Source organism: Meriones unguiculatus, chromosome 8 (genome assembly GCF_030254825.1).
Source record: "Meriones unguiculatus strain TT.TT164.6M chromosome 8, Bangor_MerUng_6.1, whole genome shotgun sequence".
Lineage (NCBI taxonomy): Eukaryota > Metazoa > Chordata > Mammalia > Rodentia > Muridae > Meriones > Meriones unguiculatus.
This window is the reverse complement of record NC_083356.1, coordinates 33,922,031-34,158,154: the sequence shown is the minus strand read 5'-3', so window position 1 is coordinate 34,158,154 and position 236,124 is coordinate 33,922,031. Positions and strand designations below refer to the sequence as shown.

Here is a 236,124-nt window from a genome sequence, read left to right as displayed (position 1 = left end):
GACCCTGAATAATCATTTAGCCAATGTAGCTCATGCCTTAGTTGTACATAAAGGAATTAATGCTCAACTAAAAGGAAGCTTGATGGTGTTCAATCAGAGGATTGACCTCGTGCAGGAGCAAATTGATACCCTATGGCAAATCGCTCAACTTGGCTGTCAGTGATTCTACATTTAAAAGACCATAAAGACTGCCAGAACTCTTGGATCTGATTAATAGTTTTTTTAAGGAGTAGGATACAATATCAGAGTAAAAAATAAGTAGCTTGGGCTGGAGAGACAGGATAGTGCTAATGGTGATTGCTACCAACCCTGAAAACCTGGCTTTGATCCCCAGAATCGACGTAGACAGAAAGAACTTACTCAAGAGGTGTTTTTAGCCTCTGTTATGAACACTGTTGTGCAAGCACTCACATACACACACACTAACTATATACAAAATAAAAAGATCAATAGCTTTTCTGTATAGTAACAATAGAGTTGCTGAAAAATAATTCAGAAAAATTGATCACATTCTTAATAGCTTCAAAAACTACAATAGGAAAGTATGAACTTAGCCAAAGAAACTATAGATCTCAACAATTAAGATTATAAAACACCAAAGAAAGAAATTACAAAAGACATCAATTCTTCCATATACCTCGATCTGCAGAATTAGTATATGAAGATGCTTCAGAAGCAAAAGCAATATAAAAATTTTATGAAATCCTTACCAAAGTTCCAATGGAAATTTTTACACTAACAAGAAAAGCAATCCTAAAATTCATACGAAGGCACAAAAGACCCCAAATATCCAAAGTAATCCTGAGCAACAGGGCAATGCCATAGTCATTATCGCATCTGCCTTCAAACTATAGGACAGCATGGTGTTGCTAACACAAGCAGACATGCAGACTGACAGGACACTGAGATTCCATTTCACACAATTCCTGATGGCTATCACCAAGAAAACAAACAAAACGCTGATGAGGATCCAGAAAGAAGGACCACCTGCATTTGGTAGAATTGAAAACTATTGCAGCCACTGTGAAAATCAGTATGGAAGCTCTTCAAACAATTAAAAATAGAAGCTCCATATGATCAAGAGGTGCACATCTGGGTATATAACGCTCACCCCCAAATAATCTAACTTAAGTTATTATGGATATGCTCCTAGGCCATTTATTGCCACAATAGACAAGATATGAAATCAGCCCCAATGCCTATTAGCAAGGCATATGAAGAGAATATGTTGTATAGGTGGTGGAGTTTATTCAGCTGTAGTGAGGATATTATGTCATTTGAAGGAAAATGGAAGAACATCATGTTAAGTGATGTTTTGGTCCCACAAAACAGCAATAGGTGTTTTGTCTCATGTGTAGAATCTGGGAAAAGATCAAACTCTCAAAACTGAAACATGAAATGTGGAAGTCACAGGAAAAGGAAGAGGGGATGACAGGAATCTGAAAGAAAAACAAAAGGGGCTGAATCAAGTTACACTATCTGCTTGTATGGAAATGTCATAATGAAACCTCTCCTTTGTACAAACAATACATGTCAATCAGAAATTTTTAACAAAAGAGAAATCTAAGCCAGCAACATGAAGAAACAGAAACATGAGCTAGACAAACAAGATTGCAGACAAGACCAAGCAGCTTTGGTTGCCAAGGGCTCTGAGCTCTGAAAACTGCAGGTGCTGAGGGGAGGGCAACTGAGGTGGGCCTAGAGATGGGAAGAACATGAGAGTCAAAAAGGAGTTGGCCTCCTCTGACCCTGGGATTGTGCTGCTGTTTCTGCTGAATGACTTTTCTTGGCTAAAGTCAGCAGTGGAAGGGGTGCTAACGACATTCAGGCTAAGCTTCAGAAGGTAATTTCACGCCCCGCCTCAGTGCTGATGAGGCACTATTAATTTGGGGACACTTTAACACCACTTCACTGTGGCAGCTTAGCAAGCTGGTTAATTAATAGGGCAAGAAGAATGAGGAATGTACTTAAAGAGACATCATAATGAAATCATTCCTTGCAATATTTTGATAAAAGGAAGTAGTTTAGGATCTATGTATGTACATGGTGAGGCTACGATCATGTTGACACGCATCTATAGAATATTAACCAGTATGATAGAATGCATACTTAAAATAACGTACATAGTGAGAAGTACATGGGTCTGAAATGAGCTGGATCTGAGGTTTAATTCAGACTTTTTCATTAAAACAATATGAAAAAGTCATTCAATCAAAGAATAAACTTCCACCCATTAATTTGGTTTGTCCTAGGAATATGACATGGGGACATACGCAGCATTGTATTGGCCCTACTACAGTGCAGTTTATAAACGAGTCAATTATGAAGCTGTTTTCAACTGGCAAAATCATTCTTGAAGTGGATTTTATGAACTTATAATTCATTGTTCATAAAGTTCTTGTTATATTCCCATACAAGGAACTGCCTGATACAGAGTCAAAAGGTGCACATGCTAGATCTAGGTAGAGGGAAGTTCCCGAGTGCAGGGGGGCCTGCATCTGTGGGATTACAGCACAGGTTTCGTCCGGTGGTGTCCATGAAACTCCTGGACCCCACTCTCAACTGCAGCAAATCATGGCAGTAATCCAATCTTCAAAGCGAAGAAACATTTTTACTTTGTTCTACTCTGACTTTTTTCTGTCTGAAATGTTGACGTGATACTCGAAGCTGTGGCAACAGTTTTGTGTCCATGAAGATGGAAGTTGCATGCCTCTACTTACGGAGCAGAAAGACGGATTAGGATCGATGTCCATCAGGCTGTGCACCCCAGTGTTGCACGTGTGGAACTGGACACTGGATTGAGACAGGGTTTTTCAGGGAACCTGGATCACACCAATTTGGCAATATTGGCCTCTGAAGCCCCATCTTTGCCTTCCAAGCACCAAGAGCAGAGAGCGGTGTCTGTTTGTTTGTTTGCTTGCTTTTTTTAAAAAAAAAAATGTGTGTCCTGGGGCTGCCAATCCAGCCACCCATGTTTGCATGACAAGCACTTTACTCACTGAGGCTTCTCATCAGCCTCATTAGTATAACTGTGGCATTTTAGAGTATACTAGAGAGCAATAGCCTTTAATTGCTTAGCTTACACGGCTCAGTTTGAGAAATTTTGATAAGCTATGAACTGGCATGAGGGACACCAGGGCTGAGTAGAAAAGCTGAAGGTCAGAACATGCTGACAGAATAGTCTCACTGGACAGATAGCAGTGACAGCTTTCAAAGTTCACTTGGGGATAAAGCAAGTGACAAGCAATCTATCTGACTGCAAAACAGTATTTATTGGAACCTCTGTGAAATTCTGAAAACCAAAACCTCAGGGAAGCAGACCTACAGAAGACAGAGGTGAACCTGAGAACTAGGAAGAATGGGACTCAGGCTGAAGTACTTCTATGTACTCCAGTGAGTCATGTATGCCAAGGACTCAGTTTCCTGAGTCCTGGTGAGGGAAGGTTTCATTCTGGTCCACATATAGGCATCTCCTGGAGCTAGACTGCTGACTGTGATAAGGAGGCAGCCCTGCCCAGGAATATGGTACAATGGCCCTTTGTGATGGCTGTTAATTTGTTTCTGTCTCACATCTGCACGAAATAGAGAGGCCATGCTTGTTTCAGTGGGGTGTAGGAAGTGGTCCCATGGTCCTAACAGAGAAGTTAATGACTGGGTGAGCACGTAAGTGGTGATACTGTGGGAGCAAGGCAGCACAGAGCCCTCTCTGATTTTAATTCCTTATGAGCTCACCTGCCAGACTTGATGGAGACTCACAGCCTGCCTTTGTGAATGAAATTTTTATCTGGGCAGGTTGGCCTGCGGAGCATCCCTCATCTGTCTGGGAGTCCAGAATTGCCATGTATGTAAAGGTTGGTCAATGAGAAATAATTATACATTTAAGAACTTCAAGGGGGCTTCTGAGAGGCAAGTGAACCATGGGCAAGTACTTTTTCCTTGGTCTAGATGGTCCATGTGTGTAGCGGCTGGCACTGCTGTAGCCATGAGATGCTCTGAAGTAATAAACAATAATTATGTTGTTCAACAGAGGAGCAAGAAGTTCAATGTTGTTCCTTGATGAGGTTTCCACAAGTGTTTTTGTTATCTGATCCATTTCTTTAATTTCCTGTCACATGTAACCAAATGGATCAGAACTTAAATATATGTAACTCCTAGTTAACATATCTAAAGCACTAGTTGGTGCTATTGGTTTAATCTTAGCCTAGGAGATTGAGGCCCAGACTTAAATCCAAGAAGCAGTGTCTGAGTGGGATAGAGAACATGAAAGGGCTGGTCCAGATAGCTCAGTTCTTGTGGGGAAGATATTCCTGTATCCTTCAAGCTACTGAAGATGGAGCCTCTTGCTGGCTTGTGGTAAACTGCAATCAAGATAAGGGCACAGTCTGGAGATATGTGGAAGTGATTAATTCTGACTCGACATGCTGAGAAGAAAGGTGAGAATATATGAGGAGGGAGAAGACAGAGTCAGGGAGCAGTAAATGTGTGACTATCAATCTGAACCTGTTATGAGTTGTATAAAGGATTTCTCAGATTTTCTACACAGAGTATTAGAGATAAAAATCACAAATCTTTACTGGTTCTCCTTTGCTCTGACTTATGATCTAAACTTTAGTAGAGTTGTTCACATTTATTTGAGCTCATTTGGCATCATCTTCATTGCTTCATGAAGCTGTAGTATGGTTTATTTCATCTGTTATATGCGTGGATGCACATGTTTCAATTATTTTCTCTGTCACCCTGTTTCCCCCACCCATTCTATTCCCCCCAAACATCAGAGGTACTTAATTCCATTCTAATCCTCCAAAATATCAAAATATTTTCTCTCCTTCAAACTAATCATGGTTTTGTTTTTGATTTTTTTTTTTTTTTGGTACATGTGCTTTTAAGGCTTGGTGGATGGTTCATTGGTTGAGTTCATCGGTTAAGAGAACTTGCTGCTCTTCTAGAGGACCCAAGTTTGTTTCCTAGCACCCACACCAGGAAGCCTCACTACTGCCCATTACTTCAACTCCAGTGGATTCAATGCTCCCTTCTGGTCTCCATGAGCACTGTACCTACCTGTGTGTGTAGGCTCACACAGAAGCACATGTGTGCACCCACACACAAACTGTTAGAAAATTGAATTTCATGCTGAATGTGGTTTTGAAAATTTTTAAATACTTTTTATTGTGTATGCTTCAACTTTAATTCTCTTACTTTTCCTTTAAAACCTCTTAAAGATCTTAGTTTGTTTTTGTGCACAGCTCTTGCTTTTGATGTTTGACCCTACAAAGAACATCCCATGAGACACACATCATGCTAAACATCCATTTCCCTGAATCCCAGGCATAAATCGCTCTCTCTTTGCTATTGCAGACATCAGCATTCTCCCACTGTTTTTATTGGAAGCAAAAATTCCTCCAAAAATTCCTCTCTTAGGTTAAGAGATGGTGTGTGTTATCAACTATGCACATTAGGTACTCAGTGCCAAAGGTTTTACTATCTGCATTTCCCTGACAAGTACCCAAATTGCAGACTCCTAGAGAGACACCAGGTGTTTGTTATACACGTCTTGTTTGCAAAATTTGTTTGAGAACCCTGAACCATCTTTATTAGTTCTGAGAATGTTTGCAACTCTCCTGAAATCTCAGGTTTCAAGTACAAACCATGCGAACAGGTATGGACAGAAGTCTCAGGTTTCTTCTGGTCACTTTCTTTGTGCATTGGAAGTGTCTGTGGGAGAGAGGATGACATACTTGGGCTAAGGACTGGATTTTAGAATTTTTTTTTAGAAAGAGATTTCAACCTTCTAGAACAGCACTGACTCAGAGTAGACTCTGGAGACTACTCCCAACTCTGCTTCAGTGAAAGAGATATTATGGGAAGCTGGTCAAGTCCTATAAAAGATAGGGATTTATGGAATACTAACTTTTAAATTAAAATCACGCCCCTCTTCATTATTTGGTTGGGAATGCCTGTTAGAATTTGGTAGTGACTGGGCATAGAATACATCTCTTGAGGGTGTTTCTCAGCTTTGTTGAGAGGGCAGGATCTGTATGAAGATTTCTAAACATAATAAGTCCAGGACTGTTTAGAAAATAAGGCTTAACTTATCTGAAAGAATATGACTGTCATATAGAGCCCAAATAAGAATTTTAGCATCTAAATGGTGATGGCATAACATAGATGTCATAGAAAATTTCTACTTTTGTCATTTTTGTAGAGAAGTCTAGTACTTCCAAGGAAATGGGGAAACTGGGATCTCATTGGAGAAGAAAAACTTGAGAATCCAGAAAGATAGCTCAGAGGTTAAAAAGCACATTACTTTTGCAGAAGACTGGAATTCAGTACCCATAATTCAGTCAATTAGGTTACAAGTATCCATAAATACAACTCCAGGGAATTCAACACCTTCTTCTGGCCTCCCTAGGAATTGTATTAATATGCACATGCCCCCACTGTAGACACACATACTCATACTTGAGGCCTGGGAAAACTTGAATCATATCAGAAGTAGTGTAATACCAGGAAAAATGTCAGTCGGTAGGTAAACAGAGTCACATTGTTGTGTGTTACTCTTATGGAATTATAGTTAGAAGTTTATTTTATCTGAATAATCTAAGAATCATTAAATGGGATATAATTCATAATTCTAAACAACCTAAAAATACCTGTGAGGATCCTTACTTGAATTAATTTGTAAATTTTCATTTATAGACTCCTCTAAAAGAGGGAGTGAGAAGGATTAATGTGGGTTAAAAAAATTGTTCCATTGACCTCTTGCAGGAGCAAATTGATACCCTATGGCAAATCGCTCAACCTGGCTGTCAATGAAAGTATGCTGGACTTTGTGTCACTAGCATACAACATGAGAATTTTTCCTGTGCTGCAAATCTGTCTAAACAACTGTCGAGCTATATTTTAGGTAATTGGACTGGAGAATTCGATACTACGATGGAGCAGCTGAGAGTGGCCATTGTCACAGTAAATTCTACCAGAGTGGACGCAGGACTAGCCACAGGATTATCACCATGGATTGCTGCAGCCATGAATCATCTGAAGGAATGGGCGGGCATGGGAGTGTTAGCAGGCCTTCTGGTGTTGGTCTCCTTGGTTTGCCTGTGGTATATATGCAAGATTAGAGTCTCACAACAGTGTGATGCAGCCATGATCATTCAGGCCTTTACAGCCATTGAAGCAGGACATTCTCCCCAAGCATGGTTGGATACCATAAAAAGCTAAAATGATACGCTCAGGATGCGAGGCTAAGCACTGCACTCAGGGTCAGCCGCTTTGGACCCAGAGAAGAGCATGTCTGGTTGCATGCGGGTTGATGCCCCAGGTCCCGCCTCTGAGAAAAAGGTATCGGACGGGTCTGATGCTCTTTGGGTGGATGACACCTAAATGAACATCTGTACAAAGTCCCAATTTATTTCTAATATCAGAGATCAGACCTCTACTCTTGCCTGATGCGTCTAAAACAAAAAGGGGGAACTGTAGAGAGCTGCGGAATGCTATGCCTTAAAGATGGAGCTGGTTTCTGCCTTCCACCTTCCCGATGGTGAGTGCTCTCTGTCACGAACAACTCCACATTTGGCTAAGGCCGAGGATCTGGCTTGCTTCCATGTATGTGGACCTATCTGCATTGCCCCCGCGGCACGCCTGGGTTGGCTACCCAGAGGCTATTTAAGCTGTGGGCTGGCTTTCCCCGGGGTCCGAGGATTGTTCAATGTTCCTGAATAAACTGCATTGAAAAAAAAAATTGTTCCAGGATAAAACTAAGTGTCTCTCTACTGCTAATATTTTATCCACACAAGATCGAGATAGCAACCACAGCTTTTTTTTTTCATCCAAGGAAGAAATGTATTTTTGTTTTTTTTATTCACTTTACATCCCAATCATAGACTTCTCTCTCCTCTTCTCCCTGTCATGCCCTCCCTCCCTGTACCTCTTATCCCCCATCCCCTATTCCTTAAATAAAGGGAACCCTCCCACCTCCTACCAACCCACCCAGCACATCAAGTCACATCTGGACTGGCCACATTTTCTTCTCCTGTGGCCTGGTGAGGCAGCCCCACCAGGGGGAAGTGATCAAAAACCAGGCAGCAGAGTCCATGTCAGAGACAGCCTCTGCTCCCTCTCTAGGGAACCTACATGAAGACCAAGATGCCCATAGGCTAAGTATGTGTAGGGGGCTTGGGTCCAGTCCATAAATGGTCCTTGGTTGGTGTTTCAGTCTCTGTTAGCCTCCTGGGCCCAGGTTATTTGACTGTGTTGGTCTTCTTGTGGAGCTTCTGTACCTTCCTGGTCCTTCTATTTTTCCAACCACTCTTCCTCAAGTCTCCCTGAGCTCTGCTCAATGTTTGGCTATGGGTCTCAGCATCTGTTTTCACCTGCTGCTAGGTGGAGCCACTCAGAGGACAGCTATGCTAGGCTGGAAGGAATATCTTGATGTCACCTTAGCAATTATGAGATTTGAAGAGAGGAAGAACAGCAGTGAGAGACCCCATATTTTCCAAAGTTCTCCTCATAGTCTCTCTTTTTCCACATGTTCTGCTAGAGCCTTGTTCCTTGATTAATGAGAGGCAGAAATTATGTTTCCTTCCACTGGATCTGCAAATGCCTTTTAACTTGATTTGATATGGCAAGAGGAAGTTGTGGAGCTTCAAAGTCTAGATCCTACAAATGCCATATACTTCTACAGTTCTCTTTTAGACCACAACCACTGTGGCCTAAAGATGATGAGAATACCTCCTGTGAACACATGCAGGTACTCTTGCTATCAGGCTGACTGAAATACTGTCAAAATCAGCATCAACTTTGAGGTTTGAATGAAGACAGCAACCTCCAGATTTCGAATTAGCACTGGTTCTTGGTCTTCCAAGGTTGTTTGCCAAGGTTTTCCTTTCTTCTTACCCAATCTTCCCTATAAATACTCCCTAAACTATCATCTGAAGAAAACACTAGATGTCTCCATTATTCCTGTTAGTCTTTATGGCATAAAAACAATAAAATTGCTGGGTTTTATTATTAAGCACAGTATAGTTGTTTGGTAGCCACCAGCTGAGTATCCAAAGTTCTTCCTTCGATGGTGGAACTGAGCAATGAACAACATGATTCACTAGCGCTGGGTGTTTGAGATGGAGTTCATAAATGACCATGGTTTCTGCTCTGACACACCATGGATAGTGTATTGGCCCAGCATAGCGGTAGCAGTATTGTAGTCTACCATGTCAAAATTCATTTCTTTCTGAAAAGAATTTCATTTATTCTAACAGTGATGGCTTTTGTCAAGTAAATGGTACTCATTTGTTTTATCCAGACATCTCCTTTACCACTCAGCTCTCCACTACATTCATGGTCCTTGGAGTGAGTTTACATCTCAGGTTTATCTGTCTCTTGCCTCAGTTCAATCATGATATTCATGGGGGTCAGGGGACACTCAACCGCTCTCTGGGTTTTAGAAGTGGCAGAATCTTTGGAGTTGTAGGATGAGGATGAGGATGTAAAATTGGCTTCTTCGGAGTTGTCTTCAAGGTGGTGGTCAAAGAGAGTATTTATAGGGAGTATGTGTAGAAAGGGGAGCCTTGGTAATTGGACATTGGAAAATTAGGGCAGACAGGGAAAAGGGATTCAGAGAAATGCAAAGATGGTTTTCCTGTGGTAGAATTGACAGAATTGACATCTGAATATGAGGCAATGGTGAGTTTCTTAATTTGGATAGTTAAAAGATATATCCCTAAAACAAAAACCAAGTGGTAAATTGAGGCAGTGATAAACTATAGGAAGGTATGGCAGCAAGTGCTAAACCAGCAACTTCAGAAGAGGAGGGACTTTAGACTCAACCTACAGATGGGAGACTCCAGAGACTAGTTTATCTAGCTGGAAGCAGAAACCACAAAAACAGGGTCCCTGGGTTCATGGAAAAGGTGTGAAGCATAGGGAAGCCTGGGGACTGTCTTCTGGTGACTAGTTATGGCAAAGTCTTCAATAGAAAGACAAGAAAAATAAAAATGGATTCTTAGAAGAGAATCCATTCTGGAATCTAATAAGCTCGCTTAAATTTAATAGATGCTTCTTTATACTGATTGAAGAGATACTGTGGTGGAAAAACCAAAGGAGTCTTTGTTACAATGAAACACCAGACCAAGGGAAAAACAATAGTGACAGGGAAACACACAAAAGAAAAGCTAATTTTATCTCAGGCCTGCTAGAATGGCAGATACACTGGCCTGACAAGCATCAATTGCAGATGGGGGAGCACTTTCCATCAAAACATGTCAGGCAGGTTGTGAGAAACTGTGAATGGTGACAGACACACATTGTATGTCACAGCCCCAGCTGTCAAACAGAGGGAAATGGTTTTTTTTGCTCTGAGTGAGGACTAGAACCTGAATTTCAGCCTGCTGTCTGGGGCCTCACACCCTCTCCAAGGGTCACTGCTGGTGACCTCATCTTGATCTTTGCTGGCTCTGCACATATGAGGGGCTCGCTATGTATCTCATGTCACCTGACAGTACAGTGAAGGGTTGTGAGGGTTTTTGCTAGAAACAGTGAACAATGAATCATAGGCTATGAAGAGGAAGGGCCTGCTTAGGCAGCTAGGAAAGGACCCAGGAAGCCAATGCAGGAGTAAGTGTGTGGGTAGAGAGTAGGGTAGAGCACATATGGATATAGGGAGGACTGAAGCCCTTCTGTCCCTGGCAGTGCCAGTGGATGTGAGAGGCATCAGCAAGGATAATTTCAAGAAGTAAAATACAAAGATGCAAGAGAAATGGAAAGGGAAAGGGTGTGTTGGGGGAATTTGAGAACACACCAAAGTGCTAGGTTTGGAGCTCACCGGTCATTGCATGTGTCATCTCTAGGCTGAGTGGTTACCTGTAGACATGATCTAAGCATGTTACTTTTTTTTCTCAGAAGGATGGTGCATCTAGGTCTTGGAGGAAGACTCAGGCAGAGCTCATGACATTTCTCCTTAGTCTCAGTCACAAAAGGATGCTCTTTGAATCAGCCACGGTCTTCATTTGGGCACTAGATGTTCTCTCCAATAGTCAAACCTCTTGCAGTAATTTTTTTCAGCCCTTCTATTCTTCTTTCCCTTCTATCAGGCTGCTGAGGTTCGAATTCTGCCATTGCAAAAAGAGGGGCCATAGGGATCTCTCTTATCATCCTATTTACCTACTTCACTTGTCAACTCTAGGAGAAGCTAAAGAGAGCGAAGCAATTTGTGCCTAATTATGTGACCTCTAAGGATTACAGTAAAAGTCCTCTTATCACTGGCTGCTGGAGGATCTGACTAGGAGGAGGACCAGTAAGAGAACGAGTGGGAGGAGGTGAGGAGTTAAGGTGTCTGCTCCCTAAGCTGCCTCTTGTGGCAACTGTAGGGTGAGCCGACTCCTGGAAAAAGGCCCAGCTCTGTGTAGTACTTAGCTCCCTTGGCTGTCTCTCTGGATCCAGACAACTACTTCCTCTCTGATAGAGGAGCTTGACACATGGACTGGCAAGAGCCAGTAGCCACGGTACAGTTCTCCAGTACAAAATGGAGTAGAGGAACTGAGGCCAACGCTCTCCATGAGCAGTTCCTAGTCAGTGTAAGAGATGTTGGCCATGCCTGTAGTTGTCGGAGGCCTGAGCAGACAGAACATCTGAGGCAACACACTCACTTTCCTGGCAGTGGGTGGTGTGAGCTGAAGCTCTGATGGGGCTGTCAATTGAATAATATGATAACAGGACTTACACGGCGGCTGTCCGCAATAAGTGCTCCAAAAGAGATACATATAAGTGGTGTGTTGTTTTTGTTGTAGTATTTGTTTATATAAAGAAGTTGTTCTAACCTTGGTACCATTATTGGTAATATCATTTCCATCAGTTAGAACTGAGTCACTAAAGTTAACCTAGATTCACAATGAGAGAACTGACCTCTGGATGAAAGGAGGGGCAAAAAATTTGCAAGATACGTTTCCAGATTTCCACCATGACCAACATGGCAGCAGCAGAAGGCAATACTGAACACATTGTATGTTCCCTTGAAGGTGATAGGGATGTAGTGGGTTGAATAAGAGATGTGTTAAATAGGCTCACATGTTTGCACCCTGGATTTAAGTTTGTTGTGCTATTTGAGGAGCACAACAAACTTAAATTTATAGAAATTTTAAAAGGTCCAGCCATCCATGCTGGAAGAACATTACTGGAGGTGGGTTTCCACAGTTTATAGTTTGGACCCACTTCTAGTTCTCTATATATTTCTCTCTCTCTCTCTCTTTCTCTCATTCCTGCTCTGGCCACCTGTTGCCATGCCTATCCTACCATTATAGACTCTCCCTCTCTATCTGTAAGCCCAAATAAACTACCCTTTTTGTAATTTGCCTTACTCAGGGAGTCAGCCAAGCTAATTGCAATGGTGTACTTCTATCAGGAAAGAGCAAGTCCTGTGTCTCACTGAAAGATTCCCTCAAGTGGACATTCCTTCTGTTCAGAATTTCCCCTGAACAGACTTAAATGACAAATACCATTTTTGCTGCCATAATGTTTCATGGAATGTTACTTAGGTCAGAAAATTAAAGTTGCGGTAAATACAGTGTGTCGATGGAATGATGTCATGGGAGTCAGTGGATTTATTGTGTTCTTCATTATCCTGGATTAGTTGGCATAATACAAATGTGAAATGGCCTTTTGAAAATTTAATGCCAGTTTTAATAGGTGGAATAAGGCTGTCTGCGGATGATGTCATGTTCTCAGACAAAGCTTATGTTCTGCGTCCCCATGTAATATAAGATGCTGTTCCTCCCATAGTACATATGGATAGATCTGGGACCAAGAGGTGAAAATGGAGAGATTTTCCTCATTCTTATACCAAATATTCAGATAGCCTATGTTTTTTACCATGTTCCTACAACTCTGAGAGCTATGCTGGCTTAGAGGGTGTGTTTCAAAGAAAATAAAGCATCTATCTCAGAGTAAAATTCTGTCTCCCCACCAGATGCTGAACAATCTAGCCATTTGGCATCCTTGTGCCTGTGAACCAGAAAACAATGAAGAATCCAATGAACTGTGTGACTAGGCTAGGAGAATCATAGGGCAATGAATTATTCCTGCCTGAAGGATAGTGGGAGAATGAAAGATTCAAGTTCAAAAGAGGCAGGTTCCCAGACACTCTCTATGAAAACAGTACATGAATAACCAAATATATCTCAGTATATGCATACCTGATAATGGTGTAGGGATGTAGAAATGAAGGTCATATGTCTCCTCAGAGCAGAAACTAGTACCAGATGAAAGACCTGCCTAGAAAAAGACGAGTGACATAGAGTAGAAGAAGAAAAGCACAAACACCAGTTATGACCATGTAACGATATGTGAAAACAAGGAAAGCACTGGCTGCAAAGGTACCCCAGGAACTTGGTCAGAAGCCTATGACCCAGCAATTCAACATGGTCAGCACTGTTAGTGGAGGGGTTGTTTCCACTGATCTCCCCACCAGCTCCCTGCCTGCAGTTCTGCTTCAGCATCTAATGCAGATTCTGGCCATCTATCTGTACCCGTGCTTCTGTCTTTATTCTCCACCTCCCTTCCAGATTCTCTCATATTTGGGTCATACTGCATCTCCATAGGTATTCCATTATTCCCATCATACTTAGAGAGACTCTATTTTCTTGACTGAATACTGACTTACACATTTTTATCCCCTTTACATAATATATTATCGGCACATCCTCCTGTTGGAAAGCCTCTCTGTTAAGAGAGTGGCTCTACCTAAAAGGGGACAATATTGCCCTCATTCCCCTGCCTCTGACTTACTCATCTTTATAGACCCTGTGATCACTGGACATGGGACACTGAAACATGTTGCTGCTTATCATCTACATTTATATCATCTGTTATGTTACTACAAAGAAAACCATAAGCAGGCAAACTTGTAAAAAAGCAAAGCTTATTAAGCTCGTAATTTTAGAGGCTCAAAGCTCACAATGGAGTAGATTCAGTGGTTAGGGACATCACCAAGGTGATTCTACACTGTGGCAGGTACATGTATAAGGAAGGAGCTACATGTTGCAACAGGAAACCAGAAATTACTTCAAAGCCAGGCTCGACCTTTTATAGCCACCCGTTTTCATGAAACTCACTGTAGGCCACCAACATTCCCCTTCTCAGTGCTTTCAGATATCACCCAGCAATAAACCTTGTGTAAGAGGGAGAAGCTATTGAAGAAGCATGTGTGTGTGTGTGTGGGGGGGTGATTTAGTAGAATGACATATAGGCTATGGTCCAACTATTCCAGCAATGGCTGGTTATGAAGAGAGTCCAAGAATCCAGAAGTTACTCAGTCCACAAGGCTGAGTGTCTCAGCTAGTCTTCAGCATACACTAGAGCCCTGAAGAAGGCTCTAAAGCCAGTAAAGGAATGGACTTGCTAGCAAGGTAAGAGCCAGCAGGTAAAGAGCCAAAGATTCTTTCTTCCATGTCTTTATATAAGCTTCCTGCAGATGTGGCCCAGATTATAGGTGTGTCTTCCCACCTCAAGATCCAGATTAGAAGCAGATCTTCCTACTTCATATTAAGTTTTAAAAAATCCCTCAATGGTGTGCCTTTGTTGTTGTTGTTGTTAGTTAGTTCCAGATGTAAAGTTGACAACAAAGTATAGCCATCACACTGAGCAAACCAAAGTTCTGGGGCTGTGAGTTCTCATTCTTCGTTAGCATCAAAGCACATATGACAGGTGAGTGCAGTCCTGGAGGCTGAACAACCATTAGTCAAGGCTCAGAGCCCCACACTGATCCTCAGACTTTTCTCTGTAGCAGGTTTACTGCTTACCACAGAGAACAAAGCAACCAATCACCATACCCCTCATGACCTGAATTCTTTGTTGCCTGTGGAGAAAGGGGAGCACTCCTCCATTGCTGGTGGGAGTGAAAACCTGTACAGCCTCTCTGGAAATCATTTTGGCACTTTCTCAGAAAACTGGAAATAGTTCTACCTCAAGACCCAACTATACTACTCCAGGGAATATACCCAAAATATGCTCTACCATACAAGGACATTTGCTCAACTATGTTCATAGTGGCTTTATTTGTAATAGCCAAAAACTGGAAACAATCTACATGGCCCTCAACCAAAATAATGGATACAGAGAGGGAACCACAGGGGGGGATACAAAGTGAATAAATTGTAATTAATAAAAATAAAAATTAAAAAAAGAACTAAAAAAATGTATACAGAAATTGTGGGACATTTACCCAATGAAATACTACTTAAATATTAAAAACAAAGAAATCATGAAATCTGCAGGCCAATGGATGGAACTCGAAAAGGTCATCCAGAATGAGGTAACCCAGACCCAGAAAGATGCACATGGTATATACTCACTGATAAATGGATATTAGATGTATAATACAGGATAGTCATACTACAAACCACAGACCCAAAGAAGCTAAGTAACAAGGAGGGTCCAAGAGAGGGTACCGGAATGTCATTCAGAAGGAGAAACAGAATAGGTAGCAGAAGTTGATGAAGAAAGGGAATTCAGCAGGAGATGGAATGGGGGTGGGGGACAAAGGAAGGTCAGATGTGGGGAGAAGGAGTGTGGGAAGTGAGAAGGCTGGGAACAAAAAAGGGAAATGGAGGGGATCTCTCTGTGAAACTGGAGACCTGCAACAGGGTGTGCTCCTGGGAGGATATGGGTATGACTCTAGCTGAGAATCCTAACAGAGAGGAAGATTGGAGTGACCACGCCCTAGCCGGGCAGGACTAGGGAAGGGAAGGGCACAACAACCCACTTACAAAACCTGTCATCCAAAAATTACCCTGCCTACAAGAAGTGCAGGGATGAAGGGGGAATAGAGACTGAGGGAATGTCCAACCAATGATTGGCCCAACCTGGCCCAGAGTCAGCCCTTAACTCTATTAATGATGCTCTGTTGTGCTTGCAGACAGGATAACTTGACTGTCCTCTGGGAGGCTCCAGCCAGCAGTGAACTGAGACAGATGCAGGGACTTGCAGCCAAGCATGGGGCAGAGCTCCAGGGGTCCTGTTGAAGTGTTGGGGGAAGAATGGAAGGAACTGGAGGAGACAGGAACCTTACAGGAAGACCAGCAGAGACGACTAACCCAGATCAGGGGAGGGGGCCTTACAGAGACTGGATAACAACTAAGAAACGTGCATGTTCTGGACCTAGGCTCCTTGCACATATGTGGCCTATGCGTGGCTTGGTCTTCATGTGGGTCATCTGGTGGGTGGAGGTGCAGGCTGTTTCAAACATAGACTCTGTGGTCTGCTTTTGGATTGCTTCCCTCTCGGCTGCCTTGCCTGGCCTCAGGATATACTCAGTCCTGATGTGACCTGGTATTCTGGGAAGGGTTGATGTGGGGGAGGGGAGAAAGGCATTCACCTTTTCTGGGGGAAACGGAAGAGGAGAGTGGGGACTGGGGGAAGGGGAGGAAGGGAGAACCCTTGAGATGTAAATTAAATACACTGAAATTAAAAAAAAAATTGAAAAGAAAAAGAATTGAAAAGAAAAAGAAGAGCCATTGAGTTCTCAAAGCTTAATGAACTATTGTTGTGGGAGTTTACAACAGAAGATTTCTGAGAGAATGCAGACAATGGAGGCCTGGCTTTTGAGATTAGATTACAGAAGGGGAAAAGACACTACTGAGAACAGTTGTGTGATATTTTGAATTAAAAAAAATACCTGGTCAGATAATATAGAAGAATCAGCCTTGATTAATAAGAGTTCAACACCATTGAGTGAAATCTGTGCTGTACTTCAACAATAGGAAAATATTTTTCTTAGGATGCATGCACAGAAGCTGTGTCCAAGGTGCTCAAAGCTACAGGTCATGCTGGCAGCTCAACTTGAGAGTATAGAAGAGTCTCCCACATGGTAATGGTTTTAAAAGGATGGAAGTTGCAAGATGTAAGGGATTATGAAGAGAAGATGAGACTTTATATGGCAGGGGGATAAGAGTCCATGTGGAGAGACCAGGAGATGCCTGTGGTGAAGGTGTAGTCAGAGTTGCGGTGGAGATCCCCAGGATATTGGGGGTACCATAACATTGGGATGACTGCCAATGACAGAGTCAGGTGTGAAGTCATGGAGCCAGTTTAAGCCTGCAATGCAAGTTGTGTGTGCTGTGCACTACAGAGCTGGAGAAAGGACCTCCTGCCCAAACACTTTGTAGTCCAGAAGGTCATGAGTGAGTCCCAGATGTCAAATATTAAGCTACAGAATTTAGATTTTTCACTACTGGATTTTGTTTTTGCTTTGACCAGAGATATTATGCCTTAACTGTTTACTTTTAGAATTTGATAAAAATGTAAGTTTTCTTTTACAGGAGCCCACAGTTGAAAGAATTTGGATTTTGAGACAGTCAGATTGAAAAAGATGGGCTGTGATTTATATTATAACATTAACATGATATATTAAGTACAGAAAATGAAAAGTTAAAGCCTAAACTGGTGTGTTTTTGTGTCAATCTGACAAGAAATGGAGCATCTTTTTTTTTCATTGACTTAACTTGGTTAAGTTTATTCTGAAATGTTTTTTTTTTATTTTTATTAATTACACTTTATTCACTTTGTATCCCCCCATAAGTCCCTCCATCCTCCCCTCCCGATCCTCCCCTCCCACCCCCTTCTTCATGCATGCCCCTCCCCAAGTCCACTGATAGGGGAGGTCCTCCTCTCCTTCTTTTTGACCTTAGTCTATCAGATCTCATCAGGAGTGGCTGCATTATCATCTTCTGTGTCCTGGTAAGGCTACTCCCCCCACAGGGGGAGGTGACCAAAGAGCAGGCCAGTCAGATTATGTCAGAGGCAGTCCCTCTTCCCATTACTATGGAACCCACTTGGACACTAAACTGCCATGGGCTATATCTGTGCAGGGGTTCTAGGTTATCTCCATGCATGGTACTTGGTTGGAGTATGAGTCTCTGGGAAGACCCCTGTGTTCAAATTTCTGGTTCTGTTGCTCTCCTTGTGGAGTTCCTGTCCTCTCCAGATCTTACTATTTCCCACTTCTTACATAAGATGTATGTTGCCTGCATGTTGCCCAACAGTTGGCCATAAGTCTCAGTGTCTGCTTTGATAGGCTGCAGGGCAGAGCCTTTCAGAGGTGGATTTCTAGCTTTTTTTTTTTTTTTCTTCTTCTTCTGATGTCCTTCCTCTTTGCCTTTTGGGATGGGGATTGAGCATTTTAGTCAGGGTCTTCTCTCTTGATTAGTTTCTTTAGATGTACAGATTTTAGTAGGTTTATCCTATATTACATGTCTATATGAGTGAGTATATAATGTGTGTATCTTTCTGCTTCTTGGATAGCTCACTCAGGATGATCCTTTCCAGTTCCCACCATTTACCTGCAAATTTCATGATTTCCATATTTTCATTGCTGAGTAATATTCCATTGTGTAGATGTACCACAATTTCTGCATCATTCTTCAGTTGAGGGGCATCTGGGCTGTTTCCAGCCTTTGTCAACTTGACACAAGCCTACAATCACTGAGAAGAAGGTTTTGACCTGAGAACACTGATGTGGGGGATTTTCTTGATTATTAATTTAGGAGCATTCATCCAACTGTGTGTGACACCATCTCTCGTCAGGTGATCCTAGGCTATAGAAGATAACTAGCTAAGCATAAACCTGTGGATGAGAGACAGCAAAAATCATTCCTACATTTTTCTTGCCTCCTAGTTCCTGCCTCAAGTTCTATCTTTATCCCTGAACATCGTGTAGGCAGGTTGAATTTTGGGTCAAAGTTTTTGTGTGTTGGTTGATGCTCCCCTTCCTCTAGGAGAAGTCCTGTCTGGTTTGAGGGTGATCTCTTCAGTCTCCATGACCACCCACTACTAGGAGTCTCAGGTAGAGTCACCCCCATATCCTTCCAGGAGCCTATCCTATTGTTGGTCTCCAGTCTCAGAAATGCCCCTGCCCAAGGTTTCTCTTCTCTCTGCAAGCCCCTGTATCCTCCAGGGCCCCACTCTTCCCACATCTGATCCCCACCCTCATTTCCCTCAGCACTTCCTCTCCTATGCTGTTCCTTCTCTTCAACCACTTCCACTGTCTATTCTATTTATAATCCTCCCTGAAAAATAACTATCTGGATACAAATATTTGTATCCAAATACAAATACAAATTGTCCAAACCTTCTGGGGGTATCTCATTTAAACTACCATAGTCTCCTAGAGATTCCATGCATGATTCCTAGTACTTATGTCTTTGTAACTCACAGCAACCTGTAACTTCAGCTCTGGGAGATCTGATGCCTTCTTTTCGCCTCATTGGGTTCCCCACATATACATCCATGAATGAAAATAAATCTTTAAAAAATACCTAGATTTCACCTTATACACATCAGGATGGCTAAGATCAAAAACTCAAGAGGCAACACATGCTGGAGAGGTTGTGTTAGCCTAGTGCAGATGAAACCATTTCGTTCTGAGGAGATCAAGGACCAGCTGAAAGTCTTTATGCAGTGACTCCACAGGAATCCAAATAGAGGAATCTAATGTCAAATTCTTGCCATTACACCACCGGAGAAAGCAAAAACTGAGAAGAAGAGTGGAAACACTGGATAAAATCATGTCAAAGCATTTCAGTTAGACCTGAGATTACAGTTTTAACTTCCGAGCTTGAGCAATCTGCTCAAATCCATATGACACATCTATTGCATAAACAAGCAGTCAAATGATTCATTCTTAATATTGAACGTCATCGTTCTATTATATCACTGCATTTTTAATAGGTAAGCTTAATTGTAGATGAGTGATAAGTTACAGCACATTTAAGGAAGGCAATTTAATTTTAAACTCACTTAAGAATATTACTATGCAGAGTAGGAGTTACAACACCCATAAAATGATAATGAACAATGTTTAGCCCATGAATGACACACATCCACTGTCAACACCAAGCAACATGTGTTTGTGGGTCACAGTCAATGACAACACAGTCTCATGTTTCAAATTAGTGGAGGTACTTCTGGGTTATCATCAAAGTCTAGGTCTTCCTCACTGGGTACAATTGGGGGTTGAGATTCCATTCTTTTGGGTTTGTGTTTTTTCTCTTGTACTATGGTAGACACATCAGGGCAGGAATGCTTGCTGGGATCAACTTCTAATCTTTCTATCTGCTTTCTTCTACAACAGAAAAAGAGAAGAAATAATTAATGTCACATTATTTAAAATTAATCCTCAAAGAAATTAAACTCATTTATTCACTTAGTGAATGTTTAGCAAGTGCTGTCTATATGGCATAAAGAGTGTAAGAAAACACTGTCCTTGGCTTCAATAATTATAGAGAATTCTAGAAATACGATTATGACCCATGGAGAAATAAGGTTCCAAACAGAACTGTCCTGATATATAGGCAGTAGGAGATGAGGAACTGCAGAAGCTCTCTTACCTCACAAATTAAGATGCTCCAAAAAGCAGATCCAGGATCAATAGGATGCTATCCAAGTTTAATCTTTGGGCTTTGTTTTGGTGGAGACGTTTACAGAACAAGTTCAGGTACACAACAAAGCTCAACCCACAGCTTCTGCTCCCACAAGTACCTGCCCCTACTGCCCTTGCCCAGTAATCCTACAGGTGGTATGACTGCAAAGGACCAGAAAGAAACTCAATTGCCAAAGGTTCTCAGTGTTGTCCTCACAGAAGAGCAGTGTTGATGACACACATTCACAGCAATTTTATTCATTGCACCTGGACTCTAGATCAGTCATCTACACCTTTCTAGGTTTCCATGGTGATTCTTCTGGTACTCATTATGTTGTAACCATTGCCCCATTCATTCATTTATTCATTCAACAGACACATGTCAAATGTGTGTCTACGTTCATGGCACCACAGTAGAAACTGAGGACACCCGGCCTGTGTAAAATGACACACAGATTTCTAGTCATGGCTCATACATAGTGAAGTACAATGCAGGAGCATGGAATGTATTACAGCATTGTAGAATTGTATCGTAGTGGCCTGTTTTCAGAGAATCCTGGCATCCTCAAGGTAAAGATTTTACATTTTTTATTTTGTTCCTTGGAATATAGCTGTATTAAATATATATTTATTCTAAGTGAAAAAGTATTGTCCTTCATTGTTGAAATAATGGATGTAAGTAAAAAATCATCTCTGGTTTTTGTGTCAGTTATGAAGTGATGTCATCAGGTGAAATACATCCAGCGGATACTCTCTGCTGAGAAGCAGAAAATCTGCTGTCTTGGAAAAGGAGAAATTCTCTGTAGTGCTTGAAATCCTCTCCTCACTCCTAGACACTGCTCATCCCTGCAAGGCATTTGAGTTAATTCCTCTCAGTGTTTTGAGTAATGCACATGGACTTGCTGAGGGAGAACACCATGTAGACAAAGACTATAAAATAGTAGATTCTGTAGTGCAGCTTGTTTACTGTAAATGAACTCTGTATGCTACAGGAAAAAACAGAGACCAGAATTGACTGTGCCTTTGCTGAAGAACTGAATAAGGTAGGGTCTGAAGAAGAGGAAACCAGTGGTGAGATAAATTATCAGTGTAGAAGGACAAGACCAGGGCATACTTTCTCCTTAGAACTCACTATAGGTAGAATGACCAGAAAGGCTGGGGCTTGGCTACCCTCCATCTCTGTGGTGACATGAAACTCTCCTTGGAAGTAAGCATGCTCATTCTGCCAAAAGCATGTGTAGCCATTATGGCGTGTGTCTTCCTTCTAGGAGCGGAATTTTGGCATGTTCTAGCCCCCAGTGAAAACCCCAAGCACTAAGCCTCAAATGAGCCTCTTTAATCCACCACGTCATGTGGCTCTTTCTCTCACTGCTACAGGAATTTAGTGTCTTGTGTCACTCTACAGGAGAAGACTCTTAAAAGGTTGCCCCTAGTTAACTTTAGACTTGCCCTTGGCTGATGTTGCTTTGTGGTTTTTTTCTTTGTTTGCAACAGAAGCAGCCATGAGTATGTGCTGAGTTCTGTATCCTAACAAACCATGAGCCCAGGTTCCTCATGGAGATGCCAGACACAGCCTTCTGATGCCGCCTTTGTTACGCTCTGTAAGTCTTCAGATGACCCCACTGCCACCTCCTTCTGAAGCAGTAGGACAGGGGAATGGCAGTCAAAGGCTTGCAGATAAACAATCAAGTCCAGGGAGCAAGTCCAGGTTTATAACATTGGCACTGTAAATACTGACTCTCAGAGAAAAGAAGGCACTATATACAGTACAGACAGTTGCTTTTGATCCTAAAAAGTTTTTAGTATTAAAAACTCCATGAATAAGGCCTCCAGATCAGTGCTATCCCCCTTTCATCTCACTGGTTTCTTGGTCATCCCTAGTGAGTGACTCAGCATTATGCCTCAGTGGACTCATCTTTAAAGCTGAATTGATGACAACATACACAAAGTACTATCTGGACCAAATCAGTTCATGGATGTGAAGGAGAGAAAGCAATACCAGGAACTCAACAGACATTTAGTTATGGTGGGGAACCATGCAGAAAAGAGACCCGAGGTTAAGGACCTTACTCTAAGGATAAAAGTAGATCGTTTAGTTCCATGTGATTTTTTACTACACCACTTTCAGGTGCTTTGTGCTGTGGTCAGTACTAGGAACTTAAAACATGATTCGTGCCCACAATCTAAGGAAGAAGGCACAGATAGCAAACACTCAACTGTTGTGCCCCAGGCTACTTGGCAAAAACTCTGGTATTGGCATCACAAACGCTGTTGAAACCCCAAGGAGGAAACAATAAATGTGTGGACAATGGGAGTTATGGAGGAAAGGGCACTGAGGCTTTGTGAAATTAAGGTTTGTAGTTAGCAGACAAAGTAAGTGTTTCACATAGTTATACTGTGTTTTTATTTGAACCCTCCTGTGCTTCCTCATCCCTTCATCTCCCTTCTGGCTGGTTCTCATCTATTACCTAAACATTGTTTCCTTCTGCTTTATGTCACATAACATATGTTTTGTACTTTTATGTCACACACACACACACACACACACCACATTTAGTCTAACTTCAAGAGTCTCCATAGTTGCCAGGCATAGTGGTTCATCCCTGTAACCTAAACAACTTGGGAGGCTAAGACAGGGGGATTCCAAATTCAAGGTCTGTCTAGACTACAGCATGCATTCAAGGCTAATCAGAACAATTTAGTGAGGCACAGACTGAAAATAAGGAAGGGGGCTATGGATTTAGCTCAGTGATAGCTGAGAATGTGAAAGGCCACAGATTCAATCACAAAGTTTTACCAGCTCCAACAAATCCTACCAGCCTAAGTTCATGTGCATTCTCTACTCATACTCAAGGAAATATTTTAGTTGTGAGCCCCTGTAATATCTAAAACATAACTTTCGCACAGAGCAAAAGTTGCATTCCAAAAGGGAGGAATTCAACTATGGGAAGGCGGGATGGAACCAAAGCCCAACAGAAGAGCATAAATGAAATCCTAGAGTTCCCTCTCTGCATGCATGATATGAGGGCCAAAGGACTGCACAGCTCTGCAAACATGGAACCCCTTGATAGCTCCCATGTTCACAGCACCTTCACTGCAGTTTAGGCTTCACTCTCATAACTTTATACACAAGAATTGCTGCATGAGATCTGACCATGCTCCACACTGTCTTTTCTCTGTAATCTTGGTGGAAGCTTCCAACAGCTCCCCAAATCTCTTCCTCATCTGGTTCTACAGAAATGATAGCACATTTAGACAACAGCTTCAGCAATAACTATGCACCTTTGAAACATGGTCATTTGTCAACTGAACAGTCTATCACCTTTGAATTAAGATTTACTGAAAATTTCAAGAAAAGGCAAAATTTAACATATTCTTTGTCCAAATGTAACAAGGATGGCTCTGAGGTAGTTAATTTGTCAACATGATGGTATTTAGAATTGTCATGGAAATATGTCTCTGGGCATACTTGAAGGATTGGAAGCCTCATCCCTTTGTTGGCGGCACTATTCCATGGGCTACAGCCTTGAACTTAATGAAAAGAAGTGAGCTGAGAAGAAGCATTACTCTCCCTCTGCTTCCTGAGTGTAGTTGACATTTAACCTGCTACTTCTTCATGTTCCTGCTACTGTAACTTCCTGCCATGATGGACTGTACCTTGGAACTGTGAATACAACTAAACCCTTTATTTCTTAAGTTGCTTTTTGTCAGATATTTTGTCACAGCAATTAGAAAAGTAATCAATATATACAGACCTCTAGTCCAATTTCCAGTAGACTTCTTGTTCCCACCTAAAACTTCATAAACATATGCTTCATTGCTCATTTCTTTTGGCTTTTCTAATTTGAAACAGAATCACTCATTAATCTCTGCATATTCCATACCCTGGAGCTCTTCAAGCCCATGTCTCCAAACTCCTTCAAATTTTCCCAGAGACTCATTTCAGAGGCCAAGGATCCACATGAGTAGGTTTTGTCACAACACTCCCCCTTCCTGGTACAAGTTTTGTGTATTAATACTGTGCCTGATAGAAACAAAATAATGTAGCAAAGATTTATTTTTGCTCACAGTTTCAGTCTACCATAATTAGGAAGACATGATGGAGCAGATTAAGTATGACAGAGGATGTGCACATTATGGCAGAACAGAATGCAGAGGATGACAGAAGTCCTTGGCAGGTATTACCTCCAAGCCTACCCCTAGAGACATACTTCTGACAATTAGGTTATACCTCCCAGAAGTTTCACAGCCTTACCCCCACAAAACAAAATAAAACAAACAACAACAACAACCAAACAACAACAAAACTAATAACACCCAGCTACAGATCACACTGAGTTTGAAGAGACATTTTAGATTCAGGTCATTAACTGTCCATACTTAATATTGTACTGTCATATATAGCAAGGCATTAAAGAGAGATCATGAGGTGAAATTTTTGAAGAAATAAGCAGTCCTTGTAGACATAGACAATCTAAATGGAACCCACAAATAACAAAAGACTGAAATTCTGAAAAATATTAGTAATATTGTTGGGTACACAATACAAAATACAAAATACAAAAGTTAATTCCATGGTAGTGTTGACTCCATAAAGGTGTAACTACAATAAATGCCACTGAGTTTCATAATTTCAAATGGTTAAATGGTCAGTTTAATGTTGAATATATTTTTCCAGGAAAGAGCAAATTTCATCTCTACTTACCAGGAATAGACAATAATAGATGTACTTATAATAGTATAAAATTATTACACCCTAAAATTAATAACACAATTATACTTATTAAAATTATAAAAATTTACAGATACCTCAAATAATACTGTAAAAAATGCTAATGCCAGAAGAAACAATCTACTTAGTTGATTTGTATGTACAATTCTAAGCAAAACCTCTAAAAGAGTGGGGGTAGGGAGGGATGAGAGAGAGAGACAGAGATAGACAGCAGAGACAGAGATACTGAAAAGCTAAGCACATTCTATAGTATCAACCCTTAATTTCTATATGCTGGGGAGTCATGACAGGTTCTAATGTCATCCAGCATGGTACTTTTAAAACAACGCTATAGGACTTTTCTGGGTAAAACTTTGGGGGGCACTTACGTATGCTACCATATCATCTGCAAATAGCAATACTTTGACTTCTTCCTTTCCAATTTGTAACCCCTTGATCTCCTTTAGTTCTCTTATTGCTTTAGCTAGAACTTCAAGTACTACATAGAATAGATATGGAGAGAACAGGCAGCCTTGTCTTGTCCCTGATTTTAGAGGACTTGCTTTAAGTTTCTCAATATTTATTTTGGTGTTTTGTTGGTTTTTAAAAATTAATTTATTGTTTTATTTATTACAGTTTATTCACTTTGTATCCCAGCTGTAACCCCCTCTCTTGTCCTCTCCTAACCCTACCCTCCTTCCCTCTTTTTCTCCTGTGCCCCTCCATCTGATCCTAGTCTATCAGGTCTCATCAGAGCTGACTTCATTGTCTTCCTCTGTGGCCTTACCAGGAATAGACAATAATAGATGTACTTATAATAGTATAAAATTATTACACCCTAAAATTAATAACACAATTATACTTATTAAAATTATAAAAATTTACAGATACCTCAAATAATACTGTAAAAAATGCTAATGCCAGAAGAAACAATCTACTTAGTTGATTTGTATGTACAATTCTAAGCAAAACCTCTAAAAGAGTGGGGGTAGGGAGGGATGAGAGAGAGAGACAGAGATAAGGCTGCTCCCCACTCAGGGGGAGGTGATCAAAGAGCCAGCCACTGAGTTCATGTCAGAAACAGTCCCTGTTCCCATTACTAGGGAACCCTCTTGGACACTGAGCTGCCATGGGCTACATCTGTGCCACGGTTAATTTGATGTTGGCTGTTGGCTTGATGCATGTGTGTAGGTATATGTCTTGTGTCCCTGATCTCTTCAAGACTTTTAACATGAAGAGGTGTTAGATCTTACTTTGAGCATTTTGCTTAAAGCTCATTCAGAAGGAGAAATAAAATAGACATATTAAGTAGATGGAGGGAGGGATCTGGTGGAAAAGTAGGTGGGGAGGAAAACAGGGACAGGTATCAGGTATGGGAGAGCAGTTGGGATGGAAGCAAGAAGGCTGGGAGAGAGAATGGAAATCAGTGGGGGGGATCTTTGGGACACTAGGAGGTTCCTGGGAGTCTATGCGGGTGAACCTAGCCAAGAGTCCAGCTTGAAGTTGCCTGAAGTCGTCACCCTCTGTAGCCAGATAGGACTTCCAGTGGAGTTAGGGGGACATCAACCCACCCATAAAGCCTTTGACCCAAAATCTGTCCTGCCTACAAGAAGTGTAGGGATAAAGACAGAGCACAGGCTGAGGGAATGACCACCCAATGACTGGCCCAACTTGAAATCCACGCCATGGGAGAGAGCCAACCTCTGACACTACTAATGGTATTCTGCTATGCTTGCAAGCCAAACAGGAACCTAGCACAACTGTCTTCTGAGAGGATTCATTAAGTAGCTGATGAAAACAGAAGTAGAGTCCCACAACCAAATAGGCAGAGCTCAGAAATTCTTGTGGAAGAGTGAGAAAAATTGAGGGAGCTCAAGGGGTCAAGGGCACCACAAGAAGACCTACAGAGAAAACTATCCTAGGCTCATGGGGGCTCATAGACACTGAACCACCAGATGCCCTACACATGTGTAGCAGATGTGCTGGTTGATCTTCATATGGAGTGAAAGTGGGGCATCTCTGACTCTGATTTGGATCCCTTTCCCATAGCTTGACTGTCTTGTCTGGGCTCAAGAGGAGAGGAAGTACTTAGTCCTGCTGTTATTTGATGTGCTGGAGTGGGTTGGTATCCTTCTCTGAGGAGAAGGGGAGGAGGAATGGGTGAAGGAAGATATAAGGGTGGAATTGGGAAGAGACAAGGAAGGGGTCTTCAATCAGGCCATAAAGAGATTAAATACAGACAGACAGATAGACAGGAAAAAAAAAAAACTCCTTTACAACTAACAAATCTTTAAGGAAAGGTGAAACAGGTGGCTTTGTTTGTTTGTTTTGGTTTTTGGAGAAAGTTGTAAATAAGGTTTAGTTAAAGGGTTTTTGTTTTTTGGGGGGTTTTTTGGTAAATTAAGTTTTTATAAGTCACAGAATAAACTGATATTCTGAAGTCTGAAGTTGTCTAGCCTCCTGATTGGTGCTAGGATTACTCCTTACACATGTGCCTCAGATGCAAAGTCACACCCCTGGAAGGCCTTTACCAGGCTGTCCTTGAACTTCCAGAACTGAGTGAAATAGACCTTGTCTGTTTATAAAAATAGTCTGTTTGTGGTTTTTCAATGTAGTAATGAAAAATGGACGATGCAATTTCTATGTGCAACCAGACAAGTTGATTCGAAAAATAATGCAGGCATACAAAGAGATAAGAACAACCAAACTTCTCTCCAAGAAGGTGGGAAGACTGTTCCTACAAGTTATAACAACTTTTCATAAAGCTATGGAAATTAAAAAAGTGGAACAGATACAGACAAGAAATAGAATCCAAACCTTCAGGTGCAAGATTTGTGACACAGGGGACTTTATGACTAATATATAAGAGATAGTGGGACTAGAAAAAACATCATACCTTAAACAAAACTCAGCTCCTGATAGAGCACACCTAAACACAAAAGTCAAGACTACAAAACCCTAGAACACAAGGGTTGCTAGAATAAAAGGGGAAAAGCACCAACCATAAAACCATTTTAAATTTCAACTCAAAATCTAACATTTACTAATAGATCATAGACTAGGAAGGATAATCCCAAAGCATCATGGTTCTAGATTGGCCTCTTAATGGCTTTGTGATCTTGGGTGAATTCAACTCTGCATCTCAATGAGAAAGGCTTTTTTGTGCAGTGCTACTTTGATAAGGAAAGATTGTTTTGCCAAGGGTCTCAGTACCTGCACTCATAAATACCTCCACCTTTGTAGAACTTGTTCATTTTCTTTTCCTCACGTATTAAAAGCCACATTTGCTCACCAGGTGTTTCCCTCCAGCCATGATGGATAAGCTCATCCTCTCTTCTCCCTCTACCTGCTCTGTCTACACAGTTTGAGCAGCAGACTGCTCCAGCTAGAAGGTTTGTGCAGAGGCAATGTACACAAAGAAGGGCTGAAGCATAGACTGAAGTTTGTCAGCAATGAAGGGGCTCTAAAACCAACCTTCACACAAGCCCTGGAGGTAGGGTTATGAGGTGATGAAAACAAGAAAGAAACACTTTGTAGAAGTTCTTTGCTAATACATCTCCAACTGTCAACTAATCTTGGTAATGATAGTCTTCCTGGGGTCTGGTAAGCACCTCCAAATAGCAGTGCTTTGCCTTCCTATTCTGTAATCATTTGCAAATTAATTCAGAGTGTTTCATGGCTTAAGGATGTTGGGATTAATTATGACTCTAAAATTCAAATAAGTCATGGTACCCTAAGACATTGTATCCGTAGTAAAAATCACTAGGTTGAGAAATATGAATGGCTTTCCAAAGTTAAGAGACAGCGAATCAGTTTTCAGTAGAAACTCAGTTTCATACCTGTTGTTCAAGAAAATCTTATGTTTAAAAATCACTACAAAACTTCAACAGTTGTCTTTGGTTATACAAATAGCTGAGGCTTTATGATGCAAAGCACAGCTCTTGTGCAGGTATTTTTATGATGTAATTCAGCATATACATTTGTAGCACAGTGATTAAGTTTGTCTCAGTCGAAAATAGATTTTAACATCTGGATGTTAAGAATTTGGAAGTCATGAGAAATAGAATCGCTGAAGGAATTGAAGTCTTACTCCAGAGCCTGGGAACCAACAAAGCTTTGTACAAAATAACTTTCATGCTGGTGTGTTTAGGGGAGATTGGCTCTGTCCTAAAGCTTCTCAGGAGGCAGGGCCACACTGTTGGAGAAGAGTTTTATAGCACTGTGGAATACTGGAAATGGGTGAATTTTCTCTTGAGAATGGGTTCTGCTGGAAAATGAATTTAACAAAGGCTGAAGATGATCTACATTAAGACACTGACAAGACGGCATTGATAGAGGCTCATATCTAGGGAGCCCAGAAGCTTGGGTGACAAGGGAATCATACAGAGATATAGTAAGAGCCATGTTATGAACAGAAACTGTTTCAACTTGTTCCATAGCCTTTGGGACCCTCAAATCCTTCCTGGAAAGTAGGGCTTGAATAGATTAATATGGGTACACAGCAAGTGTTCAGCAAATGTCAGCAGTCATGGTGGGTACTATGGGTCTTAATAGTGTTTACACAACAGTTCTGAATTGCACAGACACAGGCTGGAATTTTAGAAGAACCCTAAAGCCAAGATTCTAGGGAGTTGAAACAAACATAAACACGCATGGTCTGAAGCACTTTCAAACATTAGTTGTTTCCATCATCCCGAAAGCTGCATTCTAGCCCCATGTGATAATGACGAGAATGATATCTTATAGATAAAGACAGTCTCGAATGTCATACCTGGGGTTTGTTTGTTCCCTGTTGCTGTCCAGAGTGGTTTTCATAGACATCAGAGTTCGCTGACCTCCTGTGATCATTTCTCCTACCTAAAACAAAAAATATGACATGTGTGGAGTGCTGCATTCTTCCATGCTGTGCCTTTAAAAACAAACAATATACGTGAATGTGTAGGTTTTTTTTTAACTATAAAGCATCTGAATTTTTCTCTCTACATATTCCATGAAAGAGTAATTTAAGCCTCTTAAAGGCAGCAGTCTTGCAAAGCCTCAAGCTATTGAAAGGTTGCCAAATCCAAGCATGCGGATTTGGTGAATTAATTTATTTCACAAACGTATTTTATCTGAGAGCCAACAACATGCCAGACGCTTCAGGGAAGTGTTGGGGATAGGATGCTGCTCTGAGAAGGCCCCCCTCCCTCTGTGCGGTGCTCCCAAGGAATGTGCTGCCACAGAAAACACCCCAGGCTGGAGTTTCAGTCCACTACCCCCAGTTAGACCTCTTGCCTCTGCTCTGAAATTAGGAGGGAAATAGACTGTGTTTGCAAAGGTCCTTTCTGGGTCTCAGAATTCTGTATTTCTATCGCTTCCTTTACATTAGGTAAGTTCAGTGTTAAGCATGTTGAGATCTCAATAAACAAAGCTGACTAATTCCATTCAGCAAACAAAGACTATTAGAAGGCAAAAAGAAGTCATCTAATTTGTTCCCTCAATAAGTGTCTAAGTGCTCTTGGTGGCGAAAAAGGGCACACTGCTCCATATCAGATCCCAGCTGTGCAATAAGCTAAAACTTACCCTTATTATCTATGTTGGATGCTTTACTTAAGACTCCCTCAGACCCCAACAACATTCCTATGAGACAGGGATTACTTGAAGGCAAACAGAGGCATTAAAAACTCTCTCCTTGTATTGCTTGGAACTGGTAACCAATTCAGGGCCATTTGTCTTTTCCATTCAAATGTCATGGAGGGATATCATCCCTCACTCACCCTCATCATCTCTCACTTTGACAGAAGGAAGACTCATTCTGAGACACGCCTACCCAGAAGGAACAGAAGGAAGTCACTGTTTCAAAAGCTGAAATCCACCTACCATCCTTTTCTTCCTGAGACTTGGTGAGTCACACATCTTTGACCCATGGTCCTATGACGCATTAAGAAAAGTTCTTAGGCTTGGACTCAGTGGGCTTGTCACCATCGGGATCATCTGCTGGCTCAATCAAACATGCTGGACTCACATTTGCATTTGGGAAGGGAGTTGGTGGCCAGGATTAGCCACAACCCTAAGTTTGTCCACCTGGATGCATAACCAAATGCACACATAGGAAAATACTTTTTTGCTATTTGACTAAGGATTTGGTTTGCATCTCCACAGAGCTCACAAAAGAAAGGGTGGGTCAGGCTGTGTTTGAGCCTGTGTCATTGCTCAGTTTCTCCTATCCCTCACTCCTGGTGCCTTCTCCCCTTTCTCAGGAGTTGATCCTTGGGCTCTCTTTCTATATTTTAGAATCCATTTTCTGGGGTACAGTAGTACCCTAGCACCTTTTTTTCCCACATACTTTTAACATTTTACATGGTATTAGTATGAGTTAAAATGCATTAAAATATCAGCTTTGTTGCGGGGAAGTACAAATTTTATAATGTTTCCCATTGTAAACACACTAGCAAGAATGAGAACCTGTGCATAATTAGAGCCTTAAAATGCCTGCTTTAACACTGTTATTTGTCAGGTATTAGGCACAAAGATTCTCTGTGTTTCTGGGAATGCAAATAGAGTCACAAATTTGGAACTTTTCTTCACAGGGAATTTGCTGTGCACCAGAATCTAAATGTGCTTCTTATTTTTAAAAGATATTTTTATCACAGTTTGTTTCAAGGGTTCTTTTAAGTTTGAAAGTTAAAGGGAACCAAGACACCACCCAAGCGGGGGGGAGAAAAAGAAAAAGGCATTGCATTCCTATTAACATGAGAGTCCATCGTTACCAGCATTCACATCAACCACAGGTAGACCCTGGCTGATAGGGTCTAACTTGTTGGAGTGGAGGGCTATCTACTCAGAGTACCAAGGTCCTATCATTCACTTTCCCATGGTACTGTATGTAGTTTGGTACTGTTCTTCCTCTAAGCAGAAATGCTCATTAAGCAGTGTCCTATTCATTTGTCCCACGTATATTTACCACTAATGGAAAAGCTGTAAGGAGCAAAATATGTTCAATAAATTAGATAATGCGAGACCATGAAATGTAATCAACCCCTCAAGTATTCAATTGTGGCACAGGTACAGAAGTCCAAATTAACATTTTAATGATGTTGCATTGTTTTAGCTCTTGGAGGCTTGCTCTGGGGCGCTTGATGCAGAGATAGGGCTTAATTCCCCAGTGAGGAAATCTAAACAATCATTAGGATTTACTTCAAAAGTCTATATGCCACAAAATTTGAAAATCTAAATGAAATGGACAATTTTCTTGAGTTGACTTACCAAAGATGAATCAAGACCAGGTAAATCAATTAAATAGTCCTATATCCCCCAAAGAAATAGAAGCAGTCATCGAAAGTCTCTCATGCAAAAAAAAGCCCAGGATCAGATGGCTTCAGTGCAGAATTCTACCAGACCTTCAAAGAAGAGCTAATTCCAGTTCTCTTCAAACTATTACACAAAATAGAAACAGAAGGAACATTACCAAACTCATTCTATGAAGCCACAGTCACCTTGGTACCTAAACCTCACAAAGACCCAACAAAGAAAGAGAATTTCAGGCCAATCTCCCTTATGAACATTGATGCAAAAATATTCAACAAAATACTTGCAAACCGAATCCAAGAACACATCAAAGATATCATCCACTATGACCAAGTAGGCTTCATCCCAGGTATTCGGGGGTGGTTCAATATACGGAAATCCATCAATATGATCCACCATATTAACAAACTGAAAGGAAAAAAAAACCCACATGATAATCTCCCTAGATGCTGAAAAAGCATTTGACAAAATCCAACATCCATTCATGTTTAAAGTATTGGAGAGATCAGGGATACAAGGCACATATCTAAACATAGTAAAGGCAATATACAGCAAGCCTATAGCCAACATCAAACTGAACAGAGATAAACTTAAAGCATTCCAACTGAAATCAGGGACAAGACAAGGCTGCCCACTCTCTCCATATCTCTTCAACATAGTTCTGGAAGTCCTTGCTAGAGCAATAAGACAGTTGAAGGAGATCAAGGGGATACAGATTGGAAAAGAAGAAGTCAAATTATCACTATTTGCAGATGATATGATAGTATACGTGAGTGACCCCAAAAACTCTACCAGGGAACTCCTACAGCTGATAAACTCCTTCAGCAAAGTGGCCGGATACAAAATTAACTCAAAAAAATCAGTAGCCCTCCTGTACACAAAAGGGCTGAGAAAGAAATTAGGGAAACAACACCCTTCACAATAGCCACAAATGACATATAGTACCTTGGTGTAACCCTAAACAAGCAAGTCAAAGACTTGTATGAAAAAAATTTCAAGTCTCTGAAGAAAGAATTAGAAGAAGATATCAGAAAATGGAAAGATCTCCCATGTTCATGGCTTGGCAGGATTAACATAGTAAAAATGCCCATCTTACCAAAAGCAATCTACAGATTCAATGCAATTCCCATCAAATTACCAACACAATTCTTTACAACCTGGAAAGAAAAATTCTCAACTTCATATGGAATAACAAGAAACCCAGAATTGCTAAAATAAACCTCTACAATAAAAGATCTTCTGGAGGTATCTCCATCCCTGATCTTAAGCTGTACTATAGAGCAATGGTTATAAAAACTGCATGTTACTGGCATAGAAACAGAATGGTGGATCAATGGAACCGAACAGAAGACCAAGAAATAAACCCATACACTTATGGACACCTGATCTTTGACAAAGATGCCAAAACCATACAATGGAAAAAAGATAGCATCTTCAACAAATGGTGCTGGTCTAACTGGATGTCTACATGTAGAAAAATGCAAATAGATCCATACTTATCACCCTGCACAAAACTAAAGTCCAGATGGATCAAAGACCTCAACATAAAACCAGAGACATTAAATCGGTTAGAAGAAAAAGTGGGGAAACCCTAGAACGCATTGGTACAGAAGACTACTTCCTGAACAGAACACCAACAGCACAGGCTAAAGAACAACAATCAATAAATGGGACAATGGGACCTCATGAAGCTGAAAAGTTTCTGTAAAGCAAAGGACACTGTCATCAAAACACAATGACTGCCCACAGATTGGGAAAGAATCTTCACCAACCCTTTATCTGACAGAGGGCTAATATCCAGTATATATAAAGAACTAAAGAAGCTGAAAAGCACCAAACCAAGTAATCCAATTAAAAAATGGGGAACAGAGCTAAACAGAGAACTCTCTGTAAAGGAATATTGAATGGCAGAGAAGCACTTAAAGAAATGCTCAAAGTCATTAGCCATTAGGGAAATGCAAATCAAAACAACCCTGAGATTTCACCTTACACCCATGAGAATGGCCAAGATCAAAAACTCAAGTGACAACACATGCTGGAGAGGTTGTGGAGAAAGGGGAATCCTCCTCCACTGCTGGTGGGAATGTAAACTTTTACAACCACTCTGGAAATCAATCTGGTGCTTTCTCAGACAACTAGGAATTGCACTTCCTCGAGATCCAGCCATACCACTTCTAGGCATATATCCAAAAGAGGCTCAAGTACACAAAAAGGACATTTGTTCAACCATGTTTGTAGCAGTTTTATTAGTAATAGCCTGAAGCTGGAAACAGCCCAGATGCCCCTCAACTGAAGAATGGATGCAGAAATTGTGGTACATCTACACAATGGAGTATTACTCTGCAATGAAATATAAGGAAATCATGAAATTTTCAGGCAAATGGTGGGAAAGAATCATCCTGGAAAGAATCACCCTGAGTGAGCTATCCCAGAAGCAGAAAGACACACATGGTATATATTCACTCATATAGACATATAACATAGGATAAACCTACTAAAATCTGTACAGCTAAAGAAACTAATCAAGAGAGAGGACCCTGACTAAAATGCTCAATGCCCATCTTGAAAGGAAAAGAGAATGGACATCAGAAGAATAAAAACACAGGAAACAAGCTAAAAACCTGCCACAGAGGGCCTCTGAAAGGCTCCGCCCTGCAGCCTATCAAAGCAGACACTGAGACTTATGGCCAGTGTGCATGGAATCTTATCTAAGAAGTGGGAAATAGTAAGATCTGGAGAGGAGAGGAACTCCACAAGGAGAGCAACAGAACCAGAAATTTGAACACAGCGGCCTTCCCAGAGACTCATACTCCAACCAAGTACCATGCATGGAGATAGCGTAGAACCCCTGCACAGATATAGCCCATGGCAGTTTAGTGTCCAAGTGGGTTACATAGCAATGGGAAGAGGGACTGCCTCTGACGTAATCTGACTTGCCTGCTCTTTGATCACCTCCCCCTGAGGGGGGAGCAGCCTTACCAGGCCACAGAAGATGACAATGCATCCACTCCTAATGTGATCTGATAGACTAAGATCAGAAGGAAGGAAAGGAGGACCTCCCTTATCAGTAGACTTGGGGAGGGGCATGCATGAAGAAGAGGGGGAGTGGCATTAGGAGGGGAGAAGGGAGGAGTTTGTGGGGGATACAAAGTGAATAAAGTGTAATTAATAAAATAAAACTTAATTAAAAAAATTTCCCACAGAATACTCAACTCCACCTAAGTCTTTTCTGACCACTGGCTTTCCAACCTTCACTTGGCTCATTACCTCCTTAAGCAGCAGCCTGATCGTCTATATGCGTGTTAGGAAAGTGCATGTGGCTGCTTTACTGGCAGTAAATGGCCTTCCCTCCTCAGAGCAGCTGCAAAAGAGAGAATAAGCTCCCGATTCCTGCTTTTTACACTGAACCATAGGAATTGCCAGTCTATGACTATTTCCTGTGCTTGGGAGAGTAATTTAATATGGTTCCAATCAATAGTTACTTAAATGAATCTAAACAAACATGAATGAACAATCACTGTTTTAGTTGAAAATTTGCTTGTAAATTAAAAGAATGAATGGATTAGAAATATGAAATATGAAGAGATTTGCTGAGGAAACTCTACAACAATCTGTGGTTGATCACATTGATGATAAACTCTCAGTTGCCAATAATGCACCAGGCAAGAAGAAAAGAAGTCACAGCACTTTCCCTTGGTGTCATTAATCAAGCACAAGTCCAGATTTTAATTCTCTACTTCGTTTTCTCTGTGTCTTCCTTCCTCATCCACAAAGGGCTTTGCCCTGTACTTATCGAGCCTCACAGAAACCATCACAGTGGGGATGGGGATGACGGGTGCTTTACAGAAATCTTCACCAGTGAACAAACCAGCAATGCTAACTGACCCAGAAAACAAAAAAGTATTAGAAACATCATTGTTTATCAAGCAATATCCGACTGTCGTCAACATTTGTGGTGGATCTCCATGTTGTAAAATTGCATCCAACCTCTACTTTTGCTGATTTCAGCAAATGACTATCACAGCACACCTGTATTGCTATGTGTCAGGAGCATGGGAGAGTACATAATTCAAATTATAGCTATGCTTTAGCTTCGGTTGAAAAAGTTGATTACTTGAGAAATCCAAGGTAAACATCGTTAGCTGAGACTTCGCTCTCTAAAGGGCAAACAAACAAACAGGCTGAGTACACAGTAGGATCGCAGTCTTACATCTTAGGTGACTTAAGGTGTGTTATTAACTCCACTGTGAGATTCAGCAAAGTGCCACTCTCTTAGAAAGTAAGAGACATTTCTCATAATGCATTGCCGCAGTAATCAACCCTTTTCTGTTTCTTACAAATTCAGCCCTGCTCCTTAAATACAATATTCATGAAAGTCACAGTTAATTTCTCTTGGAGACCTCTTTTTCCCTTACAGTTTTAAATGCTATGCCCATTAGGTTTGCTTACTGAAACATTCAGTGAGCACCTACTATGAGCTAAGCACAGGACTAAGGGATAAATAGAGAGTGGAGGAATAGAAATAACGTCTCATCATTTCATATGGGAAAAGAATGCAACCAACTGAAATTCCTGGAGGAATGTAACTGATGGTCAGATATATGACCATGGTTCTAAGAAAGTTTATTAAAGGATACAGTAGTTCATAATGGAAAGAATGAGTGTAAGTTTTCCAGAAGACAGAAATGGAGAATGTTCTGGGGAGAGAAAAAAAAGGACAATCAAAGACAGTGAAGTAAATGAACACATTCATAGCATGGGGCCAGGCTGCTCACACCTGGAGATGAGGCTGAAGACCTGAACAGCACATGAGCTGCATCCCTGTGACGTGTTCACACATCTCACAGGAGGCGACAGAAGCTTCGTGATGCTTTACTCGCTTCATGTCAGCTCATAAGGAATATTTAAATTCGTTCACTTAGGCAAAGTGTGTGATAGCAAGGAAAACGCCTGTAAATCATCATCAGTTTAACCTGCTTTATAAGATAACAGTGTATGTGAAAGTTACATTTCCTTAGACAGTTCACTGTCTCTCACTTTCGGATTTTGCCTCCATTAAAACTGGGAGCTAAAATGTTACGCTCAGGATGCGAGGCTAAGCACTGCACTCATGGTCAGCCGCTTTCGACCCAGAGAAGAGCAAGTCCGATTGCATGCACGTTGATGCCCCAGGTCCCGCCTCTGAGAAAAAGGTATCAGACGGGTCTGATGCTCTTTGGGTGGATGACACCTAAATGAACATCAGTACAAAGTCCCAATTTATTTCTAATATCAGAGATCAGACCTCTACTCTTGCCTGATGCGTCTAAAACAAAAAGGGGGAACTGTAGAGAGCTGCATTATGCCTCGCCTTAAAGATGGAGCTGATTTCCGCCTTCCACCTTCCCGATGGTGAGTGCTCTCTGTCACAAACAACTCCACATTTGGCCAAGGCTGAGGATCTGGCTTGCTTCCATGTATGTGGACCTATCTGCATTGCCCCCGTGGCACGCTGGGGTTGGCTACCCAGAGGCTACTTAAGCTGTGGGCTGGCTTTCCCCAGGGTCAGATGATTGTTCAAGGTTCCTGAATAAACTGCATTGAAAAAAAAAAAAAAAAAACTTCTCAACGAAAAGTTTACTTGAAGCCTTTCTATATGCTTCAGAGTGCTTACTGGTTTCCATGTTTTTCTTTGTTTTCTCATGAGGGCAGAGCGCCCCCCACCCCCACCCCCACCCCGTATACACTAGAGCAGTCTTCCATGCTTTTACATCTCCTGCCTTTGCTGGCTCTGCATGAGATGCTAAACTCACCTGCCCTGTGCTTCTCAGACCTTTAGGTACTGATAGAACAAAGTTCAGGGTATCCTACTAGAGTCTGCAGAGAGTAGCCTGGGAGTCAGTCCAGTCTTTCAACAGATGTTTACAGATGTTTTCTAGGCGATTCTTAGATTTTGGCAAGTTTTGCGTGCATCCAGCCTGATTTCATAGCACTCACAGGTTTTTCTGGTTGTTGGTGATGGTGTGTGTGTGTGCATGTGTTCCTGTTCATGTGTGTGTGTTTGTGTGTGTGTGTGTGTGTTTGTGTGTGTGTGTGTGGTGTGGTATGGTACTGAGGTGTAAATCCTAGCTTTGTGAATGCTGAGCTTTATTTAAGGGAGGTGGACAGCATTCCAGGAATTTATGTAGGGTCTAGGATAATGTGAAGCTATGGATGAGCAAAAACCACTCTCTAATATTTCATTATATGTACATACTATTCTGTAATACACTGGTTTTGTAAACAAGATATTTTACAATTTCTCATAATTATATCATGGTATCTACCCATTACATAAATTTGTAGCATTGATTTATTTTTCTGCTGAGTCCAAATTATAATTATGAAGTCATAGCATACATTTTTTAAGGCTTGATATATGATGACAACTTTTACTTCTAAAAAGATTAGATCACTTCCTATTTCCTCTAGCAATTTATGAGAGTACTCTTCCATTGTAGTCTTGCTGGCATTGAAATTTTAGACTGTTGCTGAGAGAAAATTGGCAGTGGTGTTTTATTCTGAAAGAGCAAAACTGTTGAGGAAGGAGGATATAAAGATGGTTTACCATGCACTGTAGAATTCTCAATACTTGTGAATTTTTTTTCCTGTGTAAATAAGCATGAAACTTAAAGTGTGTGATCAGATGAGTATGGTATTTTTATTTTAAGACATGGTGAATATTTATCTTGTCTTCTGCATTTCTCTTGCAAGAACAGTTCCCAGCTCTTCTGGAAGGTTTTGTAATAGTCTTCTGAAAGATTTGTGATGGATAAATACTATCTCCCATTTGATCTTTTGTGTATGCTTTTCCTGCAAGTGGTGCATCAACATTAAAAAAAACTGAATAATGCGTTATTTATTTAGCATATGCTTTACCCCCACTAAAATGCAAATGCATTATGGGCAGGAATATATGTGCTGAGCATACACTAGGGTCTCAGTAACTTTTACTAACTGATAGATATAATTTAAACAAACAACAAATACTGAAGCTTATACTTCCACATCACCATTCATCATCAAAGGAAGTCAGGACAGGCACTCAAACAGGGCAGGGGCCTGGAGGCAGGAGCAGATTCCCAAGCCATGGTGTAGTGCTGCTTACTGGCTTGATTCCCATAGTTTGCTCCCAGGACCAATTATAACTTTAATTATAACTACTAAATCTTAATTAAAACTACAGGAAATGGTATAGCTGACTCTGGCAGCTCAGTCTCCAAGTGGGTAGCCTAGTAAGTGGAACAGGACTGTCTGTGGCATGAACACAGTGGCTGGCTCTGAGGGGGAAGCAGCCTTACCAGGCCACAGAGGAAGACAAAGCCAGTCCTGATGAGACCTGATAGGCTAAGGTCAGATGGAAGAGGAGGAGGACCTCCCCTATCAGTGGTCTGGGGAAGGGGCATGGGAGGAGAAGAGGGAGGGAGAGTGGGATTGGGAGGGGACAAAAGAGGGGGCTAGAGCTGGGATACAAAGTGAATAAATTATAATAAATAAAAAAATAACTAACTTTTCAAAAAAGAAAGTAGAAAAAAACTACAGGAAATGGACACCATTTTCATGTTCAGAATATGTGTCTCTACAAAGAATGAAAGTGGGTATTTAATTTTATTTCTGTATTAAAATAATATTGACTATTAAATCTACATGAATTTTATTTTGATATATAGTGTTTAAAAGATGATGTTAAACAAAAGAAGTGAGGAGAGAGACTGCTGTTCAGTGCTTTAGTGCAGCTGTTCTTCTGGTGAATGGGTGTTTGGCTTCCCCACACTCATGGGGTAGTTATGCTCACAACTACCTGTCATCCCAGCACCGGGGGATCCAGTTCTACCTGCTGTCCACCACAGACCCTGAACACATATGGCATACACAGACAACAACACGTGGATGCATATAAAGAATTTCAGGAATCTTTTGAAAGATGACAAATTATCTCAAGTCCAGACTATTCGAAATACTTATTGCATAACCATTTATATATTTGCTATGTTTGCTAAATATTCTTATCCAACCAGTTTCAATCAATGAGTCAATAATAGTTTCTGCTTGTTCCAACTAGCCAATGATGTAGACACTTTTCTTGTTTTAGGGAGCTTGTTGCCTAGAGGAAGGAGCTAGAACCAATGGGCAGGGATAGGAACTTGTAATACAGGCACAGGGTGCGCCAGGAGTACCATGTGCCAGTGGACTCCCCAATAGCTCAGGTTCAATTCCCACCAGAGGTTCATCTGAACTAGAAGGAGATTATAGGTTGAAAATTAGGGAAATGCCTTCCAAAGAGAGGGGAAAGCCTGTGTGAAATGCTAGAAGTTAGGAGAAAATGGAGAGTTCCAGAACTGTAGACAGCTCCAGGCTGCATAGGTCTGAGGCATGAGTACTGGTGTTAGGGTTAAGAAACAGCTGCTCACTGACCACTGGGACACCAGACTCAGATAGAAAAAGTTTACTGAATGCTAAAAAAAAAAAAAAAAAAAAAAAAAAAAACTGACTGGCCAGGAACACAATCTGACCTCAGAACCCAGACTATGACACTGAGCCACTTTCAACGTGAGGGTTTTTCTGTTTGCTTTGCTTGTTGGTTGTTTTTTTTTTTTTTTTTTTTTCTTATCTGGGTAGCTAGACAAAGCACTTTAAACTAATAGGCTGAGATTATAGGAGTGTTGCAGTCTAAACTCTAACAGATCATACATTTATCTTTTTTAGCTTTCTTTCTTTATTTATTCTTTCTTTCATTCACTTTACATCCTGGTTGTAATCCAATCACTTTTTCCTTTCCAGTTCTACCCTCTCTCTCTCCCTCCCCTCCCCTATTCCTCAGAAACGGGGAACTCCTTTTCCCATCCACCCCAGGTCATCAAGTTGCACCAGGACTGAGTGAGTGTGTTCTCTTCCTCTGTGTGTTCTCTGCCTGGCAAGGCAGTCCCACCAGGGGATAATGACCAAAAAGCTGGCAAAGGAGTCTGGTGTCTGATGCACTCCCCACTTCTCTTACTAGAAGACCACATGAAGCCTAAGCTGCCCATCTGCTACCTCTTTGTAGGAGGCCTACGTCCAGTCTATGCATAGTCCTTCGTTGATACTTCAGTCTTAGCAAACCCCTCTGAGCCCTGGTTAGTTGGTTCTGTTGGTCTTCTTGTGAAGCTGCTGTCACCTCCGGATCCTTTTCTCTTTCCTCCCACTTTACCAATCCCTCCAGATCACCCAGTGTTTGGCTGTGAGTCTCAGCATCTGTTTTGGGGCACTGCTGGGTAGAGTCTCTCAGAGGCCAACTCTGATAGGCTCCTGTCTGCAAGCTTAGCAGAATATCACTCATTGTGTCAGGAGCTGGCACTCTCCCATAGAATGGGTCTTTGGTTGGGCCAGGCATCACTTGGGTAGTCCCTCAATCTCTGCCCTATCTGTTCTATCTTTACCCCTGCACATCTCATAGGCAGGGTAAGTTTTGGGTCGAAGTTTTTGTTGATGGGTTGGTGTTCTCTTCCCTCTACTAGGAAACTAGTCTAGATAGAGGGTTTCCTCTTATTTATTTTTAATTCAAACAGAGCATGCACTTACCACCTATTGTTTATTCTAAGCAGCCAGCATTGAACTATTGCATTGTATTCAATTCTCAGGCATGTAGGGCTTGGGAACTTGAACTTAATTTCACCTCATACTCAAGATGGGGACAGGGAGGTAAAAATGGCTTCTGATATGCTAAGTTTCTGATATGATACAGGTGACAGCAGGTGTTAAAAGAGGAGCTACAACAATGCTAAGAACTAAAGTAGGTCTCAGAGGAGGAGCTATAGCTATGTAAAAAGTTTAAGCTGATTACAACACTGGAGGTGGGGGAGATAAGAGACAAGCTTACTGACCTAACCTGAAAGTTTATAAACCACCACTATAGTTGACATCTTATTCTATAGACCAAAAGGACACAATCAGTAGGCTTCAGGACAGTAGAGTGTCATCATGGAGTTGGTAGTTTGAAAGGATTAATGAGCAGCAGAGTATGCACTCATGGAAAGAACACCTGAAAAGAGTACTACTATTCATAAGAGTTTTGTAAGAAGAAAATTTAAGATATGATGATAGTGGTAACAGAGAAGTCAGAGTAAGATATAAAAGAGGCAGAACCTAACAGGCTGCAACATGGAAAAAAGGGGCAGAGGGAGATGATGACAAAGAGAGTCACTAAGAACAGGTATTGGGAAGGTATAGTAACAATGGAAGGGAAGAGAATTCATATTTTAACTGAAAATCCTGACATACCTATTCAAGGTACCAGTTGAAAAGTACCTTAAGCTAATTTATTAGGTACTATCAGACAGGAGACAGCAAGAGGGAGGATACAGGAAGAGGGAGGATTAAAGAAGGAATGAGGGAAAGATAAAGATGAAAGCAATGGGCAAACAAAGTGGTGCATGCACAAGAATGATCAGACAAAGGGGAGGGGAAGCAGTAGCGCATTCTATCACAGAGCTACAGAAAAAGCATGGGTAAGGAGGCATACCCTCAAAGAACCTCATACAGTGCGAAGATTAGACAGATTACATAGAATCTACTGAGCTTACAAAAACAGTGCTTGTATAGTATGGCATGCAGATATATATACATACATTACTTAAAGGTATTAAAAACAAGTATTATAAAGGAAGAAGTAACTAGACAGTGGTTGATACATGATGGGAGGTGTGGCAATAAGCAAGAGGCAAATTCATATGAATTTTTCCTAAAAGGCTCTCCCTGAGATGTGAGGGGATAAGGCAGCTGGAGCTCTAAAGAAAAACATGAGCTCCTAGTGAACTGGGGAGTCAAAAGCTGGAATGTGAGCTCATCAGAGTACTAAAAGTAAAGAGTCCACAGAAAGCAACTCCAAGTTAAGCATGTAAATGCCACTTAAATCTTCATATGGTCACCATGCAAGGTAGAGACTGCAAACAAACAAAGGCAAAGACTGGAAAATCAACCCACTCAACACTTCATGCAGGAACCGAAGTGGGGAGAGCTCACCAGCTCCCATGCCCTGGGGAGTAATTGACAGTTGATGGCTTTGGGGAAAGGAGGAGTCCATTTTATGTATGGATATAAATACATATATTGTATTTATATACAATACAATGTGTATTGTATTTATATACAATACAATACAATGTCCCTGGTAGGCCAACCACGTGCCAGTGGGTGGTCCCACACCCGTGAATTGGACTTGGTATGGGAACATGAAGTTGGTAAGAGGGTGGGCAGTGGGATGTGTATCTAGAAGGATAATATGATCAAAATACTTTATATGAATGCAAATGAGGGGTTTATGGGATGGTTTGATAGGAGAAAAGATGTAATTATATTATAATTTCAAAAATAAAAGCAAAACAGTTTTTTAAAAAAGCGAATACAACTCTATTTAAAAGCAAAGACTACCCCAACAATCTACATCCAGATAAACATTCTTCAAAGTCAAGTTCCATATGTGGCCATGCTGAAAGCAGTAATTCTGGATTTGCTAAACTGCTAAAAACACCTGGAAAACAGCCAAGATAAATTAAACAGCTGTTATGGAATAGTGTCTAATAGGCAAGCACTATAGATTATAAGAGTAAGAAGATAAATTGAGTCCCATTGAACAGCTTATCTGGATAAATTTTAAAATAGAAAATAAAAGGCTGGGCAGTGGTGACAGAGGCAAGGTAGGTGGATCTCTGAGTTCAAAAACAAACAAACAAACAAAAATGCCAACAAAAAAATAGAATAAATAAACTGTTAAGTACATAGAAAATAACATTTAAAAAAGAAATATTTATTTTCTTAAATAAACTTTAAACAAAACTTGTAAACAAAAAAAAAACCTCTAGTAATAAAAAAAATGATGATTGTATCTACTAAGAAGTTTTGTTAAAGCCAACATCTTTTTTAAAATCACTTTTATTTCTCTAAATATTAATGCACAATCTTGGTTAGAATAGATTGAGGTGTCACCATTACCCGGCAGGGGAACTCGTACTCTGTAAGGGCAGAGAAAGTGAACTGAGCAAACACATACATGCATCACTGCTCTCTGAGCCTGACTCTAGAGGCCAAACAGACACCATGTGACTGCTCCCTCATGCTCCTGCCATTGAGTCTTCACCAGTATGATGAACTGGAACCTGGAAATGTGAGATAAACAATCCCCTTTCTCCTTCAGCTGCTTTAATGTAGTCAAAATAATCCCCAGCAGACATGCCCAAGAGACCCATCTCCCAGATGATTCTAACTTTCGCCAGGTTGAAATTGATCCCTGACCACCTCTGCGACCAACTGCTTTTAGACAGGGCTCAAGGAAACTCACAAGAGGAAAGCAATGCCGTGTCATGTGGTGGTAGAACTGCTTGGTCGTACAGGGAACTGCTTCCATGTAATACAGAAAATCGATTTGAAATGGGTTATGTACCTAAGGGTAAAAGTTAAGATGAGAAAAGAATCTAGAACAGCTAGAATATCATAGGCAAGAAAAGGGGAGTAATCACCCGAATGGAAATAAAACATAGAAACTATGTTTGTAGCCATTTATTCAAGTTGCTTTTGTCAGAGCATTTCATTTTACCATAGGAACTGGAAAAGAGTGTGAGGCGGTGAGTGACCTTGTAAGTAAAGGCCTTCAATTAGCCTCTTTAGTTTCTATACTGATCTGTTTATCCTCATGCCATACTAACACTGCCTGACACTACACTGAAGCTGGAAAGTTGCAACTCTTCAACTTTGTTGTTTTTATGCCTATTCTGCTCATTTTGGGGGTTTGCGTATAAATTTGAAGACCAGCACAGCAGTTCCCATATCAGAGCCTTGTGATGTCACTAGGAAGGCACTTAATCTACAGGTCAGGAGGAGCTTAATAGGAAGACTTTGCCCATGGTCATTAAGTGTTTTAAAATTTATGTCTGTATAGAAGACAAGGCTCTTTCATACTCTTACAATTACCTTGCTGAAGAGAAACAAAAGTGACAAAGCTGACCATATTAGTCAGCTTACTCTCACGGTGGCAAAAGGACCCACATCAAACAACCTATAAGTAATTAGGGTTGATTCTGGCTTCATGGATTTCAATCCATTGTCACCTGTCCCTATTGTATGGGGACTGAGATAGCATAGTAGGTCCTGACATGTGGTGGAAGAGCCTGTTCTGAAAGGAGTCAAGAAGGACAGAGCGGAGGGAAGGGGAAGGGAGGATATTGGAAGGAAGATGAAAGAGAAAGATTTTAGGATCCCAGTATTCCCAAGGACAATAGTATGACCTGAGTTTCTTCCCACAAAGCTCCCCCTCCCAGCCCTGCTACAGGCTTGAAACTATGCCTTTAAACACCTGAGCCTTGGAGGGTCACTTAAGGTGCAAATTATAGCAATGACAGAACATAATACAGTATTAGAAGTGGTTGTGAAAAGGCAAAATTTGAATTAAGTCCCGATTATGTGTTCCCAGAAAGAGGGGGTGTGTCTAGAATGTATAATGAAGGGGGGAAAGTGGAAGGTGTCAGAAACGTATGAGAAAGCTGATCAAAGCTGGACCACAAGGAATGTAAACATCATGCCACGTGCTGTGGAAGTCACTGGCGGCAGGGGACTCCAGCAAGGGAATAAAATGATGCACCATTTTAAAGGGCACTCTAGCTTTTCCATGAGGAAAGAATTGAATGTGAAGAGGAACAGTGAAAAGGCCCGGGGTTTAGTCTGGTTGAGAGCCAACACTGCTTTAAACAGAGTTAACAGGTGGTAGTATCAAACAAACAAGTGAGTGACATGCTGGTGTCATCTTCTAAGAGGGCTGGGACTGGCAGAAGCAGGTGCAGAAATGGAAATGGTTCCATGGGCCAAACTATGGGTGGAAGCATGATAAAGTGTGCAAAGCCTGTGCTGACCTGGTGCTTGTGGAGCCTGTCACTTGGCAGGTGCATATAGTCTCCTTGATTGTAATGCCTGCAATATTTAACAACAATTACGCATTTTATTTCCCAAGCAGCATAGGACTCCACATGCTTGTTCCCTTTTGGTTCAATAGTAGCTTGGAATGGCATTTCTAATTTGTTGGCTTCCTCTATATTTTATACTTAGTTTTATTTTTGTTGACTATTAAATGTCATGTCTATAATTTTTTTCTTTAGTAATGAAAATAAAAAAATTCCCAAGGTTTTGCTTCCTCTGAAACTATATTCTATAAAGCCATTAATATTTTATAGGAAGAGATTTAATCTTCTGGCAAGGGATATTTTCATTATATTATTCAAATACTGAATCTCACATTTTGTTGATTATATCCATAAAAAAATTGAGTGTAAGTCTTCTAGTACAACTGGTTCTATTGACTTTTCTAAATCTTACAGTTTGTACACTATTAATGAGCAGCCTAATGTAGAAGGGGCATTTGGAAGTCATCTTTATGTTACCTTTCTAATATGAACACTGTAGTGCTTCCGCTGCTTTCCTTATTGCTGTGATAAAATTACCTACAAAAGCAACTTCATGAAGAAAGGGTTTATGTTTGCTCACACTCCGAGGGCAGAGTCCATCATACAGTAGGTGGCAGGAGGGCAGCTGCCCCCACAATGGTAAGAGCATGAGCAGCCGGTCACACTTCGCCTACAGGCAGGAGGTAGACAGATATGAATGCTGTTCACAGCTGGTTTCCACTTTACCCCCTTTTTTTATTCAGTCTAGGACCCTACCCAGGGACTAGTGTCACCTTCATTCCCAATAGGTCATTGTTCCTCAGCTGGACCTTTTTGGAAACTCCCATACAGACAGTCCCAGAGATATGTCCTCTAGGTGATTCTAAACCCAGTCAAGTGGACAATGAAGATCAAGTGCCACAAAAAGACAGACTCTGGACACAACTGGTGCTATTTTGCTTTAAGTTCTGGCAAGTGATACGAATTCAGCTGTAGTGACTCTAGCTTTGCTTAGATTCACACTGTGGAGTTACCCGTGTCCTTTAGACTCAGGGATGTAAACTAGACAGTAGCTGGTCACCTCTGTCACTTCTGTCACTTCCTAATGTTCATCTGTTTAATGTTTTTCTATATCTTTCTCAGTATTCTTTTATACCACTTAACTGAACTGGGCTTTGTTTGCAATGAGTTTCTGTAATGCTTTGTAATTTACATGTTTTAATTAAAATCTGCTTGCTTTCTCTGACCTATTTATATTCAGTATCAGCATGAATAACCACAATAAAAATATTTGGGGTAATGAAAAAGAAAGTATTTACATTTGTGTGTCTTCACGATAATTTTTCTATTTAATGTCTTAACTAAGTCTCCTAACTCATATGGCTTTCTTATCATCTTCACTGTTTTTACAAGGGAAAGTAATCACTTCAGGGTGTTTTTGTGAAACAGGTTATTTGGGACAATTGCCAATCTATATGAAACCCCTAGAGATGTGGCAGTTCTTCAGCAGTGGAGAGCAAATGAGTGAGGATAGAGGGAGTGAAACCAGGAAACAGAATCACCCCTGCCCAGGACTTCACCTCAAGGTATCATGGGAGAAGAAATGCATTGCAGCCTCCATGCAGGCTCTCTGTGAGGATAGCCTGAGGGAAATCTAAGTCTTTGTGAGACTACTGTTTTCTCAGCATTTCTAACAATCCAGTAAGGTGTCCAGCACATAGCCGATGGGAATTAAAGTTTCCACGACAGAATAAACAAATGGCTACAAGCTAGAACTAACAATAAAGACCCCTAGAGGCACCTGCTCCTTCCTGTTATGTCTATGAATGGGGGGAAAGAAGGTCCTGCTGGGGTTGGGTATAATGGGAAAAGGGAAGAATTTGGGAAGTCATGAGATTTCTCAGGACTCATGAAGCTATGAGCCAGGACTGAAACTTCAGATCTAAATTGAAGGGTAGGGTCTCCCCAGAAGTCTGAGCCTACTCAAAACTCAGATTTGCCCCATGACGCATTTGAGTCTATAGGGATGATGGCTATGGACTGAACAGGAAAGGGACAGGAAGCAGCACCTGAGGAACACAGATCCTGATTCTTTACTTTCCACAGTAATTCCCATAGAGCTTCATCTACACCACAGCTTAACAAATGTCATCTGAATTTAATAAATATTTTACTTGGGTAATTAATAATTCATCAATTGTCTAAACTTTTTCAGAATTTTGCAGAAAGCACTCCATTGCTGAGTTCTAGCACCTTACTTTTGCATCTGGAAAGACAAGCACACTCAATTTTTCCCTCATCTGATATTAATAACTTCCCTATTAGTTATTTATGGGCTCTGCTTATCTTCCTTCCATCATCATTTTGCTTAAGTACACGCATTTAACATCCTCACCCATGCCTGGTAAATAATTTCATTTTTTTTTTTCTGCATGAAACTTCCAAACTGTCTACATCCTTTAGATATGAACCTGCCTTGACATAGCCAATTATATAACTTGGAAATTGGGGTGAGTTGAATTACATTATATTAATAGTGCTTCGTAATGAGGCCCAGCCATGCAATTAAAATAGACGACTATTTTCTAACAATCCTTATGTCAACTGCAGAGGAATTCTTTTCTTTTGTAAACAGTTCATCTTATTACATAATTTCTGGTGCTTACAATAATTAGCTAATTATGCATATAATTCTCTTGTGTAGCATGTAAGTTCTGAGTTATGAAAAGAAGTATTACTTGTATTAAATCATAGGAATAAATTTCTTGTTTATGCCTTTGCATTGAGTGTTCATGTGTATATGTAATACTCCGCTAGACATATATAATATTTATATGTATGCATATACATATATATTTGATATTTTTATTTCATATTTTTAGATGTTTTTATCTTCCATTTTGTGTTCTTCCTAGATAATTCATTTGTTAAGAAACCACCCAAATTAGTAATGAGTTTCAAAGTCAGCTTTTAAATGAAAATATGAACATACTACATTTCAAAACTTAGTCCACTATCTTAAAATCTGAGGCTTAATAATCTCTATCAAGTCTAGCCACCAAGACAACCCATAAAAAATATCTTCTGATATTTTGTTCTATGGTTAGCATATATCATTTGTACAAAGTAATGAACTTGTTATGATGTATTTGTACATGATACAATGAACTTCTATTGTATTCACCTGCCCACCATCCTCTTTCATGCATTTATATATTTATGCCTTAATTTATATATGTAATATTGATGATTAAAGGAAAAGAGGCCATGAGAGGAATTTGGGAAAGGGGAGGAGTTGGAGGAAAGAGATAGGAATGATGTAATTATATTTTATTTTATTAAATTGCAAGAAAATAAAAATAATTTGGGATGAGAATAAGAAGAAATTATAGGCATGAGCCATCATATCTAGCTTGAGCCTTAGATCAAAATCAATTTTCTCTATATTGTACTATACTTATCAGTATTATTTATTAGAAAATATATTTATATACTAGAAAATATGTTCTTACTTAATCAAATGTTTATATACAATATATAAGAGTTAACTTGGATTTTATAAACTCTTTCATCTATGTTTATTGCTGCATCAGCATTATATCTTCTGATTAACTTTTTATTTAATTTTTTTCATATCCTATATTTTCTTCATACATTCCCCTCCCCAAACCACTCCCACATCATTCTTACCTCTCTACCTACCCGACTTCATGTTCTCTCTCAATAAAAACAAATCAAAAAATAAAAATCAAACCAACCAACCCCAAACCACTCGGACAAAAAACACAAACACACACAAACCAAACAAAATGAAACAAAAAACTCCTCACACAAACAAACAAACTGCTCTCCCTCCCCCCCAAGAAGTCCTGGAAACAAAACATGGAATCTATTTGTCTTGGACAACTGCACCTGAGCATGGGGCCTGCTCTGAAGTGTGACTGATATACATACACAGTTGACAGTCCACTGAAGAAAATTCATTTTCACTTTCCCAGCAGGTATCAATTGCAAATAACTTCTTGGTTAAGAGAGGGATTTTGTATCTTCTCAGGGCTGTTTTGTTGTTGTTGTTGTTTCTGTTTTAAACCTATGCAGTTTTTGTGCCTGCTGTCACAGTCTCTATGAGGTAAGGTATCTCAGTCCTGTTGTGTCTGGGAGTCATTGTTTCTTTGGCATTATGCACCACCTCGGGATCTTACAATCACTCTGCCTCCTCTTCCTCATGGATCCCTGAGCATTGAAGGGAAAGGTTTGATAAGACATCCTGCTTAGCTCTAAATGCTCCAAAGTCTCACTTCTGCACGCTGTCCAGTCATGAGTCTCTATGTTAATAACCATGATCTTAAAGAGGCTTCTCTGATGAGTGTTGAGCCAGTAGGACTGCCTTCTAAACAAAACATTTAATATTTTAATTTCCTTAGCTGAGTTCTGACTGATAAGAAAAGCTCATAATTTACCACTTCTTTGAGGAGAACAAGATCTTTTTTTTTTTTTTATTTAAAGAAAGTCATTAATTCACAATATTAGAAAAATATGTAAATTACCATTGGCATATTAAAATCCTTGAACGGATTAAAAAGTACTTGCACAAATTAAATATTTCTTAAGTATATTCTATCTTGGGTCAATGTGTAACAGCAGCAAGGAAAAGCTCAGCTGTGAAAGAGTCATCAAAAGAACAAGTAGGACGAGGGCATACAGCTCTGACCAAGGCTGTCCACCCCAGTTGTCTAAGGAAAAGCATGAAAAGTGAAGTTATGGACAACACATTTATAAAAAATAATATTATAGGTTATATAAGACAGTAACATGCATTTTTTAAAAGTAGATCAAATATTCTATCTCTAGGTTCCTTTCAATTCTGCCTTCTAAGCAAGTATAACCTGTCTGACTGTTTCCCATGAAAGATCATTCATGTACTTCAGGCTCAGAATCAAAAGGGATGTTGAAAGGAGAACCATATATTACACTCTTGCCAGAGCAGTCTTAATAGAAGAAGCCTCTCTTCATTTGTAAAAATACATAATTATTATCGTCATTCATTCGTTCATTCATTCATTCATTCATTCACTCACTCACTAATTCACTTATTCATTCTGTAAACATTTGTAGGTCTTAGAAGTTGAAAATCGAATACAGCTCATAAAATCCGTTGACCTCATGGGCTTATATCATATGGTGGGAGGCAGACTGGTAGGAAAAAAATACCTAACCTACGTCGGAGCGCACGAGTGCTATAGAGACCAGGGAAGCAAAAACAACAATAACAAAAAGCTGTGGTAGGCCAGGAGGTGTGGAAAGTAGCATTAAAAATTGATGTTTTAAGAAAATAGGATTAAGGGAAGGCTTTAAAAAGTAAACAAGCCCGTCAGGGACCTGGGAGGAATAGAGATCAACAAGCACAAAGGCCATGTATTGCCTTCTCTTCTTGCTGCTATGATGGAATGTGACAGAAACAACATAAAAGAATAAAAGATTATCCTGTCACTCAGCTTCAGAGGGAGCTGGGTGGTTGTGATGGAGAAAAAAATCCATAATGATACAAGTGACTCCATATATGGCAGTGTAAGTGCTTGGTGGTGGGTCTTCACACAGCATAGAGACCCTATCAAGGTCTGAGAACAGCCTGTCCTGAGGAACAGCCGGATTGGCCAATGTTGGTGGGGTTGCAGTGTGGTCAGGAAATGATGCCTGTGAGGAGTCTCGGAGGCACAGCTAAGGAAAGAGACCTGAGCCACAGCCTCAACAGAGCCCGTGATTGGTACAACTCTGGGCTTATGGCAGGTAAATAGTTAAGGCTTGTGATAAGTGGCACGGAAAGCCTTTCACATACAAGGCTGTGATTTCTAGCTGTACAGTCTATCTCTTGAACTCGTGGAGTTAATCCAAGAGGCCTCACCAGTATACCCTGCCTTTCAGGTTGCATTTTTAAGTACAATGAAGGTTCACCTAGAGGATTCTGGGTGGTCATCTGGGTGTACTGGATAGCCTTAGAGCATCCTCTGAAGAAACTCACGATCTCATCTCCAAACGGAGGTCTTCTGAGATTCAGAGAAGTGGTTGGTTAAAGAGGAAGTGACAGGCTCATCTAAAAGTCACCACAGACAACCATGAAAGGGGACGGTGGCAAGAGATGGCCAGATTCTGCTTATATTTGAGACAGTAGGGGCTATAGAGATGTGTGAATGACAAAGTCCATGCTATCTTTAAGCCCTACCTTAGGGGTAATGGGCTTTTCTTGATCCTATGTAATTCTAACATAGCAGAGAACATGTACCTTTGACTCTCCTTGGAACACCCATGCCAGTCCTTTCTGACTAGAGTATCTCCAGTTGTTTTGAGAAATGAAGGCTAATGAGATGCTGTTCCAGAGCCACTACCCTCACCGTCACAGAACACTCTGATCTTGTGGGCTCTTCCCTTCCCATCTGTCACACCAGAGGACAGCTGCTGTATTGCCCTGATGAGCTCATCTACAATGGTTGCTTATCTTCCTGCTGAACTAAGATGAACCTTGTTCCCAGGAGTCTCCTCACTCTACTGTTTCCTTTACGTTGGGTATCTCTTCTTTATTTGGAAAGACAATCACATGAAATGTATATTATTGAAGTATGCTTCTATCTAATTACTCTGATCTTTTCTTATGAACATGAAAGTTTGCATACATTTCTCCTTGGGATCAGTGCAATAGATACATAGAGATAAAAAGAGAAAATGTCATCATTTTTTTCCTAAAAATATTGATATAATTGTGTCTGATGAAAGATCAAATGACTACAAAATATTTTTCTTTGTAGTAGGAGTCCCTATCACTATCCTGTCACGAAGAATGGAGCTGATGACCTAATAAAAAGGCTCCACTTTGGTCAGTGTCTGAGAAATAAACACAGCACAGAGAAATTGACATCTTTTCTGAGGCAGAAAACTCCTGGGATGGACTTTCTAATCAGTCAGCAGGGATTTATGGGCAGGAGCAGCTATGTTGAAGGCTGAGGGCTGGACACAACAGGGGAGGACCACCTTAATAAGCATCTTACTTGTGTCCCTTTTCTGTTATTATGACAATATTGTAGACTCAGTAATTTGTAGAGGAAAGGGTTGTTTTTTTTTTTTTAATCTCATAGTCTCCAGGAAAAGAAAGTTAAGATTACAGGATGCATCTGTTGAGAGTTTCATGCTGTTTCATAACATGGTGGAAGTTGGAAGGAGAGATAGAGTTAGCATGTATGAGGAAAACAGGACTGCACCCCCCTCCTGGATAATAGCAGCAACCCATTCATGAGTGTGAACCCCTATGACATAAACACCTCCTTCTACGACCCACCCTCCAACACTTATATCTTAAGGAACTGAGGTTCCAACAGTGAAGTTACAAGACATGAACTTAAAACATAGTTCATCTAGGGACAGATCAGAGGAACCCAGCCCTCCTTCAAGGCATGTGCTTAGACATTTAGCACTGTGAAATACTCTAAGGGTAGTAATTTCTTAGACTTTTATTCCAAGTGCCCTCTAATTTTTCCTGCTTAGCAATGAGTAAACCAACCAATCAAGAGCAGGCCATTCCTTCCCTTAAATGACAGCTGACAGGTCCTTCTCTTACACTTGATTGCCTTAAGTGGAAAGCTGTCAGGCTAAGCAGCCCCCCTTTTTTCCTCAGGAAGCCTGGCTGTTTTGCAAATTCATGATCACTTTAAGGAAACTTCACTCTGGCTTCAAGGCCTCTCAACCATAATTGCTGTCCAAAATGCAACCTCTGCTTCAGGAGGCCTTCCTCCAGCCACAATCACTCCAGGCTAGTAATGTTAATTTGGAAGACTCCAAGATGACACTGCTCAACTTGTAATCATTCTCACTTGGGAATGGAGGAATAGCACATCCCTGCTGACTCACCAAAAGGCCTGAGATTGGTGCAATGCATGGATTATGACCTGTAAATATCTAAGGCTTGTGTGGTAGGTGGCACAAAAAGCCACCACATAGTTTCTAGCTAAACAGTATATTTCTTGAATTTTGGGGGTTAGTCCAAGAGGCCTCTCTGATTTACCCTACCTTTTATGCTGCAATGTTAAGTACAATGGAAGCTTTCCTAAATCATCTCCTCTTGCTTACTAATCATCCTTATCATGGGTAGCATGAGACAAGATGGTTGTACGAAAAGAACAGCTCACAGCTTTTTAGTCCTAGACCTATCTATCCGCAGCACAACTAGTTCCTGACAACTGGCAAGGATTGGAAGGTCAGGATACTAATGCCCAAACCTTGGGAGCTTTAACACAAGCTGTTGTGGCCTGTACTACTATCACTCAAAGCTTAATGCAATAGCATTTGACTTAAGTACCTACAGCTATATATCTCTGACTTTGAAAGCTTAGAACAATAAGCCTCAAGTTCCATGGGTCTAAAAATACAGGACAATGATTTTGAAAGTCTAGAGCTTGAGCACTTAGGTAGACCTCAGGCTTCTAAAGTCAAGCCTCAGTTTCTTGGAGACTGCTGCTGAGTATTTCTCGGTTTATGAGTCCAGACTGTTAGATTCTGAAGATTAAAAACTTGTGAGTACCAACACTAAGGGAACTGTACCTTGTCTGTACATGATCTCTACCTGAATATAGCAAAATCATCCAAGCCAACTACTAATGACAATCTGATGTGTCCAGATGATAAATGGACACAATATTCTTTCAATGTGTGGGATGGCTGGTCAGAAAAGCTTACAGACAACTGGTACAACCACTCTGGAAATCTATCTGGCCCTTTCTAAGACAAATAGAAATAGTGCTTCCTCCAGACCCAGCTATACCACTGCTAGGTATATACCCAAAGTTTGTTCAAGTACACAAAAAGGACACTTGCTCAACCATGTTTATAGCAGCTCTATTTGTAATAGCCAGAACCTGGAAACAACCCAGATGTCCATCAACGGTAGAATGGGTACAGAAATTGTGGTATTTTTATACAATGGAATACTACTCAGCAATCAAAAAGGAGGAAATCATGAAATTTGCAGGCAAATGGTGGGATCTAGAAAAGATCATTCTGAGTGAAATATCCCAGAAGGAGAAAGACAAACATGGGATATACTCACTTATATAGACCTATAAGATATGATAAACATAATGAAATCTATACACCTAAAAAAGACAATCAATTGAGCGGACATGGGGTAAGATGATCAATCCTCATTTAGAAAGACAGATGGGATGTGCATTGAACGTATGACAGGAGTCTACTGAGCGCATCTGAAAGACTCTAACTAGCAGTGTTTTCAAAGCAAAGACTCATGACTAAACCTTTGGCAGAGTATAGGGAATCATAAGAAAGAAGGGGAGTTAGTCTGATGGGGAAAGGATAGGAGCTCCACAAGGACCAAATATATCTGGGCACAGGGTCTTTTCTGAGACTGACATTCAACCAAGGACCATGTATGGATATAACCTAGAACCTCCACTCAGATGTAGCATGTGGTAGCTCAGTAACCAATTGGTTTCCCAAAGTGAGGGGAACAGGGACTATTTCTAACAGGAACTCAATGACTGGCTCTTTGGTCTCCCCACCCCCGAAGGGAGGAGCAGTCCTGTTAGGCCACAGAGGAGGGCTTTGCAGCCAGTCCTGAAGATACCTGATAAAACAGGATCAGATGAATGGGGAGGAGCTCCCCCTATCAGTGGACTTGGAAAGGGGCACGGTGGAGATGAGGGAGGGAGGGAGGGACTGGGAGGGAATGAGGGATCGGGACACGGCTGGGATACAGAGTTAATAAAATGTAACTGATAAAAAAAAATTAAAAAAACAATAAAAAAAATAAACTGATATAAAAAAAAAAAAGAAAAGCTTACAGACAGCAAAAAGATCAAAGTCAGTAAATTAAATTGAAGCAATTAAATGAGCAAATTCCAGAGACCAGCATTGAGAAACTGTGAAGCCTTAGCAGGAGAAAACAGGAGGGTAAGAAGTGAGCAGAGGAAGGGGAAAGGGCAGAACAATGGAATATTCCAGGAGCTCATAAACTAGGGAAGAGTGATCAAAGTCAGGGCCACATGACTCAGATGCCACTTCTGGCTGCTGAGAAAAAAGAACTTTATGGTGGTAAAAGGACATATATAACTAACAAGTAAGGATAGATCCTGAGTTGTTTTTTGAGCATTCCTTTGGGAAAATATCTCAAAGTGTTTGAAGGGGCTTTGGGCTACAGATAATAACAATGACCTGACAGTAACCCTATGTCCATCTAATCGGATTCCAAATAGGCATGGCCAGCTGCCTTTACTGACAAAGGTGCCTTTAATGTTAAATAATAATCTGAACAAATGACCAGCCTGGTTTTAAGCATACTCCAGTCTCACCCAGGGAAAACCCTAAGAGTCAGGGACCCAGGGTAGTAAGCAGCAAGTACATTTTTCTTCATATTTATAGTTGCTGGTGTCGTATAAGACATTTCAAGCTTAACTTTTTCATCCTAATTTAATTATCATCAATGTCTAAAGGAGACTTTGTCAATGTCCCAGAAATACCCTTTGAATTTGCAGTGTCCCTTAGCAGGCTCTTATCTACCATTAACTCTACCTCTGTGGCTGGGGTCTCTGTCCTGAGACAGATGTTCTGTGGAACCAGAACATCTGAAGTACTGGAAGCTTATCACACAACTACCACCTCACAGCAGGTAGTCCTTATCAGCAGCTGGTACATTTCAACACCCAGTGTACAGATATACTAGTTCCATCGCTTTTTAGGTATAACTGTCCTGATAGATGTGTTTTGTGCAATATTCTACAATTTCTTACAAGGGTGATTGGCCTAATATGGAACTGTCTATTGGTTCCTTCATTTCCCTACTTCCTAACCAACATCTCTCTTCGCTCCACCAATAGATTGCTATCTTCAAGTATTTAATATTTAGCTTCTAAAAGAGTCAAATTTTAAAATGTGTTTAAAAGTGTAAAACAGTATATGTCCTACAATTTAATAGCTACAATAACCATGAGACTCTGACAGTTATCTCAAGGAAGAAAAGCGACAACCTGCATGACCAGATTTAAAAAACTCACTGGGTTTCTACTCTATCTTATTTATATTCTGTGAGGGTCTGGCTATCTCTGTATGCTGGATACTCATTTGAAGAAGATTAATGTTCTTCAGTTCACCATGAAGCTATGTCTTGATAAACCCATTGGAAATTATCTCTGCACCTGTTGAAAATTCACTAAGCAAACAGGGCCTACTGAACAGTTTAGGAGTATAGTATACTTTAGAGTCTCAGTTGTTGGCCCTTATGACTATGTGACTAATTAGAAGCTGTTACCATCACATTGCAAGAGGAGATCAAGACACATATAAGTAAGACACAAAAACAAAATTCAAAGAAGGATTTCAACTGACTACATATCAGTTTCCTATCATTGTGAAAAAGAAAAATGTAAGTTGAGTAATCATAAGATTGTGTGTCTGTCTGTCTTTCTCCATTACTCTAAAGTAAATTTCCGATTGTAGGAAGTATTTATATGAAATTGCCTTTCTTCATGTTCAAGGCCCCAATCTGAGGACAATTTAAGATACTATAATGATAGTCTACAATGCCTCCTCAGGAATGACTTATTTCTTGTTTTGATTTGATATTACAATCCTTCAGACCCACAACTCAAGGTGGGGGCATCATTTAAGAAAACCCCTTCTCTGACTAAATATGAATTTTATCTGTTTTCTGTGTAATTACTAACAGCAACATTTATCTTAAGCCTTTCCATAGGATCTATGAACATAAATTGTTTCTTATATTCTTAGGTAATGATGCTATCAAAATTTTAACTCTCCCTGTTATGATTGCTGCTCCTTATTATTGACTGGAAACTATCAGATGATGGGGTTCTGGTGACATTTAAAGTCATGAAATGATACAGACAACAAAAACAGTGCCAGAACTAATTTGAACATTTCCACTTTCAGGCCTTGGTATAAGAAAGAAGCATCCAATTTATACTGTCCACATACACTCAGGGAGCAGAATCATCTAGTGACACAGGGAGGACATCACACGAGAATGGTGTAATGAAGGTTAAGGAGAGTGACTGGTTCATGGCAAAAACAAACACACAAAACCCTACCTAAATGTCAGATGGGTAAAAGATAAGAGATGGTTATAGGGGAAAATAGTGGACATGATTGAAGACCTCAAAGAGATGTTTTAGGGGAAGAAAGTTGGGGAGATGATGCCTTACTGGAGTTGGTTTGAAAGAATGTGAGAAAAGACACCAAGAAAGCAAGTAACAGTAATGATGATATGGAGGTGGGCAAAGAAGAACTTTTGTTCACTGCTCCAATCATTATGGATATCAGTATGGTGGTTTTTCAAAAGCTAAAAATAGAACTATCAAGTGACCCATCTAGATCACTTCTGAGCATATGCCCAAAGGACTACTTCTAGTAGCCATGGACTATTAAACAAAGGAAAACCAGTATCAGATATGTTATTTTTTTATGAGTTGCTTTTTATTGGCCATGGGGTCCTTAGTGGGCCTTAAAAATACAAGATTTTGTCATCCCTCTTGGTTGTCCACCAGAACAAGGTAAGACTGTACTGCTGAAGACATCACACTCCTTGATCAAAATACAGAGAAGCCAAGCCAGAAATGAGCAAAAATCTTCCTCCTTTACCATTAGTTTTCATAATGCTGATAATGCTGAGAAAGAAAAGGTATCAGTGGTCTTAATCAGCTCTGAGTCCTACGAACTATAATTCCAACTTGGGCAAGATGTGTCCACTGCTAACACAGTGGTTCAACCATCAAGGCAGCAACCAATAGCTTTCTTACTGGAACTGAGAAAGAGTTTTCAGAAGAAAATTTATTTATGGCATTGTAATCCTAGTAAAATCCATGTCTGTGGAGGTCATGGGCCCTAGTGGGAAACCGCATACCATTATTTAGCTAAGTGGACATTGTGTCAAACTATAATTGGTATTCTTGGCTTAATCAGAAAGCTGACTCTTTACAGTGAACGGTTGCAAGACAGAGACTCTTGGCTGATCAATGTGCTGAAAACAGAAGAAACAATTGAGTGTTCAGCCCTAAACATTTATACCATACAGTCTAGGCTCAGGAATATCACAGAAGATGGAGCAAAAGAACTCAAGGCCCAGAAGAAAGGGAAAGGGCAGTAAGCTGCTATTTTCTAGGCAAGGCACAGACATTCAATCATGAACTCACAGAAGCTGCACTTTCATGCAGTCTCAAGTTGCAATACAGTACCTGCCAATAGCCAACGATGACTAGATGGATTATGGAGCTATACTCCTCCCTGCTGTACTATTTGGCTACTGATGAATTCTGGGGTGAGAAGGGTAGTTATTAACTTCAGATATATCTACACTGATATGCCCACCAGGCTCTACAGGATAGTTCCAGTCCTGTGGTCAAAAGATGACCCTGGTTAATTAAATCTACTGGGTCACAAAACAAAACAAAAGAGAAATAAAAATTGGAAATAGACCTGTAGGGTGGAGGAGGTGTTGGCAAGGTTGGGAAGAGTTAAGAGAGGGTATAATGTGAGAGCAAACAATACATTATAAATATATGAATATATGAATATATGAATCATGAATATATATAATTTTATTTCTGTTGCTTTGATAAAATACTCTGACATAAACCAACATAATTGAAGAAGAGGTTTATTTGGCTTGCAATTCCAATTTATTTTCTATCACTTAAGGGAAGTCAAGGCAGGAATACCAACAGCTAATTGCATCACATTCACAGTTAAGAGCTAGAACAGAATACATCTTTGCTTGCTTCGTTACTCTCAACTAGCTTTCTCCTTTCTTATATTGTTCAGTACCCCTGCATAGGGAATGATGCTGTCCACAGCAGGCTGGATCATCTTTTATCAATCATCAATCAAGACAGCTCCCTACATACATGCCCATAGGCCAACTTGATTTACATAGATGCCCAAAGGACTCTATACCTTACTATAAAAATACTTACTTATACATATTCGTTACTGTTCTATGCACAATAGCTAAGAAATGTAATCAGCTTAGACGTCCATCAATAGATGAATAAATAACAAAAATGTGCTGTGTATACACAATGGAATTTTACTCAGCTATAAATAAAAATGAAATGTGAAGGTCAAAAGAGGGAACTAGGAAAAAAACACAGCCAACCTGATTTAGATAGTTCCTCAATAAGACTCTTTATGGGATTTTAGATTATATCATATTGACAATTAGAATTAACCAGTTCAGAGAACAAAGTCAATTAATGAGACTATAGTATATAAATAAATTTATATATTTTATATAATAAAAGATATCCATTTTAAGAGTCTCATAATAAATCAGATCAGAGCAATAAATACAGGGAGGGTTTTTATTCTCTTTCATTTTTATTTTTATAAAGGAGATATTTTTAGTATTTTTTAGTATACGATCCATATAAGCAAACCTCAGTGAAAAAATACAGAAAAATAGAATATTCAGAGGAAGAAGAAAAATCATTCTTTGAAACTTAAATGGAAATAAGATCCAACGCCCCTGGAAGGCAGGGAGGTTGGAAAGACCACAGGTTTGTACAACCAGAAAGAGGGACTAAAAGGGCTGAAGTAGGTGGAGATAACGTTTCCATGCTTCCATTTTCTAAGGGATGGAAGTCTCAGGAATGAGTTCAAATGAGAAGTAAAAGAATAGCACTGTGGATGCAAGAGACAAGCCTGGCGAGATGACCAATGAGCAGTCCAGACCCACACAACAGTCAGAGAATACGGGAAAGTCTATGTTGACCACAAAACTTGCATATTTTTGTAGAGAAATATTTGGCTGACCAATATGAAGGAAGGTAGTCTGGGTTTTATACAATTATGGTCTGTTCTGTTGGTCTTAATATATGACCTTTATCTCCAATGTCTGGTGTAAGCAGATTCAAACAACATGCTCACCAACCAAATTGGAAATACATTTTGCTGTTCAGTTCCAAAAGCAGCTTCCTTAATCTCAGTTAATTACTCTGAAAGAAATCTCAAAGGAAATCTTGAAGCATAGTGTGTTCCTATAACTTGGCAATTGAGAATCTAGAAGGGACTTTAGCTAATGAATCAGTTCAACCTGATTCACTCAAGCCAGCCCTCTTTTTTTTTTCATTTTGTTAACTTTTATTAATTACACTTTATTCACTTTGTATCCCCCATAAGCCCCTCTCTCCTCCCCTCCCAATCCTGCCCTCCCTCCCCCTTCTTCACTCATGCCCCTCCCCAAGTCCACTGATAGGGGAAGTCCTCCTCTCCTTCCTTCTGCTCTTAGTCTATCAGATCTCATCAGGAGTGGCTGCACTGTCATCTTCTGTGGCCTGGTAAGGCTGCTCCCCCATCAGGGGGAAGTGATCAAAGAGCAGAGCCAGCCCTCTTAGTGTATGCAACTTTTCAGTTAAATCTTGTATAGCTGAACTGTGGTGAAATCACATGCCCAGAGTCCCCAGGCAAATATTTGAGGAGGCTACATATACAATTTACTGGGCTTGTTGACACATCTGGAAAACAGGCTGAAGGGAGAGTATCAGCTCTCAGATATTGTAAAGAATAGCCTCATTCAAAATAGCAACTAAATTATTTATCTGTAAATAAACTTACAAATGTGCAACAACTGTATAGAGGAAACAAGTAAAGCATAAAACCTTCTAAGGAACGTAAGTGTCACAGTGGAGAAGCTTGTTATTGTATTTAACCATGTAAAGGCACCCATCCCTCCCTCTTACAATCTACAAAGTCAGAGAAATCTTAGAAACTGTCATGGCTTAGAGGCGGTTTGTCCCCATCAAAGCTTATTGTCCAGTGTAATGATACTGAAAGTGATAAGGCCTTTAAGAGATGGGACCTTCAGGGAGGTGACTGGGGCAGGGGACCTGTGTGAAGGTATCATGCAAGTCTTTTTTTTTTTTTACTTATTTTTTTATTCTTTATTAATTACACTTTATTCACTTTGTATCCCCCCTGTGGTTCCCTCCCTCTCTCCTCCCATCCCAACCCCTCCCTTCCTCCACCCTCTGCATGCATGCCCCTCCCCAAGTCCACTGATAGGGGAGGTCTTCTTTTCCTTCCTTCTGATCCTAGTCAATTAGGTCTCATCAGCAGTGGCTGCATTGTCTTCTTCTGTGGCCTGGTAATGCTGCTTTCCCCTCAGGGGGAGGTAATTAAAGAGCGGGCCAATCAGTTCATGTAAGAGACAGTCCCTGTTCCTATTACAATGGAACCCACCTGGATACTGAACTGCCATGGGCTACATCTGTGCAGGGGTCTTAGGTTATCTGCATGCATAGTCCTTGGTTGGAGTATCAGTCTCAGGAAAGACCCCTATGCTCAGATTTTCTGTGTTCTGTTGCTCTCCTTATGGAGTTCCTGTCCTCTCCAGATCTTACTGTTTCCCACTTCTTTCCTAAGATTTCCTGTACTCTGCCCAAAGGTTGCCCATAAGTCTCAGCATCTGCATTGATAGTCTGCAGGGCAGAGCCTTCATGCAAGTCTTAAGGAGTATATCAGTTCCCAAGGGCAGTCTGTTATGAATGGGCAAACCTGGGGCTGTTTCAATTTCTTGCTGATTCTCTTGACAGATGGTACTCATCATTCTCTGTCTCCAATCCTATGAACTCTTCACACCAATTCTCATGTGATTTTGTGATCTAGCCAGGTGATCCTTGCCATCTTTCACTATATTGTTTGTTCTTCTAGAATTAGTGTTAGTAGTCAAATAAGCCTTCTTTCTTCACAACTTACCATCACCAGGAATTTTGTTATAGCCACAGGGAAAGGGATAAGATAATAATTACAAAGCAATATGAGCTGATATTTTAGTACAATATTAGTTAATAGTTACAAACAATATGAATATAAAATTATGCATGTCTCAATACAAATATATAGTGTCCCAAACACTGTTCAAATTGCTTTGATTTTTTTATGTATTTATATCAAGCTTATAACTCTCTGAGGCCTAAACTATCATAGTCACCTTATAAATGGTGAATTAAAGGCACAGAGGAGTTAATTTTCCAGAGGTAACACAAACGCTGAGTAAAAGTAACAAGATTTGACTCAGGTTCTCTAGCCCCAGAGCCTGAGCCTTTAATCTATTGCATTCCATTGTGTCTACGTGGATGGATGGCAACAGGAATTACAGTGGGCTTGTTTAGGACCCAGAATCTGATAGGCGTGTTTAAGCATAATCTAAATAATACAAATGAAAAACTGTGAAATGATTGGAGATAATTGGTAATTAGGGGAGATTAGTGTTTTAAATATTCAAATTCAGTTACTATATTCACTCACTCAAGAAATATATCTATTCCTTACCTGGTTTTATTCTAGATCGCCCTAAAAAGACAGTCAGAAAAAGACAAGAAACAAAACAAAAACCACCCTTTGTTCTCTAGAGTCTTATATTCTTGCTGAGAAAAGCAACAGAGAAATAAATTCAGAGGCAATAAAAGCAATAAACCCCATAAGGAAAAAGACAGCAGAATGATATACAAAGAATGCAGGCAGAGAGGATCAGGAGCCACCTTCTTGATCAAAGGATGCTTGAGAAGAAACCTGAAAGACAGGACAGTTTATGAGAGTGGCTGGGGGAGCAAAGCCCTGAGCCACTCCCAACAGGGTCCTTGTCACACTTTCAAAAGCGCATGGAATCCAAATATGTCAGCAGATGTGAGGGAAAGTAAAGCCATAGAAAATGAGGGGCAGAAGGGAGATAGGAAGGGCGAGATATCCAGGAACTCTGCCTTTAACTCTGAGTGAAGTGGGAACATGACATGGCCTGACCCACATTTAATATAAAATGATCATTCAGGCTACTGTACGGAAAAAGAATCTCCAACTACTCCATGGAAGAAGAGTGAATTCTTGATGGACAGATGATAGCATGGGTCTTGACTGGACATATCTAATATAATAAAAGTATGGAAACTGATGACTGAGATTCTGTTTCCATCACTCCCAATGAAAAGGCTAATGAATAAGGATTTCTGGAAGCCAAGAAGAAATCTCACCAAAAAGTGGACATGCCAGAAAAGCCTGCAAGATGAGCATCCACTTTCCACTGCCTAATGATGCTTTTGTGAACAGCCAGAGTCCCATCACCTACAGCCCCATAAGCCACTTTCAAACAAATGGATAGCCCTTGATCACAGAGGAGGCACAGTGGAACATTGCATGCTGGAAATAAGGAGCCCATATCTTAAGATAAAAAGATGAAGAACAGAGACAGGAGTCTGGCAGCATGCACAGGGTTGTCACCAAAACATTTGCAATCCAAAGTAGCTCATATACTGACAGAGACTGGGTAGTATGAGTGGGACACTTCCAGGTGGCTCTGACAGTCTGGCTGCCTCTTGGAATGAAGAGCTGAGCTGGGGTCTGGGAGCTCCCTCTGAGATTAGCAACAACAAAATTTAGCCTTGACCTGTGTGATGGGGCCAGACTTAAACTGGTGGAATTTGACTACTCATCAGCACCCTGTACAGGTACAAGCTTCTTTAAGTAAGAAAAAGAAAAACACCATTTTGACATCATGAAAAAAAAAGTGTCCAATACATAGCTTGGCAGGCCTGGCAATATTCCAGTAGCTCGGGATGCAGAGACAGGAGGACTGCAAATTCAAAGCTTTTCAGGCTACACAGTGAGTTCAAGGACAGACAGGGTAACTTAGACTCTGTCTCCATGTAAAAGAGTAGAAAAAGGAGTTTGGGGTGTGCTTCAGTGGTAGAGCAGTTGCCTAGCATGTACGAAACCCTGCATTGAAGTCCCACATTCTTAAAAAAACATAAACCATGGTGTTGTGGACTCAATGAAAAGTTTTGTGTCTTTGGAAAATAGATGCAAATTTCATCACTGAATTCATCACTGAATTTCCACACATCCACATGATATTGTCATTGCCAAGCCAATCAAGCAGGTCAGTCTTTCACAGGGTTCTTCACAAATACACCACGGACAGACCTACTGAACATCAACTCTTACTTGAATTAGACTTTGTAAGTAGTGTAAGACACTAACGACTATTAACTATTCCTGGGAATCCTATTTCGCTTAACATGCGGATGATACTATCCAATGAATAGACTGAAATGTTGTGTCTGACTGACTGATTTTTTTCTTTCATTTTTAGGGGAGGCAATGTATTTTTATTTATTATGCAAACCTCTTTGAGTCAGAATTTTCTGTTACTTGAGACCAGGGGCTTCTTAATTGTACTGTTTTCTGTTATCAGTGAATTTTATGTACTGTGCATATTTAAGGCTTGCGTGGCCTTATGGCATACAGTAAGTAGTGAGGTTAGTGCAGTAAAATTATCATATCCACCATCTCACTGTTATTCTTTATGGCAAGAACAACTACAGCCTGCTCATACAGTACAGATCTCAAATGCAAGTTTCCTAATGTTAGTTCCTGTGTTTCACATTAGCTCTATAGACTTGATATTCCTACATTTATTCTACTCTGACCTCAGACCTACACCTTGTTATTCCTCTCCATCCCTCTTTATCACCATCATTTTGTTTTCTACTTCTGTATATTTGATTTTCAGAAACATTCCACATATTAAGTAAGCTTGCCTATGTTCTTTCTGTGCCTGGTTTGTCTCACTTAGCATAATGTCCTCCAAGCTCATCTACCCAATGGCAAATGTGCATGTATCTGTGTATGAATATATAATAGATATGGTATAGATTTATATGCATCACATCTTTTTCAATCAATTCACTCATGAATATATATTGAGATTTATTCTTACAAAATGATTTAATATTCCAAGGCGTTTCCTTAGTAATAATAATGCAGGCCAGACTCATGCGACTACCCCCTAAGTCAGCAAATCCAGACATAGGGAATATCTCTCTGGGTTCAATGTCAGTACTTTAAATGTTTCAGTCAGAAGGAACGTTATGAAGGTGTTAACTTTGAGTAACATTTACTTGAATCATAATATAAATGAAGTTCTATTTATTAGCATTTAATGATTTGATGATTTTTAGAAAAAAAATTGTCAAGTTTATATGTTTTATATGAATGAAAAACTTAATTTTAGGTAAGAGGTTGTTTAGTCTCTAAAGTCTGATTTCAGTGTCTTCTCTTTTAAGGAGGAGAGATAAAACATGGGTAATCTATACATGGATGCTTATACATAATTCCTCAAAGAAAACATTATCTAAGTTTATTACTGAAGACAAAGTAGAACTAGTTTCATTTCACCTCTATTATTCTCTTAGTAAGCCATTTGTTATGGTTTTTACATTTTAACATGAAACATAAAGGTAACTGTGAACAAAAAGAAATCCCAGTTCTCAAGAGGCAAAGGTAGAAAGATCCTGAATTTAAGTCTCATTGGGTTATAGAAATAAGACCTACCCCCCAAACAACAACAAAACCACAAAAGACAAATGCAAAAAGGAGGATGTGTTTACTTAACACACTGATGAACAGGGACAACAGAGACTTTTCAGATCCATTGCTTGCCACCTCGAACAAGGACACTAGTCACGTCTCTGGCTTTCCCCTTAAGAAGACCAAGTTGTCATTTCATCATCATCTTGTCAGATACACTGGAAGTTTCCAAATAAATGGGTGGGTATGGGGAAAGTTTATGCTCATAGTGTCACACAAATAACTTGTTGTGATGTCTGCTAAGAGTGTGGAGGGATTTCCCTGTAGATGTTCTAGATAAAATAGGCACACTCCTTCCATTTGCTGTGGCCACCAAGGATGACATGATTCTTGCAGTATGGTTTGCTATTCTATTGCCTGACAACAAATTTCATCTTTTATTTTTCATCTCAGAATAAAAATACATAATTGATTATATATGGTCAATCTGTTGGGAAACTGGCTATGGAAAATGATGGACTATTTAATCACTGTGAAAGCCTTATTGGTTAATCAGTTTATAGTTTTCCTTACAGGCACTGTCCTTCCTGTCTATCCCTTGTAAAGGAAACCCATTGCTGGTTTATCTTTCTCCTCCTGGAAACCTAAGGGACACTGAAGAAGGTAACTCCACACTAGCTCAAGGGATAAGTTCTAATGAGAGAGGTCAATCAAAAAGTTATCATCCCTTTGGCCAAATTGGTTTCATCCTTCAGGGTGAAGCTAATCAAAACTAGGTGGACTCTTCATTTAATTGGAACACTTATTCTGGAGAAGTTTTAATAAGCGATTCTCTCCCTGTGTCTTTGGTTTCTGCCCATTTCTATTTCATGCAAGGGGAGGGGCAGGGAGTGTGATACCTCTTACTTCCTGTGCTCATCTGATAAGTGAAGATTGTTTGAAGGGAAGCTAACATTTCAGAAAGACCCTGGCCCAGCCACTCTACTTTCTCCTACTTTCTTCCTCTTAAAGACAAAACTGTTCCTTTATGGTTAATGTCAGCTTTGGAGTGAAATTCTACAAATGACAGCAGAAAACATTTTACCTCACTCAGCTTATAATAAAGAATCCAGATTCTTCACAAAGACAAGTATTACATTTGAAAGTCAGACATCTTTAATGTTTTCAGAGTTCTCGTATATGTTAAGCCTGTCATAGTATCAGGCTGTCTCAGATGCTCAACTTCGAGATCAAAGGAAAACTGCATACAAATATAAAAGTAAACAGACAATCCTTCCAGTCTTTAGAAGTTATAAATGCCAGGACTTTAATCTAACAGGGAAGTACAGGCTGTATTTTTATCTTCAATTTCCACTTAACCGTCAGTGATTCATTTTAAATCATCTATGTCCTCAAAGCCTACCCTTGACTCTTCATTCCTGGGCAGCACCGAGCCCACTACTAGATCCCATTTTGAGCAAAATTTCCCAAGCCAGTTGTCTGAAGTTTCTCTCTTCTCTGTTTCTAATTCTGACAGGTTTCCCTAGCCCACTGAGATGACCTTCATTATGGTGGCTTCAGTTGTGACAAATCCAGTGAACACATTTGTGTCTTCAGACGAAGCTTCCTTCCTGAAAAGGTTTATTCTCTAGACTTCCCAGGTAATTTTAACATCTTTTTCACCTTCCCAGTTCACTCATTATTTATCATAATGCTCCACGCTGGCTCCTCAACCTCATTATGCAACTATGTCCTCACTGCTCCACCCTAAACTCTCCTACTCCATCTTTACTCTACCCTGACAGAAACCTTTCAGCATCCCCCATTTCCTACCAAATACCTCTATGCTCATAATTTCCAGTTCCCAACCTCTGACCAGTTTTTTTCCACTGGGCTCAAAGCTGACATATATGAATGCTGATCTGAGATGTCCAAAATCACTACATAAACCTATGACCCACTTCCCTTGAATCCAGAGGCCATCCCAACTGAGATGATACTATAATATGCCTACTAAAGCATCCTTGACTCTCTTGCATCTTTTTGCCATTTCCCGTCAAAATATAGTCTCATTTTGGTGACTCACCATCTGTCTGGCACCCCACTACAGTGCTTCCTCATTGCAGAGACTTCTTACTACATTATTTTCATAATCATTTTTTTCCACCCTTTGGTTTTTAACTCACACAGAAGGAAGCAGAATTATGACTTTAAATCAGGTCTACATGTAGTCATCCAATTAGACCAGCACCATTTGTTGAAGATGCTATCTTTTTTCCATTGTATGGTTTTGGCATCTTTGTCAAAGATCAGGTGTCCATAAGTGTGTGGGTTTATTTCTGAGTCTTCTATTCTATTCCATTGATCCACCATTTTGTTTCTGTGCCTGTACCATGCAGTTTTTATTACTGTTGCTCTATAGTACAGCTTGAGATTAGGGATGGAGATACCTCCAGAAGATCTTTGATTGTGAAGGATTGTTTTAGCAATTCTGGGTTTCTTGTTATTCCATATGAAGTTGAGAATTTTTCTTTCCAGGTCTGTAAAGAATTGTGTTGGTAATTTGATGGGAATTGCATTGAATCTGTAGACTGATTTTGGTAAGATGGCCATTTTCACTATGTTAATCCTGCCAAGCCGTGAGCATGGAAGATCTTTCCATCTTCTGATATCTTCTTCTAATTCTTTCTTCAAAGACTTGAATTTTTTTTTCATACAAGTCTTTGACTTGCTTGGTTAGGGTCACACCAAGGTAATCAAGAGGGTGAACTCTGGATAAAATGCTCAATCCCCATCCAGAAAAGCAAAGAGGATGGACATCAGAAGTAGAAGAAAACAGGGAACAAGTTAGGAGCCTACCACAGAGGGCCTCTGAAAGGCTCTGCCCTGCAGGATATCAAATCAGATGCTGAGCCTTATGTCCAACCTATGAGGAGATTGCAGGGAATCTTATGAAAGAGGTGGGAGCTAGTAAGACCTGGAGGGGACAGGAGCTCCACAAGGAAAGCAACAGATCCAAAAAATCTGGGCACATGGGTCTTCCCTGAGACTGATAGTCGAACCAAGTAGCATGCATGGAGATAACCCAGAACCCGTGCACAGATGTAGCCCATGACAGTTCAGTCTCCTAGTGGGTTCCATAGTAATGGGAACAGGGACTGTCTCTGACATGAACTGATTGGCCTGCTCTTTGATCACCTCTCCCTGAGCGGGGAACAGCCTTACCAGGCCACAGTGTAAGACAATGCAGCCACTCCTGATGAGACCTAATTGACTAGGATCAGAAGGAAGAAAAAGAAGACCTTGCCTACCAGTGGACTTGGGGAGGGGCATGCGTGGAGAAGGAGAATTAAGGGAGGGGTTGGGAGGGGAGAGGAGAAGGGAACTATAGGGGGATACAAAGTAAATAAAATGTAATTAATAATTTTTTTTAAATCAGGTCTGGGGACTGAAAACATGGCTTGGCAGTAAAGAGTGTACTCTTCTTGCAAAGGGCTTGATTTCAGTTCCCAGAACCTGTGTTGGGAGGCTCACAATTACCTGTAACTCCAGCTGCAGGAAAACCAACTCCCTCTTCTGGCAACTTTGGGCTCTGAACCAATGTTTTTACACACACACACACATACACACACACACACCATTTAAAAATAATTTTTTAAGCATTTTTTAAGGCCTGCTGAAGAGCTACCAATGGCTTCCCTTGGTTCTTGGACTAATATGTACATTCCTTGTCATAACCTGAAAGCTATGTAGAAGCAGCTTCTGCCATCATTTCTGGTATCTTCTTCCTACTTCACTCCTTATGTCCCAATCATTCTATATTTTTGATGCAATAACCTCACTCCCATCATAGCTTCATCTTATTTGTTCTTTCTACTTATTCATACTTACTGGTATCACCTTTACATAGATGGATCAAATACATCATTCAAGTCTCAGTTCAAGGGTCATACTCACTGTTCTATCACGGTGAAGAGACACCATGACCAAGGAACTCATAAAAGAAAAAATTTAATTGTGAGCTTGCTTACAGTTTCTGAAGCTTAGTCCATTATTATCATGTCAAGGAACATGGAGGCACACAGACAGACATGGCACTTGAGAAGTAGCTGAGACCTAATCCTGATGTCCAGGCCAACAGAGAAAGAGAGAGAAGGAGAGAGAGACAGAGACAGACACACTGGATCTGATGTGGGATTTTGACATCCCAAAGCCTACTCCCCAGGTACACTCTTCCTCCAACAAAGCCACATCTACTCCAACAAGACCACACCACCTAATCCTTTTAATCCTTTCAAACAGTTACACTCCCTGGTGGTTACACATTCTAATATATGAAACTATGGGGACCATTCTCATTTAAGTCACCACGTTTCTGTAGGTGCATTTCTTGATCCCTCAATCTAAAAGGACTAGATACATACCTTCAGTCAAACCTTTTAATCCTGTTGCCTATTTTATCTTCAGCACAGGGCTGATCTCAATCTATAATAATCTTTTTTTTGGTTGTTGTTTAAATGTTTGTGGTTTTTGGTTCATTCAGCACCTAAAGTAGAATCTGGCTGTCTGCTAGTATGTACTCATCACATTGAACAATATAATCAACGTGGAATTGTTATTTCACCTGAATTTATCAAGGAGCTGCCTCGCTGGTTTTTCTAACACATCCACAATAAGAAATTTCAAGAGTGATGTTTCAGTCTGAGGTGACCCATGGTTTCTCTCCTATGTGCCTTCAGGCTCTTTTCCTGTCCTCCCCGGCATTTGTTCTCTACTACAGCCACCCAGAATCACTCTCCAGTCACACAGTATGTCTTACCTTTCTTGCCTTCTTGCCGTTTAGTTGTTCTGTTTTCTATGAATCGCATTCAATTGAACCTTCAAAACTAGTCACATGTTTCTTCTTTATCAAATTATTCAGTAAATCCACTATTTCTAGCACACATCTCCAAGATTTTTTTTCCTTTCAGACTGTGGTAAGGTTATACACTTATAATCTTGTCTCCTCACTAGAATCAGCAAAGATCTAAAGTTTCATATTCATCTTGAAGCCAGCAGCTGACACTAGGCAGGCATTCAAAAAACATATTAAACTAAATGAACTTGACCCAACACCATATGAAAAAATACAAATAGAGCATCAACTACTTTCCCCCAAGTGAATAAAGTTTAAGGAAAAAAATAACATCTTTTAAATTATAAAACTATATTATCAACATCATAGAATACTATCTATATTGTGAGTTTTATTAACATTCTCATTCTTAAAAATCATAAAGTCTAGAAGACTGGAGGTGTTATTAACTTTTCCAAAGATACAAAATTATTAATCTTAATATTTAGAAATAAAATATAGTATCTTGAGAGAATCAAAGCCAGCTATACTACCAAGCAGCAAACCAGACAGTTAGGACAGGCTCACTTAGAATAACCATGTGCTCTGTCTCTCCAAGTGCTCCCCAGACTCTGGTCTTCAGAACTGATCAAGTTTAAAAGGATGTGTCGCATTAGGCCCCCTTCACACCCCTGTCTCAGCAATTTCTTCTCAGGGGCCTTCGTCCTCCTATGTGATGTGAGAGTGTCTCTGGTCCTCTCAACTCATGGCACCCTTATCAGAAGTCAGTGTTAGCCACAATGTGCCACAGAAACCAACATATCCAAGACTTGAAATTTGTCCAAATGCCATTTCCTACCTTGGGCATGCAGATCAGCAAGTGTCCTGTTGTCTGAGACCTTTTAGCAGAGCTTCTGTCAGGCTGCACCTCTGCAGAGAGGGCAAGCTGAAATGGCTGGAGGTGAGGAGGAGGCACAGAGAGCAAGGGTACATTACAAGAGAAGCCCACCTCAAGGGGTATTTTCATTACAAATTCATCACAAACGTGTTAAGAAAACTGTTCAGATGCATTAAAATATACTATATAAGCTATTCTTAACATGTATGAATGGTGTTAGTTGGTTTTATGTACAATCTGAAGAGTGGTCACCAGCCAGTCAGTGAAATGCTCACCAATCCACTTAGGGTAGAAATGTCATTTATAGATAAAACATCAGTATATTTCTATTTTAATGTCTCTCTGGGATAACCCAAATGAATGCTCAAAATCAGAAAAATTACTATTTCAAAATGACAGTTATATTTTCCATAAATGAGCTCACTGGTCATTATAATGTACATTTGGTTAAACTTTACAGCCATGTTATAAACTTTTAAAAAGATACAAGGTATAGGTTTAAAACATTCATGTTCCTGAGATACTGAAGGTAACATCTATTTCCACTTTATACCATCCCTGTGTTATAAAACCACATGCCTAACAAACAGTGCACTGTTTAAGTTTCTAGTCTTTCTGATACAGTAATATTTTTTTAACTGGGAACACAGGCTACGTCAAGGCTTATCTTCTAAAATGGTGATATCCCACAGTTATGCCTACCTTTCCTTTGACCATTACTCGAACATAGGTTGGCTGCACATCAACTTCAATTAAAGAGGTATCCATGTACCTTCAAAATTAATTACACATCTTGTAATTGTCCAAAGAAACATTCATCTCAAACAAGTAAAAGCATGAAAGCATGCTTACAAGACCACTTTAGATGAAGAAAGCTTTAAATGTCTATACTAAACTGGTCCTAAAACTAGCCTTAATTTATTCCTAGTTCAGAGAAAATTCAATATATCAGCAATTTCATTTTTAGACATACAAGTACACTTGGCATTGATTGCCCAAAAATATCTGAGGTCTCAAATGCCAAAGGTTTGAAAAAAAAAAAGACTTACCATGTTCTTCCATTAATATTTTATTTTAAGTCCCCAGAATTTCAGCAGCCAGGAATGCTGAATCCACCACTCTCTGGGCCAAAACAGTCACCAGCTCTGTTTTTTGGATGCCCCTCATGCCCTGAAGCTGTTTATGCAGAATGTACAAGCTACTGAGCAACTGTGCCTTCCAGGGACGGCAGCTACCCAAAGCCAGGCTGTTCTTGTTTTGACCAAATGCAACAGCTACATTTCATGCCATACATTAAAATAGGTTTAGCCTAATAACTATATTTTCAGCACTAATTGTGAATATAAGAAATGGGGCTGGAGAGGACAGAACCTCCACAAAGAGAGCAACAGAACAAGAAAATTTGAACACAGGGATCTTCCCATAGTCCTCTTACTCCAACCAAGGACTATTCATGGAGATAACCTAGAACCCCTGCACAGATGTAGCCCATGGCAGCTCAGTCTCCAAGTGGGTTACATAGTAATGTGAAGAGGGACTGCCTCTGACATAATCTGACTGGCCTGCTCTTTGATCACCTCCCCCTGGGGGGGGAGCAGCCTTGCCAGGCCATAGTAGAGGACAATGCAGCCACTTTTGATGTGAACTGATGGACTAAGATCAGAAAGGAGAGGAGAACCTCCCCTATCAGTGGACTTGGGGAGTAGCATGCATGCAGAAAGGAGAGGGAAGGTGGGATCCAGAGGGGAGGTGGGAGGGGCTTATGGAGGGATGCAGAATGAATAAAGAGTAATTGATGAAAAATTAAAAAAAAAGAAAAGATAATTTAAGCACCTTAAATGACTTTCAAAAGTGAAGGAAAACATGGAGTTAGTCAATTTACATGGAGCATGTCTCGCCCCTGGGGGCAATGGTCTCCTGAACCTACTCAGACCTCGGACACCCACCACTGCTAGTTCTAGAACTGATGCAGGATGTTCCAACGAGGGGGTTAAGGCTTCTCATAATATTTCCTATAAGTCCACACCTGTTTGTTTATAACCCCCATTTTTATTCATTGTTAGCCAGATAGAGCCAAGTAATTGCGATAATGATACTTGTTTTTTTGCCCAATACGGGAATGCTAGTGAATTTAGGTATGCCCTGGTTACTCGCATGCCTCGCTGGGTGCCTGTGCCCGTTGATGCCCCTCACACTATGACTCTCTTCAGACAGAAAAGGGATCTTGGAATTACAGCCGCCATTGTTACTGCCATCTCATTGGCGGCTGTTGGAGCTACCACTGGGGCATTAGCCATGAGTCATACTATGCAGACTGCTCAGACCCTAAATAATCTTTTAGCCAATGTAGCTCATGCTTTAGATGTACAAAAAGGAATTAATGCTCAACTAAAAGGAGACTTGATGGTGTTCAATCAGAGGATTGACCTCGTGCAGGAGCAAATTGATACCCTATGGCAAATCGCTCAACTTGGCTGTCAATGGAAGTATGCTGGACTTTGTGTCACTAGCATACAATATGAGAATTTTTTCCCGTGCTGCAAATCTGTCTAAAAATTGTCCAGCTATATTTTATGTAATTGTACTGAAGAATTCGATACTATGATGGAGCAGCTGAGAGTGGCCATTGTTACGGCAAATTCTACCAGAGTGGACGCAGGACTAGCCACAGGATTATCATCATGGATTGCTGCAGCCATGAATCATCTGAAGGAATGGGCGGGCATGGGAGTGTTAGCAGGCCTTCTGGTGTTGGTCTCCTTGGTTTGCCTGTGGTATATATGCAAGATTAGAGTCTCACAACAGCGTAATGCAGCCATGACCATTCAGGCCTTTACAGCCATTGAAGCAGGACAGTCTCCCCAAGCATGGTTGGCTACCATAAAAAGCTAAAATGTTATGCTCAGGATGCGAGGCTAAGCACTGCACTCAGGGTCAGCCGCTTTCCACCCAAAGAAGAGCATGTCTGGTTGCATGCAGGTTGATGCCCCAGGTCCCGCCTCTGAGAAAAAGGTATCGGACGGGTCTGATGCTCATTGGGTAGATGACACCTAAATGAACATTGGTACAAAGTCCCAATTTATTTCTAATATCAGAGATCAGACCTCTACTCTTGCCTGATGCGTCTAAAACAAAAAGGGGGAACTGTAGAGAGCTGTGTAATGCCGCACCTTAAAGATGGAGCTGGTTTCCACCTTCCACCTTCCCGATGGTGAGTGCTCTCTGTCACAAACAACTCCATATTTGGCTAAGGCTGAGGATCTGGCTTGCTTCCATGTATGTGGGCCTATCTGCATTGCCCACGAGGCACGCTGGGGTTGGCTACCCAGAGGCTATTTTAAGCTGTGGGCTGGCTTTCCCCAGGGTCAGAAGATTGTTCAAGGTTCCTGAATAAACTGCATTGAGAAGAACAAAAAAAAAAAAAAAAAAAAGATAAAGAAGGAGAGGAGGACCTCCCCTATCAGTGGACTTGGGGAGAGGCATGCATGTAGAAAGGGGGGGAGGGTGGGAGCAGGAGGGGAGGAGGGAGGGGCTTATGGGGGGATACAAAAGGAATAAAGTGTAATTAATAAAAGTTAAATAAAAAATTTAAAAAAAAGAAATGGGGCAATGATTTAAAAAAAAATCACAAGTTTTATGACAGGGAGGCTTATCCTGTCTTAAAACAAAACAGAAATGGAGGCTACAGAGATGTAGGAACAGAGGGATAAAACCAGTGACACAAAAATAAAGTTTCCTTCAAAGGCAGGGAAGGGCAGGTAGCAATCAGGCAGAGAATGGAGTAGGTGGGAAAGAGCATGGTGGGAAAAAGAGAAGAGCACCTAAGATTAACCACCATTCAGTACAACCAAAGACACCACAGGCACTCATAAATTAAAAAAAAATAATAAACAATATTTTATTTTAACAGTATCCTCACACAATGGAATGTTATGTAGCCATTAAAAGGAAGGGAATTCTAACACATGGAAAAAAATGAAGGCATTATGATGAGTAAAAAGAGACTGCCAAAGGTCACACATTGTACAACTTTGTCTATATAAAAGTTCTAGAGTATGCTCATTTAATATGCATAGAATATACATTAGTGATTGCCAGGATGAAGAAGAAATGAAGATTCCTTGATGGGTATGGGGTTGAGCTGATGCTATTTAATAGTTAAACAATATTGTGAATTTACCAAGTGCTATCTAATGGTATATTCCAAAGTGTCTTGACATGTTACATTTTATGTTATGTGTATTTTGCCACAATTATAAAAGTAATGTTGGAAGAAGACCAGAGCAATTATGTTCTGGCTTCTCCAATTATTGTTTACTTTGATAAAAGTCACTCTCCTTTTCTTAGATCATTATACACTGACCATCTCCTTCACTTCCCACAGCTACCACAGAATCAAATGAAACACAGAGCATGTAAGAAGTCATATTGACACATAGGCTTTTACCAAAGCATGCTTGCACATGTTCATAGGTTCCACAATTGTCACTCACTCAATAACTAGTTCACTGTATCTGTGGTCCTCCTATTAGACACTGGCTACTCTGCCAGGTACTGGAGATGAAAAGCCCAAACAACGTTTCTGCCTTGACCTGAGAATTTTAGAACACAAGGAAACAAGTGAAAAACAAGGAGTGGGGAGAAGTTCTGGGGAAGGGCAGGCCATGTTCTTCTCAGACAGTGGGCAGGGTCCTCTCTCATAAGATGGCAACTTATCAGAGGCTGAAGGACAGAGTCATTGTTGATGACAATGGCACAGGCACAGGAAAGTGGGTACAAATGGAATAGACCACAAAATGATCAGAAGTCATCAGGGCAGTAAGCCAAATCTAACTAGCAAGCAGTGAAGCTGAGTGACCTGGATAACATCAGATTTATGATACAGGAAAGGTAGGTGATGGTGCAGGTAGTGTTGAGTGTCAAACTCCAGGGCCTTTAGAAGAGAGGACTAATGGTCTGCTGTGGCCATGAGGGGCAAACAGGTCACATTGTCACTCTGGTCATGCCTGTCTACTAGAATAAAGTACAACTGTGAACCAGTCATAACATGGGGATCTCAAAACTGAGAGCCTTTTGTGGTCAAGGGATCTGAGATGGAATGTGGTAGAAAAGGCTGACCACCCAACACTCATTATTATGGCACCGCATTTTGTAAAACCAAGATGGCTGTCAAGGTAGAGTAACGGTCATAAAACAAACGGAGTTTGAGAAATGAGCGTCAGAAAACAGCACAGTTCTGAGAATCATTTCAACTCAATGGGCAAGATTTGAGAGTTCACAGCTATCGGGATGAGAGGTTATGATTTTTCCCTTTGCATCTTTGTGCTTTTAAAATTACAGTGAGAGATGAAGAGATGGCTCAGTGGCTCAGTTGCTTTTGTAGAGGACCTGGGTGCTGGTTCCAAACACAATGTCTCATGACCACCTGCGATTCCAGCTCCAGGCACTCCAAAGTCCTCTTTTGGCTTCCGTGGGCACCATACATGTACATGGTGCAAATACATTCATACAGGAAAACATTCATACATATAAAATAAAAAATAAAATCTTTTTTAAAAATTACAGTGAGCATTCCGTGTTTCAGAACTCTGGGGTTTGTTACCTAGAATGAGATCTGATTGGAAGAGCCATGAGATGAATGTACAAGAATAATGCTTTACCTATAGACAGCCAGGTCCAGGATGATTTGGTTGTGTTTCTCGTCATCTTTCACAGAGAAATCAAGTCTAAAAAAGGACACATTTGGGAGAAAGAAGGGTGACTTTAGTAAATTATAATGATAACCTCATCATGTAATCAAAGCAAATGACAACCAGTATCTAAAAATCCTCAATGATAAACTTATTTTGCTAATTAGACAATTAGACAACTATGCTAGTTTAAATTTTTGAAAGAAGCCTCTCTTGCTGGCTTTGCTGACATGTAATGTTTTCAAGGTAAAATACATGCAGAGCACTCGCTTTGGTGCAGAGATGGAGACACCTGGTGGCTGAATTGCTCCTTGTTGTTTCATTTGAGTTTGCTAGAACCAGCATGGGTTTCCTTCTGGGGATATAACTGCTGCTTCTGTGTGTTGTGCTTTCGAAGTCCTGTTTTCAAGTCGCAGGCATCTTCATTTTTTTTTTCCTTGCCACATTTTTTTCCATCTCCTTTCATGTTGCCATCCCTCTTGCCCTGGGAAAGGCTGAGATACAGCCAGTAATTTACGATGTCTAGTTTACACTTAAAGAAACAGGTTCACAGAGGCAGACATGCTCAGAGAAAGCGCCTGACCCTTCAACTATATCCCCTGGCTGAGTCCTAAGCATAACTGCTACACTAGCATCATTTTTTCACAAAATTCCTTGGTCAGTTTCATTTTGAGCAACTCACTTATTAAATTGTAATCTGTATAATGCAATAGCATTAAGGAACATATACTTAATTGGTCTGAAAATTCAAGTTCACTTCTTAAATTTGCCTATTCACTAAAGGTCTACTGTGGCAGTCACTCAACAATTTTACCATATAGGGCTTCTACAAGGTCTCAACTAAGCTGAGCACTCCTTCTTTCTTGGGAGCCTTCTGTGTGCTGTCCTCTCTGCCCTGATTGTTTTTCCCACAATTGTATAGTCTGCTAATTTAAACTCTCTTAGTCTTACAGTTTTAGGTCCATACTATTTTCCCTTTATCTCTAGTAATAGAGTCCCATGAAGCACATGGTTATGCAGAATAAAAACACTATTTTCCATTCTCCCTTTCACCAAGATTAAGACATATGAAGGAATGTGTTATAGGCACTCTCCAGGAATTTCCATTAAGAAACAGCATTTGTGTCTTTCCCAACTGACTCCCTTGTTTAGCTGAGAATAACAGATCATGCCAACACAGGAATCATGGAAAGTACTTTTCAAGCTGTTGTAATCATCTAGGTAAAAGGTAGCATTGACTCACCCTAGGATAAAATGAAGGAGTTGATGGGAAGTTGGACTTTGGTAACATTAAAATAAAAGTATATGGAAATCACAGATAATAGCCAGGGAGAGGAGAATCAGTGATCGAGGGAGTTCGGTTTTAGTGCTGATGCGTAGATGACTGTTACTGAGATGGAGACAGTCAGGGGAGATAATCACAGTGGAGACTGGAGAGGAAAAATGTAGGAAGATAGAAAGCCATTACTCTTTTCAATCATGTTTATCAATAAACTGATGCCGCCTAGCTGACTGGATATAGAAGCTTTGGACTCAGGGCAGAGGCAGGATCTTGTTACAAGAAATGTGAACACTGTGGTCAAATTTTCATTATTTATCTTTGTCACATTAATTTTTTTCATATATTTTGATTACATTCTTTTTTTCTACCCCTAACTCCTCCCAGATCCTCCTCACTCCTCACCTTTCTGCCTACCCAACTTCATGTTCTCTCTCTCTCTCTCTCTCTCTCTCTCTCTCTCACTCTCTCTCTCAGACAGAAAACATATTAATAACAAAAGCATGTATTCCTTTTTGTGGTGTTTAACTATTCCTGAGCAGAGGGCCTGTCCTGGGGTATAGTTGACATTCCCAGTGTCACTCTATTGCAGAAGACTGATTTTCCCTCTCCTAGCAGGTATCAACTGCAAATAGCTTCTTGGATAGGGGTGGGACTTTGTGCCCACTTTCCTTGTCTGTGCTGGAAAAAAAAATCATAGGATTTTATGAAGTCCTGGCATAGGAAATATGGCAAAACAAGACACCTGAGAAGCTAAAGCTCATAGAAGGAAAGGCAGAGGATCCACCCAAGCATAAGAGAAAGAGGAAGAGCCTACTTTAACAAGGATTAGCTGTTCCATCCAAATTCCCAAGGTAGAATAAGATGGAACCTAAGCTCTGAATGCTATGTAAATGATGGGACTAAGGAGGTTTGGGGATAATGCAATGTTCAGAAGTGGCTTCAAGAAGAAACACGAAGTAGAAAGCCAGAAACTGAATGCTGGCAAGCCTGCCAAGATATTTGGCTATGAATTTAGGTAAAGAAGCAGAAGTTGACAGAAATTGGAGAAGGGGGGGGGGGGTCCTGCATTTGTTCCTTAAGAAGTAAGTTACTGAATTATGCCTGTATGCTGGTGCCTCAGGTGTAGGGAAGTGGAGAAGAGTGATGCAGATCACAGGGGGCCCTGAGAAGCTAAGCCTTTGAAATCCAAATCGATGAGCCAGCAAGAGGACTGAGCTTGCCATTAAGTTCAGTCATCATAGCAGGATAATACTGTCTAGAGCAGGAACAGAAGATACCTCGTTGGTTCTGTTGTTCCTGTGAAGTGAGAAACAAGGTAGATCTCTGGTTAAGTCTACAGGAACATAAGGCAGTACTGGAGATGAGGAGAGCAACAAGGTGTGACCACAGTCTGCAAGTGACTGAGAGAATGTTTACTGGCAGAGTACAGGAAAACCACAGTTGGCTTTAGATCTGTGGCCTTGCACCCTCACAGAAAGCAAGCGGGTAAAGGAGGATGTTTTAGCCCAGGCACACTGAGCAGGGGGAATGCTCAAGATTATGCAATGCCAGGATTTGTGAGTTGGTTTTGTGGACAGAGGAAAAAGAGAGAGCTGAAGATTCTGCTGAGGATGAGTTTTTGTGAGGGATATAAAATCCAAAGCAGAAAGAGAACACAAAGCATGAGGACAAGTGGTTATAGTGTGAGCAGATTCTTATGGGAATGGAGCCTGTGACTGCTGGATTGGAGGGAGTCTGGGACAATGGAGATGATGTTCACTGAGTTGATGAGGTTAAAGCTCAGTACATGAGCTACTTACAGCAGCAAATAGAGGAATGAGATGAAAATCCTGTGGCTGAGCTAAGGGGAGAAAAGTATGTCAAAAGTCACGAGGCGTGAGGGTGAGGTTGATGAGGCAGAGAAACAGTGTGGTTGCTAGGACCTTCCATGAACTGAGAGAGCAGGTGGCTGGAGACTGACTAAAGTCAGTCTAGAGAATTTTAAAAGGAGTCAGATAGACTGCAGGCTGCTTTGGGCTATAACTTTACCTGAGGTTGGTGGAGAGGAAGAATGGGGTCAACGGTGGAAGCTCTGGTCTTAGTCACTGGACATAGATATAAGGCACCTGAGTGATGGATCTTTAAGCTCCAGAAGACACACAGAGGATGGCATATGGGGATAGGAAGAGAGAAAACTGGGATGGATATGAGGGAATATAATTTTGATGAGGGTAGATGACTTGGTGCATGAAGGAAGGTGGATGTCAAGTCACAGATGGACTAGAAGAATTATTTCTTCATTGTCTTCTTAAGAGAACTGGCTTTAGGAAGGCAGGGTAGTTAGTGTGACAAGAAGAATGGCACTCTGTCCAGGAGTACATAGGCTCTGGGGGTCTCCCTTCTTCCCGGTTGAAGCTGAAGATGTTGAGTGGCTTCTCATTAGACCTTTAGATTCGATGACTGTCGAATGCCCCATCTACTGTACCTAGCCTGGTTTCTGGAGCTGCATCCCTGTCTGCTGAATAAAAAAGGGGCATGTCAGACGGGAGGCTGGAGTCTCCGTTGTGAGAGTCATTATACCTGGGAGAGTGTGGACAAGTGGGCTTAACCATGTGATCATATTGCTGACCTAAAGAGCTGATACTCCATCTGCCAAAGATGCTCTCTGTGAAGATCAGCTAGGCCTGGGATGACTCTAGATTGTCTTTGTTGTGGTAATGACATAGCAAATGAAATGATGGCAATAAATGGGCTTTGAGTAATGAAATGAAGCTAATGAGATTTAGCCTATAGGCCTGTTGCCTGCATTGAGATTATTAAAGGCACTGTGGGTATGCTCTCTAAGTCTCAGCTTTCAGACAGATAGACAGATAGGGTAGCTCAGGTATCATGAGACTAGAGGATTTCCAGGTTTTCCTCTTTCTTTGACTGAGGTATTTATAGCAATGCCTTTCCCAAGCTTTTGAATTTTCGGTAGATGTGTTCCAGGGAAAATATAGACCTAAAAGAAATGCCTCAGTGTTCTCGGCCAGATTGCTTGTGGCAGAGTTTCAAAAATTCGTAAACAGAACAATGATGCACTGACAGTTTTCAGGCACAAAGCTGTATATCGTCCAGTATTTCATGGGATACATAAATAACTAAGATTTCCAGATGTCAGGATCATTTTCTAGAAACCAGCGGAATTAACCACTAGAAATAGTCGTATGCCTGCCTTTTAACCATGCACAAAATGACATTCCTAGTACACTCATCAAAGCCATTCACAGTGGTTAACATGCTCTTGTCAGACTAAGCCTGTCGCCGAGGCCACAGCAGAGCATCCCACTAGACCCACCCTCAGGGTCTCCACGTGGCCTCACGTACTTGGCTTCATTGACATTCAGGGCTTTCCCATCTTCAGTAACCAAAATCCGGGGTGGCTTCACTTTCTTCTTATTTTCACTTAATTGTGAGGATGATGGTGGAGACCAAAGGGCAAACAAGGAAAATAAAAAGAGTATAAAAATTACTACTACATCTTTGTGAAATACTTTTAGAAATTTAATCAGGCATTGGTTGGTACACTCACAGTTCACTTAGAGCCCATCCTCTTAAATTCTATACTGCTAGCTAAAAAGCAAACCAAGTTTTACATGGTTATATCTGTATCTTCAAGGACTGAGACAATTTGCCAGAGAATTTGAATTGGGGAAGAATTCTTTTTCATGAAACACTCATGAATATTTAAATTAGTCTATTTTTTGCATGATTTACCCAGATAACTGTCAATTCTCCATGTGTGTATGGAGCTTCTGCTTTGCTTAAAAATTACAATTTTTGAAATACAAGTGAAACCTATCCTGTGGAAATAAAAATACCGGTACATAAGGAATGGGTAAACTGACACTTCTCACACCATCATTTCCAGGGGCAAGTCCAGAACTACTGAGAATATTTCTCATTGAAGGACTGATTGGCTCACCTGCGGTATGTAACATTGGGAAGAACCTGACAGCTGATAATAATGCGTTTACTCTTTGCACGCTGATGGAGAAAGATGTTGATGGTGCATATAGCAAGCAAATATATTCCACGGAAGTTTACTTTTCTTGTGTAATACTGGGGATTAACTCAGGGGGTACATAGATGCCAAAAGAGTGCTGGACCACTGAGACAGATAGGCCCCACACCACATTTTAATCAAACTCAAAACATGTTAGAGGTTGATTTACCCGGAGGTTAGAAGTAATTAACACAGTTACATGGAAAGGAGAAAGCCTAGTGCTATCAACCCAAGTTTGTTCATTGTGATGAATGGCAGTCAGCAAGGTGAAAGTGAGTGAAACGGAATATGTAAAACAAAAAATCAGCATGTTTCTCCTCTACTGCAGATAACTTTTGAACATGTAAACAGGTACATGTGAACACAAGAAAGGATGATATAACCACAGGAAATTGTGTGTCTTGAATTTCGATTATCCTTTAAATAGAAGTTTTGTGTTAGTTAACTGTATTGTTTTAATCTCGCATTCTTTTGCACATTAACTGAGCCTCTAGATCTGATCAAGCTACTTTAGAGACATAGGACAATGAAGGGATCTAGAAACACTGAGCTTTACTATTCTCACTGTCAACAAGAGTTCAAGTAGGGAAAAAGACTAGTCTTTGTTACTGCTTTCCCACAGCTACCGAAATGACCATGTATCCAAAGAGGCAGGCATATATCTCAGAGACTAAAAAGGGTGACTGAGACCTCTATCCAACTCATCTGTACTTTTTAGGTGTTAAAGAGAAAATTAAAACCTCCTGGTTTTACGCTTTGTGTAATTTAAATTATACACACACACATATATATATATATAATATGTATATTGTGATGTATATATATATATAATCAATACATACTCAGGTACATGAGTACATATGCTAGGAATACTATCTACTATAAATCCACATATATGTAAAATTTATATTTCTAAGGGCTCTTGAATCCATATAAGAACGTTATGTTTACTGGCTCATCTACTTTTCTAAAACAAAACAAAAACTACAGTGGAGTTTTAAAACAGGTGATGTGTTCTGCTTAACAGAGAAGGACCAGATGAAAAGTTAGGTGCTTGAAAGCATCAAAGAGGGTGGTGGGCTCAGGACATGAATGCCCATTTTCTGACGCTGCTTTCCTGCTCTTGTCAAGGCACTCGTTGGCCTTGAACAAATCACTACATTTTCCATCTCTCTATCTCTCTAATTAATGAAGAACATTTTACAGAAGTGATAGAGTCTCTCTACTTAGTTTCCTGCTTCCCATTGACAATCATAGAAAATATATTCATCTCATTGGCATGCATACAACTATTTCAGAGCTAGCTCAAGCTCTCAAATTTTAAGTATTCCTGTTAGTGGTATATTTTACATACTAGATTTCAGCATTGATGTGGAATGGAAAGAAACAGATACTATTTCTGAAAAGGTAATGTTAACAAAAGCATTGCTTATGGTCCTTGCAATTAACAAGTAGTGAAATTACATCTAAACTCTTCAAAAGTGACAAATGTCTGGGAGAGTTGTACCATGACACTAAAAAGCATATTCCATTAGTTTCTAAAGAGTTAGAAACTAATTATAATTCTTCATTTTGCAGATTAACAGAACAGACTTTCAACATTTATTCATCCCAGGAAATAATCTTTTCCTTTGAGCCTAAAACTGTATTTTCAGCCTACATTATACTATGTCTAAATATATGTAAAGTGGCTAAAAAGAAACAAAACAAAACTTTATCAAAAATGTCCTCACCATTCCACCCCTGACCATCCTTCCATGAGATGGACACTTGGACGCTTCCCTGAAACTGGACTCCATCTTTGCCAAGGAAGCTGAGAACACGCACAAACCTATCCATTCCAAAGAAGGACGTTAACCAGAAAATCCCTCCAGCTCCATCTCCTAAACCAACATCTATGCTGGTGGAATTTGTTGCAGTAGAAAAACGATTACTTTCCAAAGATGGAAGGTTTGAAACTGATTGGAAAACGATGCCAGTGTATTAGATTGCTTGATCCAGACTAATACAGTCCCAATCTTGCAACTGCCTTTAGGAGTGACAGAAATGGAGCAAGAAAATACTGAATCAGTGGGAAATCTACCCTGTGTAGGGGCAGTGGCCACTGTCCAAGACCGAAAAGCAGGGCACCTCCAACGACAATCAGCGCCTTCGGCTCAGAACTTCAGGAGCCCAGCACCGGGACATTTTCCTATTATTCCATAAACGTTTAACTTTTGCAATGCTCAGACATACTCAGGGTTTGCAGGCACACTATCTGCCTCTAGAGTCCAAAGTAGGAGGGAAAATACAAACAAAGGAGATAATTGGAAGGGAAACATAAAATGGTGTCCAAACCTACGCAGAACAAAAGAGAGTATTCCATCACGAAGCCCTCTGGAATAAAACAAACTGGCCTGGTGTAAAAAAAAAAAAAATAAATAAATGTCATAATCCATGATGTTCTAAACTTGTATTTTTATGTTAATAGAATTTAACCAATATAATCCAACCCCCCCAAAAAAACTGTATTTGGAAAGGGCAAGAGATATGTGTGATGGTTAATAATGATTTGGCATAAACAACAGGTAAAACATTTATAATAGTGAACCTATAGTCCATAAGAGACTGCTGTCTCACTCAATCATAGAGAAAAATGGAATACCTTAATTTCTCTTGGGCTTTACGTTGTTTTTCCATATGCCTGAGAGTTTCCAATCTAGATTCAGGGGTGAACAAAGAGGGTTTATTCCAGAATGCCAGATCATCTTCACTTTCATCTGTTTCCTTGGAGCTGGGATCTCCTTGTGTTTCTGGTGCCTGGAGATGGTTTTTGTTCTCTGTGGCAGATGGGCTGGGCAAAGCAAACAGACACAGGGCTTGTAAGCCCAAACATGAGCATAGAAGTTTCATCTTTAATGTTTCTTCTTAGATGCCTTCTGCTTTCCTAGGTAAACTCTATACCTGTGAGTGACAAATGCACTTTAAAGTTCACATGAACTAAGTCAGGGGAAATTACTGCCTCGGCACCAAGGCAGACCCTAATTTTCTATCTTTAATAGATGCCAGTATCTAGTCCAAGTTGCCTGGGGAGCTTTGATTAACAAGCTCGAACTAGAGCGGTCACTGGTATCGAAGGAAGCCCAAGTGTCTTTGTGGTACCTTGCATGAGGTTCTGATGATCAAGCTGAGCATGGAGATCACTCAACCTTTGTAATTTCCCCCAGCATCCAGTCCTATCCCTATCAAATCTTTTCTTTACATTGCTCTTGGTTCTGGCACTAATAGGCAATCCAATCATTTTACTTCTAGGTTCTCACTTTGGAAAACAATCTGGTGCTTTCTCAGACAATTAGGAAAAGCGCTTCCTTAAGATCCAGCTATACAACTTCTAGGCATATATCCAAAACATGTTCAAGTACACAACAAGGACATTTGCTCAACCATGTTCATAGGAGCTTTATTCGTAACAACCAGAATCTGGAACCAACCTAGATGTCCTCAATGGAGGACTGGATACAGAAATTGTGGTATATTTACACAATGGAATACTACTCAGATATTAAAAACAAGGAAATCATGAAATTTGCAGGCAAATGGTGGAAACTAGAAAAGATCATCCTGAGTGAGGTATCTCAGAAGCAGAAAGAATCAAATGGTATATACTCACTTATAAGTGGATATTAAACATGTAAGATAGGATAAATATACTAAAATCTATATACCTAAAGAAGCTAAGCAAGAAGGACCCTCATTCAGAAAGGCAAATGGGATGGACATCAGAAGAGAGAGAAAACAGGGAACATGACAGGAGCCTACCACCGAGGGTCTCTGAAAGACTCTACCCAGCAGGGTATCAAAGCAGATGCTGAGACTCAGCCATACTTTGGGCTGAGTGCAGGGAATCTTACAAAAGAAGGGGGAGAGAGAAAGACCTGGAGGGAACAGGAGCTCCACAAGGAAAGCAACAGAACCAAGAAATCTGGGCACAGGGTTCTTTTCTGAGACTGATACCCCAACCAAGGACCATTCATGTATGTAACCTAGAACCCCTGCACAGATGTAGCCCATGGCAGCTCAGTCTCCAAGTGGGTTCCCTAGTAAGGGGAACAGGGTCTGTCTCTCACATGAACTCAGTGGCTGACTCTTTGATCACCTCCCCGTGAGAGAGGAGCAGCCTTGCCAGGCCACAGAGGAAAACAATGCAGCCAGTCCTGATGAAACCTGATAGGCTAGGGTCAGATGGAAGGAGAGGAGGACCTCCCCTATCAGTGGACTTGGAGAGGGGCATGGGAGGAGATGAGAAATGGAGGGAGAGAAGAAGGGAAGGATTAGGAAGAAATAAGGGAGGGGGTACACCTAGGACACAAAATGAATTAACTGTAATTAACATAAAAATAAATAAAATTTAAAAAATGAAATAAAATTACTTCTCCCTCTAACTGCTCTTTCGAGTCATGAGACCTTCCATGGTCTGGCCTCCACTTCATTTTTCATGGTTGACTTCTGATTATGGTGCTTTATATGGTAACAGCTCTCTATTCTCTCTTTACCCAATTTTGTGCATTGACTGGGAGTTAAATGACCTCCTTGTGTATTGAATTGGTATTTTATGAACTATTCAGCATTTGTTCAGCATGAATTTTAAAAACTTACTGAGCCAGATTCCCGGGCACAATAGACCAGGAGACCACTTTCAGGACATGGTTCTATTCTCGTAGAGAGAAAATGATACCAGCAAACAATAAGCACTGGTATGGCCTCTCTCCCTTCATCACTCCCTTAACACACACTCTGTAAAAAATGGTATTCCATGTATTATTTAAAGCTATTAGTACTAGGAATACTAAATAATTGCTTGGTATACATTAGATTGTTGCCAGACATGTGTTTAGTTGATCTTCAGGAAAAATGTTATTTGCATAAAGGTATTTGATGGGACAAAAATGCTGGAATTTAGACACTATGGGCAGAACATAGAAAAAAAGTTCTTTTCTTTTTTACATGTTATAAACAACCAAATATGTAAATGAGAAAAATAATGAAAAAAACTGAAAAGAAGTGCTTTTCCCTGGAGCTAAAGTTTCTTACAGGAAATATCAGCCTGTAGGGATCAGTAACAGTCTACAGTATTCTAGTGAATTGTCACTGGAGTAATTATCCTGATTCTTAGATAGCTTTCCCCTGTAAGTTTGACTTACTTTCACCTTTTACAATCTAAAGTTTTAAAAATGCTTGAAAAAACTCTACCTATAAAAAACTAATCATTCTACTAAATGAACATAGAAATAAATGACTCCTAGTGGCATATTACTATAGCCATACAGGAGAGCATTGCTCACCCAACATCAGAGAACCTTCTTGCAGCAGCTGAGAATTAAAAACAGAGACCCACAGCTTAACAACGTGCAGCGAGACACTTTGGAGCACTCAGCTATAAACAGGATGTCTTATCAAACCCCTCCTCTCAAGTCTAAGAGATCTATATGGTAGAAAAGGCATAAATAAAGGGCCAGAGTCTGATAAACACATGAACTCATAGCAACTGTGAGAGCAAGCTCAGCACCTATACAGGTTAAAGGCAGACAACATCTGAATGCTTTTAAAAAGGGAAGTGGACAGAAATTGTGACTTCTAACCAAGTGGTAGCTGCTGGAGAAGAAAAGACAGTTTTCTCCACTCGAGTATCACTAAATAAAATAATGCAAATCACGATAGGAAGTTCTTTGCCCTCGAGCTAAAATATGGTGCAACAGCCACACTCTAGGGTGTCTGGAAGTAGTTGGTCAACACAAGACTCCAGGGTGTGGTGTAGTACGGATGTGGTGTGGCATAGCGAGGTGTGTGTGTGTGTGCGCGCGCGCGGGTGTGGACGCATGCTGGTTTTTTGGTCTTGTTTTGTTTTTTAAGAGAGAAAAGATTATGAAAAGGGCGAGAAGGGAGAGGGGAAGATCTGGGAGGAGCTAGAGAAGAGGAAAGACTATCATCAAAACACATTAAGCAAATTCTCAGTAACTGAATAAAAAATATAAAAAGCAATTTAGAAAAGAGAAACCAGCAGAAGCATTCGCTAAGTAACATAGTTCTTCGGAATCAAATTGAATCCAACTGTAGGTAGCTGGTGATGAAATATCTGAACTCTAGGGAAGGAACAAAATTCCCCTCTTAAAGACTTCTTTAAACTCACTCTCATTTATCCCTCTTCCAACCTATCAGCAGAACCAGTAAGCATACAGGCACTGTTCAAGAATAATTTCAGCACAGGAAAAATTCTCATGTTGTATGCTAGTGACACAAAGTCCAGCATACTTTCCTTGACAGCCAGGTTGAGCGATTTGCCATAGGGTATCAATTTGCTCCTGCAAGAGGTCAATCCTCTGATTGAACACCATCAAGCTTCCTTTTAGTTGAGCATTAATTCCTTTATGTACAACTAAGGCATGAGCTACATTGGCTAAATGATTATTCAGGGTCTGAGCAGTCTGCCCAGTATGACTCATGGCTAATGCCCTGGTGGTAGCTCCAACAGCCGTCAATGAGATGGTAGTAACAATGGTGGCTGTAGTTCCAAGATCCCTTTTCTGTCTGAAGAGAGTCATAGCGTGAGGGGCATCAATGGGCACAGGCACCCAGTAAGGCATGCGAGTAACCAGGGCATACCTAAATTTACTAGCATTCCAGCATTGGGCAAAAGAGCAAGTATCATTACCACAATTACTTGGCTCTATCTGGCTAATAATGAATAAAAATGGAGGATATAGACAAACAGGTGTGGGCTTATAGGAAATATTATGAGAAGCCTTAACCCCTCGTTGGAACATCCTGCGTCAGTTCTAGAACTAGCAGTGGTGGTGTCCGAGGTCTGAGTAGGTTCAGGAGACCATTGCCCCCAGGGGCGAGACGTGCTCCATGCCAATTGACTAACTCCATGTTTTCCTCCAATTTTGAAAGTCATTTAAGGTTCTTAAATTATTTTTTTCCCTTTTTTCTTAAATTTTTCATCAATTACACTTTATTCATTCTGCATCCCCCCATAAGCCCCTCCCTCCTCTCCTCCCAATCCCACCCTCCCTCCTCCCTCTGCTTGCATGCCACTCCCCAAGTCTAAACAATTGTCGAGCTATATTTTAGGTAATTGGACTGGAGAATTCGATACTACGATGGAGCAGCTGAGAGTGGCCATTGTCACAGTAAATTCTACCAGAGTGGACGCAGGACTAGCCACAGGATTATCAACATGGATTGCTGCAGCCATGAATCATCTGAAGGAATGGGCGGGCATGGGAGTGTTAGCAGGCCTTCTGGTGTTGGTCTCCTTGGTTTGCCTGTGGTATATATGCAAGATTAGAGTCTCACAACAGTGTGATACAGCCATGATCATTCAGGCCTTTACAGCCATTGAAGCAGGACATTCTCCCCAAGCATGGTTGGATACCATAAAAAGCTAAAATGTTATGCTCAGGATGCGAGGCTAAGCACTGCACTCAGGGTCAGCAGCTTTGGACCCAGAGAAGAGCATGTCTGGTTGCATGCGGGTTGATGCCCCAGGTCCCGCCTCTGAGAAAAAGGTATCGGACGGGTCTGATGCTCTTTGGGTGGATGACACCTAAATGAACATCTGTACAAAGTCCCAATTTATTTCTTTTTTTTTTTTTTTTTTTTTTTTTACTATACAAAAATAAATTTAATAACTATATGAATGCATACAACTTTGCTTTACTTTTGATAGTTGTTAAACAAGTAGATAAAATTACTGTTCTGGTTTAATTGTTCCATTTCCCAGTCACTGTCTCCAGATTTACATGGTTCTATGTAATTTTCTATTTGTCAATAAAAAGGGGAAATAATTTTAAGAAGCCTGAATTTAAGGATATCACTATGTTTCTACACATAATAAAACTCCCAACAGCTCCAAAAGAAGGAAATGCTCAATGACAAACCCATTCCAGTGTCTTCTCCAGAAGCACTTGTGTAATTTGGAGACACCAAAACCTGCTGATTCCTATTCTGAAATGAAACAGCCCCAAAGACATACAAGTTCAGAGTGATAAAAGTATAGAAACAGAAATTATTTTATAATATTACTGATACGTTATATGTATTTGCTAAATGTGAAGAGACTATCTCACAGACCAGTCATGTAGGTATTTTAAGGAATTTTCCATTATATGTGTTTCCTCCAGAAGTGCTGCAGTTCCCTACCCAAACAATGAGCTGTCATGGTTCTGTTGAAACACATCAATACTGTCTACAGTAGACTCTGCTATACCAAATCCATAGAAAAGGACTCTTCCTGCATATTTTTTTTTATCAGTTACATTTTATTAACTCTGTATCCCAGCCGTGTCCCGATCCTTCATTCCCTCCCAGTCCCTCCCTCCCTCCCTCATCTCCACCGTGCCCCTTTCCAAGTCCACTGATAGGGGGGACCTCCTCCCCATTCATCTGATCCTGTTTTATCAGGTATCTTCAGGACTGGCTGCAAAGCCCTCCTCTGTGGCCTAACAGGACTGCTCCTCCCTTCGGGGGTGGGGAGACCAAAGAGCCAGTCATCGAGTTCCTGTTAGAAATAGTCCCTGTTCCCCTCACTTTGGGAAACCAATTGGTTACTGAGCTACCACATGCTACATCTGAGTGGAGGTTCTAGGTTATATCCATACATGGTCCTTGGTTGAATGTCAGTCTCAGAAAAGACCCTGTGCCCAGATATATTTGGTCCTTGTGGAGCTCCTATCCTTTCCCCATCAGACTAACTCCCCTTCTTTCTTATGATTCCCTGTACTCTGCCAAAGGTTTGGTCATGAGTCTTTGCTTTGAAAACACTGCTAGTTAGAGTCTTTCAGATGCGCTCAGTAGACTCCTGTCATACGTTCAATGCACATCCCATCTGTCTTTCTAAATGAGGATTGATCATCTTACCCCATGTCCGCTCAATTGATTATCTTTTTTAGGTGTATAGATTTCATTATGTTTATCATATCTTATAGGTCTATATAAGTGAGTATATCCCATGTTTGTCTTTCTCCTTCTGGGATATTTCACTCAGAATGATCTTTTCTAGATCCCACCATTTGCCTGCAAATTTCATGATTTCCTCCTTTTTGATTGCTGAGTAGTATTCCATTGTATAAAAATACCACAATTTCTGTACCCATTCCACCGTTGATGGACATCTGGGTTGTTTCCAGGTTCTGGCTATTACAAATAGAGCTGCTATAAACATGGTTGAGCAAGTGTCCTTTTTGTGTACTTGAACAAACTTTGGGTATATACCTAGCAGTGGTATAGCTGGGTCTGGAGGAAGCACTATTCCTATTTGTCTTAGAAAGCGCCAGATAGCTTTCCAGAGTGGTTGTACCAGTTTACATTCCCACCAGCAGTGGAGCAGGGTTCCCCTTTCTCCACAACCTCTCCAGCATGTGTTATCGCTTGAGTTTTTCATCTTGGCCATTCTGATGGGTGTAAGGTGATATCTCAGGGTTGTTTTGATTTGCATTTCCCTGATGGCTAATGAGGATGAGCATTTCTTTAAGTGTTTTTCTGCCATTCGATATTCCTCTGTCGAGAATTCTCTGTTTAGCTCTGTTCCCCATTTTTTAATTGGATTACTTGGATTGCTGCTTTTCAGCTTCTTTAGTTCTTTGTATATACTGGATATTAGTCCTCTGTCAGATAAAGGGTTGGTGAAGATTCTTTCCCAATCTGTAGACATTCGTTTTGTTTTGAGAACGGTGTTCTTTGCTTTACAGAAACTTTTCAGTTTCATGAGGTCCCATTTATTGATTGTTGCTCTTAGAGCCTGTGCTGTTGGTGTTCTGTTCAGGAAGTTGTCTCCTGTGCCAATGAGTTCTAGGCTGTTCCCCACTTTTTTTTCCAATTGATTTAGGGTATCTGGTTTTATGTTGAGGTCCTTGATCCACTTTGACTTTAGTTTTGTGCAGGGTGATAAATATGGATCTATTTTCATTTTTCTGCATGTAGACATCCAGTTGGTCCAGCACCATTTGTTGAAGATGCTGTCTTTTTTCCATTGAATGGAATTGGCTTCTTTGTCGAATATCGAGTATTCATAGGTGTGTGGATTTATTTCTGGGTCTTCTATGCGGTTCCATTGATCCTCCTTTCTGTTTCTATGCCAGTACCATGCAGTTTTTATTACTGTTGCCCTGTAGTACAGCTTGAGATCAGGAATGGAGATACCTCCAGATGATCTGTTGTTGTACAGGATCGTTTTGGAGATTCTGGGTTTTTTGTTTTTCCATATGAAGCTGAGAATCTTTTTTTCAAGGTCTGTAAAGAATTGAGTTGGTATTTTGATGGGAATTGCATTGAATCTGTAGATTGCTTTTGGCAGTATGGCCATTTTCACAATGTTAATCCTACCAATCCATGAGCACGGGAGATCTTTCCATCTTCTGATATCTTCTTCGATTTCTTTCTTTAGAGACTTGAAGTTTTTCTCAAACAGGTCTTTCACTTGCTTGGTTAGGGTCACACCAAGGTACTTTATGTTATTAGTGGCTATTGTGAAGGGTGTTGTTTCCCTAATTTCTTTCTCAGCCTTTTTGTCTTTGGTATATAGGAGGGCTTCTGATTTTTTTGAGTTGATTTTGTATCCTGCCACTTTGCTGAAGGTGTTTATCAGCTGAAGGAGTTCTCTGGTTGAATTTTTGGGGTCGCTCATGTATACTATCATATCATCTGCAAATAGTGACACTTTGACCTCTTCCTTTCAGATTTGTATCCCCTTGATCTCCTTTAGTTGTCTTATTGCTCTGGCTAGGACTTCAAGTACTATGTTGAAGAGATATGGGGACAATGGACAGCCTTGTCTTGTCCCTGATTTCAGTGGGATTGATTTAAGTTTCTCTCCATTGAGTTTGATGTTAGCTATAGGCTTGCTATATATTGCCTTTACTATGTTTAGGTATGTGCCTTGTATCCCTGATCTCTCCAAGACTTTAAACATGAATGGGTGTTGGACTTTGTCAAATGCTTTTTCGGCGTCTAAGGAGATGATCATGTGGTTTTTCTCCTTCAGTTTGTTTATGTAGTGGATTACATTGATGGATTTCCGTATGTTGAACCACCCTTGCATGCCTGGGATGAAGCCTACTTGGTCATGGTGGATGATATCTTTGATGTGTTCTTGGATTCGGTTTGCAAGTATTTTATTGAGTATTTTTGCGTCAATGTTCATAAGAGAGATAGGCCTAAAGTTCTCTTTTTTTGTTGGGTCTTTGTGTGGTTTAGGTATTAAGGTGACTGTGGCTTCATAGAATGAGTTTGGTAGTGTTCCTTCTGTTTCTATTTTGTGGAATAGCTTGAGGAGAATTGGAGTTAGCACTTCTTTGAAGGTCTTGTAGAATTCTGCGCTGAAGCCATCTGGTCCAGGGCTTTTTTTGGAGGGGAGACTGTTAATGACTGCTTCGATTTCCTTGGGAGATATAGAGCTATTCAGTCTTTCTACCTGATCTTGACTTAGTTTTGGTAGATGGAATCTTTCAAGAAAATTATCCATTTCATTTAGATTCTCAAATTTTGTGGCATATAGGCTTTTGTAGTATGACCTAATAATTGTTTGGATTTCCTCAATGTCTGTGGTTATGTCCCCATTTTCATTTCTGATTTTGCTGATCTGGATAGTTTCTCTCTGCTTTTTAGTTAGTTTGGCTAAGGGTTTGTCTATCTTGTTGATTTTCTCAAAGAACCAGCTTTTTGTTTCATTGATTCTTTGGATAGTTTTATTTGTTTCTAGTTGATTGATTTCAGCCCTTAGTTTGATTATTTCCAGCCGTCTGCTCCTTTTGGGTGTATCTGCTTCTTTTTGTTCTAGGGTTTTCAGTTGGGCCATTAAGTTGTTTGTATGTGATGTTACGAATTTCTTCTTGCAGGCACTTAGTGCTATAAATTTTCCTCTGAGCACTGCTTTCAGTGTGTCCCATAAATTTGGGTATGTTGTGCCTTCCTTTTCATTGAATTCTAGGAAGTCTTTAATTTCTTTCTTTATTTCTTCCTTAACCCAGCTGTCATTGAGTAGTAAGTTGTTTAGTTTCCATGTGCGTGTCGGCTTTTTGTTGTTTCTGTTGTTGTTGAGGTCGAGCTTTAGTCCATGGTGGTCAGATAGTATACAAGGGATTATTTCAATCCTTTTGTATCTGTTGAGGCTTGCTTTGTGGCCCACTATATGGTCTATTTTGGAAAAGGTTCCATGGGGTGCTGAAAAGAAGGTGTACTCTTTTGAGTTTGGGTGAAATGATCTGTAGATGTCTATTAGGTCCATTTGATTTAGGGATTCTGTGAGTGCTTTTATTTCCCTATTTGGTGTCTGTCTAGTTGATGTGTCCCTTGGTGAGAGTGGAGTGTTGAAGTCTCCCACTATTAAGGTATTAGGATCAATGTATGATTTAAGCTTTAATAATGTTTCATTTACGAATGTCGGTGCTCTTGTATTTGGGGCATAGATATTCAAGATTGTGATGTCCTCTTGGTGGATTTTTCCTTTGATGAGAATATAGTGGCCCTCCTTATCTTTTTTCATTAACTTGGGTTGAAAGTCTATTTTATTAGATATTAGGGTGGCTACTCCAGCTTGTTTTCTGGAACCGTTTGCTTGAAAAACAGTTTTCCAGCCCTTTACTCTGAGGTAGTGTTTGTCTTTGTTGCATAGGTGTGTTTCTTGGATGCAACAGAATGTTGGATCCTGTTTCCTTAACCATTCTGTTAGCCTGTGTCTTTTTATTGGTGAGTTGAGTCCATTGATATTGATAGATAATAGTGACCAATGCATGTTAGTTCCTTTTGTAATGGAGTCGATGATCTAACCCTGATTCATTGCTTGTTTTCTTTTCATTTTTGTTGGGATATTATCTGTATGCCCTGTTTTCTTGGGTGAATTTGTTTTCATTGGATTGGAGTTTTCCTTCTAGTATCTTCTGTAGGGATGGTTTGCTGTGTAGATATTGTATAAATTTAGTTTTGTCATGGAATATTTTGTTTTCTCCATCTATGTTGATTGAAAGCTTTGCAGGGTATAGTAGTCTGGGTTGACATTTGTGATCTCTTAGAGTCTCCATGATACTTGCCCAGGCCCTTCTGGCTTTCATAGTTTCTGATGAGAAGTCCGGCGTGATTCTGATAGGTCTACCTTCATATATTACTTGGCCTTTTTCCCTTGCTGCTTTTAATATCTTTTCTTTGTTCTGTAGATTTAGTGTTTTGACTATGATGTGACGTGATGTGTTTCTTTTCTGGTCTAGTCTATTTGGAGTTCTGTAGGCCTCTTGTATATTTATGGACATCTCTTTCTTTAAGTTGGGAAAATTTTCTTCTATGATTTTCTTGAAAATATTTTCTGGACCTTGGAGTCTGGAGTCTTCTTTTTCGTGAATTCCTATTATTCTTAGATTTTGTCTTTTCATAGCATCCTTGATTTCTTGGATATTTTGTGATTGGAACTTTTCTGATTTTACTTTTTCTTTGAGAGAAGTATCCATTTCTGCAAGTGTGTCTTCAGCTCCAGAGATTCTCTCTTCCATCTCTTGTATTCTGTTGGTGATGCTTACTTTTGTGGTTCCTGATCTTTTCTCCAAGTTCTCCAGCTCAAGGGTTTTCTCATTTTGTGTTTTCTTTATTGATTCTAATTCTGTTTTCATGCCTTGCACCATTTCTTTCACGTGTTTGAATTTGGATTCCTGTCTCTCTACGATGGCCTCTATTTCTTTTTTCATTTCCTTCTTATATGCCACTAATTTTTCCTCTACTTGTGTATCTATTTGTTTGGCTATGTTTGCCTGTGTTTCTTTAAGGATATTGTCTATTTCTTCTTTCTTTGCCTCCAATTGACTGGCCATCTCTTTGAAAGACTTGTTCATTTCCTCCTTATGAGCCTCAAATAATTGGGCAAGCATGGCTTTAAAATCATTTTCCTGTGCTTCTGCTGAATTGGTGTATCCATCGATTTTGGGGTTTGCTGGTGAAGTCATGATGTCCTGATTTATGTTGGAAGTGTTCTTTCTCCTACCTCTGGCCATTGGCTTATCTGAAACCTTCCCTGTTTGTTTTTGGATTCTGCAGATCAGACTGGTGCTGTCTCTCTCTGGTGTCTGGAGAGTTCTTCAGGAAGCTGAGCACTCTCAGCGTGTGCTGAGGACTAGCTGTACCTGTGGGAGGAAAGTACGCAGGCGCAAACGGGGCAAATGCAAGCATGTGTGTGTGCGCGCGCGCGTGTGACTGTGTGTGTGCGCGCGCGCGTGTGTGACTGTGTGTGTGAGTGTGCGTGGATGAGTTTCTCGAGGGACAGAGTGATGGCTAATGTTGAACCCTTGAGTGTGTGGGAGGGGCTCTGTACTGTTTATGTCGCAGGTGCTAATGATGATCGCAGCGCAATTTCTGGTATTAACTGTCTTAGCTCCTCAATCAGGCCCACAGGGCAGGAACTTCAATGTCCCTAGTGCCCCTCTGTTTCCCAAAGTGGGTATGTGGGTGGGAGGGGGGTTCGATGCCTGGCTTCTGATTTAGAAGGACCCAGGATCTGGGGAACTGCAGATTCTCAAGGGTGCACTCACTTACAGGCAGGTCTCTTGGCCGAGATCGTGGCATCCGGGGCTCTCTGCTCTCTGGTTTGGCCCTGCTTCTTTGATGTGTTCCGCCAGTTCTGTGCTGCTGTCACTGCCAGGTTCTGAGGTCTTGCTGCAGCTGGAGATTTCAGGGTGGTCACTTCAGCAGGGATGGGGTAATCAGGCTCTCTGTTCTCTGGTTTGGCCCTGGTTAGTCTTAAACTGGAGGGCTGTGGTGCCCCGCCAGTTCACTACTGCTCCGCTGCCACGTCCTGCTGTAACTGGAGACTGGCTTGCTAGTCCCAATGCTTTCTGGGAAGTCCTGGGATCTCTTCATTGTGCTCTCCAAGCTTGGGAGGCCCAGTGCCTGGTGTGTCCAGGTTGTATGACGTTTCTGCCTGGTTTCGGTGAGTATATAGCATATTCTCTGTCACTGTGGGATTGGGCGGGCTGTACCGTCAGTGATGGCGATCCTGCGGAGCTAGTATGGTGTCTAGCAGATTCGCGCCCTGGGAGGATGGTGCAGCCGCTGCGCGAATGTGGGACTCCGGGGTACGTACTGCTGGCTTTTGTCTGCCGCTAAAGTGGTTGGGGCTCCGTCTCAGCGGTTGTATACCCAGGCAGTTAGGTCTGCGCTGAGAAAGATGAGTCCGCTGTGCCGCTGTGCCGAGGAGGAAGGAGGTCTGGGGGAAGGGAGTGCCGCAAGAACAAAGGATCGTTTCTCTCCTTCCCCAAACAAGTCTCCGGGTGACCGGAGGCCAAAGTTTTCACCTCCTGCGATGTTCTCTGGTGTTCAGAAAGCCTCGCTGTGGTTTTCCTGGGTTGGGGGTCCTTCCATTCTCCAACTCAGAAGATCAGGTATCCCACTGCTCAGAAACTGTGTGTGCTAGTCGCCATCTTGGCTCCGCCCTCCCTCCCCAATTTATTTCTAATATTAGAGATCAGACCTCTACTCTTGCCTGATGCGTCTAAAACAAAAAGGGGGAACTGCAGAGAGCTGCGGAATGCTATGCCTTAAAGATGGAGCTGGTTTCCGCCTTCCACCTTCCCGATGGTGAGTGCTCTCTGTCACGAACAACTCCACATTTGGCTAAGGCCGAGGATCTGGCTTGCTTCCATGTATGTGGACCTATCTGCATTGCCCCCGTGGCACGCCTGGGTTGGCTACCCAGAGGCTATTTAAGCTGTGGGCTGGCTTTCCCCGGGGTCTGAGGATTGTTCAATGTTCCTGAATAAACTGCATTGAAAAAAAAAAAAAAAGAATAATTTCATTTCAGCTAAGACTCACTCCCAGGCTTTAAAAGGTCTGCCGTTTACCTAAAGCTACAGACTTACATCTAAGCTGAAGTCCCTTACTCCCTCTCCAAGTTCATGACCCAGACCATAGTTGGGTTTTGCCTGGGAGAGATGTGCAGTCTACTCCCATCCCCCTGCCTCGTGTGTGTGTGTGTGTGTGTGTGTGTGTGTGTGTGTGTAACCTCTCAAGTTTGGCCTGGAGGATTAGGAGAAGTAAGTGAGTATAGGTCACTGGACCACTGCTTCTGTAACCTTGGTGGTGCTGCTTTTCTGTCCAGACTGTGAGTTCTCCAAGTGCCTGCTGCTGAGGTAGGTGGCCACTGTGCTTGGCTGATCCTCTGGAACAACTCTGGCACCTGTGACACTGACAGTTCAGGCCAGGGTCTCTTAGGAAGACCACTCTGTTAGGTAGTATCCCTTTACAGCACCTCAAGCCCGGTGCCTCCCAACACAGATTATCACAGTGTGGAATGCTGGCAGTACTCCTCTCTGCATCCTCGCCATCTAGATGCTACAATTCACTACCCACCTTTCCCACTCTCCATTAAGCTGAGAGGGAAGACGCCAGGGGCAACTTCATTTTCCTCCCTAACTAAGCCAATGACTCAGTAATAGATCAGGGATACCATAGCTTACATCACTGACAAAGCTAGAGTCCAGTTACAGATTTCACAAGCAAGACAAGACTACAACAGTAAGTTTAACTAAACTGGGGTATTTTTTAGGCAGATGTACCTAGGTAGCCCTGGCTGACTTGGAACTCACAGAGACTTGCTGCCTCTGCTTCCCAAATGCTGATGGTAGGAGCAGCCACCAGATCTGGCTACATTAACATATATGCTGAGTCTGTGCAGGATTCAGAGCAGCAGATATCACTGAGGATAAAGAGGGGAACAGAACATAAGACTATTCAGTAGGCTTCTAGTGTTTTCCTGACAGTTCATCATTTCTAAAAGATTCACTGCAAGCACACAAACAACTTTCATTTATTCTCTCTGGGTGGTAGAACAATAGCTTTTTGCTTAATTGTTTGTAAAGCATTTGTATACTTCTGCAATATTTTATGATTATTATTTTCTCAATTTTAAGAAATATATTATGTAAATATTTAAAACTTTATATGGAAGCAAATAGGGTCTATAGTTGTGATTTGCTAAAAATAAATACCATGAAAAATTCAGAGTCATAAAAGATCAATTAGAGGGTTATTAATCACATTGAAAATGTATTCACTATATAACGCACAAAACAGAATGTTTTATGATGCAATCAGAATTATTCATTTGATAATTGGGTGATTTGCATTTAACTTTTTAAACTATTCCTGCTTTTGAAATCATGGTACACCTGTTAATTCATCTTTCCTGTTCATGTTTAGAGAGATTTCTCTGGGGATAATTTCACATGCAAATACCAGTTGCTGGTTGGGAAAAGCAATTTTTCTAAGGGAAGATATCCTCCTAGAATCATAACATGGGGTATTCATATCCCGTGCTCACTGTGATGTTATATTCTAGAACATAACCGATGCTGTGAACACCGTGGAGAGGAAATACTGATGCTGGTTTAATGGGAGTGAACAAGAATACGAACCACTGATCTACATACGCACCAAAAAGCATAGGTGTCCGCATACCGACACCCGTCAAAGCCGGGGCTGCTCTCCTTCTTGTCTCCACTTCCCTGTTCTTCCTCGAGTTTCCTCTCAGCCTCCTCTTTCTCTCTGGCTCTTCTAAGGCAGTAAGCTTTCTCCTGCTCTCTGATTTGCTGTTCAACCGCTGCGTAGTTCTGCAATGCCTGGATCCTTTCGGAACGTTCAATTTCTCTGCCATCCAACCACTTAAATAAAGTAAAGAGCAACAGACAGTACAATTATTCAGTTAAGCCAAGCAAGGTGATTCATGCATATAACTAGCATTTGGGTGGCTGAGGCAGGAGGATTTCCAGGAGAAGAAGGCCAGACTATGTCAACTTGCAAAGAAAGGAAGGAAGGAGGGGAAGAAAGAAAAAAACGAGGGAGAGAAAGAAGGGTCAGCCCCAAGTTAACTTTGATTGACATATTTTTAAATTAGAAATTATAATGCCATAGCAACAGAGAATTAAAACAAAGTAACTAATGTGAAATATCAGAAATATTGGTCTAAATCAATGCTTATTTCATTCAAGCAGTATAGTTTACAAAGAAACCTTACTGGAAATAAGCAGGTCTTCTGTCAAAACAATTAATGACAAGCTCTCAAAATATTTCTATTAATTTTATAACTGCTCACTCTATTAAGTTGGTGCTTTAATCAAATGACAGCTCCTGTAATAATAGTGTCCTCTAAGTCTCTTCCTGGAAAGGACCATACACAAGGAGCTCCAACTCACATCAGCTCATGTGCCTCCCTTGAAGATGTTAACAAAGTGTTCATTGTTATAGACGGTGTTTACATTACACATGTGTGTTAAATTAAATGAAATTAAACAGCGTGAGAGGATGGCTCAGTCAGAAAATGTCTTGCTGCACAAGCATGAGGTCTGTGTTCTGCCCCTTGTAGCCTGGTAAAAAGCCAGGGGTCCTGGTGCACACCTGTAATTCCAGCACGGTGGCGCCAAAGACAGTTAGACCCTGGGGTTGTTTCGTCAGCTAGTCTAGCCTAATTGCTGAGCCCCAGGTCCCAGTGAGAGACCCTGTGTAAAAACAAACAACAGAGTTGGCAAACAGAAAAGCAGGTGGTGTCCTTGTCATGCCTCCCCTGGCCCACCCAGGGATGACTGACAGCTCTGCCAACACCCAGATTTCTGCCCAGGGAGCCATTTCAAAGGGCTGAACTTCAGAACCCTAAAGAGAATTTGCCTTGTTTTAAAGCACTAGAGTTTTGTTAACCTGCTGAATCAGGAATAGGGAACCATCACAAAGTGAATTTAATGAGATACAAATTTAACAAAGTAGAAAATTTCAAACTAGTAAGATAAGCAATATTACAGATCAAAATGATAACGAAGAGATTAGATTTTCATGAGACTCATGTGGCTGCTACGCCTAGGCTGTAGATTTGGTTTTGAGCTTACTGGTGGCCAAAGTAAAATAATAATAATAATAATAATAATAACAATAATAATAATACATTATTGGTTAGATAATTTGATTTGATTTTTGCTGTCTTTAATTTTAAGATTTATTAATTTATCGCTTTCATCTAGTATTTAGTTTTGAAAGGCATCTTTAAAGTAGAGCTTCATAATGGACATCTCAAGAAACGTTACATGCTATTTGTACAGAGATATACTGGAGGAGTACAAGGCTTTTCAGAGGTTCTATTTTTAGCATCCTTCTATGAAGACTGAGGCCAGCCTGGTAAGTTTCTCCCAGTTGCTGCCATCACTTAAGGTAATAAGTAGTTCTTCCCCAAAGGAGTGCTTTTCAAAAGCTATTGAGTTTAAGCTAGAGTTAAGGTCTAACCAAGATGGAAAATTCTGAATAAAATCATGACATAAATAAAATAAATCTCTGTAACAAGCACAATGTGTAAATTTTCAAGTAACTGTTAGTTTATTTATGTAAATGAGACTATAAAAGGTTAACATAAATAGGGATTATACAGTTTTTTGGATTGGACTGGAAGATTCTGGCTAAATTAAAAAAAAATTAACCTAAGATTCTGATGAACTTCGGGAAGCAAGGTGTTGTTCTTGGTTATATCTAGAGCACATTTGATTTTATGAAGTCTTTATACATGTCTTAAATTTTTATTCATTCAGATGTACTATTCTATGAGTATGACAAAGGGTCCCTCTATTACATTCCAGATTGAAGGTCTCATAAAGAGAACTGGTTTGATATATGGCCCTCTGCCCAGCCACCTACCAGGCAGACCTCACTTATTGAAAGGTTCCTGTTAGACAATGTTCAAATTTGGCCTACATTTTCTCCAAGTCCAAATAACCCCTTCTGAACTAGGCAGCAAGGGCAGTGGAAACTGGGCACTTCCTGACCTTCCTCCAGATAGGGTCCCCCTGCACCCGGAACAAAGCAGTGTGTTCATGCTTAGAGATGACACCTAGGCATGCGTCAGAAACTGGGCATCTGCCCACACTGACTGACTGCAACTGTGCATAGATACGAGCTTACTGGTGATAACTGCATGGGTGGATTCATGCTTACTGATGATATCTGTGCATGGGTCACCGCAGAGGAAAGCAACTGAACTTGCCTCGGGGCTTCACTGAGGCAATCTGTAGGAGACATCAACATCCATCTAGAGATGGGTGAAATAAAAAAGGCTTGCAGCTCACATGTAGGGCCCTGAGTAACACTGTGCTATGTGCTACCAAAGTCAGTGCCCCTTCACTACCTGCAGGGCTCAGACCTCAGGACTCTCTTGAAAAAGGTTGGGTTTCCTTGTATCTCCTCTGTTCTTAGCAGCTAAGTTAAAGTTCTAACCCCAGAACCTCAACATTTGACTATTTGGACATAGGTACATTGTAGATATAATTCATTTGGGGGAAAAAAAAAACATATTGGAGTGATGTGGGCTTAATCTCATATAACCAGTGTCATTACAAAAAGAACTCCATGTGAAAGAACAGAGGCCTAAGAACACTGAGAAGACTAAGGCAGAGCATAGCAGTGAGAGTATGAACAAAGCAATGTCAGTCAAGTCTATTAATTAGGGGACAGTCCTAGAGTCTCCCTCCCAGACCTGAGAGGGACACCACTCAGCTTGTTTTTCTATAACATCATCTCAACAGTTTGATGATTCTATCATTTAAGCCATAGATAGACAAGGCTTTTCGCACTACAGTCCTAGCAAATTAACACATCTGCCACCACAGTCCCTTTCAAGTAAACCTCAAAGGCTCTCAGGGAAACTGTAACTAAGATTCTAAAGCACTCTGCTCAATTTTTAAGTATCAGCAAACACACTTACCAGTATTATTTTTCACAGGTGCTGATGGCCTGCTGTAGAAGCCGAGTGAGGGCAGTCTCCTGAAAGACTCCATCCAATGGTTTATGCTAACTCAGAGAGGAGCAGTGAGTGTGTGTGTGGTGGATGGTGGAAACTCAGAGTCAGACACAGGGAGTGCAGGGCCCTCCAGTTCCATGTGCCTGGAGTGTCAGGAGGGGCAGTTCTTTGAGTCCCAACTTCCTCTCTCTAATGTGCTTCACTGTCCTTCCTGTGTGGGTCTGAGACATCAGAGACACCAGGCACAGAGTACCTGTACTACACATGGCCATTTTCAGTACGTAGTGAGATGTCACAACTCTGACCTCATCACAGTGGCACAGACAAACTCAGCTGTGGTGGCCGTGTGACTCAGTCTAACCGTGATTCCTTCATGTTACTAATGACTCATAGCTTCAGTCTCCAGGACCCACTTCTAGCATGTTCTGCGTCACACCATTCATTTTCTATGAAGACTTCATGTGATGATGACATGTAGTTTGTGTGTTGAAATGATTTATCTCTTATGCTAGGTTCAATTACCCAAAACATTTTATAGTCTAAGAAAATTTCCGTGACAAGAAATGTGTTCTAGAATCTAGCAGTCAGTGATTTCCCAACTACAAAAAAAAGAAAAAAAAAACTGAAAATGAAGGAGCAAACACCCTCTGAAAACCAAGCCAACGGATGTTGCAGAAACCTAGAGCCACACATGAGCTAAGAAATTTGGACTTGTGTGAAAATTAATATTCTCCCTTTAATATTCTCAGCTGTATACTTACTCTAGAATCACATTTTTCCTAAATATTAGATCTAAAATTATTCTAGATAATATTAGTTCTAAAATTATTAAATTTGGGGGATATGGTGGCAAATAAAACATGGAATCCCTGAATATAAATCGGAAGTACAGATTAAAACCTGCCGGGGCTCATGCCGGGCACCTAGCCCTGGGAGGCAATCTTGCAGGCTTGGAATGAGATCTGAACAACATCTCCATGTACTATCAGGAGTGAATTATATTAATACCCAGATGCTGAAGAAATGACCTGTTGTTTGATATACACAAGAAACCCTGGTACATTTGGTGTCAGAAATCTCCTATTGTTCTGATGTGAGAAGAGAGGGGGGACGTGAAAGCAACTGCTTTCTCTAGACACACAAAAAAGAACAGGGCTCCTCAGGTCAGTGTCCTGAAGCATCACCCATGGGTTGATAGATGTGTAAATCTTATGACCCATGCCATTCAGACCCAGTTCAGAAGTCTTGAGGACAGGCTGTGGCAACCTGTTTACCTTGGTTTGACTGTTTGGCTACTGTTGATGCTTTGAGGCTGGTCTCACTGTGCAGGCCCAGATCGTTTGGAACTCACTGTGTAGTCCAGGTTGGCCTTGATGCAGTCCTAATGCTTCTTCTCTGCCTCTCAAGCTCTGGGACTGCAGTGGTGAATATCGGTAGTCATGAAGGCTGTGCTTCAAAAAATGACTCAACTGGTCAATAAGTGGCTACGTTCAGTGTTTTGATGTGACAGTAGAGCAATATGTGACTTACCTTTTAAAGATCTGCTCAAGTTTCAAAAACAATGTCAAAGGTTTGAAAATCAAAGAATACAATTTTATTCTTTAGCATATTCCAATCTCTGAAGCAACCAATTTTGCCTAACAATTAATTCCAAGAAGATAACAGGAATTACTGTGGTTGCTTCCTCTCATCTTTCTTGTATTTCTTTCTTTCCTTGCTTTTCCCTTTCTGCATCTTTACTTTGAGCATACCTTTAACTGCTGTAAGGTCACCACCACAAACTGCCTGTAGCCATCAAAGTCAGCACATGGGTTACCCATGAGGAAGAGCTCCTTCAGATGAATATTGTGTATCAGGGTTTTAATGCTGCTCAGCTCTCCAATGAAATTTACAGTCAAGTCAAGTTTTGTCAGACACTCACATCCTATAAAGATGAAGAGAGAGAAAAGAATAAAACCAGAGAAAATGTCAATAGTAATAAACTTGTGAGATAGTAAATAATAGATGTGAAACTAACATTTTTAATCTTCTAGTTATTTGCATTGCTTACCAATGAGTGATTTTTCAGAAATCTCACCTCAAATTCTTTTTTTGTTTGTTTGTTTGGTTTTGGTTTGGGTTTGTTTCTTTGTTTTCTTGAGACATGGTTTCTTTGTGTAGTCTTGGCTGTCCTGGGATCAATTTGCAGACCAGGCTGGCCTCGAACTTAGAGATCCACCTGCCTCTGCTTTCCTGAGTGCAGGGATTACATCAAATCAAATTCTTAGTCTTGTCTCACCTTTTAAATCTACAGTACTCCTTATTTTCAAACACTTGGTCAGGCAGAGGAAGGACAATTTCCAGCTGGCATCTGTAAGCCCAGGCTGATTAAGGTTTAGATTTGCTCATTATCTGACACAGAGAAAGCAATGAATCCATGGCTGCTAGTGTGGGCATCATACAGAGACAGACCGTGGAATCTGCCTTCTTGAGCATTTTACTAGGAGCTTAGGACATTTCACCAAGGAAGCAATGTTTGGAAATGACCCCCCCACCACACACACACACACACACACACACCGAAGAAAGGACATCTCTTAAAAGTAATGCATCAGGATAAAGATTTGTAGTCTTCTAGCTCTAAAGCCACCAAAAACTGAGCTATTACCAAAAGTGAAGAATAAAATATTGTGAAGCCCTGCTGAAAAATATAAAAAGGGTAAACTACAAGAAGTGAGCTTGAGTCATTTAATCTTCATTATATAAATGGCCAAATGCTCTGGTAAATGAAATCAAACTCAAATTTGAATTTGAGTTAATTTCTCTTTCATTCCAGAGAAACTTGGCAAATCATAGTTCAGACTTGGGAGTTAGACAGACATAAATAAGTTCAAATCCTAGTTCTATTTCATCCTTGCTATGTTGGCCTTGGCTAAGTAACAAACCTTAGTCTTCTTGTCTATAGAATTTCAATGATGTGAGCAGCACTGTTTGTTGACAGGAGTTGTGGAGATGACATGATTCAAATAAAGTACACAGCCCCCAACCCAAGAGAGCTTCCATAACACTAGGATACAAGACTGCAGTAAGCACTCTTCAGATGTGCCTGCAGGGAAAGAAGGCAGTATAGCCTCCTTCTGAACTCTCTATAGTTGTTGCTGAACTAAGGGAAGGCTGACCTGATTTACATGGCAGCCCAGTAGGCTTGGTTCAATAAAGGCTGTCTTTATTTGTGATTGAAATGTTTGTGGAAATGACATGGCAAACTCTAAGGCCTTCAATATATAAAGATTAAATCCAAGAAGCTGATGCAGCCTGAGCCAATGTGAACTTAGTTCTCCAAACATCTATAGATCCTCATCCCCTGTGCTTTTTGTTGACACCATTTTTCTAATGGTTTCCTGTGGATATTTAACCTGAAGTAAACTTGTCTATGTCAGCAAAATAAGCTTGATTCAGATTCGTTCATAGCTCTGCAATCTTGTCCCATTTAGTGAGTTAGACCTCATTTCTTTTTTAATTTATTAATTACAGTTTATTCACTTTGTATCCCCCCTGAATCTCCCTCCCTCCTCCCCTCCCAATCCCACCCTTCCTCTTCCCTACCAGTGTCCAACTCCCAGTCCACTGAAAAGGAAGGTCCTCCTCCCCTTCCCTCTGATCCTACTTTATCAGGTCTCATCAGGAGTGGCTGAATTGTCTTCTTCTGTGGCCTGGTAAGGCTGCTCCCCCTTGAGGGGGAGGTGATCAAAGAGCAGGCCAATCAGTTCATGTCAGAGACAGTCCCTGACCCCATTACTATGGAGGCCCCTTGGATACTGAACTGCCATAGGCTACCTGTGTGCAGGGGTTCCAGCTTATCTCCATGAGTGGTCCTTGGCTAGAGTATTAGTTTTAGAAAAGACCCCTATGCCCAGATTTTTTGGATCTGTTGCTGTCCTCGTGGAGCCCCTGTCCTCTCCAGGTCTTTCTATCTCCCACTTCTTTCATACGACATCCTGTACTCTGCCCAAAGTTTGGATATTAGTCTCAGCATCTGCCTTGATACCCTGCAGGGCAGAGCCTTTCAGAGGCCCTCTGTGGCAGGCTCCTAACTTGTTCCCTGTTTTTTCCCCTCCTCTGATGCCCATCCTCTTTGCCTTTCTGAATGGGGATTGAGCATCTTACCCAGCGTCCTCCTTGATTAGCCTCCTTAGATGTACAGATTTTAGTATGTTTATCCTATATTATATGTCTAGTATCCACTTATTAGTGAGTATATACCCTATGTGCCTTTCTGCTTCTGGGATACCTCACTCAGGATGATCTTTTCCAGTTCCCACCATTTACATTCAAATTTCATGATTTCCTTGTTTTTAATTGCTGAATAGTATTCCATTGTGTAGATGTACCACAATTTCTGTATCCATTTTTCAACTGAGGGGCATCTGGGCTGTTTCCAGCTTCTGGCTATTACAAATAAAGCTGCTACAAACATGGTTGAGCAGATGTCCTTGTTGTATACTTGAGCGTCTTTTGGATATATGCCTAGGAGTGATATAGCTGGATCTTTTTTTATTATTATTATTAGTTACATTTTATTAACTCTGTATCCCAGCTATATCCTGCTCCCTCATTCCCTCCCAATCCCACCCTCTCTCGCTCATCTCCTCCCTGCCCCATTCCAAGTCCACTGCTTGGGGAGAACCTTCTCCCCTTTCATCTGCCCCTGTTTTATCAGGTATCTTCAGGACTGGCTGCAAAGTCCTCCTCTGAGACAGGAGGATTGCTTGAGTCCAGGAGTTCTGGGTTGTATTGCGCTATGCCGACCATATAGCCGACCAAGATGTCTGCACTAAGTTTGGCATCAATATGGTGACCTCCCAGGAGTAGGGGACCACCCGGTTGCCTAAGGAGGGATGCACCGGCCCAGGTTGGAATTGGAACAGGTAAAAACTCCCGTGATCATCAGTATAGCTGGATCTTGAGGAAGCACTATTCCTAATTGTCTGAGAAAGCACCAGATTGATTACCAAAGTGGTTGTACAAGTTTACATTCCCACCAGCAGTGGAGGAGAGTTCCCCTTTCTCCACATCCTCTCCATCATGTGTTGTCACTTGGGTTATTCATCTTAGCCATTCTGATGGGTGTAAGATGAAATCTCAGGGTTGTTTTGTTTTGCATTTCCCTGATGACTAAGGACGTTGAACATTTCTTTAAGTGTTTCCCTGCCATTCGATATTCCTCTATTGAGAATTCTCTGCTTAGCTCTGTACCCCATTTTTTAATTGGATTACTTGACTTGTTCTGCTTAACTTCTTGAGTTCTTTATATATACTGATATCAGCCCTCTGTCAGATAAAGGGTTGGTGAAGATTTTTTCCCAATCTGTAAGCAGTTGTTTTGTTTTGATGACAGTGTCCTTTGCTTTACAGAAGGTTTTCAGTTTCATGAGTAGACCTCATTTCTTTTTTTGGTGGGGAGTGGGGGTTGCAATCCTCATTTATTAGCTGGACTTTCTTTTTTGTTTTTTTATATTAGTATTTTATTTTTAAATAATTTTATACATTCACTTGTATCCCAGCTGTAGCCCACTCCCTCTTTCCCTCCCAATCCTCCCCTCCCTCCCTCATCTCCTCCCTGCCCCCTCTGAGTCCACTGAGAAGGGGTGACCTTCTCTGCTTCCATCTGGCCCTAGCTTATCAGGTATCTTCAGGATGGTTGCAATTAGACCTCAATTCTTAAAGCTACATAATGGAACCAAATTATTACATGATAGTTTTCTTTACCCCTTCATCTTTCCTTGATTTCAGCACTTGACTCCACCTTGTAGGCAGTCATTTACAAGGGCAGCTTATAAGTGGCTAAACCATTGATGACAATGACACTACTCCTCCCAATTTTTCTCACATATTTCCTATTTAGTAAACCTACTAAAAGCAGTCTGATTTTGATTCTTATTAACTTTGTATGAAATAATGAAAGTAATCTTCTAAACCCACTCAAAACAAGACTATGTGAAAGGGGAAAATGAAAAAAGTAGATAAATGACAGAGAGAACTCAATATCTTGACATCCCACACAGCAAGGAAATGTTCTGAGACTGTGACAAACACATGAGGACATGGAAGTCTGTTTGGAAACGCTGCTCTGGCCATGCTGGACCAATGTGAACATCAAACTAAAAAATGGCAATAGCACAATATACTGACTTAGCACAGTGGCATAATCTACTGAATAAATCAAGGATCCATTCATCTAAAATGATGTAAGAAATAATAAACAGGGAAGTGGAGTAGGTGACATTCTTGATTAAAGTCAAATATCATCCAAGTGCAATAATGGAACTACAGGATCATTAATGAATGTATTAAAACCAGCACATAAAAGTATGATAAGGGACAAGATGTTCACATAATTTCTTCCCATCAATTTTTTAATTAACTAAAATATAAAATGTAGGAGCTATAAAGCAGAGTGACAAATTAGATATTAACTGTCCTTTGGTTCTTTTGTGACATTCAGACATTCTCTAATGATTTAATTATCTGTACAACTTTTGTCTTTTCTGATATTTTTCTGTAATGTGATTGAATACCTATAACTTATCTTTTTTGTTATAATCAGAGCTCCTTGTACATTGGGAAATTGTCTTAAAAACTGTTTTGCCTACTAATACAAGAAACTCTTTAGCATAGTGTAAAAGGTTAAGAAATATTTGAGGCAAGTAAAAAGGCAATGGTGGACACAAGAAAGAAGAAGAGTAAAGAGAATGATGAAGATAGAGGAAGGGGATAATGGGTGATTGAGCAGGTTAGACACCAGAGAGATTAGTTACTTGGCCAGATGAAAACTAAGAAAAATACAACTTTAAAGATAATGGTGCAGCTGAGGCAAAGGAAAGAGAACTGGCAAAGCTGAATGTAGGTCAAATAGCATCAGTGCCACTAGATTACTGTTACTGTTGGATGTGATGCTATAGCCAATACATAGATACTAAAAATATGTCAGCACATATAGAAAATTAGCTTCATGCTCAGTTTGTGAAAGTGGTTAATCATGGCTGGAGAGATGGCTCAGATTATAAAATGCTTGTTGAATAGGCATGAGGATCTAAATTCACATTCTCAGAACTCAAATGATCTGGGCACAGTAGCACTCAACTGTAATCCCATTACTAGAGGTAGGGTAGAAACAGGTAGATCCTGGGCTCTCATTAGCCAGCCAGTCAAGCCTAAATGGCAAGCCCTGGATACAATAGCAGGCTCCATCTCAGATAGATAAATGAGAAGAAATGGAAGGGGAATGGAGAAGAAGAGAAGGGAGAGAAGAGAAAAGAGGAAAAGAGAGGAGAGAAAGGGAAGGGAGGGGAGAGGAGGGGAAAGGAGGGGAGGGGAGGGGAGGGGAGGGGAGGGGAGGGGAGGAGAGGGAAGGGAAGAGGAAAATGCTGGATGTTTATCTTTGGCCTCCACACATGCTCACAGACAAATACTCGCACGCCTACATGTGCACATGTGTGGATACACACACACACACACACACACACACACCTTTTTAAAACTGGTTAACCAAATTTTATTGAATCTTTCATTCCACAATTACCAAAACATTAAGAATGATGGTTATGAAAGCTATATGACAACATGGTGTGTGGGGGGGAGTAATCATCAAAGTAGAAAAAACTAAAAACTGTGCTATGGCAGTGTCCAAAGACAGATGAAAAAATAAACATAGTAAAGTAATAACAGTAGTGGTAGAAGAGTAAAGAGTAAATCATTCTTTATTTCAAAAATTCTTAATATGGCTACATCTGATATTTTATATACAAATAGAAGAAAATTCATGAAAATTACACAATGCTAAGACATGGTTTTCTCTGCTATTAACTACGAGAGGAAGATAATCAAAGTGTGCTGCGCACCTTGAAGTATATTGAAATGCCACAGTGAAACTGTTTTTATAACTAACACATTTTAATAAAACCATTAGAGGGCTGACAGATAGACTGTATGAAGGACCTGTGTTTTGAATCCCCAGAACTGATACAGAGCTACGCATTGCCATGCATCATACCTGCGACCATAGGGTGAGAGAGGGGAAACAGGAGGTCTTACTGTCTTACTGTCCACTCCAAGCTAAAAAAAACAGCAAGCTATGGGTTTACTAAAAATGTTTGTCTCAATAAAGAACAATAGAGAAGGGTATGTGATGTCCTCCTTTGACCTCCATGCACACGTGGGCCCACATACATATGAATACAACACATAACAATGAAAAGATATCAAAATGCTTTGCAGGTGTATGATGTGCTTATCCACAAAATGTCAGTGTCTTGTTTAATGTCAACACAATGCCTGAGAGAAAGAGATTTATGGTGATTACTAGTTAAGGTCAGATTGCTAATGGTGACACTTGGTTCCATGATGTTGCCAAGTGTTATGAAGCAAGAGATTACCAGTGTTCTCACAGCTGAGCAGGGGCTTGAACTCAGATCTCCCTTCCTGAAAAGCAGCTCTGAACTGGAATATCAGAATCTCTGTTCTCCCTACCCCCCACTGCGCTGCAATGTGCAAAGAGACACTTTGTTGGTGGTGCTGGTCTTATATCAGTTCGGTCAGAGGGATGGCAGATGCCCCTCACTGCTGTGATGCTCTGTAGCATTTGGAAAAAGTGGATGCTGATCCTCTCCCAGGCAGCACAGAGGAGTTGGCCCTGATGGTGTGGGTGTGGGTGAGCTGGCCCCAAGGGCATGAGTATAGGAAAGCTGACTCTGCCACTCTCTGCTGTGGCACAGCAGATAATACCCCTACCCTTGCCACCTCTGGCAGTTGTGAAAGCTGCCCACAGGGTAGTGAGCTCAGGGGAGCTATCCCTGCCCCTCACCAGCTGCAGCAATCATTAAAGCAGGACTCTGAACAGCACCTGAACAGCACAGCAGAGCTGATTCTGGTGGTAAGCCAGTGCTGAAGGCTGGAGTGAGGAAGAGCTGATCAGGCTACTCCTCTGTAGTGAGGTGGTGTGAGTTTTATATGATGCTCTCTCCCTCCCTCACTGCCTGGGGCAGTAGGGAGACTCACCCTGAGGGCATGATAGCAGGAGAGCTGGCTCAGACCCTTGTGGGCTGCAGCACTTGGAATAGTAGGCCCATGCCTTGACTGGTCAGCACAGTAGAGGTGGTTCTGGAAGCCTCAGTGTGGGTAAGTCAGCCCCAAAGGAATGAGAGCAGGAAAGCTGACCCGGCCTCCTGCCAATGGCAGCATTGGGTGGCCTAGCTGGAGCAGTACAGGAGAGTTACCCCTGGTAGTGCAGAAAAAGGAAAAGCAGGTGCTCTGACCAGCTCAGCTACCACCCAGATCCAGATACAGGGCTCTGAGTTGCTCATCCCAAAATCTATATCATCTGTGAGTGGTTGAGACACATGAAAGAGCCAATCCAGGATCTACGTGACACAGGGCAACAGCAGGATAACTGGGAGAAATCCTGGTGAGGATCCTATATTGATGGTGTCACAGAAGCCAGAGATCTTGAACCAGGCAATGACTCATTGTAATGAACATTTGCAGTGAAAATGTGTGGATACAGGGTTATACTGTGGGACACACTGTGGCACACTACAGCTTCCACGATGTGATGTTTTTTATGCTTTGTTTTAATGGTTGTTTATTTGTTTGATTGTTTACATATTTTGGAGAGGAGTTATAAGAATGAGGGACAGTCGTGAGGGGATAAAACACGAGCAGGACTGGGGTGCATGATGTGAAACTCACAAAGAATCAATAAAAAATAAATTATTAAAAAAATAATTTCTGCCAGCATTGGCTACTTTAAAATATCATCATAATCACCATCGTCATCCTTCTACTGGCTGGTTTTACATGTCAACTTGACACAAGTTAGAGTTATCATAAGAGGAAGGAGCCTCAGTTGAGGAAATGACTACATGAGATCCAGCTGTAAGGAATTTTTCTTAATTAGTGATCAAAGGGGAGGGCCCAGCCCATTGTGGGTAGTGCCATCCCTGGGCTGGTGGCCCTGAGTTCTATAAGGAAGCAGGCTGAGCAAGCCAGAGTAAGCAAGTCAGTAAGCAGCACCCCTTCATGGCCTTGGCATCAGCTCCTGCCTGTACGTTCTAGTCCTGCTTGAGTTCCTGTCCTGACTTCCTCCAATGATGGACTATGATCTGGCAGTATAGGCCAAATAAGCCTTTTTTCTCCCTGACTTTGCATTTTGGATATGGTGTCTCATTACAGCAATAGCAACCCTAAGACAATTATGTTAAAGTTCCCAAACTAAAACTTTTATGCAATACATATTTAGGTCTATAAATCAAAGCATTTGTCACCACCAAGCTGGGAGTAGCTTAACCTGGACTGAACTTGAATCCAAAATGGTGGAAAGTGATATTCTTTTTTAAAACAATAAATTTAGTTTGATTTATTTTTAAGTTTTAACACAAATAATCTTGGTTTAACAGTTTATTTCTACCTATTACATATATGTGTATTAAATTGTATATGTACATGATAAAGTTACCTATGAAAAGATGACACCTAAATGAACATTGGTACAAAGTCCCAATTTATTTCTAATATCAGAGATCAGACCTCTACTCTTGCCTGATGCGTCTAAAACAAAAAGGGGGAACTGTAGTGAGCTGCGTAATGCCGCGCCTTAAAGATGGAGCTGGTTTCCACCTTCCACCTTCCTGATGGTGAGTGCTCTCTGTCACAAACAACTCCATATTTGGCTAAGGCTGAGGATCTGGTTTGCTTCTCTGTATGTGGACCTATCTGCATTGCCCACGAGGCACGCTGGGGTTGGCTACCCAGAGGCTATTTTAAGCTGTGGGCTGGCTTTCCCCAGGGTCAGAAGATTGTTCAAGGTTCCTGAATAAACTGCATTGAGAAGAACAAAAAAAAAAAAAAAAAAAGATCAGAAAGAAGGAGAGGAGGACCTCCCCTATCAGTGGACTTGGGGAGAGGCATGCATGCAGAAAGGGGGGGAGGGTGGTACCAGGAGGGGAGGAGGGAGGGACTTTTGGGGGGATACAAAAGGAATAAAGTGTAATTAATAAAAATTAAATAAAAAATTAAAAAAAAAGAAAAGTGGGTTCACCTTACACCACGCTAAAGAAAAGGCAAAAAAAAAAAAAAGAAAGAAAGAAAAAGAAAAGAAAAGATGATTAAAACTGGTTCACAAAATAATGATCTATCACATAAAATTAACCTAGGCCCTGAGTTCATAAAGTAACATGAGTTTTAGGACTGAAGTCCCAGTTCCAACAGCCCCAGCAGATTCTGATCAGCCACTGGTTCCAAAACAATAGAAATGAGTAAAGATGAGAGTCGGGGGGTGGGGGGTGGGGGGTGGGTTCAGCCTAGTGACCATGTTGGAAGGGGAAGTGAAAAGGTCCAAAAATTCCAAGTCTAACTTTGATGTACTGACAGAGCTTTAAATTTAAACAGAAAACAAACAAACAAACAAACATGGGACAAGGGGCAAGAGATGTGTATAAGTAAATAGTCATGGTCAGTGTGTGCACCACTGATCATGTTATGAGTTCTGGTCTGCAAGGTGGTCTTAAGAAATCCTTATCAGCCCAGGGGACAAGCTGTCTCCTTAAAGACTGTCTTCCTGCCCACTCAGACTCAATGCTACCACATCCTAAGCTTTGCTAATGCCTTAGGACATAAAACATCTGAACACACAAAATGTGATGCGTGTGCAACTGCGAACTGAACTCCCCAGGGAAAGAATGAACTTGTATTGACTGTGGCTGCTTGACTGACTAGAACCCTGTAGGCTGCAGAGAGCTGGAACACTGTAGATACAAAGCCCGATTGCCTCAGCTATCTTTAGTCCCCTCAAAGCCATCTTCTGTATCACTCACCTTCTGTATCTGACCCAATGTTCTTTCAACTACCAGGCAAAACATTCAGAATGCATGAAATTAACAGATCATGAGCTTCCAGCAATTCAAAAGTCACAAGACAGCATCGAAAAGCATGGTTTCCATGCTTTCTTTGCTGAAACCCATTGGCCTGATGTCTCCATAACACATTTGATAAATGACCTTATTCAGTGACGATAGAAGTTCAGGTAAACTTCCACTTCAGACACATCATTTGGGGAAATCTTTCTAAGTTATTTCTCAGTCACGATCCTACTATTTGGCTCAGAATAATCTCTTTTTTCTTGTGAGGTGACAACCATGTGTTGTATTGACACTTGGCATTGATACTTTGGGAGACTCTGCAAAACATTTAATGTTATTTTTTTTTTAATGTAAGAAAAGGCTGATTTCCAATATTCCAACAAGATGAAAATTTCATGGTTTAGAGTTTTGCTACAGTTTTATGGATGAAGGACTCAGGACTCTCCATATGTTCATAGAAGTTTTTTTGTTTTATTTTTTCTCTTTTGCTTAGACTTGGCCTAAATGTAAAAAAAAAAAAAAAATTTAAACTGTGTTTTCTATGCTGTAGATGAGATCAAACTTGACCAAGCCTCCCCTGCCAAGAAAGCATTCTCTCCTCCACCCCTTGCCTTCTTTGTTGAAAAAGACCAGCTACTGACCCCATGGATCTGAGGCCACTGCAATCAACAATATGGCTGCCTTAGTTAGGAAGGCAAACACTTAGTGCCTTTCCCTTCTCTTCAGGTTAGGGCAGGATGGCTCTGGGGAAGGAGAAGTGGTCACTTCATTCTACCCTGGTTAATCCTAAACAGAGAAAGGGGGAAAGATAACTTGAGACAGGCTTTTTTGCTTTGTTTTCCATTCCCTCATCTCTTCTCCCTCTTTCTTCTTTTCTTCTTCTCTGCCACCTCGGTAAAGGAGAGAGGTGGGGTGGAAGGGAGGCCATTTCCTTTTCAAAATCAGACTGAGATTTACTGTAGCAGATGGGCTGAATACAGACATCCATCTTCCTCTTCCCTCACATCTAGCCCTTCAAATCAAACCAAAAGTACATGCATGCTAGCAAAAAATGAATGAGTGAATGAATGAATAAAAATAAAAAGATATCTCTTCTCTCTTTATCATCCCTCTAGACACCACTAATCTTAATATGCACATCCCCAAACTACCCTGTACCCAGTTCCTCCCCATTCAGGCTGGGAGGCATGGTACAGACACCTGACCAAACAGCAAAAGGCTGGAAGCACTCTGCTGACAACAGTTTGCAAAGTTCAAAACACAATAGCAGTGATGTTGCCCTCTAGTGGTGAATGATCAGAATATCTGGTAAAAGGGAAGTCCCCAGTCCTGTAACACCTCTCAACAAAAACAAACCCTGGATAACCCAGAAGAGTGAGAGCTGTCATTAACTTTCTGACACTTACATAAAATATATTACCATAAACATACATGCTGAGTAAAGGTCATTCTATTTGACCACAAACTAACAGTGACAGAGCTGTCATGAACAACAGCAGTGGCTGACCACTCTGCTAAAACAGGAAGGCACGGATGGATCTCTGAATCTCAGTACTGATTCTGAATTTGAGGCTTTGAGAATGGAAATTTTGGGGTATTGAGGACAGAAATTGAAAAGGAACAATGTTTGTTTGTTGCTGTTGTTAGATCACTGAGATAGTCTTTCTGCATGGGGAGGCAAAGAGACTTAAACCCACTGTGTCCCAAATGAACTCCTCCCGGCTCTAGCTGTTGACAGATGGGAATGGGGTGGCAGCACAGCTTGCCTGCCTCTGCTCCACGCCCCTCACTCTGCAGCAAGGCTGCCAGTCAACATGCTCCACCCACTCACAGGGCACCCAGCCCTGCCACGGAGAAGAGAGATTGGTTGGGAAAACTGAACCTCACAGCTGTAAGCCCACAACAGCCACTGGGCACACCAGATCCTCTGTGATTACTGTGGAGCATCAAGCTACTGCCTAAAGAAAATAGCACAGAATAGGAAGTAGCAATAAAAAGAAGGCATTCAGAAAATAGAAGAGTTCTAACTACAAAAAAAAAAATGTTAGATGATATTTAATCCATCAAATAACAATAATATTACAGAAAAGCAGCAATCAATACAGGAGTGGGTCAGAAGGATCAAAACTGTGGCCAAATCAAAGGGTTAATTGCAAATGAATTCTAGAATGAGAAAGAATTAACATAATTATTCTGGGATTTAAATCTGGTGAGATGTCTCAGACTGCAGAATAAAAGACAAACCAGTTTAAATAGCTATACAGCTTAAGATGCATGGAAGGACAGGGGTAAAGAGAAAAAGATAGAAATGATTAGAGAAAGAAAGAGATTAGAAAAAGAAAGGATGTCAGAAAATAAGATAGGAACAAAGAAAAAAGAGCAACGAAGAGAAAAAAATGTCAAGAATTCTTTATGTAGAAAACTACCCTTCAAAATGTTTATTTTACAAGTAAACAAAAACTGAGATTTTTTTTTTTTTCAAGGAAGACCTACCACACAGAAAAACATTAAATAGAATCTTTTGGGTTGAAATGAAGACACTGGAGAAAAGCTCAAATTCATATGAAAATATCAGAACTAGCCTGTCAGCTGTTGTGGGTGAGGCTATTGCAACCACAGTGGTAAACTCCAGGGCTACAAACCACGGGGTGGTTACTTGGTGCTGAGGCTCAGAATGCCTTCCACAGCATCATGTAAGAGCTATTCCAATCTTGCTCTCAAAGGGGGAGGCAGAGGAGTCCAATCTACTGGATCTGCAGATACGATTTCAATCAGCTGGAGGCGTTGACTGCTAAATGCAACAAACAAGATCAAGATGTTGCCTTTCCAAATTCCAGAAGAGCCACAGACAAAAGGCTGAGCAAACTCCATGAATCACTTGTTAAGACCATGGACTGTGGGGGCCTTAGCTGATGAGGTGATCACAAGTGTTATTCAAGAAACTCAGCCCCCCCCCTCAGGGGGAGGAGATCAAAGAGCAGGCCAATCAGATTATGTCAGAGGCAGTTCCTCTTCCCCTTACTATGGAACCCACTTGGACACTAAACTGCCATCTGTGCAGGGGTTCTAGGTTATCTCCATGCATGGTACTTGGTTGCAGTATGAGTCTCTGGGAAGACCTACCAGGCCACAGAAGATGACAATGCAGCCACTCACTCCTGATGAGATCTGATAGACTAAGATCAGAAGGAAGGAGAGGAGGACCTCCCCTATCAGTGGACTTGCGGAGGGGCATACGTGAAGAAGGGGGAGGGAGGGTGGGATCGATCGGGAGGGGAGGAGGGAGGGGCTTATGGGGGGATACAAAGTGAATAAAGTGTAATTAATAAAAAAATGTAAAAAAAATAAATTAAATATATTAAAATTAAAAAAAAAAAAGAAAGAAACTCAGCCCCAGTGCACAGCCCATTACCACAATAGGGTTGGCAGTTGGGAAGCATGGACAAGGCAAACCAGGCAGTGTGAAGCAGCAGTGTGGGCCAGCGTTGCCTACCAAGAATGTGTGCCAGCAGTGGAAACCAACAGTGGGGACCAGCAGGAGGTGTTTTGGAAAGTGAAGAGAGCCACCCAGAAGGATCCCCCACCTCCAACACCCATCAAAGAAGCAAGGATCCAAATGTCTGTGTTTGGATAAGGTCAAATTCAATGATGTCCTATGGAGACATATGTTCAGAGGTAGAAAACATCCACAGTGATGCTGAAGATGATGCAGCAAAGAGTTAAAGTGATTAAAACATGTGTTCATGATAGTGATCTGATCCTTAAGAACCTGTTCTCTACCATTGGTTTAAATCTTCAAATTCAAATATTAAAAAAAGGAATCCTCGATAAAAGTGACCCCAGAACTAAATGTAAAAGGCAATATAAACTCATCTTGTTGGTACTTGATTTTCTTCTGGCTTATCTTTAAATGACTCTAAAACCAGTAAGTACAATTCTGCATTGATAAGTGAGTAATCTATAAAGACATGGCTTGTGGTGACTACAACAAAAGGAAAAACAGAAACATGACTACAAAAGCAAGGTTTTGTTTACTATTGAAACTAACATAGCATTAGTTAGATGTAGACTGTCACAAAGTAAGATACTAGTTTTAATTCCTAAAATGCAACTGAAAAATATTTCAAAAATATATAGTGGGTGCTAGAGACCCAAACTCCTGTCTGACAGAAAGTACTTTACACATTGAGCCATCAGTGAAAAAAAAATTTTTGTATTTTTAAATTTTATTTATTTTTATTTATTACAATTTATTCACTTTAAAAAAATTATTTATTGTTTTATTAATTATAGTTTTTTCACTCTTTATCCCAGCTGTAGCCCCCTCCTTCAACTCCTCCCAATTTCACCTCCCCTCCCTCTTCTACTCCCATGTCCCTCCCCCAGTTCACTGATAGGGAGGTCCTCTTTCCCTTCGCTCTGACCCTAGCCTATCAGGTCTCATCAAGACTGGCTGCATTGTCTTCCTCTGTGGCCTAGTAAGGCTGCTCCCCAAGTAGAAGCATTCCAAATGCCCAACAGACACAAGATGTGGGATCTCTATGCTGTGGAGTATTATTTAACCCATAAAAGGAAATTACATACTGAAACATGCTGCAATATGGAGGAAACTGGGAAGCAGTGTGCCTTAAAGAAAGAAGCCAGACACAAAAGGTCACACTTGGTGCTGCTCCACTTGCATTATGTTCAGAAATAAGGAGAAGGGGCAGTTTTGGGAGGGGACGAGGGTGGGGCTACAGCTGAGATACAAAGTGAATAAATTGTAAAAAATAAAAAATCATATTAAAGAAAGAAGGTGATCTTGAGCTGTCATTAGCGGGTAAAGTGAGAGCACACGTGCAATTGCTGAGTGATAAGAGGTTTATTTTTTCATGATGAAAATGTTCTAGAACATAGAAGTGTACCAAAAACTGCTGAATTGTGCATTCACAATGGTCATTTTATGGAATATACTTTATATTTCAATTTTAAAGAGTGACCCAAGTATTTCATAATAATAAATTTTGAGAAAACACTGTCTTTACATTCAGTTTACATGGTAAAGTTGATATGGATTAGAGAGGACATGTATGAAAGATTAAGACATTGAAAGTAGAACTTAACATAAGATAAACTGTATTTAGAAACTACAAGAGATTGATAGTTTAGTACATTAGAGTATAAGACTCCTGCAAACCAGTGTCATAACTGAAATACACAAAAAGTGGTATATCAAAGAAAAATATCTGTACCACATGACAATGGCTTAGGACCCAGAATATATAAAAGTATACTTTCCAAATCAATCAAAGACTTGGCTAAAAGATAGGGAACATTTTAGAATTCATCTGAGAAGAAATATCAACATGCCATGAGCATATCCAAGATCAATAGGAATAAAGGATCACAAAGCAAAGCAGTGTGGCGTTCCCGAGTGCATTTTACTGTGGGGAGGCATTCCTGAAGCTGTACAGAAATGACACGCACGTGGACCAGCAGGTGCAAAGAGAAGTTGATCCAAGCTTTCAGAAAAAAAAAATTGGCAGTATATTCCAAAATGTGCATATTTAAGCCTAGGAATTTCAAGTCTAAATAAAACCCTAATGGGGGAGGGGGAAAACGGGCACAAAGAGCTGAAGAAGAGTGCTGTCGCCAGCTTATTTCAGCAAAGCCCTAGAATCCTCAAATGTCCAACTGCTGAAAAATCCCTCTGAATTTACACCATTATGCAGCCTCTTGTCCCTGTTCTTGGATAACCCCTCTGTATTTATGGCATTAGCCTCCAGTCCCTATTCTTAGATATCAAGAAATTGAGGTAATTTCCAGGAAGAAATTAATTTTCAAAGTACAATTCATAAGAACCAGAAAAGAGAGTTCGGCACCTGCTGCCAAACCAGACTTAGATTCCCCAGAACCAATATTATGGAAGGAGAGAATTGTTCTTTGATATCCACAGGCGCTCTCTCTCTCTCTCTCTCTCTCTCTCTCGTCAAAAATGTTAAGAATGATATGTGCAATATGATCTGATGATAGAAAGCAAAACAAAAGACCAACGTGTCACATATTCCAAGATGTCAACTGCATCTCCCTCTGGTAAAAAGCCCAAGCTAGGAAGGGGCAAAACATACTTCTGGACTTGAATTTACATTTCACTTTACTGTTTGAATTTTTATAAGAACTAAGATGAGCATAACTTAATTAAAATATAATTTTGTAGTATACATTTTGTACCTGGGATACTTCATAAAGCTACTTTAAAGTTTTTCTTTACTTATAAACAAAACAGGAAAATTCTTACCTTCCAAGTTTTCAATTCTTTCAATGTTGTTTAATGCTAAGTTCAAATATTCAAGTTTCTTGAGTTTGCTAACATTTTCTGAAATACAAATAAGGTAATTAATTAGCCTTGGAGAGAGAAGACTATTTTGTAACTTCTCATGACAATGACACAGAGAAGTAAAGGGTTATGTGTGGCTACTGGCTTTTCAGATGTTTACTGTATCAGTTGCAGCTTCTACTGCTATGATAGGTCACCATGACCAAAAGCAACTTGGGGATAAAAATTTTTGTTTCTTCTTACACTTCCAGATAACAATCCAACACTGTAGAAAATCAGAGCAGAAGAAACTCTCAAGGTATAAAACTGAAGAAGCCACAGTGGAGTGCTGCTTACTGAGCTTCATATTTTATACCATCCAGGCCCTACAGCCCAGGGGTGGTCATAGCCACAGTGATTTAGGTCCTCCCGTGCCAATCAGCAGTCCAGAAAATCCACCACAGTTTTGTCCACAGGCCAATTTGATGGAGAAATTTTCTCAATTGGGGTTCCCTCTTCTCAAATGCCTCTAGCTTGTGTCAAGTTGACATAAAACTAGACAGCAAACCTATACTACAGACACTAGGTTACCTGCAATTTCCCCCCCTCCTTTCCTTCTTCTTAAGAGTACCAATGTTTGTTCACGTCTCTACCCATCTCTAACTCCAATGGGAGTATTTAGGTGGTCAGTGTCCAGTACTCAATATCTCCTGCCCAGGTTTGAAGGCAGCAGAACTTAAGCTTAACTCAACCAGCCCACATCTTTTCCTAGCAGCCATGTGCTAAAGAAAAGAACACACCACAACTATACAGAGTCAGGTGAAAACCCAATGTTCTCTGCTTTGGGACAGCCTATCTGTTTTTACTACAAGTTGGTAACAAGGACAGAATTCTTTTTTTTTTTTTTAATTTTTACTAATTACACTTTATTCATTTTGTATCCCCCCATAAGCCCCTCCCACCTCCCCTCCCGATCCTACCCTCCCTCCTCTTTCTGCATGCATGCCCCTCCCCAAGTCCACTGATAGGGGAGGTTCTCCTCTCAAGGACAGAATTCTTATACCCTTTAAAAATCAAGCTTGGTAGTGAAGGAATTAGTTGCAAATAGAGTGTACTCTGTGGTGGTGAAACTGAGAAAAGGGGCCGACTGCCCCTGTAGTCCATTTTATCTTGACCAAAATTAACCTGACATGAGATTATCTTTTTAAATGAATCTGAAAGGCCATCCACACAAAAAAATTAGTCAAGTTATCGCTGTCGAATGAAGTGTCTCTAAAATAGTGATAATAAACACAGCTAACTGTTTTGTATTTACCATATCATATGCTAGCCATTTCACCTATATTACATTTTAACAGTTATTTAATTGCATTTATGTATTGTGTACAAATGTATGGGTGTGGGTGATTGTGTCACAGGATGTGTGTGGGTATCAGAAGACAACTTGTGGGAACAGGATCTCTCATGTATAGCTTGGAGGTTGAACTCAGGTCATCAGGGAATTCAGTTCCAGAACTATGCACTAAATCACTACCCTTTATCTAAAAGAACAACTGTTTCAGACAAAAAGAAAGATGGCATCCCTGTCTTAACTAAGTAATGCTTCTCTCCTCAGGGATCTTATGAATAGCAAACATAACTTTCTAAGTGCTCTTCAAATAGCGCATTTATCTGAGAACAAATTAGTTCTCAGTACCACAAGACCACTCTTTTTTAAATTTTTAATTTATTATTATCATTTATTACAATTTATTCAATTTGTATCCAGGCTGTGGCCCCCTACCTTGTCTCCTCCCAATCCCACTCTCCCTCCCTCTTATCCTCCTATGCCCTCCCCCTGTCCAGTGATAGGGGAAGTCCTCCTTCTCCCTCTATTTGACCCTAGCCTATCATGTCTCATCAGGACTGGTTGCATTGTCTTCCTATGAAACAAAGGGAGATAGAAAGATCTGGAGGGACAGAACTCCAAAAGGAGACCAACAGATCCATAAAAACTGAGCCCTGGGGGCCTTGAGGATACTGATACTCCAACCAAGGACAATGCATGGAGAGGACCTAAAACCCCTGCTCAGATGTAGCCTGTAGACTCAATCTCCAAGTGGGGTCCCTAATAAGGGGAGCAGGGACTTTCTCTGGCATGAACTCAGTGACAGGCTCTCTGATCACCTCCGTGTGGGGGGTGTAGCCTTGTCAAGACCACTCATTTTTAAAATAAGAATCTGAAGTTGAATTAAGCCCTCTCCAATTACTCTAGTAGTACTGATGTTTACAGAAGGGTCTCTAGAAACATCTGAGCTCAAAGTTGCCAAGATATTTGGGGATTTCTGTGTGCCAGCAATCAAAAAAAGACAGTGTCTTATTTTTAACTACAGCCAGATTCTGATCCTCAGCATTTGTCTGTTACCTTTTAATCTCTGAAATAGCTATCAATGAGCAAGAGTTTTGATTGTTATGAAAACAAACAAAAAAGTCAAATAAAATCATCATTGCATTTGTGAAAAAGAAAGAAAGATAGAAAGAAGGAAAGAAAGAAAGGAAGGAAGGAAGGGAGGGAGGGAGGGAGGGAGGGAGGAAGGAAGGAAGAAAGACAGACAGGCAGAGTGTCTCATCAATATCCTGAATAAAAATTCTCAGTCATTCCTGTTAAAATTGCCATCCCACAGTGGGATATCACCTGGTTTCCCTGCCTTTGTTATTTGTGTAGCCCTCAAATACTGTCTCCTACTGAAAATCAACAGAGTTGAACAAGAGAAACGTCCTCAGTTAACTCCTCAAGAGGCAGAGGGTAAACTGGCCAGGAGAAAAACAAAGATTCTACAAATAGAACCATATAGGTACTCTCTAGCAGCCTGAAGGGAGATTGAGAGCTCCAGCCCAAACCGTTATGGCAGCCATTATCCCCAAATGCCAAGAGCAGACTCAAAGACTTCTGATTGACCAAATCCCTATTCAGGTGAAAGAGGTCTGTATGCCAATCCTCTTCCTTCATCTTTACAAGGCCCACAGGGGGTTTTTTGGAGAGCAGATCCCCAGTGGCTACTCCCCCCCACCCACAGGCTCTGCACTATGGTGGAACCCCAGATGGTCCTTAGCTCACACTTGCTTCATGGCTGAGCAGAGGCTGCCTCCCACAGCCCATCTGTCCTACCCAGTGAGCCAGGGAGTTCTAGGAAAGGCAGTTGCTTTGCAAACTTCTACCTCAATGGTAGGACAGCATGTGTGGATCCTAGAGAAGTACTTTCACTTGCTAAACACATGCCTAAATGCCCATGGGTGGAGCAGCATTGAAAAATCCCATTATTAGAATTGAAAAGAGTGTTTAATTTAAGAATACTTCGGAAGCAAAAATTTAAGCTTTCTCACAGCCCTGAAAAGGCCTGAAATACTATGCTACTAATTAGTAATTGTGATGGACCCAGCTGTGGAGATTAAAATTTCGGGAACTCTTTGAGATCTGTACAATTAGCACCGTTCTTCAAAGCGCCCAAGAATAAAAGCTGGTGGTTTTCTCTAACTGCCTTTTTAATTGAACAGTGTGCCAGAGTTTCCAGTTCCTGGTAAAGCAAAAGACGCCAAGAATATTTATCTGAGGAAATATATCATTTTACTAAATCTTCCAAAATGATGCAAATCTGGTCTTTTTATATGCCTGGAGCTAATTTTCAATTATCCACAGAATTGGAGGCACCCATGCTACCAGGGCTTCTCAGCCTTGTAATGTTAGCACATTGAGCTGGATAATTCTTGTCCTGCAGTAGTGTCCCTGGCTTCTGCCAAGTACGGCCAATAGCATACATCTCCAACACACACACTTATCACAACCAAAAGGTCCCCAGCCATGGCTAAGTGTCCCTTGTTGAGAACCACTGCATGTCTCTGAAAAGTTAACTGTAACCTAAAAGCTGACCCCTGGACTCCAGGGGTGGCATTCTCCCTATCTCAACCCATTCCATCTGTTCCTACAATTCTGTTCACTTCTCCCTTCTACCTCTGGCTTCAGTTGGCTAACCAGGACAAGCTGGGCTAAGAAATGTCATTAGTAGCTTGGCAGCTTTCATCCACTAAACATTTATTTCACTGCAAGCACATCATCACCTCACACCATCCCAGGTCATCTGGACCCCTCATTTCAATAGGTGTTGTTAGCACTCTTTTATAAATATCCCAACTCAATCTTGCTCAGCTTAACTGACTGGCTTACTTTCACACAGCTCACAAATAAGGGACTTGGGAAGAGTTTATGGAAATGTCTACCTGATGCCCACACACACTTTTATCGTTAAGGTATGGTTGCTTGAATAAGAAGTAGCTCTCCCCTTGTTCCCTTATGGCAGAATCCCATTAAATGGCTTGGTAGATCACCCTTTTTCTGCCCCTTAATTCACTGCTAGGGCAAGGACAAATGCAGGGGACAGGAAAAGATCAATGTATCCAATGGGTAAATTGGGAGAAGAAATTGGGCATGCTCGGTCTCTCCTTCCTTCCTTCCTTCCTTCCTTCCTTCCTTCCTTCCTTCCTTCCTTCCGTCCTTTTTTACATCTTTTCTTCTTCCCTTCCTTCCTTCTTTCTAGAATGTTTCTGCTGGAGAAATTAAGATCCCTCCTTCCAGGACTATGCATGGAGATAACCTAAGACCCCTGAGCAGATGTAACCCATGGCAGTTCAGTATCCAAGTGGGTTCCATTGTAATAAGAACAGGGACTGTCTCTGACATGAACTGATTGCCCTGCTCTTTAATTACCTCCCCCTGAGGGGAAAGCAGCATTACCAGGCCACAGAAGAAGACAATGCAGCCACTCCTGATGAGACCTAACTGACTAGGATCAGAAGGAAGAAAAGGAAGACCTCCACTATCAGTGGACTTGGGGAGGGAAATGCATGCAGAGGGTGGAGGAAGGGAGGGATTGGGACGGGAAGAGGGAGGGAACCACAGGGGGGATACAAAGTGAATAAAGTGTAATTAATAAAGAATTTTAAAAAAGTAAAAAAAAAAGATCCCCCTGCCATAAAGCATGGATCTACTTGGACAGGGGAACCTTGTGGCTGCTCAGCTTGGCCTGTAACTGAGTGGTTTATTCTGAGATCAGTATTAGCAAGTCTGTCTACTTACTAGTCTGTGCTACATTCTTTGAAGAGCATTATGGGGGTAAGAATGACCCCATAGGCACAACTGTTTGAATGGTTGCTTTCCAAGTTGGTGGCACTGTTTGGGAAGAATGGAAGGATGAAAAAGCATGGCCTTAAGAAGGCATAGCCCTATTTGGGGGAGCCATGTCATTGGGAATAGAGGTTGAGACTTCAAAAGTCCTTGCCTTTGCCAATGTTTCTCTCTTTCTCATTCTCTCTCTCTCTCTCTCTCTCTCTCTCTCTCTCTCTTTCTCTCTGCCTTATAGTTCTTTTTTCAACATGTAACCTCTCAGCTACTGCTTTGATACCATGCCTGCCTATCTGTTGCTATGCCTTCACCACATTGGTCATAAACTCTTGAAACTGAAAGAAGCCCCCAGTGAACTTTTTCTACTGTAAGTAGAAAAAGCCTTGGTCATAGTGTCTCTTCACAGCAACAGAAAAGTAACTAAAATAATCAGTTATAATACTAACATTTTGGTCTTTTCTCACATGACTTCTACACTTACCTGTCAACTCCATTCCAAACTAACCCACCTAAACACCAAACTGATCACTCAACAATATTGTACTCAACAATATGGCATAACTGGCTAACACAGTCTATGGTGATCTGACAAAGACACTCAAAAACATTTGCTTACTTTTCAGAGCACATTTATGTTCTTATAAAAACTGAAAAGAATGTATAGTTCTCATATACCCCATTCTTTTCCTGCACAACCCCAATAGCTGACCCCAATGCTATTAATATCCAATGCCAAAATGGTAGACTCATCAAAACTGATAAGCCTACTTTGACATATCTTCTTCCACACGTTTACTCCTGCTCTGTGGTTGTCAACCTTCCTAGTGTGACCCTTTAATACAGTTCCTCATGTTGTGACCCCCTGAATATTTAATTAATTTTTTTGCTATATCATAACATTAATTTTGCTACTGTTATAAATCATAATGTAAGTATTTTTGGAGATGAGACATTTGTCAAATGAGTCACTGCTCTTTGGCATTATACGCTCTATGCATCTTGTTAAACGAGCATGTATTTATCATTGTCCTCCAACCTTTGACTATTTGTTCTTCATTACTACCAGCTCCTGGAAACCACTGATCTTTCTGCAGTTTCTATAGTTTTGCCTTTTATAGAATGTAAAAGCTGGACTCACAGCTTTTTCACATTGGTTGCTTTCACTTAGTTATGTACATTTAGGATTTCTCTATGTATTCCCATGGATCAGTAACCAGATCTTTTAAGCTGTGAATACTCTATTTTATGGATGTAGCATACTTGAATAACTGAAGAATATCTTGGTTGCTTACAAGTTTAGGCATCTGTGACTTTTTTCTTTGTTTATTTTTTCTTTATTTTTTATTTTTTTTATTAATTACACTTTATTCACTTTGTATCCCTCCATAAGCCCCACCCTCCTCCCCTCCTAATCCCACCTTCCCTCCCCCTTCTTCATGCATGCCCCTCCACAAGTCCACTAAGGGAGGTCCCCTTTCCTTCCTTCTGATCTTAGTCTATCAAATCTCATCAGGAGTGGCTGCTTTGTCATCTTCTGTGGTCTGGTAAGGCTGCTCCCCCCTCAGGGGGAGGTGATCAAAGAGCAGACCAATCAGATTATGTCAGAGGCAGTCCCTCTTCCCATTACTATGGAACCCACTTGGACACTGAACTGCCATGGGCTACATCTGTGCAGGGGTTCTAGGTTATCTCCATGCATGGTACTTGGTTGGAGTATGAGTCTCTGGAAAGACCCCTGTGTTCAAATTTTCTGGTTCTGTTGCTCTCCTTGTGGAGTTCCTGTCCTTTACAAATCTTACTATTTTCCTCTTCTTTCATAAGATTCCATGCATTCTGCCCAATAATTGGCCATAAGTCTCAGCATCTGCTCTAATAGTCTGCAGGGCAGAGCCTTTCAGAGGCCCTCTGTGGTAGGTTCCTAACTTGTTTCCTGTTTTCTTCTGCTGCTGCTGTCCATCCTCTTTTCCTTCTGTGACCTTTTTTAACAACAAAACAAAACTTTATTATATACATATACAACAAAGACTTTAAACTCCAACATGATCTTTCCAGTTTTGCAGAGAGAGATATATAGCCATGGAAAATGCATGACTCATATCCTCCCACTCTGAAAGCTGGTCAGAGATCGTGTGCCCTCACACTTGACTCCACTTCTAGTTCCATAACAGCATCCCACTGGGCACTAAGGCCAACTACACACAGAAAGGCCTGGAGAATATTCTGCAAACAGCTACTGAGAGGTGGCTGTATCTCTTTCCCTGTGGCCTTCTTGCTCAGCTATTCCTAAAGTTCTCCCACTCAAATGTTTAAAAAGTCATGAGAACAAACAAATGAGACTTACCAATTTTTGCAATGAGGTTATTTTGAAGATAGAGAATTTTTAAATCCTTGCACCATTTGTCAATATGTTCTAATCTTTCTATTTCTTGCTGATGCAAAGAAAGTTCCTCCAGGGAAAAAATTACACAGTCATTGTGCTCAGCATTCCGTCTAATAAGATCTTCTGTGACTGAAAGAAATTTTGCAGCATATTATATTCCCATTTCCATTGTTCTGTGTCAGATTATCATGTTATTAACATGCTGGCGTTTCCTTGCAGCTAATAATTCTTGAAGCCCAAGCATTTTTCAGAAAGAGAGAGGTCAGACAAATGCTGCTTGCTACTCACCTCATGAAGTCTGGATAGAGCCATGATATGAAGCAAAGAAAAATGACACAATAAAATGTTAAATCTCATTTTTCTTGATTCATATAAGACATATGTAAGTTTTGCTACATAGATGGAGGAAGAATTGTCAGTTGATGTATGTAAGAACATGTATATGGGCTCTCCTGGTGGCACCAGACCAAACTGGGTGAGCTCCACTAATGGACCTAAGACAGAGCAATTAAATCAAAGGACAGAACATAAAAACTTCGACCACTTTTTTTATTACTGAGTAATATTCCATTGTGTAAACGTGCGATGATTTCTGTATCCATTCCTCAACTGAAGGGCATCTGGGTTGTTTCCAGGTTCTGGCTTTTGCAAATAAAGCTGCTACAAACATGGTTGAGCAAATGTCCTTATTGTGTACTTGAGCCTCCTTTGGATATATGCCTAGGAGTGGTATAGCTGAATCTTGAGGAAGCGCTATTCCTACTTGTCTAAGAAAAGTACCAGATTGATTTCTGCAGTGGTTGTACAAGTTTACATTCCCACCAGCAGTGGAGGAGGGTTCCCCTTAATTCACAACCTCACCAGCATGTGTTGTCACTTGAGCTTTTGATCTTAGCCATTCTGATGGGTATAAGGTGAAATCTCAGCATCATTTTGATTTGCATCTCCCTGATGACTAAGGAAGGACTTTGAACATTTCTTTAAGTGTTTTCAGCCATTCGATATTCCTCTATTGAGAATTCTGTTTAGATCCTTTTTCAAATTGGATTACTTGATTTGTTGTTGTTTGATTTCTTGAGTTCTTTGTATGTACTGGATATTAGCCCTCTGTCAGATATAGGGTTGGTGAAGATCCTTTCCCAATCTGTAGGCTATCATTTTGTTCTGATGACAGAGTCCTTTGCTTTACAGAAGCTTTTCAGCTTCATGAGGTCCCATTTATTGATTGTTGCTCTTAGAGCCTGTGCTGTTGGTGTTCTGTTCAGGAAGTTGTCTCCTGTGCCCATGAGTTCAAGGCTCTTCTCCACTTTTCCTTCTAACAGTGTTAGTGTGTCTGGTTTTATATTGAGGTCTTTGATCCACTTGGACTTTAGTTTTGCGCAGGGTGATAAGTATGGATCTATTTGCATTTTTCTACATGTAGACATCCAGTTAGACCAGCACCATTTGTTGAAGATGCTGTCTTTTTTCCATTGAATGGTTTTGGCATCTTTGTCAAAAATCAGGTGTCCATAAGTGTGTGGATTTATTTCAGGGTCTTCTATTTGATTCCATCTACACAATGGAGTATTACTCAGTAATAAAAAACAAGAAATCATGAAATTTGCAGGTAAATGGTGTAAACTGGAAAAGATCATCCTGAAAGATCCCAGAAGCAGAAAGACACACAGGGTATATACTCACACATAAGTGGATATTAGACATATAATATAGGATAAACCTACTAAAATCTGTACACCTAAAGAAACTAATCAAGAAGGAGGACTCCAGCTAAAATGCTCAATCCACATTCAGAAAGGCAAAAAGGATGGAATCAGAAGAAGGGGAAAACAGGGAACAGGACAGGAGCCTGCCACAGAGGGCCTCTGAAAGGCTCCACCCTGTAGAGTATCAAAGCAGATGTTGAGACTTATGACCAATTGTTGGGCAGAGTGCAGGGAATCTTATGAAAGAAGTGGGAAATAGTAAGACCTGGAAAAGACAGGAGGTCCACAATGAGAGCAACAGAACCAGAAATTCTGAGCACAGGGGTCTTTTCTGACATTGATACTCCAACCAAGGACCATTCATGGAGATAACCTAGAACCCCTGTACAGACGTAGCCCATGACAGTTCCAAGTGTCCAAGTGGGTTCCATAGTAATGGAAACAGATACTGTCTCTGACATGAACTGATTGACCTGCTCTTTGATCACCTCCCTCTGAAGGGTGAACAGCCTTACCAGGCCACAGATGAAGACAATGCAGCCAGTCCTGATGGGACCTGATAGAATAGACTAGGATCAGAAGGAAGGAGAGGAAGATCTCCCCTATCAGTGGACTTGGGGAGGGGCATGCATGGAGAAGGGGGAGGGAGGGTGGGTCTGAGAGGGGAGGAGAGAGGGGCTCGGGGGGATACAAAGTGAATAAAGTGTAATTAATAAAAATTAAAAGAAAGAAAAGAGAGAGAGAAAAAACTTCTACCACGGAGGATCCATAATGGCAGTGACCAGTGCACACCATATCTGAGGGGCATAGGATCCAAATTTGGTGAGTGGAGGGGCAGCTGAACCCAAAACCGAGGCTTCCGGAGAGAATGGGGACAAACCCTGAACTGAGACCAATAGGATTCAGGTCAACCGTGGACTTTCTCTGGGGACTCAATCCCAGGCACTTCCCTGTAATAAGTGGAGGCAGCAGCAGAGGCACCACAGACAGCAGCGCACAGTGGAGGCAGTCTGCAGTGCACCCAGCTCCTAGCACAGAGCACAGTGCTGGCTGCGCCAAGCACAGAACTCCCTGCTTGAGATTTGAGACAGAGAATACTCAATTCCCCAGGATTTCCTCATGACAGGCCTCCCTTCTCCCTCCTGGACCTAGGCGGAGGCTGCAGAGGTGGCCCACAGCACTCACAGCTCCTAGCACAGAGCACAGAACTAGTGGCTCCTCCTGGCGAATTGGGCCCCCACCTCCCCAGGGCCTTCCAGAAGGCATCTGTGCCAGCGGCCTCCTAGTTCTGCCTTGGTGGCTGGACTCCCAGAGGACTGCAACACCAGGCCCCAGGTTCTGTGGCAAAATAGGGATTCTTGGGACAGCATTATCAACACTGAAGTCCCTGCTCTGTGGGTCTACCAATGAAGTTGAGGCAAACAAATCCTGGAACCCAGACAGATCTGAATACCAGAAAGATAGTCTGACAGGACTGTAGACCACTGAGGTACTCAGGAAATCTATGTAGGTGCTTTGCACCTGCAAACTGCACCTGCTAACAGTGCTAGCATCTGTACCCCCTCCTGTGCCTGTTCCCTTCCCCCACATTTCAAGCACCTACACTCTCTAGCACTCTCTGCCTCACGACACATTACCATGCACATGCACACACTTACTCCCCCGCAACTGCGATTCTGTGCCAGTGGCTTTTCCTCCCTTAGGTACAGCTGAAACACTAACACCCACTCTCAAACCAGTGGCTCTCTCTCGTCTTCCTGAATACTGCAGACACCAGAGAAAGACGGACCCAGTCTGAAGTACAGACCCCAGGAACACACAGCAAAGCATAATCAGATGGCCAGAGGTTGTCATAAGAACAAATCCAGCAAAAATCAGGACATGATGGCTCCACCAGCAACCCCCAAAATCAATGAATATTTTAATTCAACAGAAACAGGAAAATGACTTTAAAGTTGTGCTTATCCAGTTATTAGAGGAACATAAAGAGGAAATTAACAACTCTCAGGGAAATAGCCACACAAATGGAGGCAAATAAAGAGGAAACAAACAAAGCTCTCAAGGAAATACAGACAAATAAAACCTCACAAGTAGAGGCAAAATTAGTGGTATATAGAGACGAAATGAACAACAACAACAAAAAAAATAGAAGCCATCATACAAAGACAAGAATCCACATTCAAACAGATGAAAGAAATGGTGCAAGGCATGAAAACAGAATTAGAATTAATGAAGAAAACATAAACAGAGAAAACCCTGGAGCTGGAGAACTTAGAGAAAAGATTAGGAACCACAAAGGTAAGCATCACCAACAGGATACAAGAGGTGGAAGACAGAATCTCAGGTGCTGAAGACACATTTGCAGAAATTGATACTTCTCTCAATGAAAAAGTAAAATCGGAAAAGTCCCCCAAACAAAACATCCAAGAAATCAAGGATGCAATGAAAAGACGAAACAGAAAAATATTAGGAATAGACGAAAAAGAAGATTCCAGGCTCCAAGGTCCAGAAAATATTTTCAAGAAAACCATAGGAGAAAATTTTCCCAACTTAAAGACAGAGATGTCCATAAACATACAAGAAGCCTATAGAGCAACAAATAGACTAGAAAAGAAAAGAAACTCTTCATGTCACATCATATTCAAAACACTAAACCTACAGAACAAAGAAAAAATATTAAAGGCAGCAAGGAAAAAAGGCCAAGTAACATATAAAGATAGACCTATCAGAATCTCACTAGACTTCTCAACAGAAAGTATGAAAGCCAGAAGGGCCTGGGCAGATGTCATACAGGCCTTAAGGGACCACAGATGCCAACCCAGACTACAATACCCAGCAAAGCTTTCAATCAACATAGATGAAGAAAACAAAATATTCCATGAGAAAACTGAATTTAAACAATATCTACACAGGAACCCAGCCCGACAGTAGATACTAAAAGAAAACTCCAATCCAACAAAATCAACTACAGCCAAGAAAACATAGGATACAGATAATTTCCCAACAAAAATTAAAAGAAAACAATGAATCACAGTAACACCACCAACTCACAATAAAAGGAACTAACATTCATTGGTCACTGTTATCTATCCACATCAATGGACTCAACTCTCCAATATAAAGACACAGACTAACAGAATAGTTGTGAAACAGGTCCAACATTCTGCTGCATCCAAGAAACAAATCTCTGCAACAAAGATAAACACTACCTCAGAGAAAAGGGCTAGAAAAGTGTTTTTCAAGCGAACAGACCCAGAAAACAAGGTGGGGTAGCTATCCTAATATCTAATAACATAGTCTTTCAACCAAAATTAATAAAAAAAGATGAGGAGGGGCACTTCATTTTCATGAAAGGAAAAATCCACCAGGTGGGAAACACAATTCTCAACATCTATACCCCAAATACAAGAGCATCTACATTTGTAAACGAAACATTATTAAAGCTTAAGTCACACATTGATTCCAACACCTTAATAGTGGGAGACTTCAACACTCCATTCTCACCAAGAGACAGATCATCTAGACAGATGCTAAATAGGGACATAATGGCACTTACAGAGGTCCTAAATCAAATGAACCTAATAGATGTCAACAGAACTTTTTACCCAAATTCAAAAGAGTATACCTTCTTTTCAGCACCTCATGGAACCTTCTCCCAAATAGACCATATAGTGGTCACAAAGCAAGCCTCAGCAGATACAAGAAAATTGAAGTAATCCCTTGTGTCCTATCTGACCACCATGGTCTAAAGCTGGACCTCAAAAACAGCAGAAATAGCAAAAAGCCTACACACACATGGAAACTGAACAACTCCCTACTCAATGACAGCTGGGTTAGGGAAGAAATAAATTAAAGACTTCCTAGAATTCAGTGAAAATGAAGGCACAACATATGCAAACTTATAGGACACAATGAAAGAAGTGCTAAGAGGAAAGTTCATAGCACTAAGTGTCTTCAAGAAGAAATTCAAAACATCTCATACAATCAACTTAATGGACCACCTGAAAATCCTAGAAAAAAAAGAAGCAGACACACCCAAGAGGAATAGACAGCTGGAAATAAACTCTGGCTGAAATAAAAAAAAAATTAGAAACAAATAAAACCATTCAAAGAATCAATGAAACCAAGAGATGGTTCTTTGAGAAAATCAACAAGATAGACAAACCCTTAGCCAAATTAACTAAAAGGCAGAGAGATACTATCCAAATCAGCAAAAACAGAAATGAAAAGAGGGACATAACAACAGACACTGAGGAAATCCAAACAAACATTAAGTCTTACTATAAAAGCCTATGTGCCACAAAATTTGAAAATCTAAAGTATATGGACAATTTTCTTGATAGGTTCCATTTACCAAAATTAAATCAAGATCAGGTAGAAAGAATGAATACTTCTATATCCCCCAAGGAAGTAGAAGCAGTCATCAAAATTCTCCCATCCAAAAAAAAAAAAAAAAATGCTTTCAATGCAGAATTCTACCAGATCTTCAAAGAAGTGCTAACTCCTAACTCCTATTCTCTTCAAATTATTCCACAAAATAAAAACAGAAGAAACATTATCAAACTCATTCTATGAAGCCACAGTCACCTTGATAACTAAACCACACAAAGACCCAACAAAAAAAGAGAACTTCAGATCTATCTCTCCTATAAACATTGATGCAAAAATCCTAAATAAAATACTGACAAACCAAATCCAAGAACATATGAAAGATATCATCCAACATGACCAAGTAGTCTTCATCCCACGCATGCAGGGGTGGTTCAATATACAGAAATCCATCAACGTCATCCACCATATAAAAAAACTGAAGGAGAAAAACCACATGATCATCTCCTCAGATGCCAAAAAAGCATTTGACAAAATAAAACACCCATTCATGTTTAAAGTCTTGGAGAGATCAGGGATATAAGGCACATACCTAAACACAGTAAAGACAATAAACAGCAATCCTATAACCAACATCAAACCAAACAGAGAGAAAGTTAAATCAATCCCACTAAAATCAGGGACAAGGCAAGGCTGCCCACTCTCTCTGTATCTCTTCAACATAATACTTGAAGTCCTAGCTAAAGCAATAAGACAATGAAAGGAGATCAAGGGGATTCAAATCAGAAAGGAAAAAGTCAAAATATCACTATTTGCAGATGATTTGATAGTATACATGAGTGACCGCAAAAATTCATCCAGAGAACTCCTTCAACTGATAAACATCTTCAGCAAAGTGGCTGGATACAAAATTAACTCAAAAAAAAAAATCAGAAGCTCTCCTATATACCAAAGACAAAAGGGCCAAGAAAGAAATTAGGGAAACAACACCCTTCACAATAGCCATTAATAACATAAAGTACCTTGGGGTGACTCTAACCAAGCAAGTGGAAGACCTGTTCAAAAAACACTTCAAGTCTCTGAACAAAGAAATTGTAGAAGATATCAGAAGATTGAAAGACCTCCCGTGTTCATGGATTGGTAGGATTAGCATAGTGAAAATGGCCATCCTGCCAAAAGCAATCTACAGATTCAATGCAATTCCCATCAAAATATCAACACAATTCTTTACAAAACTTGAAACAACAATTCTCAATTTCAAGTAGAAAAATAAAAAACTCAGAATTGCTGAAACAATCCTGTACAACAACTAATCATCTGGAGGTATCTCCATCCCTGAACTTAAGCTATACTATAGAGCAATAGTAATAAAAACCGAATGGTACTGACATAGAAACATGATGGTGGATCAATGGAATTGAATAGAAAACCAAGAAATAAACCCACACACCTATGGATAATTGATTTTTGACAAAGAAACCAAAACCGTACAATAGGAAAAAGATAGCATCTTTAACAAATGGTGCTGGTCTAACTGGATGTCTACATGTAGAAAAATGCAAATAGATCCATACTATTACCCTGAACAAACTAAAGTCCAAGTGGATCAAAGATTTCAATATAAAACCAGACACACTAACCCTGTTAGAAGAAAAAGTGGGGAAGAGCCTGGAACTCATGGGCACAGGAGACAACTTACTGAACAGAACACCAACAGCACAGGCTCTAAGATCAAGAACCAATAAATGGAACCTCATGAAAACGAAAAGCTTCTGTAAAGCAAAGAACACTGTCATCAAAACAAAACGACAGCCTATGGATTGGGAAAAGATCTTCACTGACCCTGTATATCTGACAGAGGGCTAATATCCAGAATATATAAAGAACTCAAGAAGATAAACAGCAACAAATCAAGTAATCCAATTTAAAAAAATGGGGTACAGAGCTAAACAAAGAATTCTCTGTAGATGAATAAATAATGACAGAGAAACACGTAAAGAAATGCTCAACGTCCTTAGTCATCAGGGAGATGCAAATCAAAATGACCCTGAGATTTCACCTTACACCCATTAGAATGGCTTAGATCAAAAACTCAAGCGATAAAGCATGCTGGAGAGATTGTGGAGAAAGGGGGACCCTCCTCCACTGCTGGTGGGAACTTGCACAACCACTTTGGAAATCAGTCTGGCAATTTCTCAGACAAGTAGGAAAAACGCTTCCTCAAGATCCAGCTACACCACTCCTAGGCATATATCCAAAATATGCTCAAGTACAGAACAAGAACATTTGCTAAACTATGTCCATAGTATCTTTATTCGTAATAGCCAGAACCTGAAAACAACCCAGATGTCCCTCTATGGAGGAGTGGATACAGACATTATGGTACATTTACACAAAGTAATACTACTCAGCAATTAAAAACAAGGAAATCATGAAATTTACAGGCAAATGGTGGGATCTGGAAAAGATCATCCTGATTGAGGTATGCTTAAAGCAGAAAGACACACATGGTATATACTCACTTATAAGTGGATACTAGACATATAATAGGATAAACCTACAAAAATCTGAACACCTAAAGAAGGGGAGCTAGGAGGAGGACCCTGGGTAAGATAATCAATCTTCATTCCGAAAGGGAAACGGGAAGGACCTTGGAAGAAAAAGAAGACACTAAAGGGGACAGGAGCCTACTGCATAGGGCCTCTGAAAGACTCTACCCAGTATTGTATAAAAGCAGATAATAAGACTCATAAACAAACTTTGTGCAGAGTGCAGGGAATCTTAGGAAAGAAGGGGGAGACAGTAAGACCTGGAGAGGACAGGAGCTCCACAAGGAGAGCAATAGAACCAAAAAATCTGGGCACAGGGGTCTTTTTTGAGACTGATACTCTAATCAAGGACCATTCAAGGATATAACCTAGAACCCCTGCTCAGATGTAGCCAATGGCTACCATATCCAAGTGGGTACCCTAGTAAGTGGAGCAGTGACTGTTTCTGACCTGAACTCAGTGGCTAGCTCCCTGACTGCCCCCCTGGATGGGGGAGCAGCCTCACCAAGCCACAGAGGAGGACAATGCAGCCAGTTCAGATGAGACCTGATAAGCTAGGGTCAGATGGAAGAGGAGGAGGACATACCCTATCTGTGGACTTGGAGAGGGGCATAGGAGGAGATGAGGGAGGGAGATTGGGTTTCTTAGGGAAAGAGGGAAACAGTTACAGCTGGGATACAAAGTGAATAAACTATAATTAATATAAAAAATTTAACTAAAAAAACATCTACCACCATCTAATAAGAAAGGTCATTCATTATTTAACCAATAATTGCTCATTTAGAGCATAGAGAAAAAAAAAGAATCCATATCCTGGATAACTGCTTGTAAGAAGAGCAAAAATTAGAGGGAGTTCCTTCTCTAACAAAAATGATGTGTAGCACTAACTGCCAAGACCCAGGTCAGGAAACTATAATGACAATGACATCAAGGGAGTGGAAACGATACTATGGTCCACTGTTGAGCAAAGAATAAAATCATGAATCATATTTATAAGGTAGGCTGGAAGCAAAGAGGCAACAATAATGAAGACATCCTGAATTTGCCAGTGTTAGTAAAAAATGTCTTTTATTTGAACCCACCACATATTTTCAGTAAAATGTGTATATAATGAAGACTTGTTTGTTGTCGTCTATAAGGTGCCAGGCACTAGCCTAGGTGCTTTGAATGGTTTAAAGTGGTGAAATGTAGAGGGATTATTTACCCTCATCTGGAAAGAGCCTGAAGCCCAGAGTTTCCCTAACTAGTTCAGTCTTGGCTGTGAAAGCTAAAGCCAGGTTTGAAATCTGCAACCCAGTGGTAGACCATGTTAAAACTTCTCAAAATCTTATAAGAGCGATGCTTAAAATTCTTCACATAGTTAATCATCTTAATTAAGATCATTTCCTTTGCAGTGAAAAATCAATACACTAAATGAGGCCTACAATTGTAACATTTGCTTGGAAACTTGGTCTGTTGCATACACATGATAAAAATTACAGTCAAGAATTACAAAATTTTCAATTATAGTATGGTTTCTTTCATCCACCAACTTTTTAATCTTAGATAAGTAGCAGCAGCTTCTCATTTTCACAAAAAACCCACACAGGGTTGACGCACCTGGGTAGACTACGGTTCACACAGGACATTCTGTGATGAATGATTAAAGTGAAGCGATGAACTATAGAGGGGCAAAGGATCAAAACAGCTGACATTAAATTTCTCTAAAATTTTGGAAATGCTTTATGAGAAGTGGCTACTTTATTAAACATATCAAAACACAGCAAAGGACAAGACAAGTTCTTCACTCCAGCAGTCCAGTACTAGCTTCTGTGAGGGCTAGGAGGGATAACACTTTGATTATGTCAAAGGGACCTAATGTTTATTCTTGCAAGTAAACAGGGTTCAGTTTCAGGGGTTAATACCTCTGTCACAAGCAAAAATATCTCCTTAGGACACTGAAATACCTGGTGGTTTGTCACAGGTCTGAAATGGAGCAATGGAGTCCATTCCTCCCAAGTTCCTAGATATCTTTGTATTCATGTGCAAAAATGTTTGGTTTGAGAGTAGCTTGCTTATACACATGACATTAAAAATACCATTCTTCATATGATATTCCATAGTATACACAGGTTTTGTATGTACTTTTGGAATCTGGAAGAAATTTTACCAAGTTAAATAAAGAGGAAATTTAATTTAGCAGACCACTTATTCTTAAACACCACGTAACACTACCTCCTACATAAGTAAGTAAGAGCCCCTCAAGATTTCTCAGGCTCCTGAATGTGTAGTCTCATCCAGCTGAGACAAATTCTTCAGGGCACTATCAACTGTCATGACTCCATGCCACATTCTGAAAGGCAGAATCTTGCCTTTTTTAAAAGACAAAAACATATATGAACTTGATTTGCTCATTGGCAGTGTGCTGAACTCTCTGCCCCTTCCAGTGGAAGGAGGTAGGATGGCTTGAGATGACACTTCATTAGCATAGCATCGAGAATGCAGTTTGAGCGCTTACAACACTACACATGATGAAAATTCCTGATGCATTAAGAGCCACCTCAGCTGACAGGCAGAGGTGGCAGCAAACCCAGACCAAAGGGATTACAAAGGAGCATAAAGGGGCAGCCTGACGAGCTCTTGTTTGCTGGGACCACTCTGCTGTGTCTGGAATGCCACAAACTCATTTATAAGCCAGCTTGCACAAACTATTTAAGAAAAAGGACCAGGAAACAAACATACAACAGCAACAAAAAGAAATCTTCCTAGTAACCAAACATTAAAAAGGGATATTAAAATTATCCTCTTGCTGGACACACATCACACATCAAGTTTTTGTTTGTTTGTTTTTGTTTTTTTTTCTCTAATGGTAGGGGCCAAACCTAGGGCATCTGCCACCAGGAATGTGACCTATGGAACTACATACTTAGTGCCTCACCTTTGCCCAATAGCTGAAACGAACTGACAAAGCATAGTCAGTGACAGCCAACTTGAGAATATAACAAATCAGTTGTATAAACTAAAATCATCACCTCTATCTGTAATCTACAAAAATTCTCTTAACAAGCATGCAACTTATGCTCTGTTTTGAGAGGTATGGCCAATGTTATCAGAGCTATCTTAATGAGATGTGGGAATTATTCACCACTACTAACTAGACTCTCAAGTGGCTAATGGTGCATCTGTGACTTAGAAATCCACAAGAGAGGATGGATTGGTAGAGGTCTGGCTGCTTTTAGGCCTGCAGTCCATGAACCAAGATGTTCCCATTCAGAAATTATGCTTTTCATTTAGACCATTCCTAGAAAGAGAACAATGAAATTTGTTACATGAGGAGTGTTGGCTCCTCACTAGCTACCACCAGGGATCATTTACAAAACATACATTGGCACAGGGTTTTCATCCCCAATAACCACAGTTTCCAAGGTGTAGGCATAGGTTATTGTTTGATTCAAATGCTGATTTCTGTAACCCCCACCCATATCTGCTTGTAATCCTTGTTCTGAGAATTTCCTGTCTCAACATTGTGCAAACACTGTTCCCCAATTGCCCCAAGCTATGCCAACAAAACAGCTTACACCCGATCACTGAGCAGGGGAGAGAATAGGACTAGACTCCCTAGCCAGGAGAGGAGGAGTTAGAAGAGGAAGTAGGGGATTCAGCCAGGGGCAGAGGTCCAAGAGACAGCAGGAGAGAGCTGGAACAGAAATAGCTACAAAGTGTAAGTATCTCTGGGATATACGCTGAGAGGAAGACAAATTAGCTTAGCGGGTTAAGAACAGGGTAATAACTGCTCAATTCTTATTCTATGAAGCTTATTATTAAACAAATATAAGAGTCTCAGCTATTTTTGTGATAGATGAATTAAGGAAGAACAGAAAAACAAACATAGTTGTGTAAAATAAACTTAACACCAAGGAGCACCTGTTTGCCAGATACACGGAAGACTTGGATATATAGGATAGGGTGAACATGGGTTGGAGGAAGAATCAGGGATATAGAAAGAAAGAAGAGAAATATGAAGTGAGCCAGAGAACCAGCTTGCCCTGAGTCTCCACACTCTAGTGAAGACTCCTGAGGAGTAGGAAAAGTTATATTAAATGCACCCTTTGGGTTTTATGAAAGTATACTTCTCATGGAAGAAACATGCAGTTTATTTAGCATTTGGGTTTATAACTTGAAGAGCCATTACTTATCTTGTCCTCAAATTTTTGTTGAGGCTTAGCTTGATATACACATGAATATATAACCCAACTAGTTTGAACACTGGGAGTTGCTGCTCATGGTTAAATCAAATGTGCTCATGGGAATCCTGGCAGTATCTTAATCATCGTGTGATCCCTGAGCACCTACATGACCAGTCCACCCAGGTAACCTGGCTGCTGATGGTATCAACGTCTCCTCCAGCTGTGACATCTCCAAGTCTTTTCCACTTTTTCCAGCCCTGGAGTCTTAGAGGATGAATGAGTTTCCGACTGACACCAAACATGTTTCTCTTGCTGCATCTCCCATAATTAAGAATGTCATAACATTGTGCTATCATCTAAGTAGAACAGATTGTCCACATGTGATGGTCTTTTATATTTCTTTCCAGCATCATGGAGAGACATCAGGAAAACTTATGTTTACCCTTACTTCCTAAGCACAAGAATTAAAATGGTAAAAATTGCTATCAGTTTAAATGGGCAGGGTGAGGTAATCTCCTTTAGTGTGGAAACCAATCACACAGGGAGGAGGAACCCCGCAGAGCAATAATGTTTCTGAGTAGCAATTACTACATACAACTAGGAGAAAATTTAAAGTGTAGAATCACAAAGGAAGGTAGACTTGTGATTCTGTGAAATTTCCTTCTGTGGCCTCTTTTTGAACTATTTTTGAAAACTAAAACTTTTATGTATTCATTGAGAATTTCACAATTTTGTAATACATTTTGATCATATCTACCCACCACTATCTCCATATTAGTCTCCCCAGTACCCCCACTTCATTTCCCTTACAACTTCACCCCCTTTTATTTTGCTGTCAATAAACCCCTGAGAGCAATTTGTGCTACCCAAATGTGGATGTCTGTGGGGCTGTCTACTAGGGTAGTCAAGGTTCAGGGCACATCACAGAACAGGAGGCATACAGAATATAAGAGGTGGAGCTGATGGACAGGAAGGAGAGCTGTAAAATGTTGACCGTTAATATTGATAAGTTGTGCTCATCAACTTAGAGCAGCTGTGGTTCCCTACACAAGATCAAACCAAACAATATATTGAACAGGTTTATAACAGGACAACTGCTACATGGCATACTGTTTTACAGAACTCAGGAGGTTGTTACATAACCTTATCTATAATGGCAAACATCAATGTGAACCCTGGATTCAGGTCCTGGAAAGAGATGGGAAGAGTTTCTACATGGTGTGTGGAGATGATAGTGTTTTGCACTTTTAGATGGAATTTTGCAATTTTACATACTATGTAGTTTTTTTTTTCACATGTGCAATTGGATTAATGTTGATAAAAAAGGTACAAAATTTAAAAACTGAAGACGTACTATGTGGAGAGCCATAATAATTTACAAAAACAGGAACATGATGTATTTAACGTTCTAATGCTCAAAACATACTGTCCAGTTTTAGCTATGCATTCTTTATCTCCAAGCAAAACTCCTCCCACCCCTTCAGAAAGTCCTATACCAAATAACATGGTGCTTTGCTTACATGAGATAATTCTAGGCCTTAAAAATGCCTCAGTAGCATTAAAAACTCATCATGCAACAATTTCCAGAATGACAATGCTGCAACACCTATTGGACAGTATAAAGAACATGCCACATGAAATGCTGCCATTGCTTTCTCATTCAGGAAACTGCAAGCAACAAAACAGAAACTTCAGATGGAACTTTAAAGAAATGTTCTACTGGAAGGAGGTGCTAAACAATACCTGTATGACTGCAGGAATGAGAGACCAATGAAGGATACTGGCAGCTTTAACATGCTTACCTCATTAAGGCAGGGCACTGAGGAATCCCAAGGTTGAACTTAAAATAATTTGCCAGCCTGGGCATCTAAACTCTTTAACATTGATCTGCAAAATGATCTTATGCAGCCTGAGAGGATGGTTTGGAGTGTACAACACATGAAGTGGAAGCATGAGGATGTGAATTAGAATCCCTAGAATTCAGAGGTCTGACCAGGTCCCTTTGCACTTCACTTCCCATGTGTGCCTCACACCCCAGATCCTGTGACTGCACCATTTCCTGGGGCCCACCCAATATGTAGTCGAGAGACCAGCACAGATCAGGGAGCAGCAGGTGAGAGCCTTCCCCATCTACTGGCCTGCCACAACCCACCAGCAGCAATGGTGAGATGTGCCCAGGACCCTCTGCACTCCACTTCCTCAGCGTGCCCCACATCCCAATTCCCAGCCTGTGCCATTTCCCAGGATACATGCGAATCTGCGGCACTGGAGATCAGCATGAATAAGGGAGGAGCAAGAAAACCAGAAGACTGTGTGATCTGGGACCACAAGCTCTACTTCCAATCACAGAGCCCTACTACCATCAAAGACCACAAGTCTTGCTAATAACAGAGTCAACCAAATTGGTAGAGGTCAGTAAAAGAACACAAGCAACAAAACCCAGGGCCAAATGACCACTAAAACTCTGCTATCCTACCACAGCAAGACCTGAGGATACTATCACCCTAGAAGGACAAGAAAATTATCTCAAGTCTGAGGTTAAGATATAGGTCTTAAAAGAAGAAAATAAATCTGTTGGAATAGTGTTTTTTGAAATGTATATACCTTACCTTTGTTCATTCAAATGCTGATTTCTCTCCCCCACTCTCTAGTTTCAGTCCGAATATTGTACTGCATTGCTTATTCTAAGCATCACCTGTCTCATCTTTGTGTAAACTTCCAAATAAAGCAACTAGCCACAATGTTGAACAGGGAAAGGAAGTAGGCAAGAGAGGGGAGGAGCCAGAAGACAGGAAAGAGGGGAGGAGCCTGAGGACTGGAAAGAGTGGGAGGAAAAGGGGGAGGGAGCTGGGAAAGAGAGCTAGAGGACAGATCTTGGATGATGTGGAGAATGAACCAGAAAGCAAGTATAATGGGTAAAATCTAAATGTTAGGAAACTATGAGGGCTTGGAGGTTTAAGAGGGAGTAACTATTGTCCAGCATTGTGTTCTAGGTTAACTAAATAAACCCAGTCTCTGTGTGGTGATTTGGTTATACAGCTGTTTAGGATTAACAGCAGCCTTACCAGAAGATAGATCAATAGTAAATATTAATTGACACAACAAAAATCTCTCAAAGATATGCAGGAAATATAATCAAACAGGTGAAGGAATTGAATAAATTATTTAAAGAAATGCAGGAAAAATGCAACCAAACAGGAGGAAAAAATGAATAAAACTGTTCAAGACTTAAAAATGGAAATAAAAGCAATTTACAAAAACATAATCTGAGACAATCGTGGAGATGGGAAACCTAGGAAGAAAACAGGAACTAAAGACAAAAGCATCACCAAAAGAACTCAAGAGATGGAAGAAAGAATCTGAGGTACAGAAGATATGATTGAAGGCATCAATAATCAGTCAAAGAAAATGTTAAATCTAAAAAGTTTCTGACACAAAACATCCAAGAAACCTGGGACAATATGAAAAGATCAAACCTAAGAATAGTAGGAATAGAAGAAGAAGACTCCAATCTCCAAGGTAGAGAAATTATTTTCAGGAAAATCACAGAAGTAAACGTCCCCAACCTAAAAAAGAGATACCTACAAACATACGAGAAGCCTACAGACCACCAAATAGATTGGCCAAGAAAAGAAAAACATCCCATTGGCCCAGAAAATGATTAAAGACTTCCTAGAATTCAATAAAAATGAAGGGACAACATATACAAATTTATGGGACACAATGAAAGCAGTGCTAAGAGGAAAGTTCATAACACTAAGTGCCTTCAAGAAGAAATTTGAAACATCTCATTCAAGCAACTTAATGGCTCACCTAAAAGCCCTAGAGAAAAAAGAAGCAGACACACTAAAGAGGAGTAGGTGGCTGGAAATAATCAAACTCATAGATGAAATTAATAAATTAGAAACAAATGAAACAATTCAAAGAATCAATGAAACCAAGAGCTGGATCTTTGCGAAAATCAAAAAGATAGACAAACCCTTAGCCAAACTAACTAAAAGGCAGAGAGACACTATCCAAATTAACAAAATCAGAAATGAAAAGGGTGACATAATGACAGAAAATCCAAGTAATCACTAGGTCTTACTTCAAAAAGCCTATATACCACAAAATTTGAAAATCTGAATAAAATAAACAAGTTTCTTGATAGATTCCATTTACCAAAATTGAATCAAGATCAGGTAAATATATTGAATAGTCCTATATCCCCTAAGGAAGTAGAAGCTGTCATTCCATCCAAAAAGAAAGAAAGAAGAAAAAAAAAACAGGGCCAGGCAGATGGTTTCAGCACAGAATTCTACCAGACCTTCAAAGAAGAGCAAACACCAATACTCTTCAAAATATTCCACAAAAAAAGAAACAGAAGGAACACTACCAAACTCCTTCTATGAAGCTACAGTCACCTTTATAACTAAACCTCACAAAGACCCAACTAAGAAAGATAATTTCAGGCCAATCTCCCTTATGAACATTGATGCAAAAATACTCAGCAAAATACTTGCAAATCGAATACAAGAACACATCAAAGATATCATCCACTATGACCAAGTAGGCTTCATCCCAGGTGTGCAGGGATGGTTCAATATACAGAAATCTATCAATGTGATCTACCATATAAACAAACTGAAAACAAAAAACACATGATAATCTCCTTAGATGCTGAAAAAGCATTTGATAAAACCTAACGCCCATTCATGTTTAAAGTCTTGGAGAGATCAGGGATGCCGGACACATACCTAAAAATAGTAAAAGCAATATACAGCAAGCCTCTAACCAACATAAAACTGAACAGAGAGAAACTTAAATCAATCGCACTGATATGAGGGACAAGGCAAGGCTTCCGACTCTCTCTGTAACTCTTCAACATAGTACTTGAAGTCCCAGCCAGGGCAATAAGACAACTAAGGAAGATAAAGGGGATACAAATCACAAAGGAAGAAGTAAAAATATCACTATTTGAGGATGATATGATAGTATACATGAGTGTCCCCCCAAAATTCTACCAGGGAACTCCTATAGCTGAGAAACACCTTCAGCAAAATGACTGGATACAAAATTAACTTAAAAAAATTAGTAGCACTCCTGTATACAAAAGACAAAAGGGCTGATAAAGAAATTAGGTAAACAACACACTTCACAATAGCCACAAAGGACACAAAGTACCGTGGTGTGACTCTTACCAAGCAAGTCAAAGACTTGTATGAAAAAACTGTTCAGTCTCTGAAGAAAGAACTTGTAGAAGATATCAGAAGATGGAAAGACCTCCCACGCTCATGGCTTGACAGGATTAACATAGTAAAAATGGCCATCTCGCAAAAAGCAATCTACAGATTCAATGCAATTCCCATCAAATTACCAAGACAATTCTTTACAAACCTTGAAAGAACAATTTTCAACTTCATATGGAAAAACAAAAACACCCAGAAATCCCAAAATGATCCTGTACAACAACCGAACGTCTGGAGGTATCTCCATCCCTGATCTCAAGCAGTACTACAGAGCAATAGTAATAAAAACTGCATGGTACTGGCATAGAAACAGAATGGTAGATCAAAGGAATCTAATAGAAAACCCAGACATAAACCCAAAAACTTATGGACACATGATTTTTGACAAAGATGCCAAAACTATACAATGGAAAAAAGATAACATCTTTAACAAATGGTGCTGGTCTAGCTGAATGTCTACATGCAGAAAAATGCAAATAGATCCATACTTATCACCCTGCACAAAACTAAAATCCAAGTTGATCAAAGACCTCAATATAAAACGAGACATACTAACCCTGTAAGAAGAAAAAGTGGGGAAGAGCCTGGAACTCATTGGCACAGGAGACAACTTCCTGAACAGAACACCAACAGCACAGGCTCTAGGAGCAACAATCAATAAAAAAGGACCTTATGAAACTGAAAAGCTTCTGTAAAGCAAAGAACACTGTCATCAAAACAAAATGACTGCCTACAGATTGGGAAAGGATTCTAACCCTATATCTGACAGAGGGCTAATACCCAGACTATTTAAAGAACTCAAGAACTTAAACAGCAACAAATCAAGTAATCCAAATAAAAAATGGGGTACAGAGCTAAACAGAGACTTTTCTGTAGAGGAACACTGAATGGCAGAGAAACACTTAAAGAAATGTTCAATGTCCTTAGTCATCAGGGAAATGTAAATCAAAATGACCCTGAGATTTCACCTTACACCTATCAGAATGGCTAAGATGAATAACCCAAGTGACAACACATGCTGGAGAGGTTGTGGAGAAAGGGAAACCCTCCTCCACTGCTGGTGGGAATGTAAACTTGTACAATCACTCTGGAAATCAATCTGGCACTTTCTCAGACAATTAGGAATAATGCTTCCTCAAGATCCAGCTATACTACTTCTAGGCATATATCTAAAAGAGGCTCAAGTACACAATAAGGACATTTGCTCAACCATGTTTGTAGCAGCTTTATTTGTAATAGCCAGAAGCTGGAAACAACCAAGATGCACCTTAACTGAGGAATGGATACAGAAAATATGGAACATCTACACAATGGAATACTACTCAACAATAAAAAAAAAAATGGAAATCATGAAATTTGCAGGTACATGGTGGGAACTGGAAAGGATCATCCTGAATGAGCTGTCCCAGAAGCAGAAAGATACACACGGTATATACTCACTCATATAGACACATAATATAGGATAATCCTACTGAAATCTGTACAACTAAAGAAACTATTCAAGAGGGAGGACTCTGGCTAAAATGCTCAGTCCCCATCCAGAAAGGCAAAAAGGATGGACATCTGAAGAAGGAGAAAACAGGGAACAAGTTAGGAGCCTGCCACAGAGGGCCTTGAAAGGCTCTGCCCTACAGACTATCAAAGCAGATGTTGAGACTTATGGCCAAACTTTGGGCAGAGTGCACGGAGTCATATGAATGAAGAGGGAGATATTAAGACCTGGAGAGGACAGGAGCTCCACAAAGAGAGCAACAGATCCAAAAAATCTGGGCACAAGGATTTTTTCTGAGACGGATACTCCAACCAAGAACCATGCACGGAGATAACCTAGAACCACTGAACAGATGTAGCCCACAGCAGTTCAGTGTCCAAGTGGGTTCTATAGTAATGGGGACAGGGACTGTCTCTGACATAAACTGATTGGCGTGCTCTTTGATCACCTCCCCCTAAGGGGGGAGTAGCTTTACCAGTCCACAGAGGAAGACAATGCAGCCACTCCTGATGAGACCTGATAAACTAGGATCAGAGGGAAGGGGAGGAGGATCTCCCTTTTCAGTGGACTGGGGGAAGCGCACAGATGGGGAAGAGAAAGGAAGGGTGGAGTTGGGAGGGGAGGAGGGAGGGAGGTACAGGGGTTACAAAGTGCATAAACTTTAATTAATAAAAATAAAAAGTAGTAGGGGACCTCAACACACCCCTCTTACCAATGGACATATCATATTGAGACAGAAACTAATGACAGAAATAACAAAACTAACCAACATTATGATTGAATTGTAACTAACCGATAGCTACAGAAAGTTGCATCCAAACACAAAAATAAACAAACAAAAACAACAAAAAACCTTCTTCTCAGCACCAATGGAACCTTCTCCCAAACTGACCACATACTTGGACACAAAGCAAGCCTCAACAAATACAAGAAAATTGAAATAACACCTGTATTCTATCAGATCGCCGTGGATAAAATCTAAACTTCAACAACAGTAACAACAGAATGCCACAAGCTAATGGAAACTGATCAGCTCTCTACTTAATGACCACTGGGTCAGGGAGGAAATAAAGAAATTAAAGACTTTCTAGAATTAAATGAAAATGAAGGCACATCATCCCGAAACTTATGGGACACAATGAACACAGTGCAAAGAGGAAGGTTCATAGCACTACGTGCCCTCATAAAGTGGAAAGAGCTCATACTAGCAACTTAACAGCTCACCTGAAAGCTTTAGAAAAAAAAGGAAGCAAACACAACCAAGAGGAGTCAATGGCAAGAAACAATCAAACCAGGGCTGAAATCAATAACCTAGAAACAAAGTGAGCAATACAAAGAATCAATAAAATCAAGAGCTGGTTCTTTGAGAAAATCAAAAAGATAGATAAACCCTTAGCCAAACTAACTTAAAAGACAGAGGGAGAATATCCAAATCAACAAAATCAGAAATGGAAAAGGGAGTAATATAACAAGAGACACTAAGGAAATACAAAGAATCAGATCATACCTCAAACCTAGATGCCCAAAATTAGAAAATCTAAATGAAATGGATGATTTTCTTGATAGATACCACTTACCAAAGTTAAATCAAGATCAGGTTAATAAATTTAAATAGACCTAAGGAAATAGAAGCTATTGTATTTTGACATTAATATTTACTATTGTTAAATCTTTTAGTAAAGCTGAGGTTAATCCTAAACAGCTGTTTAATCACCACACAGAGACTAGGATTTATTTAGTCAACCTAGAACACAATGCTGGGCAACAGTTACTCCATCCTAAACCTCCAATGCCGCAGTTTCATACCATTCAGATTCGCCCATTATACTTGCTTTTAGTGATATCTTAGGTCCAGTTCATTTCTCCACATCTTTCTAAGAGCTCTCCTCCAGCCTCTGCTCTCCCAGCTTCTGCTCCTCCACTTCTCCTCCTCCTCTGCCTCCCACTCCTTCCTTCCCTCCTCTTTCTTCCTCTCCTCCCACTCTGAACCAGGATGTCCCACCCTATCTTCTCCATTGCTCAAAATTGTGGCTGGTAGTTTTTTTTTTTTTTTTTTCAATGCAATTTATTCAGGAACCTTGAACAATCATCTGACCCTGGGGAAAGCCAGCCCACTTTAAATAGCCTCTGGGTAGCCAACCTCAGCATGCCACGTGGGCAATGCAGATAGGTCCACATACATGGAAGCAAGCCAGATCCTCAGCCTTAGCCAAATGTGGAGTTGTTTGTGATAGAGAGCACTCACCATCGGGAAGGTGGAAGGCGGAAACCAGCTCCATCTTTAAGGCATAGCATTACGCAGCTCTCTACAGTTCCCCCTTTTTGTTTTGGACGCCTCAGGCAAGAGTAGAGGTCTGATCTCTGATATTAGAAATAAATTGGGACTTTGTACTGATGTTCATTTAGGTGTCATCCACCCAAAGAGCATCAGACCCGTCCAATACCTTTTTCTCAGAGGTGGGACCTGGGGCATCAACCCACATGCAATCAGACATGCTCTTCTCTGGGTCCAAAGCGGCTGACCCTGAGTGCAGTGCTTAGCCTCGCATCCTGAGCATAACATTTTGGCTTTTTATGGTAGCCAACCATGCTTGGGGAGACTGTCCTGCTTCAATGGTTGTAAAGGCCTGACTGGTCATGGCTGCATTACGCTGTTGTGAGACTCTAATCTTGCATATATACCACAGGCAAACCAAGGTGACCAACACCAGAAGGCCTTCTAATGCTCCCATGCCCGCCCATTCCTTCAGATGATTCATGGCTGCAGCAATCCATGATGATAATCCTGTGGCTAGTCCTGCGTCCACTCTGGTAGAATTTACCATGACAATAGCCACCCTCAGCTGCTCCATCGTAGTATCGAATTCTCCAGTCAATTACCTAAAATATAGCTAGACAATTGTTTAGACAGATTTGCAGCACAGGGAAAATTCTCATGTTGTATGCTAGTGACTCAAAGTCCAGCATACTTTCATTGACAGCCAAGTTGAATGATTTGCGAACCTCCCCTATCAGTGGCTGGTAGTTTTAATTGACATTTGAGAGAACAAATGGTGGCATGTTCACACAAACTTGAGACAGGTGATGCTTAGAGTAAGTATCACAATGCAATGTCCAGATTGAAACCAGATAGTGGAGGAGAGAAATCAGCATTTGAATGAACAAGGGTAAGGTGTATACATTCCAAAAGAACATTATACCAACAAGAAGCAGTCATCAAAAGTCTCCCACCCAGAAAGAGCCCTGGGCCAGACGGTTTTTGCGCAGAATTCTACCAGACTTTCAAAGGACAACTGATATCAATATTCCTCAAGCTATTCCACAACATAGAGACATTGCCAAACTCATTCTATGACACCATAATAACCCTGATACCTAAACCACACAAAGACCCAACAAAGAAAGAGAATTTCAGAGCAATCTCCCTTATGAGTATTGATGCAAAATAAAATACTTGCAAACCAAATTCAGGAACATATCAAAAATATCATCCACCATGATCAAATAGGCTTCATCCCACGAATGCAGGGATGGTTCAACATATGAAAATCAATCAATGTAATCCACCATATTAACAAACTGAAAGAAAAAAAAACACATGATCATCTCATTAGATGCTGAAAAGGCCTTTGACAAAATCCAACACCCCTTCATGTTTAAAGTCTTGAAATGATCAGGGATACAAGGCACATACCTAAACACAATAAAGGCAACATACAGCAAGCCAATAGCCAACAACAACTTAAATGAAGAGCAACTTAAAGCATTCCCTCTAAAATCAGGGACAAGACGAGAGTGCTCCCTTTCACCACCTTTTCAATATAGTACTTGAAGTTCTAGCTAGAGCAATAACACAAGATCAAGGGGATACAAATTGGAAAAGAAGTCAAAGTATCACTATTCACAGATGATTTAATTATAGTATATATAAATGACCCCCAAGATTTTGCCAGAGAAATTCTATTGCTGATAAACACCTTCAGCAAAGGGTCTGGATACAAAATTAACTCAAAAATGTCAGTACCCCTCCTTTATACAAGCAACAAAAAGTATGAGAAAGAAATTAAGGAAACAACATTTTTCACAATAGCCACAAATAATATAAAATATCTTGGTGTAACTCCAACCAAGCAAGTAAAAAATCTGCAGGACAAGAACTTCAAGTGTTTGAAGAAAGAACTTGGAGATTGTAGAAGACAGAAAGCGCTCCCATGCTCATGGAGTGCTAGGATTAATATAGTAAAAATGGCCATCTTGGAAGGGGAGGCAGACCTCCTCTATCAGTGGGCTAGGGGAGAGGCATGGGAGGAGAAGAGGGAGGGAGGGCAGGATCGGGAGGGGATGAGGGAAGTGGCTATTGTGGAATACAATGTGAATAAACTGTAATAAACTTTTAAAAATTAAAAATTTAAAAATGTCCATCTTGCCAAAAACCATCTACATATTCAATGCAATTACCATCAAAATTCCAACACAATCCTTTACATACCTTGGAAAAAACGATTAACTTCATATGGAAAAATAAAAAACCCAGGATAGCCAAAACAATTCTGTACAATAAAAGAACTTCTGGCAGTATCAACAACCCTAATTTCAAGCTATACTACAGAGCAATAGTAATAAAAGCTGCATGCTACTAGACAGACAGGATGATCAATGGAATCGAACTGAGGACTCAGAAATAAACCCACACTCTTATGGGCACCTGATTTTCAACAAAAAGCCAAAACTATGCAATGGAAAAAAGAAAGCATCTTAAGCAAATGGTGCTGATGTAACTGGATGTCTGCATGTAGAAGATGCAAATAGACTAATTTGATTGGGTATTTTAAATGCCAAAATAGATCAGTTGCAGACACACAAAAATGCTAGTTTTGCCTTGTTCTGTATCAGGACTCATTGGGTTGGTCAGTTTTGTGGCTGAAGCAAGAATTTGTGTTAGGAAAAAGTTTGGACTCAATAAAATGTCCCAACTAGGGAGCTAGAGAGATGGGTCAGCTTTTAAGAGCACCGGCTGCTCTTGCAGAGGACCTGGGCTCAGTTCGCAGAACCCACACGGTGGCTCACACCCATCTGTAATTCCAGGTCCAGGTCCAGGAGATCTAGCACCCTATTTCTGGCCTCCTTGGGTAATTTACACATGTAGTATTCACATATGCATGCAGGCAAAGAACTCATATACACAAAATAAAATAAAGAAGTCTTAAAAACTAAAATAAAGAATCCCCAGAACTCAAATGAGAAAGCACAGATCTCCAATCAGTGTTCCTATAGCAAGAGGGGCCATGTAGACAAAAGGAATCCTGGAAACTCACAGGTCATCTAGGCTGAAGATGTCCTGTTTTTAATAAAGTGGAAGATGAGGACCAAACTTTGAGGCTGATCTCTGACCTCCATGCATATGCTATGGCATACACACACAAGCAACACACATAGACACATGAACAGATCACACACATACAAACACATCACACACACACCATATACTTACACACACACACACCTACACACTCAAACCCTACATACTCACTCATTAACCCTGCTAAACCACAAACACAGACGCCCACACACATTTACACAAACACACCATGCACATACACACAAACATACCACAACACACACACACACACACACACAGCACAGGACCTGGTAGGAGCACTCTGTACCAAACAATAAAGTTTCTGAGTTAAGAGAGCATGTCCCAATATGTTTCCTTTACAAAGATTTTCAACACACTCAGTAAAATTTGACAAAATTCCAAAGACAAAACAAGTTAGTACTTGTTCTTTTAGGATTTGTTTGCTTGCCTGATTCAGGGTCTCACATTTCAGCCTAGGCTGCCTAAAATTACTTCGTATAGGCTAGCCTCAAACTCTTGGCAATCCTCCTGGAATCATTGATACCCAAGTGGACCATGAAAGCATATGCTAGGTAGGAGGTGAATTTGAATTCAAACCTGCTCTCAGAATAGCAACATGAACGTCACTACTGGCAAATCAGTGGGAAACAGGCAGTGTTAGACTCAGTTGCTGTGCATTTGTAAAACTTTCTCTGGTGTTGAGGAGTGATGAAATATCAGTGGAAAAGAATAGTGAGTGTGACCTATAGGGCATGTCATTTAAAACTCAGTTGTGTTAGGGAGTCTGACTCAACACAACTGCCAAGAAAAGAACAAGAGACCCCAATGGACTATTAAAGGCTAAGTATGGAGACCAGAAGAAGGAATTGGAAGTATATAGAGGTTTTCATCTTGAAATTATTGTACAGGGAAAGAAGAGTGCCAGGACAAGGCTAAATTATAAGAGCAACGAACTATATTCCAGGCATGATGGGGTCTTAGGTTAGGATTCACAATGCCAGACTACACCAACTAAACTCCAGACAAAAATATGCGAAATATTTTTTTAAACATCACACATACAGAAACAAAAAGAGACAAATCTGTAGTTTGAGCAGAACGGCTTCATTAGAGACACTGCTAAGACATTGCTGGAAGAGAAATTTATAGCATTGAATGCACTTGGTGAGAAAGATACAGAGCAGAGACATCAGCTTCCACTTTATAAAAAACATGGAAAAGGACAAACCAAACTCAAACAGAACAAAGTAAGTAACAAAGATTCTAACAGAAATCAACTAGCCTAGAAATCAGGAGAAAAACAGTAAAACTCAAAGTTGGTGAGTTAAGAAAAAATGAAATTAGTAAATTTTATTTTTAACAGGAAAAGATATGGCATAGATTGTCAATTTTTATAATAAGAGATAATATATCTACTGTACAAATATTACAGAAAATATTATAAATAACATTATGAGAATAAATTCAAGAATGTATGTTAAATGGGCAAATTGTTTGATAAAATGAAAACTACCGAGCTCACTCAAGAAGACAAGGGTAGATTAATGAGCTGTCACCTCAAGTAGCTAGATATGCAGTAACAAGCATTCCAGCAAAGAGAATTTAAGCACAGATGTTTCCACAAATGAATCCTACCGATCATTTAAAGAAAAAAGGCTGTTTCCACAAACTCTTCTAGAAAACTGAAGAGATGTTAGCAAGCAAAAAGCTATTCAAAGGGGAGCATAGGTGTCCAAGTTTGCTTTTCATTGCTATGATTAAACACCATGACCAAAACTAACCTGAAGAGGAAAAGGTTTATTCCATGTTACAACTCCAAGATCATGATCTGTCACTGAGGGAAGTTGGGACATGAGGTCAGCTTGATGCTGGAATCTGGAGGTAGGAATTGAAACAGAAACCATGGAGGAATGCTGCTTACTGGCTTGCTCTCGAGGGCCTGCTCAATTTGCTTCCTTGCACAACCCAGAATACTCCATGACTACAGATGGCATCTTCCACCATGGCCTAGGCCTTCCCATATCAAACATTAACCAAGAAAATACCCCCACAAACCAATCTGATAAGGGCAATACCCTGATTGAGATGACTCTTCTCAGATGATTCCAGCTTGCATTAAGTTGACAAAAACTAACCAGCTCTGAGGGGGAAGAGTACATATAAAAAGGACTCTCAAATCTCTCCACTCTGCCTTGGTTCCTGAGACCAGATCTTTGCCAAGGTGGTTGGTTATCAGCTCTGCCTAAAATTAGATAAGTTGGTCTGACTTCGAAAATTATTGAGATAGCAAAAATGCATGTAAAACATCTAAACCTGGCACAGCACATGTAAACACATGTGGAAGAGGCACTGCTCATTTATCCCACTGTCTAGATTTCAGTTCAGGCCTCTCTCTTCCACCAGCCCTGCGTGGCCAACAGGTACCTAACAACAAGCTAGAGCTTCTCAGCTGAATATTTGTAAAGAACTCTTGCAGATTTCCAGGGTAAAAAGAAACCTCCATCATCTTACTCTCACTCACATTCATTCATTCTGTCTCTCCATCCATTTCCCCTTCCTCCCTCCTTCCCTTTTTTTCTCCCTCCCATCCTCTTTCCTTCTTGTCTTTTTCCATGAGACTTCCAAATGCTCTACTACTGAACTATATTCCAGCCCCAACCACAATCTCTTGACTAAAAACATTAATTATGGAGGTAAATCATGAGGGCATGAATCCAGCCACATGGTTGTATTGTATCTGTAATCCTAGCACTGGGGAGGTAGACACAGGCAGATCCCTCCAGCTCAGTTTTACTAGATGGTGATCAGCCATTTTTTTACTAAATGATCAGCCAGTTTTACTAAATGGGTGAGCTCTATTTCCAGTGAGAGATACTGACTTTTAAAAATACAGTGGAAAACACTGGATGCCAAACTCCAGACTCCACATGTACACAAATATGCATCTACAAACATGTGCACACACACACATATACATACACACCATATACATAGATGTGTTATGACACTTTAACAATGATTACTGGCACGCTAGATGGAACTGTATGCAAAGTACATTTGTTGGCATCAAAATTTTCTTGGTAACAGGAATGATTCAATCTAATCTAAAAATATCTGCTCATCCCATCACACTGAGGACACAAAATAGTTTCAGATAAACACTTTTACATTCACTAAGTGTATACAATAAAACTTTGCTGTGGAAGTGAGGAAGCTGAGGCCCAAAGGTGAAGTCCCCAGAGCAAAGCCACAGAGCTTTTAGGGTGGCCATTGGGAAGGGTGTGTGTCAAACCATGGCTCTGGAGTTGGTGCCCTCCTCCATTAGGTAGCAGTATCTTATTTAGAAGTGCTGGCACACAGAGGTGACCCAGGACTTCACAGCCTAACCAGCCATGTGCTGAGGCTGACCTGTCTTCCTGAACTCCCTTTCTCCATGGAGCCCACTTCACAGACTGGCTAGCTGAAGGCTGCAAGTGTAGAAAATGGCAGGCACTTAAGAGGACCTGAAGAGACCTGAGGAGACTTAAGGGACTTGAAGGGACCCATGAACTCCTGAAAGAATTTGGGGATCTACAAGATAAATGAGAGGTCACGATGGAACTTCAGAGATCCTTAGTAGACCCCAGAGGACCTGAAGGGACCTGAGAGAGCCTGGCGCCGCTTAGGCACCTGAGGGCTGCCTCTGCCAGTGGGAAGAGGGGGATCCGGCTGGCAGTGAGGGAGGCGGGTGCCGAGCCTTCCAGGGTGGGGATCGCTTACTTCGGCCCATGATGCTTCTCTGGATCACTGGTCAAGGAAACCCCACGACCAACAGGATTCCCTTCAGCCTCTCGCAGCTGTGCCTCTGCGTTTAGGACGCAATCCGGTAGTCATGGCAACGGGGATTCTATGGCAGCCGCAGGAGGTCAGGAGGCGCTGAGTTTCCGGCTCTCCAAAGAGAAGCCTGAATGAAAGGAGTGGCCTAGCTCCACTGACCCTGACCAAAACCTGTTTCCTGTCCACCACCTGTGGGTTTCCTTGAACTGCTTTTCTTTCACTAACTCAGTCGCCAGCCCACATCAAAGAATTGCAGGGAGCTCTTACTGCCTAATGGAGGCTGTGCCCTATGGTGTTTTCTGTCTGGTTTCTACCTATTCTCAATCTTATTTGGCTTGTGAAAAGCCCCCACTATATTAACTAAAAATATGACCTTACACATCTTTAGCATCTATCTCCGTGTCTGTAAGAAAAATAATAACCTTAAACAAACAAACAAAACCTTGCGAAGCTTAAGTAAAACATCTGAATTGAAGACTTGTTTTGTTTAAAATTATTGTTTAAGAACTTAAGACAGCTTTTTTAAAAAGCAGGCTCATTATATATTAGTTGATACCGTTAAATTACAACCTTTTACATCATAGCTCTATATTCACTCGCTTCCTACAATTATATTTTCTAAACACACTACCCATTATCCTTTCCCACTTCCCCTACGTACCACCCATTTAATTGTAACGCATAGAGGTGTCCTTTCTACAGCTCTGAATGCATTCCCGGTTTCTCCCCTGACCCCATTTCACAAGTGTCCGAAGACTCTAAGAAAAGTTGGGTAAGACTAATATTTCAACCTCAAATGTTCAGTCATAATATTTAATGATGCGTTACAACTTAGTAAACAAATTTATGTATGCCATAATTGCAAATGTAAATATAACTCTCCATTTGCTTTAAAAAAGCAATTTGTGAAAGGTTTTTAAAAAAACATTCTAATTACAATAAACCAATATGGTGTGTGGTTCTTGATTTGTGTATTATGTTTGCATTTTAAAAGATTTATTGAGCATTGCTAAGTGCAAAGAGACTTATGATTTCAAGAGGTGCCTGTTCAGCATTTGGTGTTGGGTATTATCAGGCTTGGCCAGGAGTAGATGAGAGGATAGATGTGGCATGGACAAGAAAGTCAAAAGGTGTGGTATGAAGGAGGGGCAGGCAGGTGATGATCACCAGTTTGGCCTTGACTGAACTGCATAGAGTAGTTTTGAACAATAATCTTGAAAGAGTAGGTAAGAGCTAATGCACCTCACTGGCCAAGCCTGAAGAACCGAACCAGAGTGGTGGGATTTTAGGCACCATACCCCTTTGTTGGGAGAAGTGCTTTGGACTTCCAAGGAGATGCTCAATGGCGCTCAAAATAAATTTAGTTGTCATCTTCTCTACAAATGTCTAAATCTTAGTTCAATGGGGGGGGTGTTGTTGTTTTTGTTTTTATCAGAACAAAGTAGTACATTAAACATATGATTCAAATCTACATGTTTATCTCTTGTCACTAGACAGAAGACTCCGTCTCTGAGAGGTACGCCTTCCCCATTTCCACCTGAAGACATTGGCAACATCTCAGGCTGTGCCGTTGAGCACTGAAGTCAGATTACTCGTGGAAATGAAGTGTCAAGAGCAGCAAGACTAGGCCAAATTTACCTCTGCTTGAACTTGGGAGTTTTGACAGCAGGGGTATATAGAAGCTAAGAGGATCCAGTTTCTCAGAAGAAACTGGTAGAGGCGTATTTCAGGTAGAAATGTGAGTTTCTGAGATAACAAAAGCATGAGATCAGGTTCAGTATAAAGGATTTCAGGACTCTAGAGCAGTGATTACCAACCTTCCCAATGCTCTAGGGCTCCTCATGTTGTGGTGACCCCAACCATAAAAATATTTTGTTGCTACTTCATAACTATACTTTTGTTACTGTTATGAATCATAATGTAAATATCTGGTATGCAGGGCAGCTGACATGTGGCTTCCGTGGGGACTGAGACCCGCAGGTTAAGAACCACTGCTCTGGAAAAGAACTTTTGTAATTCAGCTTGACATGTTAGCTCTGAGCTCCTATTCACAGCCTTATGCCCACTCACTCTGGTTGTTGCACTTTACTCTGAAGCCCTCTGCTTGGAACAGAGATGGATGTGTTTTGATTCTCCTGGAAGTTTGCCCCAGAACTTAATCTCCAATGTAAACAGTATTATTAAGAGGTACTATGAAAGTAGATTAGGGACATGCTGACAATTTGACAGAAGCAGTTATCCCCCTTCTATCCCTTCCATCCCTTCTATCACTCAAGGACACAAGATGTCCCTCCTAAGGGAACATGGTGACAATATTATCATTTTGAAAACAGAGGCATAGAACCCATTGTTGCCTTGATCTTGGACCATGAGTAAGTAATGGGTGCTCTTGACAAGCAACAGATATTGTGTTATAGAAGCAGACATAGACATAGGCTTGGAATTTTCCTGTAAACTTTGATGTTTATGTGATTGAATTATTCTGTTCCTTCATTCATAAGCAATTGAAAGCTGAAGCATCTACCCTGGTTAAAAAAAATCTAATGGTTACAATCCCTTAGATGTTTTTAAGCAATGTATGCTCAACCTTGCACACATGATTTCAGATTGCTAACTCACTAATTCTCAACAGAAGGCTTCAGATGCAGATCATGTTATTAATAGCATATAATAGACAAGGAAACAGAACCCCAGTGAAATACTACTAAAACAAGAGAACCAGAATTTTGCATGCAAACCTGAATTCCGAGCTCCATCACACTCTAAACTGAAAGCTACCTGATGGAGTTCTTTTCTCCATGGTTTGTTTTACCTTTGAGTCCTAGATCGCTGCACAAGCACTGATACTTGTGTTCTTAATAAATATTTTCTAAGTGAGTGAACAAAAGAATTCATGAGGCAATTTGCCCAAAAGTTCTGTCATCGCCTGTGTAATAACCATACATGTGGCTTTGGTAGAATCTGCTTGTCACAAGGGGTCTAGTGGATGAGACAGGAAGATCATCAGTTTCTCCTCTTGGGACATTTGTCATAGCCAGGGGCTTGACAGGTTCCCCCCCCGGTGGAGCAGCTTTGAAAACAGGGATATCTTTGCTCTTTGTCACAGGTTAGGCTAGGCTGCGTTTTCCTTGCCTTTCCTTAACTGTCACACTACATTTTCTTCAGAAACAGAAGACCCAAGAGGTATAAGGACATTGTGCAATGTGCTGTGAATGTTACAGAGTTTACTGACAGCAAGGACAGCAAGAAATGGCTTGACAACTCTGAGAGCGAAGACAAGTTTCTTCAAAGTGAATGAAGTAGTTAAAGTAGTCAGGATGAGTATCTGCTTATGCAAATCCTGATTTATATAGATTCATCTTTTTTTTCCTACTCTAGCAAAGATAGCAGGATGAACAGTGTTTTCCATGCAAACCACTGAAACATTTTGTGTATGTAAAGTAAATGAAATAAATCTTGAGGAGCATTTTTCTTTTAAGATTCCAGTAGCAGCGAAATAGTCCTCCTACTTTGCTTTTCCTCTTGAGCTGCATCAGTTTCAAGGATCCTGACCTAGAAAAATATGTGGTTCTTATTTTCTATTGTTGCATATAACTTATTGTTTTAATAATGTGTAGCCAAGGTGGTGGCCATGATTCCATTATATTTGGTATTAATTTTCCTTCAAGAGGATTTCTTTATTGCAATATCAATTTCTCCATTGTAAGTTTCTGTGGTTACACATACCTCTTCAACACACATCCCTTCCTTTTCTCTCCCTCCCTTCCTTCCTCTCTTCTCTTTTCCTTCCCCTCCTCTCTCCTCTCCTTTATTCCTTTCATTCTTCCAATGAGAGGTGATTAGCATAAATCATTTAAAACTTTCTGAGACAAGCTGGAGACCTGGGATGGGTGTGGCTCCTGGAAAGATATACGGGTGACTTTAGCTGAGACTCCTAGCAGCAGAGGATACTGAGAAATGAAGTGCCACATCCTGTATCCAAGAAGGACTTCCAGTGGAGGGAGGGGCACACCAACCCATCTACAAAACCCTCGACCCAAAATTTGTCCTGCCTACAAGATGTGCAGGGATAAAAGATGGAACAGAGATTGAGACAATGGCCAACCAATGACTTGCCCAAATTGAGACTCACCCCGTGGGAGCGACCCAACTCCTGACACTGTTAATGATATACTTCTATCTTTGTAGGCAGGCACCTAGCATAACTGTCTTCTGAGAGGCTTCATCTATCAGATAATGGAGATAGATGCAGAGATCCACAGCCAAACATTAGGCAGAAGTCAGGGAATCTTATGAAAAAGTTAGGGGGAGGATTAAGGAAGCTGGAGAGGTCAAGTACACCACAAGAGAGCTACAGAGTAAACTAATCTGGAACAATGGGGTTTCACAGAGACTGAACGGCCAACAAAAGAGTATGCATGGACTGGTCCTAGGCCCCTGCACATGTGAATCTTATGGGCTTCTTGTTCCTCAAGTGGGTCCCCTAACAAATGGGGTGGGAGCTGTCTCTGACTTAGACTCTGTTGCCTCCTTCTGGATCCCATTTCCCTAGCAGGGCTGCCTTGCCTTGCCTTGCCTTGCCTCAGTGAAAGAGGAGGCACTTAATCCTGATGCAAATTGATGTGCCAGGGTGGGTTGGTTCCAGGGGTGGGGGAGGTTATGGGAAAAGTGGGTAGGAGGGTGAGACTGGGAGGAAAGGTTACAATTGGTATGTATAATGAACAAATAAATAAATTAATGAAAAAAACCTCTTATAGGAGCTAACCTTAAATGCATACTGTATCATATTCTAAACTGAAAGTTACTGAAGGACAAAGAAGGGTTTGTTTTTTGTTTTTTTGTTGTTGTTGTTTTGTTTTGTTTTTTCCTTATTAGTTAGTTTCCATCTCTGGGAACTAGTTCTCTGTACAAGTCCTGATAGTTGGATGCCCAATAAATATATACTGAGTGACTGAATTATTGACATTCATTGTTTAGCTATTCTGTTCTGGGTTAGCTTTTATTTTAATTACTTTTTTTAAGCAAAGTAATCACCACCATAGAAGGTCACCCTATAACATAGATGTTAATAATATCCCTATTTTTCAGATAAGGAAATTTTGTCTACTTTGTCCTAATCTGATAGAAAAGACCTAATATTCTCACACTTCTCCTTCTTCTTATTTTGAAAGAGTCAAATTCTCTATATAGCTGAGGATGAACTTGAACTTCTGGTTTCCCTGCCTGTAGCATCCGAGTGCTAGAAATACAGGATATACCACCATGCCCCGTAGGTATAACACTAGAAGATCGAACCCTGAACTCAAGCACATTCGGCAAACACTCTACAAGCTGAGTCACAGCCCTCGACCTATATTGTCCTCCCTTGCACAGGCACCTAGCATGCCATGTTCCTTTTAAGGTCTCCTGACTGGTTTTCTTACTTGCAGTTCCATGCAGGCTTCCTTCCTCTTAACTCCATTCTCCCAGTGCCTTTGGGAAAACATATGTACTTGATATTTCTGGTCCCTCTCATCCTCAGTGGGAAGATTCTTCATATTCTTCTGAGCAGATGATTATTTATACCATGTGAGATCTCACTCATGTTGATCAGACCTCGTTGTAGAAACACGTGTTAGTATCTGATACCTTTCCCCCGAGTCCTGTGATAAAGCAATCTCGTGGCCTTGTTTTTGTTTTACTGTAAAAGCTAAAGTAATCCTGTTTTTCTTTCAGTCCTGGAAAACTAGACAACATGCAGGACTCATGTAGGCCTTTTCTGGTAGGAGCACTGACAGATGGAAACACTGAGGAAACCTATACACTTGATGCCTTGGGTAGACCATTTCACCTAGAACAAGGCTGCTTATCAGGCTGTCGATCCTGTCTCTAGCTTTGCAGCACCTACTGCATCTCTAGTCCCTGACATTGCACTTTCCCTTGCCTCTGTGGTATATCATGAAGATCAAGTACAAAATTCCTCCATGAAAAACTTTCCATAATTATGACGCTCGGAGGAAGTTTGGGTTGGGGGATTCCAAAGCTACCCTCAAATTCAGAACTTTTCTGGAAGGACTCACAGATTGTACTGCAAGCTTTTGGACTCTTAGATATTGTTAGACATTGGAAGAGTGTAGACAGCAGTCTACTAAAGAAGACCCTGAAACTGAGGATGGGACTTCCTGCTGTTCTCCCTTGTTCTAAGGACATGTCACTCTCCCAGCACCTGTATGTAGAGTAACACATTCCAGGAAGAAAAGTTAATCTGAGCTTCCAGTGTCAGGACATTTTTATGTGTGCTCCACCACATAGGGGTAGTTCATTAGCCATGCAATTAATCCCAGTCTTCAGATCAACTGACATCATGTGACTCAGAGGTTTTACCCCTAACCCCAATTATAAGGTTGTTATTTCTGATGTGGAAATCGCTCACCTTAAACTAGGTGCAATTAGGTTCTCTCTATAAATCATTTTTGTCAGACTAATCACATGATTCAAGGTCCCCAAATAAAGACAGGAAGAAATTACCTCTTAACATAGAGGACAAATGTCAGACCTCTCTTCGATCAAAGCCAAATACTTCAGTACATACCTCTTTAGATACTCATGAGAACTCTCAAATAGTTGTCCAGTTCTCTCAATCCTGTTACCAGGGTAATTTTTCACTGCTGGTGGTAAAGAACCCATCACTGGTACCAAACTTATGTCTTATGAAGCTCAATGGCATTCTTCCAGTGGGGAAGAGTAGGAGGATCAGATGATGTGGGAGACAAGATGCTCAGCTCTTCTCTGGTGCCAGCAAAGGTCTACCCACAGCACACAGTCTCACTGAATGAAGACTCTGCTGATGTGAACTATGCAGTGCCCAACAATTTCCCTCAGTTCTTTTATTCGCTTCAAAGTCACTGGTTTTGCCATTTCTTAGCCTTTCCTAGAGACAAGTGGCAGCAGGTGCTGAAGGCCGGGAAAAATATATATCCATATATATATATTTGGGAGAAAATTATAAAATGACTCTTTGGTAAAAAACAACCCATTATCAACTAATTTAATTTACTCTGTGAACTGAGTAAACAACAGCTTTATTCAGACTCAGTGTTACAACACCTGGAGCCAGCTCACAAAAAAAAAAAAAAATTTAAAAGTGATGGCTACAGATTATTATCCGAGGACCACTGAACTTAACTAACTGAAAATAGAGACAGAAGTAAATACAGTCTGAATTAAAACAGTGTCTCCAAAGCCATTAATCTTTCCTGCTTTAATCCACAAGAAAAAAAAAAGTGAAATGGGGCCCCTAGGGAAATTGCAAGTAGCTGCCAATTTTGTTAATGATAATAAGTTTATTTTACTTGCTAATATATTCCTAATTACTCTGGTTCTAGAATGTTTATTTTGCTGTCAGTCATTTTCTTTGATTTATATTCTTTGTGAAAAGCCCTTGGCATATCAATCAACCCTTTTCAAGTTTGGTGGCAGCAGCTAAACCTGATCTCACCTTCTTGTCACACAGCCCTGCTGGGCACCATTTATCCGAAAAGAGAGGGAGGCATGGGCTACAGATACTTCCAGAACTCACAGCTGTCCATTCCAGCCTGGAGAGAAAAAGCATTTTCAAAGCTTTGGTTGCAGCAAGAGTATTGACATTTGTCTAAACTGAAAACTATTTTTATATTTCTGTGTTTCTAAAACACTGAGCCAGCATCTGAATTTTCCAAACTATCATATGATATGTGTACTTATTTAGGCAACAGAAGATGATTATTCAATACATGTACATGATATGCAATGATAACCTAGGCTTGTACTCTAATTTTAAACATACTTTATATTTTACCTACTTCCTGTGTGCAGAGACCATTCATGTGTACATCCTTCATTTATCATGTGTACATGGATGTATACAAATCATTGTTTTAAGAATATCATATCTAGGGCTATGAAGTGACCCATCAAATGTGCTTGTGGTACAAGGATGATGCCCTGAGTTTGGTCTTCCAAACCAATATAAAATATGGATTTGGTGGCATACATTCGTAATCCTAGCCCTCTTATGGTGAGTGGGAAGTGGAGAGACAAGAGAATGACTCAGACCCCCAAAGACCAGCTAGCTTAGAATATGAGGTGTGGCAGAAACAAAAGAAACCCTGCTTAAGCAGGGTGGAAGGAGAGACACTTGGCACATGAAAGCTGCCTTCTGATCCCCATGTATACACCATAGCACATTTTTGCCTACAATCATATACACTCATACACACACACACACGCGCGCACACACACTATTATACACACAGTTTTAAAAAATCAGCCTTAGAGTACCATGTCTTTAATGCAATTTTTTTTCTAATTTAGATCGGTGGGAGGGACTCATGACTTCATTAATTAATTTCAGAAAATCAGCATTAAGGCCCTGGAACTGAGGATAGAAACCAACACTGAAAGTGGCTCAACCACTTTGGAACTTCTTTGCTCCTGGGGAGGATATGCTAATGACAGCAAATGGATAGTACATAAGACTGAAGACTATGAGTAGGATAAGAAATAAACATAAGAAGGTAGCAGTAGAATGGAGGAGGATTCTTTGAGACATCAGAGTAGGTCACCACAATCATGAGGTGAGACATACAGAGAACTATCAGACATCTTCAGAAAAAAAATAAATAAACACTCAATATAGAGAGGACTTGGCTATCTAGGAGGACAGGACTGGGAGGCTGATGTGGAGTGATTGGTAAAAGAGTATAAGATGTTTGGGGGAAGTAAAAGGAGGGAGGAAACAGGGTATGACTCCAAGTGCTGTGGAGGGACTACCCATTATCACAGCTTTAAAGGACAATGTGGCTGCAGTGTGGCAATGGGTTCTGGGAAATATAGTGAGGGCAGCAGAAATAAAAGTTATTAGACAAATAAAAGAGAGAGGACAACAAGGGGTGGAATGTCACCTGGATTGGAGGGAGAGCTGCAGTTGTGGAGAACAGGTTTGTGGTTAGGACAGATTGGAAGAAGAGACCTGGGACTTACTGACAAGATGAGAGGAATCTGCAGTCATTTAACTTTCCTGTGTGCTGGGATGGCTGAGATAAAGAAGGATGAATGAAAAGAACAGAGAAAGAATGAATTTAACCGGCAATTCCAGATTTTGGATATGTTAAGATTGCAATATCCATTTCTGTCCTCCTGTCAACTTCTCTATTACTATTTCTGGGTACAGAGCTAGTCAAATTTGATTTAAAACTTTCCCAGCCTGTATGTCTCCTGAGCTGTGAACTTCATGCAGACAGAAAGCATTCATTTTCTAATTTTGTTTCCATAGGATTTTCCACAAAGCCTTGTTCATCAAAGACATTCAGTAACCAAGAAATGTTTGCTGAATGAATGATGAAATAAAAGAACGTTTGGGAGTCCACGTCGAGCTCAATGATAATGTAAACCAGAAATCAAAGTGGGAAAGTTTGTCTGAAATCCCAAAGGATAATATATTGGCATTCCAATTAGACATTGGCTATGCATCCTTACCACCAGGTGACGTCATCACACTGGTGACCAAGTACTATAATAGAAATGATTTACTCAATCATTCAAAAAGCAATTTTGGAGCGGCTCCTACATATGAGCCACCATTCAAAGCATGTTGGTGAACTAACGAACAATGCTGACAAAAAGATCTCCTTGCAGAAGCTTGTATTCAACATAAAGGTGGTGACACTGTATTCCACCAGAAAGTGATTTTTTTTTCAAGGTATAACAATAAGGTCCAGGGTAACTGTTATTTCCCAAAAGCAAATACTGCTTCATTTCAACATTGTAGACAAGCAGACGTCACCATTATTGTCGTCAGTAGGTAAGCCCCATCTTCACTGCCTTTTTAGAATCTGGAAGCTTCTACTGCATTCTGCTAAGGAATCTTCACCTGTATAAAGAGTTGGCGTTACTGACACAGATGATGCTGATGAACTAGAAACTTAGGAGGTGACTTAGTCAGTGTTCTATTGCTGTGAAGAGACACCATGGCCATGGGAACTTTTATAAAGGGACGCATTTAATTGGAGCTTGCTTACAGTAGCAGAGGTTGATCAGCATGGCAGGAAGCATGGCAGCAGGCAGACAGGCATGGTACTGAAGAAACTGAAAGTTCTACATCTGGATCTGCCAGCAATAGGAAGAAACAGAGTCACTAGCTCTTGGTTGGGCTTCTGAAAGCCCACCCTCAGTAATACACTTTCTAGAAGGCCATACCTACCCTATTTAATCCTAAAAAGTGCCACTGTCCGATGACTAGGCATTCAAATCTATGGGCCTGTGGAGCCCATTCTTATTCAGATCACCACAGGCAATAAGTGATTTTTCCATAGGCAGAGAATTCAGGACCTCAGCTTAACTGTGCTTTGTTTGACTCCAACCTCAAGTTCTCTATCACCAAATCATGCTACTTTTGTTTTTTATTCATACCATCATTAACTGTATGCTAATTTACTACCAAACCCATTAAACACTAATTGGGAACTGGTCCCTTCAGGGACTATGTGGTTATCTCCCCTTTCCAAGTTGTTTGAAGCTAGTTATAAATCATACACAAAAGCAGCACGATGACAAAACCATATCCTATTCTACAGATGTAAATCCATCAAAAAGATGAAATGATGAAAGCTTCCCAGAATCTACAATAAAATATGGATGAATCTCTGGGTACACTCTCTGTAGCTTTGCCTTCAGAAACTTCCTGCCTTCTAATGTGTGAAGATAGAGTTGTTAGCTGCCTAATATCAGTGCTGGGAGCGAAATCCCAGTCCTCTGAAAAGATAACAAAGTGTTGTTATCCCCTGAGCCATCATGCCAGTCCATCCTCATTTTGAGTGTACACGTATACAGTCCAGAAATCAAACTCTGATGGCCCCCTCAATTGTTCTCCATCTTATGTTTTGAGACAGGTCCTGTCATTAAACATGTAATTAACCAACTCCTATAGACCAGCTAACTATTGAGCCCCTTGTCTTTGTAAGCCACAGTGCTGGGTTTACAGGGATGTGCCAGTATACCAGAAGGGTTTTTTGTTTGCTTGTTTTAATATGGGAACTAGGAGATGTGAACTCAGGTTCTCATGGTTGCTCTGAAAGTTTATTGACTAAGCCATCTCCCCTACTTCCCTACTTTTGTTAATGAGACATTTGAGTTTCAGAAAGATTGAATATTGAAGAATCAGAGCTCTGATCTGACACCTACCACTTTCTGTGTTGCCTCTGTCTTGCAAAGCTTCCCCTCAGGGACAACTCTCTAGTGAGTTTTTCATGCTGACACTGAGGCAAAAAATGTGAGTCAAATCAATAGAGTCATATTTCGATTCCTTCAGTACTATGAAATACCACATGAGGGAATTTCCAAAGCCATGTTAAAATGAGGTAGACAATGAGATGGCACATTGGAGAATCTGACAGTCAACATTGGGGGAGGAATGCATATGATAAAACATGGAAGAAATTCTCAAGTGACAAGTAAAATTATATTTGCATGTATGCACATGTATATACACATGTGTGTATTTACATAAATAATCAGAATTAAGGGGAAGGAGACACTGGGTCTCTTAATCGGTTTTGTTGTACTTTAGTATCCTGTCTTACACTTGGTAAGGAACAGCTTATTGGTTCTGGTTCTAAAAGCTGGGAAGTTTAGGACGGAGATGTTGGCTTCTGGCTGGAAGATTCATACTGCCTAATCCTGGGAAGGAAAGTGGAAAGGCAAGGCAAGAGAGAGTGAGAGTGGGTAGAATGTGCTCTTTTGTAATATCACCAATACCACCCACAAGGGTAACTTCATCCTCTTTTAAGTATCCCACTCCCCGATGCTATACCATTGACAAATTACAATTTTTGAGTTCTGTAGGAGACATATCTTCCAACCACCGCACCAGGATCACCACCAAGACAAAAGCTGTCTACTCTTAACACCACCCAGTCAGACATCATTTAATAAATTCACCTTGCCAACAATCACTGTGCACCTCCTCAGCTGGCACTGGAAAGGCCCATGAAACAGAGTGATCACATGCCTGAAAAACACAGAGGGAGGGGTTGGGGGCGGGCAAACTGATAACACTGAATGCCCTAGGTTTTATTATGACCCTCTACCCTCCTGACGAATTGTTTAAAGCTAATTTCCCATGTGTCCACCATGCCCCATACTGAAGGTGGGACTGAGCTGACAGTAGTGCCACATGGCAAGTGATGGCACTGCCTCTAGAATCATCACAGCAGGATCTGGGCCTGTCATCTGGTAGATCCCTCTGCTTCCAGCAGGGCAGTGGCATATGACTGACTGCAGATGGTAGCTGCTTTACAATCCAAAGTTGCTCTAGGTGGCCTGTTTCCATAGCCTATCAGCCTTGCAAACCAGTTTCTCTTGAGAAATATTAAGGTGGCAGTCTTGGCCTGCATTTGCCTGCACACACATACTCTTGTGAACACACTCACATCATACAGAAACAGGGGAAAGAGGATAGGGGAAAATGTAGAAAAAGAAGAAAAGGGGGAGGAAAAGAAAGTAGGAAGAGTCTGGAATGCGATGTTGGATTTCTTTTTTTCTTTTCTTTTTTTTTTCTTTTTTGCTTTTTACAGAAAAAGGAAAAAAGAAAAGAGACCAACAGAACAATTACCAATGAGTTTCCCCTGACTCCCACAAGCCCATCACTTACAATCTGGACTTGAGCTTCATTTACACAAAGGTAAGTACTTTGGTTGGACTGGGCTGTCCTCTCTTTTGTAAATGTAAATTCAAATGTAAAATGACTTTTGCATTGGAGTCTTAGAAGACCAGCCCTTGTTTCCACCCCCACACTCACCCCAGCCTCTCATTTTCTTTGTTTTTATTTCCTGTAAAGCTACAAAAGAATGAGACTCAAAGTGGTTGCCAGCCTCTACCATCCACCTGCTTATTTGCCCCCATCCCAAGGTACCCTGTCTGGTCCTCTAGCAGGTGTAGCTAGCAGCTGTAGCAGACTTCACCCAGCATGGGCAGATGGATGGGATGCAGTTCACACAGCGGGATAGATTTTGAGAAAAATAATAGATGATCAGACCCTCATCAAGGCCTGCTAGGGAAATGTGGCAGCGAGGCAAAGTGTGCCAAGTTGGCAGGTGCCTGTGTCTGCTGTTGTATGTGAGAAGTAGTGGATTCCTGTTGGGGTGGAGGCTGGCATCCTCCGCAGCGTAAGCTTATCATCCTGCATCTCAGTTGTTTGCCATAACCACAGTAGATAGGCCTTGGAGCAGATTTGCTCTGGGAATCAGGAGAAAATAGCAAATGAGCCTTAGAGATTTAGGGGCATTAGAGCCAGCCTCTGCCTTCACTGAGCTGTGTGGCTTGGAGCAAACCAGGCATCCATTCTGACAGGTGACCTCTTCTCCTTTAGTGCAGTAGAGCTACACCAGACCCAAGTGTTTCCTGGTCTCCCCCAATACCATGCAAGACGTTCCCAGCCTGAGGAAATAAGGCAAGCTTGAAGGCTAAATGTTGTGAGTAGCATTTTTGTAAGATGAAGGGGAACTGTCTAGGATGGTTCCTGGGTTTGCTTTTCATAGCAGCAATATGATACAGGACTGTGGTGAGGCCTGCACATGAGGTAGAGGAAGTATTAGGCTCCTGAAGGTGCTCCAATAAGGAGGCAGCTGGCATATGCACCAGGAAAGCCACATAAGCCTCTGAATGTAGCAGGCATCCTGAAATGGCCCAGACAATAGATTTCTCCCTTTTCTGCAGCCCATTCATGAAAACTTTGGGATACTATTGTTGAGACCCTTAAGATAGAAATGGAAGAAAAATCATAGTTCTTTTGGGTGCTTTTATTTAGTCTTGCACCTCATGGAGAAATTTCCGAGTTAGCATTTTGATGGGAATGGCCCTTGAAGTATTTGATCTTTGAGGTAATAGCCCTAATCATACCCCTTTCTCAGTATCAATCAGCAGTGAGAAGAGCACTAAGTGGATCAGAAAAGTCTGACTCTTGAGATTTGGAGCTCCTACTTGCTTTCTTGCTATTCAATGCATAGAATAAAAAGTGTCATACCTGCTCTATTCATGAACCAGTTACCCCAGAGAAATATAACCAATAAGGCATGTAATATATATTAACTATACTTACATTTTCTATATTACCCATCCCATTGGCTGTACTATATCTTAAATTATATATTACAGATTGAACACTATATTATATATTCTGTTAGTATATGAGACTATAAAAATGTATTAGCTATACTATGCATGTTAATATAGCTGTATTATAAGCATTAACTAAATAAATCATATTGGCTCTGTTCTCTGGAGGGCTTTGACAGTATATCCAATGTGTGTGTGTATGTGTGTGTGTGTGTGTGTGTGTATGTGTATACATATGCATACATACATATATACATACATACTCATGTTCTCTGGAAAGCAGCAAGCTCTCTTAACTGATGAGCCATCTCTTTAACTCTACCAGGAGCAATGACTTTAAGTTTATAAGATTGTTAGTGCTGACTAGTACAAAATCACTAGGAGTAGCTCGTAGCCTAGTGATTCAAGCGAGACACTCTGCAGCTATATTGGGTCTATAAGCTGGAGCATCAGACAGGATGCTGACATTCCATATTGCAGACTGAATTTCCTCTTTTTTGAAAAGCCTCACTCTTCATTCACAAAGACATTTGGCTAAGTGCATGACACCCCCGCATCATGGAAGATGATATTGTTTCCCACTGTAAATGTTATTTACATTTTCAGAATTTTTTTCTCAGCAATGTTGAGACCAGTATTGACCAAACCGCAGGGCACAATAACTGAATGAAGTTGACACATAGCATTAGCCTGCTGGAGGTGCTTTCAGGGTACTTGGTTAGGTAATACACCCCTTGGTAAGGACAGGTTCAGGCAAGAGGTATGACCCCGGATGGTTCTCTGCTTTCATTGCTTGCTAATTCTCACTACTGCTGTCCTCAATATCATCAAGGAAGAATTAGCATAAATTACTGAAAATTCTGCCTTTCAAAATACTTTTTAAAAATGTTTTTATTTGTGTATGCATTATCTTGTGTCTGAAGCACATTTGACACTTGAAATTACACATGTGGTCAGTTTTCAATCTTTGGACACATGTTCCTTGAGATAGTTTTTCCTTCGTTAAGAAACTTCACATACATTTACACAATTGAATACTACTCAGCTATTAAAAAGAGAACATAATGAAATTTGCAGACAAGTGGACGGAACAAGAAAATATCATCCAGAGTGAGATAACTCAGACCCAGAAAGACACACATGATATGTACTCACTTATAAATGGATATTAGACCTATAGTATAGATTAACCAGGTTACAATCCACAGACCCAAAGATGCCAAGTAACAAGGAAGAAAGACCCAAGGGAGTATGCTTGGATCTCACTCAGAAGGAGAAATAAAATAGACATCTGAAGTAGATGAAGGGAGAGAACAGAGTGGGAGAAAATGGGAAGGGGAACAAGGATGGGGATCAGGAGGAAGGAGTGGAGAAGACTGGGAGAGAGAACAGAAATCAGGGGTGAGGGTCATCTCTGGGACAGGGAGGTTTCTGGGAGTCTGTGAAGGTGACCCTAGCTGAGACTTCTACCAGCCAGGGAGATATGGAGGCTGAAAAGGTCACCTCCTGTAGGTAGGCAGGAAGTCTAGTGGAGGGATGTGGACACCCACAAAACCTTCGACCCAAAATCTGTCCTGCCAACAAGTAGTAGAAGGATAAAGATAGAGCGGAGATTGAGGGAATGGCCAACCAATGACTGGCCCTACTTGAGACTCACCCCATGGGAGAAAGCCAACCCCTGAAACTATTAATGATACTCTGCTATGCTTGCAGACAGAAGTTTAGCATAACTGTCTTCTGAGAGGCTTCATCTAACAACTGATGGAAATAGATGCAGAGACACACAGCCAAACAATAGGGGAATCTTGAGGAAGAGTGGGGAGAAGGATTGAGGGAGTCAAGGACACTACATAAAGCCCTACAGAGTAAACCAACCTGGGCCCATGGGGGTTCACAGAGACTGAACCACTAACGAAAGAGCATACATGGGTTAGACCTAGGCCCCCTACACATATGTAACAGATGTGCAGCTTGTTCTTCATGTGGGTCCCCTAACAGCCTGATTTTGGATCGTCTTCCCCTACCTGGGCTGCCTTGACTGTGAATGCAGAGAGAATGTGTCCAGTTCTGCTGTAACTGGTACCCATGGGGGGGGGGGGTTCGTTTTCTGAGGATAAGGGAATGGAGGAATTGGGGAGGGGTGTGAAGGTGGGACTCGGAGGAGTGGAGGGAAGAGGGTTGCAATCAGTCTGTAAAGTGAATAAAATAAAAGTTGAACAAAATACCTTACAGAAAGCATAAGGTGATTATCTGTGATACATAATTACAACGATTAAATTTGTATATAGATGAGTAAGATAAGTGGCTACAAATTATATGTAGTTTCTAGAGCAACAAAATAGTATCTATAGTAAAGATCATTAGTAAACTCATATAAGTCAAATGTATTCTTTTTTGGGCGAAATTTGAATCTCTATGTGCTGGCACACATTTTCTGTAAGAATGTGTTCTAGTTTCATTTCTCTTATTGTAATGAAATGCCTTGACAGAATGAAGGTTAGGAGAGAAATGAATGTATTTTACCTTAAAATCTTAGGTTATAATCCATCATTGTTAGTCAAGGCAGGAACTTGACTCAAACAGCTAGACACAGCATATCTAGTCAAGAGCAAAAAGAAATGAATGCAGGCATGCTCATGTGATTTCTTGTTTGTGACCACATCAGTTCACCATTCTAATACACTTCAAGGTGCCTTGCTAAGGGAATGTTATCACCAACAGTGGGCTGGTTCTCTCCACATCAATTAATTTAATTATGATAATCCCACATAGATATACCCATAGGCCAACATAATGTAGATAAACGCTCACTGAGACTCTTCCCAGCTAATTTTAGGTTGTGTTGACAATTAAACCTAATCAATGTGAGCATCATAGCTTTTGTTGTCTTTTTCATATCCAAATTCCAATGCTGAAGCCCAGTGTGATGGTATTAATAGGGGGAGATTTGCATGAGTGGTTAGATCATCAAGGTGTTCTCTTGTGAATGGGCTCGTGGATTTATCAAAAGAGGAAGGGATGGAATGTCTTTCTCCTCTATGGGAGGATACAATGAGAAGATGGCTATCTGCAAACTAAGAAGGGTATCCTCCCCAGACACTGACTAGGACTCAGACTTCTCCGACTTCAAATTTGAGAAATAAATGCTTTTGTTTAAACCATGACATATATCATTTTATCTAGAATCCAGAACTAAGACCTCCCATGAGCAGTGTTCAATGCATCCCATCACCATTACGTTCTTGTTTCACATAATACTTTCTTTTCCTACTAGACAAAGTTCTTGAAGTTAGATGTGAAGTCTTCAATTATTTTCTTGCCTAGCTCAGTTCTTGAAGTAGCATGTTCTCAAAAAAAAAAAAAAAAAAAAAAAAAAAAACCAATAAGTGCTGGCTGAATTTTAGAAATTGAGTTACTCCCTCTGCACATATTTTTGTACTTTTCCCTTTTGCTTTTGGTATCTTAATAAGATTTAAACTGCACAAAGATTGGAGGCTTTCTGAGAAAAATCTGTATATGAAACATGCATCACTTTTGAAAGATGAAGAGAACTATTTGTTTTGAAAATCAGCAAGGAAAATGAAGCATTCATTCTTCTACCTAATAAAAAGCAGAACCACAATGCATAGTCTGTTACCAGAGAGCAGGTGTGTCACATGGTATATTTGAACAAACAAATGAAAGCACAACTGAACTGGAATGTCATTTACATCCTCTAATAAACTTAAGGTTTTAGCAGTGAGTAGAAATGGCTCTTGGCATAAAAACATTTATTGTGCTATGCTCAGTGAAGAACTTAGAAAACCTTGAAGTGGTTGTGCCCACAAACCTCAAATTTTAAAACAATGAAGCTTCAACAATCAACTGTCTATTAACAGGAATGCAGAAGACTGAAATGGGGGAATCTCTGCAAGCAAGACAGATGATCTACTTTCTCCATGAACAAACTTCATGGATTGCAAGTGGTGGAAGCTGAAGGAAGTATGGTTCAGTAGAGAGCCCAAAGAGGTATTAAGTAAGAAACAAAACCGTGATATGTTCAGGATAGTAGTTAGACAGTACATTAGCTATAAAAGTAAAAAGCAAGGCACTGGATGATTTAAAAAATTCAGGACACTGGAAAGGGTGTGGTTGAGGGTGGCTGGAGTTATGCTGATATGGTTAGTGAGATATTTTTTAATTTTTAAATTAATTAATTTAATTTACATATTGGTCATAGGCCACTTCCTCCTCTCTTCCAAGTCCCACCCTCCTTTCTACATCCCCCCTCTCCTATTCCCCAGAATAGGGGAGCCCCTTTACCCAGACACCCCAGCACATCTATTCACATGAGGATTGAGTTCATCTTCCTCCCCTGTGGCCTGGTAGGGCAATCCCATCAGGGGGAAGTGATTAAAAAAAAAAAGCAGGCAACATAGCCCATTCCAGAGACATCCCCCCACTCCCCTGATTAGTGGGCCCACATGAAGCCTACGATGCTCATCAGCTATTTAAAAGTAGAGGACCTAGGTCCAGACCATGCATTGTCCTTGGTTGGTGCTTCCGACTCCATAGGCCCCTCTGGGCCCTGGTTGATTGGTTCTGATGATCTTCTTGTGTAACTTTTGTCACCTCTGGTTCTTTTTCAGTAGATTCCCTATGCTTTGCCTAATATTTGGCTTGAGGATTGATAATCTTACCCAGGGTCCTTCTTCTTGTTTAGCTTCTTTAGGTATATAGATTTTAGTATGTTTATCCTATATAATATATGTCTAATATCCACTTGTAAGTGAGTGTGTGTATTTCTGCTTCTGAGATATCTCACCCAGGGTGATATTTTCTAGTTCCCATCATTTGCCTACAAATTTCATGATTTCCTTGTTTTTAATTGCTGAGTGATATTCCATTGTGTAAATGTACCACAATTTCTGTATCTATTCATCCATTGAGGGACATCTGGGTTATTTCCAGCTTCTGGCTATCACAAATAAAGCTGCTACGAACATGGTTGAGCAAATGTCTTTGTTGTATACTTGAGCATCTTTTGGATATATGCCTAAGAGTGGTATAGATCTTGTGGGGTTGGCTTTCCTACATGGTTGGTGGGGCTATCTGTGAGACAACTCTAGACCTAAATCAGAATAGGCCTCTGAGAGGATATGAGAGGGACTCTAGCTAAGAGTTTAACTAAGCTAAGCTACTTAGCTAGCTAAGTCTAACTTAGCTAAATCTAGCTAAGACTCTATCTAAGAGTAGCAGGGGCCATGAAGACTGAAGAAGACTCCTATCTAGACAAGACTCCTAGTGCATGGAGGAGATCACCAACCCACCCACAAAAACCTCAATCCAAAATTTACCCTACTTATAAGACTTGGAGGGACAAAGATAGAACAGATAGAACAGAGATTGAGAGAATGTCCAACCAAAGACAGGCCCAACCCTAACACCAACCCCTAGTGAGAGATTTTACCTTTTTTCATGTTTGATACTTACAGGGTATTTAAGAACAGGACAGGAAGGCTACTGATTTTTTTTTAGTTAATTTTGTATCCAGCCACTTTACTGAAGGTGTTAAATGCTCAATTCCTATCCAGAAAGGCAAAGAGGCTGGACATCAGAAGAAGGAGAAAAGAGGGAACAAAGTCAGGAGCCTGACACAGAGGACCTCTGAAAAGCTCTGCCCTGCAGACTATCAATACAGATGCTGAGACTTATGGGCAACCTTTGGGCAGAGTGCAGGGAATCTTAGGAAGGAAGTGGGAAACAGTAAGATCTGGAGAGGACAGGAACTCCATAAGGAGGGCAACAGAACCAAAAATCTGAGCACAGGGATCTTTCCTGAGACTGCTATTCCAACCAAGGACTATGCATGGAGATAACCTAAGACCCCTGCACAGATGTAGCCCATGGCAGTTCAGTATCCAAGTGGGTACAATTGTAATAGGAACAGGGACTGTCTCTGACATAAACTGATTGGCCTGCTCTTTAATTACCTCCCCCTGAGAGGGAAGCAGCATTACCAGGCCACAGAAGAAGACAATGCAGCCACTCCTGATGAGACCTAATTGACTAGGATCAGAAGGAAAGAAGTCCTTCCCTATCAGTGGACTTGGGGAGGGGCATGCATGCAGAGGGTGGAGGAAGGGAGGGATTGGGATGGGAGGAGGGAGGGAACCACGTGGGGGGGATACAAAGTGAGTAAAGTGTAATTAATAAAGAAAAAAAAAAGAACAAGACAGGAGCCTACCACAGAGGGCATCTGAAAGGCGTAGAGCAGGGTATCGAGGCAGATGCTGAGACTCATAGCCAAACTTTGGACAGAGTACAGGGAATCTTAAAAAAAGAAGTGGGAGATAGTAAGACCTGAGAGGAAAGGAGCTCTACAAGGACAGCTCCAGATCCTAAAAGTCTGGGCACAGGGGTCTTTTCTGAAACTGATACTCCAGCCATGGACCACTCATGGAGATGGCCTGGAACTCTTGCACAGAAGTAGCCTATGGCAGTTCAGTATCCAAGTGGTAATGGAGATAGGGACTGTCTCTGACATGAACTGATTGGCCTGCTCTGTGATCACCTCCCTCTGAGGGGGGAGAAGCCTTACCAGGCCACAGAAGAAGACAATGTAGCCACTCCTGATGAGACCTGATAGACTAGGATCAGAGGGAAGTCACTTTCTAGTGGACTGGGAAAAAGACACGGGTGGGGAAAAGGAAGGGTGGGACTGGGAGGGGCGGAGGGAGGGAGGTATAGGGGGGGATACAAAGTGAATAAACTGTAATTAATAAAAAATTTAAAAAATTAAAAAAAAAGAATTTACAAATGTATTACTGCTGCCTCACCCATCTCTCCAGGACTCTTACCCTAGGGCTGCCTGGAACCTGGTTCCTGTTTTTTTGTTTTGTTTTGGTTTGGTTTTTTTCTGGCAGAAGCTAAGGCTCACTAATGTCATCAGGCCTCTACATGAGTTTAAAAAAAAAAAAACAAACCAGGTTGAATACTTCAAGCTCTCTGCCACATCATCCATTACTGAGCATCCCACTGAGCATCAGAACCAGACTTGACTTGTGCTGGTTCAGGTTGTGTTAGAGGAGAAGTTCTCTCCATACTCATCATGCTTGTTGACAAATGTCACATATACCACCAAAACTGTGCCAGTTATTGGAATTGTTTGGAAAAGGGGTGGGAACCACCTTTGGTGGGCAAAGATGTAGATGATGACAGCTTCCTCAAGGACAATTACATTCAATCTGAATCTGATGAGGTGGAGTTAATAGCAATCAGCCACTACTTCTCTCTATGACTCCCATCTTTAGATACTCTTCACTCCCCTTCATGAAGAACAGTTTAAAGACAGTGATGCCTCAAGCCTAAGGGACAGAAATGACTAGTACTTAAAGGTTGAGCACTTGTCTATTTTCTGATACTAGCCACCAACAGGACATGATTCTACATTTCCCAACAACTCTTCCCTATCACAGGATAAAGCCTGACAAAGTATGGATGTGAATAAAACGCCCTGGGGTCCTGGCTATTGATTTTTCAAAAACTTATTTGGCCTCCCTCCTCCCTACTTCACTAATGGTTATTATCATGGGTGCTCCTCTGCCTCGGCTGCTCTGTCCTGCCTCATGATGACAACCTTTGCCCTCAGGACACTGAATTTCATATGTGCCCTAGCAGGAGAAGGATGTGTCAAGTTTTTGTTTTTTTTTACAAAAATAATTCTTATCAATGAAGTGTGTGATTCTAGTTATAATAAAGAGAATATACAAATTTATATATATTAGCCCATTTTTTAAATTTCTAGTATTTTAACAATGAAATATTTAAAATAATGGCTTTCTGACTATTATTTCAGTGGATGAGAAGAAACTATATGAATATGACGTCTCACAAAAGCAGCAACTTGATTTGTCTGCCTTAGTGCCACATTGCCAGGAGGTTGGCCCCTGACCTATGGTCATGTTACACAGATACTCACTGAATAAATGAAACTCTAGAATCAATATACACAAAGGTCATCCTTTGATGCAAACTTCATCAAAGTTGCAAACACTCAGGAAACAGACTACAGGTTGTTGGGATTCTGCTATGTGTGATGGATAATCTTGATTGGCAACTTGTTCTGACTGATAATCAACTAAGAGACTTGCCTCTGGGTTGATCTGTGAAAGCACTTTCAGGGAGGATTAATGAGAGCATAAAACCCTCCCCAAGAGGAGAATAGCATCTTCCACTGGTAGCCCAGATATAGAGAGCAGGGGAGGATCACTCAATGCAACTTCCGGGTCTCTCCAAAACCTATATCCTTTTTTTTTTTGTTTTGTTTTGTTTTTGTTTTAAGTTATTCCTCTTTACAAAAAATTATAAGTGAATAAACTATTGTACTCCTCCCTTCCCCCAAGGGTCATTGCCCACTGGCCCATAAGGACAAAGGGAGCAGAAGCAATGAATGGAGTTTGGATGGCTATGAGTACAACAAACAAGACTTCTAGGAGTCAACTTCAGAGAGAAAGCTCATTTCATTTTTTTAATATTTTATTAAAATATTTACACTTTATTAAATTAATTATTAAAATAATTACACTTTAATTATATTAAATTATATTAAAGTGTAATTAATAAATCTTTATTAATTACACTTTATTTGCTTTGTATACCCCCCATGGTTCCCTCCCTCCTCCCATCCCAATCCCTCCCTTCCTCCACCCTCTGCATTATGCCCCTCCCCAAGTCCACTGATAGGGGAGGACTTCTTTTCCTTCCTTCTGATCCTAGTCAATTAGGTCTCATCAGGAGTGGCTGCATTGTCTTCTTCTGTGGCCTGGTAATGCTGCTTCCCCCTCAGGGGGAGGTAATTTCATTCATTTCATTGTTTTAGGGGTAAGGTATATAAAGGTTCTTAAGGTTACGGGTGGAAAAAGACTTATTGGTCATAATATAGTACCTAATTATCATACAGACAGGGGGAAGGAGTGGGACTCTAGGCTAAGTCACAAGGTCAGGCATCTGTGCCTAGAGATGCTTTCCAGATAAAGGCAGAGGAGAGGAAAGCTTGCTGAGAAAGGGAGTCCTCCATTTTGCACTGAGCTCAGAGAGCTATCTAAACATGGTGAACTTCAACTTTAACATCATGGTCTTCCAACAAACTATTAAAGAAAAATCATTTTTATCTGTGCCTCTGCTTAAGATGTCAATCACAGGAAGTGGATTCCTTTGTAGGTTTCCATATAACTTGGTTACACATAGGGATTCACCATTGTTACCTGGTCATGTTAAAGTTTTTAGTAACTGAAGGAAGAACTCAGAGAATTACTTTAGTTATGCTTAGCATAACTAAAACATATCATAAGAATATAATGCATGGACAGATGAATCAATATGCACAGAGCAAAGTGAATGAAGGGCTGGATGGAGTCTTGTCGCTTTGGAGTGTGGATGCATCTCCCAACATTCCCGGCATGGGGATAATAGATAAAAAGGGCTTCAAATGCCACACCTGCCAGATTTTTGTGGATACTCCATCACATGGGTGTGGTCTACAGTTAGCTCAATCTCTGTTTCTATTTTTCTCTCTAGTACATGAAGGGGCTTAAAATACCAGGCTTCCAATCATGTTTTGCTCTTTCTAGTGTTCAGTCCTCTTCCTGAGGCTGCTCAGGTGTTCATCAAGAGTGCTTTCATTAGAGTAGAAGATGCACCTGTTTTCCAGGAAATCCCAATGAGTTCATCGGTTCTGTGTAAAATACTCCCATCATCCCTGTTACCCAGGAAATTACTAGGGTTCATTGAGATAGTTGGAAAAATCAACACAGGATCACATTCCAATATCTTCCAGCATGCAGAAGAGCAGAAGTCATGGGTAAGTGTTGTAAGTTACAATTACTATTTGCTATTGATATATCTTTTAGTAATGCTGCTGTTAGTCCTAAATAGCTCTATAACCAAATCACCACACAGAGACTAGGCTTATTTAATTAACCTAGAACACAGTGCTGGGCAATAGTTATTCCCTCCTAAACCTCCATGCCCTCATAGTTTCCTAACATTTTAGATTTCCTACATTATACTTGCTTTTAGTGAAATCTTAGGTCCAGTCCATCTCTCCACATTGTTCCCCCATCTCTCCTCCAGTTCTGCTCTCCTAGCTCTCCTCTTGCCCTTTCTCCTCCCACTCATTTCCTGCCCTCTGGCTCCTCTCCTCTTTCCTGTCCTCTGGCTCCTCCCATTGTACAACATTGTGGCTAGTTGTTTTATTTTGGCCTGTTCATACAAAGTTGAGACAGGATACTTAGAATAAGTATCACAATGCAATATCCAGATTGAAACCAGAGAATGGGGTGGGGGGAATCAGCATTTGAATGAACAAGGGTAAGGTGTATACATTTCAAAAGAACATTATACCAACAGGTAAGTGACATGGAACCTTACCTCAAAGTTCAGGGCCTTTTCTCTGGAGAACATGTGCTTAGACTTTCTATGTCCTTGATGATAGTGGGAGAAAAGAAACCACGGAGACAGAACTGCCTAAAGCTCTGATGACTACATTATATTATAACTTTGTTCATATGAGCTTCTCCTGTAACCAAAAAGACTTCCAATGGAGGGATTGGGACACCGACTGAGCCACAAAATCTTCGAGCCACAATTTGTCCTGCCTACAAGATGTGGAGGAGAAACTGAAGGAATGGCCAACCAATGACTGGCCCAGCTTGAGACCCATACCAAGAAATAGAGAGAGAGAGCTTACCCTTGGCACTATTAATGATATTCTTCCTATACTTGAAATCAGGAGCCTAGCATAATTGTCATCTGAGAGGATTTACTCAGCAACTGAATGAAACAAATACGGAGACCCACAGCCAAACATTCGGCAGAACTTGAGGAATCTTGAGAAAGGGGGTGCGAAGCAGGGAGGGAAGAATGACTGAAGGAGCCAGAGAGGTCAGACCCCACAAGGAAACCTACAGAATCATAGGAGCCCACAGAGACCAAACCACCAACCAGAGAGCATGCATGGAATGAATCTAGGTCTTCAGCATATACATAACAGTTGTGCAGCTTGGTCTTCATGTGGGACCTCTAACAGCAGGAGCAGGGGCTGTCTCTACCTCTGTTACCTGCCTTTGGATGCCATCTCCCTAACTGGGGTGCCTTGTCTAGTCTCAGTAGGGGAAGATGCTCCAAGTTCTACTGCAACTTAATATGCCAAGGCAGGTTTATATCCATGGGAGGGCTCCCCTTTTCTGAGGAGAAAGTGAGGTGGGGGAATGGGAGGGACAGGAGGTAAGAGGGCTGGACTGGGAGGGAAGGAGGCAGGGGAAGCTGTGATTGAGACGTAAAATTAACAACAACAACAACAATAATAATAATACCTCTTTTATAACTACTTTTGAAGCCCTTTGGGGATAGAATAGTCCCATTAAGGTATACTATTGAGAGAACTGTATGTCCACAAGCAAAAGAATAAAATCAAATCCTTATCTAATATCATGTGATAAAATGCCTTTCATAAATAACTACAAAGAGAAAAAATTAGTTAAGCTTATGGTTTTAAGAGTTTCAGTTTATGGCTATTTAAAGGCAAACATCGTGATAGAAAATGCTGACACAGGTGCTTACTGCACCGCAGCTAGGAGAGGAGAGGGCCAGTCGCACTATGCCTTCCTTTTAAGGGTATGTTTCCAGTGACAAATTCCTAGGTATACTTTCTAAAGTTCCTACCACTTCTCAACTCTGTCACCAGGTGTGGACCAAACCTCCAACATGTGAGCCTGTGAGGACATTCGAGATTCAAACTAAAACATACCACATACAATAATCACGATGTATTGAAGTCCTAAATGTAAGCCCTGAAAGCATGACAAACAGGACAAAAAAAAGCTTGCTGATACGGGCTTTGGTAATGATTTTTTTTTCTACCACATCAAATCTCAGGCAACAGGAACAAAAATAAACATGTGGGATTATATTAAATTAAAAACATATGCGCAGCAAAAAAATCAACAAAATTAAAAAGCAAAAGCAATGGGTTTAGAAAAAATATTTGTATGCCATGCATCGCATAAAATACATAGGCCAATCATACAATTTAAAGTAAAAATATACAGCCAGTCTTGGAGATTCATGACTGTCATCACAGCACTCAGAAGGGCTGGGTTAGAGGATTATTGTGAATTCAAGGCTAGCCTGAGTTACATAGTGAATTGTAGGCTATCTTTGGGCTGCAGAGTGAGAGATCCTGTCTCTGAATCCAAATACTAAATACATACATACATACATACATAAACAAAACACAAACAAAGTAGTAAAAACAAATTAATAAGAAATCCAAATAATCAAGGTCAATAGATGTGTGAAGAGTACATGTATATAGGTAAATATAAACTATATGATACATATACTATATATGTAATTTGATGGTGAGTTTGCCTACTTATTAGTATAATTCCACCCAGCCAAAAAGGTACAGAAACCAAATAATATATTTATAATAGTTACTTTTCTTATTGCTTTGACAAAACAACTGACAAAAGAAACTTAAGTAAAGAACAGTTTATTTGACTCAAAGTTTAAGGGGATACAGTCCATCATGATAGGAAGGCAAAAAACAGAAGCATGAGTGATTAGTCACATTGTGTCCATAGTCAAGAAAGAGAGAGAGATGAATGCTGTTGCTTAGTTCCCTTTCTCCCTCCTTCCTTTTTATTAAGTCTAGAACACCAGCCCATGGGATAGTGGTACCCAAGTTCAGGTTAGATATTTTCTCTTCAGTTAAACCTCTTTAGAAACAACCACAGAGACATAAGAAAGGTGTGTTTCATGGATGATGCTAAATACAGTCAAGTAGACAATGACTATTAACCATCAGAGATATAAAAAGGATTAATTTGGTATTACTATTGTAAAGTATATAGTTTCTATAAACAGATGCTTTTCACCATAGAATATTCTCAGCAGGCTACATCTGAAATTTTCTGGTGAGAGGTAAGAATAATGAGAGTCTTCTATAACTTTTCAGCCAGTTATATAGTTTTTACCACTTTTGTACATTTTAGAACACTATTTTTCCTTTATTTGGTACTTAAAGAATTTTTTAAACATCATATTTTCATCACAACTTGAATGATATATGATCATTATTCCCAAGAAATTTAAAAAAAAACATAGTAAATAGTTCAAGAGAATAATTCATATTCCAAGGAAAGGCTCCCCCCTGCTTATTTTCCTTCAATAATCAGCTCCTTACTTTCTTAGCCTGTTTACCATGACTGTAATAAAATACTCCGGGCAGGATATTAAGCAATGAAAAAGGGCTCACTGCTCTGGAAGTTCAAGTGCATGATACCAGCATCTGCTTCCTTCCAATGATGTTTTCAAGGTCGATGGCATCACATCACATGGTGGATGTAGGAGGGGAAGATCATGCAGCTGAACAGCCAGAGACAGACTGAGGAACTGGTGATTTATACATTCTGAGGGAAGTCCCCCAGTGATCTAAAGGTATTCCACTGGTTCTTAAGGGTCCTACCATCTCTTAACATGGCCACACTGACAATCAAGGTTTCAGCACACAGCCCTTTGTAGACAAATCATAGAACCTATTTTCACCATCTAACATCAATGCACATTTTCAAAAGCATATATTTATTGTATTGTATGTACAAAGTGTATCTATTTCATTTGCAGTTTGTGTTAAATATATAAGTTTGTTTGCATTGTTTAGTTAAAGTAGGTCAGCAAGGCATAGCTGCATGCTAGCAGACAAGAGATATTTATAGTTCAAGCCTCTCACAGAATTCTCTAATTAAAATTAATGTTTGCGGTCCACTTCAGGCTACACCTGAAATTTCAGGGGAGCATTATTCCAGGTGTTCTGCCTTGTGTCTTTTCCCCTGTCCCTTCCCTTTCAACTGACAATGTTTGTGAAACAAAGGAAAATTAATATTATTGTCATGAACCAATTACCATTACATATGGAAATTGAGATTTTTTTTTAGAAAGAAATTACATTGTCAAATTAAACTTTTTTTCTGTTATCCATTTGCTCACTGACTTCCAAAAAAAGTGGTCGATTTTAAGAAGACTACAAATTACTGTTTCCAGATATTCTGATTGAAGACGTTCATCACATGTATTCTTCAAAGGCTTAGGCTGTCAAACCTAGATTAGAGGAAGGAGAAAATAAATGAATAATTCACACACATACACAAACTTGCATTATCTAACCATACGCAAACTAGCTTGAACAATCACTGCTACGGAGAGTGGAGCCTCCACTTAGATTCATGCTACATCAATCCCTGGCAGTTTTCTGTGCCCTCTTCTCTAAAACCAGGCAGGTTTCACTTTTAGAGCTCACCATGGAAATTGGCAAATTACCACTTTATAATATTTTTTTCATCTGCATCAAGCGAGGAGTACAGCCTTGAGCAGTGGTTGGTTCTCAACCTTCCTAATACTGTGACCCTTTAATACAGTTCCTCATGTTGTGGTAAACCCAACCATAAAATTATTTCTGTTGCTACTTCCTAACATCAATTTTGTTACAGTTATGAATCATAATGTAAATATCTGATCTTCAGGATATATGCAACCTTTGTGAAAGGGTCATTTGACTCCCTAAAAGAATCACAACTTACAGGTTGAGAACCATCGGCCTACAGGGTTAACATGGTTGTAGTTTCAATGTCTTCAGTCTCTAAAGTTAACATTAACATTATCATTAACAGGAATGAAGTTTCCATCTAACAGAAGAGAACAAACTTGCATTCTGGTTGCTTTTAATTCTTATCTTGACATAATTTACTCACTTGAGAAGAGAGGTCCTTTGAGGAATTACCTAGAATCAGTGTGTCTGTAGAGAATTGACATAAGCGTTTCTTTTTTCCCCACACAGGGTTTCTCTGTGTAGGCTTGGGCTGTCCTAGACTCACTTTGTAGACTAGGCTGGCCTCAATCTCACAGAGATCGGCCTGCCTCTGCCTCTCTGAGTGCTGGGATTAAAGTCGTATCCTACCCTTCTCCCACTGCCCCCCTACTCCCATTGTCATAACTGTTAACTCAGGTGAGAATACCCAGCGTGTTGAAGACAGCACCATTCCCTAGTCAGGGAAGCCCTGACTATATAAAGAGTGGGGGAAAGCTAGCTAAAAGAAGGAAGAATGCATTTGTTCTCTGCACTACACTGTGGATGCAATGTGGCTAGTTGCTTGAACTCCTGCCTTGATTTTCCTTTAGTGATAGACTGTAACTTAAGACTTTAGGCTAAATGAACCCTTTCCTCTCTTATATTGTCTTTTTTGGACAGGAGATTTTATCATACCAACATAAATAAAATTAGTACAACATGCTACCTGTCCTGGTACTAGGATGTCTGTCATGGGTATGCAGAATATTTACACTGAGGCTAAGTAATTCATTGGAGGCATAGGATACCTGTGACCTTCATGAACCAGGGCTGCTCCAGCAATGTTGAATTATGAGCAACCCTCCCAATTGTAGACTTTAAAATCAACGAGAAAGGCAGGTGGCAGATACTGATGTATGATGTAAAAGGAGATATGAATTGAGAACACTGGAATGTCAAGGAGAAGGCATCTAATCTAATCTATTTTTGCATAGTACAAGGTGAGTGTGGGAAGGCTGCAGTGTGGATATCTATTGAACTAAACTCAGTGACCCTCCACCCAGTTCCTTCATCACTGATTGTGTGAGGAGACTTATGAGTCATTCTTGACTCTTGATATTAATAACCACATATATGTTTCATTATCTTTTAGATACATTATGTAAGAAGAAGAGAGTTGCAACATCTTTAATAACAGGCATGGGACTCTGCTGTGTAAAGTCCTTCAAGCAATGATAAAGAAACCATCTTTGGGATGATGAATATGTATACAGCATCTTCTATTTTGAAGGTTTTTGGGGTGGATACAGATCTTCAATATAAGTGAGCATGTATATGAAAACTGGTAAGTAGGAAATAGGAACAAATGGAGAGACAATAAGAGAAGAGGGGAAGGAGACAGGGAGGAGGATTTGTTTTTAGCAAAGAACAAAGGAGATCCTCAGAGCAGTGGGGAGGTGCCTGAAATCCAACTTAGGAGATTTACAGTAACAGGTCAAATCACATAGTGCCTTTTCCAGGAAGACCTGCTTGTCCACATCCTATACCTCTCCCCAGCTGGGGAAACTTCCTTTCTGGTGTTCACTTGGTCTAACTATAAGATCCGTACTTGTATTTACCAAGGAAAAAAATCTACCTTGCCTATTGCATGCTCCGAAGTATTAAGACTGTCCATATACCTTGGTTTTGTGACCTTGGTATCCATGAAAGAAATTTATTTTATGACTGTTCAGATGAACTGTACTTGGTACAGAACATAGTTACCAGTAAAGTTTTGGTAGGGTAACTGATGCCACAGATCAAGGGGTAAAAGTTACAGGAATAATTTTTATAAGATTATCATAGTAAATGTGTAAAGAATTACCCAGAGACATTATAATGACTAAAGACTCTCAGGAACAGGATTCAGAAGGCCTAAAGTTGGAAGCAGAAGATAGCTCCTTTAGGACTTTAGAGCCTAGAGGCCCTACCCTCATCCCTGTTTTGAATAATTCTGCCTTTACCACAGAACTTCAATACATGATGACAACTCACTTTTTCCAATTAACTCTACACTTAATTTTTAATGAATTATGTATGCCTCACTGTTGAACAAACTTAACAATGTTATCACTTCAGAAATTTGGGTTCTAAAATATATCTTTGGGTGAAAAATGTTTTTATTTTTTTATTGTGGAGCTCAAATGAAGGCCTGTGCATAGTAAACAAGCTCTATACAACTAAGACACACTCCAAGCCACCTTCTTGTTCCCTTTTATTTTCTTAGCTCTGATGGTCAAGTATGCTAGGAAATACTGGGATCCTTTCTGTTAGCTTAGAGCTGTCTGTTGTTATCTTGGCATTCAAAACTGAGCCACTATTGAACATCACAAGATGACAAGGGTGGAAAGAATATAATACCTAAAGGAATGGGCACTGAGAATTACGATCTTACCGACATGATAACACCACACTTGATGTGCACTTAAACTCACTGCCGTTGTGGCTGCCTACACAAGATCTGTATGAGACTAGGCTCATCAACATTCCATCATAGGAGAGACAAGGGCTCATGAGGCCACACCCTTCTCTAAGGAACTATTGACAATAAGTAGTGGTTGGAGGAAAGGTGTCACTTTCTTCAGTGGCTTAGCCACTGATAAATTGTGCTCTAGTAAATAACTTCCTACCTATGCTTTTAAAACTCAGTGAGTCATAGATACGAAAAATATGTGAAAATAAAAAAGGGAGTTGGTAAAATGTAGGGTTTAGCAGGAGATGAAGAGGAACTGAAATAGGGTAGGATGAGGTAAAAGTGACTAAAATTCAATTATTATAAACTATATATAATTCATATATATGTATATATATAACTGTCAAAAATAAGTATTAATTTAAAAATAACTTGATCCTTCCTGAAAAACTGTAGAAAAGGCTGGAAAATGTAAGCCTGTGAGCCTCCACTTAGATCTAAAATGATTTAAACTATAGCTAGGAAGTAAGTAGTTATTGTAGAAGAATTTTAAACAAATGTATCTAACAAGTGTTAAAGAGCAGGAATTTAGGGGGTGACTGCAACACCCAATTACCTATTAAATTCAGCAAATCTCAGTTATATTAATGTCTGTCTTCAGAAACTTGAATGGCTAAAAATTATGGGAAATGTCATTCAAAAATGTCAGCAAATCCATATTACCCAGAGTTGTAAACAAAGTACGTCTCCACCCACTCTACTGCTTTCAGAATCAGGACCAGGATTTCATAAACAAGGTGGCAGAGTCATATGCAAAGGTCAACAAAGTGATTTGACTTGCAGACCTACTCTATCTCTAAGCTATTGAAGCTGGCCTCAACCACCGCAGTAAAGTGAAGATTATCAACACAGACTGTCTTGCATGAGAGGACACTCCAAAGCCTGCTTTAAATTCTGTGAGCATCTCTTAGACCTCAAGAGCCCTCTGGAACCTCATTAGGAGAGGTAGAGAGGAGAGAGAAATTATTGTTCATAACAGGTCATTTCTCAGGCATTTTGCCACTCATTTGGGAAGCCTTACCACAAAGACATCTTAATATGAGATATTTTGAAAGTGCAATGCTATGAATCTATAATGGCACTTTTAAAAAATAATGTTTTAGGATGCTGAATTCCCTATTATTTCCAGTTATATTTCCCTAATTCTATTTATTATGAGAATAAAGCATAATTCTAAGACTGCTACTAGATTTTAGCAGTAAAAGAAAATATTCTTCATATGCTGATGGGGAAAGTACCTCTGTGCAGACCTTATCATCTCTTACTTAGCAGAAACCTATAAATACCAGATTCTGACATCTTTGACCAGACAGTGATGATAGCTGAGGTAGCACTTACCTAGCATAGGCGGTAGCTTTGAAATAGCTGGCAAGGTTCAGAAACAGTGATTTTACAACATCTTGGGTAGAAAAGAGAAATACATATTTATTTTATTTAAATGACAATAATTTGGGTAACTTCCAAAAAAAATAGAGCAACAATCTGGGAAAAGTTACTCACAAGCAATTGTGATCATCGACGCACATGTAAAGATGCTTGCTAATTCTCCTCCCATACACCATCTGAAACAACAAGATTGTGTAGTTTTAGCACATTAACCCTGCACTTCCAGCACATACGGCATGACTTTAGATTAAGAATAGACTCCGAATGTAAAGATTTTCTATATATCTGCAAAATCAAAGCAGTGTGTATCAGTACAAGTATAGGCAGGTAGGGCAACAAAGGAGAACAGGGAACCCTGAGCTAGGAACACATGGATATTAAACAGATGTCTTTTAAAAAAGGACACAGAGAGAGTTCTTTTTCTTTAAATTATGTGTATATCTATGTGTGCAGGAAGGGCAGGATACGAATGTGAGTGAAGCACCCATGGAGATGGAGGCCAGAGGTATTAGATCCCTCTGTAGCTGAAGGCTGTCATTAACCACTTAATGTGAGTTCTGGGATCTGAACTTGGGACCTCTTAACTGCTGAGACTTCTCTCCAGCCTTGTAAATTGATTTTTGACAGGAGTGTAGTTCCGCTCAACGGAAGGATAGTTCTTTCAACCAATGGTCTTGAAACAATCGTACATTCGAAAGAAGAATGAACTTCCATGCATGTCTTATCTCACACACAAGAGAAGTTGAAAAGTCAGAGACTACATGGTAAACCATGACACGCAAGACTTCCAGAGAAAGTCACAGAGGAAAACTGCATGACCTTGTATTTGTCCATGAATACAGTTTGAAGTGCAGAGTCTATGAAAGAAAAATGAAAAATTAAACTGTCTGAAGATGTAAGGGGGAAAAAAGGTTTTCTCTGGGAATAACACTGTTAAGATGATGAAAAGACAGTGAAAATTCAGGAAAAAAAATATCTGCAGATCACTGATCTACTAAAGGGGTCATGTCTAGATTATATAAAAACAACCGAAACTCCACCATTGTTGATGGGAAGAAAATATTCTGGAACACAGTTTGGCACTTTCTTCAAAATTAAAGCAGACCTATTCTGCAATTCCATTTCATAATTTGCCCTTATGGTTCTCTGAATTTCCTCAGTATCTGTCTCCTCTTTTAATCTCTACTTTTGTTAACTTAGGTCTTCTCTCTCCATCTTTCAGTTAATCTGGTTAAATATGTATCAGTCTTGTTGATTTTCTCAAAGAACCAACCTTTTTCTTTACTATTTGTATTTTTGTTGTTGCTTCTATTTCATTGATTTCAACCCTTTGTTATTTATCCTCATGTACTTTTTTGGACTATTATTGCTTCTAGCTTCCCGGTGTGTCATTAAGTTATTAATATGAGGTCACTACTATTTTTTATGTAGGCCCTTAGAATTGTGAACTTGCCTCTTAAAATAGCCTTCATTGTATTATATAGGTTTGCATATGTTGTCTCTTTATTATCATTTACTTATTAGAAGTTTTTAATTTCACTTTAGATGTCTGTCTTGACCCAGTTTTCAAAGACTCAAATGTAGTGAGCTCCCATTAGTTTGTACACTTTGCTGATTATATTGTTGTGTTAAATAGCATTAATCAGTGTTGGTCAGATAGAATACAGAGCGTTATTTCAATTTTTTTTAATACCATATAAGACTTTATTTGTGTAATAACGTTGTCAATTTGGGGAAAGTTCAATGAGCTGCTGAGAACAAGATATGTTCTTTAGGGTTCAGGAGGAATGCTCTGTAGAAGTTAAGTCCATTTGGCTTATGGCGTCATCTAACTCACATTACTTTGTTTAGTTTTTGTCTGGATGGCCTGTTTATTGGGGAGAATCAGATATTGAGGTTACCCATTATCACTATGTTAGGTACAAAAACAAAACAAAAACAAAAACAAAAACAACTCAATCAGGATGTTGGAAACCTTCAGGATAAGATGCAGACAAATACTGTATGTATTACAAATGAATGATGTAACCTCAAGAAATGGAGCCTAACCTAGAAATCTAAGACCAGAAATGGAAGGAATTAAACAAAACCATTGTGCTTGTATCAGTAAGGTTGCCTATCATGGGGTATGAGTTATTAATTCTACAACTTCTGTACACGTACAGCAGGAATGAATCAGTTCAGTGGAAAATAATGAAAATCAGGTTCCCAACTGCCAAAGTAGAAGCCTGTGGATAACAAAAGTGACAGGGAAACCTGGAATGAGTCATGTGGTACTGGGATAGGGTTAGATATATCAACATAAATGCATTTGAGTTACTTTATGTGTGTATAGATACATAATTTCCACATGTATGTGCCAAGATTATTACATATGCAAAAATGTTCCTCATTTCTGTCTACAGACAGCTAGGAAGCCATGGCTTCCCAATGCCAATGAGTACACTTGTCAGACAGATTTCATAATGTTCTACAATAAAAGAATTTTGGGAATTTCAGATAAATGACTAAATCTAGGGCAGAAAAAATACAAGATGAGCCTGAGTTCTTTGTTATTTAATTGTTTTATAAAGAACAATGGAAATACTAAGGAGCAATGATTCAGAATATATTTTGTGGAAGAAATAAGATTTATTGATCAGGGAGTTAGGATAACAGCATGAGAGAAACAGAAACCTAAAGTGACTAAAAGGTTTTGGTTGAGCTGGCCAAGTGAATGCCAGCCCTGCAAATAAACCTTATTTCCTGAATTCAAAAGGACATGAACATTCTTTCAAATCAAGAGACAATTTACAAATGATGGTGACTTATTGTTGCTGTTGGTTTCAAGATGGGGCATTCTCACGTGACTACACTTTCATATGTTTATTTTTAGCTGCCATACTTTCATGATTTCACGGGAACTGTGTGCATTGTTGGCACTATATATGCTATTTGATTAAATGTTTTTTCTAAGAAAAGCAAAAGTCACGTGTGGTAGTACGTGTATTAAGTATTTGGGAGATAGAGTCAGAGGAGTAGGAGTACGCGGTCAGTCTCGGTTACATGAAGAATTAGAGAGAAGCCTGGGTGATGGGAAACACATACACATGCACAAGCACACGCACAGACACATATCAAAGTAAGTTTAAATTATAATATATAAAAGGGCCATCGCAGCCAATCTTCAAGATTGTAAGAAATCGTGGTAGTGAAATGAGAAGTACTGAGCAAGGAAAAAAGAAAGACAAAACACAAACTACAGTGTTGAATTATAATCTCAGAGTACAAATTAAAATTCTGTGAGGTAGGGAGAGGAAAAAAGAGGGTTAAGGGATGAATATGATCAGAATGTGTTATATATATGTATGAAAATGTCACAGAATAAATACATTTAAGCTCATTTTTAAAATCCTTCAGTTACACATGAATATGAGTAAATGCTGAAATTTGGATTTTTTTAGTTTTACCTTAATGCCCTTTTCTGTTCCAGGATCCCATCCAGGAAGCACATTATGCTTAGTTAGCCATCAGGTTTCTTTAGACTCCTTTGGAATATGACAGCATAGCCCTTGGTGACCTTACTGGCTTTGAGGACGACTTCGGATGTTCTGAAAGTCCTTCATTTGAGTTTTCTCTTTATTTTTTTTTAATGGCTAGGCTGGCATTTGGAAGACCATACATGTAAAATGCCAATCTTCCTGCTTTTTGTCAAGGGCACCCTCAACAGTGAGCCTCAGCTAACTGACTTTGACCTTGCTCGCCAGAGAGGGTACCAACCACCTCTTTCCACTCAACAGGCATCATTTCTATTCACTTCCTTATCTGATCTTTGGAAACCAGTTTCTAAACACAGCTCACACAAAAGTGATATGGAGTTAAGCTCTACTTCTCACGGCTGGATGCATCTACATACATTAACCCAAGAGGTATCACTGAAAGCCCTGTCAAATATGAGATGGGGTTTCCTGGCCAAGTTGGAAGTTTGGAACACACTAAGTTAAAAGAATGCTGACTATGATTGCTCCGCATAATTTCTTCCAGCCATTATTGTACCAATGCACATTATCAGTTCCCAATTTGGGGTATGTAATAAAAAATGTTACCATCTATTTTTAGCCATAGAGCCTCCTCCTTTTGTTCTTTTGGTCCCATTGTGATTTAAAATGTTTCTCAGACCTCATAATTAAGTGGGAGGCTTATTTTAAAATACTAACTCTCACTAGGCCTAAACTCATACTTCAGTGAGAGAATCTAAGAATTGGCATTGGAAAAATCAACCTTCCCAAGCAATATGGAGGCATTTGACCCTCAGGATACAGGAATTAAAAGTGAGTAGCATTTCTCACCGGAGTCCAAAGACTGTGGAGCTTATAAGGCTTTACTGTTCATTTTCATTTCATCCATCCACTCAAAAATATCAACCAACTCTTATCATTAAGGATACAGAAGTGAGGGCAATAAATTGATGTCAGTCCCAGATTGCTCATATTTTTTAAGAAATATTTTAAATTTTATCTACTCGTGTGTGTGTGTCACACATGTGACAGGACAGCTTTCAGGAGTTGGTTTTCTCTTTTCAGTGTGGGTTCTAAGTATTGAACTCAAGATATCAAGCTTGTACTGAAAACACTTGTACTTGCCAAGGCATGCCATTACTACTAGATTGCTCACATTCTTTGCTTGCTTGGTTGGTTTGCTTTTTGAGACAGGGTTTCTCTGTGTAGCCTTGGCTATCATGGACTCATTTTGTAGATCAGACTGGCCTTGAACTCACAGAGATCTGCCTGCCTCTGAAACCCTGACTACTGGGATTACATGTGTGCACCCCCACAGCCAGCTTTGCTCACATTCTTATAGTGAGAGCTAGATGATCAATATTTGGATAACTGAACATATAGTAATGGGTCAGGGGTAGAAAGTGCTCTGAAGTAAAGGAAAGTATCATATATGTGTGATGAACAGTGCAGTAGTGTCAACACGTACATGCCAGGGAAGTTCTCTCAAATACAGAATTTGAAAATATTCCAGAAAGAAGTAAGGTCACATATTATTATCTTAGTGAAACAGACTTGTACCAGGCAGAGGGAACAAAGACTCTGAGACATGAACAGGCTTAGTAATGATGGGACTTGAACATTTTCTTAGAATTTTTGGGAAAAGACAGACCAAGATGGCATAGCAAGAACGTGTAGGGTAGGAGGTAGATGTTGGCACACCTCTAGTCAGGACTAAGTGCTGTGTATCCTCCCGTGCTAAGCTGGCTCTTCTGGACTTGACAGTTTTTATGTGAAAGTTGGCATGATAAGAAAAAGTCATTGTGCCAATTCCAGCAAAAGTTAAATCCAGGACAGCATAAACAAAGGGTCTTAACACATGATTCCCTGACAGTAACTATTTCAAAGTACCCTACCCAGGACCACATGTTGCCATCAGCTCACTACAACCTTATATAAAGGGTCAGATAGTAGGGGAAAAAAGATCTCCCCTATCAGTGGACTAGGACAGGGGCATAAAGGGAGAAGTAGGAGGGAGGACGGGACTGAGAGGAGATGAGGGAGGGGGTTACAGCCAGGATACAAAGTGAATAAATTGTAATAAATAATAAATCAATAAAAAAAACTAATTTAAAAATGAAAGTACTTCTATGAGGACATCTGCCCAACAACTGCCTTTCAACCTCAATATAACATCATTCTTAGTGTCAATCACTGTGGCAATCACATTGTTTCAAAATACTATAATTCTTTTTAATTTTTCCCTTTATAAATCTTCCCTTCTCTCAATAGGCTAATCAACTCATAGCTGCCTATGTGTTCCTATGCAGAACTCTGCTTGTTCTAAATAAGTATTGTTATCCTTTAGACTCTTAAGTTTAGAGAATATCTTTTTGATACTTCTGTATTTTAGCGTATAAACTTCAATAGAAATCTCAGTGGGGATTTCAAGTGCTCTAGAATGCACTGGAAGGGAAACTTAGATTACAGCTATCCTTTCTGTTACTGCCTAAACAGAAGATAGCACATGGTAAAATCAATTTCTAAACACACACTGCCTTCTGTATGTATTGTAGAGGATAGAGGAGGTATTTGAAGAATAAAAGACAATGTCATAACAAATAAACGAACAAATCTTAGCTATAGAGCTACCTAAATGTTTTGTGGAAGGAGCAAGAAAATCATTCATTAGTTACAGCTCACCATTGATTATGAAACATTATTGCAAAACATGAAAACTAGAATTACCTTGCACATGCAGAAATGATTAAGCACACTGCTAGCAGGATTGCCTGAAAAGAAACCTTGTGCATCAAACCAGATCCTGCAGGAAGGAGAAATCAATCATAGATCATTGCTGATTAAATAACCCTGGGGAGAAATTCCTGTTAAAGCTGCCTCATAGTTTTCAAATGCACATCAGTTTAAACAATCACTCATCAATAACAAGATAAAAGCATGTCAAGTATAGCTGGGACAATGGTCAATGGTTAAGAGCATGCCTAGTAACTACATGGTAGCTCACAATGTTAGTTCCAGGTTATCTGATGCCCTTTTCCAGTCTCCATGGGCTCCTGAACACACATGGAACATATAAATTCAGGCAGACACGTACACATGTGCATAAATTTTAAAAATCTTTTTTGAAAAATCATGTCACATTATATAGGTTCATTGGCTAGAAAGTTCCAAAATAAATGAATATAATTTTCTCTCTCAGAGCAAAAAAAAAAACTATGCAACTCAAAATGTCTCATACTGTCTGTCTGCTTTGATATTGGAAGAAGCCCTTGTACAGTTTGTGCTGAAGTCAGAACTCTAAAAATGTGGTGATGGTTATGATTGTTCTGACCACCACAACAATAAGAATGCCTACAATTTGCAGAGCACTTTATAATTCACAAATACTTTTTTTTTTCTTTTTTGAGGCAGGGTTTCTCTGTGTAACCTTGGCTGTCCCGGACTCTTTATAGACCAGGCTGGCCTTGAACGCACAGAGGTCCGCCTGCCTCTGGCCCCTGAATGCTGGGATTACAGGAATGCACCACCGTGCCCTGCTCCACAAATGTTTTTCATACATTAGCTTCTTTCATCTACTCCAAACCGTGTAAGGTAGGGAGCATTATCTTGATTTTTCACATGAGTGAACCAAGAGTGAGAGACATGATGCAGTAGTTCAAGATAACACAGCTATGAGGTGCCAGTACCAAGATTTTAAAACTACATCTAGACACTACATACTGTTTTCTCTGAAATGAGGCATGGAAAGACAATTGCAACTTTGCATACTAGAAATCTCTAAAGACCAAGAAGAAAAAAATATGTATTATGAAATATTTACCCTTTCAAAATTCTGTGATTAGTGAACTATTTGAACGTTGTCAGTGGTGGAAAGAAGTACAAAACTTCCAACAGTCACAACCATGAGGACCATGAGAATCATGACCTTGAGTCTCAGACTCATCACCATTAAGAAATCAGAGCTAATTTAAAGATTAACACATGGGGACTTAAGAAAATATATCTCAATTTAATTTCCCCCAAAGCTTAATTTTGCAATAGTTGTTTAGGACTCAGAAAGACTTTATACTGTGAATGTTTTTATTTTTGTGATTTATGCAGGAAATGAAGATGGAGTTCGCTATAAATCTCACTGAGCTCCTATAGGTGGTAGAATCCTGAAGTCTGGCAAGCCAAACTGGAGCAATAATAAATTATGTCACTCAAAGTGTGGATGACTTATGTGTACTGTGAATTAAATAAAGTATTGTGGGTTCACTGGAATGTCATCCATCTATCTAGAGTGTGTTTGCATTCTCCATATCTCCCGATTTCATGTACAATTAGGACAAGAAATCCAGACTGAGACACAGCAAAGATCACTGGCTATGATTATGAGTGCATGTGCCTTTGAATTCGACAAAGAGATGAGTTGTATGGTTTTGGACCTGTTGTTCATTGGTCCTTCAGTGGTCACTGACTTGGCACCTCATTAGAAATTTGGTCTTGATTCTTCCTCTCAAACTTCAGGTGCTCTCTACCTTCCTCTCAATTTTACCACCTTCTATTTTCTTTAACATTTTTTCCACATTTAAGTATTCAGTTTTATTTCTCTATTTCTCACCCCCCCAAATGTCCCTACACACCACTGAGTACAGTGAACCTCTATTTGATGTTTTGGAAAGCAATGCTATATTCTTGGTGGGGAATAATTTTTCCTGCTAAAGTGTGAAGCAGCTGGTTTCTTCTATTTTTCTTCTCAGCATTTGACTAATTCAAAGCCTTTTGGAGCCTCAAATACCTATCAACAAAGTGATTGTTTATGCCATGAAAACTGAATCCTCCCAGAACTGATATAACAGTTCTGGATTTCATATCATAACTCTAAATGAACAACATCTCTCCTAACAGATTGGAAATCTGAAAAGTGTGTGTTTACAGAAACTCCAGGAGCCACCACGGGAGGAAGATGGGCTGTGAGGAACAATAACAACACAGAAGAGATGTCAAGGAAAACTAGAAAAATGTTAAGTTCTCTGTTTGGAATCATTGTTTGCAGACACCAGTGAATTTTATTACTACAACTCAGGCGTAGCACTCAAAAGCCATGACTGATACAAAACATGGCAAGCAAGCCAGTATTATTAGCATCTGCTGTGTCACCTGGAACAGAATGCTCACTCAAGTCCTATACATGGAGAAAATAAATAATGGGAGTGGCCAAGCATATCAGAGCCCAGTAATAAAGGAAAATAAATATTTTAAGTGTAGTGATACATGGAGAGTACTCTGGAATCATGGGAGAATAATTTACTCTAGCCACCAATCAGCATGGGTCAAAGAAGGCTCATCAAATGTAGTATTATTTCCATTGGGCCTTGAAGAAAAGTAAGGGCCATCCAGGTACAGAAGATAGGACAGACATCCCAAATTAAAAACAAACAAACAAACAAAAAAAAAAACCCAAGCATTTGTCATGGTCACATTCTTTGTAATGAGTGTACAAGGCTTACTTCATCTGTAGAATTTTGCCATTCTTTTATGTAAAATAAAACTACACAGTTATGAATTGATTCACCTCAGTAATGAGGTACTTGTTCTCCCCAACCACTGTATGGTCAATTTGGGATCCAAGGATGACTATGACCTTAGGAACAGAGAATGATGAGAAACACAGGCAAGCATGCAACAGTGGTACAGCTCAAGGGAAAGAAAAAAAAAGAGTTATAGAAACCTGAACAATGAAGGCTAGGCTCTCTGGAAGAGGTAACTGCTGAGTTTTAGTAGGCATTGATAGCCCGGCAGTTTTCTCTACAGTCATGGCTAGCTTTTCTGTCATTGAAACGCATGTATAGGGTACTTAAAGACCCTTTAGCACTTCCTGAACAGCTGCAGTGAGACTATATTGTGCAGGGCATATGAGTGTGTCTTTGGAAGGATACTCAGTGGGACATTATTTATTCACAGTTTATAGGGACTAGTGAAAACAGGATCGTTTTCACTCAGTCTCTGCCTCCTGCAGTGATAACCTCAAATCTATTGAGTATTCATGTAGACAGGACATAGTATACTAAATCCTTTGGGCCATTTTCATTGCAAAGTAAGAAGTAGGATCATCTCTCTGCACAGATGCAACGTTAAATTTTAGAGTTTGGTTAACTGCTGTACAGCCTAGGACACTTTTTCCCATAATGGCTCTTAGAAGAGTGGATTATAGGTGGGGTCTGAACCTTGAAATCTCTGCAAGCTCAACAGAGCCAGCTCAGCTCTCCTCCCCCAGATGTGAGAATGCATGAAAATATCATCAATCTTCTGCTGGAAAACAGTCAGAAGCACACTGGAGAGTTTCTTCCATCACTCATGCTAGGAAACACCAAGAGGTGAATATCATTTTCCTTCCTGGGGTATAGCACTAAAAGACATATTTTTCATCTTCTTTTTTCTTCCTTTTTCTCCCTCCTTTTAGAGTATGCCAGACACACAACTAAAGATGAAGATGTAAATAATAGAGACCTGTAATCATTCTCCTCAGGTTTATCCAAACCCAATGCTTATCAGACATCAAGGTTCTTGAAAAATAGGACACTGTAAACTCAGGGCTGCTGAGGACTTTGTGACTACTCTCAAAGGCAGTAATCTACTCTGTGCCATCTGGACACTACAAAGAACCCAGATCCTCCCTTAAGCAGGTTGATACCAGTTCATAAGTGCACATAAGTCATTGCTACATCATCCTTAAGAGTCAAGAAGGAAGAATTGTTTGGGTATGGCAAATATTAAAAGGACTTACTTGAATGCACCAAGATGTTCTTTTGGAAATGCTCTTCTACTTTCATCTGAGGCTGAAGACAGGAATTCTGGGAGCTTTCCCTGAGAGACTGAGACAGGATGTGACCAGAAGAGGAGGCTTCTGAAGTGTCTGTGACTGGCTTCTGAGACTCCCAGCCATCACTCAGAGAACAGTCCAGATCACTTCCTGAAAAGGCAAGAGTTTAATCTTTCTCTCTGTCTCTCTTTCTCTCTCTCTTTTCTCCCCTCTGTGTGTATGTGTGTTTGTCTGTGCGTGTCCATAAATATTAGTTTGTCTGTCCATCCATCCATTCGTCCATCCATCTGTCTATTTATTTAGCTATCTGTCTGTGTATACATATATATATGTATCTCTATACATATACATATATATGTATCTCTAGTGATACTGTTATACTTCTTTATATCTATTTCTATAATGAAACACCCTGACTAAAAGCAATTTAGAGCAAGAAGAGGTTTATTTGGCTCACAGTCCCAGGTTACAGTGCATCATGTTGGGTAAGTCAAGGTAATAACTCAAGCAGCTAGTCACGGTACATCACCAGTCAAGATTAGGAATTAACTCAGTGCACCTATATAGACAACCTGCTGCTGCTCAGCCAGCTTCTGTTATGCTGATGCTGATCAGCGGGCTCAGCCGAGGAACTGATGCATCTCACAGTGGGCTGAATCAATTAGCAAGAAAAATAATTGCCCACAGACATGCCCAGTCTGATCTAGACAATGCCTCACTGAGATCCTCTCTCCCCAAGTGATTCTAGGTTGCATCAAGTTGACAATAGGAACTAACCAGCAGTGCTGCCCCGTTTTCAATCCCCAATAATCAGAACAATGGCATCACTGCCTACTGCACTAGTGGAGGGGATAAGTGGAGCCTTCCTGGATGAGATGGTATTTTAATCTGTACCCATCCTTTGAGGTATAAAAGACATATCTTCAGACCACAAAAGATGAGAGGAATGAGAATTTGGTGAAGGAAGCCAACTACAGTGTAGTTACAATAAAGTGACCCAGCAGGATCCAGGGAAGACATAGTTTTACAACAAGATGGAGGACAGACCATAAAAAGCATTTACTTCCCATCTTAAGAGCAGGAGATCCATTTATAGACAGTGAGAGTGATGTTTCTTAGTAAGAGTGTCACCATGTACATATCTACATGGTGTTTCATCTGTGTACAAACAAAGTACAGTTTGATATATAGTAAAATCCTGTTAGCTTTGGAAGAAATCCTGAAATGGGATTCTAACATCCATGTACCCAAGGACATTGGTTTTTTTCACTGTCAGTCTCAAAGTGATGTTGATATTAAGTGGATTTGCTTGAAGAATATATATTCATATGTGTGAGCATATGAGCCTTACATATTCACAACATTAAACTTCATAGCAAAGATAACTCCTACTTCTAATTTCCCCATTCATTCATTTTGGCATTTGTTGAATGTTGATGCGTATCAGGCCTCATTGTTGAGAAGCAATAGCGGATTAGACAGATATCACCATTTGTTTTGTGAGGTATATATTCCGGTGGAAGCAGAATGGCAGAATATATTGTGATAGGTGTCACAATAGAAATCCACCTTCTATAAAACACAGGGAAACGCTAAATTAAATATTGAATAGAAAATACATGCTTTGTTTTGTCATTCAAACAGACAACTTGGGAATGTTTCTAATGCATTCCCTTATAACGGTTAACTCATAAATACATTTTACTAACATTGGAATTAGCCAACTGATGCTTCTAAAATAACAGTCAAGTTTAATCTCAAATCCATGCAACATAACATTTGAAAGATGCTAAAATAAGTCCTAGAAACATCTTATGTCTTTAATATGAAGTCACTGTGGGAAGATTTTTTGGTTGCTGAATTTTGAGCTGAATCTAAGGTTAAAAGGCCCCAGATTTCCCAAGGTAGAACTTAGCTGGTAAGGATAAATGCAATAAATAAGAATGACTTTCAATTACATAGGAAGTGCCACACCATGACTCAACAGAAGCCACTGCTTTGATTCCTCTGGCTTGAATGTTCAAGGAATTCTCCAGGGTCTGTCGTGGTTGGTCTTGGTTTGTCAGTGTGATATCTACCCACAGCTTAGTTTTACTCCCTTGAACTTTAATGAGAACTTGAGGCAATGCAGATTACACCGGCTTGGAGACAAAGACATTCACAAAGAGCAGGCAGAAGTCCTGCATGGAATGCCGGTGTTTCCTGGGCTGACTTAAAAGATGGCACATAGCCAACACAAATTCTTTTCAATCTGCGTACTTAAGCTCAAAAGAAAAGGTCATTCCCAGCAGGCAAGCTGAGGCCACTCACAACCCTAAACATGAGCCGTGGCTGCAGCTGACAGGGATGGGGGTGGGGGTGGAAAGGTGAGGTTTAAAAGTCATAATTAAAGGGCTGATGTTTAAAGGGTGCTAAAGGGCATGGGGAATGGCTCTTTATCCTTAAAAGAGGCAGAAAATTAGAACCAAGTCCCTGCAGGGCCACAATAGTCTATTTCCCTCATGAAAAGATCAGAAAAAAAAAATCAGTAGCTCTGGCCCAGTCAGTGAATAGGACGAAACTATCTCTTTGATGTTTTAAAAGTGGGTTTCAGGTTGAAATTTCTACTAATCCAAATAGTTAATATTTACTCTATCAGTCCTGGCCCTTAATACTGGTAGGAGCCAGTAAAAAGGCTAGGTGTAGCATCACTCAGTATGTGCTACATGGTTTCCTTCACAACTCTACATCACAAAATGCACATGCAGAAGGAAAGTAAATATGACTGTGAAATGTGGAGAACCCTAGGTAAAAGATGCTTGAAGCACTCATTCTATCAATCACTGCTTGAATTTCAGCTTTAACCAGCTTGTCTGGTATTTGGGAAAATCTTCCTAACTAACTTACTTTATGTGAAATGATGAAATGGAGATAAAGATTTGTTTTTCTTCTCATTTTCAGTATCAATTGCAATAATTTCTAGGGTTAATACGAGTCTTGGTTGCATGACTAATAGTGGAATATCCAGATCAGAGGCTCAGCAAAATGTTTACTGAGTCCATGCATCTCAGGTCACTCAGATATATGGGAGGGTAGAGAAAGACACTGAACCAAAGTAGGTGAAAATTCTAGTACATCTAAGGTTAGGGGGAGCTCAACCAGTAGGACACAGGAAGGAAGGAATTGTAGAATGCATAGAAATACATGCAACCAGATATCACTTATTAAAATGGAAACCATGAGGACATAGGCTGCAGGAAATCTGGAATAAGAGTTATAATAAGAGGGACACAGGTCATTTTATTTTAATTTTATAATCCCTATTTTCCACATCTATAAGATATATAGTTTCTAGCTTCCACAGTGATGCAATGACTGAGTAGTAGTAGGAGAAATGTAACCATCACAAAGAATGGGATATATGAAGAACCTGAAGCTTTCAATATTAATATGCATTATAATTTGCAGGATTTGTAGTTATATTTGGAACAGTCACTTTGGGGAAGGAGACAGGAGGATACTGACTAGTCACTAAATAAGGACACCAGATGGAAAGGATTCTCTATACTATAAATTTATTATCTAGCTTTGAGAAAAGAAAGATTTTTCTTTTTATTTTGAATTGGACATCTAGGAAGTTGTCCCTCTATGAAATAATTTCTTGATCTTTCTCTAGAACTTTCTAGGCTCAATATTTATCACATACTCAAAAAGCCCCTGAATTCACTGTGGAAAAAATTGTATCATTTGCTGCCTTATAGAGCTGAACATGTGTAGTGAGAAGATCTCCGGAAAGGACACAAGTCAAGTGTGGTGAGGAATAGCTATGACCCCAGAATAATTTTAGAGACAGTAAGAACTGAAGAGCAGAGGAGAAGAATCAGTCAGGAACACTGTTGTTTCCAAGCATTGGGCTACCTTAAGTGAAGCAATCTAAATCTGATCAGTCCTAGTTAGCAATGGGAAAGGCTTTCTCTGTTGCTCTTGCTGTCAGGGGATGCCCAGCACTTAAGGTGACTGAGAAAAGATGCCAGATGAGAGAAAGAACTGAAGCAAAGCAGGCTACAGTGACACCCCAGGGAAGCCCCTCTCCCTCGCCAATAAACTGAGTCAATTCTCTGAAGCTGTTCCTGGGTGTGTATATTCTTTGACCAAGTGCTCACTGCCGATCAAGGTTCTGCATTACACCCAGAGGCCCCAGCCAAGCTTCCCTTTCTCCATCCTAGTCTGGTGCACAACAAGAGGGTTTTCTTCATAAAAAGAAGCAGACATGGAGTAGGAAGGACCTAAACAGATAAACTTGCAGAAGCAGAAAGTGCAGTAATGCTTACCAGGGCTTCAAGAGTTAGGAGGTGGAAAAAATTGGGAGCGTAAGATTTTCATTACATTAAGTGGATGAGTTTTAAGGATATGTGTGGCACAGCCTGATGCCTGTATTTAACAATATGGTATTTTTTAAAAAGATAGACCATTTTACATGTTCTTAAAACACACATACATCTCCATGCAAACACACAGAAGGATATAAGATGCCCCGAGGAGCTGTTTGGTATGGTGATAAATAACAGGTGCTTGCATATATCTAACTCATTAAGTTGTACACATTAAATGTGTACATTTTTAGTATATCAATTATACTTCCTTAAAGCTATTAAAACCAGAAAAAGAAGGCTAGATGTCCAAATTAATGTGGAAGTGAAAAGAGATCCAAGATATTTCTGGCTGATCCCACATTCCTGAAAGGCTATTCTAGGATCTCAGGACATGAAGCAGGCTCTGTGGCAACAGGAAAAATATACCTGTGCTGGTCCCAGGACTACCTGACAGAGAATTAGCATTGGTAATCGAATGAAATAAAACAAAGGGCTCTTGTGTGGCATGTTGGAAATCCTACACAGAACTTTTAAATGATGGTTTAAACACAGAAACCACAAGAATCTTAACACTCAAAATGACCAGGGGGATATGTATCTTTAAAAAGACATGATTTGTCCCATCTCATACTTTTCTTTGACTGACTTTCACCTTTTGCTAAGTTTAAAAATAAGTGAGTGGCCCTTAACACAACAGACACTTCAGCAAATATTTTTAGTTGTGTTATACCTGAAACTTAATTTTATGCCATTTCACCAATAATCAGGAATAATGGAAGATCCTGTTCCATTCAATTCTTCTGGTGAAAAAAAAAAATCTCTATTGTCTTTCAGGGTGAATCACAGCTCCCGGAACACATTCCAAATTGCAGTTTTTTGTGTGTTTGTGTGTTTGTTTGTTTGTTTGTTCGTTTGTTTTTGGTGTGGTAGTGATGGGGTCTTCGGGGAACTGCAAAATGCGAGGACTAAAGAATGAATTGCAACTAATGAGGAAAGGTGTCTCCTCATGCAGCTGGAGAAGAGGTTAGATGAGGACAAACCAAGTAGGCAAAATATCCTCTCATCTGAAAAATGAAGCATGAGAAAATCAGGGGAAATAGTGTTTGATTACAGCCACTGCACAGAAAGAAAATAGCAAAACAATTTAATTTTGAATTCTTCAGGAGTCTTCTAACTAGGCCATATTTCCAGAGAAAAATAATTGCTGATAAATCAAGAGACCTTGGGTAAAACCAGAAAACTAGACGTCTGAGGAAATTTGATTACAGCTGACAGCAGAAATGAGAGCTTTCCAACTCTTGTCTGTACCCAGGTTGACTAATTACTGATTTTTGGAAGGGGTGGTTTAATCTGTTATATTTAGAAGGTATTTGACACCCATGAGAATTTTAATAAGATAACTTATGAATGTGCAGCACTACTGTGGTCCGACTGTTTTCAAGTTGTTTGAGCACATTTTGAAGTAGCAACTATAGAAGCCAGACGCCAAATTCCAAATACGTGAAAATGGACTTTGTAAAAACCATTCCCTAGCGTTGTAGTTTAAGCGTGAAATGTCTTCCATGAGCTCATGTGTGGAAAGATCATAGAGTCCTTAGAAGGTAGATCTTTACTGGCAGAAGAAGGTCATTGAAAGTAGGCCTTGGGGATTTACATCATAGCTTCACTTCCTGATTCCGCTGTGCTTCCAGATCCACAGACATAACTAACTCCTGCCCTCAGACCTTCCCTGCAGTGTTGGACTATACAGCTTAAAATTGTGAGCTAAAATAAACCCTTCCTCCTCTTAAGTTCCTTTTTGTCTGGAATCTTGGTGTATTTCAGACACCAGTCTTAGTTACCAGGCACCGTTTTCATGTTCTTTGACATCTTATGAAAACTGGCTTCTCTTTATCACTTACAATTTCCTTCGCAGTGTTTCTTGTAAGCTTTTATTTCAAAGAAAACTCTGTCTCGATTATTTATAGTCACAATGATAAAGTAAATGCAAAAACAATAAAATGAAGACTGACAAATATTGAGCATGTTCATTGGCAAACTGGGAGCTGGAGAGATGGCTTAGTAGTTAAGAGCATTTGATGCTTTTCAATATGACCCCAGTTTGGTTCCCAGCACCCACTTGGCAGGGCACAACCATTTTTAATGCCAGCCCTAGGGGCTGAATCCCTCTGGCCTTGAAGGGTACATCTACACATAATTAAAAATAATGAAAAGAAATTTTTGTAGAGTGAATGTATTAAGTAGAACCTCAACCCATTATTTCAACATTGGTACTTTTAATGAATTACTGCATTTTCTCTTCACAGCAATTCTACATGCTATTATTCTTGTCCTTATTGATAAAGAAGTGAAAGTTCAGAAAACTTAATGTGCCCAAGAACACGTAAGTAGGAAGAGGTGGGTCCAGGACTTGAACTCAGGGGCACTTAGCCCAAAAGATAGGCTCTCTCATCACTCTGCATTCCTATCTTCCAGAGCTGGCCCTGGTAAGTTTCTTCACAAAGTCCCCCAAATGAAACATATTCGTTTGTTAAACTTCTCCCACTTGCTCACAACCTCACTCAATATATCACAAACCTGTAATTCTATATAAAAAGGTTATATTCCTTCTATTTGCTTTACACTTTCTTGGAGAGCTTGCTGCTTTTCTTTGCTTCTGAGCTCACACCAGATACTCTCCATTCAATCTTCCTTTGCATATTGCTGAAAAACTAACTTTGAAAACCCAAATCTGATATGTCTTCATCCTGTCTAAGATGCTTCAAAATGCCCGTGAATCATTAGATAAACTCTGTCTCCTCAATAAGGCACAGAAGGTTCTTCAGCCTTCCACCATCTGTCTCTCCTGGTCCAACCCCAATGTCCTGCCTCATGTCTGTATCCTGCTTAGATTTCCTTGTTATTGGCAGGAACTAGAATGCACTTGGTTTCATTAATCATTTGTTCATATTATGGGACCGATTCTTCATCTGATATGTTCTTACTCTTTTAAAATGAGTCTAGTGTTATACACACCTTCACACACACACACACACACACACACAAATCTTTATATCATGCCAATGTTAATTCCTGGTTTTGGTAATGTTCTGAAACTATAAATTTTTACTGATGGGGAAAATTGGATGGATGGTAAAAATTTGCAATTTTATCCCTTTCCTCTTAATTTTTCTCTGTGCAAGTCACAGTTTTTAACATGATAAATAATATGTTTTGCCTAATCCTTCCAACAAAATAAAACTGCCACAAGAATAAGCAGCTTCATTGGCTTTGTTCGGTTCCATAATAAGGCATAAGCAGTTTTAGCCTTCATAAATATATGGTTATATTTATGTATATATATATATATATATATTTACTCAGTAAATAATTTAGGTTTTAGTTGGTAAAAAATTAAGCTAGTTATGACTAAGAAGTAGAAAAAATGTCAAACAAATTTATTTGTGTTAGGAAGCAATGAATAGCCACAATATATACCTTGGAAATTCCAGAATCCCAGCAATTGCAAGGTACTCTAGTAATGGCAGAAATGTCATTCAAGCTCCCATCTTTTTTGTAAGCCATTCATTTCTGAAAACCCTCTTGGAAGTTATTATACCTGAAACCCTGCTGGCCTTATCAGGGCTGAGCTCATACCACCTTCCTGGGTTATGTATTAGCTTTCTCTCCACCATTGTCTCCATGTTCCTAACCCTGCTACAGCACTGAAGGCATTATACTGCAGCTGTTTGGCAAAACACATGTTTCTCCCTATCTGAGAAAGGAGTTTTCCAACATTAGAGTTGTGTCTTATTCAGCTTAGATCAAGTGCTTAGTATAGTTGTTTTCACAGAGCATGTAGTCAAGGATTTGATGAGTGAGTACAAAACGAATGGGCTTTCTTGTTATTGCATATATATATATTTGAATGCATAAATACATAAGCACATATTTATATTAGATGTGTGATGTATATATGTATGTTTCATCTATTTCAATAGAACACAAACATATATGCATATTGAAGCAATTGAAACTTAACAAAGTTACTATCCCAGTAAGCCCAAACTGAGATTTGAATCCTGATTTCAGAACACTGTCTCTGATATACATCCTCTAACTTTGCCTCTATTTTTACGTCTACCTTTATCCCATACATGAAAAGCCATATTGGAAGCCAGCCAATATTTTTTGGGTATTATCAACATTCTCTTGCTTATATTTAAACTCTGATCTTTGCACAACGCGAAGACATTTTTTCTTTCAGTCACAGGAAATGCAGAAATGTGTCAATGACGTTTTAATTTTTGGCTTTATCCTCTACATCAAGATGATAATCACCTCTGCACTACGCCTTGGGCCGGGACTATATGACTGTCATCTAGAAATTGCATCTCGTCATGGAATGGAAAAGCTACTGTTTTCATTGCTGTGATACATACTTAGGCTCCTGATGCCCTCCAGCCAGATATCCTCACTTGGGGGCAACTCAATATCTTCAAAGATACTTCCATGCAGCCAAGATTTAGAGGCTCTGGGGTCCAACAGAGAAGAAAGATGACGGTGGGTTCTTTTTTTCTTTCTAAATATTCTGGGAAGAAATAAAAGCAGCATGGTGAGTGATGCGTAGCAGTTACCTCAGGTTGGAAATAATCCGGTGGAAATGACTTTATACACAGAATAGGTCTACAACTCAAATCTGCATCTTCAATTAATTCCTCAAAAATGTTTCTCAATATTCTACTGTGTTCTGCAATTGTAAATTAAAGTTCCCTCAAAGCAAAGAACAACTTATACCATGCATCCATAGAGAGGCAGAAATGTCAAAGAGCCAAAGCACAAATGCAACTTATCCTTGGCTTTCTTTAGCCCCATTTATATTCATGGCCCATGTCTGTTTGTGACTGTCATTGGAAACCCATTGGGATCTATTAATTTAGGAGACCACTAATTCCACTGACCTAAAAGCTAGGAATGTTATCTGATAGCATCTGAGACCAACCTATATTTCCTTGCTTTGTTTTAACCCATTCACCTGATTTTCCTACCAATGCATTTGAAAACTGTGTTGATTTATTGTGCTGAATAGTTTCATGGGAACTTGACATAAGCTAGAGTCATCGAAGAGGAAGGAAAGTCAATTGAGAAAATGTCTTCATAAGACTGGGCTGTAAGCAAACCTGTAGGACATTTTCTTACTAAGTTATTGATGTAAAAGGCCAAGCCCATTGCAGGCTTCTGGTCCTGGGTTTTATTAGAAAATCCAGCTGAACAAGCCTGGAGGAGCAAGACAGTAAGCACCCCTCTCATGGCTTTTTCCATCAGCCACTGATTTCATGTTCTTGCTGTGCTTGAGTTTCTGCCATTACTGCTTTTGATGATGAACTGTAATGTGGAAGTGTGAGTGAAATAAATCCTTTCCTCCCCAAGTTACTTTTTGGTCATGATGTTTCATCACGGCAATAGTAACTTCATCTAGAACATCTATTATTTTCTCTTTTCTGTAACTATACAAACTTCATGAAGCTGTTGGCACATTAGAACATGTAATTTGAAGAAATATACATTTGTGCTCTTGGGACATGGTCACTATATCTGTCACTAGAATAAATGGTTTCTTATCCCCATTGAGATGAGAGTTATATTTTTTTTATTTCAACAGTTAAAAATATACAACTGAAAAGATCTTGAAAACCTTGGAATAAACAAATGGGCCATTAACCAAGCCAAGGAAGAGCTGAATCCCTGAAACAGCTCACCAACATCCACCTGAGGAGGCAGCTCTGAACCATTGGGCACAAAAAACTCATACTCATTACTAGCCCTGATCCAGGTGATAGCTCTAGTGAAAAGCAGATCAATTTGGGGGTCCCAATTTTGGGCATAATAATTGTTGATGTAAAATCACAGCTTTCTCCTCAAAGGGAATAAGAGATGGTTTATTTTGAAGCCAAATATAAATAATCATGGTTCAGGAATATTAAATTTGGGACTTAAGGCTGTATTTCTGTGACATGGTCACTTATATGTGGCTCTATAATAAACTAACCCTTATCCATTTTGAGGTGAAATCTGTATTTATTACATGAATAGATCCTTGTATCCATGTCAACGATACTGAGATAAAGACTGAACTATGTATAGATAGTATCCACTGTCTATGCTCTTAGAAAACTGACAAGGCACTGCAAATACTGCTGACTCTTCATGGAGCTCACTCTGTGCTGGTAGCCTTCTTGGTGCTCTTCACAGATAAACCCACATGATCCCCAGAACAGCCCTATAAGGTAGGTGCTATTATTATACAATTTCTGAGACAGAGAAAATGAGACCCAGAGATGTTCTATTATTTGGCTAAGATCATCCAACTAGTAAATGACACAATGTAGAAGCAAATATAATCAAGCTGACTCCACAGGGACTAGTCCTGACTATCATATTAAGTTGGAGATGTATGCTCAGAAGAATTATGTAGAAAGGACCTATAGAGAAGTAGAAGGGTCAGGCTAATTGAAAATTAATGAAGCTTTCTGGGATAAGTGGGACATAAACTGTATGAGATGATTGTTAAAAAATAAGTATGTTTCATATTGGGTCATGTAAAGCTGGAAAGATACAAAGGTGCAGATAAAAAAAAGAGCCCTGCATGTTTCCTAAAGGAACACGAGGTTTAATATCAGTGTTAAAAAAAAAAAAAGACAGGAGTGTGTCTTAGGAAAGGGAGGGTAATGAAGCCATACAGGATCACTTGCAGGGCAGGACTGTGGGCAGGGGAATATTGAAAGTTCATGTGCATCTCTCTGAATGTACCAAGCCCTGTTATGGGCACATTATATTAGTGAGAAATGCTAAGGGGCTGAACCAGAACCAAGTAACATGAAGAGGTAATGTTTTACTTTTATCATGACAGCACTTTACTCTTCTGTGTAACACCTAGAATTACTCTCAGAAGATGCATTTTGAAGTGGCTTTTCCCAAATATAAAGGTAGAATGGAACAAGCCTTTGGTTATCTTTATTGAATTTGCTTGGTGTGGGGGGTGCATGCTCAGATATGTGTATTCAGGGAAGCCAAAGGTCAACCTTGAGTGTCTTTATCACTCTCTGTCTTATGATTGGAGACAAAATGAAGCTGGAGCTTTCTGATTGATCTAGATTGGTTGGCAAATTAGCTCACAGATTACACATGTCTCTGCCTCTCCAGCTTGGGAATTACTGGCTTTTGTGTGAGTACAAGAGATCTGAGTTCATGTCTTCATGTTTGCACATGAGGCATTTGACCCACTGACCCATTTTCCAAATTCTGAGCCCTACCTAGGTATTCATGACCCTCAATTAGTAGAATTTTAGCCTTCTTTCTTCCAGGAAGCCCTTTTCTTAAGCTGTATTCCTACCAAGATACTTGCATTCTCTTAACTGTATCAGGGTTTCTCAGAGTGTTTTGCCTATACCTTTCTCCATAAAATTCCATTTCATGTTTTTTTTTTTTTTTAACAGGCACCCTATGCCTTTGCCATCACCTTGCTAAGACGCGTATGTTACCTGATACCCAAAGGAAATGGGCATCTTTGCCTTTCCCTCTACCATCTATGAAACCAATGTCTACCCCAACATGCTTTTACTTTTATTTGCTTTCATGTTGGCTTTCTCTGATTTTAATTCCTGTTTTATTTCCATACTCTTGAGCTGCTTATAAAAGTGTAGATAAATGAATGGTGGGCAGAATGGCCAGGAGATGCATTACACAATATCCTTTACTTACCTAACTAAGTTTTCCTTGTACATAACACTGGTATGAGAGGGGTTCAAAGTGATGTTGCCATCTGGGTCACAGAAGAAACTGTCCTCAGTCCAAATGTAGTAGCCATTGGTGAGGAGTCGGGGGCTTCTGCGGCAGACATAGTGGGAGCCTGTCACGGGGTCTATGGAACAGCAGTCAAAAGAACTGTCTCCATCAAGGAAATCAGAGCCAAAGCTAAAGAGTGAAAAAAAAAAGAAGGTCCTTTAAGTCTCTATCAAGCACTAACAATCATACAGAACCCATATGACTATCTTGTCATTGTGAAGGAAATTCCATCATTTACATTCATGACTGCCAACTACTTCCACAGCCCTTAGCAATGGTGCTCTTGACCTTCAGGGCTTAGGCCTTGAACCACACAGCATTTAGGGTTTTTGTTTTTTGTTTTGAACTCGGTGATAACATTCTGGTCAATCAGCTTCTTCACCACAAGAAAATGAACTAATATCAAGAATGTAGACCTACATTTTTTAATATTCATTTTCTTGTGGGAATATCACCTAACAGTCTTTCTGAGATGTTGGAAACAAATTGTTCCCTTCACCCAATGCAGCTTAAGTGCTGTATGCCACATCATTGCTCTTGCCACTGTGATAGATAAATTATAATTTCCTGTCTTTTCCACCTCCCACTTGGGAAATAGTCAGCTGTTTGACAGAAGCTTCTCTATCTCACCCATCTTTTTTTTTTTCTGTGCTAAAAGTTTCCCCATTCACATAATTCATTTTTCTATGGTATAAAGTGCTTTGAGCCATTTACTGTTTTATTGTGACTCCTTTTCTCTGTTTCCTAGTTAAAGTAACTTTTTTTTCCTTGTGACAAGCAAGGGGCACTCCTCCATGCAGAGGAGACTGTCACTGTCACCTCCCTCATTATAGAATTTCTTTCTTAAATTCCAAAGCCCAAGATGTTGTGTCTTTTGTTCATCTACCTCCATCACAAATATACTGTCTTAGTATTGAAACAATTGTCAGTTTCTAGTATTTTCCCCATACATTTAATCATACCATTTGGGCAGATGTCTGTGTCACCAAAGGCTGTCACTTAACAGCCTTTCTGGAATGTTGGAAACTTTCATTGTTCCCTTGATTCAGGCTGAGAATATCAATTTATATAGACTAATGCGAAGAAGATTCACAACTAATAAGAGCTAGGTTTTACTGTGGGTTTTAATCATAATCCTCCAAAATGTTCTTTTTCCTCTTTAAAAGCTAGTTTCCTGTAATAAAATATCTGTACATTGAAGGTTCCTGAAATCTTGTAACATTTACATAAAGATGTTATAATTTCATAGATGGTTCTTAATACTGCTGTTGTTCACATTTTAAAGAATCTAAACTTAACACATTGGCTACTATTTACATATATTGTTTTAAGCTGGGGAGAATTCTACCCGTTCCAATTTGTTCTTTTGTTGCTGTGAGGAAACACTCTGACTAAAGTCAACTTGGGGCAGAAATAGTTCATTTCATCTTACAGTTCATCCTTACGGATTGACAAGGCAGGCACTCTAGGCCGAAGCTTGAAGCAGAAACTTGAAGGAATATTGCTTCTTGGCTTACTTCATCTAGCTTTTTAAGCTTCTTTCCTTACACAGCCCAGGTCTACCTGCCTAGGGATCACCCAACTCACAGAGAGCTGGGCCCTCCTAATCGAGTAGCAACTAAGAAAATGTTCAAAGGCATGCTCAGAGGCTAATTGAGGCATTCTTCAGTTGAGGCTCCTTCTTTCCAGGTGACTTAAGTTGTATCAAGTTAACAGCTGAAGCTAACTGTGGCATTAATTATATCAACATGACACTTTTAATGTGTTTATATAAGTTAATTAAAGTGTAAATGTAGGTAAAAGCTAATAATCAAGAAAAGACACTGAGAGAAGATAAAAATGAATGATGAGGAAGGATGCAAGATAGAAGAAAGGACACATAGATCATGAAAGAGGAAAGGGGAGTGGTGAAGTTAACGAATGGGAAGGGAAATCCAAGGGAAAGAAGAGGATGGGGGATATGAGAGCGAGGAGAATCACTAAATCATACTTTGTTCAAAACATGTCACAGTGATTTCTAGTACTATTTATGCTAATTTAAAAATATGTATAGACTGTTCTTACTGATATCGTTAGTCCTTACTTTAAATCATTGGTGAAAATACTTAATGACACAGGTACAGAGACAGAGACTTTGGAAATGCCAGGGTGGAGCTCACTCCAGAGAGGCCTGAACTACTTCATCTTAGATTATTTTGCTCATTACTTCCTCCTTTTGAAGACAAGAAAGGGAAGAAATCAGTAAGATAATAATTGCCCAAGATCTTGATGCTCTAAAGGGGAGCATCAAGATGAGGGGAGTTTTATATATATATCTGCTTTTCTCTTTCTCTCTCTCTCTCTGGCCTTCTGCCCTATGCTTTTCTCCCCATACTATTTGCCTTCTCAAGAATCAGGAGGGCGATTATCCATTATTATTCACTGGACACTTGGAAACCACAGAGTTCTGGACCTGTGTTTCTAGTTGCTTTCTGAGGTTTCATCTTTAACAGTTATTATAAAGCTCAGTTGCTCTAAGCCTGGGCACCTTTCCTTTCAAATGTCCTTAACATTTTCTCTCTCATTTCTTGACTGTATATACGTAAATATTCTTTCAACATAAACAGGCTAGCAAAAGTGTGGTCTCAGTGGTATCAACATATTTTTTGCTTGTTACTAAAACTACTTCTGGGTCTTGCCACTCACTTGAATTATACTGGAGGAATTCCAGCAGCTCAGTATCTTTCAATAGGCTATTTTCAATGGGCTTCAGAAACCTAAGCACACACACAGCCAGCAGCTTGCTCAACTGTCCAATTACCAGTCTTTTCTTTTCTTGAGTGATGACTAACCAAGTTCTGGAAGAGTTTTGCTTCCTGATATTGGTCAAACTGTTTGGGAAGGGTTAGGAGGTGTGGCCTTGTTGGAGAAAGCATGTCATTGGGTATGGGCTTTGAGGTTTAAAAAGTCCATGCCTGTCCCAGTTAGTTCTTTCTTTTTTTTATCTGCTGTATGCTCCAGATTATATGTAAGCACTCAGCTGCTGCTCTAGTGCCATGTCTGACTGCTTGCTGCCATGTTTCCCTTGTGACAGTCATAGACAGTAACCCTCTAGAATTCTAAGCTTCCATAAATGATTTCTTCTGTAAGTTGTCTTGGTACTGGTGTTTTGTCACAGTACTAGAAAGAGACTAAAATACCTAGTTAAGAAAATAAAGAAAAACCCAACCATATATAAATATACAAAGTAGTTTTCCATTCAATAAAAAAAAAAATGGCTACGTTGTCTTACATGTTCTCTCTCTCGCGCACTCTCTCTCTCTTGCGCACACACACACACACACACACACACACACAATCCATTCTTAGAGTAGACAAGTTTTCAGTTGTTAATGCATAACATTGAAAACATATGAACATTCAAAATCTGATGATATCTAAGATAGTGCTTTTAAAAAAAGACAAAATAAAATGGGCATAAAAGGAGTTTGATTTGACAGAGAAAAGCCCCTTGCCATACCTTGGAAAAATGCACGTAGGGGACAGCTCTCCAGAAAGTCCTCTGTCCGACTTGGAGGAATCTGCATAAGAAAATGAGAGAGAATTTTCAACATCTCACCAACGAGCATGATTGTGATTGGCCACAAGAGTGGCATGTGGGCAGGCATGCCTAGCTGATGTTCCAGACTCGGCAGGAAGACAGCAATGCGGTAGAGTAGTGCGAACAGGTAGTTCCAGGGAATTTGCCAACTTGTCACCAACCCCCTATGAGAAGCATAAAATAATCTAGGATCTATGTATCTGCAGTCCTTCCCCAGACTCCATAACTCTCGAAAATTTTCGTTAATGCAGGGTGATAAATCATGATCACCAAACTGAGCTTATGAATGGAAGAGAGAAAGCATCTGTGTGAAGTTGTAAAAAAAAAAAAAAAAATTAACTCAATTGCTTAGTATGTTGATTATTGTAGCTTATTCCATCATGTGAGGAATCCAGTCACCACCAAGAGCTTTGTTATTAGTTAGGGCTTTGTAAGATGCTTCCACTATAGCAAACAGAAGGCATTGTTGGAGCAGAGTATAAAGTTTTGATTTTGTTTGAGCAAGTGTGTGTGGATATGTTCTCCTCTGTTGCTCTCCACTGTGTTTGAGACAAGGCCTCTCACTGAACCCGGATATCATCAATTGTATTAGAATGTCTCCCCAGTGCCAGGGCTATAGGAGTGGTCACACCCAGCTGTTTATGCGGGCTGGGTGGATATGAGTTCAGGTCCTCAAGCTTGCATGGTGAACACTTTACATGGCGGTGCCATCTCCCCAGCTCTGGGTTTGATTTGTATTTCTTTTAAAGATATCATTCTTATCAGTATGAAGCCTGTAGAGCCTTAATTAAAGAAGACTTAACTATGCTATCTGGTTAACCAAAGGCATAACAATGGCCTTCACTTGAAGGAGGGTTGCAGATGATTAATAGTCTAAACTGTATCACAGAATTTTATAGAAGGCAATGATGACATCAAGATTTCTAACAGCTCATCTGAGTGAAACTTGATTTCCTTACTGCCAATTACCACTTAAAACAAATAAGGTAATTTAGACTTTCAGCTTAGGCTGTTTTTTTTTTATAAGAAAAGAAAACCTGTGGGCGTATAAAAGAAGGTTAGAAAGGGGGTTGGGGGAGAAAAATAAGAGGAAGGAAGAAACTCAAAGCCACTACCGTTTTAACAACGCCCTTGTTTTCTGCAAGTAGCTATCAATTTTCAGCATTTTTTTTTGTAGACAGCTTTGCATTTTAATAGTAGCCAATAAAGAGCCTCCTTTCACATTTATGCATAGGCATCTAAAAAAAAAAAAAACGGTGATTTTTTTTTTTAATCCTAAAAGGAAAAAAAAAATGTCACATTCCTCTCAAGGAAAGAAATGAAGTAGAAATCATTGCCAAAGCACACACTGGCATTTAAGAAACACAAGCTACTGACAGATGGCTAATGGTCTGAGTATCAGCAAAATCAAAGCACGGAAATTGCTAAGAGGACTCTAATCGTTCAAAGATAATTGCACAGAGCAGTTTCACATTTACTTGCTACTGGTGTCGCCATCAGTTGAGAGACTCGGTACATCTTGAAAAGGCTGCTTGTTCAAACTTCACAGATTTTTTTTTTCTGCAAAAGATGTTTAAAAAATGGACTATATATTAAAAATAGACAAATGATGCCAAAACAGATGGTGTCTACTAATTGCACTAGTCAGATTTGTTTGCTGAAATAGTATAGAGATGTAGGATTAGAGACAGCAGACCAGATTGTTGGGCTTTAGTGAGGTGATGCCTGATTTAAAGACTTCAAATTCTAGTTTTCATTGTCTCATGGCATAATATTCTGTAAAAAAAAAAAAAAAAAAGGACACCATTTTGGGAGAAAAGCAATGCTAAGAAAGGTTGATTTGTCACCCAGATTAAATAATTTGACTTATTTAATTAGAAATATAAAAAAGGTGACTGGTTCTAGAGTCCTTAAAATAAGCTCATGTTCACAGAAGGTAGCTTCACTATCCAGTTGCAGTAAGTGCTTGGAGAATGTTGCCTGCCTTTTTTGCTCAACAACATGAGCCATTGACAAGTGGTCAGGTAGAAGGTCAGTGCTTTTCGTGACGGCTATCAATTTAAACATTCCCAAACAGTGTGAGCTACACTGAGCTACAAATAGCACACCAACACCCAGATTGCAAAGCTTCATTCCTGAAAACATACAATTTACTTTTCATTTTCAAACTAAGCATATAATCAAACTGCAATTTTTGTAAACTTTGATCAGTTATGTCTTTTCACATAGCTCTAATTTTTGAAATCATATAGTTACACGTATGTGTGTACAATATACATAAGCATGTACGTATATAAGTATTATTATCTCATTACCCTGGTAGTTTTGTAAGGTGAGACTAGAGCCTTTTATGATGCAGTAGCTCTGCCCATGATCACTTTACAGAATACTGGAGACATTTCTAGCATTCAGTGGAAGATTTCTAAATAAAAACATACATTTTTAATAGAAAACCCCTGATTTGAAAAATATATCGCATACAAGCAAACATCTGAACATGTTCCTTGTCACTTCAGCATTGACCAATACAATAAAAATATGTGCAGTCCAAATGACTGTGTGCCAGTTTTACTCAAGCAGTAAGCTTACTTTTAAGCCAAGACATTCTGCAGCAGAAAGCATGGTCTCACTGTTTGATCTTACAAAAGCAAGGAGCTGTGTAGAGCGAGTATAACGCCAGTTAGTCTATTAGTAACTGTGAAAACAACTTGCGTTAACAGCTCGAGAACTTTTCAAGAAACAGACTCTGTCTACCAGTTCGTACCAGCAACGCATCTGTTCTGAAATACAACTTGCTCATACATATTTCTCCACAGGGAGTCCCCAGGCTCTTCCAACTGATAAATGACAGGATGATTACTGAAATACGAAGCTTCCCTTTGACTGGCAGTGCAGAAATCTGGACCTAGCAGTTCTTCAGCTGAAATGTCCCGTCAGAATGTCAACAGGTGCCGAAGTCACTTCACAAAGGGAATCCATTCTTCCTCTCTGGTGGACGCTGCCTCATCTTTCCCTTGAGTAGGCATCCACCGCGCAGTTTATTCTTCAGGGGCCTCTGGATCTTTCAGCTGTTTCCTAGAATAGAACAGCTTGTCATTCTTGGGAGAGGCAGCCTCACAGCCCTTGTTTACTTTCAAAATCAGCCTTTCTAACCAGAGGCAGGGCAGCAGAATGAGGTCATACTTCCTGTCCCGATTGCATCAGTGGTGTTCACATAGTGAAGATAGCCGATCTCCTTGACCGGCAGGAGGACACGAGCAACACAGAGTCATGTCAGCTGAAGACACTGTGATCAATGAGGGGTGCTTCTCAGGGCTACTGTGTCACATCAACCTGTATGAACATGAGAAGAACTTCTAACCGAGCAACTCTTCCTGTTTGTCATTTCTGATCACATTCAATTATGAGAAGTATATAATTATGTTCTTGGTCCAATTAACCTCAATATGTGGAAGATAATGTATCAATGCTATTAAGTTCTGGATGCTAAAAAAGAATATGATCATGCGATTTCATGAGAGTTTTTACAGTATTAATATGTTGAATGAAAAAAGTTTGATTTTTGCAAATGCTCAGTGAATAGCATTATGCATTTATATTTTATTACAGTTCAAATCACTTTGTGCGTCTGTACACATCTATGCTTTTTAAGCAATAAAAGAACTACTTAACCCAGGAACACTAACATAATACTGGGAAGTGGAAAGAGCACGGGTTTCATAGTCTCGCAGGCTAAGATTAAAATGGCCTACCATGCTAACTTTGGGACCTTAGACTTGTGACTTAGCCTCTTTAAATTGAAGTTTCCTCAAATGTAAATGTAATAATCTATACTCCCAAAGTTGTCTTGGAGAATTAAATGAGATGAAAGAAGAAAGAAATAGTTGGGTACCTGAGAAAATGTGCTAGATCTATTCCTTATTGGATTTTGCGAACTGAGTTCTTTTTGGAGAATTTGTTTGGTCTGTCTGGTAAAGAAGTTGGTGTCATCAGATCTTGGGGATCCCTTCAATACTGAGGTTTTGTTGATGTTGGGAGACATCAGTATTATTTCCTACACAGAATCCAACATTCTCTCTGCTCCCATTGTCTCCCCCTGGGGTTCCAGCTATCACCTCATTCTGCCTGAATTTTATGCTAACATTCCAACTGTCTACTTGGCCTTTTTCCAATACATTATGCACACCACATACAGAATTATCTCACCATGAAAATCTGTTTATGTCATTCCTTAAATTAAAACCTTCAATGAGATGTCTTTGCTACTCTCACATAATAAATTTTATCAAAATCCTTGCTGCAGCCTATGAAGCCCAGGAGGTCCAGTATTGCCTTAGTTTCAGCCTCAGACTGCATGCATTCTCTGTTCTAAAAGTCAACCATGCTGACCTTCAGCATTCCACCGAGTTCAGTTTTGCTTTCACCTGAGAGCCTTTGAAAATGCTGCCTTTGTTCCTCCATCTTGTTCCTATAACTCTTTCTTTAACTCTCTCTGACCCTCTGAGATAAAGTTACTCTTCTCTTGGAGTATGCATGGTAGATACAGTTAATGAACCAAGAGTCTCTTGATATTCTGTCTGCTGCTTTACTGTGAGTGTTGGGATCTCAAGGCCCACACTTTTCATGTTATCTATCATTGTTTCTATGTTTAGTATGAAGTCTAGTGCACACTAGAAACTCAAAAATATATGAGATGCATGGCTACCATATAAGTCAGTCTGGGCTTTTTGCCACACGTAATACAGAATTTTATCAGGGCTCTCTGACTAAAGCCTGGAAAAGCTAATAATCTGGAAAGAGTTGCAAGGCCATCATTTTATCAAAGCAATTACTCCACAGTAAAAACAAATATCCAGATCTTAGTCGTTTGTAAAGATAAGCTTTTCTTTTCCCAGGTGGTGGCTTTGCTGAACTTTTTTTTTTTTTTTTTTTTTTTTTTTTTTTTTTGATGTCTAAGCTGAACTTTTCTTCAGAACTCTATTTCATTTTCTACCCAGCAAGCTGTGCAGGATATTAAGTGTGGCAATGGAGCAGGAGCCTGGGCTGCTTATGAGAGAGAGGGTCCATATTCTGGTTAGTTTCAATGCTCAGCTTGGCACAATCAGGAATTAACTGAGAGAGTAGTGTTAATTGAGGAATTGCCTAGGTCTGATTGTCCTGTGGCCATATCTGGTGGGGGAGGGCACGAGTATTGTGACAGTCATGTAGGAAGGTCCAGCTCATTGTGGACAGTACCATTTTACAGACTATATAAGAGTGGAGAAAGCTACCTGAGAGCAAGCAAGCAAGCAAGCAAAGATGTGCATATTCTGCCATTGCTTTTAACTGTGGATGTGGTGTGCCTTGCTGCTTCAGTTCCTGCCTTGATATTCCCAAAATGATGTACTGCATCCTGGCTTTGAAATCCACGCAAATTCTTTTCTCCCCTATGTTGCTTTTTTTGGCAGGGTATTTGTCACAACAATGTGTGTAGGTCAGACTCTGTTTATATCTCATTAGTGCATAATCCACATAGGACATGTGGATCTCTCTGTGGACTAAGCTCAAAGCTTCAGTCCATACTGAGTCCTCTTCATTAGCTTCGCAAAGCCTAGTCCAGAAGTAAGTATGGCTGTGAAGAACAACCACAGGATTCTCGTCAAAGCATCTTAGGTAAAAGGATAGGGACTCTCAGGTGGGAACTGTCCAACTTGTCTGTCACTAATAGATCTGATTCTAACTGATTCATATGCATTCAAGTTTTATTGCTCTGCTCCCCTCTATGCCCATATTCTGAAATGGACCAACTGTCCTTTGAGTTTCCATTCAATGTCACTTATAAGAACACCAAACTTGACTCTCTAACCAACATGTATATTTTTGTGAGGTTTAATCTTTTTACAATTTCATGTCCCACATCATTCTTAATTATTCTCCTTCTCTGCTTCAGCTCAATAAACATGTCCTATACCGGGCTAGTTGTACTTTGGCTATGTCCAATGTGCTTTAGACCATTACTGTATTGTATTTTAATGTAACTAGGTATTGAAATTAAGCACTTACGCATGTTAGGCAAGTACCCTACCTATAGCTAAAGCCCTAGCCCCAGGCTGCTATTGTTTCATTATCAAGGCTAGAGAATCAGCCTCATGATAGACACCCCTCCTCTAATTGTAGAGAATTCTTTATTTTTATTTTACGCATGTGAGTGTTTTGCCTGCACATATGAAAGTGCATCAAGTGCATGGAGTGACCAATTAGGGCAGAAGAGAACACTGCATCCCCTGGAACTGGCATTAGAGATGGTTTTGAGCTGTTATGCAGGTTTTGGGAATATAACACAGGTTCTCTGAAAGCGGAGCAAGAGTTCTTAACTGATGTTCTATCTCTCTAGCTCAGATACCCCCCCCCCCGTTTTAATGCAGAGAAAAACAACAAAAGAGATTACAGAAACACACAAATGACTTATCAAGCTCTTTTGTACAACTGGCACTTGAAATTTCCATGCATGAGTTGAAAGAGCCTGAATGGCCACGCTCAATGTCTACACAGTACAAAAGTTCTTTTCACAAGTGGGAAGCATCACAAATCAGAGAAATGGACAAGAGGAACAACTGATAGCTGTGGGAGGAGGAATTACTTAAATAATGTCTAACTTATTATAGTCTTCCATTTTGGTTAAAGATAGTTTATTTTCCACCTTTGACTTTCAAATATTGTGTATTCACTTCTCCCCAGAGGACATTCAAGATCCAAATTAGGCATGGCGGCAGAATTCAAGTCCAGGATATCACATTAACCTCTTCCTCAATGTGTTCTGTCTTGATATGGAGGCCTTGTAACCATCTTGTCTTCTCCATCCAAAAAGAACAGGCAGAGTAACCTCCACCAAAACTCTTGAAATGGGAGTTATGGGATGATCCAGGTGAGACCATGGGAACTGTTAGACTGGAAGGTCCAAGGTTCAGTGACTGCAAGAATCTGGAACCTGCAAGTGGGCAATGCACTCAGTGTAGTGCTGGTTCTGATCCTGCAACCAGTAGCTCAGGCCGCTGGATTTGACTTTAGCTCTGAAAACTAAAAGCTTTTATTTTCCACTGTACTCATTACCTACACCCAAAAGTTAAGAGAATGAGCTTTCCATGGGGGCTGCAAAATTCCCCAATAGACTTGCTACTTGCAGAAGTTGGAAAAAAAATAAAGGCTCTCAGTCCTTGGCTTCTCACAGTCCTCTTGTATGTCAGTACCTCTCTGGTTATGTATTACATCAAAAATACACTTGGCATATTTCTTGTGTTTTATTCCATCCAGTTCTCTAAGTTTGGGTCACTACCTATCGTTCATTTTCAGACGTGTTCTGTTTTTGTTTTAATTGCTGGAATGTTGAGCTTACTGGATCACTGCTTTTGCAATTTCTACCAAGTGTCACATGACTCATTCATGGCTACTGTCTTAGTCACTGTTCTTTTGTTATAAAGAGACGCCATGGCCAAGGCAACTCTTATGAAAGAAGCATTTAATTGGAAGCTTGCTTACAGTTTCAGAGGCTTAGTCCATTATCTTCTTGGACATGGTGCTGGAAAAGTAGTTGAGAGCTACATCCTTGTCCTCAGGCTGAGAGAATAGCACTGGCCCTGGCTTGGGCTTTTTAAACGCCAAAGCCCACCTCCAGTGGCACACTTCCTCCAACAAGACTGCAACTTCTAATCCTTCAAATTCTCTCAAATAGTGTCTTTCCTTGGCAACTAAGCATTCAAATATATGATCTGGGAGGTGGCAGTGGGGGGTCATTCCTATTCAAACCATCACATTATATCCTTGCAGAAATTTCAAATTTTGCAGTTTTATGAAAACTAGATCACACTGACTATCTAAACTATGACCATATTGTAGGATCTGAATACCACCTAAGGTCATCTAGCCTTGTGAGGATTATAGGAGTAAGGATGTGGTCTATGGACATCAGTATAGGGAAGATGTGAGAGTGATATAGCTGTGAGCTACATACGAAGAAAAGACAGATCAGAGAAATATTGAACCTGCCTAGACTGTTAGACACTCAAACTGTATTTAAACTTTAAACCCTGTATAAAAGTAACAGCTCTCTTGTCCAGACAGTAACATGATATGACTTCTCTAATGGAGTCTTCTGAAGTTTGCCACCTATTTCTACGTGGTTAAACTCAATTTAGTACCTTTAGATTTTGTCTGTATTTGATAGTCTCATGCTTCTTTTGTTCAAAGTGAATCTTTCCGATTTATCTATTTTCTGAAATGAACTTTTTTTTCAAGATTCATATTTGAATAGCATCCTTGTTTTAAGAAGAGAGAGGGAGATAGCTAGATGATAGATATAGACAGGTAAATAGATAGGTAAGTAGGTAGATAGATGAGAACAAATGAGGAATATCTAAGAGAGACTAGTCAGCTAACTGCAAAACCCCAGTATAAATCCTTGCAAACACCTAGATCGATGATGCAGTAATAATTTCTGATTTTTCCCCATAATCCTCAGATGTATGTAAAATATCTAAATATTTCTCCAAAAATACGTGTTTTTACAGACACGCAGTGAGTGCAGGAAAGGCTACCCTCGGATAAATGGGCCACTGAAAAAGGTAAAAGGACCAATGGGAAGCATCTTACATATGGACATTGCTTACAGTTTATGAGACATATGAGTCTTGTTCTCTCCAATTAAATTCTCACTATGGCTCCATGAAGTAGGTTTGCTTCTTCCCTGAAGAGTCAACCAGAGAAGTACCTGTTCCTCAGACTGACAATATGTCAAGTCTGATATAATTTTGATTTTATTCCAAATGCCTGCTTCTGATACACTTTACCAGTTGAGGTTATTACTGAATCAAGCAATAGCAAGGAGCAAGCCAGTAGGCTTATTTCCTTTAACTTTATGGTTTTCTATGATCTTCAAGATAGAATTCTCTGCAGAGGAATATCGAATGGCAGAGAAACACTTAAAGAAATGCTCAACCTTATTAGCCATCAGGGAAATGCAAATCAAAACAACCCTAAGATTTTACCTTACACCCATCAGAATGGCTAAGATCAAAAACTCAAGAGACAACACATGCTGGAGAGGTTGTGGATTCCCCTTTCTCCACAGCTGGTGGGAGTGTAAACTTGTACAACCACTCTGGAAATCAATCTGGCCTGGCACTTTCTCAGACAACTAGGAACAGCGCTTCCTCAAGATCCAGCTATACCACTCCTAGGCATATATCCAAAAGATTCTCAAGTACACAATAAGGACATTTGCTCAACCATGTTTGTAGCAGCTTTATTTGTAATAGCCAGAAGCTGGGAACAGCCCAGATGCCCCTCAGTGGAGAAATGGATGCACAAGTTGTGGTATTTCTACACAATGGAATATTACTCAGCAATAAAAAACAAGGAAATCATGAAATTTGCAGGTAAATGGTGGGATCTGGAAAAGATCATCCTGAGTGAGCTATCCCAGAAGCAGAAAGATGCACATGGTATATACTCACTCATATAGACATATAATATAGGATAAACCTACTAAAATCTGTACACCTAAAGAAACTAATCAAGAGGGAGGACTCTTGTTAAAATGCTCAATTCCTATCCAGAAAGGCGAAGAGGCTGGACATCAGAAGAAGGAGAAAACAGGGAACAAGTCAGGAGCCTGACACAGAGGACCTGTGAAAAGCTCTGCCCTGCAGAATATCAATGTAGATGCTGAGACTTATGGGAAACCTTTGGGCAGAGTGCAGGGAATCTTAGGAAAGAAGTGGGAAACAGTAAGATCTGGAGAGGACAGGAACTCCACAAGGAGAGCAACAGAACCAAAAAACAAACAAAAAAAAACTAAGCACAGGGGTCTTTCCTAAGACTGCTATTCCAACCAAGGACTATGCATGGAGATAACCTAAGACCCCTGCACAGATGTAGCCCATGGCAGTTCAGTATCCAAGTGGGTTCCATTGTAATAGGAACAGGGAGTGTCTCTGACATGAACTGATTGGCCTGCTCTTTAATTACCTCCCCCTGAGGGGGAAGCAGCATTACCAGGCCACAGAAGAAGACAATGCAGCCACTCCTGATGAGACCTAATTGACTAGGATCAGAAGGAAGGAAAAGAAGTCCTCTCCTATCAATGAACTTGGGGAGGGGCATGCATGCAAAGGGTGGAGGAAGGGAGAGCTTGGGATGGGAGGAGGGAGGAAACTATGGGGGGGAGATACAAAGTGAATAAAGTGTAATTAATAAAGAAAAAAATGAAAAAGAAAAGATATGGTTAGTTAGTCCTAAAACAATAACAGAAAAAGAAAGCACAAAGGATGCTTGCCCTTATTGGGGTAAAATTGTTTCTGTAGATTGTTTTGCTAAGTCATAGGAGAGGAAGTCCAAATAGCTGACCACAGGAGATGTTGCCTCAGAATCTTACAAGAGGAAGCCAGCAACCAGTAGGGTGGCAATGTTGATGCTGAAGACCCTATGGACAACCTCCCCCCCCCCCCCCCCCCCCCGCTGCCCACAGAGAGGAACCTCCTCTATCTCAAAGCCCATCAGTTACCTTGTGGGTGTAGGTATTGTTGTCTTAGAGTGGACAAGAGGGCAAACAGTGAAGCAAATTACAAGTGGTTTACATAATCCTGTATGTTCCTCCACGCTAACACTTGGATTCAATGCAGATGACCTCTTCGCTGGTCTACTTAACTTCACTATTAAGCGCCTTAAGGCCAGGAATTTGGGGCTGGAGATCTGGCTTAATGAGCTGCAGGACTTGATCTGCAAGTATAAGGACCTGAGTTTGAATTCCCAGGTCCTACATCAAAAGTCTGGCTGGTGACATGGGTGTTAGAACTGGAAGATGGGTACAAGTAAACTCCTAACCCTCACTAGCTAGCCAGCCTAGCCAAACCAATAAGCTTTGAGTTCAATGTAATGCCTTCTCAAGTTAGGAAAGTAGAGGGCAGTATTTCTGGCTCTCACCTTTACATGAAGGTCTTAGGTCCATGTACTGGCAAACTCATGTGAATTTACTTCAACACACACTTAAGCCTAGCACTCTTCTTAGAATATTTTAGGTATTCAAGAAATACTGTGCAAAAGAAATGGAAATTTTGTTGCCACTGGCTGAAACCTGTAAAGAGCTATAAATTGTTAATAATTACAGTTTGTTGAATTGGAGAGATGTTCAACAGCACTTTTTGCTTTTTTTCAGAGGACCTGGATTTTAGTCCCAGCACCCACACAACAGTTCCCAACTGTCTGTAATAACAATTCCAGAGTACCCTACACCTTCTGATCTTTGATGATACTAGGCTTGCACATGGTGACCAGACATACATATAGGCAAAATACTTATATACATAAAATAAATTAAAAATGGTTTTAAAATAGTGTAGTTGCATAGAGCTGTTATGTGAAGCTTACTTATCCTTCAAATCCTAGTTAGAAATTTCATCCCTTCTCTCCATGCAGTGTTTCTTGGTCTGCCTGGGAAGTATGTATGGATTCACAGAATGCCTCTACTTCAGGCTATTTCATATATAGCTTCACATTGAGTTTGTCTCCATAGCCATCTTCTATCACAAAAAAAAGTTACTTTAGTGTAGGAACCTTCTTTTACTTTACTTTCTATCCTCTTACTTTATGTCCCTCATATGTTAGCATTAAGTAGGGGAAGTGTAAGTAAAAAAACAAAACCCCTGAAGACTGCTATGGGGTAAATATATACTGCCTAAATTCCCATACTGAAGTGCTACTCATCAATGTGATGGTGTCTAAAGGTGGGACCATTGAGGATTTCTTGGTCATGAAAGTAGGGCCTTTATGAATGAGATTAGTGTTTTTAGAAAAAGCACCAGAAATGATCTCTTTCTACCCTGTGAGGAAACAATGAGAATATGGTCAACTGCAGAGCAAAGAGAGTTCCAAAACCCAAATCCATCAGCATTTACATCTTGAGCTTCTGAGTCTCTAGCATAGACATACACTTTGGATGTTTAATCTGCCTCCTTTATGCTAGTTTTGCAACAGCAACCTGGATGAACTGAATGAATGATGAAGAAGAAAATGCAAACATCAAGGCTGTCTATTGCATTTGAAGACAACACCAGCCTGAGAACCTTCTTGTTTCAAGGACAACAGCGATGACCAAGAGATCCTGCCTTATCACTTTCATGTCCCAAATTTATTTACTTATTTATTTTTGATGGTCTGAGGGGTGGAACCCAGTCTAATCAAGTGCTCTCGAATTTCCACCACTGAGATACTTCCTCAGTCTGACAATTTTGTATTCTTTTTGGATATTCAAAATTATCTTTATTGAATGACTAAAACATCATCTTGAGGAATTTTTATATCTGGCAGATCTTTAAATCCCAAGTTAAATTTTCAGTAAATTTAAATAAAAGAATACATTTGTTGAAAGTGATGTGTGGTTGATTGTTAATTTGCATGGCTGCTATGTTCTGCAACTCATGTCTCCTCCCTGAAGTTGCAACAATCCCCAACAATGTATCTCTAAGTTGCAGAGACTGGCTGGAAAAACAAACACCCAAGGACCCTAGGACTAGCTCAGAACAGTCTCTCTGCAAATTTGTCCTTCGTTGGGCTTGCTTTTCTAATTTTGCAGACCAGAAAGCTTATGCTCAGCTGTGGAGGATGGCTGTAAACTGTAATTTGGAGTTACAATCAGTCAAACCATTTGAGCTGAATATTAGTCATTTTTGCTGCCAGCTTTCATTTTCCTTTTAGAAGAAGCGTCCCAATTTTGCTCTAAAGTTCCCAGACACGCCCCTTTCTCAACTTGCAGGTTTTGGACAGTTTCTACTTTTACCTACACAACAGAGAGTTGAGTTTCTTTCAGATCAGCCTCATGGCTACCATTCTTAATTCAGAGTTGTACTTAATTTAGGTCAGTGAAAGATGACTTCTAAAATTCGTTTTTGTGTTCCAGAGTATTTCAATGATAAGGATGAAGCTGCTAGGAACTAAAATATAGATGCTAAGATTCAAGTCAGCTCAAAGAAGCAGAACGAAAGATGTTATGATTTGATCCTAAATCAAACTAATTTTAAAAAAACGGCATCACCTTATCTCATATTAATTCTTGTGTCTAATACTTTCTCTTTACTCCTAGGACATTTCTATTAAATTTCTCTCCCTCTCTCTCTCTCTCTCTCTCTCTCTCTCTCTGTGTGTGTGTGTGTATGTGTGTGTTAGATGTGTGGTATATATATACGTGTGTGTAGCCTTTGGAGGTCATAGGAAGATGTTGGATGTTCTGTTTTATGAATTTTTGCCTTGTTTCATTGGTGTAGAACCTCACTAAATCTAACAGCCAGAACCACTAGCTACTCTGCTATATATGTCACACACCACTGGAGTTACAGGCATGCTTTTTGTTATTGTTTTGTATACAGGCGATTGGGGTTTGACCTCAGGCCCCAATGTTTGCTCAGTAAGCCCTCATGAACCAAACTCTCTAGTGTTGTGATTAATCATAAGCAAGCAAACAATTCCTCACACCCTTCAGGTCTGATATGTTTGTGCACATAAGTCTCATTTAGTGTGGCATTGCCCCCATACCCAAAAGAGGAATTGGAACCTAAGAATTTACGTTTTAGTGAGCAACCCAGGAAAGCCTAATTCAGATGAGTGGGGGAGTAAGAGATATTGAACTCCTGAATTAAAGTGATACCAGAGAATAAGAAAAATCTGAGGAGGCACCATCTGTCACCATAGAAGTTGAAAGGAAAGAGACAACTTCTTTCTTGGAATGACAAAAGGAAACATGTTTTGAGGCAGCAAGAGGGATTCCCAAGTCAAATGCTATTCTGAATAAGGAATCTGTACATTCAAATTAGCACTTTGCCCTGTTGTATATGACATGACCCTGTATCTTTTTCTGAGATTGCCCAGGGGTACATCTGTTGTTCTAGAATTATCATTAATAAACAGCACTTTCTTCCACTCTCAAAACTGTCTGAGGTTGGATGATAAATTTTATGGCCATTCCTGCTTCAGAACACCTGGCATACTAGGACACTTGGTTTCTCTTGTGGCATGCATACACTGGCATGTTCAGGTGCTCATGCTCACGTATGTGTGTATATATACTTTTAGTAGCAGGAACTGTGATATCTTGAAATTATTTCTCCCAAGTCAAAAAGTCTTTAAAAATACAGAAATACTACTGGCTTCTGAGCAACACAAGCACATCCAGTAAATACATACTTACACACATATTCATTACATGTACATCTGTATTATATCATCTGACATGCTACACACAATGAGACCTGAGGAATCCATAATTATTCTCTATGCGAACAGAAACATATGATAACATCTGGAAAGATGATGTCTGTAAGTTTGCTACTAGCTTGGAGGTCTGTTTGTAATGGATACATTCTGAACAACTTGGTAACTGGATATAGCAACAGATACAACACAAGTGAGCTTTTATTCAGCTGAAGTAAGTTACATTAGTGCCACTTTCAACTACCTTAGAATAGGGAGATTTGCTAGCACTTACTATTGCAGCCACAGTTCTCCATTAAACTAGTCTATGAACAATAGCAACAACAAACTTGAATTCTTTTGATTATTTTGCCTTAACTGAAGCTAACTACAAACCTTAAATAAATGCAATGCCTGTCTTGTGTTTCTGAGGATGGCCTGTATTTTCTTTCTGTAAGCTACATACTCAGTTGTTAAATATTCCAGCAAGTATTATGGTTTCACACTCATATTTCTAGTGTTGGAGGAATTTAGATCAATGATTTCTGCCTAACAAGTGTCGTTTCAAGATAATTTTCCCACTGCTTGTTTGGTTCTGCCCAAACACAGCTGTAAGGTCTTTTTTTTCTATATTTGGAGTTGGAGTGACTGATGGCTTACATCGACCATCTGGAAGTGGTGTGCTGTGTGGGAGAGAAGATAGAGGAGATAGCTATGCATGCCTCAGTTACATGGCTGGAGAAACAACCTTAGAGTCTTCACTACCCTTTAACAATGCCCTGAACTTAAATTCAGACTCTACATGCCAATGAGGGGAAGCAGTGTGTGTGTGTTTTCTTTCTTTCTCTATCTGTATGATGTGTGTGTGTGTGTGTGTGCACGCATGTGTGATGTTTGCAAGCATGTGGGTGCATGTATGTGTGTGCATGTAGAGGCCCAAGATTGAGGTTGATGGTAAGACCATTCAACGAGGCATGGTCTCTCAATTGGACACAGAGTTTGACAATACAGCTAATCTAGCTTTCTCCAGAGATCCTCTGTCTCTGCTCTCTGAGTGCCATCATGTCTGTATACCACTCAGAATTTTCATAGGTTCTGGATATATGAATCCTAGTCCTTATACTTCCATGGAAAGTTCTTTACCCACTGAGCCATGTTTCCAGACCGAGGTGAAATTTTTATTAGTTTTATTATGTCTAATTCCCCCATTTTAAAGTAGATTATGTACCACTCTCTCCTGAAATAAAATAATATCCAGAACACCCTCCAAGTGTCAACATGACTGAGATCTTTTGGGTGAAAATGGCCCCCATAGGCTAGGTAGTCGGGGAGTGGCACTATTGGGAGGTGCAGACTTGTTGGAGGATAGGATGTGTGTCACTGGGGGTGGGCTTTGGGATTTCAGAAGCACAAGCCAATTCTGTTGGCACATTGGCACTCTCTCTTCCTGCTGCCTTCAGATACAGATGTAGAACTCTCAGCTACCTCTTAAACACCATGTCTGCCTGTGTGCTGTCATGTTTCCCACCATGACAGTAGTGAACTAAACTTCTGAACTGTGTGATATCCCTAAATAAATATTTTACACAAGACTTGGTTTTAGGCACTTGCAATTTTAAATGAGTCCCTTTCAAATGAGTATCTGGATGAACATTCAAATGAGTATCTGGATGAACATTCAAAAGTCATGCATGGCTCAATGTAATTGTTCAAGCTAAAGAGGTGCATTGTGAATCTCAAGCAGACCTGGTATCTCCTTGTTAAATAGTAGAGATTTATCATTGCAATTTAGTGACAACTAAATAGGACACCCCATTTTTAACATGCATCCCACTGAGCCACAAATCATTGAAGCCATTAATGTACATAAGACATCATCCCCATTTATAAAAAATACATTTTTTAGTTTGACAGTTATATATGTACATATACATATGTGTATCATAATTCACACTCCATCCTCCTTCTTAATCTCCTCTCTCACTGGAACTCTTCTTCTAACCAAGTCTCTGTTTAACTTTCATGTCTCTATTTTATGTGTTGCTCACTGAGTTTGCTGGTGATAACTTGCCTGAATGTAGCTGGAAGGTCGTTCTCATTTTTATTCTTTACTTTATTATTTGAGGGACTCTGTGTTTATTTCTAGTTTAAATAGAAGAATCATCATTTTATGGAAAGGGTTGGTGGACACTCAACATAGTAAAATATATATACATATTGAGGAAATGTGTGCTATATATTATGTACACACATACATGTTTATATACATATATTTATATAAATATATACATTTATTTATTTACTGACTTGTAGACCAAGTTTAAGGAAGATTTAGGTGTAGGTTGAAAGTCAGAAACCTGATTAGTAGTATTGTCACTGATGTGGTTTGGAATTTTTTTCTCATTTTGAACATTGCCAGCATCTTTTTTTTTAATTAAAAGTATATTTGACAATTTCATGTGTATAAAATACATTTTGATTACTCACTCACTCACTTTTTCCATCTCCCTACCACCTTCATCAAACCCCTCTCTTCACTGCCAGTCACCTTCTCATGTTCATGACTTCTCCTCATTTAGTTTTTTTTTTTTTTCAATGCAGTTTATTCAGGAACCTTGAACAATCATCGGACCCTGGGGAAAGCCAGCCCATACTCTGGGTAGCCAACCCCAGCGTGCCACGTGGGCAATGCAGATAGGTCCACATTCATGGAAGCAAGCCAGATCCTCAGCCTTAGCCAAATGTGGAGTTGTTTGTGACAGAGAGCACTCACCATCGGGAAGGTGGAAGGCGGAAACCAGCTCCATCTTTAAGGCGCGGCATTACGCAGCTCTCTACAGTTCCCCCTTTTTGTTTTAGACGCATCAGGCAAGAGTAGAGGTCTGATCTCTGATATTAGAAATAAACTGGGACTTTGTACTGATGTTCATTTAGGTGTCATCCACCCAAAGAGCATCAGACCCGTCTGATACCTTTTTCTCAGAGGCGGGACCTGGGGCATCAACCTGCATGCAATCAGACTTGCTCTTCTCTGGGTGGAAAGCGGCTGACCCTGAGTGCAGTGCTTAGCCTCGCATCCTGAGCATAACATTTTAGCTTTTTATGGTTGCCAACCATGCTTGGGGAGACTGTCCTGCTTCAATGGCTGTAAAGGCCTGAATGATCATGGCTGCATTACGCTGTTGTGAGACTCTAATCTTGCATATACACCACAGGCAAACCAAGGAGACCAACACCAGAAGGCCTGCTAACGCTCCCATGCCCGCCCATTCCTTCAGATGATTCATGGCTGCAGCAATCCATGGTGATAATCCTGTGGCTAGTCCTGCGTCCACTCTGGTAGAATTTACTGTGATAATGGCCACTCTCAGCTGCTCCATCGTAGTATCGAATTCTCCAGTCCAATTACCTAAAATATAGCTACACAATTGTTTAGACAGATTTGCAGCACAGGAAAAATTCTTATGTTGTATGCTAATGACACAAAGTCCAGCATACTTCCATTGACAGCCAAGTTGAGCGATTTGCCATAGGGTATCAATTTGCTCCTGCACGAGGTCAATCCTCTGATTGAACACCATCAAGCCTCCTTTTAGTTGAGCATTAATTCTTTTTTGTACATCTAAGGCATGAGCTACATTGGCTAAAAGATTATTCAGGGTCTGAGCAGTCTGCACAGTATGACTCATGGCTAATGCCACGGTGGTAGCTCCAACAGCCGCCAATGAGGTGGCAGTAACAGTGGCGGCTGTAGTTCCAAGATCCCTTTTCTGTCTGAAGAGAATCATAGCGTGAGGGGCATCAACGGGTACAGGCACCCAGCGAGGCATGCGAGTAACCAGGGCATACCTAAATTCACTAGCATTCCAGCATTGGGCAAAAAAGCAAGTATCATCACCACAATTACTTGGCTCTATCTGGCTAACAATGAATAAAAATGGGGGTTATAAACAAACAGGTGTGGGCTTATAGGAAATATTATGAGAAGCCTTAACCCCCTCGTTGGAACATCTTGCATCAGTTCTAGAACTAGCAGTGGTAGTGTCCGAGGTCTGAGTAGGTTCAGGAGACCATTGCCCCCTGGGGCGAGACATGCTCCATGTAAATTGACTAACTCCATGTTTTGCTCCACTTTTGAAAGTCATTTAAGGTTCTTAAATTATTTCCCCCCCCTTTTTTTTTCAATTTTTCCTCAATTACACTTTATTCATTCTGCATCCCCCTATAAGCCCCTCCCTCCTCCCCTCCCAGTCCCACCCTCCCTCCTCCCTCTGCATGCATGCCAACCCCCAAGTCCACTGATAGGGGAGGTTCTCCTCTCCTTTCTGATCTTAGTCTATCAGTTCACATCAAAAGTGGCTGCATTGTCCTCTACTATGGCCTGGTAAGGCTGCTCCCCCCTAGGGGGAGGTGATCAAAGAGCAGGCCAGTCAGATTATGTCAGAGGCAGTCCCTCTTCACATTACTATGTAACCCAATTGGACTCTGAACTGCCCTGGGCTACATCTGTGCAGGGATTCTGGGTTATCTCCAAGAATAGACCTTGGTTGGAGTATGAGTCTCTGGGAAGTTCCCTGTGTTCAAATTTTCTTGTTCTGTTGCTCTCCTTGTGGAGACCCTGTCCTCTCCAGCTCTTACTATTTCCCAGTTCTTACATAAAATTC

General features: G+C 40.3%; 2 protein-coding genes across 9 annotated transcripts; both read right to left on the bottom strand.

Moving 5' to 3' along the window:
• Positions 1-17,639: 17,639 nt before the first annotated feature.
• On the bottom strand, positions 17,640-158,626 carry Dnaaf11 (dynein axonemal assembly factor 11). 3 transcript variants are annotated; one of them, XM_021655126.2, is made up of 12 exons: positions 158,496-158,626; positions 129,869-130,036; positions 122,355-122,432; positions 105,935-106,107; positions 100,847-101,073; positions 86,046-86,234; positions 82,723-82,800; positions 78,066-78,131; positions 73,108-73,177; positions 72,367-72,462; positions 29,887-29,972; positions 17,640-20,107 (listed from the first exon to the last, which is right to left on the bottom strand). In XM_021655126.2, exons 1-12 carry the CDS (start codon positions 158,503-158,505, stop codon positions 19,930-19,932), a joined length of 1,419 nt encoding a protein of 472 aa, XP_021510801.1. In that variant the 5' UTR covers positions 158,506-158,626; the 3' UTR covers positions 17,640-19,929. The 3 variants fall into 3 exon arrangements, with proteins under 3 accessions (XP_021510801.1, XP_060245328.1, XP_060245329.1); XM_060389345.1 differs by having other exon boundaries at positions 17,640-20,104; positions 158,496-158,589; XM_060389346.1 differs by lacking the exon at positions 129,869-130,036 and having other exon boundaries at positions 158,496-158,588.
• Positions 158,627-185,201: 26,575 nt separating this feature from the next.
• Positions 185,202-220,401, bottom strand: Tmem71 (transmembrane protein 71). Of its 6 annotated transcripts, none has more exons than XM_060389340.1 (10): positions 220,011-220,401; positions 218,725-218,805; positions 217,166-217,226; positions 213,583-213,795; positions 210,264-210,412; positions 201,455-201,640; positions 197,413-197,488; positions 191,303-191,364; positions 191,141-191,201; positions 185,202-186,824 (listed from the first exon to the last, which is right to left on the bottom strand). In XM_060389340.1, exons 2-10 carry the CDS (start codon positions 218,762-218,764, stop codon positions 186,803-186,805), a joined length of 870 nt encoding a protein of 289 aa, XP_060245323.1. In that variant the 5' UTR covers positions 218,765-218,805; positions 220,011-220,401; the 3' UTR covers positions 185,202-186,802. The 6 variants fall into 6 exon arrangements, with proteins under 6 accessions (XP_060245323.1, XP_021510788.1, XP_060245324.1 ...); XM_021655113.2 differs by having other exon boundaries at positions 218,725-218,806; positions 220,049-220,401; XM_060389341.1 differs by lacking the exon at positions 220,011-220,401 and adding an exon at positions 219,836-219,980 and having other exon boundaries at positions 218,725-218,806.
• Positions 220,402-236,124: the final 15,723 nt, after the last annotated feature.

Coding starts and splice junctions, on each gene's coding strand:
- Tmem71 (XM_060389340.1), bottom strand. CDS start 218,764: ATGTACCGAGTCTCTCAACTGATGGCGACACCAGTAGCAA. Junction 213,796..217,165: donor CCTACGTGCATTTTTCCAAG/GTATGGCAAGGG, acceptor TTCACTCTTTAG/CTTTGGCTCTGATTTCCTTG. Junction 186,825..191,140: donor AAAGCTACCGCCTATGCTAG/GTAAGTGCTACC, acceptor CCTCTAATCTAG/GTTTGACAGCCTAAGCCTTT.
- Dnaaf11 (XM_021655126.2), bottom strand. Junction 82,801..86,045: donor AAAGCCCAAGAGAAATTAAG/GTATTCCATTTT, acceptor CTCACAATTAAG/TGAAAATAAGAAGAAAGTGA. Junction 29,973..72,366: donor TGCTGATCTGCATGCCCAAG/GTAGGAAATGGC, acceptor TTTTTGTTTTAG/GTAGGAGAAATGATCACAGG.